Genomic DNA, 288,358 nt, shown 5'->3' on the forward strand with positions numbered 1-288,358 from the left:
CCTTCAACCCTGTGAGCCGGCAATCTTCTGCCTGACCAGCAGATCTTGGGAGTTGCCAGCTCCTGCAACCCTGTGAGCCAGCAGCCTTCTGTCTGATCTGCTGATTTTGATTTTGGGTTCTTCAGGCCCTGCAACCACGTGAGTCAGGAGAAGCTTCCAGTCTGATACCTGACCTGTGAATTTGAGACTTGTCTTCTCCACAACTGCATGAGCCATTTCCTTGAGAAAAATCTCTCTCTATACACACTTCACTGGTTTTGCTCCCCTGGAGAACCAGCCTAAGACAGCCACCCAATGCGACAGAGTACAATTGCCCTATAGGGTCTTCTTGGCTGTAATCTTTATGGAAGCAGACCACCAGGTCTTTTTCCCACAGAGAGAGAGAGAGAAATGAAGTCCTTCAACTTCGAGAATTAAAAGAATACTCAAATGAAGAAGTAATTTGCATTGTAAATGTTCACCTAAAACACAATAATAAGAATAAAAAAAGAATTACAAAATATATAAAGACATCTCTGCACTCTTACTTTCCAAGTTCATGCATCCATGGAGAGAATAATGCACTCTGGAGGCAGTTACCAAAAGATGTCATAATTGGAAGTAGGGTTGTGATATTACATTTTGATATACGATATAGTTTCTCTAGCAATAAAAGAACTACATTTGTGTTCTTGTTTTAGGACTTTCCACTATAATTTTTTTAAAATATGTTCCTCACAATATCAGTCTTTTGATATACACCATGACCAAAGGATATCATGTTCAAATAATTTTGAGAAATGCTTCAAATGATGCCTCCTTGTAGAGACATAATATAAAGTGATGTCTTAAAGGCTTTTAAAAAGACTGTTTAACCTTGATTAACCTCATTTCCCAATTATACTTGTCCTTGAAATAGTCTTTTTCATAGGACAACCATAAATCCCAAAGAAGGAGCCTCCCGTGGAAAATAGTTTAGAAAATACTGTTCTAAGATATTTTCTATACTCCAAAAGCCAGAGGATCTGTTTTGACTCCACCTTTAGAGTGAGGTATTTATAACACTTTCTTTGTGGTTTGTAAATGATCCAATAGCCTGTGATGTAAGGGCTGGGGCACAGTGGAGGGACAGACCTGCCCATCTGTCCAGGATCCTATGTGGCAGTGGAACAGAATGCAGGTGACAGGGGGCTGGGAGTATGGGGGAGTGTCGTCACATTCTAGCCGCTGGACAAGTGGAAGCAGACTCTAACATGCGTTTATGAACTCTCAGAATCCATTTCCTGCTGTGGCGTTCTTTCTTCCCTGATTGCATTTGCTCTGTCCTTCAAATCTTCGTTGAAAGCTGTTCTGTCTCGTGTGTACTGGGCTTGTTTTCCTGACTATGATTTAGAAGTCTATTCTAAATTCTCCAACCATGCTTGGAATTACATAATCATTACCATAATGTTGTGTAACACACTTCCCCCGCCCCCCCCCCGTGGAACTATATTCAAAACCCATTGCTGTTGATTTGATTCCTACTCATAGAGACCCTATAGGACACAGTAGAACTGTCCAATGAAATTTCCGAAGCTGTAAATATTTATGGAAGCAGACTGCCACATCTTTCTTCCACAGAGAGACTGGTGGGTTTGAACCACCAACCTTTTGGTTAGCAGCCCAGCACTCAACCAGTACACCACCAAGGCTCCTTGTGGAACTGTATTAAAACAATAAAGTAATTATGGCTTAAATCCATTGGTATCCTCATTAGAACATTTAATTTTAACTAGCAAGGAGTAATCAAATGTGTGATACAATTTTTTAGAATAAATCTAAGTGCTTTAAATTTATTTGCCCTCTCATATTGAATGGTGCCATACGATATAATCATGCACGCAGTAAATATTTGCTGAGTAAGTGGATGCATAAATCACTCTTGATCTCTTTTTCACTGACATAGAGGTGTAGTAAATCATTAGGGGTGACTCTATATGTATATTTATATACTTATAGGTCTATGTATCCCTATATCAATATATATGCTTATAGGCTAAATAGTCTGCAATTACAAGATGTGATTGTGATAAAACTAATTATTAATCATCATGAAAAATGTCCTCCGAGCAATAAATTAAAATCTGGAAAATTTTCACTAATGAAACCATGTGTCTCTCTACAGAGCCATCTAAACTATTCTAATGTAAACAAAACAAAACATTGTAAGTATAACGTAAGATTTGGGGAATCATAATGCTCAATATAAAAGTTTAATGAAAGTAGGGATGAAGATTTAGCCTGAAACAGCATCCAAGTGGATTTATACAACAAAAGCCAAATATCTTAATACGAAAGAAGTCAACACACCAGTAGAAAAGTAAGCCAAGAGAAAAAAACGTAGAAAAAAAGTAGTCCAAGAGAAAAAAAATCCTGCCTTTACTACCAGCATTGTGTATAATTCAAGTCCATGGGAAAGGAAGGTCAGTAATTACAGGAATCTTTAAAGAAAGGTGCAAAATTTCCCAGAAATCTATGAAAAGTAGATAAACGTTTAGACTCATATTTGGACCCTTGAGTTTTGATTACTGCCGCGATCAGAAGGCCCAATGGAGAATATATTCCCCAAACAAATCAATATTTGTTTCTCCTTCCATTACGGAAATGTATTAACTGGGGAAGGAAGCATCTTGTTCCTTCTCAGAACAGCTGTTAGTTTAATGGCTACTCAGTCTATTGGTTTAATGCCTAATAAGGAAAAACAAAAAAAGCAAATTCTTTTTTTTATAATTCTTCCCATGGTGAGGGTTTATTTACAATGAATAAATTAGTAGACTGAGATGTGGGGAAATGGGCCAATTTCAGAAGAAATCAAGGTAATAAGAGTATGTGTAAAAGTGCCACTTTAAAGAAAAAGGAAAACCAGTATAAAACTAAGAAATGCTAAACTGCTGGGTAGAGTTTTTAACTGGATGTTTTTATCTGACCCCAACTGAACACCACTAACAGGGAAAATCTAATATAGAGAACGTTATAACATGAAAAACAATGGGAATTATCTGGACATGCTTTCCACATTGCTCTCATTAATGACAATGATTTTAGGCAGAGAGTATGAAATCCAAAACTATTAGCCACTGTACTGTGGTGATAAAGTGAAACGTATGGGTTATTTTGCCCATTAAGTATCTTCCAGAAGGGCCAAAGCTCACTAATCAGACTTTCGTTATTATTTTGCAGGGATTATCATAATCAATCTCTCCTGTAGAAGCTCTAGAAGATAAAATATTTTGGAAATAGCCATGGGCTTCTTCTAGATGTCTCTGCCAATTGTGACTTAATTATTGCCATACTTTACCTTGTTTTAAGTTACTAGGGCAAACAGTAGCACTTTTGAGTTATTCTGAGATTTGTGCCAACCCTACGACACTTTACATTGTATGGCCAAGGTAACTGGCGAAATTAGACTGTTCCTCTTTTATATTCCCTCTAAAGAAAGGCATCTTGCTTTCCAGGTACACGGTAGAACCTGAGTGAATTTGGAACAGGGTTTGGGGTAGGGCTGGTGTGACGCACGACCCTCAGATTTTCCTAGCTGGTGAATGACAGCTGTTGTTGTTCGGAGCCATGGAGTCGATTTTCAACTCCTAGCGACCCCATGTGACAGAGTAGAGCTATCCCACAGGGTTGATTCTGCCTACCACATACACAATAGCTAACAGAAATGAAACATGCTAGAAGTGGTGGAAAGTAACATTCCTTAGGATGAGGATGGGTGTTTTGTTGTTGGGTGCCACTGAGTCGATTTTGACTCACAGCAACCCCGTGTGACAGAGTAGAACTGCCGCATAGGGTTTTCTAGTCTGTAATCTTTATAGAAGTAGATTGCTGGGTGGGTTCGAACCACCAACCTTTCACTTAGCAGCCGAGCACTTAACCTTTGCTCCGCCAGGGCTCCTTGAGTGATAGCTACATGCATTCAATTGTCCTAAAATGAAAAGCAAAGTATACATTTAAAAAATGTGGAACGAATGGCTGGATGTCATCGTTATCTCTTGAACCCTTGTGGTACTGTGACTAGAAACCACAGTTGGTTAAGAGTGTGGCTACCACATGCCCCAATGTAATGCTGATCCACTTGCAAATATCTGGAAGGCCTTTTCTATGCAGTATTCCTGAAACAGTGCTCAGAGAGGATAACAACAGCACATAATGAAACACATACGGGAAGAGAGAGTGAACCAAACTGGTGCTAAAAAAATGACCTTCCTCCATAAGGTCAAATAGTTTTATTTTGATTAAACACTACAATACAGTATATATCCATTAAAAAAGAAAACTCTATAGTGTATATAAATTATTCCTTCCATTCATCAATTCTTCTTTTCCCATTACAGCTTTGGTAGAATGTGATTTCCGTATATAATTTTTAAATACTTCTTAGCATCACAAACTCAACACAAAGTACAAAACTAATCCAAATTAGGGATAGTATAGTCTACACAGTGGTATTCAGTGGTAGGAAAAAATCTTACCTTGATGAATTCATGTCACTAGCTAAGCTATCAAGGCATACCTAGCAGACATGATAGAAATATGCACCATTAACCAGCTAACGTGTGTACTAGTTCTTGTTTTTTTTTTAGAATACCAGCAGCAACCCTTTGAGTATTGAGAGAATACTTGAGTCCTCAGCCAGTTTTTTACGTTGCTCCTCTTCCCTTAAAGGCCATGAGTAACATCTGAAGAAATGGACCACACCCACAGCTCTCAGAATTTGACCTGCCATCCGGCATTGCTCATACTGGCACAGTTTGTCCTGCAGCTAGCTGACATCACGGGGACAGTGCTGGAGGGGCAGTGTGGGCCGATCAACCGCAGGTTGTTCTGAGGGCTCGGTGGTGTGATGTTACAGTAAACAGGCATTCCAGTGGCTGGGAGTGACCCTTGACCTGCCTGGTTAGGTAGCATTATTGGCTGTTGGTATGACTGCTGGGGTAGTCCTTGAGAACCCTGGGTCATTGGCACCTGTAGGAAAACACAAGAGAGAACCCTGCATGAAGGCGCTATGTCTGGGTACACCATGAGCCACAGTGATGTCACGAATATTCTGCAAGCTATCGAGTTGGACCTAACAGGCCACCAATCCTAACCATGCCACATATCAGCTGTTTCACACCGAGAAAGTCGATTAACCCCTCTGATCATCTAGACTCTGGATAATCACACATACTTGAAAGTACCATTGAAAGTGTCAAAGAGATAATTCACAGTGCCTAGTACAATGCTAGAGCCCTGGTGGCACAGTGGTTAAGAGCTATAGCGGCTAACCAAAAGGTCAGCAGTTTGAATCCATCAGGCACTCCTTGGAAACTCTATGAGGCAGTTCTACTCTGTCCTATTGGATTGCTATGAGTCAGAATTGACTCAACGGCAATGGGTTTGGTTTTTGATTTTGGTACAGTGCCTGAAATACAGTAGCTACTCAGAAGGTGTTAGCTCCCTTCCCTCCTCTCTCTTGATGCCCTCCAGGGTCTGCAGTCTGGATCTCCCACTCTGAGTTTCTTTGTATAAAGAATCATGCTCCCATTCTGGTTTTACACAAACAAGGGGGCCTGTAGCCTTCCACAATAAGAGGGTCTTCTGTTCCAGGCATTCACCAATATTTGTTCTCATCTCAGCTTTAGAGAACCTCTGATTTGGACCTCAAGGTAGAAACTGATATAATGTGAATAAGGATAGACCAGAGTTTAAGGGGGCCTAGGGCAGGTTTCTTAGGGCCAGAAGTAGCTGTACTACTAAATTTAATGATAAAAGCATTTCACTAACCCTTCACTTCCACTCCACAGTGTTCTTGGATACAAATTACAAAAAGGTGCATAACACTTTCTAAATATTCAACTTGAGTTTAATACGGAAAACGCAATTGTTAGCCTCCCTAAAGAGCCTTGAAATAAATCTGAGATGCCATTAAAAAAAAAAAAAATCTCATAACTGAAAATTATGGTAAACAAAGTTTCTTTGAGAGTGTACAAAAATGTACCCTGGAAGGGGAGTTTCTCATGAGAGGCTTCTACCAACAAGCAAAATATCAGTAGCATGCCCAAAGGTCTTCATGGGTAAAACTTTGAAGAATTTTCTTCTGTAAATAGGAAGTTTATATGGAGACAAACTAAACAGGGCATTCAAAGGTCATAGTAGCTACAGAAGCCTACCTCTCCCATTTTCTGCTCTTCTGTTATAATCTTGATTCAAAGTCAACCATCGACAGTGGCTGTATAGAGCACCCACCATCAAGCCAACCACCCAACCCAGGGATATACCCACACCTCTACTTTGGCAAGTGCTCTTTTATAACCCACAAATTTTCCCAGCACCTGATAAGAAGACATTGTTGGGTAGGAGACCATCACGCTTTGCACCGGAGTTCCTGGTTGGTTGCTCATCAAGTTCTGACTCTGAGGCACCTGCTGCACTCCCATCAGGCCTTGGAACCCCTGTTGGCCAGACAAGACTGGCTGGTAGCCTGGGAAGAAAAATGACCCTTTTGAACAGGTTGAGCCAGGAAGAGTGTAAGCAATGTTTCACGGGGTAAGGGCGCTGGTTCCCAAGGCCAAGGCAACCTTCAGACATCTCCATCGCCACCTCAGAAATACGCTACCCAGAAGTGGTTATTTCCTCAGAATGTATTTTACTTTTCAGAGTGGACAGAAGTGTGGCTCCGAAATATTGATTGACATTTCCACTCCGATGCAGAATTTTCCAGTGAGAACGTTCTGACACACAGTAAACTCCTCGGATCACACTGACAGAAAGCTGTATTGACATCATTTTGCCTTTTATACATTAAACCTTTAACATTTGGCTTTTTCTTTGGTTTTGATGATATTTGGAGAGTTCAGAGATTATCAAGTTTTTTTTTTTTTTTTTTTTTCAAATTAAATTGACTGGTTTCCCTATTCTCCAACCTTCCTGCACTACCTCATTCCACACAGAGACCACCAAACGGCTATTGACGATGGATGGTTTCTATCTTTTTTATCTTCTAATGAACAAAATGAGCTACTACTCTGAGTAATTCACTGTCTATTGCCTTAGACTAAAGGCAACAGCAAGGGAAAGGTATAATGTGCTTTTATTCTATTTCACCAATAGCTCCCAAGAGAACATTACGGTAAAACACTCCAATAAATGGCCATGTACATCTAATAGCTATTACAGAACACAACCTTTTAAAAAAAAAATCTGTTTGCATTCTGCGTGGGTTGGTTGGGTGGCTTGCTTTCATTTCTTTTTTAAGTGGACCAGAATTTATTTATTGTAATTATTTCAATCCACACTACAGGTGATTCAAAATGCATTCTTAAAGTAAGACTATGAACTATTCCTACAGCTGCTGGGAAGAAAATTATGATTTAGGTAAAAATATGGTGGTAGAGGAATGACACAGAGTCACTTAACACTGTGAAATATGGTCTTTCCAGAGCTCATATTATTAACCATGCTGAGTACCTGAGAATAAGCAGAATGGCCTTAACGTAACTCTCTGAGAAGAAAACTCTTAAAAATCTAGATTTTCTTAATGCAAACACTAGCTAATTTTTTCAACCAGATCTTTTAAATTTAAGCAAAGGAAAAAAAACCTAATACACCTTGTTAAAAAGTAACCCATATTTTGAATGCATGTGAGAGTTTTAAAAAAAAAAAATTTAAATTGTACTTTAGACGAAGGTTTACAGAGAAAACTAGTTTCTCATTAAACAATTAGTACACATATTGTTTTGTGACATTGGTTGCCAACCCCACGATTTGTCAACACTCTCTCCTTCCTGACCTTGGGTTCCCGTTTACCAACTTTCCTGTCCCCTCATGCCTTCTCGTTCTTGCCCCTGGCCTGGTGTGCCCATTTAGTCTTGTTTTGTTTTAAGGACCTGTCTAATCTTTGGCTGAAAGGTGAATCCTAGGAGTGATTTCAGTACCGAGTTAAAAGAGTGTCCGGGTGCCATACTCTCAGGGTTTCTGCAACCTCTGTGAGACCAACAAGTCCGGTGTTTTTTCGTGAGTTAGAATTTTGTTTACATTTCTCCAGCTCTGTCCGGGAGCCTCTGTTATGATCCCTGCCAGAGCAGTCAGTGGTGGTGGCTAGGCACCATCTAGTTGTGCTGGACTCAGTCTGGTGGAGGCTGTGGTTCTTGTGGTCTGTTGTCCTTAGGAATAATTTTGCCTGTGAGTTTTAACTTTATATTGAGGAAGAGCTAAATTATAAATAATCCCTACAGAAGACAATAATTTGCTATCATTTGTGTGGAAACCTACAAAAAATATAGTTTTACTCATGTCCAAAATAATGCGGAGAAACGGCTTTGGCAAGCAAAAAGAGTTACTGACTTAGGAAATGAGCTCAAGTCATCAGAGAAGACTGAAGTGGGGTGCAGCCAGTTTGGAACACCCGAGAATGCAAGGCTGAGAAAGGCCAAGTTGGGAGGCCTGACCTGTGGCTACAGCTGGGGGGTGCAGCAAGTCGGCAATGGGTTTGGTTTGGTTTGGTTTTGGTTTGACTTTCCTTATGTGTCCTGATTTTTTACGTTTACATTGCTCACTCTAATTCCTTTTCATAGTGGTTTTAGCTTGTTGAGTTAAAGTATTGAAAAGACACCATATAATAAGAATACAATTAAGGTTACCAGCTAGCTACCGTACCGTACCTCCAGCTACATTCATGGACACACAGTACATAGTCAAAGCCTTCCTTTAATAGGCTCAGCAGGTCTATTTTAAGACCCTAATAACATCAGCTCCATGATATCTTCACTCCATGAAGTGTTTACACCATCAGATTTGGGGAGAAGAAATGCTACAGAGAGGCCAAGTCACTGTCATCACTAACTTTCAGAACGCCTCATCTACAGAGGCACTTGAGAGAAATCTCTTTTAATATTAAATACAAACAAAACAAAACAAATGTTTTCCATTGTTCCTCCTTGTTTTATTCTAATTCATATAACCATTAGCATGGAAAAATTCTATGGCTATTTTACTGTTTTCTTATAACATTATTCCAAGCCATTCAAATTCTTGGTTGCATGAGAAAATATTTGGCACATAACTTAGTAGAAAACTTATGACTAACAGTCTTCCTTACCATTTAGTTCTATAGCGAAGGGCAGGTAATATGAACTCACTCTGAGTCCACCTAATTGCAAATATAATATATATTTTCTTTTATTTCTGGATGAAGGCTCTAAGCACATGTTGAAAATGAAAGAAATGTCTTAAAATTTTGGCCCCTAATTGATCATTTGGTGAAAGGACAGTTGGTGTCAATGGACGTTTTGTAGAATATGCACAGCTACAACAATATAAACAAAAACAGACGAAGCGGGGAAAGAGGAGGAAAGGGAAGGGGAGGGGAGGAGAAAGAAAGCAAGGTGGGGTGGCCTTGTGTCCAAAGATTATTTACATATTTGCTTATTTAATCCTTCCATCCTTTCGCAGTATCATCCTGTTCAAAAATAAATTGAGGTGGCCTAGGAGAGATTCATCCATTGCCACTAGCCTCTAAACCAAAAATGGGGAGAAGGGAAAATAAGTCTTATGATACTGGAGCTGTGAAGACACAGAGAACAGATGGCCTTGGAAGGGAGAGGAAGGAAAACCAAGAGTGAGGGGGTCAGTGGCTTCATCCTAATAAAGGCTGGGCGCCATGAGTGTGTGATTCATCTTCGTTGCAAGAACAGATGCAGTGTGCCACAGCACTGCCTTCCCGGCCTCCTCTGCCTGATGATTTGTGAACTTTAATATTCAGTTACGCATGGCAATGGGCTATCTGCTCTGTGCTGGGGTTCCCACTGTAAACACACTTAGGGCCAAAAGGATTTATGTAAGGAGCAAACACTCTACAATTTCGAAATGAAAACTGAAGTGGAAGGAAGCCTAATTTATATTCACAAATCCCATTCATTTCTCAACTCTCTCTCCAGGCAAGACATTTATATCTGGAATGGTATAATTGGAGATCAACCCATTTCTTTAAATAATGATGTCATGGGAGGTGGCAGAATGGTCCTTAAGACAGGAGACTGTCTGGAAGGTGAATCTGAGCACCAGTCCAGGAATAAACCAAAACCCATTGCCTCCGAGTCAATTCTGACTCACAGTGACCCTATAGGACAGAGTAGAACTGCCCCATAGGGTTTCTAAGGCTGTAATCTTTACAGAAGCAGGCTGCCACATCTTTCTCCCATTCACCACCAGGGCTCCTGTTCCAAAAACAGACACATAGAAATGAGATAGCAGTGACCTAAGAATGAACCAACAGTGTCTGCCTGGGACACAACACACCCAAGGCAGCTACAGCTGCACTGGTGGAAACTTGCTTATCTCGTCTGTTCAAATGAGAAATGTGTTCCGCTCCGTCAATTCTTAGCTGCAAAATGGTCACTTTTTCATATTTATTGAGGATTAGCAAGATATAATGCATCCTACCTAACACAAACAGCAACGGGATCTGCCCTGTAGGCTTGCTATGGAGATGATAAAGACATTAGCTATTTTTGTTATTTCTTTTTCAGTCAAGATTGATTCGATTTCAAAATCACTTGTGCCATTTGCTTTCTGAAGGTAAAAAGGTTAGGAATGGACAAACGCCTCCAAGCAAATAAAAAAATGCAGTCTGCTAAGATTGAGACATTATAAGATTTACAATGTTGGAATCTTATAAATCTGAAAATTTAATAGGATTTCCGCTAAAATACAACAGTTACTGAACAGTACTTGTGGTTTAAGGGTAATTTGTTAATATTCAGGCAAAACAACATTTCTCTTAACGCATGGCAATTAGGAAAAATCAGAATCCATTGGTACGATTATGACTGGCATTATTTTAACTCCTATGTGAGTTACAGATACATCATTTTGGAAATAAATGAAAAGACAAAGTAGGAGACTGTTATTTTCATGTTTTTGTTGTCACTGAGGCAGTGGTAAGGAATGAGATCAAAGATGAGGAAGGAAAGCCCCAAGGGAGCAAATTTCTAGGGAGGAAATTTTCCAAGAAACAGGCCAGTTCCCACTGCTTCTGCCAACCCACCCAAGCTGCTTAAGTCACACGTTGCGTCCATTAAATGGGATAGTCGTAATATGGTGGAATGCCTTTTCAAGTGGTTAGAGTTAACAATCTGCTTAATATAAAACTCACATATCTTGGATGGGCCAAGACACAAATACTTCTCAAAGTTCCTAAGCTGCTTGATTCTGGATTCAAACTCTACTCTTGGTACAAGGTTTTAGGATGGAATGACAGTAGCTTAGTAAATTTTTGACCATAGCTAGTAAAGAACCGTTGTTGTTAGTCGCCATGAAGACGATTCCTACTCATGGTGACCCCATGTGTGCAGAGCAGAACTGCACTCCATAGGGTTTTCAATGGCTGTGATTTTTCAGAAGTAGCCTTTCTCCTGAGGTATCTCTGGGTGGGTTCAAATCACCAACCTTCTGGTTAGTAGTCAAGTGCTTAACCGTCTGTGTCACCCTCTGGAGCTGGTGCCCTGAATTCAGTCTTCTAGCCTCCTAAACTGTGAGAGAATAAATTTTTTTTTTTGTTAAAGCCATCCACTTGTGGTATTTCTGTTACAGCAGCACTAGATGACTAAGACAGGTCCCTTCTTCCTTCATGTACCTACAGTACATGGTGCTGAAGGTAGCCATGGGTGGGGAGAAAAGGTAAGCAATATATCATGATATCTCTATGGTTTCCTGGAAGAGCCACTCTCTTCATAACTCAGAGAGGAAGCTTTGGGGTACTGGATGCCTCTTGCCTGCTACCTGATCCTCACAGAAAGTAGAAGATGGCCTCAGTAGTTCCACTTTCATTCAGACCTCCCAGGACCAAGGGTCCTTGGACACCAAGGCACAAAGACGTGATTACACTGGATTTTTACAGACACTGCCCTACTCAGTCTCAATTCCCAGGTTATAACTTCCAGGTGTGGCAAGGTAGGCCCAGAGAAGTCAACTTTGAAAAGCAAGGTGTGAATCTCTTCATGAATTTTGCCTTTATGCCAGTCTACCAATTTATGCTACCTAAAGCCATAACTAGGGCCTGTAAAACAAGAAAGCCGTACAGACCCTATGGGAGGGTGTGAGGGGGTGAATGTGTGTGTGTGTGTGAGTGTGTGTGTGTGTGTGTGTGTGTGTATAGTTCTGCTGACGCAATGGTTAAGAGCTTGGCTGCTAACCAAGAGGACGGCAGTTCGAATCCACCAGTCTCTCCTTGGAAACCCTATGGGGGAGTTGTACTCTGTCCTATAGGGTTGCTATGAGTCAGAATCGACTTGACAGAAACAGGTTTTTTTTGTTTACATATATATACTTTTTTTTTAAGCATGTTAAAAATATAAGATAAAAACCCAGAAAAAAAAAAATAAAGGATATAAAAACCTAGCCTAAGAATCATAATCAGATTCCCATTCTGTCTTATACATGAAATAAAATAGCTCCTGTTTTTATTCTTGAAGTAAAATAGTTCTGAAAATTCAACAAAGGAAAAGCAAGAAATTGCCTTTTTTTTTTTCTTTTTCTTCTCCTTTCCTGTTGAAGCCTGTGATGACTTCTTCCATTGTTTGATGTTAATGTCTGGCTTTACCCTATTTACTGGCAGTCTCTGCATCCACCCTCTCTCCTTCCCTCATCATTTATCATGCAGGGGTTTTAATTCCTCAGGAATGTGGGGCACAGTGACCTGTGGGGGCCTGTGTGGGACTGGATGCAAAGCAGTCCATGTAGCCATGTAGCCCATTCCGCCCTAATGAATTTGAGGGAGGCTGTGACAGGTCCTGAGTGGAACTATTGCTTTCTGAGGCAGTAGTTTTTCTTCGTACTTGCTCTTTTGCTCATTAGCTTTCATACTGCACAGAGTGTAATTCTTAAAAGCCTCTTTAACGTCCCCTGAGGACATCCACGCATGGGTCATTTTCTAATGGCAGTACACATCAGATGAACCATCCTATTACTGCAAGCTCGGGGGCCTCTTCACTGCAATTAGACTATCCTGATCCATGTTATCACAACTACAAAGCTGGTTTTCTTTCTCTCTTTCTTTTTTTTCTAAATCAGGGCAAACATGAGAGGCATTGCTAAATGACTAGAGGAATGGACCATGCACAGAATTTCAATGAATGTCTCAGAGGGAACCCGGCACTGAATTCCACTTTAAATGGAAGAGACTGTCACATTACTGAGGTAATTCCCTGAACTTTACTGGCCCATACTGCTGTGCTGGCAGCCAGAGAGCTCCAACAACCCAGAGAGAGAAAAGCCGCATGCAAGACTCACAAACGTTTCACTTTCTTAATAAGGCTACGTGGCTTAGAAGAAAATGTAGCATTCTTGCACCTCTACTGGAAGTATTAATTGTGGACGTATTTAAAACCAGGCTGGGTGACACCAAACCACTGCTGGGGCAACATAAGGATCTCTTTCCCCAGATTAAACTTGGGGCAAACTCGGTGATGGAGATGGTTACTAGTGTCTCCTAGCCTTCGGTCTGGGTTATACCTCAACATAAAGAAAACAAAAATCCTCACAACTGGACCAACAAGCAACATCATGATAAACGGAGATAATATTGAAGTTGTCAAGAGCTTCATTTTACTTGGATCCACAGTCAACGCCGATAGAAGTAGCAGTCAAGAAATCAAATGATGCACTGTATTGGGCAAATCTGTTGCAAAAGACCTCTTTAAAGTATTCAAAAGCAAAGATGTCACTTTAAGGACGAAGGTGCAGGCCATGGTGTTTTCAATCACCTCATATGCATGTGAAAGCTGGACAATGAATAAAGAAGACTGAAGAATTGATGCCTTTAGACATGTTATCAGGAGGGATCAGTCCCTGGAGAAGCATCGTGCTTGGTAAAGTAGAGGGTTATCAAAAAAAAGAGGAAGACCCTCAATGAGATGGATTAATACAGTGGCTGCAACAATGGGCTCAAGCATAACAATGATTGTGAGGATGGTGCAGGATCGGGCGGTGTTTCTTTCTGTTGTACACGGGTTCGCTATGAGTTGGAAACAACTCCAGGTCACCTAACAACAACAACAACATTACTGTCTCCACAAAAACACTCCCCCTGGTGGACACTGCCATTGGTCAACTGCTATTGATCAGCAGGGTACAACAGGATAACCAGGAGGTCAAACGTCATGGGGTCAAATGTTTTGTTACATATTTATGTACCACGATAGAACGACAACAACAAAAAAGCATGAGGTCACTAACACTGTGATTAAATTACTTTCATTGTCTCATGGCTACCAGGTGTAGCCTAGCCCTGGCCAACTACCATGAAATAAGTGATCTACAGAAATACACCTATCACCACAACTGGGAACACTATTCCACAGGCAAGTCTCATCGACAGTAAGTCAAGAGCATCCTCTTAGTATAAGAAAGCAGTATATATTATTATTCCCAAGTAGTCAAAATAGCTATCTTCTATCTTTAACTCCAGGCTGACACGGTTCTCGCCCAAACATCATTCTACTGAAGATTTAAATACCACATGCTTGGTGGCCGGGAGAAGGGATTAACTGGTGGTACCAGAATCACGAGTATCAGTGGTATCCTGGAAAACCAGCTCTCTGAAAAACAAAACCCCTAATTTGTAGTGCTTGCTGATTTCTGGGATGTACGTACTCTTACCATGGTTGACTTTAGACTACAAAGAGGGTAACACCGGGCCAGCAGAGTTTTTGGTCTTTTAACAGTTGGCTTTTGTGAGTAACATTTAGATGACCCTAGTACACCAACCAAAAAAACCAAACCCACTGCTGTTGAGTCGATTCCGACTCCCAGTACACCACTGACTATCAATGCCAGGCAAGCACATTGTTAGTTCACATGTGTTTTCCTCCCATGAACTTTATGGAATATTTGTTCTTTGCTATCTAGGTACGAGTAAATACAAGGGACCTTCATAGAGCTTACCCCAGTGGTGGAAACAGGACAAAACCCGAAACTTGCAGTTGAGACTGCACCAGGACAGAAGCAGGTTCCAGGCTCCATGATCACCGAGAAGGGAATATGTACTACTGGTGTGTGTAGGGAAAACGGGAAGCACATAACAGAGGATTTCTAGGAGGTCCTTTTGAATGAAACCAGTATTGGAAGATGAGCAGTGAGCCAATGGGGTGGGGTTAAATGGGAAGAATTTGTATTAAGGAGGTTTAAGCATAAGGAATGGAGCCCTGGTGGCACAGTGGTTAAGAGCTCAGCTGCTAACCAAAAGGTCAGCAGTTTGAATCTACCAACCACTCCTACTCTGACCTACAGGGTTGCTATGAGTCAGAATTGGCTGGACAGCAATGGATTTAAACCAGCCAATGCAAAAACCCACGGATGTCAAAAAATATTCAGGGATGTAAGTAGTTAGATACAGAAGCAGATTAGATATGGACAGAGGTAGTAAACGAGGCTACAGAAGGAGCAGGGGTCAAGCTCTAGGGCTTTGAAAACCATGCTATCAAATTTGAACTTAATTCTGAAAGACTTAGGGTACCGTGCAAGGTTTATAAGTAGAGAAATGAAATAATGGGGTAGTCATTCCATAAAGGTTCTTCAGGATCATTTCTCATGGGGTTGCATGGCTGGAGGTTGGGAGCCTACAGAGAGGCAACAGTAACAGCCCAGGGCAGAGACGATGAAGATGTGAACTGGGGCAGGGTGGCAGGGATAGAGAGCAGGGATGCATCTGAGAGCTACTAGGAAGTGAACTGTCAGAAAATGGATCTATGGGCTGCAGGAAAAGGGTGACAGAAAGGCAAAACCCTAGAATGAATCCCAGGTCTGAGTTGGATAAGGGGGTAGACTGTAGTGCCTTAGACTCATAGTGACCTTATAGGACAGAGTAGAACTAGAACTGCCCCATAGGGTTCCTAAGGAGCCGCTGGTAGATTCGAAATGCCAATTTTTTGGTTAGCAGCCAAGCTCTTAACCACTGTGCCGCCAGGGCTGCATAAATACAGGCGGAACAAGTAAATGGAGATGGTTGGTACAAAGGTGAGCAAAACGATCTGGAGTTCAAGCAAAGAGTCTGTCTTAGAGGTACAGACTTGGAGTCAGGAGGACATCGTTGCCCTTGGGGACCACATGTTTAGGAGTGGGCAGAAGTTGAGAAGAGGATCAAGATGGAGCTCTGAGCCACAATAATATTTAAACACTGGCCTGAGAAAATGATACGTGGGAAGGAAAACGAAAAGTAGTAGGAAAATTAGGAGAAGAACCAGGAGACACTGATGTGAAGAAAGGAAAAGGAGGGGAGTGTTTTAAGAAAGAGAAACATGACAGTGAACAGAGCTGTGGAATTTCTAAGAAGGAGATCAAAGTAGATCGTATGCTAAAAAAAAAAAAAAAAAATTACTGGTGACCTTGACAAAAGCATCACCAGTGATGGGGAAACAGCCAGACAGAAAGGAAAAGGAAGGAAAGGTATACCTTTGAGAAGCTTGACTGTGAAGGTAAATTGGCAGAGAGCTAGAGGGGGCCAGAGAGTTGATGGGATTCGGGGGCTTTATTTTTGTTGTTTTATTATGGGATAAAGGAAAGGGTTTTTATACTTTGGGAAAGGAACTAAAGAGAGGATTCAAAAATCTGGGAAAGAATAAGAGTATCTATGATCCTGTCATGATTCACAGGGCACGAAGCATCAAAGAACGTATCCATCCAAGAAGACTGGGGGGCCTGAGTAACAGAGAGTGTGTGTTTTCTGTCTTCTAGGCCATCAGACAGGCTTTCAGTATCACCTCCTCACTACTGTCATGTGGTGCTGTCCAGTTGGTTCAGACTCACAGCAACCCTACGTACAGCAGAATGAAATACTGCCTGGTCCTGTGCTATCCTCACTGTTAATTACATACTTCACTTAATTCAGCAGTAAAGTGCCCTGGATCTTCTCCTGCCAACTTGGTTGAAGACACAAGACAGTTCAATAGATCGTTATGAGGCACACCCAAATGCTATAATGTAACTTTGGCCAGGCAACAGAAGCTACCCAAGACAACTTCCAACAAGGATCTGAAGAAAAGAGGTTCTCATTTGTTTATAAGCATCAGTGTTCCTTGATCCATACAGAACTGTGTGGCCCCAAAAACTCTCCATTCAAAATTAATTAACAGAATTCATCAATAAAAAATAAAAAAAAATTTTTTTTTTATTGATACAATACCAAAAAAAAAAAAAACCCAAAAACAAAAAACCTACTGCCATCAAGTCGATTCTGACTCATAGGGGCCCTAAAGGACAGAGCAGAACTGCCCCACGGGGTTTCCAAGGAGCGGCTAGTGGATTCAAACTGCCGACCTTTTGGTTAGCAGCCGTAGCTCTTAACCACTGCACCACCAGGGTTTCCATTCATATGACACACTCCATATTATTTACCAGAGTGGACAACCAAACAAAATCCCCATGAAGAGGGCCAAGCAAAAATTAGTAAGACGGCTTCCATTACATCATGGACACATATTCTTTGAACATATATATACGCACGATGCCAAGCACTAAAGTGTTCAAGATCTAGATTCTCCTGATTTTTCCTTATGGTTCAGGTAGATATGCATTCAGTTTTGAATTTTGGGGTTCCCCAAAAATTAAAAAGCAAACTTGTTTACATGTCATTACACCCCCAAAAGTAATCAAAGCCACAAACTTTCAGACTTAGTTCTGGATTATCTAATGTACAGATTCTCAAATAAAAAAAAAACAAACAACTAAACTGGGTACACATTTATGCATTAGACCTATAACCAATGTTTTCTAAGGAGAATTTGGGGTTAGGCATTTTTAAAGTTCTCATTGTAGTTAGTTTGGGGAGCATGACTTCGGATTCCCTGCTATTGTCGATTCATCAATATTCAAACAGATGACCCTAATGTAAAAACTCTGGGTACCATATGATGCCATAGCCCCAAGCAACAGGAAGAAGATACTTTCTGTTCATCTATATGATCAACTCATAATTATCCTTGGGAACGGCTATAAGAAATGTCTTCAGTCTCACTGCGTGAGGGACTGTTATTTAAAAGCATTATTTGTATCTGGATTGAGATAACAATCACTAGTCTGTGGGGTCAGCCACACAAAAATGTGCTTATCTGTTCAGCTGCCTGGAGTCTGAGGCTATGGTCAACTTAAATCAGATTGCATCCTAAGTACCACAAAGCGAAAATGAAACTGGAGGGCAAAGGGTCTGTCCTGAAGCTTGTTTAATCATCCCTCTAGGGCTGCTGTCTCCACCATGATGAGCAGCTTCATTTTTGTAAACGGCCTGCCCCTGGATAAAAGGAGAAATGATTCAGCCATTCACTTGCTAACTTTTCCCTTCAAGTCAAGGCATTCAAGGGTAATACTCCACCTTCCCTCATGGTTAAAAGCGTTCTGTAAACACCTAACTGAGCCTGAGCATTTTAAGACGATGACCCTGAAGCTCCATTTAAGGCCCAGAGGAGCTCCCAAGCTTGGCACAGCCAGCTCTCTGAACCTCTAGCCGTAAGAGCCCTCTGAGCCGGTGGCACCACTCCAGTGTGATGAGATGACGCAAACACCCTGGGTCTAGGTGAGCCCAGGAAAGGCCTCACGCTCTTTACTGAATTCTGTGCTAAGCCACTGAAAAGCAGGCCCGTCCACATCCAACAAGGTTTGCATGCTGACTTCTCTGAGCCATGGATTCCCAGTTTGCCACCCAAATACGGTCTCACCATCTTGCATCTGGTTGCCTGCTCTCCCACCCAGCTGGAACACTTTCCCCTAGGTCAATGGCTCTCAATCTTAGCCTGCCTCTGAAAAGCCCAGAAAAAATAACCAAACTCGTTGCTGTCGAGTTGATTCCAACTCATACTGACCCTACAGGACAGAGTAGAAATGCCCCATAGGGTTTCTGAGGAGTAGCTGGTAGGTTCGCACTGCCAACCTTTTAGTTAGCAGCCAAATTCTTAACTGCTGCACCACCAGGGCTCAAAATAGCCCAGAGGCTCTGTTAAAACACTGATTGCTGGACCTCAGCCCCAGAATTTCTGATCCAGTAGCTCTGGGCTGAGGCCTGAGAACTTGCGTTTCTGACAAGCTCCCAGGTAATGCTGATGCTGCTGGTCCAGGGACCATATGAAAATCGCTGTGAGGCCTGGGCTCTCAATAAACACTTTTGCCTTGAATTTCTATGGTTTGGCCCACTGGGTATTGTTCCCCTCACAGAGCAGGTGATGGGATGCAGCCAATCACAGAATGTGGAAGGCCGTCTGTTGTCTCTGACTTCTTTCTCCTTATCTATAAGACGACTGGCAATACTTTTCTCACGGGGTTGCTGTTAGAATGGCCAAGGTCCCTCCCGTGTATCGCGGTGATGAATGAATGTATGCAGCTTCCCCTCCCTTAGCTCTCTATGTTCTCCACCTTGTATGGCCTTGAATCATTTTATTAGTTATTTACGTCCTGCTTTTTTTTTTTTCCCAGCTAGAAAAGTAATCATATCTTCTACATCTCTGTGCTCTAATAGCCCTTTATTCTACTTTCAGCTCCTCAGAACATTCACTGATGATGATGAGAAAGAAACCACCCTGTGCTACGTGCCCCACACGCATCCTTCAATGGCACGTAAGAGGAAATGAACAAGCAAACACAAACTTGAAGGACAAGAATGGAGAGTAATGTACTGAGAGCAGAGAGAGCCCAGAGCCTTGCGAATGCCTGATGGGTGGCAGAAAGGAAGCCATTTATCATCGTCACAGCAGAATAAAAGAAAATCTGGCCCAACAACTGCTTTCTCTTATCCCCTTTGCCTCTGGCAAAAGAAGATCCTTCTGACAGAATATCAAAAGGGCAAGGCAGGGTTTTCTAACTCCACAGCTTGTTGTTGGGATAGGGGCAGAGATAGGTCCAAAACAGAAAAGGAAGAGGAAATATGGGAAGCTGAGGAAGACAGTAAAGAGGGAAGGAAAAAACGCATTCTGAAGCTGAGTTTGCCCTTCTCAAACCTGCCTGTTAGCATTTGGTGATTGCTATGTACTGACTTGTACCCACAACTCCAAAAAATAAAATAAAATAAGCCCCTTTGGCACAGTGGTTAAAGGGTTTGACTGCAAACCGAAAGGCCAGTAGTTGGAGATCACCAGTGGCTCTGCGAGGGAAAGATGCAGCACTCTGCTTCCGTAAAGATTTACGGCCTTGGAAGCCCCATAAGGTCATGATGAGTTGACACAGACTTGACAGCAGTGGTTTGGTTTTTTTGGTTTGGGCTCCCCACCACCATCCCCTTCAAAAAAAAAAAAAGATACGTCCTAATCCCTGTGCCTGCGAACGTGACTGTGTTTGGAAATAGGATCTTTGAAAATGTTATCAGTTAGGTTAATATGAAGTCATGCTGAGGTTAAAAAGAAAAAAAAAAAAATTGCCGTTGAGTCAATTCCAACTCATAGTGACCCTATAGGACAGAGTAGAACTGCCCCATAGAGTTTCCAAAGAGTGGCTGGTGGATTCCAACTGCCAACCTTTTGGTTAGCAGCCGGGTTCTTAACCACTATACCACCAGGACTTCAGTAATTCATGAGGACATGCAAAATAATCCATGTATTGATCACCTGTAATAGTCAAGCAGTGAGAGCATCTGAAGGTTTTAGGGGAAAGGACAGTGGTTCCAGAAGCCAGTAAGAGCTGAGAGGAGGGGCCACCTGTCAGGGCAATTGTTTCCCAAGGCAGGAAGTAAGAGCCAAAGACACACTGTAATCTTTCTCTCGTGGCTCTTTGGTATTCTGCTTGTACACACCATTCGCAAAGCTCATCTGGAAGCCACAGGGCAAGGAACCTGAGAGATGAGTCTGTGGGGCAAGAACAGAAGGACGAGAACGGCTGGCTAAGTGAGGGGAGGACAGACAAATAGGGAAAAACGGGCCTCCCCTTTCTTTACAGAGAATAAGGGGTGCATTGCTAGGTCAGGGAGACTTTCTCAACCTACCGAGCCAACATGCCCAAATGAAGATTTTAAAGACTGCTGGATAATGACTTTAGTAGATTACTACCTCCTGGTTTTATAGATCTTTTTTTTCCTTCAGAAATTATCCTTTTTAACACCTGATAATATGTCAGACTATGCACTTAGCATGACCGCTTTGGCAATTAAGTAAATGTTAACTCTCAAATTTATATGTCATTAGCTATTAGGGTGGAATAGTTGACTCTTTGCCCTAGTGCCTGTGTTTCCATTTTGAGAAAATGGCAGCCTTTGTAGGGAATTGATAATAATGTAGGAAATACCATTAGTGTTTAAATATCCTGTAAGATCAAAAAAAAAAAAAAAGTTAAATTATGATTCAACCGAAGCCGTACTACTCATTTTGTTGAATTTGACATTTTGCTTCACTGGCTGCAGAACCAGATGGCTGAGATCAAATGGATAAAAATGGGCAAATGATGTTTCAGGGGAAAAGAAAAAAGAAAAAAAAAGAGCATCTAGCTTATTTCTACAATACCAAAAAAACACTGCCATCAAGTCGATTCTGATTCATAGCAACCCCATAGGGTTTCCAAGTTTGTAAATCTTTACAGAAGCAGATTGCCACGTCTTTCTCCTGCAGAGCTGCTGGTGGTTTCGAACCTCCAACCTTCTGGTTAGCAGTCGATCACTTTACCCATTGCACCACCAGAGCTCCTATTTCTACAATAGACCATAAATATCATTGCATTCGGCACAGACATTTGGTTTAGAAAACACTATATTGTAATTTAGTGTCATGTTTAGTTCATTTAGCCATAATTTGTTTGAATACTCAAAGCAAAGACCAGCAAGGTGAAATAGTATGAAAGAACGCTTCAATGAGACTTGAAAGAACACTTCAATGAGGCTTTAAAGAAGCGTTCTTCTATCACATCTGAGAAGTTTCTGCTTCACAATGGGAAAATCATAAGTGCCAGGATCAGACAGACATGGGCTAAACATCAGCTCCTTACCCACTGGTTGTGTGACTCTGGGGAAGTTCCCTCATATCTTTGAGCTTCATTTTGTTTACCTATTAACCAGGGAAAAAGAATTCCCAACTTTCCAGGGCTTTTGTGAAGGTCAGGTAGATATCAGGTAAGGTGACTAACATGTTGCTCAGCAAATGGCATGTACTACATGGTAGTTGGCGTTATTGTTGTTGCTGCTAGCTGCCACTGAATTGGCCCCTGACCCATGGCAACCCCATGTACAACAGAAGGAAATGTGGCCCAGTACTGCGCCATCCCCATGACTGGTTGCAGATTGCTGTGATCCACACAGTTTCCACTGGCTGATTTTTGGAAGCTGCCATCAAGTTGTTCCCAGCTCATGGAGACCCCAGGCAAAATAACATGAAACACTGCCCAGTCTTATGCCATCGCCGTGACTGGTTGCAGATTCAACCACTGTGACTCATAGTGTTTTCATTGGCTGATTTTCAGCAGTAGATCACCAGGCTTTCTTCCTAATCTGTCTTAGTCTGGAAGCTCAGATGAAACCTGTTCAGCATCACCGTAACACTCAGGCTTCCACTGACAAGACACATAGTGGGTGCACATGTAGTGCACTGGCCAGGAATCAGACTCGAATCTTCTGCATGGAAGGTAAGAATTCTACCACTGTACCCCTACTGCTCCCATGGGTTCCCACCAAATGGTACTAAATAAATGGGAATATTTTCACTCCCCCTAGAATTGTACCTTAAATGAAGAACAAACTGGGTATTGATAGTATCAGAAGGGACTCTGCCTCACAACCAAAAATGTCCCGGCAGTGATCCTTCTAGCTGACAATATCCAGGCTTCAGGACCCTATATTTCTTTGTGAGCCAAGGCACAGTCATTAAGTGCAGACAGACCACACGGAAGCATGCACGGATCGTGCAACAAACGTGCTTTTTCTGGCCTTGGGTTATATTGAAATTTGAGTCTCCGGTAGCAAAAGGCAGCCGAGGCAGCAGCTATGAATGTGAGGGTAGGCAAACACCCAGCATGGCATGGAGCAGAGAAGGCAGACTGATGGTAACCAAGGAGCAGACAGGAGCCCAGGCAGAGATCGTCTGGAAGGGCACCGGCCCAGACTCAAAGCACTGGTGGAACACTGCTTTGTGCGTTGTAACTTCAGGACACCCAGGCTGCTCTAGTCTATAGCTCGAGGGTCTCCTCAGATACACCAAAGACTCAGTGAAATTCAAGGCCTCCTCTTGCTCCACTGCGAGACACAAATCCACTTCCCCTCTGTCTCTGGTCTCCTAATCAAAGCTATGCCCGCACCTCCCTGTAAGCTTCTTTCATTTTTCCGTTCAGAGTCCTGAGGGAAAGTAGCGCTCCCTTCATCTGAAGCTGTCTCAGAGCAACAGGGTGCTGAGTGCACTCTGGGTTCCAGGAGATACCTTTCAATCTCTTTGTAGTCATTTATTAAATGGAGCCCCAGGTCACTGCATCAAAGACAAGGTATAAAGCCCCACCTGGCCCCCTCCTCTGCTTCCTGTTGCCCGCTGCTCACACCAGGGCGCATCTCCCACCTTGCTATACTATTACAAAGCTTCCCAACACCCAGGAGACCTGAATCCCTCGCAGCATGACAAAAATCTCCTACTTTTTGAATATTTCTAACTGTTTTGTATTTTCTTTTGATGTAGATGATTAGGCAAGTGATTAAAAAACTGCAATATTTTAAATTAATATATTATCGATTATATTATAGCATTATGTCAAATGCAATATTTAGTAATATTCATAATATATACTGACCAATTTTGAGCTTTCCCATTTAAACAAGTGACACTAGAGTTCAATTTATTTTCAATTTAATTATGTAAGTAAAAAAATCATGATTTGTGAGCAAATGTCCTTCGAAATGTTGAGCTAGGGGACCAACAGAGTAATAAAATAAGCGTTTAAGTGAAAGACTCATTAAAGCACCCATATAGACAAAAAATGCTTTTTTAACTTGGGAAATGTCACACTTATGTATCAAACAAGTCACCAGGCAGGTTTTGATGATTTCGTGTGTTGTTTCTAACTGATGGGACAAGACAAAAGAATTCAGGCTGCCCACTGCATTTACTCGCAGAAAAACACACTGCAGATTGTAGATAGCCTTTATTCCTTCCCAGCAAAAAGCCAAATGGGATAGAAATGTCGCTATTCTCCCCTTTGAAACTGTGCAATTTATCTATTTATTTGACTGTTTATTTTTAAACCACTAGCTTTTATTTAATATCCACTGTACAAAACAGCATATAACGAATATTACAACCTACCTCCCTCACTTCTAACATTGTTTATTTTTTCTTAAATATTAGAGGCAAATTTGGGGGTTATATGTTACATTGGGCAAATCTGCTGCGAAAGATCTCTTGAAAGTGTTAAAAAGCAAAGATGTCACCTTGAGGACTAAAGTGCACCTGACCCAAGCCATGGTATCTTCAGTCACCTCATATGTCTGTGAAAGCTGGACAATGAGTAAGGAACACTGAAGAATTGATGCCTCTGAATTAGAGCAAATCTAAATCTGTCTTGGAAGAAGCACAGTCAGAATGCTTCTTGCAAGTGAAGATCAGGAGACTTCAACTCACATACTTTGGGCATGTTATTAGGGGGGACCAGTCTCTGGAGAAGGACATCATACTTGGTAAAGTAGAGGGTCAGCAAAAGAGAGGAAGACCCTCAAGGGAATGGACTGACACAGTGGTTGCAACAATGGGCTCACGCATAGCAATGATTGTGAGGATGGTGGACGACTGGGCACTGTTTTGTTCTATTGTCCATTGGGTCACTATGAGTTGGAATGGACTTGTTGTTTGGTGTTATCCAGATGGTTCCGATTCACAGCGACCCTATAGGACAGAGTACTGCCCCACAGGGCTTCCTAGGCTGTATTCTTTAGGGGAGCAGATCCCCAGGTCTTTTCTTCCACAGAGCAGCTGGTGGGTTCCAAATTCCGACCTTTTGGTTTGCAGCAGAGTGCTTAACTATTGCTCCACCAGGGCTATTCGGGAGGATAAGGTTACCAAAATCCCAGTTTACACCTGTTGCTCTGGTTATTATTATCAGCTCTCCTTTTCACTCCCCAATGTGTATCTATTCAGATGATAAAATGTATGGTTACTATATATGTGTGTGCATACATACACATATATACACATGTATTTAATACATACAGAGGCATGCCTTTACACATTATTTACATGTATGCTTGCACGCATATGCACACATATATATACATACAAGCCATATACCCTTTTTAGGAATATAGTGGAGATTTTCTTGATGTGGGTAATCTCTGAGTGGTGCAGATGGTAAAGCTACTCACCGAAAGGTTGATGGGTTGAATCCACCTAGAGGCACCTCAAAGGAAAAGCCTCGAGATCTACTTCTAAAAGGTCATAACTATTGAAGGTCCTGCGGAACACAGTTCTACTCTGCACTCATGGGGTCGCCATGAGTCGGAACTGACTTGGTAGCAACTGGCTTGTTTTGCTTTTTTTTTGGTTGGTTGATATGAACTTAGAGAAATGTTACTCTTTTTTTATGTTCCTCATAAATTGCGTTGCAACGGTTTTTTTTTTTTTTTCCTCTTTCTGTCCTTAGTCAATGATCCATATAAGTTACACAATGCATGACTTAGAACTTTTTAAGACAGTTTGGTACTTAGTTTGGTTCAAAGCAGAGCTAAAAAATGAGTGACTGAGTCATGAGCACAGGCATGCTGCTCATATAATCTCCACTAACAGCCACCCACTCAGACTGTATCTTCAGAATTTTGGGGGAAAGGCCGATGGTGATCTAATCTGGTGTATTAATCTTTTTAAAATTGATAGATTTACGGCTTTAACAGCAGTAACTCCCGGAAGCCCTGAGTCCATGGTTTGGGAATTGCTACTCTAACTTCCTCCTTAATCTTTGAAACGGGGAGACCAAGGCAATAAAAGAACAGACCCTACTGCGGAAGTTTACTGAACAGGGAACTGTCACTTAGGATAATGGGGGTGTGTGGATCACCTTGAAGATCTGATGAAAGCCTTGATCTCTTTTCCTAGTCAATTGTACACAGGCACAAATGCAAAATAGTTTGCATAAAATTTTCCTGGTTTCAGGAACTCCAGAAACCCAAAATTCAGAACCCTGGGCCCTGGTGGTGCAGTGGTTAAGTGTTTGGCTGTTAACCAAAAGGTCGGCAGTTTGAATCCACCGGCTGATCCTTGGAAACGCTCTGGGGCAGTTCTATTCTGTCCTATAGGGTTGCTGTGAGTTGGAATCTACTCGACGGCAATGGGTTTGGTTTTTGGTTTTGGATCTAGCAGGAGTAATAAGCACTTCTCATTCTTTATTATTCAAGCATAACACAATTCAAGTTGAGTCCCCTTCCCAATCCATGCCTCCAGCAAGAACCTTCATAATAAAAAGCGGTGGGAGAGAGGGAGCGAGGGCTTGAAGTATCCACAGGAATAGGTCTGTGTCTGTAACGAGCAATCTAATGTCACTTAGACAAGTGTAGGCATCAATGGTCCGAGAGTCTACCAGCAGAAGTATGGTGGTGCTTTGAGAGGTCTTTGTGAACTGACTTTATAAGGGAAGTTTTCCTGATAAGGACATCCCAAAGTGTAAATTGTATCATTTAAAAGGTTCTCATTTAGTAATATTTTCAGCCATGTTTTTTTAATTGCTTGTCATATGGGGAAATCTTTTTTAAATCTGTTATTAAATTGCTAGGCTCACTTTTTAGAGTGTTCTCCATCTTGCCTCAGCTATGTTCCCCAAGAACGCTCAACTGAGCAGTTAGGCTTTCGTACCTTGCCATCCACATGATCGTGCTACAGCAAAAGCCGGACACAGACGGCCCTTTACAGAAGCGTTTGATTAAAATGGAGTCGTCAGGGCCTCCTGACAGGAGCATCCGCTTAATTGACACCGTGGCTTCGTGACGCGGCCAGAGAACACAAAGCTACAAGTGCCCATATTTAGATAGACGGAGCCAAAGAGCAGCCTCTCATAATGATTAGTTTCATTACTAACTGACTAAGAACACACATAGCTGTTTCTTTTGAGAATAAAATTTTAATTAAGCAAAGTTGGTACTTCAGTAGGTGAGGGCCCTTGGGAAGCTTATATGATGAAATTCCACGAACGATAACTCCTAAATGGCCTGACATCAGTAACAAGATCATGAGGAAGGGTATAGCCGAGCAGCTTAAAAAATACCTGATTATGGCTGCTTTACCTGGCTGTGAAAGGCTGCTCTTTGACACCTAATACCCATGACGACACATCTGTGGGTAGAAGCAAACATTTCACCCTAAGACTGGTAAAACATTTCTTTGGGAGGAAACAAGCACGATTACTGTTTTGTTCTGGAGGCAGAAATTGTCCAGGCACAAGAGGCAGTCTCCTTTAGTAAAGACCCAGCGTTAGAAGACAGACGCCTTCCCTTGACAAACCTCTATTTTCATCATCTGGAAAATGGGGAAGTTGATATAACTGACATCAACCTCATGGGATAGGGGTAAGGATTAAGTGAGGAACGCCCCTAAGCTCAGAGTCTGGCACATAGAAAGAACTCAAGTTGCTCGTGTTTATTACTTTTCAGAAGTGATATTCTCTTGCTTCTAAGAGTACACCACCCACAGGCCCGCCCCAAAGGCACCACGCACTAAACGCATGCTTCCTCCTCAAGATGATGTATTTTTCACTCATTTCTGAAGACACAGGCTTCTGGTTCTACGAATAATAAGAAAGTCAGTGTGTGGGCTGAAGATATGGCCAAGAAAGTTTGTTTTTTTTTTAAAGCAAAAAATCCTTTTGGTCTCACTTTAATAAAAAGTCAAACATCTATGAAGAACAGCCTGCTCTAGGCAAAAATAAGTGCAACCCAATAATGGCAGGCTCTGTTACAGGTGGGCGATTCCGGAAGGACAGCTGATCCAGGCTTCCGCACACACCCTGCGGTCAGAGGCTAACATCAGCGCAGCAACCCAGACGAGGCCTGCCCAGCTGTTCTCGGACATCCAAGGCCCTTGAATTTATCTGCAACTAAGAAATCTACGTTCACCACACAGAAGATTGCCCAAAATAAAGTGGAATAAAAAGAGGAGGGCCGTATCTTGTAGACGGAAGTTCACTGGACCAGAAAGAAAACATATTGGCTTTGAAAACGGCATAACGGAAATGTGTCAGAATCTGAGACTTAGGGGCCCACCCAGAAGGTAGGACTCACCTCGAAATGCAAAAGCCACGCCTGATGGCTGAGACAAGGATGCTTTACTGATTACTGACTAATTGTTTGGCAACCTGAATGTTAGCTCATAACTTTTACTCAGCTGGATGGCTCTCAGCAAGTCACTTAACCTCCTTGGGCCAAAGTTTCCTTACCTGTGAAGCTAGGAAAAACCAAACCAAACCTATTGCAGTTGAGTCAATTCTGACTCATGGTGACTCCATGAGCCCCTGAGCAGTGCACAAATGGTTTGCACTCAACTACTAGCCAGAAGGTTGGTGGTTCAACCCCACCCAGTGGTGCCGTGGAAGAGAGGCCTGGCAATCTGCTTCAGATGGCAGCCAAGAAAACCCTATAGAGCAGTTCTACTCTGTAACACATGGGGTTCCCATGTAAAGCTAGGGACTCTGGCTAAATTGGATCTGTTTAAAGTCTCTTCGGAGACTAACATTCTAAAATTCAAAAGGAATTGCTTTATTGAGGGCAATTAGGTAAATACTTATTCTGATGCAAACCTTTTAAACTCTTGCATTTTTTTTTTACATTGAAACAGCCTTTCTTTTTATCCCACTTCCAAGAATAGCCGATACTGGATACTTCGACAGATGCCACCGAATGCTTCAAATTAAACTTGTCAGTTTCATCAAAGGTCACCTCTCTGACTGGGCACAATAACCAGCTGCAGCCAAATTAGAACTTTAATGGCCTCAAAGGAAAGCTGCATTTGCTACTTTAAAAAGGTACCATTGAGCCCGAACGAAACCTGAAACTGTCTTAAAAACATTTTTTTTTCTTTGCCTGATGTAAATTGGATTTTCTTGGGTCCACGAAAATCAGTCTATATCAACATATTTTGGGAGGAAAAAAAAAACTCAAAACAAAAAAGAAACTTTTGATCTGATCAGAATATATTTTAAAGACCAAGAGGCCTTTAAAAACACTGTCCTTCTTGAGACTGTCTTGGCATCTCCTGTCTGGAGGGGAGATAGGAGGGTAGAGAGGGTTAGAAACTGGCAAAACCGTCACGAAAGGAGAGACTGGAAGGAGGGAGTGGGCTGACTCATTAGGGGGAGAGTAAGTGGGAGTATGGAGTGAGGTGTATATAAGCTTATACGTGACAGACTGACTTGACTTGTAAACTTTCACTTAAAGCTCAATAAAAATTATTAAAAAAAAAAACAAAACACTGTCCTTATGTGTACGTCTGTGTGGTCATTTTAAAAGTCACTTCTCCTCTCCTTCTTGAATGTAATCATTTAAAGAGGCGCCTATGCTATTTATCTTTGTCTTGTTTTTCTCATTTTATCCACCTCTTCACTCAGCACAATGTCTGCACGGAGCAGGTGCCTAGAACGTGCCCTGCGTTATTGCTGAATAAATGTTAATACATAAATCAGCATTACCTCCGGATGTTATGTAACATTGACCTAGCCATCCGGTTTCTACAAGCTAGAAACCCAAGGACAGCAGGTTAAAAAAAGGCAATGGACATCTGTCTGCATACGCGCCAGGGAAACAGATTTCAAGTCCAGGCTGGGGAGAATTAGGGTTGGCCAACTCTTCTGACTTCCCATCCTGGCCAGGTGTGACCCCGGCCCTAGTGAGCTTCCCATAAAAGTAAGAGAAAGAAGGTTCTCTTCCAATGAGGTCCGGATCAGGCACAGAGGTGTGCTGTGCTTTGGGCAAGGTATCCGGCTCACTGGGTCTCAATTTCCTTAGGTTAAAAATCAGAGTGCTATGGGATTCCTGCACCTCCAGCAATTAATGACCTTAGTGTCTTGCCAGTACTGACAGACATTCTCCTACATCAGATATCCTGGGTCCTCTTACTTGTCTACTGATTATTCTTGTCACATGGAACAGCCACCCACTGATCAAAATAATATATGATTGCAGCGATTCCCCCACATCTCTTCCACATGGCAGAGTATGCCACATGCATGATACAAAGTGTCTTTTTGGGCACAAGGAATTGCAGCATGGGGATACACTCAGCAGGCTATTATAATTTTAACTTTTTCCTTGTAACTTCGTTTGGTAGGCTATTTACCATGCTCAAAAAAAAAAAAAAAAAGATTTTTTCTTTTTCTTCCCCACCGCCGTCCTGTCAATTCTGACTCATAGCGACCCTATGGAGTATCCAAGGTTGTAAATCTTTACGAAAGCAGACTACCACATCTTTCTCCCATGGAGCGGCTGGTGCTTTCGAACTGCCAACCTAAAGCACAGTGTTTTAACCACTGCGACACCAGGACTCAAAAAATACCGTTCAGCAATTGTGGCATCAGCAACGGTCAGCTACATGACTGCCCACCCATGAAAACTCATAATCGAATGGCACAATAAATGAGAGTGAGTTGGCGGGGTTAAACACTTAAAAAAATGTAAGACTCGATATGCTAACACGAGACTTTTAGTAAAAAGAAAATTGTGAACGGGATTTCTTATAGAAGTACTGACAATTAAGTTTCCAAAAAAAAAAAAAAAAAAAATACCTGAAGGCATGCTGTTTTTTATTTTATATTCCTTTTCTTCAAAGATGTGCCTGAGAGTGAAACCAGTAAGTTATGATAAACCAGATATTGGTTTTTTTTTTCTATTTTTAAAGGGGTATTTATAAAATAGTGGTAGTCCCATAAATAACTGGGTTCCTAGAAGAGGAAAAAAAGAGGAATCACTAATATCTCACTGTAAGGCAATGTTTCACGTTTTGTGAAAATAAGTAAAAATTCTAAAAATGATAGGCTCCCATCCACTTATGATCTGGAGCAGAGTCTGTCAATTGAGCTCATTCTAGAACACAGGAAGCCATCTTCCTGCCGTGGAGTCAAAGAAAAAAGGGGATGGAGTAAGGGCCAAGGAGGAGAGGGCGCAGGAAGGAGAAAGGCAACGTTTTACCTGGTTAAAACAGTTGAGAATCTGGGCCCCTATCTCCACTCCCATCTTCACCATCCCTCCTTCACCGCGCACGCAGAGACACATGGGGCTTTGGGTAAGGGGTGAGTCTCAGCTAGGGTGGGCTTGCCTGGGTTGGGAGGCCAGGAGGTGATGGGTGGAAGTGGGATAATGAGAAGATGAAGCTCATCGGGGCCACCCTGATGAAACTGGAATGACAGGAGAGTTGTGATGCTGACTTGACTGGCTAAGGACTGACAGGCATGGGGTTTTGTTTAATGGGTTCCAGCCACCAATCTTCCGGTTAGCAGCCGAGCGTTTAACAATTTCGCCGCCAGGGCTCCTTCGAAGCCTAATTAAAGGTCAGCGTTTCCCAGCCTCTCAATACTGCTCAGCCTCTAGGTGCTGACCCTATCCTAGGGACTGAAAAGGACTGATCCTGCAGTCAGGCACAGACGGAGCCCTGGTGGCGTGGTGGTTGAAGCACTTGGCTGCTAACCAAAAGGTCAGTGGTGTGAACCCACTGGTGGCTCCATGAGAGCAAAGACCTGTCCATCTGCTCCTGTAAAGATTCCAGCTTAGGAAACCCTATGGGGCAGTTCTACTCTGTCACATGGGGTTGCAATGAGTCAGAATCAGCTGGACGGCATCTAACAACAACAGCAATCAGGCATAAAAAGAGAGCTTATGAAATTCTTAATAATGACTATTGGGTAGAATGATAACAAATAAATAAACAGCATTGTGAACTGTGAGAGATGCGTGGAAAATCTGAAATTCCATGAGAGGACACAGAAGTCCCCCCTGACAATTACTGTAAAAAGCATTACAGCTAATTCAAGTATTGCAATCTGTATGGGAACGCACTTGGCTTTGAAACACATAAATTAGTTTTCTAATTACAAAACCTGGCTTCTTTATAGACACTGTTTTCTCTGCTTGGAGTGAACTACTGAGTCAATTAAAAACAAGAGAATATATTTCTTATCATGTAAGAAGTGACAGCAAAATTAGTTTATAAATATTTAGTTTTCCATTCAAGCCGATAAAAAAGAACACACATTATTGCCCATCATGATGCATCGAGTCCTAAAACAGTATTAAAATTAGATTATATTTTTTGCATTAGGAACTTTCAACAAGGTATCAGTCCGTAATATGTTTTCTCTCTCAGAACCCTAAAGGGTTCCAATCAGGTGCTTAATCGGGGATTGGTCATCGTGAAATAAAAGGAGAAGGAAAGTGGGCCCCAGAGATCACCATGCCTGAATCACTGGAACGGCCATTGAAAGAGTCAGCCCTGGTGGCACAGCAGTTAAGAGCTCAGCTGTTAACCAAAAGGTCAGCAGTTCAAGTCCATCAGCCACTCCTTGGAAACCCTATGGGGCAGCTCTACTCTGTCCTAAAGGGTCGACTCAATGGCAATGGGTTTTAATAGAGGCAAACACTCAGGTTTGCTTACGCACTGCAGACCTGATAGGAATGATTGCGCTTAGTCGCATTTCTTTTCCAACTGGTTTCAAGGAGACACTGGAGCAGCCAAGACCTAAATGAAGTTTAACCCCAATTGCAAGCATTTAATGCCCGCATCATTAGAGTAATAATAAAGAAGTAAATTGCTGCTATAAAAGAAGCAGGATAAAAAGGACCTCTTCCTTGGTAAGCCTATGTGATCTCCTTGGAATACTTTCATAAATATATATATGTGTATATTTGTATATGCATATTTATGTGTGTGTGTGTGTATGTATATATATGCTTCCTAATTTCATTTTAGGATATGGGTTATGATGCATTACAATTTACACAAATAAAAGTCTTGGAGAACACTGCAGCTATAAAGCATGAAGATAACTTATTGTTCTGGCACATGATACAACGGCTTACAGTGGCAACTGTGATTTATTGAAGCAATTGAAATACACTTGGAAAGTATATTAGCTTCGCCTCTGCCCACAAAGGGCACATTTGAGCAGGGCAGGACACTCCAATGATAAATTACAGACCAGAACCAAGTGAAGGCAATTGGCACATCAGATGCCTAAAGGCTCCAAATTACAGCCAGAATGTGTTTACCACGATAGCCCTTCGCATGCAGTAGCATACAGAGCAGGCAAAGAAACAAATTAGTGCTCGGCTGGTTTATTTTGTGATAGTGCCTCTTTTTTTTTTTTTTTTTTTAATAGCAAAGCTTCTCCTGTTTGTATCAATAAAGAGTTTGGCACCTCCACACTGCATTCCGCATTACCTTAGGCATTTGTGCCATTAAAAGGCCAACTGGCGGAGATTTACAAACTGGTTCCAGAATGGAGCTTGGCAGAGGTGTGTGCCCACATTTTACCAAATTAAACAGAACCCCAAAAGCCCCATGTCTGGTTTAGAGAATAAAAGCATGACCTTAGCTGTGTGACCAAGCATTTCAAATGCAGAAAGTTAAAGTTCTCCTGGAAGATCACTGAATGGAATGTTTCACTGCATTAGCTCCTGGCTACTCCCAGTAAGTAGGAGGAGGCCTTAGGATAGAAAGATCTCAAAATCAGTACCTATGTCTTCTACGGCTCTCTGCGGTAGCCAAGCTATGGCAATAATCCAGCAATTTCACTAAGCAACTTACAAGCATTACTAAACTTAACACTTGGTTGCTAGTCCTACGACTATCTTCACTTTACAGATGAGCACACCGGGGCACAGAATGGTTATGTAACTTGTCCAAGGTCACACAGCTATAAATAGCAGAGATTAGAACCCAGGTAATCTAACTCCTGAGTTCTTACTCTTAAGCACACCAGTTTACAGGATAAATTACTTATATGTAATAATTATTGGGACAGAGTTATTTGAAAGGGTTTATCTTTTATCTTTTCCATCTTTCTCCTTTATGATCTCAGTAGGAGGAAACTACTTACATTCAATTTAATTTAATAAGCACTGAAAGTGTTCTACTTTAATTTACATGCCCCCTCTTGGCTTCTTGGAACTGCTGAGCTTTGTTACTTGTCAAGAAAGTATGCAAAAATTTATCCCACCTATGCTCAACTGGGAGCCCTGGTGGCGCAGTGGTTAAAATGCTACAGCTGCTAACCAAAAGATCAGCAGTTCGAATCCACCAGGTGCTCCTTGGAAACTTTATGGGGCAGTTCTACTCTGCCCTGTAGTGTCACTATGAGTTGGAATTGACTTGACGATAATGGGTTTGGTTTTTTTGGTTTTATGCTCAATTGGGAGCCCTGCGGCTCAGTGGTTAAGAGCTGTGGCTGCTAACCAAAAGGCTGGCAGCTTGAATCCACCAGCCACTCCTTGGAAACCCTATGGGGCAGTTCTACTTTGTCCTATAGGGTCACTATGAGTCGGAATCAACTCGAAAGCAATGAGTTTGGTTTTGGTTTTTGGTATGCTCAACTGACAAGAAGGCTTGCTGATTGATTCCCAGTACACTGATGGTTCACTTATACAATATACACAAGGACTCAAGGCGAAAGAGATGCCCGGTGAACGATATGCTACCCAATTTCTGCACCAAACCCTATGCTTCTAATTCTTCACTAAGCCTCTTAGCTATCACTCAGAACCAGTCTAAGACATGTTTCTAACAGGCTTTGTTATCAACCCAAATCACAGTAGAAGGACAAACTGGGGACAAGGCAATGCTGCTTAGAACTTGACTTTTTGACAGAAGGACATCTAAAAAAGTGCAGTTGCAAGATATTCAGTGTAAGAAAAAACCATTTCATGGTCAGCATAGACCCTGCCTAGCAAAGCAGAGAGAGTGAAATTATTTCTATTAAATTTCCATCCAAAATTTAAGCTCGATTACTTAAAAGAACATTTTTTTTTTAATTCCTCTAAGTGGAACAGCTTGTTCTTCGACAATGGAAAATACATGAACTTTAATCAACAGAACATAGAGCATTGCTTCAGATTCTGTGAAGTGGAGAGGTTTTGCAAACAATGATTATTAAATTCCTTGCCATGACTCAATAATTAGTTAAAAATCCTCCATGAACTCTCTATCCATGCACATATATTGATTTTATCCTCCATATGTAAACAGCAGAACTGTATTATTTTTTTCTCCACTACCGTTTTGAAAAGCAAAATGCGTACGTGCGAACAGAAAACGAACGCTCTCACAGTACAGCCCGTTCTCTATCTAGGGTCCCCTTTCTGCTCTGTAATTCTGTACCCTTACTGACCTCTTTAGTGGCCGTAGAAAATAGCTCAAAAGGGTCATCGTCAGTTGGGGATTGTAGGCTTGGCACTTTCTGAGGTCAATCCCTGACCTCCGCCCGCTGTGTCCTAACTCAGCTATCTTGGGGGCACAGGGATGCAGATAGGAAACACAAAAGGACACAGATCTAACCTAGAAACCCAAAGCCATGTAAACCAGCACTTGGAAAGAAAGAAAACCTGGAGAAAAAACTGCTAAATTCTGTTGCCACACCACTTTATGTTGATCCTAACTTTTAAGTTTCCAGAAGCAAGCCACCAGCTTTTAAAATCACAGTCACGATGTTAAAAAGAAGCATTTCTAAAAATGCTGTTATTCATTATGCACAAAGTATGCACTTAATACGGCTGTAATTTCTCTGGAGAAACATATGTCTAAGAGATTTCATGGAGCCCTGGTGGCACAGTGCTTAAGAGCTTGACTGCTAACCAAAAGGTCAGCAGTTCAAATCCACCAGCTGCTCCTTGGAGACCCTACGGGGCAGTTCTACTCTGTCCTCTGTGAATTGGAATCAACTGGATGGCAGGCCCAAAATTAAATATAGTAAAACTTGCAAAAGCTAGAAGCTACGTAAGGTAGAAACCTGTCAGAGAAGGAAAACTCAACTATTTCCCAGTAAAATCAGTGATACAAAAGTGGTGAGACTGTACCTGTCAGAGGGGGAAACCTGAGACCCAGAAACACAAGGCAGTCTCCTTAAGTTCCAGCTCTCGCAGGTTTCACTTTCCATCAATTTTACAATTTTTTAGCTCACCAACAAGAGTTAAAAGTGCCACCATAGTCTTCGACAGGGAAATAACGGACACACACGTGTAATTTCCTAAAGCTTACTTTGCTAAAAGTAACTTTTCATTTTAGTCACCCTTGGTAATTCAGTCTCCTCTGAAGATCATGTTTGGATTACAAGATAATGATTAGCAAGGTCTTATTTTTGATGAAGAATTTCAGGATATTTCCACAAATATTAGAGGCTGATGAAAAATGTGGAGTCCCTGGGTGGCACAGATGGTTAAATGCTGGATTATTATCTGAAAGATTGGCGGTTCAAACCCACCCAGAGGCACCTCAACTAAGGCCAGGAGATCTGTTTCTGAAAGGTCAGAGCCTTGAAAATCCTATGGAGCAGTTCTACTCTGCACTCCTGAGGAGGCTGCCACGAGTCAGAATCGACGCGATGGCAACTAACAACAACAACTGTGTGGTTTCTTCACTGATACCATGAAATTTGCTGCAAAGGACCTCCTTAAAGTGTTGAAAAGCAAAGATGTCACTTTGAAGACTAAGGTGTACCTGACCCAAGCCATGGTGTTTTCAACTGCCTCATATGCATGTGAAAGCTGGGTGATGAATAAGGAAGACCAAAGAAGAACTGACACCTTTGAATTCTGGTGTTGGAGAAGAATATTGAACACACCATGGACTGCCAAGGGGACAAACAAATCTATCTTGGAAGAAGTACAACTAGAATGCTCCTTAGAAGCAAGGATGGTGAGACTACAGTCTCACATACTTTGGACATGTTGTCAGGAGGGATCAGTGCCTGGAAAAGGACATTATGCTTGGTAAAGTAGAGGGTCAGCAAAAAAGAGGAAGACTCTCAACAATATAAATCAACCCAGTGGCTGCAACAATGGTCTTAAGCATAACCATTGTGAGGATGGCACAGGGCTGGACAACGTTTCCATCTGTTTTACACAGGGTCTCTATGAGATGGAATTGACTCCATGGCACCTAACAACAACAACAACCGTAGATTTTCCCTTTCTAGGCCTCCAAATCGCCACTGAAGTCAGTCATGCCTTCAAACCGAAGATCAACGCATTCAATTCGCTCCTGTGAGATTTATTACATTTTACAGTTGCCACTAAAAGATTTGTGACTGTCAAAAATAGAATTACTGTGGGACCACTTACTGTTCATCCAAGCTCCATGTGGTCCCATGGGATTACATAATAGTTATTTTCTTTAATAGATGTCATTGCCCCATGAAAAGCCATTCACACAGGTGAATGCTACAGACTTAGCAAGTCGTTTAAGAAACTCTGTCATGTACACCAACTACAGGTCAAGACAATCCTCCATAGGATTTTAAGTCATAATATGATGATCACTCTTTGACAGATTGTCCGAATACTATGTAAGAATCCCACCTTCCACCAAGAGGCCAATAGGAAGGGAACTAGCTGTGAGGGGCAGAGATGAGGCAGGGGCCTTCCTGCACCTGTGGCGTGTCATTTCCTTACATCAGAGAAGTTCTGAGGCTTCCTCAACCACAGCTGTGTAACTGTATTCTTACAAAGATACTCACAACCATTCATCTTAATTAGACCTTTGTCCAGGGGGTCTTCCTTTACCATCCTTAACTGTTTGAGCCTATATTTATTTCCTTTACTGTGGTTTCTGATTCAGCCTCCAGTGGATATTTCAAAGCCTGAAATATTTAATATTTGGGAAATCTGGTCTGTCTGAGCGTTAGAATCCATCACAAGTAGTAACAGGAGCCGGAGCCATTGATGAACAGTGGAGAAATGGTACCTACCCACCAAACCGGAATAATCTCTGGCAAGTGATGGTGCTGGAAAGTTTACTTGGTTCCACAGGCTGAATATGGTTTTAAACGTCTTATCTTCAATATGGTGCTAAACTAAGACTTAATAGAAAACCTAAAGACGTGACAGTCTTGAAACCCAGGATACCTTATACTCTTAGAACATCCTCTCCAACATTAAGTGATACTCTCTTAAGAAAGTGGGTCATTTTTGATTCAACAAATAGTGACTGAGTAGTCAGTGATGCCTTCCTCCCTCAGCCTCCCAGCCTCCACAAATCCAATGTTCATCAGAAATAAGGAGACACTGTAAGCTGGAAAAAGACAGGAGGACCTGAATGTTTCAGACTAAAGGTCCAACATTCTAGGAACCTGAATAGTAACACACCTACGCACATACGCAATGCCAGCCACCAGCGCTACTGATTTTATGTAGGAGAGAAAACAAACAAAAACAGAACTATTATCAGCACTTCCATGATAACATCCCAGATACCATTTTCACAGTGTTCAGGACTTATCCTATCATGTTTACCAGCACAAACGAGAGTATCTTCCGTGACAGAACATCTCTGGAATTTCAAAGAACAAATGCGTGAGAAAATAACATCTGACTTTTAGAAAGAGAAAATGCTAAGTGTAAGAATAATGACATATCTCCTGTGTGTGTGTGATTATTACAAAATTTTCATCCTCGTTGGTGTTGAAGGCTCTGTGTTTGGCAAAAGCTCTTTATCTTGTTATTTAATCCCCTTGTAAAACCACAACAAAGTCGAATGGCTTCGCAGGTGGGTGACGGATGGTGCACGGGGCATCCGTGTGGGATGAGGGCCGGGCTGTACCTGCAGTTAACACTGGATTTCTGCCTGGACATACTGGGGGCTCAGTGAACAATGGCTGAATAAAACGTCTGTTTTATTCAAAACTGCTGTTCTTCTTTCACTGGGAAATTAAACACATAGAACGGGACTCCTGATGTACCCTGAGGACACTTTTTCCCTGAGGCATTAAAATCGCCAAGGGCTGCAGCACTAGTACCTTTCTGGTCTCCGCGTAAACAAACAAAAAGTTGCCATCCAATTTTCATTATATCTTAGCTTCCACTTTCCATCATTTCATAATGAAGAATCTCATTGGTTCTTAATTCCACTCAGATTATTTTTTTAGTTAGTAGTTGAGTGCTGAAATATTTGCACCACCCACAGACTCCTATTTTTCCCTTGGTGGGTATACAACGGGCCCTTTAAAATCAGAGCAGAGCATAAGCTTTGCTGATAACCTCAACTGGGGCATCGCCACGGGCATCAGGACAGAGGAAGGAGGTGCACACGAAGGCTTCTCTCAGGTAGGAAGGCTGCGTTGTCACCTGAGCAGTGTGCCATGTAAACCAGAAACATCACGAGAGCACAGGAGGCCTTGTAAGCAGCTTTCACAATACTCTAAAGCCACGAAACGCTGGCCAGAAGTGACTTTTCATTCTTACGTACCTTGACCACATCTAACCAACCACCTGCCCATCACTGAGCTCATTCCCAAAGACAAGACAAACACCGGCTGCATCAGACAGTACTCCTGACCTGAACATGGGGAAGGAAGGAAAATTCGGAATGCTGAAAGCAGATTAGCTTTAGGCCAGTGTTTCTCAAATATTAACGACATATTAATTGCTTGTCACTGCATTTTAAGACTTGGAAAAGGGAGTCTGCTGGAACATAAGAATTAGTTACATTTATTTATTTTTTTAAGAGCCTTTGAAAAAGACTGGAGAAGCGAGTCCTCAGCACCCAAACTGAGTAAGCCCTGGGGAGAGGTGGTGCTCAGCTCTCAGCAATTTGTGAGGAACCCAGATATCTGCATTGCTGAGACGCTCCACTCCCCGTGCCGATGCAGATGGGAACATCCTGAGAAACACCAGTTTAAAAAAAAAAAAAAAATTTAGGAGCCACAAAAGGGCATTTTTCCCACGGCTGATCTCCATCACATCACCACCTTTTCTAGGGGAAGAGTCTGATAACCACCATGTCATGGTGGGTTCTTTAATGTCTAAGTTTTTCACGTTCCAATCTGTTTTCACTGCACCTCAGAATTCTTTCATGTACATAACATGGTCCCAATAAATGAATGAAGTCTATTTCAAGTTCCTTTAAGACCAGCAGACATCAATCCTGCAGCTGATTTACTTTTTGACTTCCTGCTTCTACTTCCATGCCCGTTAGCTCCCAAAATGAAGCCATCTGTGGTGATTTCACAGAGGTTCTGGCTTCCCTGGGGCACTCCACACCCCCGAAACCCACCAGGGGCTTCTGTTACAGTTCTAGCAAAAGAGCCAGATGGCACTTGTCATTGTACAAGTGCTGGCTGTCACCACCAGGCAAAAGTACAGAATCCAAGTAGCCAGTTTTCACGACAAGACCACAGACCCTGAGGGCCACCAGTGTGAGCACGAACATGAGGAAGCACCAGGGGATGCCGAGAGCTGGCATTACTGACTCACATCATTTACAGTCAGTCACTGTCACCACACAACCACCACCACCACCGCAACAAAGGGGGAAAAAACCGTTCTGGTGCCTTTTTGCTCTATTTCTCACAGGCCTCTTGGATAGATCCTGGTACGTCCTTTATTTTTGGTTTTTCAGCCCCACTTATCAACACACACACACACACACACACACACACATCGTGTTTAATCCAGGCCATCTCATTCCTAAAGTTATAATCTAATTCCTACAATATTAGAGCTGTTCAAAGTGGGAAGGAACCCAAGATCACTGTTTTGATTCTAGTTAATTCTAGCTGGTGGTAAAACAATCCAAAGTGTTGGCATTTGTTGACAACATCACAAGGACGCTCTGGCAAAGCATGTTGGCTTTCTGCACTTATTAATCTTTCTTCAGTTCCTCGGTTTAAAAAGAATGAGCAGATCCTAATTCTCTCATCTCTTCCGCTTGAGTTGAACACTTGTTCCTGAATAAAAGACATTAACTATATTGGCAAACTCATAAATTCCTAGAGTTCCAAACAGAACAGGTGGCTCAATTACCTGGAAAAAAGAAGAGGAAGCCTACAGCATACTAAATACCCTTCTATAACTGAGAAGCGAAGTTGCCGAATCATTTCAAAACCAACAACTACGTAAATATGCACATTCTTTGTTATTGTTCTGAGGAAGCAGAAAATACAGATAGTAGGAGAAAGCGCGTCTGTCAGTTTGTCGCACTGTGGGGGCTTGGGTGTTGCTGTGATGCCGGAAGCTATGCCATCAGTATTCAGATACCAGCAGGGTCACCCACGGCGGACAGGTTTCAGCTGAGCTTCCAGACTAAGACAGACTAGGACGAAGGACCCGGCAGTCTACTTCTGAAAAGCATGTGCCAGTGGAAACCTTATGAATAGCAGCGGAACACTGTCTGATATAGTGCTGGAAGGCCCTCAAAAGATGACTGTGGAAGAGCTGCCTCCTCAAAGTAGAGTTGACCTTAATGACGCGGATAGAATAAAGCTTTCAGGGCCTTCATTTGCTGATGTGGGCACGACTCCAAATGAGAAGAAACAGCTGCAAACATCCATTAATAATCAGAACCTGGACACAGTGGCTGCAACAACGAGCTCAAGCATATCAATGATTGTAAGGATGGCGCAGGACCGGGCAGTGTTTCGTTCTGTTGTGCACAGGGTCGCTATGAGTCGGAACTGCCTTGACGGCACCTGACAACAACAACAGGATAAAGCGGATCGGGAAGAGGTTGAGCTTTGGACCCCAGCTACTGTGAGCTATTGATATCCTGGGGCATAGCGAGAGCTTAGGACCTATAATTGCACCAGCTCATCCCCACACTGGCTGAATGGATCTCAGGAGTTAGGTTTACTTATCTATAAATTCACATGTCTATTATTTGCTTTGCCATTTTTAATAGAAACAGAAAAGCATCTGGAGTTCAGCAATCATAGGGGTTATTTAGAAGCATGCTTAATATATGTGTCATACCTGTTGCCTTAGAGTCAATTCCGACTCACAGTGACCCTACGGGACAGAGCAGAACTGCCCCATAAGGTTTCTTATGCTGTAATCTTTATGGAAGCAGACTGCCACATCTTTCCCCCACAGATTGGCTGGTGGGTTTGAACCACTGACATTTTGGTTAGCAGTTGAGCACTTAACCACTGCACCACCAAAACCCACTGATGTCCAGTCGATTCCAACTCATAGCAACCCTACAGGACAGAGCAGAACTGCCTCATAGGATTTCCAAGGAGCGGATGGTAGATTCGAACTGCCGACTTTTGGTTAGCAGCTGTAGCTTGCCACAACTCTTAACCACTGCACCACCAGGGCTCGGTTGTGCCACCAGGGCTCGGGCTGCCAAAATAATAAGCTAATTTCCACAGCAGTAACCAAACATGCCATTGCATCCTCCCAGAGCTTTCATGCACATTTCAGAAACCGAAAATAAAAGTATGAAACGAAGTGCTGCCAGTCATTTTAAAATCAGTTCATCTGTGCAATCTCACACACACACATCCTAAAACCCAACTGCCTTTCCTATACTGAAATATCTGGACGTGACCAGCTAAAGACGATAATGAGAAAATGCTCATTCCACAGCTGAACTGTGTTCATTAATAGGAAAACAGAGCAAGCATTTTTTTGGGGGGGAGGGGATGGTCTTGCAGTCAATGGTTAAACCAACCAAGAGCAGCACCGCTTGTCTCAAGTGTGGTTTCTGCCGTCTCAAAAGCAAACAACAGGGCTGAAGAGCACCATGAAAGGAGATAGGGAGCCATGTTTCCATGGGGGTTTTTGCCACATTCCTGTTGCCAAGGAAACCAGCTCCTTTGTGTGGCATATTCACAGAGGCACTTGAGGTAGACTCCAACTCAAAGAGTCTATGTTCCTTGACTTGTGTCATTTCCCACAATGGGAAATTAAGAAGACAAAAGCGCTTGACAGGAGGTAGAAAAATACTCGGAAACTTCTGTGGGGTCATCCCTGTTTGGGGAGAGAAGTAACCAAACCAATACCATTTATTATGAAATATTTGATGAATATGGAAGTTAAAGAAGGTAGGAAAAGGAGAGTCTGGAAAGCTTTAGTTCTCTATTACATATACTTTTTTTTTTTTTTGCCAAAGGAAACCAGGAAAGCGAGGTCTGCCTTGAGAAAGGCTTCATGTAGTCATTGTTGTTGCTTTATGGGCCTGGCCTTGCATGGTCCCAGATAACTGAGGCACTGCTCTAGGCCTCTCTGCACCTACAAGGAGGTCGGGATGATTGATTTTTGTTGTTAAAACCATGTCCCCCAAATCCTGGAAGGCTCAGTGTACATGTAAATGCAAAATAACAGTCAGGAGTTCTGAATCAGTAAAAATGCTGTATTAACAAGAAAGTGTCATGATGTACGATGACAATACATGTACCTACATTTAATGGGAGCCCTGGTGGCACAGTGGTTAAGAGCACTTGGCTGTAACCAAAAGGTTCGAGGTTTGAACCCACGAGCCGCTAAGCAAGAGGAAATGTGGCAGCCTGCTTCCATAAAGATTTCAGCCTTGGGGATCCTACGGGTCAGTTCTACTCTGTCCTATATGGTCCCTGTGAGTCGGAATCAACTTGGCGCCAATGGGTTTGATTTTTGGGAGATATAACACGCATCTACACAGGCAGGAAAAAAAAAAAGGCAAAAGTAAAAATTCATTTTGGGTCAGGATGTAGTTTTTACGTCTTTTTTGTAACTTCTTCTTATTGTCAGTGCCATATTGTTTTCACAATTTATAAAACATTACATATGTAAAATAAAACAACAAAAATCACCATCAGTAGACCCTTTTCATTCTCTTAATTCTTGCCACAATTGTCAGCTAGGCAGGAGCTTTTCCCTCGGGTTTATTCTTTTGTTCTTGGCTTGTTCTCTTTGACTCACTTCAATCCCACAGGCTCAGGTCAGTGAAATCTGACCCTTTCCTATGTGACAGATGTAGCAGAAGGAGCTCTGGTGCTGAAATGGTTAAGAGCTTGGCCACTAACCAAAAGGTTGGTGGTTTGAGCCCACCCAGAGACTCAGTTGGAGAAAGACCTGGTGATCTGCTCCCTTAAAGATTACAGCCTAGAAAACCCTATGGGGCAGTTCTACTCTGTCACACAGGGTCACCATGAGTCAAAAAAGGAAGGACTCCATGATGCCTAACAACAGATGTACTAGATCTCAACCAGGGAAATCAAGGTCTCCAAAATTTTTTTTTTATCAAGATTAACTGGGGGGTGCCTCAAGCCCTCTGACCTCTGTATAGAATACCACACCCTCTGGTTAACACCGCCCATACATAACCAAACCAAACCACACCCGTTGTTGTGGAGTCGATTCCAACTGATAGTAACCCTATAGGACAGAGTAGAACTGCTCCAAAGGGTTTCCAAGGCATGGCTGGTGGATTCGAACTGCCGACGTTTTGGTTAGCAACTGAGCTTCTAACCACTGTGCCACCAGGGCTCCACACGTAGGTGATTAAACTACATAGTATTTGCTCATAAGGTATGTTTCTTTAAGAACACACTTGGAGCTAGCGCGCCCGATTTCACTGCGTATTCTCCCAAAGCTCCAAATATCTGCTCTACTGTAACTCAGTATATTGAATTCTGCAAATTTTTTTTTTTTGGCTCTATTTTGGCCTCTCCTTCTGCCATTTATTTTGTATTCTGCAAACAGTTTTGACAACGATGAGGTCAAGTGTAACAACGACTGTGAGGATGGTACAGGACTGGGCTGTGTTTCGTTCTGTTGTACGTAGGGTCGCTTTGAGTCGGAATCGACTTGGCAGCACCTCGTGACAGTTACTTCTGAGGTTGTGTCATTTAAATGTAGTGGTCTGTATGCTGCCTTCTTGTCAAAATTCAAACAGCACCAACATTTTAAAACAAAACTGATCCCCTTAGAAGTGATAAATTTGAACATCTTACAGAAGCTTAACACCTTTCCCCCTGCATACCACTCTGGCTTTGAATTGGGGAAACAAGATAAAAAATAACATTTTACTGGATGTTTCCACTTTTTTTTTTAATCACTACACGTCTGTAGGTGAAGTCACAAACTCTGAGTGCAATGCCAACTTCAACTGGCTCTGTGGAGCCCTGGTGGCACAGTGGTTAAGAGCTTGGCTGCTAACCAAAGAGTCGGCAGTTCAAATCCAGCAGCTACTCCTTGGAAACCCTATGGGGCAGTTCCACTCTGTCCTAAGGGTTGCTATGAGTCGGAATTGACTCGACAGCAACAGATGTTTTTTTTTGGTTTAGGGACAACAAGGGGAAAAGGATGTAGTCTGTGTAGTGGTCTCAGAGCTCTATGTTCAGAAAGTGGGGAAAATTCAACAACTATCCTTTCTTTTTTTAATTGTGCTTTAAGTTAAAGTTTACAATTCATATAAAAACTTATACACACATTATTACGTGACCTTAGTTGCTTTCGCTACAATGTGACAGCATACTCATCTCCACCCTGTGTTTCTTGTGTCCATTCAACCAGCTCCTGTCCCCTCTGCCTTCTCATCTTGCCTCCAGGCAGGAGCTGCCCACATAGTCTCATATGTCTACTTGAGCTAAGAAGCTCACTCCTCACCAGTATCATTTTATATCTTATAGTCGTGTCTAATCTTTGTCTTAAGAGTTGGCTTCAAGAATGGTTTTAGTTCTGGGATAACAGAGTCTGGGGACCACGACCTCTGGGGGTCCCTCCAGCCTCAGTCAGACCATTAAGTCTGGCCTTTTTACTAGAATTTGAGGTCTGCATCCCACTTTTCTCCTGCTCCATCAGGGATTCTCTGTTGTGTTTCCTGTCAGGGTGGTCATTGGTGGTAGCTGGGCACCATCTAGTTCTTCCTGTCTCAGGCTAATGGAGTCTCTGGCTTATGTGGCCCTTTCAGTCTCTTGGGCTCATATTTTCCATGTGTCTTTGGTCAACAGTTATTCTTAATTGTTTGAACGTTAGATTGTGAATGCCTCTGCAAGAAACCAGTGTCCTGTCTCATAATGAAGAGGTGAGTGAAAAACAGAAATAGACAAAGTAGATGAATTGACAATAAAGGAAACAAAATGCAGACAACTGAAACATGGTATGGAAAGCAAACAGTATTTGGAAGGAAAAATTTGTCTAATGTAATAACAAAAAAAAAAAAAAAGTAGTTCCAGAGAACGTGTGTAGTCAGGCGTTAAAGAAAGAAAAGAAGAAAACAGATTTGGGATGGGGAAGAGGTGGAGACTATAATGAATAAAATATAAGCGTGCTATCAAAGGAAGATGGGGCTGAAAAATGAGGCAATTCATAGATGCAGGTGACAGCAGAAGTTGTCGGCAAAAAATTAACACAGAACAAAAGGAAGAGAAAACAGAAAATGATGGACAAGGTACATGGCAGGGGAAAAACAAATCCCTATCTTAATTTCACTTAGCTAAATCATCAGGTAAACCCGACCCTTGGAATAAGTAGTTTGGGTTCTTTAGATTTTTTCTAATTTGTTTAAAATTCTCTTAGGAAAACTGCACAGGATTGTTGCAATTTTCAAAAAAAAAAAACATATTTGGATGCCTTTTCTTGTCACCCTTGTTTCCTTGTTAAAAACCAGCTTTAAGCCAACTCTTTTTGTTCTCACAGCTGCTTCTTTTTGTTTTCCATTGCATACCACAAAGAAAACAGAGAATGCAATGATCTTTCTTATTTTCCATCTTTTCAGAAAACCAGAAATTCTAACCATAACAGGAAGGCCTAACTGTATAACAAACGAAGATGTAAATACCAAAAGATAAATAAAGAGCCAAGTGCTAAAACAACTATTGCAAAGGTGTGAAATGCATTCCTTTTACTCTAAATTCCCAGGGCACAGAGGGAACCCGGCCATCTAGTTAGTATACAGTCTCAGGGACCTGTAACATTTTTCAGCCTAAAAATAGCACGATTCCCATTATTGCCCCTAACAATGTTAGCCTGCCCCATAATCTCAGCAATCTCATGCCTCTCATTCCCTCTTCTGCACATGGACTAATTAGACCAATTAACGAAAGAAACACGCCAACATTTCCATAGAAACCTTTTCCAGACTAATATTTTCAGAACAGTGTGTCTCACAAGGATTTCTCCATGTGACTCCCACTGATGTTAACAGGAATCAGGCAATTAAATCTTCATGTAACTCTGATAATTTATCTGCTTTTGGTGACATAATAATGCAGAAACTCAAAGTATAGATCACTTCGCCAGAGCTGTCAAATCTAACAACTTTTGCATTGCTACTCTGAACAACTGTCCATTATCCATTTTTCTCAAATTAAAAAAAAAAATAGGGTTTTAAATATTAAAATATATGGCAAACACATGCAAGATAATTAGACAAATAAGTCTTTTTTCTTTTTTAAATCATCAAAACTTGTGGAACAAGATAAAATTCCACTGTCTATTACTGAATGTATCGTTAAGTGGTCACATGGGCATTTCATATTATTTCTTTAGCTCTGATGCCCCCCCCATCTCCAGCTAATCTCAAATGAATATATATATATATATATCATCAGAGAAAGAAGGAGAAAAGGGATTTTTTAAGATAGAATCCCTTCAGATACATTGACACTGCTTAATAAGTCAAGCTAAAAATACAGGGTTCACTCTCAGTTTTACTCAACTGCTCTGCCTAAATAAATTTATAGACCCCATTAAGGTACATCTTGCTCCATCCCAAATGTATTTGTGAACAACATTAAAGAGGCAACAACCTTCTTTCTTACTAGAAGCTGTTAATACTAATAATTTGGTACTGTAACAGAATTATCATTCCTTAAACAAATAAATAAATGGAAGCTAAACGCACTGCTGTTCATAGAACATCCACAGACTTATTAGGAAAGGAACTATGGCTTCGAGTGTATATTCAAACAGCATCACAGATAGTGATATGTTCCTGCTAAAGGGGTCACCAGGTCTACTCTGTTGTAATGAGTTCTGAAAGAAAGCACACGCCAGGAACAGAGGGTGACGTGGGTAGATTCTTCAAGACCTGGTTATTCTCTGCCAGCTGAACACTTCTATGATTTACCACTTAGAATGAGTTTCAATGGGAGCATTACTATTTACAATTTGTAGAAATTCTAAAATTGCTGTTGTTGTTGTTAGGTGCCATTGAGTTGGATCTGACTCACAGCGACCTGATGTACGACAGAACGAAACACTGGCTGGTCCTGAGCCATCCTCACAATCACTGCTGTGTTTGAGCCCATTGTCGCAGCCACTGGGTCAATCCGCCTCACTGAGGGTCTTCCCTTTACAATTTGGTACTCTACTCAAATTGCTAAGAGTTCCAAAATCTAAACATACTAGGTCCCTGAAACTGGGCCCAAAGAGCCTGGGACTTATTCACTAGGTGTACAAACTTTGAACAATGTATATACTCATTTGCTGATGTGGATTGGTTTGTTAGTCTTTCTATAGGATTTTGTAACCTTTAACTACTGTTTTGTTCTTACCGACATTTGATTTGGATGGCTGAAGGGTTTCCACTTAGCCTGGCTAAAAAGAACAATCAGTGTCTCAACCTAACCTCTCTCCCCATGCCACACAGACACACAGACACACAGACACACACACTCTCTGCACATGCTAAAGTGACAATAGGTACACATATCTATTCTCGCAACACTTGTGAGTGTCTACAATGTCACAGAATCATGCTGTATTTGACTTTTATCTCCAAATTTGGATTTATATATACAAATTCTAAATATTCTCTGGCTGTAACTTACAAGATCAGATGTACTGATTATGAAATCCAAGATCTGTGCCTAAAACACAAATAATGTAAAATTAAAGAGCGAATTTGGGTAGGTCTCTTTTCTTTGCAAGATCTTTTATACGGCTCAGACATGGCTGAAGAAGGAGCTTATTACACTGTTCCCAATATGGCAGACCAGCAGCACTGGCATGACTTGGGAGCTGGCTGGAAATGAAGAATCTCGGGACCCACTCTAGAATGACTGCACCAAAATCTACGTTTTTAATAAGATTTAGGGTAATCTATATGCATGTTAAAATTTAAAGGGCACTGGCTATAGTATCTCCTCTTCCCATCCCAAATCTTCACAGTGTGTGAGCTCTCCACTCCATTCACAACTTCCTGTTAGGAATATTCAGAGACTTAGAGTTGATTTGTGTGTGGATGGGGCTAGAGAAAACTGAATAGCTCTACCTAAAGGAATGGAAGATGTTATGGATTGAATTGTGGCCCCACTAAAAATATGCCAGAATTCCTTCTCCTGTACTTCGGGATGTAATACCATTTGGGAATTGGGTTTTATGTTAATGAGGTCATATCAGTATGGGACGTATCTTAAACCAGTAACTTCTGAGATACAAAATACGGCAGATTGGGCACAGAAGCCAGGAAGCACAAACGGAGGGAAAACACAGGCCACAAGAAGATTGCCAAAGAACCCAGGAACAGAAGCTGAAAAGAGACAAGGACTTTCCACCAGAACCTATGGAGAAAGAACACCTTCCCCTGGAGCCGGCACCCTGAATTTGGAATTCTAGGCTCCAAAAAATAAATTTCTGTTTGTTACAGCCATCCACTTATGGCATTTCTGTTATAGCAGCACTAAGAAATGAACACAGAAGGTATTTGGGATTTTTGCTCCCAGGAGGAAGTAGAAAGCAGAGTTAAACAACATGATGGAGTGGCTGAAAGAACAACAGAAAATCTAACGGTCCATTTTCAAGTTTGTATTTCTGGCATGCTATTTAGCCCCTTTCATCGCTACCATTCCTCACTAAACAATTCCCCTCCACTCAGCAGTTTTCTGTAGATGTGGAATAGTGGTTTGAACAAATTGAATCTGGACGCTAAAACTCACAGTGTGTCCTGCAGACTCTTGAATTACACCGTCATCATATTACCAGTTAGCAGAATTAAAAACAAAATGAGACCTACATCACTGACTTAGTTTTGTCTCCCTCGCTCTTGTTCTCTATATCTTTCATTTACACCTATTTTAAATTCAGCGTAACCTTCTTTATCTGTGCCTATCATTCCTTTCTCTGATTAACTGGGAAGTTGGAGGCCTTTTGCAAGGCTTATTTCTACCTTCTTTATGAGGGCAGAGAAAGATGCTGAGACTTGGGGAACCTACAACTCCTCTCTTAGGAAGGGGGTGGGGCCAGAAGCATATCTCCAACTTATCCAAGTGGTCTGTTCACTCTGGTTTGTGTGTTCTGCCTTTTGATCTGCACACGCGTTAGACGGTTATGAGCTCACACACTCAGGGGCAGAATCTCACAACTGTTCTTTTGTCAGGCTGTCTTTACGTACTTGCTGAATTCCTGAAGGACAGATATGCGTTCTTTATTGACTCTGTAAATACTGAGGGAGCAGAGGCCTCTGTTCCAGCTCTAACAAGGCTCCACGTTGGGCAGGAGGCTGAACTTCTGGCCTCGGTGCCCTCATTTAGCAAAACAGAGGGTTTAAACTCCATTTTTAGCTCTGCCACTAATATCTCAAGATGGCTATTGATCAGAGTGTACCAGAAAGTCCAAGTGAGGTTTATCTTAAATATAGGTGAAAAGAGTGAGTAAAAACGCTCAAGAACTTTGAAGGCCTGCCCCATTGTCTCCTGCAAGAGACTCTGAGTCTACTGTTCCAAGGTGGGCTGGAGAATCATTCACTCAGGACAGAAGCCTGGGAGGAAAAGAGCAGCAGGCATGTTACACAGTCTTAAACAAGCCCTACAGAAGCTTCATGCAGCTTTGCAAGGCGATCCATTTTTAAGATTTCCTTTTCATGGTTTTCTTTCTGAGTTATAGGTTGAAAAATATTTCCATGCAAAATGTTCTATAAAACTGTTTTTTTACCCAAAATGAATCATTCAGCAGATACTTCGGAGTAGGGGAGAGAGGGAGCGGGAAAGAATGTAAAAAAGCAGAGTTGAGAAGCATTGCCACAGTTTTCAGAATCCACACCAAATGGTTTGCTGCAGTTGGAACCTAATCTACCGGTAATTTAAGGTTTGCAGAAATTTTCTCTTTTTGCCTTCCTTCAGTCAGCTTATTTCCATATTGCTTTATTTTCTTGATATTGAACAAAACAGACTCCCCTGGTCCAAGGGTGAGACTGTTGTTGGATTGTCTGTCGTAAACAGTCATCTATACTATTCTTCCACCTAAGCTTCACGTAATATTACCGGCATTAAGCAAAACTGTGAAAGCCTGGGACATTGGAGACGTTGGCAGCACCCTACGGGAGAGCTTACCCAAATCATACTGGTCAGAGGGCTTTTACCTTCCAGACTATTTATTTGGAAAGTTCTGACTTCTTTTAGGAAATGAAACAGTTACTATCCATTTGAGAAAGGAGTCAAATGATAGTATGTTCTGTGTAACTCTGAAATAACTCCTTTATCTACTCCTTGGACTTCAGGGACACTGGAGGCAACCTCTACATTGAAATACATTCCAGGACTTTAGGAAGTCACGTGGTTGTAGTCTTGAACACCTACCTCTCAGCAACTGAGTGAACTACCAAATGTGTGATCAACAAAGACGGAATATCTGAACAACACAATCAACCAACTGGATCTAATTGACATATATTGAAGATTTCAACCAACAGCAGCAGAACACACATTTTTTTTTTTTCAAATGCCCATGAAGCAGTCACCAAAGATAGACCCTGGGCCCTAAAACCAAGCTCGACAAATTTAAAATAATTGAAATCATAGACGGTATGTTCTCTGAGAATAATGGGATCGAACTAGAAATCAGTAACAGAAAGACCACAGGAAAATCTCCAAACACTTGGAGATTAAACAACACAATTCTAAATAATCCATGGTTCAAAGAAGAAGTCTCAAAGTTTACAAAAAAAAAAAAAAAACTGAATGGAAATGAAAATAAAGCATATGAGGCACAACTAAAGGAGTGCTGAGAGGGGAATTTGCGCAGCGGTTAAGTGCTCAGCTGCTCACCAAAAGGATAGCAGTTTGCATCTACCAGCTGCTCCTTGGGAACCCGTGGGGCAGTTCTACTCTGTCCTATAGGGTCGCTGTGAGTCGGAATTGGCTTGATTGCAATGGGTTTGTTTGTTTTTTATTTAATGCTTACATTAGAAAAGATAAAATGTCTAAATCAATAATCTAACTTTCTCCGTTAAGAAACCACAAAAAGAAGTGCAAAATCAACTCGAAGCGAGCAGAAGTGGGGGGAAAAAAAAGAGCTGAAATCAAGGAAATTGAAAGCAGTAAAACAATAGAGAAAATCAATGAAACAAAGAACTGGTTCTCTGGAAAGGTCAATAATATTGATAAATTTAGCAAGACTAATAAAATTAAAAAGAGAGAAGTTAAAACCACCAATCTCAGGAATGAAAGAGGGAATATCCCAACAGATCCTACAGCCATTAAGAGGATAATAATGGAATACTATGAACAACTTTACTCTCATAAATTCAACAACTTAAAAGAAAGAGACCAAATCCTTGAAGATTACATAAACTACCAAAACTTAACCAAGATGAAATGGATAGTCTGCATATTCCTATAACCATTACAGAAATAATCAAATTTATAATAATTAAAAAGCTCCAAAAATTGTTTTAAAATATTAAAAAAAAAAAAAACTCCTGAAAATGTCCAAGACCAGAGAGTTTGACTGGCAAATTCTACCACTTACATAAAAAATGATGTCACATCAATTTGACACTATATCTTCCAACAAATGGAAGAACAGGGAACACTTCCCAATTCATTTTATAAGACTTATATACTGACACCAAACCAGGTTACATTCATTCTCAAATGCCCATTTATGAAAACATACAGGACTTTATAAGCTCATTTCTGCTGCTTTTTGGACATGCCCAGGATACTGAAGAGCCAAGAATAATGAAGCTAAATACATCTTTTCTTAAGATAAACTAAAAAGGACATTTGGAGTTGAAGACATGATCTAGGAAGAATTCTTTTTTTTTTTTTTCCTTTCCAATGTGTGATTCGAGCTTTCTCTGCCATCTGTTGTTATGGATCAGCTCTGCAAAGCAATGGGAAACCTCAAGCTAGACTGGGAGGCAGAAGTCAGATTGGTTCTGCTGTTAAGCCAACCTGTGCACTTGAACAACCACTTAAATGTTATCGGCCTCTGTACATGTGGATGCTGGCCTTTCTCCAACATGCTAGTTTCCATGATCACCCACGCCAGCACATAAAGGCAAAACTAGTTACCATGTTTATGCTGTTATGATAAACTGGTTAACAAAACCAAAAACCAAAACCAAACTCACTGCCGTTCAGTCGATTCCAACTCAGAGTGACCCCATATGGTTTCCAAGGCTGTAATCTCTACAGAAGCGGACTGCCACATCTCTCTCCCACAGAACCACTGGTGGTTTCGAACCGCTGACCTTTCAGTTAGCAGTCCAGCATTTTAACCACTGCGCCGCCAGGACTTAAAACCAGTCAAGCCTGGGTGCTCCTCACCTCTTGATCAATCTTGGGTCCCAGGGTAACTGAGCAATACTTTTCTCCATCTGTAAAACAGATACTGCTACTTCCCCTCTAAATCTGCAGTGAGGATTAAACAATGAAATGTTTTTAAACTCAGCATAGCAAGTAGCTCGCGGAAGGCCCTCCGCTGATGACGAGGGCTAACAGTTTTTTATGGTTTTAAAGATGTTTTTGAAGAAGAGTAAAAGAATATCCATACAAGCGTTCACTGAAGGCAGCATGGTAACAGGCTGCTAAAATAAAACGTTAAGGAATACAACACTTCTCCTTCATTACTTCCTTTTAATATGTGAGCACTGAGAAAATATGTTCCCAGGTAAGACACTCTCATCTCTAAGTCTTTTTAAATCAGGATGATTTAAAAACTACAGTCTATTTAGCTATAACCTCATAACTGCAATCCTATCTACTCTTGGGTTATCAACAACGGCCTCATAAAGACAACTGTCCCTGACTATCGGTGGCCTGAGAATGTCAGATTAGCAAGAAACAATTTTTCCGTTGGAGACATTCCTATGTTAAAGGTTTTTATTTTCTTCCTCAAACATGTAGCTACGGAATCCAAGTACCACTGTGCAAATCTACCACTGGATTTCTCCCAAATTGCTAAACATCAGTAGTCTTTAATTATAATCACACCAGCGTAGGCTTCTTAGTTCACATAGTTGGCACCTTTACTACCCACTGGTAGGGTAAAAAGTACAAAATCACTGGAAGGAAGAACATATGCCCTTCTACTGGGACTCAGTGTAATTCTGGTGTCCTGTCTAATCTATTGCAGAATATCCAATTCCCATCATAAAAACTCATTGTCTATAGTTTTAGGAAGCCTTGGTGGAACAGTGATTGAGAGCTACGGCTGCTAACCAAAAGGTCAGCGGTTTGAATCCAGCAGGCGCTCCTTGGAAACTCTATGGGGCAGTTCTACTCTGTCCTACAGGGTCGCTGTGAGTCGGAATCGACTCGACAGTAATCAAGTATTTGAGTATAGAGTTTTAAGGACCAGGAAAGATATAGTAACTGCCAAGAGATTTCAATTCTGCCAAGAATGTACAAGAAGGAAAGGACACTGTTCAGTGCAATTAAGTAAAGACTAAGAACAGTACCAAGATGCACACTGGATTAAAATCTCATTTGGCCTGAACTGACGTAATTTTGCCCCACTGTAACGCTTGGTCATGTGATAAGTTAGGACATTATGGTATAATATGGAGTCAGCCATAGATGGGGACAGTAGAGGGTCAGATCCAACCCAGGGTGCAGGGCTGCAGGAAGCAGGTGGGAGAGCAAGTCAGAGAAGTCAACAGTATCACTGTGGGATGGTGCTGTCATGGGTTGAATTGTGCCCCCCAAATTACAGGTTGGACTCCTAACCTCTATACCTGTGGATGTAAAGCTGTTTGGGAATAGTGTTTCCTTTGTTAAATTAATGGGGCCCTATCAGTGTAACTTTTTTTTTTTAATATTTTTTATTGTGCTTTAAGTGAAAGTTTACAAAGCAAATCAGTCTGTCACATATAAGCTTATATACACCTCACTCCATACTCCCACTTACTCTCCCCGTAATGAGTCGGCCCGCTCCCTCCTTCCAGTCTCTCCTTTCATGATGGTTTTGCCAGTTTCTAACCCTCTCTACCCTCCCATCTCCCCTCCAGACAGGAGATGCCAACACAGTCTCAAGTGTCCACCTGATACAAGTAGCTCTCAGTGTAACTTTTTAGTGGGTTTGGTTATCAGTGTAGGGTGTGTCCAAAACCTAGCAATTTCTGAGTTATAAAAAGAACAGAGCAGACCCAGAACAGAGCAGAGATGGGGGAAATCTAGGGCTACCCACAAGAAAAGAATCAACAAAGTTGACACCCAGATTTGGATTCTGAGCCTCCGTAACTATAAGAAAATATGTTTGTTCTTTAAAGCCACCCACGTGTGGTGTTTCTGTTACAGCAGCACTAGGTAACTAAGACAGGCACCATGCCAACATTGGGGTAGAGGTCGATAAAGGCTTAGTGTCAACCTCTTCCAGGTAATTTTAAAAATTATCCAAAGAGGCTTTTATTTTTTTTCTATGCAATAGCCCAACATCATGAATTGAATTGTGTCTCCCCAAAATATGTGTCAACTTGGTTAGGCCATGATTCCCAGTATTGTGTGGTTGTCATCCATTTTGTGATTGTAATTTTATGTTAAAGAGGATTAGGGTGGGATTGTAACACCCTTACCCTGGTCACATACCCAATCCAATGTACAGGGAGTTTCCCTGGGTTGTGGGCTGTATCCCCTTTTATCTCTAAAGAGATAAAAAGGAGAGTGAAGCAAGCAGAGAGGGGAACCTCATACCACCATGAAAGCAGTGCCGGGAGCAGAGCATGTCCTTTGGACCCAGGGTCCCTGTGCGCAGAAGCTCCTACTCCAGAGGAAGATTGATGAGAAGGCCCACTGTGAGAGAAAGCCTTCCCCTGGAGGTGACACCCTGAATTTGGACCTTTAGCCTACTTCACTGTGAAGAAATAAATTTCTCTTCATTAAAGCCATCCACTTGTGGTATTTCTGTTATAGCAGCACTAGATGACTAAGACACCCATCAACATAGTGTCATTCCCTCATATAATCTGTCATGTCCTTTTGGTCCCACCAGGCTCAGCAAAAGGCCTGCTAACTATAGGTCCTGGAGTGTTCCCCTACTGTTAAGAGCCATCGTGTGAGCTGGGTTATCTGGACTTTATTAGCAGTGGACATTGCATCGGGGTTTTACAGCTAAGTATCAGCTATGGTGGAGCCCCCAGTGGCGCAGCGGTTAAGAGCTCAGTGCTAACCTAAAGGTTGGCAGTTCAAATCCACCAGCAGATCCTTAGAAACCCTATAGGGCAGTTCTACTTGGTCCTATAGGGTCCTAGTCGGTCATATAGGGTCGCTATGAGTCGGAATTGACAACAATGGGTTTTTGGGTTTTTTTTTTTTTGTATAAAGTGTGGTAGTCACAATAACTATGGGCTCGAAGGCCTTGGTCTAGATGTGTACACAAATGGTCTCACTTTGGGGAGAAGACGCTGTTCCTTACCCTTTTTCCTTCTTACCTCCCCAGCCGCACAGACATCAACTGTCACTCACTTTCTTGACACAGAAATATTGCCCTTGCTTCTATTTTGGGCCAGAATGTTGCTTTGAAATGCATTCTTCCTCATTACAGTGCCATTCTGTCTCCTTGGGGCTGGCACTTCCACGGTGATATGGGAGCATGGGCCATGTCAAAGCCACCAGGTTGCCACAGAGAACACAGTTGGGGCCAGGTAGGTCTCCCTGAGATGGGGAGGGGGTTCTCTCTGCAGTCCTAAATGGTTGCTCAACGTTTTATAATAGAGTCAAAAATGTCACACATATCCTCCCTTGTGTTGACAGACAACAGTGACGTTAGTGGAGAGGGGAATTAGCAACACAGGAGTCAGTGGGAAACCCAAGGCTTCTTGTAAATCTCACTGTTATCCTCTCAGTTATCCAACTTACTCAGCTTTGGCTCCTCACACAGACCCAGAGTTTAGTGGGTTCTGGCACATTTGTAAGTACGTTTCCGTCTATGAGAGCGAACACAAGACCAAAACATCTCTCTATAAAAATACATGATGCAATGGTGCTAAGCCAAGTAAAATCAAAGGCATCATAATTAGATAGCCGCATCTTTGTTCTTCTAAAGGCATTAGTCACCAAAACGAAAATTTCACTGAAGCCTCTTGACCGAGCAAGTAAACTCTTAGATAAACATTAGTGAAAGAATATAAGACATTTCAGAATGGAAGGAACACATCAGCACAGTATATATCTAAACTGATAGCACAGGCACCTCCAAAATTATCGATCGAAATAATGACATTCTCTAATAATCATAGAAAATACCATCAAACTCTTTTCTTAAAAGCCTTAATGTTCTGAAATTGTTTTGTGTGCTTATTTACCGTAAAAGTGTCAAGTCAATTTAGAGGTCAAAGTATATTGTGCTCCAAACCAATACAGTGTAGAAATAAAACATGATCTGGCCGGCTGATACAAAAACCTAAAAAAACTGAACCCGTTGCCGTCAAGTCAATTCCAGTTCATAGTGACCCTATAGGACAGAGCAGAACTGCCCCACAGGGTTTCCAAGGAGCAGCTGGTGGATTCAAACTGCCAACCTTTGGTTAGCAGCCGAGCTCTTAACCACTGTGCCACCAGGGCTCCAGCGACCCTGTAAATCCCTCTAGTTCTTCTCCCACGGACTTTAAATAGGCCATGAGATCTACAACTCCCCACAACACAGAGGTAATAATCCTGTCTCCAAACTGAGGAAATGGTAGCAATGTCCGCGTTAGTATTCCTACGGTATCTGTCGTTGATGTTAATCCTCGACAGGGATTGTGTTTTCTGTCGTAGCTTATTAAGAAAAAATAATCAAAACCAGCCTGCATGTTGTGCGTACAGCGCCTGCACGGATCCGCATGTATTCTCGGCGAACACGGGCATGTTCCGTGCAGATGTCAGACCACGGCGCAGGCACCGAGGAGCTGCCGTGGGGAAGGCGTGTTCTCTACATGACCTACCTACAGAAGGCAGTCTCCCAGCCAGGCGGTCTTCAGAGGGCGCTCAGCAGCTTTTCCCACAGCTTGGTCAGCAGGAATGACACAACCCTCTCCCCAGCACCAGTGGCTCGGCCCTGCCGGTTCCCGCTGTCCTCCGGGTAACAGCATTCCGTTAGGAGTGACACAGCAGGGAAAGAGACCGGTTCACTGTGAGACCTGCTACTCACTCTCCAACAGTGCATCGGCCCCCCTTCCCACTGGACAGTGGCTGCTGGGCTCTGGGTGCGAGGCTGCGCTGTGGCCGCCGTGAACGTGGACCACGAGTCAAGTTCCTCTGAGAGGCAGGCGCATGGCCGTGGCCTTCTTGTAAACATAGTGCTTTCTAGGGTGATGTAGATTCAGCCTAGCCTGACCCCTCACCTTGGGAACAGGGAAACAACTCTCTTCAAGTGAAAAAAAAAAAAAATTTAGGAAAAAAACATGAACTAGTGATACAGGGATGTGATTGGCCTTCTACTTTAAAATAAACCAAAAAGATCCCAGAGTAATGGAAATTTATGGCAACCATCTTTAGCTCTCATGTCTGGGATGCTAAAGTGACCCCAAAGTAATGGGAATTGATGGAAACTGTCTTTAGCACACATGCCCAGGATGCCAGGGTGATGTATATACTTCCTCTTCTGGTCCCTTTTACTTTTCTGCATACAGGTAACCAAGTCCTTTGTCACGTGCTTAGAGTAAGGGAAATGAGCTGGTTTAAACTGCCAAGCTTGGTTACTCATTCGAACAGGACAACTCAGAGAGTGACCTGCGAAAACCACCGTGTTGGAGGAGAAGACAGGGAGCAGATTGCGGTACCTGCTTGCTGTGCCGCCTGAGGCATCTGCTGAGCCCTCTGGGTGTTGTACTGAACCGAGGCCATGGGCCGGTACTGCTGCGTGGTTGAGGTAGGGTACTGACCAGACGTGTAGTAATACACCGGCATCTGTGTGGGAGTGAAGAAAGCAGGGACTGAGAACTGTACATAAGTTAACTTTTTAAAACATAGTTAAAATATATTAGGCCATCTTATAATATGACTGTGTAGATTGTCTGTAAAGATGGCCCCCAGAAGCACCCCCTTGCCTGTCCGTACGTCCATGCTATCCCTTCCATGAAAAGGTGAAGCCTGTTCCCCAAGCCCTGGAATCTCAACTGGCTCTGCGGTTGGCTTTGAGCCAGGCCGAGACGCAGGAGTGACAACTGAGACTTTCAAACCTAAACCTTAAGAAGCTTTGCAGCTTCCACTTCTGCAGAAGGGAAACTCAGCCATCAGGTAAAGGAAGCCAGAGCTATCCTGTCATGGAGAGAGTCCACATGGAGAAGAAGAGAGGCAGCCCAGTCAACAGCTTCACCGGAGTTCCGGAGCTGTGGTCCAGCCACCCCAGCCAATACCACGTGGGGCAGACCTGTACCATCTCTGCTGATTCTAGTTGAAATTTCTGACTTAATCCTGACCAATAAAATGGGTGCTGTTTCAAACCACTGACTTTTGTGTGTTTAAAATGCAACAATAAACAGTTATCTGCTATCACCGGGGCTTGCTCGTGATGGTTTTAAACATTATATCTAACTGGAATTGCTTTTCTAATGAGAACAGAGGAGAGACGTGAAAAATGCTGGTTTCTAGCCTAAAAGTAACAGAGAATGAAATTTTGAAATGTGGTAAAGTCTATAAAAGCACTTTGCACAGTCATTGGCAAAGAGCTAGTACTCAAAAAATATGCTCACTCTAAAGGGAGAGCGATGTTAAAAATGGGGTTTATGCAACCTTCTATCACTTTTTTTATCTTCAGTTGCATATATAAATATAAACATAAAAAATATAAATAAACAGATACAGGCAAACAAGATAGACATAGATATATATATTTAAAAACAAAACTGTTGCCGTCGAGTAGATTCTGACTCACAGCAACCCTACAGGATAGAGTAGTACTGCTCCATAGGGTTTCCAAGGAGAGGCTGGTGAACTCAGACTGCCGACCTTTCTATTAGCAGCCATAGCTCTTAAGCACTGCGCCACCAGGGCTTCACATAGATATACAGGTACACAGGTAACACAACATTGGCCAGTTCAACATTTCTCACATGTACAATGACTAGGAATATATACATTTCCAGTAAGATTCAAAATCATATGTCACTTGATCTGGAAAGACTTTCTTATCTGTCCCAGGGTATCAGTGGGGACAAGTCCCTTCTCACAGAGGAAGAGAGGAATTACTTATCTAATGGTTCAAGTTCTAGCACAAGGGCTGGACTATGTTTACTTGAGAACAGAGTGAGGTTACATTGTATTAAGAGGTCCCCAAGGGCTTCCTTCCTCACTACAGGCTCTGCGCAGTCTAGCCCTCGTTCTTACTCATGGTGCTTCCTCCTGTGCTTGTCCTTCGGGCTCCACGGCTGGGCAGTGGTAAGCACTGATTTAAACACAGAGAGAAACAGGACCCTCCTTAGGTCTTCTGTCTACATCTCATGGTCTTGTGTGGAGTTCTCTTCCAGCTGATAAGAGAATGGTGTGTCGACTGACTGCAGTGCTTCTTGTACAGATAGGAGGGCTGACCAGCAGGCTGGATTCACACACAACTCTACTTAGAGGAACAGGCAGACATGAACTCTGCCATCAATGTCGTCCAGAGCCACAAAGCCCCTCTCTGAGCGAATTTCATTTGCAGGTAGAGGAAGGAAACTCACTTGAAAAAAAAACACTTTGAGGTGGATAAAAAAACCCATTGCCATCAACTCGATTTCAACTCATAGCAACCCCACAGGACAGAGGAGAACTGCCCCGTAGGGTTTCCAAGGAGCGGCTGGTAGATTCTAACTGCCAACCTTTTGGTTAGTAGTCGAACGCTTAACCACTGTATTACCAGGGCTCCAGCTTGAGGTAGGATATCTCTACCCAAATTCATGGTTGGCTCTTATTTCAAAGAAAATTCTGTGAGGCTCACAAGAAGACACAAGAGTACCAGAGATTTATTTCCTAAAAAATGCCCAGAGATTCAAAACTAGGAAATGCATTGTCTTTGTTTTGAGATCTAGACATCTTAGTGAATAAAATGTTTGCATTCTGAGAGAAAAAAAGAGTAAATTTTAGGACACACATATGACAATGTGCCATTCTATATCCGGTGCTTCTTAATAATAAGAAGAGCAGGAACAGCTATTATCTAATTCGCTCATCAGCATTCTACTTACACGCCTTTTAGGAAGAATCGCATCCTGTACCTTAGGAAAGACTGTGCCTTGGTTGAAAGTAAGGCCATGAGTGTGAAGGTTCTCCTCTTCCTTCAATACATGAAAATACCTTCAGGGGTGAGGAGTGGAGAGCGAACATTTGAAACTCTCCTCATGGACACTAATGGTTTAGATTAAATTATAATTCCTTATTCTTATTACAGAGCCTCAGGCTTAGGATTCCAGTTTTCTTTGGTTTTGATTTTCTTTTTCTCCCAGTCCTGAGTCACTGATACTCCTAGAAGCTGTGCTAGAGGTTTGCCCAAATAAAACCGTTTTCACTCAGTTATCCAGTTTCTCCCACAGCCCATGGTAGAGCTTTGGCCAGCTCTTAGGGATTATGGCCACCAACTATAGGATGCAAATAGCCACCTGGCCCACCATCATCCTCCCAGAGACAAAGGAAGCTGAGCTGAGCTAGGAGGGTGTCATGGATTGAATTGTGTCCCCCCCAAATATATCTGTCAACTTGGCTAGGCCATGATTCCCCCTATTGTGTGGTTGTCCACCATTTTGTCATCTGATGTGATTTTCCTATGTGTTGTAAATATTATCTTCATGATGTTAATGAAATGGGTTCAGCGGCAGTTATGTTAATGAGGCAGAACTCAACCTACAAGATTGGATTGTGTTTTGGGCTAATCTCTTTTGAGATATAAAAGAGAGAAGCAAGCAGAGAGACATGGGGACCTCATACCACCAAGAAAGCAGGGCTGGGAGCAGAGCACATCCTTTGTACCTGGGGTTCCTGTGTGGAGAAGCTCCTAGTCCAGGGGAAGACTGATGAAAAGGACCTTCCTCCAGAACCTACAGAGGGAGCCTTCCCCTGGAACTGACACCCTGAATTCAGACTTCTAGCCTACTAGACTGTGAGAGAATAAATTTCCCTTTGTTAAAGCCATCTGCTTATGGTAGTTTTTTTTATTGTAGCACTAGGTAACTAAGACAGAGGGATTTTCCTAAAGAATTGGCATGAAATGCCAGAAGGCAGAGGGGAAGTGAGAAGGGGGAAGGACACCAAAAGGTATGAAATACATTTTTTTTGGTGGCACAGTGGTTAAGAGCTAGTGCTGCTAACCAAAAAGAGTCGGCAGTTCAAATCCACCAAGTGCTCCTTGGATACTCTACAGGGCAGTTCTACTCTGTTCTATAGGGTTGCTAAGAGTCGGGATCAACCCAGCGGGAATGAATTTTTTTTTATGGCGGAGGCTTGTGTGTTGCTATGATGCTGAATAGGTTTCAGTGGAGCTTCTCGACTAAGATGGACTAGGAAGAAAGACCCAGTGATTTACTTCCAAAAATCAGGCAACGAAAACCCTATGGATCACAATGATCTAATTCTCACCTGATCTTGGGGGTAGTACAGGAACAGATACTGTTTTGTTCCATTGTGCATAGGGATGTCAGGAGTAGGGGGCCAACTCGATGACAGCTAATAACAACAACAATGTTAGAATGTGGAGAATCTAAATAATGAGTGGGTTAGGAGATGACAGAAATAAATAAAAGAAGAAACAAAAAATGAACACTTTCCCCACTTCCTTCTCTAAATCCCTCCTTGCCTTGTCCTTGTATTACCCGATTCACCCTTCCATCCAGCATTCAGAAAACACACATAAAGAACCAGACAAAATTGATCTTTGAAGCTTTTAAACGGGTTCATCCTTTGCATAAACTAATGTCTTTCCAATATGTTCATGGGCTGAATCTCAACTGAGCTCTTTTCATTGTTCCATAATAGAGTAACCAGGTCGTAAAATATTTACTAAATTGAAAGTCACGATAGGTTATATGGGGCCCTGGTGGTGCAGTGGTCAAGAGCTTGGCTGCTAACCAAAAGGTAGGCAGTTTGAATCCACCAGGCATTCCTTGGAAACCCTACAGGGCAATTCTACTCTGTCCTATAGGGTCACTAGGAATCAGAATCAACTCGACAGCTATGGGTTTGCCTTGGCTTTCTTTATGGGTTATAGGTGATACCTCTTCCTGTCGTTCCTTAAGAAAGAATTCCACAGACCTTCAGACAGATCATGAACCCTGAACACTTGTTTTGCTCCCCTCCCCCCCTTCTCTTTGTGAATTTATTGAAGAGAGAATGAAAGTGTTTCTGATGCAGACACAAGACCAAAAACCAAACCCATTGCCCTTGAGGGGATCCTGACTCATGGCAATCCCATGTGTTATGATTTAGGGCTGCCCCATGGGGTTTTCTTGGCTGTAATCTTTACAAAAGCAGATTGCTGGGCCTTTCTACCATGGTACCACTGGGTGGGCTCAAACCACCAACTTTTAGGTTAGTAGACAAGCACAAACCATTTGCGCCACCCAGGGATGTATATACTACACCTTTATCTGTCGGTTCATAAAAAAATAATATCTGTTTTGTTCTTCCCCTTTCCCCAACTTTCTATTTGTAAATTATTGAAGAGGGAATGAAAGTATTTCTGATACAGACACGGCAGGGGTTCTAAATTGTCTCTGCCCAAGCAGTGTACTAATACTGAAATCCCTTCATCAGGGAAGGACTTTTTTTTTTTTTTAAGTCTTCAATTAAATATTCTGCCAGCTCTTCTCCTGGACAATGGAAATGTGTAAGAACACTTAGATGCTATTTAGGCTCAAAGAGCTATTTTAACCTAAAAATGAAACTTGAACACAACAGAACAGAACAATTACTACATTAATAAAGCCCTTTCTCCTGTGACTTAAAGTTATTTTTCATTTTTCCTTAAAGTCCTACTAGCAAGAGATAATACAGAGGTCACTGAAGATGAATGATTCATTAATCACTCAAACAAAAACAAACAACTGAGTGAACATCATTTTACGGTAGGGGGTTTTGTGTGGCTTGAAAAAGAAAACAATTTACTCAAGTTGTTAATGCAGCGAAAGCAATGACAGAAAGGTGACGCCGCACTTTAAGTAGCTCATCCAACGCGATCCTTCATAATTAGGATGGGATTTGCCTGGGAGATGTGCGTCTTGAAAACGGACCCGAAAACGCCTCTGTACATTTTGCATCTTGACAGTAATCGCTTCCAATATTCTGCAAGGGATACCCAGGAGAGCACCAGAGATGTTTGGTGGCCAAGGGTAACACATAATCTGTCTTTGAGCAGACAGTAAAAATCAGTGATCTGTGGTGTCTTACATGCTCGAGTCAATTAAATATGATTAATGGCTGCTGTGAGAGCAGAAGCCAGCTCTGCTTTCCCCTAGGGAGGGAAGGACACTGGATACCAGCTTACCTTCCTCCTTTATATTCATAGCAGAGTTCCTGCCTGGAGCACCAGATTAACTCAAGAAAATGCTTATGAATTGATTTAAAAAAAAAAAAAGGAAAAAGCACATTTCACTAGCAGCAGTAAGAGAGTGTCAAAAGTCCCCCAGTGCAGGCCTATCCCTTCCCCAAGGACACTCCTAGTCAATCCATCCAGCAGGCCATCATAGGGGAGGAAGCGCTTCCCTCTGGCCTCTGCACCAGTAGCCTGGAAAATGGGATATTCCTCTTTTGAACCATGGGCGCTGGGGTTACTTTCATTAAACTTACTTTCTGAGTGCCAAGACTTCGCATACTTGGATGAACAGACACCTGTTGCCCTCGAGTCAATTCCGACTCATAGCGACCCTATAGGACAGAGTAGAACTGCCCCATGGAGCTTCCAAGGAGCGCCTGGTGGATTCGAACTGCCGACCTTTTGGTTAGCAGCCATAGCACTTAACCACTACGCCACCGGGGTTTCTGGATGAACAGAAGCAAAGACCGATTCCTGTTTGTGAAGAATATCAGTATGGACCAGTAGGGCATGGCAAGTTGACCTGCAATATTCTACATGGAAGATAGAAGTCGGGAACCCAATCTGTTGCCGTGAGTCGATTCCAACTCATGGTGACCCTACAGGGCAGAAGAGAACTGCCCCATAGGGTTGCCAAGGAGTGGCTGGCGGATTTGAACTGCTGATCTTTTGGTTAGCAGCCGAGCTCTTAACCACTGCACCACCAGGGCTCTGACAAGACAAGTCAAAGTGCCCCACAGATCAACTGTCTGTCACAGGTGTAGGACAAAGCACACCTACCTGTGCAGGTGCAGGCTGTTGCACAAATCCCTGTGGTGGGGGAGGGGGCTGGAGGATTTGTTGGGAGATGGGTGGTCCAGAGCCTGAGAAGCCCCCTGGAGGAAGCTGCTGGCCTGTGGAGGCGATGACGTAGCTTGGCTGTTGGGTTGGTTGTGGCATGAGGGATGATGGGTAGACAGGGCCCGATGGGGGCTCAGGGGTCTCCCCTGAGGATTGCCGACTCAGGCTTATCTGGCTGAACTGTGTCACTACATCTTCTCTCTGCAAGTCACAGAAGCAAGCAAGAGAGTCAGCAAGACCTTAGTAATTTGAGAGGCATGTTGAGGTAGACACGGACCACATGCCAGTAGTTACGGGAGAAGGAAGAAGCACAATTTGGAAAAACAAAATTAAAAAAAGAAAAGGAATTCTCAGGCCAGAACACAACATGAGAAATCAGGTTTTAATCATCCTTAGGGTCAGACATGGAAAGCAAGGGGACCCAAATCTTCCACTTTCAATGGAAGCAAACGTATTGTTTTTTCCTTGAGGGCTCAAGCTCCTCAGGATAGTGCTGTGGAAGTGGAGGTCTTCCCAGCCAGCAACTTCAGGATCTGCCCTTTGGAGAGAGGCAGAAGTCTCCATATTCGTTGCCACCATTGAGGCTGCAGAGAAAGATGGAGCCAGAAGTGGTATCAGCAACAGGCTGGGTGAGATTTCTTTCCCTGTATTAGAGAGTGTTTGTTCACTGGTCTGGCCTGAAATTTGGGGGTTTTACTCAGTATTTAAGCTGTTACATAAAAGGACTCAGTACCTTGATGGGAAAATGAAAGAGAACTGGGGCTCTGGGGTGCCAAGAGAGCACCCACATCAGGAGCACAGACTTCAGGGTATTTCCCAATCCCTCACACCAAGCTCATGAAGTCTCTCCGTTCCTGACTTCTAACTCAGAGAGCATCTAATACCTCCTTCACTCTTAAAAGGCCACCAAACTGCAGGAGCACTAGCCGTGGGGCAAGTGACAGAAAGGAGACCATCGTTTTGCAAGGATGGGCTGCAACATTCAGGAATGTGACGTTTATGCGCAGCCCCATCACAGGAGCACAGCACACCCACCCAGCATCAGCCAGCCCTGCACCGGGATGTAGTAAAACCAGTGCATATGCTCTCCCAGGGACACGTCACACACACGTAATACAGTACCACGGGAAAGTGCTGCGTTGGAGACACAGGCAGGAGATGCTGGGGAGGAAAAGAGACTGCTGGAAATTGCATTGACTGTGAGGAAGCCTGCAGCCCCTGGACAGACTGAAGGAAAGAAAAAGCAGATCAGGTAACAGGAAAGCACTGCTGAGTCTCACGGGAAGGCTGTGTTATCTGAAGCACATCACCATCCCTTACAGGTTCTCTTAGTTCAATGCACTCCAGAGAGGTGTGCCAGCCACCAACTAAAAGTCAAGGGCAGGTAGACCAGAGCCACACAGCCTTCAGGGAGGTTCATTTCTGTAGAGTGAGCACACACTGGTCCCTGCTGCTAGAGGAGATGGTGGTGATGGTTGACCAACACAATGAATGCAATTCACGTCACTGAATCATACATGTAAAAAATGTTGGAATGGCAAATGCTTTGATACATATATATTAACGCAATTTAAAAAAAAGTTACTGCCATACTTTTGATGTTAGTGATAGATTCTCTGGGTATAAAAATATTGTGCGGGGAATAAGAATTAAGAAAAAGTAAATAAAAAAGAGGTTCATTCTGGCAGCCTACCTGGGACACATCAGGTTTCTGCGGACCTTTTCCACGTGTAACCCTGGAAAGGAGTCCCTGAGTCGTGCAGAGGGTTAAGCACTCAACTACTGCCAAAAGGTTAAGTGGTTGGAACCCACCCAGAGGTTCCATGGGAGATGGCCCTGGTGATCTGCTTCGGAAAGGTTGTGGCCTTAAAAGCCCTATGGAGCAGTTCTACTCTGCACACATGGGTCCCCATGAGTCAGAACAGACTGCACGGCAACGAACAACAACAACCTGGGAAAGAGAGCAGATCTGCATTTCTCTAGAGCATGTATGAACAGCCAGGTTAGCCTTGGAGTTAACTGATTTCTGTTCTTCCCATTGATAAAGAGTTCCATTCTGACCTACAGACACAAACACTTGGTCTGTGATGGGAATGCATGACCAAGGGGATACAAAAGCCTGTATGGGACTTTGAGTTTAGCCTCAAAGATAAAGGTTTCTTGATATATAAAAACAGCATTTAGGACTAGGAAAAAACTAGTCATTCATTCTCATTAGTACCATATCGTCTCAGTTCAGGTTGCTGGATGGGACACAGGCCTCTATTTGAACTTAAAGATTCCAATGAAATCCTGTCAACCAGCAAATCAAGGACTCTAAGCAGCCAGCTTTCATTTATGAGACTTGAGTGGATGGGAGTGGCACCCAGAGAAAACAAATCCTCTTCCTGGTGCACTGCTCCTCCGAGGGGCACGCAGCCTTCATTTCTGGGCACTCCCCCTCCCTGCTTTCCAAATGGCTCCTTACCTGAGTGACTAGTGGGCCTGCCAGCTGCGGCTGTGGTGGCTGGACCTGCTGCTGAGGCTGAGGAGAGGGCTGTTGTTGTGGCTGCTGCTGGGACTGCCCCCCCATCGTGCTCCGCAGGGGCTGCTGACTAGTGGGGGGGTTGTATATTGCAGGAGTTCCATCAGGATTCACAAAGGGCTGGCCTGCAATGGAATCACAGGTAGATCTGGGAGGCCTTCTTAATCTCTCCTTTGGCAGAAAGGACCACTGTGAGAGGTACTTAGAAAGCACCCTAAAGTAAAGGGGCAAGGCAGGAAATTCAGGACACCAGAACCCTGAGTGAGGAATTTACTGTTTGTTATGCTAGATGACAATGTAAGCCCATAGCAATTTAAGAAGCAGCAAATAAATCCACCACCTTCAGGGAAATTAACCAAAGCTCAGAGCATCCATGGACAGTGGCCCTCAGTGGAGAATCAACCTTCACAGAGCCATGTGTTTCCTTGCCCTGTATCTCCCAGCCATCAGCAAGATAGCACTCACCAACAGATAATGGCTGCTTTCCATTTATACAACTCCGACTGCATCCTGTTATAAGTTATTTACCAATGCAATTGTCTTGTCTCCACTAACTCCTGTCACCAGTTCAGAATCATTACCAGTTTCACAAATGCATATATCCAACAGAACATAACACATCCATTCACTCACTGCTCTAAACGGACACAACCAGGGGTAAACAGGAGTTTAGATGTTAAAAGCAATGCATTATAAACACATCACAGACTCACCCTGCAATGGTGAAACATACAAATATTATTCTCGCTTATGAAATAATGACACAGTTCGCTATTGTTAATACTGCCACTAATAATAGCATTGCTTTATATTTGAGTAGTATTTTACAGTTTACACAATAGTATCCTTTCAGCCTCATCTCAACTCTGTGAGAAAGGAAGGTGTCATCTTGTTATTCAGAAGAGAAAAGGAAGGCCCACCAGAAAGGTTATAGGAATAAGAGGCAGAACGAAAAAGAGTGACAGGCAACCAATAAAAAGAGTGGACAAGGAGAGCCAAAAGGGAGGTAAAGGGGAGAACAAACCAATTTCCAATATGGAAGGCACGGCGACAAGATATCTTACATACACGACCTTACCTCTTCCAACAAACCTAAAAGTATGAAATCTCATTTCAACTTCACAAACAAGAAAAGTAGGGCTCAGAAGGAGTAAGCAAATTATTAGTGGAGGAAAAAAAAGTCAGTGGAAGAATCAAGAAAGCACCCTGCTCAGTGTGACTCTAAAGTCCATTCACTTTCCTTTTCACCAAAAATCCAGTGAATCATTCGAGTTTACATAATGAGTACATGGTCCAACTACGTCACGAAACATTCCAATCATAGCTGACAATTATTAATCACCATATGACAAAGCAGGAGAGGTAGAGGCCAGGTTTCAAGGTGCGTCACACCTAGTACTGACAGATGAAGAATGAGAAGAGCCCCAGGAACATGGAAGAATGTGCGGACACGCTCTTTGTGTAATTGTTTGTGGGTTCTTTCTTGCCTTTTCTGTAACCCCTGAAGCCCTATTGGAAAGGGGTTAGAAGAAATCTTTGTTCCCAATCTAAAGCCACAGAAATATTCTATATAAACCTGAGCAAAATACTTGGAAAGAGCAGAGATTCCAGAATGGGGTTGGTGTCTCAGAGTACAATCCTCCTCATCTCAGTGTTAAGGACATGGTGAAAACAGCCTCAGTGAGTACTCCCCAACTACATATTCCAAAGCCTATCAATCCATACATTGTTCTGATATGCAGGGGTGGCATGAACACTCTTATCCAGGACAAGATGCAATTAATGCCTCTTGGAAATCAGTCTTGATTCCTTACTAATATACATGAAAAAAACCAAGGATAATAAGACATCTGTGAAAAGTTAGCAACCAGTAAGAAGAACAGGATACAGAGAAAAATCTTAAAAATTGATCTAGAGGAAAGAGAATATTCTAGTGAAGAAAATGGACAGACTGTTGTGAAATGACAGCTACCATGAAAAAGTAAATATGAAAACTTTAACGTAAAAAAAAAAAAATCCATATAATTGCTGGAAGAAAAAGTCTAGAATACTTTCCTGACTGCAATGCAAAAGCACAAGAAATAGAATGCATAAGAAAACAAATGAGACATGAAGAATTAATCCTAGATGGTCAACATCCATTTATTAGAAATTACAGAACAGGAGAATACACTTGGGGGAACTGCCAAGGGAGAGGAGAGGAAAAGGGGGGAGAGAGAAAAATTGAGATAATAAAAGATAAGTTCTAAGAGTTTGAATTCTAGATTCATTTCTAATTCAATTAAGAAAAAAAAAATTCAGACTTGCAGGTACTGATTTTACCTTCATGGTAAGCTAATTATGAAAAATTGAACAAATAAATAACAAAAACAATTACTTAACTTTATTCGCTAGCAAAATGACAATGAAAGTCAAAGAAGAGACTTATAAAATAAAGCAAGAAAGCAAGGAAAATAAATCCCCAAACAACAATATTTTAGTAGCTGAATGTAAATTAAAACTTTTAACAAAAGTATGATGAAGAAAGTTTTTGTACTAGAAACACACTGAAGAATGCAAAGATACTTCTGTCAACAGGAAAAAAAGATGGCATTTCTGAAATATTAGAAGAAACAAAAATCAATATGCAAAAAAAAACAACTAAAATATTATGTAATTATGACCAATCAATGGAATATAAGGAAAAAAAAGCATGTGTTTAACATCGAATATCAGAATATTTTAACTTGAAATTCCAAGCATAATTATATCTCCTCCTCTTTAGAACATTACCTGGTTCTCAAATTAAATGTTCTTTGCAAAACGGAATGTTAACATTACAAACCTTAATAAAGTTGTGATATTCTTGGCAGATGTTGAAAGATGGAGAAGGGAGGTGGAAAGAATACATTTTCTCATCATTTTTACCTTCTGCAATGTTTAAACAGTATGTCCATATGCATGTACTATTGTTATACTAAACATAAAATGCAGATACAAAATAAAATCTAAAGAGTTTCGGGTTTTAAATGTTCCCTTTTTAACACATATTGATGAGTGAACTCATGAATAATAACGTGTCCAAAAAAACCCAAATGTTCAGGAGATCAGCTTCCAGAACAGTGGAATAAGGTCCTTGGTGAGCTTATTCTCCCATAAAAACAACAAAAATACTGGCCAAAAAAAAAAAAAAATTAAAAATCAACTGTTTCAGAACCCTAGAAATTAATTAAAGCCAAAGAATGAACTTAAAACCCTCTATCCAATATAAATTACTGAAACGTGGTAAGAAAGTAGATCCTATGACATTTTAATTTAGGACTCTTCCCATCTACCTACCTCCGGCTCAGTGATGCAGTAGCTGTGAAAATCCAGCAGCTTCACAGCGAACATGAAGGAATGACCACTTAAGAGCCCCATGAAAAGCCCCCGTTCCCAGAGCACAGTGAATATTTTCCCTGAACTAGCAGGTCTCTGTAAAATCTCCATTTCCAGGGCATTGTAGCTATTCGAATGTACACAGAGCTCAGTTCAATGAAAAAATCCTTATACCCAGGGAATTACCAAAAACAATAGCAATCTGCTGGTAACATCACATAAGGCTATGGTTTCTCTTGGGGCAACAAGAACCTGGCCAAAAATTTAAAAGGAAGACCTAAAGCACTAGATGACCACAGGGAACTTTGAAAAGCTCTGATAGGAATCCAGAGGGCTGCACAGACATGCAGTGTTGTGCGTGCCCAGGAAACACTAGGAGAGGAAAAGGCTCCCATAATTCTCCTCTGATTGACCTTGAGGGCTTATCAAGCAGAAGATGAAAACTAAGGCTGTCCTGTAAACTCCCTGAAGTTTAAAGATGTGCCTCCACATCTAGATCCCCTTGGAAAAGGGTAGAAGAAATACCAGGAAGGAATTTAAGAAAATATTACAGACGGTCATTGTTCATTAAATTAGACTGATCCAGGATGACCCATAGGAAGCCAGTCTTAAAAGAAAAGAAAACAACAAAAACAGCAGATAACTCAATGGCCACACACTACAGGGAATATAAAATATACAGAATTTATCCAGAAAAGCTGTTAAATAAACAGCAAAAAAAAAAAAAAAAAAAGAAAGAAAAAACAAAACAACAACAAATCTGGGGGAGAGGAGGCATCTGAAACCACAGTTGGTATAACATATAAAAAAGTTGAAAATTTAGTTTTCAACAACAGCCAAAAACAAGTCATGCAAAGAAACAGAAAAGCACATTACATGTACAGGGAAAATAATCAGCCAACAGAAAATGCCTCTGAATGTTGTACTTAGTAGACAAAGACTAAGCCAGCTATTATAAATACGTTCAAAGAAATAAAGAAAACTTTGATTAAAGAGCTTAAGAAAAACATGACAACGATGTCTCATCAAATATACAATATCAATAAGTAGACAGAAATTATACATGAAAAAATAGTCAAATAGAAATTTGAGTTGAATAACTGAAATTAAAAAAAAACACAGAAACAAAAACAAAGAGGTTCAGCAACAGATTTGAACTATTAGAAGAAATAATCAACAAACTTGAAGATAAATCAACAGAGATTATCAAGTCTGAGGAATAAGAAAAAAAAAAAGAAAAATGTGCAGAGCCTCAGAGATGTATAGGATGCTACCAAGTGTACTAACATATGCATAATGGGAGTTCCAGAAGGAGAGGAGAAAAATAAAGCAAAAAATTATATGAACAAAAAAATGGCCAAAAACTTCCCAAACTTGATGAAAAATATTAATCTCCACTTTCAAGGAATTCGATGGATTTTAAGAAGGATATAGTCAAGGACAAGCACCCCTAAATACATCACAGGGAACTGTGCCTAACCAAAGAGAAAGAGAGAATTTTGAAAGCAGCTAGAGGAAAACAACTCATCATGTAAAGGGATTCTCAAGACTATCAACGGCTGACTCTCATTAGAAACCATGAAGGTCAGAAGACAGTGGTAGCATCTTCGAAGTGTTGAAAGGACTGTCAGCCCAAGAATTCTCTATCCAGCAAACTCTTCTTCTAAAATAAAGAGAAATTAAGACATCCACAGATAAAAATAAGCTGAAAGAATGCATCACTAGCAGACTTGCTACACAAAAGGCTCACGGGTAGAGAGCGATGAGGTTGACTTCAGATTACTGGGGAAGGATAATGGGAGCTAAGCATTCCCCATTATAGGCCCAGATTCTGAGCTCAAATTTATGTCTGCATATGCAGAAAGAAACCTTAAACGTTGCATATTCATGAACATACCCACCAGAACTAAGGAAGTTCTGATAACTTTCATAAGCAACCACGATGTGCTGTGAGAAAAAGCAAAGTGCCTGAATTACACTCACAGAACAATGCCTGCATTTAGTTTTCTTTTGTTTTTAATGTTCTTCATATTCTAGACATTTGTTTTCTTCTCACTGTCATTTAATTTTAGCTACATTTTATTGTTTTAATTTTTTAAGTAAATTTCTTCTAGATTCAAAACCTGCAGCTCATCTTTTTTTCCCCTCCCAAAATAGCAATTTGGGGAAGAATGAAAGGATACTTTAATTTTCAAAACTCCATCATCATCCCATCTAGTGTTCTGACTCTTCTTTTTTCCACTTTTTTTTTTTCCTTCTATTTTGGAAAGACAAGTAGAAAATGTTAGGTCTACAAAACATCTAAACAAATTTCATAGCAACAAATACACAACTGCATCAGAAATCATTTAAAATTTCTGTCTCACTCTGTGTTCACACACACAAATACATACACACACAAAGTAGAAAGAAAAAGGATCTTTCCTATATTACTATATGACTTCTGATTTACCCCAGTGAGCAGTAAGTACAAAAAAACTGATCATAACTAGAACGAAAAACATAACCTTAAACTATTCAAACATCCTTCTTGATAAATTCTATATCCTCTGCTTGAAGTATGATTAATATGCCGTGAACCAAAAAAAAAAAAAGGGATGTCTCTAAATAGTTATATATGAAAAGTGCTAAGAATTCAATTAAGCCTAGAGAGATGGCAGGTTTTTCTGGAAACAGAAGAGAATATGAAAGATTGATTTTCATATGCTCCAAGGAGAGATGGAAAGAATGAACTGCAGAAAATGAAAGAAGATGGTTGCCTGGGAAAAGAACAATTTCCTAAGAGAGCTAGGATGGGTGACCATGGGTTTTCAAGTCAGGCAAAGACAGCCTTTCTATATTCTATGCTTTCTTCCAATCCAGATGCAATTACAACTGAATACAAGCAATTAGTTTGAATGACAGCTGCTGAAGATAGAAAGGGAAAGAAAGAACTGGCTGGCCCTAGGCCTATTCAGCTAGAAGAGGTATTCATGTCAGAAACCACACAAGCGTACCCAGCAGGCATTGGCATGTGTCTTGGCAGAGGTAAGCCGGGTGAGATGACAGAGGTCAGGCAGGCCATTGTGAGCTCAGAGCCAGGGCAGAGAAAAGAATCGAGTGCAAAGTACCCATTCCTGAAAGCATTATTTACCAAGTGAAGAGGCGAGAGAAATAGATTTTCCTTTCCTAGTTCTTGTTGGAGCCCTGGTGGCGCAGTGGTTAAGAGATCAGATGCTAAACAAAGGGTTGGCAGTTTGAATCCACCAGCTGCTCCTTGGGGAACAGCTCTCCTCTGTCCTATAGCGTTGCTGTGAGTCAGCATCAGCTAGAAGGCAATGGGTTTGGGTTTTTTTGGGGGGGGTGGGGGGGAGGAGGTTAGTCCTTGCTATTGTTGTCAGCTGCAGTTGAGTTGGCCCCCAACTCATGGTGACCCCATGCATACCCAAAAACCCATTGCTGTCAAGTCAATTCCAACTCATAGTGACCCTACAGGACAGAGCAGAACTGCCCCATAGAGTTTCCAAGGAGCACCTGGAGGGCTTGAATTGCTGACCTTTCAGTTAGCAGCCATGGCACTTAACCACTACACCACCAGGGTTTCCGACCCCATGTATAAGGGAACAAAACGCTGCCTGGTCTTGTGCCATCCCCATGATCAGTTGTGGATTGTACTGTTGTGACCCACGGGGTTTTCACTGGCTGATTTTCCCAGAAGTAGATCACCAGGTCATTCTTCCTAGCACATCTCCATCTAGAAGCTTTGCTGGAACCTGTTCACCATCATAGCAACATGCAAGCCTCCACTGGCAGACAAGTGGTGGCTACACATGAGGTGCACTAGTCAGGAATGGAACCCAGGTCTCCCACACGGAAGATGAGAATTCTACCACTAGGCCACCAATGCCTCTCCTAGTCCTTAGAAGGTGATATGCAAGTTACCAGAGAGCTGCTGATTATGGATAGGAGTGCATTAACTCAGACATTGCAAAGCACACGAAATTTTCATCAGACACTTAACAAGGTGGGAGCAATCTGGATAAATAAATGCTAGACATCCTGTTAAAAATATAGCATTATGGAAGCCTACCAGGAGCATTTGAAAGAGACCCATCCCGGAAGGCCGTTTAAGGCGAGGTTCCTGCAGATGGCATCCCCCCACATGACACACTCACGAATCTGTGGCTGATGAAGGAAGGCAAAACAGAAATGGTGAGACAACATATACAGGCATCAGTGAGTACACGAGGGACTCCAGTGCCTGCTGGCACCTCTGGGTACGATTGGGTTGAAAGAAAATAGCTTAACCAAGATGAGCTTTCTGCTAAAAATATTCAAAGGAGGCTGGGTTCAAGACATCAGCAGGAAGATCAAATCCAAAATTCCATGCTTGCCTTTGCAAGCATGAAGACTTTATGCAGGGACAACTATGACTTTGTTATCCACTCCAGGGAAGCGAAAAAACAACTAAGTATGGCCCCACTCCATAAGGAGCTCATAAATGTGCTGGTAATAAGGAAACAACTCCAGGGCAATTCACACAAGAAGCAAAGTAGTCACATGCTCTTGGTTCTTAATAACACCAAAGCATTTCTGCCATGTACCTGGCAGGAGGGTATTCATGCAAGGGTGAGGGGTGATGATTCCAGAAGTTCATGGCAACGACAGAAATAAAGGATCAAGTGCAACAGTATAGTAAAATAAAAGATTAGGTAGACAGATGTACACGTCCATGCACACACCACAGATACATACATACATTTCATTTTTGTTTCATTTAGTAGGAATACATATATATATATATATACACACAGAGCCCTGGTGGCTCAGTGGTTAAATGCTCAGCTGCTAACCAAAAGGCCAGCAGTTTGAATCCACCAGGCGCTCCTTGGAAACCCTACGGGGCAGTTCTACTCTGTCCTAGAGGCTCACTATGAGTCGGAATCGGCTTGTTGATAACGGGTTTGTTTTTTTGTTTTGTGTATATATATATATAAGACCCGTAACTCAAAAGCACTGCACTACCATCAGGGCTTCCTATACACACACACACACACACACACACACACACACACGTTCTACATATGAATATATTTCGTAGAATTACAAAAACAAATACAATATGGAAAGGACACACATAATAATTCACCTTGTAACCCGTTATACTCAACCATAGTACACAATATATAATACATTTTCCTTCTGGTCTAGAGATATTTTAATATCTAGCGTCTGTCAGATCAGAGAAATGTCTATGGGGAAGCTTTTCAACACTGTTATTAGATCCTCTTCCTTAGCTGGGATCCTTTCAAAGAAGATATTTTGAAAACAGCTCTAAATGACTGGGTCCACTGAATAAGAATTAGGACTTGGCACCAGGCAGCATTCTTACGTCTTTTTCTATAAACAAGATTACAGATGATAATATACACACACGCACGCACAGCCACACTATCATTACAAATAATATTGCTGCCTTTTACCCTAAAAATGCTGTTGAGCTTTTATTGAAACGCTCTGTAATTTTGTTTGAAGCACAACATTCAAAACAAATTCTTAGCATGTACTCTAGTCTGCAAGCTCTCCATCGCATTTAAAAGTGGAAGAATTTAAGGCAACAGTCAGATTGTACTTTGTTCAGTGCCCAGAGAAATGAACATGACCCTGATCTTCTTTTAATTTCCTTTACGGTGCATACGATTATCCCATTCCTCCCTGCCAAAAAGAGAAAACCAATCCAACAGTCTCCTTAGAAGTATCCAATCTGAAGCTTTCAAGTGGTTTTCAATAAAATGATTATGCCTTCTTTTTCCCTCAAGCTTTTGGCATATTCAAAATGTCTCAATCAAACCCCATGCCTCAATAATGTGCCATATGTCTTCTTGAAAATGCGGCAATTATTCAAGAAACTATTTTACTATAGGTCTCATGTCTTTTCTGAATTTCCTAATCACTAGTAGCACTATATGCGTGAGAAGATTGACTCAGATCACATTTGTGAGATTCTCATCTGGTTTTGCATTTTCGAGCTTAACTAACTGAAGAAATGCTCTGGAATGGTCTAAGCCAAACCTCTGATATACAGAGCCAATTCCATTTTTATCCAGTTCTTAACAAAGGCCTCTTAAGAAGTGACTGTTGTTTTTAGGTGGTATCAAGTCAGTTCCAGCTGATAGCGACCCTATGTACAACAGAACAAAATATTGCCCATGCTGCTCCATCCTCACAATTGTTGTTATGCTTGACCCCATTGTTGCAGCCACTGTGCCATTCCAACACGTTGAGGGTCTTCCTTTCTTTCACTGACCCTGTACTTTACAGAGCATGATGTCTTTCTCCAGGGACTGGTCCCTCCTGATAACATGTTCGAAGTACACGTGGCGAAGTCTTGCCATCCTCCCTTCTAGGGGGCATTCTTGCTGTACTTCTTCCAAGACTGATTTGTTCATTCTTCTGGCAGTTCATGTAATATTCATGTTCTTCACCAATACCATAATCCAAAGGCATCAATTCTTCTTAACCAGAGTTCCTCCACCATGGTATTACTGACATACTGGGGTGGATAATTCTCTGTTGTGGGGTGAGGGGGTGTCCCGTGCATTGTCAAATGTTAGCAGCATCTCTGGCTTCTACCTAGTATAGAGCAATAGTAACCAGCCCCCCTTAGGGTTGTGATAATCTAAAAAAAAAAATCTAAAACATTGCTAAATAGCCTTCTATGTGTATATGTACATGCATGCAGGCAAACTCTCCCCCAGCTGAGAAACTTTCACCATGAAACAGATATGCTTTTCTTCAGCCTGTTTGCTGATGTTAGGATCTCAATGCTCTTGTTTCCTTTGGAATCAATGTGGAAGTTAATTGATCTATTCCCATAACCATTGCTGTGAAGTCGATTCTGACTCATAGTGACCTTAACAGGACAGAGAAGAGGATTTCCCCCATAGGGATTCCAAGGAGTGTCTGGTGGATTCAGACTGCCAACGTTTTGGTTAGCAGCCAAGCTCTTAACCACTAGGGCGATTCAAAAACAGAGAGCCAATGGCCATTCATTGTTGAAGATAACACAGTCAGAGAATGACCAATTTTTCAAACTCTGCCAAAGCCAATCTAAGCCTAAATTCCTGTACCTTCTTCCTCACTGCTAGTCTAGTAAGAGTTGGGTAAAATTTGAAAGCAATAGAGTAGCTTCTATGATTAGGAATTCGCTCTATGTTCCAGTTGATACCTTAAATCCCTGAAATATCTTTGGATGAAAAAACACGTCTGATACTGATATAATGCAGGCTAGCCAGAGATTTAGTCTGTGAAATACAAAGTCTTAATTAGCCCAGCCCAGCCCTTCACAGTATGGACTCTGATCTTAGCTACTGGGAGTACATAACAGACACTGTGGTCAGGGAAGAGAGGGCAGAGAGAAAAGTGGAAGTTTCTGGGAAATAGCTGTATCTATATGAACATGAGTAAGGACACAGAGATGGATAAAGAAATATAGACGGATGAAGACGTACCTAGAAATAGAGCTAGAGAGATAACAGATGTAGATACAGGTAACTGCTCTCCCAAACAAAGGTCCTACACAGTAGTTCATACACGAAGCTCTGCTGCTCAGGATTTTTCAGGAATCTCACTGGTGAACTCCTTACTTCGAACACCCGTGCCCTTGTCAAAGCACAGGTAGTAAACTAACCTGTGTGTGGGTTAAGAAGGATGCTTCCGGGGGGGATGCCTGTTGCAGCTTCGAGTGGAAGGAGGATGTAGCTGGTGCTGCTGGGCGCGACCTGGCCCCCCATTCCATTCTCAGGATAGGGCACACAGCCCGAAGAACCGGCTGCCACGCTCGAGACCAGGGGTGCACTCTGGAGAGGTGGATGGGTGCGGGACAGCGATCCCGAGGAGCCTGTGCTGCTGGACGACTCGGAACCTAGTAGACACAGATCAACAAATCATTAACACGCCGGGAGGAGGAGAGAATGCACAGCTCCTGGTCTATGCTTATTTTCATACAATCCATCAGGAAAGAACGGAAGTGCAGGCTGCAGGATGAGATTAATGAATGCCCTACCCACATTTTGGGCTCCTACTTTACTGAAATCTCTGCTGCATGTTTTTCAGATGTGTCAATTTCCTAGGAAAAAAGGAATTAGGGTTCTGTCTGCCTTCTCACATGCCACTAGGGTGATACCTTGGTAAATGGTACCCTTAGGCTCTGAACTCATGCCTGAAGACTCCCATGTTCCCAAATAATCAATGCCACGGAAATGTCTTACTGAGCTGGAATGGTGAGAGTGAAGTGACTGGGATGGCAGTAAGAGACAGCAGCTTCAGGAGGATTCACACGCTGATCACGTGCAACGGTCTAAAGTACTTGTTTCTCCGGCAGCTGCCATACAGCTGAGTTGTGAAGGGGCTTGGTTAGAAATCATCTTTTTTTTCTCCTGCAGATGTCAGCAGAAGTATTGAATCATCCCTATTGGGAGCACAGCACATCTGAGTGAACAAATTTCAATATCAAGTGGATCGCAAGGATTGAAAGTCAGGGAGACGTGACTTCCCTGAATCAGGACACTGACTTTCTAACCTTCTGACCAGGGGCAACGTTGGAGCGTTCAATACTAGTTCTCCCCCGCCCCGCCTTTTTTTTTTGTAAAGTTGAAATAGCACTGACTGTAGACATTAAGAATTACCAAAAAAAAAAAAAAAAAAAAGAATGTAGGAAATCAATATAGGACCTAGCACACACTATCTGACAGATGGTAGGTATTAGCAGGAGAAGACTAACCATTAAGTACGGTATGCATGAGCTTAATTGTGTTTACTTATTAATCTGCAGTGAGCAATTTCACATGCGTTTCACCACGTCTTTGACGTCATGAAAAACAGGTGAAATTGGGCACTACAGATTAGTTAGTGAGCACAGTTCAGTCTGTGAGTACCTTGGTTTTTGGGTAATCCATCCCTGAATGTTATTATTTTTATTAACATATTTAAGTATCTGACATACTGCACTGTATTCTGCATGTTTGCAGAACTCTTATTAATATAGCCAACAGGTAAACCCAGGAGGGCTTGGGCTTCTTGATAACACTTGAGTATCCTTTGGATGGCACAAAAGAGTGAGATCATGTCAATGGGATGGGCTGGCTGGGGGCTTCTCAAACACAGGCAACAGAGACAATGTGCAGAAGCACCAAGGGTGGAGTCTAGCCCTAACCATCTCTAATCTCCCTGCACTTTGGATACAGAGAAACACCCTGCCACACTCCTCATCCACTGGGTACTCACAGCCCTTCACTGTGGCCAGAGCCAAGCTGCCCCAGTGCCCTTAACCATGGCTGTTCAGGACACTACTTGTTAACCCGAGCATCTGGGCAAAAACATAGAAGCCAAAATTTCTATATTCTTAAATTCAAATTAGGAGATGATATGGATGATACCATAGGTTGCAAGAATGTAACACAAGAGATTTATTAAATTTTTAACGTACTACTACTGATCTACATCATTAAACATGCATCCTCCTATATCATTAAAGGTCAAAATATATAAGCAACAGTTCTTGCTCTTTTCAAGATTCTAAAATGTACTCTTGAAATAAACTCTAGATCTTTTTAAGGACGCGATAGGGATACAACATGCAATTGCAGACAGGAGAGTGTGATAATTCTGGAGATCAAAAAACCCATTGCTGTTGGGTTGATTCTGACTCATAGAGACTCTATAGGACAGAGTAGAACTGCCCCATAGGGTTTCCAAGGAGCGCCTGGTAGATTCAAACTGCTGACCTTTTGGTTAGCAGCCGAGCTCTTGACCACAGTGCCACCAGGGCTCCAGTTTTGGAGAAGGAGGTCAATAATATTTATCGAACACTTAGCACGTTTAAGTACCTGGATGCACACTTTAATAACAAGTACTATTACCACCTCTTATAAAAAAAAAAAAGAGCCAGCTAATTAAAGAGTTGGGCTGTGGTCGAGGCAGGCTGATCTACAGCCCAAGCTTTAACCACTGCTCCACACTGCCTCCTGAAAGCATTTTATACAGCAAGGACTGACTGTCCCAGTATTCTCAGGTGGACACCTCCCCTGTTTTTCCCATGGCTGGTTTACTGGTAATGAAAAAGTCTCGGGTTAATTCATGATGCTCCGCCTAAATGGTTCAAATGTCGATGAGGTCTACAAAATGTTTGCAGAGGAAAATAAAGGCTGCCAAAGGGAGACTGAAAATGGTCCTCCTGCTAAGAGGCGTTTTGAAACCCTATTTCTGACATTATAATTGGAGGTCACAGTACCAATACATACGGTAGGGCTTGTTTTGGACTTGCAGTGTGTGGTTTACTGCCACAGTCCAAGTGTGACAGTGGTGCAGGGTGACAACAACGACAATCACAGTCATGATACAGTGAAACCACTGCCGCCAGACACTGCGGTCCTGCAGAAAATGATCTAGCTTATCTCCAGGCTGCGAGGTCACACAGTGAGAAAGAGTGGGGGTCGCTGAGGGGATACCCCCACTCTGATTTCCGGTGTGAGCTATTGCTGGCATGGGTGTGTGTTTAGACGCTTGGAGGGAATTGATGTATACAGATTAAAAGTTCATGATCAAATCTAAAGGCTGACTCAGTTTTGGCTTTTCAGAGATGGCCATTAATCACTGATTTGTAATATTATTCCCTTTTATAAGAAGGAAAGACACACAGAGCAGCAGCAGCATCAACAAAAAGAGCAAGGTGACAATGTAAATGATTTGACTCTACAAGTCAAAGGAAGGAAGGAGAGCTGAATTTGGCTTAAACTCTCCATACTCACAAAGATGGAGCCAGCAAACCTCCTGGAAGGAGGGGCTTAGCAATCAGCATGCAGCCAGGGCTTTAGTGGCCAGCCCTTGGGGCCAGCTGGTCGCCATCTTGGGGCCAGCTTGCAAACGTCAGGCACACGGAATCAGGTAGAGCAATATTCTGCCCATAGCCAGCACTACTTCATCAAGAACAGATGCCAGTAATAGTAATAAAATGCAGAGGATTAGAAGTGTTCAAAGATTAAAAAAAAAAAAAAAAACATGAAATTGATATTTGAAAAAAAATTACCATTTTGGATGCTGACAGGTAAAAGTGTTTCCGGTTTTCTTCTGCTTAGGAGCTTAATGAGAGCAATACAAGTATTTTTAAAATATGTCTATGTGATGGGCACGGCAGTATTCACTCAGTATGAATTGTCTTACCTAATTTTTACAGTGACCTCATTTGGAAGATGAGAAATGATCCACCGAGATGTTCAATTTCCCAAGCTCACCTTGTGCTTGGTGGACTCTGAATTCAAACCCAGGCAAGCAGCCTCCAAAGACCACACTCAGCCTGCAGGTCATCTGCTTACTGGAGTGTTGTTTAAGCCACAACCAGGAGGGGCGAGGGCCCTGACCAGACATGTGCCAAGTTCTAGGAGACACTGCAGAGAATTCAATGCTACTCCCAATGGGATGCTCAGAAGCTGAAGCTAGACCCTGAAGGATAGCAGGTGAGAGGGCAGGGAGAAGACCCTTGAGTGGCTGGGGGATAGGCTCATGAAACACTCAAGAGGGGAGCAGGGAAAAGAAAAACAGCAAGATGGGGAAAGAGATCACAAGGTGAAGAAAGATGGACAACGAGTCAGGAAGGGGAAAGCACGGAAGCGGAAGGGCATGGGCAGATTGCCTCGGAGGTGGAAGGAGGCTCTTCAAGAAGAAGAATCCTAGGTTTTGGTTCTAGCTCTGGCACTTTCTAGCTGTTTTTCCTTCAGGAAGTGGCTGCTTCTTTAGGTCTCAATACACTCCTTCGTAAAATACAGAGAAGCCTGAGAAACCCGTAACCTGTGTACGGCGGAATCTGTCAGAGCTAAAAACACACATATTTTCTACTAAAACAGACATCAGAAAAGTGGTAAGACCTCACCCTGTCAAAGGCGGAAAACTTTTGAGACTCGGAAAAACAAGGCAGTCCCATCGAGTTCTGGCTCTTACAGGTTTCCCCGTATAAGCCGCCAGACTAAATGGTGACTAAGGCCCCTGTAACCATAAAGTATTCTTTCTCCTGAATTAGTAACTCAAGAAAATGTTTTCAGATTCAGGGGACAGGGTTCAATAGAACAACCTAAAGCTTTCAAGATTGCAAGGGAAGTGTAGCCAGAATGCATTAGTGCCTGGGTGAGAGTGAACAGGGAGAAGAGGAAATGGTAGGAAAAATATTCCAGGCTGTAGAAAAGGAAGGTGACAATGATAAACACACTATTACACCCAGAAAACAAAACGCCAGACCGCCTAAAAGCATTAGAATGAGACGAAGGAGCATCTCATTTCTCCAGAGAAGTTGCTGTCAGAGTGAGAAGCCCTGACAGGCAGCATCTAGATCAGCTGAGAATTTGTGTGAAATACAAACTCTCCAGCCCTAATGCCAGACCTGGTAGAGAATACTGGATATATCACGGACTGCCAGAAGAACAGACAAGCCTATCTTGGAAGAAACAGCCAGAGTGCTCCCTGGAAGTGAGGATGGCGAGGCTTCATCTCACGTACGCTGGACATGTTATGAGGAAGGACCAGTTTCTGGAAAAGGACATCGTGCTTGGTAAAGTAGAGGGTCAGCGAAAAAGAAGACCCTTGACAAGATGGACTGACACAGTGGCTGCAACAATGGGCTCAAGCATAACGATTGTGAGGATGGCGCAGGACTGGGCAGTATATAGGGTCGCTATGAGTAGGAACCAACTCAACAGCACCTAACAACTGTCCCAGACCTCTTGAAACAAAAATCCTGGGGGCAGGACCCAGCGATTCGTGTTTCAACAAGCCCCATGTAAATCTGACGCAGGCTAAAGTTGAGAACCCCAGCTCTGGAGATCAAGAGGGAGGTGGGTAGTAAAACTATGGACTTTGGTCAATGTGAGAAGAAACAAATGTCTGTAGTCCTATTCTCAACCACATTGCCACTACCAGGAACAGCTGATGGTGCAGTGGAAAGACCATTCAAATGCTGTTCACTCAAAACAATGAGGGTAAAATGGCACCCTCTACCTCCAAGGTGTACACTGGGCATCTGCCAGATGATGAGTGCTGTGTACAGTATTGGGGATGAAACGAGGGAGAAACAGGCCAGGCCTCAAGGGAATTTTCTCGTATGCTGAGATGTCAGTGATATGCTTTTCTCAAAATGTACGAAAACATGTTCCCAACATGGGGGGAAAAAGTTATTACTTTATTTTAAAAAAGAACCTATGTAATTAGAAGACTAACTTAAATGTCACAACTCCAGGCTTGATTTCTGAAAGGTCAAAAAAAAAAAAAAAAAAAAGTTTGCAATTCCACTGTGAATAATGAGGGAAAAAAAAAAATGTGAAACTTAGGCTGTTCTGAAGCTCCATGACAGCAAAATTGACAGCTTGGCTTCATAAAACCATCTTGGGAAATTGTAAGTTTGTTTTGACATCCTATCTTGATCTCCTGCACAAGAGGAAAAAAAAAAAAAAAGGTTTCCTCTCCCTGCTGCACCCTGACAAGCTTTCAAATGGAGACACTTAGATTAAAAAAAAAAAAAAGTCAGAAGCACTTATGATTTCTAATCACTCTTCAAAGAACATGGCGTTTTAGCATTCTCGAAGTGTTTTCAACGTTCCCAAAGAGCTTTGCTTTGGAAGTGATTGGGAGTTGGTGCAGGGAAAAGGAAGATTAATTTAACAATCTGAAGAGCTCTTTTGGTGTGCTGGAATGTTTAAGTGCACCATTTAAGGTACTTGATTTCTGCATTTTAAGGAGATTTAGAACTATTTAACCTTTCTTACTTTACAAGAGTTCAAGAGCACACCGGTGGATGTTCTTGACTTCAGTTGCTGCAACAGTGGGATATGAGAGCAATTAATTAGAGTAAGAAGTCAAGAATTCACCGATTGGTGAATAAGGATTACAAGAAGGCAGCCTGAGCCCACCTGAACCTTTCCAAGAAGCAGGATATATATAAAATAGTGGCTGTGACAAAATGCTATTAATCTTTTGGCTATGTAGGAAAACATGAGATAATTTCTTAGGAGGCATTTGTCGACAACAGAATTATGCTAAACCATCCGCATAACAAGCCCAGATCTTATGAAGAGTCTCCCCGAGTGTGAACATAGGGCTTAATCGGTACAGCATTCAGAGTGGTCAGCCCCCGTCTAAATTCTGGCTGTTGTTTTCCATTCTTCACCCCCATCCCTGCTCTGGCCTCCTCTCAACTCTTTCCCCACCCCCATAAATGTACCACCTGGGCCAGTGTAGCCTGACACCCAGGACAGGTCACTGAATCACAGCTCCCAACTCCCAACCTAGCTGAGGGTCATGGTCTCCAATCCTTCTGAGGCAAAACCAAAACACAGTTACCTATCAGACTACAGTAAACCTGGGAAAGCTGAAACCTGTGTAACTCAGAAACTTGTCAGAGAAGGAAAATGCAAATACTTTTCATTAATAGCAAGCGATAGAAAAGTGGTAAGATCACACCCTAACAAAGGCAGAAAACTTGAGAGACCCGGAAAAACAAGGCAGTTCCCTTGAATTTTGGATCTCACAGGTCTCACTGTATAAACTTATCCCATGGACTGCTCCTGAATGGTCCCCTGTCTCTGTTAGGGGACTCTGGAGGCTGAAGACTACTGACGACACCTAATTAATTAGTACTGCACCAGGTGTCAGGCCACTCCCAGTCCCCTCCCCACCATGTCACTCACTTCCTCCAAGTTGTTTGGCAGACCCTCTGGAGAGGCCCGGAAGAGTCCAGATCTAACCAGCTCAGAGTAGCCTGACATGTGCAGAGCAGACCACAATGACCAACAAACGACCCTGGGCTGCCACGCGTGCTCAATAACGCAAGAAACTTTATGTCAAGGATCAAAAAGACTCATGCCAAGGAACCGAAATCACTGGAAATGCTCTATCAACAACAGTCGAGCCCATTTCAAAGGTGTTAGGCCCGTCGGCCACTTCCACGCCGAGTCTTGGCCCCGCCTGGTAATAAAGCATCAGTAGAAACCATGAGTAGGTAAATCCTCTGATCCGGCCTTCCCTTTCCCTCCACTCCTAAGTGAACATGTATAAATACACAGCATTGTACATCGCTCTCGCGGATCAGGGAACTTAACCTGAGGGCGATACCCCTGAGTTCCCGCTTGCTAGCCTGAGAAATAAGCTTTCTTCCTCTCAAAACCAGTGTCTGAGAGTTTGGCTTCTGGCACGCTGGGCACGGACCCATTGGTCCGGTTTCATCAACATCGTGGGAGTTTCTGAGGTATTTTAATCACGAATCTAGATCTCTGGCCGCACAGCGGTTGAGAGCTCAGCTGCTAACCAAAAAGTCGACAGTTCAAATGCACCAACTGCTCCTTAGAAACGCGATGGGGGCAATTCTGCTCTGTCCTGTAGGGTTGCTGTGAGTCAGGATTGACTCAAGGGCAACAGGTTTGGTTTGGTTTCATTGTGAATACTTGAAAACCATGGTGAGAGATCCTCAGGAGATAGAAGAGCAGGCAGACAGATTCCTTTGAGTATCATGGTGCATATATTTCCATCAGCTGAAAGTTGTTTCAAGTTGATGGTACTCCTAGGTGCCTCTTCATCACTCCTCTCCCAAAGAACGTTCATGCAGACTCAAACTGCCCACTTCAAAATACTTGTATTTACTTGGAAGGATAAAAAACAACAAAAAGAGACCAAAAAAAAAAAAAGATAATCACCCTCAGAAACTCTAAACCTCTCTGAGGCTTACTTTTCTCATCTGCAAAGCAGGATGAAAACAAATGGCAATAATAAAAATAATAAGAACTTGTCTTTATTTAGGATTTATAATTTGCTGTAGAGGGCCAGCAAAAAAGAGGAAGACTCTCAACAAGATGGACTGACACAGGGCTCAGGCCCAACAACAATTGTGGGGATGGTGCAGGACCGAGCAGTGTTTCGTTCTCTTGTGCATAGGCTCGCTATGAGTCTGAACTGACTCGCTGGCACCTAACGACAACTTGCTGTTATGGACTGAATTGTGTCCCCCCCAAAATATCCGTTATAAATCTTAACCCTACACCTGTGGATATAACCCCATTTGGGAACGGGTTGTCTTTGTTATGTTAATGAGACAGGATTAGTGTAGGGTAGGTTTTGAGTCAATCTCTTCTGAGATATGAGAGAGATTAAAGGCAAGCTAGCAAGAGAGTGAGTAGAGATGGAGTAAGAGAGATGCCGAGACACACAGAGATCCCCAAGGAACCAGGAAGCAGAAGATGAAGAGGCAAGGGCTTTCCTCCAGAGCTGGCTGAGAGAGCAAGCCTTCCTCTAGACCCAGCACCCTGGATTTAGATTTCTAGCCTTCTAAACTATGATAAAGTAAATTTCTGTTTGTTAAAGCCATCCACGTGTGGTATTTCAATTATAACAGCGCTAGAGAACTAAGACACTTGTGAAGCACTATTCCAATTGCTTTAGCTATACTGGCTCATGTATTCTTTGCGACAACCTTGCCATAAGTACTATTATTATTTCCATTTCTCAGATGAGGAAACTAAGGCACAAATAGGTTAAATAATTTGTCAGGGCCATACCAACATTGTGTAATGTAGGAGCCCAAGCTATTAGTACAATACCTACTTTACAGAGTGGTTTTTAAGTATTAAATAATAGATTAAATTAAAAAAAAAAGACAAAACTAACATTTGTTAAACAGTAGCCACGTGCTCTATGCCATGGCAACCATTTTTACATAAATGCCTAATTTAAGCTGAGGTGGGTTGGAGTAGCACTCTATTATAACCTACATTTTATAGATAAGGAAGCTGAGGATTACCTTGACCCAGGCACACAGCTAGCGAGTGGGAGTGATGATGTTTAAATCCCACCTCTGACTCCCCAGCTCTCCCTGTAATTAAAATCCAGAAAATACCAGAGGACACAAACCCATTCAGTACTAACTACCTGCTTTGGACAGTTTCCCGGTACTCCTGGTACTGGATGTGCTGTCACCTCTGGTCAGCACTGTGATGCCACCGAAACTCGCTGTCTTGGTCATGGCCGGCTTCAGATTGCGGCTGGAGCTGTCGGAGTCTGTGCTGCTCCAGGCCCTTTGGTGGTCGGACCACTTGAGTTCGTTCTCCGAGCTGCTCTGTCGGCTCCCGGATGTCCTCCCTGATCCATCTCTGTTGCTCCTGAAGCAGGACCACCAGAAAGATGTACAGGGACAGTGTTACATCACATGAGCAGGGTGGGCACCAAGTAGCACCTTTCTCAGGAGAGTTGTCTACACTGGATCCTTCTTGCCAACCCTTCCCATTAAACCTGTTACTTTGCAAACGGTGCCACAAATGAATCAATGATGTACAGACAGAGAACACATCACACATACACACTCACATTATGAACAGGAAAACCAAACCTAGAAAGGTCACGTGGTCCCTCTGCCACTGAAGGAGAAGCAACTAGAAAAAGATGCTATAAAATTATCATCATTAACTTCTCTTGGGAGGAGGAAAGGAGGACAAGTTCTCCTGACCCGAATCAACCAGAAATGAATGTCTGGGAATAATAATGACATCGAAGTATCATCAAAGCAATTCCCCCTGAAAGGAGCTTTGTCTTTCCCTTCAGCATTTAGTAATTGAGCCATGAAAAATGTTCATGGGTCCAGAGAAGCTATTTATTAATTAAAGTTCCAACTTCATGATGTATATCACTGTTGTTTGGTGCCATCGAGTTGATTTTGACTCATGGTGACCCCATGTCTGTGGAGTAGAACCAAACTCTATAGGGTTTTCAAGCAGTTTTGGAAGCAGTTTGCTAGACCTTACTTTCAAGGCACCTCTGGGTGGGTTTGAACCTCCAACCTTTCAGTTAGTAGTCCACCGGTTAACCATTTACATCACCCAGAGACTCCTTTATGATATACAGTGTACAAACTATATATACATATATGTATATATGTGTGTGTATATATGTATGTATATATACACACACTCACACCAAAAACCAAACCAATTGCTGTCAAGTCAATTCCAACTCATAGTGACCCTATAGGACAGAGTAGAAATGAGCGACCCTATTGGACAGAGTAGAACTGCCCCCATAGAGTTTTCAAGAAGTACCTGGTGGATTTGAAATGCTGACCTTTTGGCTAGCAGCTGAGCTTTTAAACATTTTACCACCAGGGCTCCCATACATACATAGGAAAACTTGGTTTCATAGTGGTTAAGTGCTATGGCTGCTAACCAAAAGGTTGGCAGTTCAAATCCACCAGATGCTCCTTGGAAACCCTATGGGGCAGTTCTACTCTGTCCTACAGGGTTGCTGAGTCAGAATCAACTCGACAGCAATGGGTTTGGTTTTTCTGGCTTGGTATGTATGTAGTGATCACAGATGACCTGGGATATGACTAGAAATTTCCAAATATACTTTCCCCCTCTGAATTCAACAAGACTTTAGCAGATAGCAAAGAAATTACCCTGTTAACCTACAGTGAGAATTTTGCCCAGTGAATTTAACCTTCACAGGCAGAGGAAAGAGCCATTTAATCCTTTCACATAGAAAAGCTTGTGATAACAACGACAGTAACAATGGTGTAAACACTAAGCTGACATGAAGCTGCCCAAGGGATGCAGTGGGAATGCAAAATCCTCCACCGGTGGAACAGCACATTTGTTTAAAATTCAAACAGAAAGAGAGAAAGTAATGCAAGAGGTCCCAAGTCAGAAGTGAATTTTGAAGACTCCAGAGTATCTCTAAGAGGTGTGCAAAACTGTACACATTCTATAAAGGAAGTTGATGAAATTTGCATTTTCATTGGTTTCCAATCTGCTTAGAGTAACCTTATTAATGTTTTCCACTTTCCTTTTTTTTTGCAGATGGAAATAATGCACCATTAAAATGCCCTAAGATCCTCATGGATTACAAATAAGTAGCCCATTGTTGTGGAGTCAATTCTAATTCATGGCTACGTCAGGTGTTATAGAGCAGAACTGCTCCAAGGCTGTCCTGGCTGTAACCTTTATGGAAGCAGAGCACCAGATCTTTCTTCCATGATGCTGCTGGATGGATTCAAACTGCCAACCTGTAGGTTAAAAAACCCGTTGCCATAGAGTCAATTCCAACTCATAGTTACTCTATGGGACAGAGTAGAATTGCCCCATAGATTTCCAAGGAGCACCTGGTGGATCCGAACTGCTAACGTTTTGGTTGAACAAAAACCATTTGCGTGACCATGAACTTCGTAAATAAAAGGGACATATATCATGGGAAATAGGAACAACCCCTAATTTCATATCAGTATGTAATGTGATGAAGCCCTGGTGCCGCAGTGGTTAAGAGCCTGGCTGCTAATCAAAAGGTCGGCAGTTTGAATCCACCATCTGCTCCTTGGAAACCCTATGGTGCAGTTTTACTCTGTCCTAAACAGTCACTATGAGTCGGAATTGAATCAATGGCAAAGGGTACGGGTATGTGATATAATATACCAGAGTCTTGATCCAAATCTCACAGAACGTGATCAGTAGCTTTGTTGATAAATACTCTTTTAAAGTCAATGATAGACTGTTAAGATGCTAACAAACCCACAAACCCAGCACCATCGAGTCGATTCCGACTCATAGCTACCCTATAGGACAGTGTAGAACTGCCCCACAGGGTTTCCAAGGAGCACCTGGTGGATTCAAACTGCCGACTCTTTGGTTAGCAGCCGTAGCACTTAACCACTACACCACCAGGGTTTCCCAAGCGAGAAGTAAGCATTTCTGAATCACCGACTAAATCGTACAGAAGGTACACAGAAAATTTTGGGTTTTGTTTTTTCAATTTTACCTACAAAATCCTCTATAAACCTTTTCTTTCATTTCATGAAAACTTAAGAAGATAAATGGATCTCAGGGATAATAATAATGAAATAGCTCATCTGTGATGGGACACTTGTAAGGTGGGAGGAGGGAGTGGAACAGAAAAATCACAAAACAAAAAACACTCTCAAAGGGAATGTCGGATGAAAATATTCAAAACCCTGCTGTCTTCCATATATGTTTTCTTCCCAAAAATCCCTCTGTTCTCAGCACCTCAAGGGAGGCTGGTTTTAGAAACATTGACCATGTAAAAAAATACCAGGCTGTGGGTAGGAAGTACCAGACACCAACCAACTATGGGTCACTTCTGTTCTTAAACCTTGTTGAAATTCAAGAAAGCCATGGGAGGTCCATGGAAGATTGGGTGAAGAAAGAACAACCTTTTCAAGGGTGTGGAACAACGCTCCTGATTGTCTTTCTTTCAATCTCCAAATCCAACTTCATTTTTCTCCCATGTAATCTGGATTATGTTAACCCATATTTGACAAAGCCTGGCCCTTTACAATGGATTTTCATCACTATTTAGCAACTGAGAACAGGTCACAGCAACTGTGATAGACCATAATCTATCTCCTTTGCAGGTAGTTTGGGATATTTCTTATAGGAAAACACTGGCATAAAGATGAGGAGCGCTCCGTAGCCTCAGCACGTAGGAAGCATCAGTGGGGAGCTAAACCCCTTGGGGGTGACCCCTTGTTCCCATCACTAACTCCTTCCCTCTCCCATGAACTCTGCACCTCCATGGGAGGAATTCAAACTTCCCCCAAGTGCCAGTGTGGCTGAGCCTCTGTCTGCACAGAAGGCAGCGACCGATTCATGGGTACAGTATAATACGTTTTAGTCTGCACTTGCCATCCTTGCAGGACTGTTTCTAGAGCTGTGGGCAGTTCCTCTAGATTTGTGGCACATCTTCTGGCCAACAGAGCAGCCTAAGATTATTTCCTTAACTTCTGCACCACACCGAATCATCATCCCAGCCCAAGGCCTGTGCTTTTATTTTTTTAAGGGAATTTAAGTTGCTGCTTTGGGGAGTGTGCCTTTACCAGGTTCTAAATAATGCAACTAATTATAATTTATGATCTACAGACAGATATCTGCACATTGAAACATATTTTATAGCTGGCTGGCTATTGATTATTCACCTTAAGATGGCAAGGTGATGTCCAGAATTAGTACTATCTCTATTTGGATGTGGAATTGTAGACATCGTAGAACAGTAAGCCTAGTCTTGGTCCCCTCCTACTGGAATCCAGGAAGATGTTGGTAATGACAGATTTGGTCATCAGAGTTGGCCTGAGCAAGATCTGAACCCAGAGCAGTCACAAAGCACTTATACGCTTGGTGCTGTGCTGATTTACATAACTGATGACATTTATTTTTCTATATGTATGAAACAGTTTTATTGACATTTTCTTTCTTCTGAGCAAGGTTTTTTTATAGCTTTTCCTTCAACAGAGATAGAACCTATTATTCATAAATGCACTAACACATTCAATAATATGCTGAATATCAAGTATATTTGTAGCACTGCATACCCTTTGCCCTAAGATGGATGCTAGAGAGTAGGGTAGTGAGAAAGTAGGTAGGGTAGTGAGAAAACAGGGATGGTCGCTCTGCTTTCATGGAGTTTCCACCCTAGTGTAGAACTTTAAAAAATATGTCTTCTTGTCCTATACAGATTTTAAGTAGTTTATGTAATTCAATGGAATACAATTATCTTCCTTTAGGAATATAAATCTACACTTGATAAAAAATAAAAATACTGGCTGAAATATTTGGTAGGCTGCAGTGGACTTAAACACCAACCATCCAAATAGAGTCATCGCTGATTTACATTCCAGTGTTAAAAACCTGTTGCTGTCGAGTCGATTCCGACTCATAGTGACCCTATAGGACAGAGTAGAGCTGCCCCCATAGGGTTTCCCAGGAGCAGCTGGTGGATTCGAACTGCCAACCTTTTGGTTAGCTGCTGAGCTTTTAACCACTGTCTCACCAGGGTTAGGGACGTACATACAATTGCAACCTATCGGAAAACCGTTAACTCAGTGTCATTCACTGAAGCTAATTTTGTCAAGGTTAAATCAGGGAGCCCTGGAGGGTAAACCAAGCAACAGAGGAAGGACCCTAACTAACCAGATCTTTCCACACAGATGGATTTCCAGTTCCAGGTCTGTCTCACACTCTCCAATACAGCTCCAGTACTGGCTCCGTAGCAAACTTTCACAAAGAGATGGCCAAACGTATTTTTATTTCAGGGACCAAAATACTTTACACTAATACACTTATATTTAACATTGATTCTGCCACATAACCTGAAAACACAGTTTTAAAAAAGTAAACCATACCAACCGAAAGAGCTGTCTTTTCTTATAGGTCTCATTGCATATGTTACTGTCTTCCAAGAACCTACTGGAAATGAAAAACATGATTTTTATGATATAAAATCTACGGTACTAAATGCTCTACTTTAAATGGGTGTGTACTCAACTTCAGCACACCTCTCTTGCAGACCGGCCCCATCCAACCTCACTTATTTGTATGATGTTAAACTTGACCATAATAAATGGATGACAGCATGGTGTTCCTACTCTAGGATTAAGGCACTGACGCTAGAGAAGAGGTGGAGGGGAGGGAGATTAAACAGAAGGGGTCCAAGAGGGGAAGGGAACAAAATAAATTGATGTAATAGACATAATAGACATCCAATTTAATATTCGCATTGTGATTTTGAGGGGCATAATATTAAAGCTATTCTCTATTTCTTGGACATAAGTGAAACACTGTCATTCTAGAGGCATGTATCCAAGAAATGTATTGATATTTCGAAGGGGATCAATCAATTAAATGTTTGCTTATTGGAACCATCAAGAGTTCATATAAACCCCAAAAAAACCAAACCCATTGCCATAGAGTTGATTTTGACTCCTAGAGACCCTATAGGACAGAATAGAACTGCTCCATGGAGTTTCCAAGGAGCACCCAGGTTGGAAAAATAATCGGCCAGAAGACTGGGGGATGTGGTTTCTTATTAATTGAATCGTAAACACTCACTCGACCTTTTTGGTAAGGATATAGAATTTGGAATCTTTCAGAGTCTCCCTCAAATGTCAATGTTCATGGATTCTTGGTTTGGTTGTAAACAGGGAATATCTGTCTGAATCTTTGAGGGTTGTTTCTGAATCCCTCATTCACATGGACTTGTTTTCTAATTCCTTCACTTCTTCTAAAAGAGTCACGGAAAAAAAAAAGTTACTTAATTGATTAGCTTAGTTACTTGAAGATTTTCGACGGCTGATATGAATACTGCATTTTTTTTTTTTTTTTTTTTTTTTACTAATCATCTCTATTGCCCAGTTTAAATTTTTCTAAGTACTGGCATTCAATCAAACAGCCTCCATTCTAATCAGTTTTATAGGAGCACCCATTAAGCTGACACCTGAGATAAAATTAACTGCCATTTTTAATGGAATATCATCTTCCCAATACAAGTTGCCCATTTTGATGCATCTTAAATACGAGTAGTACAGTTACTCTGGAATTTCTTCGTTCCCCCTGAACATCTCCAATTAAATCACGGGGCATTTTTAATATTTATGTCTATTCGGAAGTACTTTTTTAAAACGGTGTATGTTAAATTTTTCTGCTATTATGTTCAAGGCTTTTTATATATTTTATAACCCACCCATTTGACAACCACCACCTCCCCTGCTAATATCTTAGCCAAGTACATTGAGAAATCCAGGCCAGTTTAGGTAAGATTTCCAAGTTAGCCTTTTATGAAGGCTAATGTATAAACAATATTATCCAAACTATCATTTGTATAAACCCAAACCCACCACAGTCCATAACTGTATAGCTATATACAATTAAGGGGCACGCGCAGTGGCTAGTAATACCAAACACGCATGTACTTTTAGCAGACTCTTGGATAAGCCGATGAAACTGCAAGTTCCTACGCGGTCTCAACATTTATACTTTTTCATGCCTGGTGAAGGTCACAGAAGTCACACCTTTGGAAGGACCAGATATTGAGACCTCAATAAAACAGATGTTCAAACTTATGTTTGCATGTAACTGAATGAAATAATTTTAGACATGTTAAATAACATATATGATTGCATATATGTGTGTGTACACATAGATATATGTATCTCTTTATACATACATATATTCAGGCACACGCTTATAAATGGTGTGTATATCTATGATTATACAGGACACACGACAGACTTTGTTCTTCCAAAGACACGGAAAATAAATGTCATTTTACCTGTTTTCCACAAAAAGGCTTTCCTGGGAGCAAACTGACTGAAAAATAAAAGAAAGGCATTGTATCAGACGTTCTGGATATGCTGAGAGAGCCCAAATCCTTGCCTGATTTTAAGACTACTTTTCCCCTCCTAAAGGAAAAGGATTAGGAAAAATATTCCCTTTTTCAGCAAACACAGAAGCAAAAAGAGAAAAAAAAATTAGGTTAGAGTCTAGAAAAGTAAACACTTCTCATGCAGCCCACGGTATTTTTCCATCAAGTCATTTCCAGAATCGAAATAGATTTAAGCCCATTCGGCACCAAGGGCAGAAGAAGAGAGCTGTGGTGAATGAAACCGCTGGAGAAACGTGACCGTCGGGTTCTGAGCTAGCAGCTTCCTCTGGTAGGTCGGCTCAGACAGAGCTGCTGACGTGCAGCCACGGACGAGAGCCAAAGAAACGGGTTCAAATCAAGGCACGACATGCAAGCGTGGCAGGACCCAGCTGAGGATGGAAAAGCGGTAAAGCCACAATCCTGGAAGTGTTACCTGGCAATGCTAAACTTTCCCAAAAGAAATAGACTGAGTACAAGACTCAAAGTTGAAGAAATGCCATCAACCGTTAAATATAGGGGGACAGAAGAGAAGAAAGGAAGAAATGAAGCTAATTCAAAAAAAAAGAAAAGTCAAACTCCATCTGACATGTCTTAGTTTTTCACGTAATAAGAACCGGTGATTTTTTTCCTGGCTCCCATTTCCCTAGCTTTCCTTTCTCTATGATTTTATGTTTAAAGCACAATGCAGGGAACATGAAGCCCCATTAGCATTTTCTGGTGGGGAAAGGTGGATTACCTCAAATTTAAACAAGCAGAAAAAGAGAAGTCCCAACAAAATATGGTGTCCCGTTCCTCTAATATACTGACTATGTTTAGGAATTAAAGTCAATTTCAAAGAATTGATTTCCTAACAGAAATGAAAATGCAGACTAAACAGCCTGTTCAAGGAATATAGAGAGACTTAACAGGCCTATTTTAATATAAAATAAAAGCAAAGAAATAATAAGGACCTTTCAATAACTAATTTTTGAATTAAATGATGCTACTATTTTTTTTTTTTTACTAATGTAACCACTGTTCAGAGAGGCAGGTGGGGTATTGGTTTCTCTTCCCTTTGCTACAGAAATTGTTTCCTTCCAGTAAGCAAAGGGCTGGATTTGGAGGTGATGTTTTGCTAAGTGTCCTGAGCATTTTAGTGGGGGCATTTCTAGGACTATATCTGTTTTAAACTTCCTGCATCAAACATCATGAATATTAAGTTTACAAGAAACACCATTTAACAAAAAGCAAAACCAACCAATTTAGAGAAAGGCTTTTCAGAAAATAGCTTTTTTTAACTTGACATTTATGTATATAAAGGCAATCGAATATAAATAATAGGCCATTGACATTATGCCTGTGAAGATCTCTTTGCTGTAAACTAAACATCCAGCCATCTTTACTTCCTGTAGTTTTCTTTATTTCCTACCAGCTTGAGTCAAGTCATGGTAGGTGAAAGAAAGGGTGTCTTAGATATACATTAGGATTCAATACTTTGCTACTTCTCAGCTCTTGCGATTTCAAGGAGGTCAATTTGCATTTATAATGTTCTGGTTGTGTACAGGAATTCCTTTGGTGGGTTTTTAAGTCCTCCTTTGAAGGAGTTGATCAAAGACACACTGACCTCTTCAGATATATTAATCTAATAACAGCTGGGGGAAAGTTAAGCTTACAGCCCAAACTCTATGAATTAAAGTCTAAAGCACTGGCAAGGCAAAGATGCCTTGTCCAAAAAACACATCTCGAGAGTATTTTTTCCCAATCTTTATGGGCAGATCCTGAAAAATCATTTCATCATTCCTCTGCCCCATCTTCATTAATAAGACAGTGTAGCTAAGAGGCTGCAATTCAGTAGATGATGAGAATAAACTTTTAAAAAAAAGTAATGTCAATAACCTGCAAATTTTAATAGCAAGAGAAAGAGAAAATCGTCAGTCATTAAGTGCTACATTCGAAGTTGTCACGTGCACTCTCAGACATAAAGGGCTCACCTTCTTTATAAAGAGAAAAATGACTGTGCCTAATGGCTTACAGAATTCTCGCCCACATCCCACCCCCCAGTGCCGGTGGCACCTCACGCCCTTATTATTAGTTCTCACGGAAGAGGGGTCTCAGCACGTGCTCGGCGGAGCGCAGATGAGATCCTCCCTACTGCCCTATTTATACATAAACATCCTTCAGAAATCACACTCCTGGCCAAACATATTTTTCACAAATATATTGTTTTATCAACCCAACCTTTTCAAAGTTTGCAACGTTAGGTAGAATTAACCATGAAATAAGCTGAAATCCTTGCCAAAGGAAATAAGAGAGTTAAGATTTTTCAAATATTACTGATTAAGAAAAACATATGGATTATTATTGGAGACCTAAATTAGTGTGTGCTCTGGCTTAATTCTGTGATAAATTTTTCTGAAAATATCAAAATATCTTAAGCTATATTTGAGAATTTTTTTTCTAGAAAACTCCCAAAGCAATCCACATATTTTGACTGTGTCCGCATACGTAAGCACACGTGTTTGCACACACACACATGCACGCACACACGCCTCTTAGACACTGAGATACATTTGGAAAGTATTCAAGAACACTTTTAAATTTTAAAATTAATTTGGCTTCTGCTAGGTTAAATATAAATAACAGGAAGTATTTCTACATTCTCTGTCGTTACTCCAAGTAGCAAACAAACAAATTCTACTGAAGTATATCAGTATTTTAACCTGCCTGAGCGGCTCCACTACTTAAATAGTAATTGCCAAGAAAAGCTGGTCTGTTAGCTCGGTTTTTTAATCATGAAGAAACAAAATTAAAGACCAGCTAAATAGAAGATGAGACTTCTATAACAGAGTTTCCTCATGCTGGATTCCATGTGTTTGTTTTATAACTGACTTCAGATCATTCAGTTATCATATTGTATAGCTCAACAACCTGGGCAGTGGTGACGATCATTTGGGAACCTGCAAGTGGATGAGATGAAGCTCCTCAAAGTGTGCTATGTTCATGTAGATGGTAAGGATGATGTATTACTATGTGCATTTAAGGAAGTTCATATCGCCATGCTGTGTCTTTGAGGCTTGTGTTCATAGACGTTATAACAATATACTTTAACACAAAGTGGCCCCAATGACCCCCATCTCCTGGTATATATACCTTCGTGTACCTCCTTTAACGTACCAGGGTTGCTCTGTGTGTCCACTAGAATACAGCAGAAGGGAAGTGATGTCACTTCCAAGATTAGGTTATAGAAAAGTACAGCTTCCATCTCTAGCTGCCTCTTGAATCACCAACTGCCATGTCATAAGAGACACCAATGGCGTATGGAGAGGCCCACAGAGTAGGAACTGAGGTCTCTAGCCTATAGCCAGTAAGGAACTGAGATGTGCCAATAACCATGCGAGTGAGTTTGGGAGTGGATAACCCATCAACCAAGACTTTAGCTGACGGCAGCCTCGTCTGACAACTTGACAGCAACCTCAACAGCTATCTCAAACCGGAATCACCAACTAAGCTATTCTCAGATCCCTGACCCAAAGAAACCACGAGGTAATAAGTGTTTGTTGTTCTAGACAGTCAATTTTTGGGATAATTTGTTATACTGCAATAGATAACAACATCAGTCGTATGACCAAATGTCTCCAGAGGAGCCACAGGGCTAGGGAAATAGGCTCTGGCCATGATTCCTTCCCTCCAAGAGAGTGGCTCTTGACCTTTTTGATGTCATGGAAGCTTATAAGAATATGGTAAACAATAGGAATGCTTTCTTAAAAAAAAAAAAAAAATGCCTACAGGCTCATGAACACAATATTTTGCAGGTAATACCAAAGGCTTTATGCAATCCCTGAAGTCTTTCTATGAGTATACTGTGCATACAAGATGCCAGTTAAAAAGCCCCTGCCCTAGCTGATGAGGTGAAAAGTGGTGCCAGAAATGGGAGGTCAGATACCACACATGAATTACTGAAGCTGGAGGGGCTGGCCACCAGAGTCTATACTAAGGAGCTCACATCCTTGCTCTGCCATGACTAGAACAGACCCTCTGATCTCTTCATTCTTGTATCCAGCAAACAAAAAGCCCTGCTAGTTGTCAGAGGAGTGGCTGAGAGCTCAGTGTTAACTGAAAGGTCTGCAGTTCGAATCTACCAGCTTCTCCTTGGAAACCCTATGGGGCAGTTCTACTTGGTCCTATATGGTTGCTATGAGTGGGAATTGACTTGGCAGCAATGGGTTTTATTTTTTCTTAAATATGTCAGAGCTATACTTTGCACCCTCTGTAATTCTAGTCATAATAATCTAAGTCGCCCACACATATGCCGAATCTTCGGGAAGTCAAACATCCAACAAGGGCTCTTCCCATCTTCCTTGCTCACAATCTCCTAATTCCAGAGCTCTGGGCCAGATCTATTCAGTTGTCAAAGTGCTCTTTTATTACATGTAAGAAAGGCAGAGTGGATCTAGAAGAGATCATGGAAATCTGTAAAAACATGGCAGAAGCGCCGTGTTGGAAGAGTCTGAGCTCCCCCTGAGGCTTCATGAAGGACCAGAGAAACTGGCTTGGGCCTGAAACCACGACCACAGCAGTCCTCATCCAGGCTAAGCAGTGAAGCTTAGGTCTCCAAGGCTGACTTTATATAACTCCCAGGAGCAGGTGACAACAGAGTTCGGACACCCCAAATGACTTAGCAAAGCTGGGAGGGTTGGCCGCTAGAAAGTCTACACAAAGAAGCTCGTTCTTCTACTTCTGCAGAAGGAAGAACACACAGTATTTTAGAGACGGCCAAACGATTTCATGGAATGGAAATGCTACGGCCACCGCTCACCATTTGAACTTGATTGCACTTAAATCCCATTTGTAGGGTTTTTTGGGTTTTTCTCTCTTTTTTATCTTTTAGTTTTTATTTATTTTAATTGTGTTTTATTTTGGCCACAGTGAGCAAAAAGACAAAAAAAAAAAAAAAAAAAACCCACATTTTCTTTGTTGGAATTTGAACAAAATGAATTATTTAATGATTATTTCCTTGGCAACCTGCTCTTCCTTCTTTTCTGTAAACTGTTCTCCACACAATGTTGGTCCGTTCCAACTCACAGCGACTCTATAGGACAGAGTGGAACTGCCCTGTGGGATTTCCAAGGAGCAGCTGGTGGATTCCAACTGCTGGTCTTTTGGTTAGCAGCTGAGCTCTTAACCACTGCGCCACCAGCACTCCAAAGTGGACACACTGTGGGATATTTGCCAACTAACAGGGTTGTGAAGGCACTTTGTTAAACCTAACAACCTCTCCCTGAGTTTAAGTTTTATTTTACTGAACAAAATTATACCTATGTACCCCCACACGTCATAACCTAGAACCTCTGGCTAGCTTTCCATCACTTCCCTGAACCAGGTCCTCTTCTAGAAGCACCTCTAGTTTGTCGCAGATCAATTTGTTCCCTGGCTCCAGCCTCCTTTTTTCCTGCCAGCTCACTGTCTGGGGAGTGAGGCTGCCTTACTGCTGACGGAAGGACTGTACTAAAGAGGCAATTAAAACAACTACTCACATCGTGTGCAAATATTCTCTCCCTCACTCTCTGATATTCCTCTTCTCTCTCTTCAATTGATTTACTTCGTCTGTCATCTCTAAATGGATGCATTCTGTTTTGCTGAACAGAAAAAAGAAATCAGGAGGGTTACCCAAGTTGAGCTGATAGAAATCTGCAGTTAAGCAAGTGTCAGCTGAGAATAATGAATGTCCACTTAAACAAATGGAGCATGAAAAGTCTCAACCTCTCTGGTCCCTAAGGAGGCCATGGAGGGGGCGGAGTGCATGTATAGTGTGTGTGCACACGTGTGTGCATGTGTGTGACATGCCATGACGGGAGATGTCTGTTGCACCTGGTTGCTTCCTTGCTGGCTGGAAGTAGCACAGGTGTTTCAGGAACAAAAGCACCTGAAAGTGCCTCAGGTGTTTACAAGTTCAGGTAGGTGGTGGGTCACTAGCGATGGCTTACGTGATTTTGAGACATCAAAAGGGGGCAATCTGCTGAAGTGGCTGGTTCAAAGAGGCTGAGGGAAGAAGTGACTGAAAATCTGGGGACTGGAGAAACAGAACAAGTAAGTAAATAGAATCAGAGGCTGAAAGCAATCTGTTGACACTATTTCTCAATATTCTAATTTGTGTTTTTTATTCACTCAATGACTGATCCTATGACTCTCATCTGGCATGGAAAGTAATACCTAAGACTTGGAATTGAAAAAGACTGGTGGTGAAGGCTAATATCAGGAGAACCAAAGTAACAATTGAAAGAACCCAGCATGAGGATTGCTTCTCTTCCTCCTCTCATGAACGCCTTCCTGTATCTCAAGCACCCTCCCCTCTCATTCTAGCCATTCCTCACACAACGCTATGCACTAACCTCATTCATCCATCCACTCGACAAACACCCACTCAGCACATGACATAGGTACTTGTTTCATAGTCAACACGAGCCGCGGTTTAGCTCGGCGGTGGTGGTGGTGTGGCAGTGGGAGGCAACTAGCTACAATGATGAGCAGGTTTAAACAAAAGGGCATCAGAGTTGCACATGCTGGCTTTCAGTGACTCACCGAAAGCAGCTGAAATAACAACTTGAGTGAGATGCATAATATTGTCTTACCTTCGAGAATTCTAAAGCAAAGTCATGTTCAAAAGCGCTATTTTGATTGTTGGAGACACAAGGTGTAATTGTAATGGCATTTATATGGCTTTCTACTGTGCTTATTATACTTTAAGTATTTTTGTCTTTCTGCCATTTATTTAGTGTTCTTTCTTGTTACCCTCCACCCACCCCGGCCTTCCCTCCCCGGTCTGGAGGAGAGACTTAGTGGACTCTCTATCCTTGTCCAGGTACCGTGGATACGGCTACGCTAGAACAACATAACGTTCTGTCACAAGCAAAATACACACAAGGAGAAAGATCTGCTACAGTTCATGCAAAACAAGCGGATGATTTACATGGACAATAAAACAGGGGAGGAAGGAGGGCTGGGAGACTGAAACACGAACTCAGTTCTTCTCCGTGAAGACTTATTTTAGGAGAGTTGCAAAATCCACCTGTCCTCACCATAACAAGGTTTGTTCTTTACAGCTACACCAGTTGATCATCGGTCCGTATTGATAATCCAGCTCAATGTGGGCACAACTGAAGGACAAAGCTGTAGGGAGTGGAAGGACTGCCATAGTTACACAGACATCTGGAAATGCGACTGACAAAGCTTCTCCCAACAGCTCAGAGCCGGAAGCATCCCCACCCCCAAGGCATGCAGCAGAAACTGCGCCAAGCACCACCCATGCAGCCCAACACAGAGCCACCGCTGAAGCAACCAGGACATTTCTTTGCTACCCATTGAATGCCAGAGGGGGAGGCCAAAGGGGCAAGGAGGTTGGAGAGGGGCAGTAGTATCAGAGGCAAGGGAGGGTTGGAAGAGGGAAGAAGGAACAACAGAACAATGACAAGAACATGTCAGCCCACCTTCAAAAACAACAACGTCAGCCACTCTCAAACTTGAGAACCAACCTGATTGTCTTCTTTATCAATACTAGAGTTATCTCGCTTCAAGATAAACCGCTTCTGGGATTCTTCACCTTTTTCATCTTTTAAATGTTCAGAAAACCTTTGCTCTGGTCTGCCAGCAAAGTAAAACATATCAATAAAAAAAGCTTTTCTCCTCTGCTTAAAGTTAGTTCTTAGTGTCGTTTTTCTCCCCCACAGTGGCATTCAACTTAAAAAAAAATAATCATAATTAAGGTAAGTTTACAAGTGGTTTTCATACTAGAATCGCTGGCACCATACAGGTAGACAGTAAGTCACTCCGCATGTGTTGTCAGAATACCTCTGGTTGCTCTGAGGTCACAATCTTGTTTGCTGCCATGATTAACTGCAAGCTGCTCACCATGGCTGAGGTTTAAAACAGCTCTGAAGGGCCTGCACATAGTTTATATAGGCTTATGTCTTTAGTTATTTTGATTTCCTTCACTCCTGATTTCAAATGAGCTCCCACCCATATTCTCCAACAAAGACACTGGTTTAGAATTCAGGAGTATCGCATGAATTTGCCAATGTCTGGAACATGGAAAGATACCTCTCATTGTATCTTTCCTATCCAGTTATCTGAAACCTCAGTAAAATTTAAAAAAAGAAAAAAAAATCATCCATAACTGATTCCGTCTTTCCCCAATGACTAATATTGTGGAATCTGGCTCCACTGGACTCTCATATCCTTGACTGTGTCTTATACCCATACAGTACCCATTGCCATCAAGTCGATTCTTACTCATAGCGACCCTGTAGGACAGAGAACTGCCCCACAGGGTTTCCTAGGAACGGTTGGTGGATTCGAACTGCCAACCTTTCGGTTAGCAGCTGAGCTCTTAACCACTCTGCTACCAGGGCTCCGACCACGTCTTATGAATCAGTTCAATAATTGGGGGAACTGGAAGTATTTAGTTGAAACAACTTAATGGCTGATTAGCATGGGAAAAGTGCTCCAAGCAGTCACACGCTATTGATTAGTCAATTGATTTTTTAAGTCCTCTTAATCATTTTGTAAAGGCACTCTGGTGGCACAGTAGTTAAGCGCTCACTGCTAACTGAAAAGTAGTTGATTTGAACTCACCAGCTGTTCTGCGGGAGAAAGATATTACAGCAGGGGTGGATTATCCAATAAGTAAGGTGAGCACAGTGCTTACCTTGCTTACCAAATCATCTGTAGTGAACAATTTCGCATGAGTTTCACCACACCAAAGTGAAACCCAGGTGAAATTGTTCACTATAGATTAATAAGTAAGCACAAGTATGCCCGTGCTTACCTTGTTACTGAGTCATCCACCTCTGTCAGGAATTGTAAATGTGAAAAGAGTCTGATTCTGTAGGAAGGTGCTGGGGGTTGGGAGAGAGATGCCAGCCACACCTAGAAGCAGAGTCTTTGATGTGATGAAAAAACATGAAATTGATCACTGCAGATGATCTGGCAAGCAAGGTAAACACCATGCTTACTTTGTCCATTGGATAATCTGTCCCCGTGTGGCAGTCTGCTTCCATCAAGACTTAACCATCCATCAAGACTTAACCAAAAAAACCAAACCCACTGCCGTCAAGTTGATTCCAACTCATAGAGACCCTATAGGACAGAGTGGAACTGCCCCATGGAGTTTCCAAGGAGCGCCTGGCAGATTCGAACTGTCGACCTCTTGGTTAGCAGCCATAGCACTTAACCACTATACCACCAGGGTTTCCCTGTCAAGACTTACAGCCTTGGAAAGCCTATGGGGCAGTTCTACTCTGTCCGGCAGGGTCACTAGGAGTCGGACAGAGTAGAACTGTTGAGTCAACTCAACAGCAGTGGGCTTTGGAAGCATTTTGTATTATTACAGGAAAGGGCTCCGCTTCCTTGTTGACTTCCCACAATTGTCACTGCACACCACGGAAGGCAATGAATGGCTTGGGCTTGGGCTTGGGTTCACCCCACAGGAAGGGCTGAAATGTTTGTCCCTGGTTTAGAAACAGTTGTAATTTACAACTCTTTTAAAGTGGCTGTCACGCCTGAGCCATCACTTCTGAAGCCCAGTGGGTCTTCTGTCCCCAGCAGGTCCACTACATACTCAGTCACGGGGAAGCCACTTCAGAGGCAATAATGTCTGTTGTTTAAGATGGGTGGCTGGTAATTAAGGGGATCCCAAATAAGCAAACAGCAGTTTTAAAACAAAAGGGTAGTTTAATTCAAGTCTTGACAAGAAGCATTAGTTCGTTAAATACATGTACATAAATGTACATAGATTATAATAATATTGACTAACAGATGATAATAAAAAAACTGGAATAATATCAGAGACCTGGTGGCACAGTGGTTAAAAGCTCAGCTGCGAATCAAAAGGACGGCAGTTCGAATCCACCAGCTGCTCTTTGGAAACCTTATGGAGCAGTTCTACTCTGTCCTGTAGGGTTGCTATGAGTCGAAATTGACTAGACAGGAAAGGGCTTGGTTTGGGTTTGGAATAATATCAGTTACTGTTTCTAGATTAGTGTATAATTTCTGCAAAGTGATACCATCATCTTAATGATTAAAGTAAAACTTTGATATGAGAGGAACAAATATTTTTTGCCTCTTTCATAGACAAGGAAACCACCGCTCAGTGATCCTTTGGACTCCAAGTTTACAGATTTGCCCACTAAGCCATGGCCACGAAGGAGCCTGTTCTGGTCCTTACAGAAGCTCAGCCCAGGCTCTCTGATTATACGGGCAACAGTGGACTGGAAGTCCTCACACCTCACAATAAAGAGCAAAAAACTCCGTCATCCTTGAAATCAATGTAACTGTTTTCCACCAAACTAGAATGTTACAAAAGGTAAGAAATTATCTGCAAGTGCAGACAGGACATTTCAAAACGAGAGCACTAAAGGTATAAAGTAAACTTGCACTTGGCACTGAGGAAACCATTTAGGAGTAGGGAAATTCAGCATAGAGCCATGCAGCAGAATTGCAGTACCTTCAATGAACTATTACACTGTGAGGTCTTGTAAGATTATCTCATGCCGTATCAGGTCGCTATAAATGATACAAAAATTCTCCAGAAATTATTTTAAGCATCCCAATATTTTCAACCAATACTTATATGTTGTTCCATAACTTTTCTACATGGCAAGTGAAATTGGGATATTGACTTAAACACAAGTGTGGATTGTATCAATACTAACTAAGTCTCTCCTAATATTCCCAGGCTCTATAGCCTGATAGGAGCCCTGGTGGCGCAGTGGTTAAGAGCTTAGGCTGCTAACCAAAAGGTCGGCAGCTCGAATCCACCAGCCACTCCTTGGAAACCCTATGGGGCAGTTCCACTCTGACCTATAGGGTGGCTATGAGTCAGGATTGAGTCAATAACAATGGGTCTGTTTTTTTTGTTTTCTTGGTAGTCTGATAAACTCTACCAATTGAAATTATTTGATTACTGTTAAATTTACAGGTACGCTTTTTGTACGTGTTACTATTAGTCCGTCTGCATACTGGATTACGGCCCTCTCAGAAAGTAAACGGTCTGAGAATGTGTGCTCTTTGGTTTGTGAGTATAAGGTGATTTGCTTTGGTCTAAATTCTTCTTTGGAGTCCCCCTGGGTGGTACAAACAGTTAACATGCTTGCCTGCTAAGCTGAAAGTTCAAAGTCCACCCAGATGTGCCTTGGAAAAAAGGCCTGGTGATCTGCTTCTAAAAACTGAGCCACTCAAAGCTCTGGGGAGCACAGTTCTACACTGAGGCACAGGGGGCGGCCATGAGTCAGAATCAACTTGACAACAGTTGTTTTTTTAAAAAGTTCTTTAAGAAAGAAAGCATCAGAATGAGAGTTCAACAAATTAAGCAGAGCTAGAATGTAAGTTTCATATGGGTAGGGACTTTGTTTTTTTATTGCTTACTCCCTGGTGCCTACAGCATAAGAGAGGCATTTGGGTGAATGAATAAATAATGAAAATTTAGCACAGCTGTTATAAACCACTGGTGAAATTTGGGGACAGATCAAAAGAGTCACTAAACAAAATACATAATTATACATCCCGCTAACCAAAAGATCAGCAGTTCAAATCCAACAGGAGCTCCTTGGAAGCTCTATGGGGTAGTTCTCCTCTGTCCTATAGGGTCACTGTGAGTCGGAATTGACTCAATGGCAACAGGTTTGTTTTGTTTGTTTTAATAGTTTTTCCAGGTTGATTTTATAGACAACTATTTATGGCTCTAGAATTATGAGAAATGTGCAGTTTAAACTCATGCAAGCTAAGATATACAACTGAAGTGATTAAGCTAAGAATTACCAGTAATGCACCATTATATGATAGCTTTAAAAAATCTTTTACCTCTAATAGCAATATTACTTCTCAGCCATAAAATGAATGGAGCTAAAATAATGTATTACAGCCCTTTTAAAAAATTATAATGAATTATTTTTAATGTATTAACATGAGACTATAAGGAAAAAAAATCCCCAAAGCTACAAGAAATCAGGATATTCACTAAAGGAATGATGACTAAACTTTACCATGTATTTCACAGCCAGGCATCAGGCATGCCTAATTTTTTTTTGCTGTTGGACTTTTAGCCATGAGGTATTATTTCTGGCTTTCTCTACATCATCATCAAAAAGCAGAAAAAATTTTATGATTCTTTTCAATGGAAACTCAGGTGGAAAATAAGTTTTCCCGAAATTCTTAGCATACATCTACTGACCCTTATTATTCAGTGTAATGAAGAACAGTAGTCTTCACAGAAGTTTCTAGTATCCCCAATCAAAACTTGGGTACATTGGGATTAACTCTTCACTGTTCCTTAGTTACACACAGCTCACTAACTGAGAAGCCTTGTGGCTGAGCAAAATGCTGTGTAAGACAAACTCTGCCTTCCAGTCAGTCACTTCCAACTTGGGTTAGAATGTTTTTCCCTTGAAGCTTGAAAGAAATTAGCCCTTATTATTATTATTATATTTAAATCTTTTGACCTTGAAGTATTTAGTTTTCTTCCAAATAGGTAAGTTTAATGCCCCACACAAAAATGAAGATTTCTATTTCGCTAAACATGGAAAGGCACAAAGGGGAGTCTTCGGATTTCAAACTAAGAGGGAGTCACCAATCTGCCTAAGCACTTTCGCAAAGGAAGGTTACTGCAGCACAGTAAAATAAAATAATTCGATGGCACGAGACATCTCTCAAAAATACCTTAATTATCAAACAGCAGAAAGATCTAAGTGGCATTGTTCACTTAAGACTTTGACATTTTCAATTAAAAATATTGACAACTTTGATGTCTTCTATGAAAAAGAAAAAAAGCCTGATGCTCTTTTTAAATAAGTATTTACAACTTCCACTATCATTTTGTATCATTTTATTTTCTTTTAAATGGAAGTGCACCTTAAAAACCCCTCTTTAGCACCAAGTGTCCAGCTTCCTTTATTAGCATGTTTTCTTTTACACTCACGGTCCCACTTGTCCGTAGTCTGAAATATTCATTTTCTCCTTCTCAGTTTCTATCACGTATTGAATATATAAATACACAGACAATGTAAACCAACATCGGAAACGTCCTGAACCTCCTTTAACGTACAGCTATTCATGAGCAACAAGGCAAACACAATACTCCATGATAACATGGGCCTGCAAGACAGACCTTCTCTTAAATTGGTACCACCATTTAGGAAACAATTTGGCTACATACCAAGAGCCTTCAAAATATCCAACCACTTTGGCAAAGGGATTCTATTTCTGAGAACGGATGCAAAGGAAGTAAGTAATAAATGAACACTGTTCTGCTGTTCACAATAGCAGAACAGTGAAAATCCACAGTGGACTACTTAAATAACGGAAAGCATCTCCATATGTAACATGCAGCATTATAATATGATACACAATCATAGTGGCTAGTATAGAAAAGCAATTCATAAATGCGTAGATATACCATGATCATACTTATGTTGAATCTTATGATATATATTTTAGTATGATATATTATGAAACCATAATATAAAAAAAATATATATAGAACTGTAAAAATAGTGTGAGCAACTGTTGTCTCTGGATGGTGAGACACTGGGCAATTTTTATTTCTAACCGTTTACATATTTATGATTATTATAATAAACTTGTATCATCTTTCAAAATAATGAAAGTTAATATTTTAGAAAGATAGGAAAGAAATTCAACAACTTAAAAGTGGTTTATATCCAATTACTGGATTAAACCAGTTACCACTGAGTCATAGTGACCCTACAGAACAGCACAGAACTGCCCCATGTGGTTTTCAAGGAGCGGCTGGTGGATTTGAACTGCTGACCTTTTGGTTAGCAGCCGAGCTCCTAATGCCACCAGGACTCCAATATATGGACAATAAAAATGGTTTTATATTTTGCATATTTTCTAAATTTTCTCCCATAAGCCTGTATTATTTTATAATCACCTAAAATGAGCATTTGGATGTTCTTCTTCATCAGACCAATTCTTAATCTTTCCACTGTGCGGTTACTTTTAAAAAAATACCAAAACTAATTACGGTTATGGCTTCTGGTCTTGGCTTTCACATTAAGATCCTCCAATATATGAGAAACCCTCTCCCCGCAAAAAGAAAATCACTTTCTTAATTGCTTTATGCTTCTTGATGTATACGTGTAGAAACATGAAAAAAGTACGTTTTAAATCAACTAAATGAGAGTGTCCAACCTGAAGACTGGCATTTCCCCTTCTAAAGGAGAAGACAGAATAACTACAATATAGAAAAAGGATAGAGAAATAAAGAAAAAGGCAAAAATATGAAACTTGCAAAAGGACAAGAAATCACATGCAAGTACGCACTGGAATACTATATCTTCTCGTCGTGAACGTCACTGTTTGTGAACTGCACTGAGCTCAGTATTGGCAACGACAGAGATATACACATCAGACAGATCGACTTAGCTTTACAAAACAGGCATATTTTTACGCCTATAAATGGAGAATTTCCACAAAATGAAAAATAACGTATACAGTCGTAAAACTATAGAAAGGCAGTTCTTGGAAATGATCTGTGGGTGTCCTTATAGGAAATGTCTATGAAATGCGGTGCTCATATGTTCACAAATGAGAAAACTTCAGATACGTGCCTAGGTTCTTGAGATTACAAAAACATTTCAAATTTTATCTCATAAATATCAATAAATACATAAAACAATTGCTATTTGAGGGTTCTTTAGGGACAATTTTAGGCTTCTTGTATTTTCCAAGAAGCAGCTGGTGGATTTGAACTGCCAAACTTTTGGTTAACAGGCAAGCTCTTAACCACTGTGCCCCTAGGGCACCGGTGTCTTTTTTTTCTTTTTTATTGTATTTTAGATGAAGGTTTACATAAGAAACTAGTTTCTCATTAAACAGTTAGTACACATATTGTCTTCTGACATTGGTTAACAACCCCGTGACATGTCAACACTCTCCCTTCTCAACCTTGGGTTCCCTATATAAGCCTTCCTGTCCCCTCCTGCCTTCTAGTCCTTGCAGAGCTCCAATATTTTCAAACTCCAATGGGATCTTTTAAGTAAACTTTTAGAGAAGTCTTAACCCACAAAAATTATATTTGTTCCAACGTGCTTCGTCATCCCGCCTCTTCTATTGCTATTCTGACAGAGGGCACAACACAACACACTACGTTGAATTCACTCCTTTTCACTTTTAGCACTTAACTGATGATGAACAATCTCTTGCTCACCTCCAGGGTATTCATTTTCTTGAATGTTTTCTAATCTCAGATCTTTCTTAATAAACTTAATAAACTAACTAAATAAACTAAAAAGAGGGTTAAACACTCAGTGCATGTTGGTTTCTTTAGGTTCTCCATCCTTCTATTTCAATATTATATCAATATTAAAAGCAGTACCATGAACAAACCCCAATCCATTACAGACCATAATCTAATAACTTTATACAAAATGGATGTGAGCTAGCATATTACATCTAACATAGCAATAGTGTTAATAATTAAAATCAGTGTTAAGCCATAGGGTGTAATGGTGATAAGCAGGCCTAACACAAGTTCATCTTTTCAAAATACGCGTCATATTATGTCTTCTCAGCCCTGCGGTTCACTAACTGTGTGACTTTTTGCAACTTCCTTAACCTCTCCCTCTCTAAAGCAGAAGTGGTTCTTGTTTTGTTGTAAAAAATAGAAAGTAATAGCACTTACCTTCAAGTGTTTGGAAAGGTTAAATGAAATACAGGATAATGAAAGTACTCAATAAATAGTTGCTACTTTTATTACCGTTTTTCCCGTATTTCTAAGTACCCAAAATCTAAAGGAATACCAGCGAACGTGGAACCAAAATTTTTATTACTGTTAACCTTAATTAGGATAGATCCAATCTCGACTATTAATACTGAAATAATGGTTTGACTCAAGTATTCCCAAATGAGGCGTGTGAAATTTTCTTAAAGTAACGTTTTCTTTGGAAACTGCTGAATGTAATTATCATTTCTTGGGATGAAAGGCTTTTTGCGTACAGATTGTCATGCTGTCAATAAAAGTATCTCGTTTGCATCTACATGTAAGTACATTTCAATTGCTGAAAAGGTCCAGAGTGATCAGTGCACTTTAAAAGATACAGAACTACCAAGTATTTTCGGTATGGGCAAAGAAATGCTTCATTTCCCCATCTTGAAGGTCAGTAAGAAGTAGAGGTTGAAGACAGGGGCTCTCGTCCCCTGGGAGCCCTATGAGTCTGAGAGGTTAGAAAAAGCCAACTTGCTGAATAAAATGCACTGTTTCCTTCTCTTGGTGAACGCCATTTTATTGTCTGAAGATCAGTACTGAGCGTTATAACGTAACATTAAAGTACAGAATACTATGGAAACCAAATGCCTTCAATAAATACACGATAACTTCTCTTTCTGTCCTAGGCCCCCATTACTCTTTCCATGTTAGCTAGAATAACATGCTAAAGGCCACTTCAAAATGAGAAATCTTTAGTTTAGCAAGACACAAGAACAAGACCAAGAAGACCACTTATGCCTTTTACACAAACAGGCTTTTGCTTTCAAGTTTTCCCTAAAACCTTTTCCAAGATGCAGATGCTAAATATTACCTGTTCTTTGAATGGGTCTAGGAGCCCTGATGGCACAGTGGTTAAGAGCTCAGCTGCTAGCTAACCAAAAGGTCAGCAGTTTGAATCCACGAGCTGCTCCTTGGAAACAATGGAGCAGCTCTACCCTGTCCTATAGGGTCGCTATGAGCCAGAATCTACGGCAACGGGTTTAGAAGCAATAAAGGGAGCCCAGAGGCACTGGGCTGAATTCAGCAACCTAGGGCATGTAGAGCTACAGATTGAGGGAACCAAGTCACGGTAATCCGGCTCCCTCCAAAACTATTATACACTCAGGACAGTACGATACACTCACCTACCTCTCTATAACCATTGCAAACAGTATAACACAGTTCATGCACTTAGACGCACACAGTCTGGATCGCAATGACTTTGGCTCTTCAAGTAAACTATAACCTTCTGGTGGAGATCTTCTATAGCCTATACTTCCTTTGTTCAAAGCACACGATTAAACACTTGAGAAAGTATTTTTTCCTTGATTTATGACACCATTTAAGGACATGGGGCTGGGTTTGTCTTATTTCTTAGTATGCCCTGGTGGCCAGTGGTTAAGAGCTTGGCTGCTAACCAAAAGGTTGGTGGTTCGAATTCACCAGCTGCTCTTGGAAACCCTGTGAAGCAGTTCTACTGTGTCCTATATGGTTGCTATGAGTCTTAGATGGCAACGGGTTTTTATGCCAAGACAATTTTTAATCCAGTCTCTTCTGTGGTTCTGGAGTTTTGCAGACATCATAACGGTTTTACCATCCATCTTAATATTAAAGTTATTTAATTTGGTTCCCTGTTCATTTCTAAAAACAAATGGATTCTTGGAAGTGAAGCAATGGTTAACAGTGGGAGAACAGTGCTAAGATTTTCTTCTTGCTCTGATAAAACCTTGAGAGTATTGGTTCTATCAACACTAACCCTTCCTTCCCCAACCTTAGCCAAAGAGTCATGGCTGAGTAGCAGGAACAGTGGGTTTGGGGCTTGGTCCTCTGGGAACGGACTAGGTTAAATCAAGCAACGTGAATGTCAGTCTTTTCTCCTATAAAATGGTCTTGTTTTACCTACTTAGAATGTTGTGAGCAAAATAAATAAGACAAAATTTCTTTTTAAAATTCAAGAAAGCATGATAACTTTATGGAAAAGCTTTTTGGGAAAAAAAATTGTTTCATTAAGGAATACTAATGCTACAGAGGGTACATGCATGTTTTAACTGCAAAATTAAATAGCAGATGATGCATTCAAAAATTAAGGTCCCAAAAATAATTTGGAAGGGGAAAAGGAACATGTCATGGATTGAACTTTGTGCCTCTAAAATATGTGTTGAGATCTTAACTCTTATTCCTGTGGGTTTTCTTTGTTATGTTAACTAGGCCATATCAGTGTAGGGCGTATCTTAACCCTAATCACCTCGAAATTATAAAAAGAGCAGATTAGATACACATGAGGGAACACACTGGGGAAGACAGATGCCACATGGGATCACCAAGAACCATGGAATGCCCAGGGCTAGAGCCCTGCTGATGCAGTGGTTAAGAGCTCACCTGCTAACCAAAGGGCTGGCAGTTTAGATCCACCAGCCACTCCTCGGAAACTCTGTGGAGTGATGGCAATGGATTCAGGTTTTTGGTTTTACCCCCAAAGAAGGGGTCAGCAGGGCTGAGACCCTGATTTGGACTTCTAGCCTCTAAACCTGTGAGATAATAAATTTCTGTTTTTTAAAGTCACCCACTTGTGGTAACTGTGCTACAGAAGTACTAGCTGACCGAGGCAGAACACAATAAACTTATTTTTCTCCCTCATAGTATACTTCTGAGATTTATGTCACCTATGTTCTCTGCAGTATTTGACAATAATAATATGGAGAAAACAGAATATTTGAGAAAAAGAATACAGAGTTTGAGCAATGTTAACAAATAAGTCTTATTTTGAGCCTGAATAGTGACTACAGAGGAAGATCATTAATGAGATGGACTGACACAGTGGCTGCAGCAACAGGCTCAAGCATAACAATGATCGTGAGGGTGGCGCAGGACCGGGCAGTGTTCTGTTCTGCTGTACGTAGGGCTCTATGAGTCAGAACCGGAACCAGCTTGATGGCACCCAATAACAACAACTGATTAAAGAACTAGGTGTCTGTTCAGAAAGGAAAGCTGCCTGGTGTTCCTGAGAGTAATGTGATTCTAGGTTGGACTTGGATCATCAGCTTCTAGTCGGATAATTCTCAACTCCATTTCTAAAAAAAGTGCAGAGTAAATTTACCACGCTTAGAAATGAGAGGACGGCAGCCACTCGTAGATTTCCAAGAGGCACTTCAATAAATTGATGTTTGGTCTTCTTCAGAGGCTTATTAAAGCAGCATCCATATTGGCACACTGCTCGATTTATTCGAAGTGCCACTCACAGTCCTAACCAAAGGAGAAGATATACGATGAATGTGGGAGGAAAAGCATGTTTTTTTTTTTGTTGTTGTTATAAATTCACTTCATTACCTGCAGGTAGTGAAATGCCTAAGGGTCAAAAAAAGATCATTTCCACTTTCGGCCTCTGCCTGTGCAGGAAATGAAGCAGGGCTGATGTTCGGTGACCCTGATGCATCGGACCCACTGCTCTCTCCCACTGAAAAGGGGGCTGGTTCCACAAGCCTGCCTTTCAGGGCTGTAATTACCCGCTCCAGAGATTCCTAACAAAATCAACTGGGCTCAACTGCTTTGCCTTTAAAAAACAAACAAATGAAAAACAACCTACTGCTATAGGGTTAGTTCTGAATCAAAGCGACCCCATGTGTTACAGAGTAGAACTGCTCCAGAGGGTTTTCTTGGCTGTACCCTTCACAGAAGTAGATCAGCAGACCTTTCTTCCAATGCACTGCTGGTAGTTGGTGGGTTCAAACCACCAACTTTTAGTGGAAGGCAAGTTGCTTGACTCACCCAGGAACCTCTCAACAAAACCAAACCTGTTGCCGTCAAGTCGATTCCGACTAATAGCAACCCTGTAGGACAGAGTAGACCTGCCCCATAGGGTTTCCAAGGCTGTAATCTTTACAGAAGCAGACTGCCATGTTTTTCCCTGGTGGAGTGGCTGGTAAGTTCAAACTCCCAACCTTTCGGTTAGCAGCCGAGTCTTAACCACTGTGTCACCAAGGCTCCTTCAGGGACCTCTAGAAACCGTATTTAGTAGTAGAACAAGTCGCACGGTTTTTTGGTTTACCAGATGAACCCTTCTGTCATTGAGTCCACTCATTGTGACCCTATAGAAGAAAACAGAGCTGCCCCATAGTGTTTCCAAGGAGCAGTTGGTGGACTGATTTACCAAATAGCTAGCCTAATTAACCACCCTTTCTGGATAAAACAAACCATTCTAGTCCCTGCCTACCACTCATCACTCCAGACAAGTCCCCAGACCCACCCTTCTTGGAACGAGCAGTGTGTGTCCTTGGGAGCTTGACTCTTGAGGTGCGGCCCCACCCCAATGCCTCTGGGCCACTATCCTCATTTTTCAGTTTCTGTGGCTTGAAACCACTCTCTTTGTTCTCCACTCATGAGCGAATGGGGGATTTGAGCAATGGCAGTGGGTGGGTATGAAAGACAAAAGAGGAAAAAGAAATATTCAAGAGATGACAACCTTTTAACATGAAAATTATCTAGAAGTAGTTAAACAGTTGCTCTGACATATGCAAATATATGCAGATCCACATGGGGCTTCCTCCTTGCCTGTGGATGGGCCTGGCCCTTTGAAAAATGCCAATGCAAGTGGACCCTTTCTAGTCTCTAAGTGCGTATCCTTTCTCTGGGATAGAGGTAAGGAAAGGGAAGTTAACAAAAAAATCTAACAAAAGAACAATGAGCTGCTTTGTGTTAAACACAGAAAAAAAATGAGCAAAAGAGAAAGTGAAGATCAGAAAGAGCGACATACAGAAGGGCAAAGCTTCTCATATAAAAATAGATGTATTTATTTGTAGTGTTTTCGATGTTTTTATAAAATCGCTGTTCAGATTTTTAACTAAAAAAAACAAAACAACATTGCCATCAAGTGGATTCCGACTCATAACGACCCTATAGGACAGAGCAGAATTGTCCCATAGAGTTTCCAAGGAGCAGCTGGTGGATTCAAACTGCCGACATTTTGGTTAGCAGCCGAGCTCTTAGGAAGCGTTATATAGAGTGAAGACATTATAAATATCATTTGTAGGACCAAAATAACATAGATCCTTCCGTCCCTTCAGCCTAGATCTCCAAGGGGCTCACGTGGCACCACCACCTAATCTGATAGGTAAGAACTCCAACAGCAAAAATAAATAAATAAATAAAGCACCATAGAATACAACATACATAAGGCAACATGCAGGGAGGGAAAGAGACTGACTAAAGGGGAAAAAATACAATGTGGAGAGCTCCAGCTCAGAGACCCCATTCCTTATTTCAACAGAAAGGCAGTACATTCTAGTGAGAGGTACCCCTGACCACTAAGACCCCGTTAGGGAGCAAAGGGTGTGTTGGGAAGCTTCAGGTCATACACACTAACCTGATCTTACCCTGGCTAGCGCTGAGAGCCAACAAGGCTGGAGGACAAGGTGACTTTCCTTTATTAATTCTCTAAAGTACATCAGTTCACTCAAGTAATGGCGCCATCTTGGAATGTCTCCCACATGAACCTTCTTTTTATTTCCCACTCTCCCTTTCCTCGATGATACCCTACACCCTCATCCCACGCGCTGGCGAAGGCAATACTCAGCCAAAATCTTTCTATCCCTAGACATTTCCACTTCAATATATTCTACTAGTCCACGCCAGATGGATCTTTCTAAAGCATTATGTCATTTATACCTTATACCAACCCACATGTCCCAAAGCTTCAAGGTCCCCTTCAACCTTATGTAGCCTCTCAACTAGCACCGGCAAACCTTCTAGCTCGCTCATCCTCCTCAAGTCTGCCTCCAGGCACCATAACATAGCTGTAAAGATGCCCGGGTTTGAGCTCAAATGATCAGGATTACAATCCTCACCTCACCTCCTAGCAGTGTGACATTGGGCAAATCCTTTACCCTCCCTAAGCAAGCTTCCTCTTCAGTAAAATTGGAAAAGTGATTAAAAACTGTCTTTGTTAGGTTTCCCTGAGATTTAAATGCTTGCTAGACTCTCAGCAAAATGTCCAGCCCTTAGTAAGTGCTCAAGACACGCAAAGGTTATCATCATATACTTGTTTCTATCGAGTCCCCTAACTGGCAATGTTCCCCCCTCCCCCATATATGTTCAAGTCTTAGCTGTCTTCAAAGTCCTCCTAAATGTCCACGTGCGTCATGAAGCTGACAGCTCCCCCTGAATCTGCTTTGTGTTTTCTGCCAGATATTTGATAGAGGGTGCCTTCAATCACTCAGCCATTCCCTAGGCAGTTATTACGGCCCTGCTATGGATTTGCCAGGAATTGCACTGAATTTTGCAAGTTTTAAGATGACTAAGATTCACAAGTTATTCTATCAGTTTTTATCAGGAGAGCGTAAACTCTATGATGACAGGAATCTTATATTGCCGTTTTTGTGTCATCACAGGGGTTGAGGTTTAGATACTGAAGATGGAGTTGTTGGTAAGTTACAGTTGCTAGAATTATGTTTCCAATGTCTGGGAAGTTTTGTCTGCATACACTATGAGTCTTCAAGGACATGCCAATCTCTGCTTTCAAAAGGTCATTCACAGATTTCCCAGGAACCTCCAATGTTCTCTTTCCAACTTAAATTCCAAAAGTTATGGCAAGAGGCTCTGCCCAAAACAACATTTCTCCTTTGCCAAAATTGCCAACAATAATTCAGGTCCTGACAATTTGGACTTGTTATTGTCTGGAAAAAAAAAAAAAATACATCTTCTTTCTTTGTCCTGAAAGTTGTCAGTCATTCCCCCCAAGAGCCACTCAAATAGGACATGTTCAGAAATGTGGCTAGAATGGGCCAGGATGACTTGACAGCTGTGGATTGAATATTGTTGAGCTCATTTCTTCTGGAAACACCTCGAGAGTCTATGCCAGGTAGCCATTTGTTGTTTTGTTTAGGTGTGATCTGACTCATGGACTGGGGGCTACAGGTGGCATGTCCGAGCAAGAAACTAGGCAGAGACTGAACCTGCAATCCCATAGCTATCACGCCTTAAGAGAGGTGTTCTCTGCCCACACTTACTTCCACTCTTCATTAGGCACAAACATGTGGACTCATTTGAAAAATAACAAAAAACAAAACAAAAATCTGATGCTCTTCTGGAAGTGATGAAGTCTAGTCATAGAAAGTCTATTAGCCAGAAAATAAAATTTTAAAGGAGAAATTCCATCCCCTAGTGTTATGTGGAGGTCTGGTGACGCAGCAGTTAAGAACTCGGCTGCTAACCAAAAGGTCAGCAATTCGAATCCACCAGCGGTTCTTTGGAAACCCTATGAGGCAGTTCTACTTTGTCCTATAGGGTTGCTATGAGTTGGAACTGACTCGAGGGCATCTTTTTTTCTTGAGCGTTATTTGGGAACTTGAGGGAATCACAGGGATTTAGAGGAGCACTGACCATCAGAATCTTCTACGACGACAGAAATACATGGTGTGCACCATACGAGCACTTGAAATGTGGCTACTGCAACTAAGCAATTCAGTTTTAAATTTTAATTCAATTTAAATTTAATTAAATTAAAATTTAACAAGGAGGGTGGATGAACCCCTGCAACTACTGCCCTGAGATAATCTTTAAACCTTAAACCAAAAATATCCCCTGAAGTTTTCTTAAAAACCAAACAATAGTTTAGCTTAACCAGTAAAAAATGTCTGCCTTAAGCATTATGCTCTTTTAAGAACTCTCTATATGGGAATGAATTGACAATAGAAACTCAAAAAAGATGAGAGAGGAACCTTAAGGGCAGTGAGTTCATGTTAATAGGGGAGGAACAACTCAGAAAAGGAGGATGAGAATGGTTGTACAACTCAAAGAATGTAATCAATGCCACTGAATTGTACGTGTAGAAACCTTTGGATTGGTGTATGTTCTGCTGTGTATATTCATTTCAACAACAACAAAATATATTAAAAACAAATAAATAAAAAATTTAAATAACCGTCTGTGGGTAGTGGCTACCATATTGGATAGAGCAGGTTTACAGCCATCATGTAAAGTTTACCAAGTCTTTATTCAAGGTTCAATTTTTTCAAAAACTACCCTAGAGGGAAACAGGTCTCAAAAACGTGTAGTCATATTCATGACTATGGGACTGCCAAATCAGTGTGATTTAGAAACAAATCCATTATTCCTAACAATCAAAGCTTTTCAGGCTTCACCTACTGATCTGTGGGCTTTTCCACACTTCTTGCTATAGCCCTATAGACACAGTAACGACGACAAAATAAATAAATAAAACCTTTAAAAGGAAATCCTCAGTTGCTTCTCTATTTTGTAATCCAAGTGTCCCTGCATCGTGCTAATTCAAAGTCTTAAGAAAAACCAGAATGCCAAATGGGGGAAAAAAAAAAACCTAGGACTTCCAGTTGGAGAACAAAGATGTAAAGGATTGAAGGACCAAAAAACCCAAACCAAACTCATTGCCTTCATGTCGATTCTGACCCATAGTGACCCTAGAAGACAGAGTACAACTGCTCCATAGGGTTTCCAAGAAGCATCTGATGGATTCGAACTGCTGACCTTTAGGTTAGCAGCCGAGCTCTTACCCACCTCACCTCCAGGGTTTCCAAAGCCTACGATTGTTCAAAATAGGAGGCACATGTGACAACAATCAGATGAAGTGGAAGGCTGACAAATTTTAAAATATATTTTGCCAGCACAGTAGAATACACCTGAAGGATCCCATAATACTGCAGCATCAGGGACCCTTAAACATTATCCATTTAAAACTGGCCTGCAGATAAATTAGGAATTTAAAGCCCAGGGAAGTGAAGTTCTCAGTATCCCTGAGACAACAGCCAAGTTGGGCCCCCGTTCTCCTGGTCTGTGCTCTCTAACCTTCACTTCCTCCCGCTCTGCACAGACTGAGCTGTGCGTTGAGAACGAACCTCTGCTCCATCTTCACTTGTCCCAGGCTCCAGTGAGCAGAGTAGAGGGACATAACCATGCTGCCCTGCTTAACACCAAAGCTCCCTCCACTAACAAAGCATTCCTAAAGACTATGCAATTTACCAAGCACAATGTGAACAAGGAAGTTATAATACACAAATATTCCAAGAGAATGCTTTCCACTGAGACAGTGTTTGAGTGTAACATCCATTTTGCTACGCAACTGGCTTGCACTGTACTCAAAAGATCCAAGGATTCAGGAGAGAAAGCTCAAAGTTCCCAGAGCAAAGGACTAATCATGAGGCTTTTGGTGACTCAAGGGACAATGAAAACATATTAAAATAAAAACAAACCATGGTTTTAAAGGGGGACAAAACCCTGCTATTTTCCTTCCAAAGCTAGAACTTAGATGTCATCTATCTCAAAACTCTCATCTTACATTTGAAAAAACAGATCCAAGGTTAAATGACTTTCTCCAAGTTACACAGCTAGTGAGTAGAATTGGGTTTTAGAGTCAGAATTTCTGTCTCTAGGTTCAGATTTTTTTTTGTTTGTTTAATCTAGAAATGAAAATAAAATAGATGTCTAAAACCAGAAAAGGAAAAAGGACAATTATCCCGCGTATGTCACAGTTACCTTTAAATGTTTGATATTTTCGATGTGAATTGTATTTTGACACAAAATTTTCCCTGGTTTTGTATGTCATTACATGGAGTACTGACAGGAAAAAAGAAAATATGTTTCAGGAACTATGTAAAAGATCAGGGAATAAGTCTAATTAATTGCCTGAATTTCATAAACTACCCTGGTCCTCCGATAATCTTCTACAGATAAATGCCACGCTACTGCTGATACGAGCAAGAGATAGGGAACACAGCACACACTAAATGTCATGTACTCTGAATTGTATCCTGTGCTCTTATAAACGAATCCATCAGAGTAAGAGAAAATGCTCAGTAAACACAAGAACGGGGCTTACATTCTGGTGCTGCTGGTCTTGTTGATGATAACGGATTTCCCCGTTTGATCCACGTTGTGATCCAGCCCAAAGTAAGCTGCCACCCGATGGACAAGCATCCTCTGATATGACGACATCTGAGGGAACTTTTTGTAATGATTACTGCAACGGAACGCAAGAAAAAGTGCTCTCAGCCTTCCTGTTTCTGCCCTGCCTTACGCGTTACAGGTGCACACAGGAGCCCATTTCTCTTCCATCCCAACCACCAAGCCTACTTCCTCTCTGGCATCACTTCGTGTCCTCATTTCCAGACACGTTTTCCTCTATTACAGACCTATTGATTAAGCTCCAGTAAGCGTCATTGTTTCAGAGTTGCCTGTTCCTCTTGCCAAAGAGAACTTAATGTCTGTTGGGAAGCATTTTATTCTAGTGGATGTTACCTTATCACTGTCACCAGGCCCAGGACAGATGATGTGATATAACACGTGACTGCAGATGCCTGTCTGGGGTTGTGTCATTACGCTGTGTGCAGGACAATTATTTCCAGGCATAACTGACTGCAGCCAGCTGGAGCCCATTAAAAAAACTATAATAAAAACGAAAAGGGTCGCTTCTCGTTACAACTGCTCTATGCTAATCAGCGGCCCCCTGTTCACAGCCATTTCGTCAGGAATCTAACAAGCAGGGGCTCACATGGTCCAAGTATCAAATCCCATCACCATGTAACTCCTAACTCTGACACCACCTCCACTGAACAAATCAGGAAACTAATGAAACGATGCTTTAATCTGTCCCTAAATAGATAATTAAATTCAAATACCAAACTAAGGACACGTCGTATAAATTAACCAGCATAGCAATCGGACATACTTGTTGTCAGCAATGAAATCAATAATTTCCTGTTCCATTTTCAAGAGTATCATCCTGTCCCTGAAAAATAAATATTAAAATAAAAAAAGTTTCTCTTTTTTTTTTAAATGAACTTTCCATTCCTTAGGCCTAAATGGTTGATTTAAATGCATGTTGCATGTGGCTGTGTTGTTCATTTATATACTACTTCATTACACTTAAGATTTTTTTCCCTCTCATTTGTTAAGAATTTTATAATATGGGAACTTTCGTAGTTTCAATGTTATGATGTGCAAGGTATTGGGTCTATAAAACACATCAAATAAATAGCACATTTCAAATGAACAGGAGAGGGGAATAAAGCAAGGCCCAAGCGTCCACTGTAGATGGACACCTGACGGCATTGAAACATCATTGATTTATTAACATCAACAATTCTCAGGCCCCTCTTTTTCTCTTAGTAAGAGTCTTTCAGCTACCAGGAGAGCAGAACTGGTACACTATAATTTATTCATTGGGGTACCTTCCCAGGAATGAAGACTACCTGTAAACAGTAAAACATGCAAACTATTAACAAAAAAGAGAAAATAGGGGAGCTGGTGTAAGCCATGGGGGAGGGCACCTGCATTTTATAACTGTCTTCCTGGCAACATTTGGATTCACAACTTTGATTCTATATTGTACCTGAAATAAATAAGAAGTTACCTGGAGTTATTCTTTAATGTGTTAATCAGGAACTCGTGTAAATCTATGCCTGTAGAATCTGTGTAATCTTGGCTGCAATCTGAAACAAACAGCAGGATGGAGTTGTCAGGAACAATGGTAGGGAGGTGAGGGGACGGGGGTTTCCAGTCTTTCCTGTTCCACTCTTGCTGAGGCAACTTTTAGGTGAAGCTATTGGTACGGAAGATACATGTTTCAAACTAGCAACCTGGCAGTATGATATCAGAATGGAAATGAGGCTGGAGGATGGACAGCATCCAGGAGATTCTGTGGGTGGGAAGGTCCATCTGTCCCAGGAAGGGAAGTGGACAGTCAAGGTGAGGGTGAGGAGGGCTGGGTGGAGCCAGATGTCACCTGTTCATTCCGTACAGTAAATCACCAGGGCACACCCCGCACATGACAGGTACTCCCGCCCACACAGACAGCGCCGAGTTTGAGATCCCATGGAACCCTCTTTCTCTTAGTACTGAGAAGGCAGAGAAAATGAACATCAGCTCTGTTCCAAGAATATCTAAATATTAATCAGTAGAAAACACAGAAGGGCACTAAATATTGCCAGGTCTTCCAGGTCCCCCTCTGATGCTGGCTAAGGCTGCATTTTTAAAATGTTTTAGGAATCTGCACCTGTTTCCTCCCCTGTAGACACCTTGGTTTTCAGATACTCATCAGCAGAGAGATCCACGACAAGCAGGTGTCCAGCTGTGCAACATAATATCAGAAGTAGCTGCCATCCCTCAGCTGATCAAATGCCCTATTCCTTCTCAGCTATTAAAAAAAAAAAAAAAAACCCACTGCAACCTGTTTATTCATATACATCTCTCCTGGCTTTCTTGGCATTCTTCATTTCAACCTTTTTTTTTTTTTTCTCTATACACTTATAGGCATGGCAATCATTTGAAATCTGAACTGAATTTTAGGTTTGGGGGCTTCAAAAGGATTGACTTTTTTCTTGACAATCTTTTTATTAAAATGGATGTGTGTGTGTGTGTGTTTAGGAGGCCTTATAAGGCAGTTTATATAAATGCATGTGGAGACCAAATTCATGTGTCCCTGGTAAGATATTAATCCTGTCTTCAGCTGACATCTACAACTATGCTTCGGGGATCCCACCACTTTTCTTCTGAAAACTGCTCATACCCTTTTGTCTTTTAAGATAAGCATGGAGGTTTACGTATAAAGCCGGGTGTCATCACTATTCATCAAAGTTATTTGAACCAATAAACCTGAATTAAGAGCAGATTTATATTTACTCCATTGTGTGGGTTTGTCATTGGAAACAGGAGATCCAAATGTAAATCTGAACAAATATGCAATCCTAAAAGAAAAAACAAAAAACACCACTCTGGCTACACAATAATGACAGCATGAGTGGAAAGAGAATCAAATTCACACCTTCTACACATACACATACCCGCACACACAGCATCATACGTGACGAGCCTGGTGGGAGGTGAATATCCACGGGGAATCTAGAAGGTATTCTGTGTCTAATAATGGGCCCAAACTGAGTAAATTAAGGAAACATTTCCGCATTCACCTTTTGATAACATTCTGATCTTGGATTTCTCAGAAGTTTTATCTTTGTTTTTATCCTTCTCTTTTTCTCTTTCAGAGTCATCTTTTCTAGATCTACCATCCTCTTGCAGGCAGGGAAAACTGGAAAGCTGTAAGTGAACTGATTCCTGTTGGGGAAAAAATATAATAATTTAGGGCCAGATTGAATCATCTCCCCCTGGTTTCCATTCTGCATAGAGGTTATTAAGTATAGGAAAATGAAAGCCAGGTGCAGTATTTTTTTTTTTTTTTTCTTAAATGGTAAAAAATTAAACCTGTCAGAAGAATAATTGCCCTTTAAGGAGAATTTTACTTCAGAAGTCAAAGAGAGGTCACAAGAATCATCTAATACTGAAACTTTGCCTCATGAATATCGACTTTAGCAAGTTAAATCCTCATAGATCACGACGTATTTTCTCTACGGGTTTATTTTTAAACATCAGGAAAAAACTCCTTATCAGTAAGCTTGTATCACAGCTACTATAATGTTTCAAAAAAAAAAAAAAAAAAGGCTTCTGTCGTTCTTTTCTGTAATTCCTTATAAGGAGAAACTGGCACAAACACAGACAGACAGATATTATGAAGCATAACTACACATAGAACAGACAGAAATAAAGGCTTTAGTAGCCAATTTACAATAAAAAGCCTGTTTTAGAACTGAATCAACAATGATTTCCGCTACTATGAGAAAACAAACTATATAATTGCAGGGATACTAGATATAGGCTATTTTCATAATTGTGGACAAATGCTGTTAATAAGTCATCATGATATATAGTTACAATAAGCACTGCCTTTTAGAAAAGGTAGAAAGTATAATTATGTCTACCATAAATGAAATATAATTATTTAATTCTATTTTCATTTCAGTATCAATCAATCCTTTCCAAAGTATAAGATTCTCTTGAACCAATGCCATATCAGATTGATCATTTCAAGTATTAGGGCCAGATCTTCTTTTACGTGGATTTTTTTTTTTGCACTGAAAACAGATCATTTTGTATTGACTTCTATCACCCATCTGGTTGAAAGAAAGTTCATTGTTTTGAAGAAGGATGAGCCAAATCATGTTTTGTTTTTTTGAAAAATCTATGCTATGATTAAAATTATGACGAATGAGCCAACATTAATCCCACCTGTTCTTATGTAAGAGCTTACTTGATAGGAGCACTTTCTTTCACTAGTGACATTAAAATTTATGATTCAGGAAAAAAAATATTCCAAATGACTAATAGTCTCTCACTAAAACTGAACTAAGTCTCCCACTACGCGTGACTAAGCTGACGCCTGTACCACCTCAGATCATAGCCAGTCTGGGTTCTTGGCAGTTCTTCTTGAACTTGGCCAAACCGGTGGACATCAAACAAAGCCACGTTTCTTTTTAAGGAGGGGCTCCATTGTGACACTGCTGGCTGGAATAAAAAGTTACCAAGCTTGGAAAGACACATGATACAGAGAAGGAAACAAAACACGGTCTTATGCCAACTATGTGTCTAAGGCGGGTTTCCTGACTTGCAACATGTTTATCTTGGGGATAGACTTCTACAAAGTATGTAAAACTGAGTGTAACTTGATTACAGGGTCTCTTATCACATGATTTGGGATAGAAAAGTCTTAACCTGCAAAGCTTTAGTCAGGTTCTAGGGTTAGGAGTTGCTTCTACTTGCTAAGGAGGCAGCTGGAATAATTCTGGCTTTGAAGACATGGCAGGGGATGAGGAAGAATCAATTTGACGGGTGATGAGTGGGGAAACTGAGGGTACCCAAACCATGAAAGCGGTCTCATTGCTTCTTCAAAACTGGTTGAACCACCCAGCCTCTAAGTTTAAATCTAAAGTCAAAGAGGCTTGGAAACACTAAAGAATGTTGTCTACAAAAACATACAAAATGATGTTATGTGTTGACGAATATTATGCTCAGAAAAATACCTATCTTTTCCATACGTCAATATACATTATGGTGTTGAAAGAACACACAAAAGTGCTATAGAGTTGGTAAAAAACAATCTGTTATTTTTTAATATTTTTATTGAGATGCTCAATAATAAAATACAAGTGTTAATAAATACATCGGTACAGGATAAGTTTATATCCAACAACAGTAAAATAAAGATTCAAGTTGCAGTAATACACTGATAGGTAATAGTATAACATTCAAAAAGCAAAACTCCTGGAACTTAAGGACAGACTGAACCATCAGGTCTGGGTCTGAGGTCAAGTAATACAGGTAGCAAGAGTTTTTCCCACACAGGAAAATGAAGGCAGTTCTCCAAATACTGTGAATATGCAAACATTGGGGAAGCAGTACAATCCACATACTGTATACTTCTGCCAGGGTTCTCTGGGATTCAACTCCTCACATTCTGTAAATGCCGGTGGTACCTAGTGATGGCACTGCAGCTAAGTGCAAAGGTCTGCTCCTTCATTCTCTAAGAAAGTAGCGTGGTCTCCTGGTTATATGTGTGTCTAGATATTTTCTGTCAGCCCCCTATTCCCACCATCCCTCAGCCAGTCCAAAGAGGAGCTTGCAGGATCTAATTTTCCCCTACAAAACTAGTCTTGGTTTCTGAGCTTGGAACCAGCAGGAACAAAGCACCGTTTGCATCTGATTTCTCTGCACCAATTGTGTGGAGAAACTAGACGTAGGTCCAGGATGGGCACTATGACACAGGTGATCATTTAAAAAAATTTCCTCCTGGTACCTTGTCAAATAGGACACAAAGCGGATTAAGTCCTCCTCTGCCTGGCATTAGGGGTGGGGGGCAATTGGGGCATTGCTTCTCCCAGGGATGGTCAGTCTGCAGCTACCATGTATCATGTGCAGTACATTACACCACCCATCAACGTTTAATAATATAAGCTGCGAGATTCACATTGTTACCCCTTTTCAATCTCCATGAAAAATAGAAGCACAAATAAAATGCTGAAGAAAAGCCACACGTTTCTCAGAGCCCAAGTGAAATAAAGCTTGTGTTTGAAACGTAGTGATGGCAACTGAAAGCCTGCCCATGCCTTTTGACATGAGTGGCATGTTAAGAAAATAGGGCAAGGGAAAAAAAAAAACAAAAAAAACCACACACGCACACACACATACACACACACTCTTAGGACAAAATCTGTAAGGAATTTCTTTTTGGTCCTTTTAAAGAAAGTGCTCTCAATGCTCTCTGTATCCATGAGGAGAATTTAGAGTATTTCAATTAAAGTAAAAAAAGAGAAAAGCAAAACAAAAAAAACTTAACTGACGATGGCTTAATCAATTTTCCCTCCCCTGGGCTCAGATAAATCATTTTACTTTTGCCTTGACTGCTCTCAGCCTCTGAAAAAAGAAGGGAAATTTCAGGAGCAAGACCATTTATATAAAAGCTAATATGATGCCTAAATGGCAAACAAAAATAAATATGACATGAAGTTTCCCATTTTGCCAGGGACGAGTTGTGTTGGAATTTGAATGTTTAGAACCCAATAATCTTGCTGTAAAGGAGCAGAAATGAAGGTAAGGATACACAGCGGTATATTAATAATATTAACTTAAATTCACCAACAGCTCGGAGTTATTTCTGGACAATATTTCCAGGACTGAGAAACCCCCACCAAAGGCCATAAAAGTATTCTGCCAAAGTTCGATGCACCTTATTTGCTATTTTCTTAAGTTTCCTAAAAGCCAAGAGTTGTGTTTCTCATAGGCAAGTGTATCTCAGAGGACTGAGAGGTAAGCCATCTCCACTAAGGAGGGAGACCGGATACTCAGGGCTGTATTTGGTGCAGCCTAATCAAGAGAGAGCCTTTGAGGAAATACCGCACTGCTGTGCTTACTTTTTATTTAAGTTTTAATCTAAATTCTTTTGAATTCCTTTCCATTTGCAGTTTTCAGAGGGTCTGGAAAAAAAGCAAACGTAATACTCTGTGACAAACTGTAAAACTATTTTAGAATGTCTCATAAACAGGGGACGAAACCAGAAAACTAAGTCTTGTCTTCAATTAGTTTTTGTTTTACCTCCCCCAAAACACTATTTAGTGCCCAACTAAGACACACATGCACACAAAGGTGGATTCCGTTCATGCAGCCAAAGGTAAAGACAGGGGAGGTACCTGATCCTGAAGGCTTTCTCCTCCTGGTCTGGCTGAGGACTCCTCACAGACAGCAAGACTGCGGGTCAGCTTACCTTTCCCGGCTCCTGACTGGGGGAGGGCGGAAGAAAAAGGGAAGGAAAGGAAAATAAAGAAAACAAACGGAAAACATTCTCAGTCCAGCAAAGCGTCTCCACGTTCACATTAAATTCTCAAATCAGACTCTTAAAACTGAGTCCCAAGTCGGCTGTGCGGGGCTGTCTCCACAGGCGAGCGGCAGGGAGGTAGGTATGAAGGGGTGTATTTAAGGACCACTGTGAGACCATCACATGGAGAACACACGGGTGAGGAAGAAATCATTGGCATCTCATGAAAATGAAAGGAGAAAAAAAAAAAAAGAATGTCTACTAAAACTAAGTTGGGAAGAGATCCGACTGAAAAAATGCTTGAAAGGTGGAAGAATTCGTAGTAACAAGTTTACTTCAAGTCAGAAATCAATTGGTGAGACTGAAACATTTTACTCTAAGTTTTACTGAAATAAATTCTTTTAAAAGCCTATTTCTTTTAGAAAGCACTGTTCATCTCCAAGGGTAAAAATGGTATCAAATGTATACATCTACAATCATGCCATACCCCAAATGTTCTCATTAAAAAGCACAAGGAGCGAGGTGGAAACACACACTGGAACAAAACCCCAATAAAAATAGACAGCACCAGAAGAGCCGAGATCCACCACAGTATCTGTGCACACCCATCTGGATTGCTGGCAAGCCCCTGAACCCCAATGGGAAATAGTTTGTTCCCAGAATATCAGGTCTACCATAGAGTATCTCGAGAAACCTACCTTAGATTTTCTCCTCTCTTGGTTCTGAATTGCCAGCCGCCTCTGTACGTTAGAAAAGAAAACAAAACACAAAATAAAACAAACAAACAGTATACCAACAACCACCAGAGAGAGAGAGAGAGAGAAAGATGTAAAAGGTGTCACTACAGTTGAGAAATCAACAATAACAACAAGGAGGCTTTCTAACCAGCAGGGAGAACTCTTCCTTCCCCAGTTTCTCAGAACTTGGCCACTGAACCTTTAGCTCTCTCTCTCCTCACAGCAGCTATTGGAGAGGGAAAGATCCCTCTTGCAGGCTTTGGCCATTCCGTGATTATGTGCAATACTTACAGGCTATTTGTAAGCACACTTTGTTTTCTCTCTACCAAATCTCTTAGTCTCATAATCCTGGCATATGTAATCACATTATTTTTTCAGTCCCTGTCAGTCACTCTCATTCTAGGGTTTAGGATTGCTTGCTAATAAGATTCAAACCTTACAATGCCTACGAAGGTTGACAGAGATCACATCTTTGATTTTTCCTATAATACCATGAGTTGGGCCTTCAGGTTTGTCATGGGATAGAAATCTATTTTTAAAAATGTACTAGCCTAAAGATGCCATAGGAGAGGCGCCCCCGCCATGTACACCTTGAAGTGGTCTGGAAACCAGTACCGGGGTGCTGTGTGCAAATTCTGACATTAAATACTTTCTTTGGAAATTTTTCATTTCCAAAGGCATCTGAGGGCTCAAGTCAGTCAGGAAAAAATAGCTGATCAATAACTGGGAAAGAAGAGGATTAGCTTTAAGGGTTTCCTATTCATTTAACTAGACAAATTCCAAGGAGGAGGAGAAGGAGTGGAAGAATAGGAAGATGATGACAGCACCTTCTAGGAAGGAAGGAAACTGCACACCAGGTGTGAGAATGGGGACTTGCCAGGCTCACCTGCAGTTCCTGCTTCTCCTCTTCATCCAGGCTCTCCGATTTTACTACGCCGTTCTCTGGCGTGGCCACCTCCTGTTCAGTCCCGCCTTCCTCCACTATCGCCTGATTCAGGTCACTTTGCTCAGACATTCTCCCAGACACAAATTAAAATAACAAGGTTTGATGCCCTAGAAGTTCAAGATGCCAAAAAAATAAAATTAGTGGTAGGTGCAGTATTTACTAATATCCTTGAACTATTTCATTTCTCCCTTATTTACAAATCCAAATGGGCTGTTTGGGCATCCCTGCCAGTTTTATAGAAAAGGGGAATAAAATAAGATCAAGGATACAAGGCATACACAGGAGGCAGATGGGGCCAGTCCAGCTGCAGCTTCCACACACACACACACACACACACACACACACACACAAATACACCTTGCCATCAATATGGGTCAACAAATCTTATATGGAGATGTTGTAACCCTTTCATATCTACCAATCCCCCTGCCCCACTGCCAAGAGGGAGAAAAAGAGACTATTCCTCCAACACCTGACCTCGACTTCTGAGTCAAGAGGTGGCATCTGGGCTCTATCGCTCAATAATTATTTGCAAGGTTCAACCATAGGCAACCCATTAAGAATTCAGTACACTCCACAAGGGGCAAGAATCAACTGAAGAGGTAATAATTCAGTATAAATATGGGATCTAAATTTGGCAATAAACCTCCCAGGGTCCACGTTTTCAGGCTTCAAACTGACAGCTACGTTATTAAAAGCCTAAACTGCATCCCCAGCTCCCATCCAGGGCTGGTGCCGTAAGGATCCTATGGAAGGAAGTCTCTGGCCAGCAGCTCTAATGAAGCTATCGCACCTGAACTCTGGGCTCTCAACAGGCTACTAGACAGGCACTGGAGATGGTTTTTCAAAGTGAAAGCCTGGTACTATTTTTCTCTCCCTATTTCCATAAACCCTGGCCAAGGCCCCCTCTGATGGGTTGTCAAATGAGGCTCATGAATAATTTAGCATTTATTTCCTCCTCTTTTTTTTTTTTTTTTTATGATGTGGGAAAAAGAGAAAGAGATAAAGGGAAGGGAGAGACAGAAAGAAAGCAAAAAGAAACTGTAGCTTAGAAAGTCAGTTCTTTCACAAAAATCCCCAAGCGTGACTGTCCTAGCCCCACAGACTACAATGGTAATTATTATTAGACAAACCAGTGTTTTGATGTTTCCTTGAGAGCGTTTAATTACCATGTACGGATTCAGTAACTTGATTTCCAACTGGAAAGAGGAGGCATGAGAAAAATCTAAAACCCAGCAATTTTTGTTGCAAATTTGCTAAAACCTACCGTGACAGAACAGATGGTATCTAATGACACCTTAAAAAAACGCAGGCTCATTTGGAAAGGGATTATGGGAATTTAAAAGAAAAAGCTTTCCAAAGACAGTGGTTGGAGTATGTGAATGCCTAGTGAGAGACGCCTTTAGGTTTGGGGAGGCTTTAGAATGTTCTATCACTTACGTTCTAACGAATTTCTCGTATTTCAGTGATACTTGATGTGTGTGTTTGTGGAAAAAGCACTGTTTCCCAATGGCAAACAGCTTGTTCCTCAAAGCACTGGGTGGTGGAGGGGTGGGAAGCAGAGAGGACTTCTGTTATCCTGTCTTTTCTGAGCATTTCAATAAAGAACAGATCGCCACCAGACTGGCAATGTAGCTAGCAAACCACGCTTTAATTCTCCAAACAGTAAGCCAGTTGAGTTCCCTATACAGATCCTGCCTGTTCTGGTTCCATTCAAAATGATCTCTTCTCTGCAAACAAGCTCATTTGTGGACACAAGAAAAAATACACACGCCCTGACAGACAGGCAGACAACAAGACCTTTACCTTCCGCACAGAGGTTCTGCTGTAGGTCTGGGCGATTTACTAGTGGCTTCTGTCCTTCTACACCAGGAAAATCCACACAAGTGATCAGAGACAGCTGGAGTCCCATGTCCCCATCAACAGTCCGGAATGTCCATCTCCACGCCCTTACACAGCCTGACACGTCATCGTTCACCTGAAAAAAGATGAAAAGGAAATCATCATAGTTGCAGTGATCATGGTGGGGCGAAGGATGGAATAAATAAGACCGGGTTTCTAACAGTAATGACCAGCTTCCAGCAAATCACGTTCACAGCTTGATCCGGCTCCACCTGTCTCAAGCTGCTTCCTTCTTGTCTAATGAAGGCTAGAGCCGGCTGTTCAAGTCAGCACGGCACCCACGCAGGAGCTAAAATTAACAATTGCATTATGCACCCAAGATTACTCACTTCAATTTTAACCTTTTTTAGTGAAATCTCGCACTTTGTATTAAAAAAAAAAAAACAAGCTTGTGTGTTTGCTTCAATGAGAATCAAGATCACCTATGAGCAAAAGTTTTGCCTCATATTTTTTTTTTAACCAAAGCTTTTGTCTTAATTATAGATGAATATGATATACTTCAGTGCTGTTTCCATGGCTCCTTTTTTATGAAAGTTACCGTAATGAAGCATAGTTAAAGATTTTGATCTAATGAGACATGATCGATAAAAGTGAAAGAAAAAAAAAAAAAGACAACTGTCATAACGGCATGGCCGAGAACGCGCTTTCCCCTCCACTAACAATTCGGGAAGAAGAATTCCTAGTATTCTTGTCGCCTGGTGAACGAAGCCTACCCATTGCCCCTCCCTCCCCATCAGGATTGCCACTGCCAACTGGGCATTCTGTTTGACAGGAGAGAAACGCTGTCAGCGCCATTCAACAGATTTGCAAATTTTGAGCCTGTTGAAGGCGACCCATGCTCTAATGTGCTCTCTTCTCCTTACAACTCCTACTGGAGCAGCGGCAAAGACAGCCTGAGTGCAAACACAGAGACGGGATCCTCATAATGTTTGCCAAAACCAAGCTGTATCTCTCTCCTTCTGCTGCAAGGCCACTCGGGTGCACACCCGCGGGATCTGACAGCAAGGCGCACCTCTCCCATCCTATACCCGCCTGCAAGAAACTAAACGCCTTCCAGTTACACAGGCTGAAGGTTAGAAACGCTTTTGGCCTCCCCTTCCCTGCTCCCCTCCCTGACACCCCCCCCCCAAGTTAAAATGAGCACAGCTGGCTCTTGGTGGGATTTTACTGTGGCTATATTAACAACATATTGGGTTACAAAGCCATTTGGTGTGCAAGAGGAAAACAACTGCGGAAAAGGGGATCGCTTTTATGGTCAATCATTTCTGGTTTTATTCATATTTTAAAACGAGCAATTCGCCTTTTCAACTATACTTCTTTTGTTGTTAGAAATTACGTAGCTATGAGGAGTAAGCAAACATGGATTTAGGACAAACACTGCTTACTAATCAACAGTAATTTTTCAGTTTTGACCGGATTTACCACGGGTACTATGACTAACACTCTAACAGTCTATATTAAATAGAAGCCACCATGCCTTGAAATGAGAATCTATTTGAGTTACCAGCTCATTACCTACTATGTTCTAGGATAGGCTCCAGTGACAGATGAAATCACCAAATGCGTCTTGGGTTCTTTTTTTTTTTCTCTTTTCTTAAGGAGGATGAACTTCTCAACAATCTCCACACCCCTTGCCTCCTCCTTTCCCTGCCCCTCATATTTGTACCCATCAAGTGGATTCTGACTCGGAGCGACCCGATAGCGCTCCCTGTAGGACAGAACAGAACAGAACTGCCCTGTAGGGTTTTCAAGGAGCAGCTGGTGGATTCGTACTGCCAACCTTTTGGTTTAGCAGCCAAGCTCTTAACCACTACACCAGCAGGGCCCCCATAATTGTACAGTGGCATTGACAACTACAACAGGTGAGGGGCAATGCAGTTTTCAAATCCAAGCCCTAGGTGCATTATTCTAGTCTCAGTAGGAGGATGCATGATATAATTCTTTGCATCTAGAGAGGGGGAAAAAACAAACTGGTACTCACACTGTACGTAACCAACTCAAACAGAAAGCAGCTTGGATGTGTGTGTGTGTGTGTAATTACCAGGACACATTTTGAAATAGCACTGAGCTCTAAAGTCAGCGAGGTATTATTCTTGCATGCCTGAATCATAAAGTCATCATCTACTGAGATATAAGAGAATACGGGCATATGGGAATGAGCAGACAGGAACATATGGAGAACAAGTATTTTTGTCACTGATTAAAATTGTCCTCTTTGCTAAAAAAGCCATGCCAGCAAACTAACCTGACTCCAGCTTTCTGTTCGCCAAACTGACCTGCCTCTTCCTCCACCATTTAATCTTCACCGGCTCCGATTTCTTCCATTTTCACAAAGAACCCAAATAATTTTTTTTTGTACTTCAGATGACGGTTTATAGAACTAGCTACTCGTTAAACAGTACACATATTGTTTTATGACATTGGTTAACTACTCCACGACATGTCAACTCTCTCCCTTCTCAACCCTGGTTTCCCTATTACCAGCTTTCCTGTCCTTACCCCTGGCTTGGTGTGCCCCTTTAGTCTCGCTTTGTTTTAGGAGCCCAAATAATTTTTAACAAACATATTTTCTCCAGTATTTGGTTAATAAATATTCTGGTCAAATTTCAATTGCCACAGTGGAGGCACAGAGGGTGAACGTGGAGAATATATACAAATGCACGAAATAAAAGTTACTATAATTCTTTGAGGGCCAATCTTATTTCAACCATAGTTTTGGGGGCAGCACTTAGCAAAGGCAATCAATTGTTCATAAAACAAGCTATGTGAAATTAATCAACAGTGCAGACAGCTATTTATAATGAGAAAAGTGAGTCAAATAATTACCATTGCACGTTTTAATATGTAGTTTCTTATTTCTTCAGCTTACTTTAGAGTTGAAAAAAAAAAAGAAGCACTTAGGATTGTGGGAATGAGAGAGAGGGGGAGAGAAGGAAGATGCAATGCAGGGTACCTAACCTCACTCCCAACAAAATAGGCGTGTCCTAATTACGTGTGTGTTACCATGGTGAATGGGCGTGTCCTAATTACGTGTGTGTTACATATATTAATCCCGTGGTGCCATGCGGGGGAAGAAAGATCAAAATCTGATTCAAATTCTAGAGCCAACAGTGACTTAGTTCTCAGGGGATATCTAAAATGGGAAATTAAAGTTGAATTCTATTAGCAAGTTGCAGGGCCACTTTTTCAGTCACTTTCCTTACAACAGTTATACTAAAAATTAACCTCAGTGATGACTAATCTTATCCCCAATTGATATAGGTACTTTTTGATGAAAAACACTATCAAGAATATTTATTGCATTGGCCAATTTAAATGTTTCTCATATGCACTGTCCATTCTTTTTTGGCTGGTCACAGTTCTGCAAATGTAATCACGTGGTGATATTAAGGATTTGGCCATATACTGCATAAGACATTTAAATACTTCAATACGGTACAGTAAAACCCAAGAAAGCCAGAACCTGTGTTTAAGGCAGAAACCCATCAGAGAAGGAAAACTCATATTTTCTACTATAAGAAAGCAACAGAACAAAGGACTGCATCCGGTCAAAGGCACAAAACTTTCGAGATCCGAAAAAACAAGGCAGTCTGATCGAGCTCTGGCTCTCACAGGTTTCACCATATAAATCAACGACATATCCCATTATCAAAACATATTCCATTTAAGTTGAAAAAGGATTTAGAATGTGTAAGATTAAGTCTAAAAAAGAGTGGGAAAAAATAGTTGGAATGTAGTATCTTCAGAAATGACAGTGACAATGGCACGGATAGTGTACAGGCTAAAACCTTCAGCAAGTTTGAAATTTTCCTAAGGTAACAAAAAACATCAGTGAGAAGTTTTCACATAAATTTAATTTCCCAAAGAAAGTTTTTATCTCTCAATACTTGTATAATAAACATTCAGCCAGGAGCTCTACCCTTTAGTTAAACTCCTTTGGGTCAACCCAATGATCAAGGCATTCTGGAAGATGCTTGAACTCTCCAAACAAACGCCAAAATGACAAGCTACCATTTTGGAGAAAGAACCTAGGAGAACATACGAGAAAAGGAATTTTCGTCTTAGGATTCTAGGGAATAGAAATATTTTACGTGACTCTTCTCGTTTAACCTTTAGTCTAAGAGCTATGCAGTTTATGAACATAGCAGTTTATATGTACGATCTCTCTTTTTCTTCTTTAACTATTGCCATAAGCTGGACACAAACATAAGCTAGAGCAACGTGTAGCAGAATCAAAGCAATGGAAAGAAGTGGTACCAAAGCTTTAGATGAAGAACAGCCTCTCAATGACCGTGAATGCTACTGAAATCACGGAGGTCTGATCTCAATACAAACATTTGAAGAACAGGCACTACATGCCAATGTTTCAATCTGTCATTGTTTCAACAAATCTTTACTTAGCATGTAGAATATGTAAGGCTGTGCTTCTACATTATAACATGATTTTTAGGTCACTAACACAATCTCACATTAAAAAAAAATTATTTTCTTTCTAAATGTAAAATAAAAGTAAACAATATACCTAACAATGGAGCCCTGGTGGCACAGTGGTTAAGAGTTATGGGTGCTAACCAAAAGGTCGGCAGTTCGAATCCACCAGCCACTCCTTGGAAACCCTATGGGGCAGTTCTACTCTGTTCTATAGGTCACTATGCCTTGGAATCAATCAATGGATATACCTAACAGATCAAAAACATAAAATAATAGTACCAGACAGGAAACTGGAATTCTGCTCCACGAAATTTCTTCTGCTATACTGATGATACATACATACACACACAAGCTCTGTGAACATAACCTGCCCTGCTTGTCCAAGGCTTGCCCGACAAACAACCATAGACACCCAACAAATGGTATCATCATGGCCTTCACCATCATCTGAGCAGCCTTGTCTTTGGCAAGATAAGCTTTGTCACTTATTCATCCAGTGTGGACACTGCAACAATAAAAAGATCAGGGGAAATGGAAAGTTCAGAGAGCCTCTCACTGAACCTCTCCCAGAGTTAAAGCCTGATCCGCCCATGTGTTCTTCACCCCCAAAGGTAACAGATACCATATCTAACTGAAAAGGACAATTCTATCAGCATTTTGGCCCAAAGTTTACCCTGGGCATGGCCTTGGTGTAGTACAAGCATCAGGCTGTCAATAATCTAGATGAGAAATCTGGATGAAATTGAACAGCTGACTAGTAGTAGCTTTGTCACAACACTGGCCACGTTCCTTGCATAAACAATGCGGATAAGGAGAATTTTCTAACTAAAATCAATCCCACAGAGAGCAGGGCTAACAGCCTGGCTGCCATCTCAGAAAATAAGCCAAGCAGGCTTTGGGTGGTTGTCTGTCTATTGGGACTAGTCCCAGGATTCTGAACAACCTCACCTTTCATAATCCAAACAGACAAACAAACAAACAGGCGCTGTTGAGTCAATTGCAACTCATGGTGACTCCGTAAGTGTAGAGCAGAACTCCGCTCCATAGGGTTGTCAAGGCTGTGGCCTCCAGAAGCAGATCATCAGATCTTTCTTTTCAGATGTCTCTGGGTGGGTTTAAACCACCCATCTTCCAGTTAGTAGTCAAATGCTTAACCATTTTCATCACCCAGGGATTCCTTCACAACCCATGCAAGGTAACGACCACTTTATATTTTCAACCTTATTCAATTGAGAGTCTAGGCACCATTTACCCATATACAGGGTGGTACCAGCAATCTCAAGCCAGGTACAAATTTGAAAAATGAAAAAAGGTACAAGTACCCAGAGAACCACAGAGTTAAAAAGAACTTTGTGGTCAGTTAGTCTAGCTACTGACATTAAATCTAGTGATTCAGATAGGATCCCAGTCTTTGAGTGGCAGGGCTGGGTGAAAAAGTCATTTTGACTGTTGGTTGAAGCTCTTTCTGGCACCCTGTGTTCATCTAGTGATGGCCCTGTCTGAAATCTAGACCAGGCTTATCTAATCTAAGGAATTAATCACAGTATTTTACAGGACAGAGCCACACTGATTTTCACTGGACCATGATCTTCTTCCCTTGAATATAAGCCAGCAGATACTACACAGAAATCACACAGTCATATCTTCTGACGAAGGCGTGTGTGTATCTCTCCTAGTTTAATCTAAAAAATCACATGGACAGGTACAAGTTTCTGGACATTACCCTCAGTCTTTCTCTTTGACTCTCCTGAAAGCCCACATACCATAGCTCTCTGAACGACGTGAAGTTATCCACTCCATTTCCTCCTTCCACACCTAAGCACTCACAGTACCCATTTCTCTAGGAGCCACACACAGAAAATCACCCACCTGCACGATTTTCAGGTAAAGTGTGAGCAGGGTTTGGGGAGGGCAGAACAATTTTATTTTTTAAATGTGGAACAACTAATTAAAATCCATACCGGCACCAGAACACACTGAACATTTATAGAAGGGAGTGTCTCTCTAATCTTTAAGCAAAAACCCAGGATTTCAGACTTGAGAAGCAGCCTTGTCATTCCAAATGTAACTTAAAGTTTCCAGGAACTCAAGTAACATACCTAGGATCTTGTTGGTAATGGCTCCATATAACCTTGTTGAAGCACAAGTGTTCCTAAATAGTTAGAGCTTTCAGGAATCCCACCGAGTTGCCCACTTTCCTAGATATTTTTCTTAAGACTGCTGTAATATGACTTCCTGTGACAAGCAATAATATTTTAGGGATTGGGAAGGTGGTCTACTGAAATCACACACTTGCTTGAGTCTTACTAATCTCACAGATGCTCCCTAGAGCTTCTGTATTTTAAATTTAGTTCTTTAGTATTGCCCATCATCATCGAGTCGATTCCAACTCATAGCGGCCCTATACGACAGAGTAGAACTGTCCCATAGGGTTTCCAAGGAGCAGATGGTGGATTCAAACTGCCAACCTTTTCATTAGTAGTTGAGTTCTTAACCACTATGCCACAAGGGCCCTGTTCCTTAGCACTTAAAAATTTCCTATTTATTTGGATGCCAAGAAAATAATGCATTATTTATTTTCAGTTATTTATAATGGGGACATTCAGAATGGAAAAAGAATTTATCACCAAATGCATATTTTCAACTCTGGCTTAAAGGGTTCAAAAATATCAAAATTCATCACGATGAGAAAAAGGCACTTCAAAAACTTGGGGAGAGAAATATTAATTTTAAAGATAATCAGCACATCTGACATAAATGTGTTCCTTCTTCACTCCAGCAAGAAGTGCAAGAAGCTTCTGTCATTTCTGAAACAATGAAACTTAACAAATGTGACGCAGTTATAGGTGCCTGAGTGGGAGCTAAATGCCGGAGGAATCAAAGCCTTGCTCACAGAAAAGAAGGAAAGGAAGAGATGCTTGCATAAAATGAACACAAGCAAAGACAAATTGATAAGTTGTTATTCTGTCAGGTTCTTCCAATGGCAATAAAAGTCATGGTTTTTTACATGTAAATTAGGAGGAAAATAGAGATTTCTATTCCTATGATTTCTTTATTTCTTTTTGGGGTCATATGCATATTTCACACCTTAATCTTGCTTTTTCAGGATTATCATTGGCAAACTCATCATTACTAACACTAATCTAAAGGAATCAGCAGAAGTTTCAATTGTCCACCTAAGACCGTGGTCCCCTGCCCAACAGGATACAGCAGAAAGAATGAAAAGGTTTTCCAGGGGAGCAAAAGAATTGAAGAGCTCTTTCCAAAAATGAAAAGGTAAAATGTGAGCCTAAAGGGTCTATGATGCAGGAGCTGTGGGAGACTAAATACAGGAGGCATGCTCCAAGGAGCGGAAGAGAGGGAGGAAGAGGTTGGTTTCACAGAAACGGACGTATGCTGCCATCCCAAGTATGGAATTTCAGGGGACGCAGGAGCAAAGGAAGTTTCTAGTTACATAGGGTACTGTGTGTAAATTTTTGGTTAACATATAGACAGCAAACCCTTGCTGCAGAAATCAAAAGCCGCAGCAAGAAAGCAACAAATAGCTTTATTGGGTGTCCTTGGGTGGTGCACACGGTTAGTGCCTGTGGCTGCTAATTGAAAGGCAGGCAGTTTGATTCCACCCAGAGGTGCCTTGGTTGGAAGGAAGGCCCAGCTATCTACTTCTGAAAAATCAGCCGCTGAAAACACGATGGAGCACACTTCTACTCTGATACTCAGGAGGTGCCACGAGCAGGAACTGACTTGACAGTACCTGGTAGCCTTTACTGAGCACTTGCTACCTGGGTCACCTGGGACTTGCTATATATTTTATCCTCACACCAACTGCACATATGCGCACTCAGTCTACAAGGGCAGAAGACAGTAAGCCTCCTCCTGGTCCTGTCTTTGTAATGCGAGGTCAGCTAGCGGGTGGAGTCTGTGATTACTGGATCCCCCTGGTCTAGCAATGCAAACAAGTCATTTTTTAAACAAGGTTCAATATTTGAACCAAGCAGAAAAACACTCGACCCCCCATTATTATGCCCCCATTAGGACAGGAATTTTTGCCTGCTTTGCAAAGCAGGGAATTTGGGGTTACCTCTGGAATTCTAGGAGCCCTGGTGGCGCAGTGGTTAAGAGCTCAGCTGCTAACCAAAAGGTTAGCAGTTCAAATCCACCAGCCACTCCTCAGAAACCCTATAGGGCAGTTCCACCCTGTCCTACAGGGTCACTATGAGTGGGAATCAACTCGATGGCAGCAAGTTTGGTGTGTTTTGTTTTGCCTGAAACTCCAGGACAAAGATACTCCTGGGCTAGTAGGATCTGTTTAATCAGTGAATGACAGAAAGGAAGGAGGCTCCAAGTTCTATCTAGATTCTAATCAGTGACAGTTGACTCTTCTGCATCGCTGCCTCCTCCACCTAAAAGCCACGGCAGCTAGTGACTATGAACAGATGAGGCAAGGCTTAAGAAAAAAACACCTCACAGTCACTGAAGGCAACACAGGACATGCTTCCAGGTATGTGGACGTCAAGAGGACTTTGGTCTGGCCCACTCTGTGATGGCAGTTCAGTGGTGGGTGCACCGAGCATGATGTCAGTCTCCAGGAACTGGTCCTTCCTGAGAACATGGCCAAAATATGTGAGACCAAGTCTCGCCACCCTAGCTTTTAAGGAACACTCTGACCTTAAAACTCCTGTTTTCTCAAATCTTAGAAATCTTAGAGGAGGGCTAATTTTGCAATCAGTCTGGGGAGAACGGATTGATAGATTCAATTAACAGAAAGCAGGGGCATGTTCTCATGAAAGATCTACAGGAGAGTCCTGAACCTCTGGGGGGACATACACAGGTGCTTTTCTTAGAGACATTCTGAGCGTTTTCTGAGAAAGCAACGGCGTCAAGCAAATACACACCAAACGAAAACCAAACTCATTACCGTCAAGCTGATTCAGACTACCAGTGACCCTACAGCACAGAGTAGAACTGCCCCATAGGGTTTTCAAGGCTGTAAATCTTTACGGGAGCAGGCTGCCACATGCTTCTCCCACCGAGCAGCTCTGTCTTAATTAAGCTGGCTGGATGTCTAGACTTTGCTCACTAACTCCAGGCAAAAACCACATAGAAGTGGTGCTTCTTCTTTCCAGTTCTACTCTTTCCAGTTATTACAGGACATCTCTTCCATTGCTCCCCCTAACAGGTCCCTCACTAAGTGCAACCTTCTTCCTTAGGGGAAGTGCACACCCTTCAGGTGCAACGGTGTTCATTTCACAACCAAACCACTGCCGTGGAGTCGATTCCGAACCACAGTGACCCTACAGGACAGAGTAGAACTGCCCCATAAGGTTTCCAAGGAGCAGCCGGTGGATTCAAACTGCTTACCTTTTGGTTAGCAGCCGAGCACTGAACCACTGCACCACCAGGGCTCTGCACCCCAAAGTGGAGGACAGTACTCCGTCATCACACACACCCTCTCTCCCCATGCTTAGATGCTGCCGCCTCTTCCCCACTTTGTTTTTTCTTTCTCTGCGCTGCCTAACACAGCACTACGCAAAACTGCATATCAACACTACCGCAAACACAGCCATGAAAAGTAATAAAAAGCTACTTTGCTGAGCTCAGTGTATTTCCTAGAGAGGAACTTAAGTGTTTGGTACATAATCCTTCCTATCGGCAGACATACTGAAAGGAGATACACCTGAAGTATAAAACAAAGGAATTCATTTGACATTGGCGTGTGTTTTGATTTAATGGGTGGCAACGTTGTGCTGGAATTTTTCTCAGCACAATTAAATCTCTAGAAGCCTATTTAAACTGCTGTATGACACCAAAAAACCCCAAACCCGTTGCTGTCACGTTGATTCCAACTCATAGCGACCCTATAGGACAGAGTAGAACTGCCCCAGAGGGTTTCCAAGGAGCAGCTGTTGGATTCGAACTGCTGACCTTTTGGTTAGCAGCCGAGCTCTTAACCACTGTGCCACCAGGGCTCCGCACTGCTAGATGCCAGAAGGTACAAAGCTAGCAGGGGCTGGGTGTGAGTGCCCTGCAGGAAAAGGGTAAGCGCTCGGAGCCTCAGGTGTTGGGAGAGGGGTGGCAGGAATGCTCCCTAAGGTGCTGCATGGCCTGCTTCCCTGGGAGACAGGAGAGCAACCATGGGAGCAAACGGAGAGGTGTGACTTCCAGAGACTCAGGATGAGCGGATGTGCAGTGCCTGGAAGCAAACGTGCAGAAGGATGTCCCCAGGCCTTCCTTTTAAGCCATCAAGGGGTTAGCTTGTGTTTGGGCCTGCCTCACTTTCCTTGGTGACCCCATGCATGTCACAGAGTTTTCAGTGGCTGGTGTTTTGGAAGTAGGTCGACAGGTCCTTCTTCTGAGGTGCCTCTGGGTGGACTTCAACCTCCCACCTTTCGGCTGGCAGCCCAGTGCTGGTGGAAGCACCCAGGGGCCTGCTTTAAGTCCACCTAAAGCAACGTCCCAGATGACTAATGTCGGCACTTAGCTCTAACTGCCTGGCGGCTACACCCTCTGGCCAGCGTAGACAGGACCTTCAACAGTACCTAGAGCAAAGCAAGACACAACCAATAGCATTTTCCTGAAAGGAGAAACGGATACTTTCCTGGGAGGGAAGTACTTTCAAGAACCTCACAACACATCCCCAGAGCAGATTCAGCGCTTTCGCGAGCGTGTCCAGGCCTCGGCCAGAAGACTGCTTCCTGCTTCAAGGCGGCCGAGTCACTGCGCGTCTGCTCTGTGCGGGGCAGTGTGCCAGCTCTGGAGCTACCTGTGCCAGCGCGGATCTGGACCCAGGCACCCTGCTTGCAAACTAATCTGAAGGGCACATGCGGGTCGCCTTCTGGAGGACAGGAGCTGCGGGTGCCCAGCTCGCCCGCCTACGGGCATTCAGGGCCGCTAGCACATGGCCGCTCCACACCGCTGAAGACTGGCTGGGCAGGGTTTTTTCCCTAACCAAGCCTGACTCTGTGCTTTTTTATTTTTCTTATTTTTTAACAAAAACGTTACTGCTTTGAGGGGCAGTTCTAGAGTTAGTTGTCACACACACACACACACACAAAAACTAGTTGTCCTTGGGTGATGAAAATGGTTAACGCTCTCGGCTGCTAACTGAAAGTTCGACGGAATTGAGTTCACTCAGAGGCACCTTGGAAGAAAGGCCTGGAGAACTGCTTCCAAAAAATCAGCCATTGAAAACCCTACGGAGCACAGTTCTACTCTGACACACGAGGTCATCAGGAGTTAGAAGTGACTCAGCGGCAACTCGTGTAAAGAGTTTGTTGCATTCAAGATTAAAAGCCGCATTTTGCAGGCGAACGTCCCCTGCCTGGATGGACTCTCTGCACAAACCTTCCAACTGGACCCTTCAGTCCTGAGAAGCCGGGGTCTAGGAAAATGGGTGTTTGCTTTTTGTACTACTCCATATTTTTTTAAATATTTAATAATTTTAATAGTATGAAAATGAGAGCTGGAGGAAGTTCTGTGAGTTCTCAGAGCCTGATAGAACTACCTGTTGCTGAAAAAAGGGTCAACACAGGCTCTAGTCTATTGTAAATAAAGGAGCTAGCAGTGAGAAGGCACATTTTACCCTGGGTAATAAGAGGTGCTGGCTTGGGGTCTTGGGTCCCAGGACTGAATGGTCTCATGGCTGCAGAGAGAAATGGGCTAAGGTGTACGTGGGAATTCCCTGGGGTTGCTGAGGGTGAAGTGGAAAATGTGGGGGCATTTTATTCATGAATTCTGGAATCTTTAGACTAACAGCCTAGAAGGGGCTGCTGGCTTTGTACACGTGTAGTGTGGCCAGACAAAAAAGTTCTGAAGTGCACTTACTTTTCATAGACGTCACTAGAAGAAGACTGCTAATGGACCCAGTGCAAACTGACACGGCCAGAAAAAAGACATGTCACCTTCATGTCTTCAATTTGCAACCTTGCGCTTAAAAATCAAATGTGTTATAGCAGCCTGGCAACAAAGCAGAGCAACCTGACCCCTGGAATGGGGGCTGAAGATCGGGCCTTTCACCAAAGAAAAGAAGCATAAGTGGGTGCCTTTGTTAAAAGTGTGCAAGAGTGTGCATCCAGGCTAAGAGATATGGACATTGCCAGGCTGAGAGGAGCTGACAAAGAATCAAATTGTGATACATTACTGAAATAAAATATCTGTCAATCTTATTTAACATGCAGTACTCAGCTTCTGAGCCGTGGGCTTATTTGTGATACCTTCAAGAGTTCTAAAAGTAGACAGGAAAAGAGAAATGAGTAGCTTTCCTCACAAGACAGGGAAGCATGACGAGAAGAAGTGTAATTTTTGCTGTTGTTGTCGGTATGGTCTCCTTGGTAAAAGGTCCAAGACCTAAGCGTGGAGAAAAATCACATGGTGGGGAAAAAATCATAACCTTTGTTTCCTCACAACGTTAACGTAGAAAGGAAGGAAGGGAAAGAGGTAGGGAGGGAGGGAGAGAGGGAGGATGGGAGGAAGGTTCAGTTGTCAGACTGAAATCCCCCTGCAAAATCAGTAAAATATGTGAAACTGAAATATAGTACTTTGGAAGCGGATTTATGATGAATCCTGAAGCAAAATTTAATTTCCACAAAAGATTTAAAAACTCTGAAGACAAAAAGAGTCATTCATTCATTATTAGCAACACCCTATAGAAAAAGAACTGCTCAACATGGCAGATAAACAGTGTGTTAGGAACAGCATTTCCCTGTGTTTAGAAAAACGTGTTCCCAACATCCAGTGATTATATATTGTTCTCTGAGAAAAAGTGTATGTAAGGCAAGTAAAGAACAAGAGGGACTCCTTGTGCCCCTTAAAAGCCATCTACCTGATGGCAAGAGAAGTCATTTGAGTCTATGAACACTAAAGAATTCTAAGTGCACTTACATAAATGACCACTGTGAGCCTCACAAGGCAGTGTTAGTATTCTAATTTTAAATACTAAGCGGGGTGTGTATGTGTGTGTGTACATAATTTGAATGCTGGTCATTCACAAATGTAAAAGACAGACCCCAAGCCTTTGAAATCTTTTGTGGTCCTGAACTATCTGTGTAGTCTGAAAGATTCTGCTTTCTATTTGGGGAGAGTGCCAGCTCCCTGTAGGTAATTCTGTGGACTGGCCATTCCTCTGGGGTGTAGGCGTGACCACAGATGCCCATCCCAGTTCTGGCTACACCGCTTTGAACTTCAGAGACACCAGCAAGAGGGAAGGGAAGGGAATACCCTAGCAGGACACACCGGCTGTGCCCTCTTGGAGATCCACTGGCCTCATCAAGATGCCAAATTTAAGATGATTCCGTAAAACTGAAAAACAAAAACACGCTGTCTATCCAAATACTCCGGAACTTAGGTAAAATGATACAGTTACACATACGCTCACTCAGTCAATTCTCGAAGAATTTTATTAAAAAAAAAATGTTCTGGTTTTGAGCAAAACCCACCTTATCACCTACACGCCCTGGTTAAGCAACGGGGCTTCGTTGTAAAGTTTGTGTCCTGACAACATTATTAAAATCTGCTTAGACACCTTGGGAAACACCTTTCCTGAAGAGCAGCACTTTGATATATTTTACTTTTTCAAAAGTTACATATATAAATAAGGAGGACTTTTTTCTTCTTAAAATATTACAACTGAAATCTGGGGCAGAAACTCTTACAACTGAATTTTCTTGGGCAAGTCCTTTAGTGAATTTTAAAATATAATTTTAGGACTCGCCTTTTAAGTTTGAAATAGACACTGGGGCAAAAGATTATTTCCAGACAGGCAATAATAAGTTATTGATAACCTATCTACCATGGCATGAATACCATGTAAAGCGTATTCATCTCAGTATACCCTTCATATATACACATTCACGCACGTGCGAAGGATGAAATAGAATATTTGTGAGGAAGTCATATACACAGCTTTTCTTTCCTAGACTGCATATGTTGTCAAAATGTCTGATTCATTGCTCACTTCCAAAGTGTGTTATTTTGGGTTGATGGTATATTAATACCTATGGGGAATCTGACTACAAATTAAGTTTTCAGGCATTTATAATTTCCCTTTGCAGATTAGATTACGTTTTTCTTCAATCAACCTATAAATAATTTTATATTGCTTTTTTTCTCTTTGTTCAATCCAGCACCTCTCCAAAATTCACCAGGAAGTAGGCAGAGCTTGAAATGTGGCCCAGCTTCCAGAGAGCATTGGTGAAAAGATGAGTATTTCTTCAGAAAGAATCTATAAGGTACATATAAATAAAATACATCAAAATAAAGCATAATATACAAATAAAAACAAACTATAGGGCACTGGGTTCGCTGGGCATAGTATATTGTGGAGTCCCTGGGTAGCAGAAACAGTTGAGGTGCTTGGCTGCTAACCTAAAAGTTGGAGGTTGGAGTCCACCCGGAGGTGCTTCAGAAGACCTGGTGATCTGCTTCTGAAAAACTAGCCACTGGCCACCCTACGGAGCACCCTATGGTGAACCCTATGGAGCACCGTCCTACCCTGACACACACGGGGTTGCTACGGGTCAGATCATCTCAATGGCAACTGACTTTTCGTTTTATAATGTATATATAACATATAGCAATACAAGGAAATATACCAATGTAAATGAAATTAAATATATCAAAATGCTGCTTTTAAGAGAAATGGTCCCAAAATGTGCAACCAATTTTAAATGTTTCCAGACCCGGAAGAATGCAACAAAGCTCGGTCGTCTTACATAAGTTCTCCAAAAACAGTAAGAGCTCTGATTTTAACTGTATTCAAACACGCAGTCGAGTGCCTGGCATTTGGTAACGGTTTGATGAGGTAATCAATTAATTAATTAAAAATTAAATTTAACACATCATGAGATAATGGTGCTTAGTCATAATGCAAATCCACTGAGGTCAAACCCCCGAACTAACAATTATTGCATCTCACATACTCTGGACATGTTCTCAGGAAGGACCAGTCCCTGGAGAAGGACATCGTGCTTGGTCAAGTAGAGGGTCAGTGAAAAAGAGGAAGACCCTTAATGAGATGGACTGACCCAGTGGCTGTAACAACGGGTGCAAGCATAGCAACGATTGTGAGGATGGCGCAGGACCGCAAGTGTTCTGTTTGCGGTTGCTATGAGTCGGAACTGACCACACCGCACCTAACAACAACAACAAACCATTATCACTGCCATAGATCACACTGGTAAATAAAACTACCTTTATTGCTGCAATTTGAGATTTTACCTTTAATACAAAGGTCAACAGGGCCAATTTAAAACAGTTCTGAGACATTTATTGGGTGTTCACTCTGTGTCTGACTTATTTTGAACACTATATTGGGATTAACCTTTAAACAGTCACACTTTAGGAAGGAGGAAGCTGAGGTACAGAGAATTTAAGTATGCAACTAAGACCTCACTCTAAGAAGTAGCAGGACCAGTGTTCAAATTCCAGCAGACTGGTTCCAGGACTTGAACTTCAACCACTACACATTTGAAATGAGTGAGGACAAAACTCACCACAGGCCCATCAATAAATAGTAAAGACACACACGCCAGAGTGTTGCCACTGGTGATCCCTGCGGAAGGAATCACAGGATATTTAAGAGTATATGCTGTTCTAGTCTTCCCAGATCTTCCCAAGGAAACTTGTTTTACTTTTACAATCAGAAACAAAGAAACACAAAGATTGAGACCAAAAATTAGTGAATGAATTCAAACTGCCTATTTGCAGTGGTGAATCACACCGTGAAGCCTGTTTGTGGCTGCCATTAATTACCCATTTCATCAGAAACTAGGAAAGCAAAGACAATGCAAAGAATTGCTAATAGAGCCAAAGGTAAAGCACAAACGCATCTAATCAAACGGGCAATAAAAGCAGTGAAGTCCACGGAAAGACGTGCTCTAAGTAAACAGCAAGGGGAAAACTAAAGGAAAACACCGTACCCCCACACCAGTAATTCACTAAGATTTAAAAAATTAATTTGATAATGTCCAAAGAATCTCAAAGCTAATTAAATAAACATTTAAATTATCATTAAATATGTTTCATGTTTAGAATAAACACCAAAATCAAAACGAACAAAAATTTTAAAAAAGGAAAAAAGAACAACTGCAAGTCTGACTGGGCTGAAATTTCTTAAGCATCTGTGAATATTTTATACGGAGCCACTCATTTAAATATTTTGTTCTAAGCATGTTTTCTTCTACAAGGAACTGACCAAAAAGTTTCAAGGGAAAATTAAATGTTTGTGGGGAGACCCTGTTCCTTCATTAAAAGAAATCTGATTCCCTTCTACTAAGCAGGTTTGTACAGGAGGAACGATACACAGGTGAGAGGAGCCCCTGAGTGACACAGACGGTTAAGCAATGAACCGCTAACAGAAAGTTTCGTGGTTCACACCTACACAGAGGCACCTCAGAAGTCGGTCCTGGCTATCTGCCTCTGAAAGATCGCAGCCTCGAAAACCCTACGGAGTCTAGTTCTACTCTGCACACACAGGGTCGCCATGAGTCAGAAGCCACTCAATGGCAACCAGCAAAAACAAGCCTGAGTGCTATCCGTAACCACTTGCAGCATTCTTCCTATTTATGACCTCTTATTCCCCTTTTGCTAAGCAGTCCTCAAATAGGTTTGTAGCTGTTATTAATCATCTCCTGCCTCCAGCCACAGCTCTTTGAGGAGCAAGGTTGGGATTGAGGATCTAATGAGTTAGCTAAGAAGAGTCAAGCCTATTATGCTGTGAGTGATGATCTATTTTTAAAGCCATCGAAACACATCTATCCATTGTCATCCAGTCTAGACTAACTCACGATGGCCCCATGTGCTCCATAGGGTCTTCAACGGCTGTGATCTTTCAGAAGTAGATCACTAGACATTTCTTCTGTGGTGCCTCTGGGTGGATTTGAACTACTAACCTTTCAAAACGCATATATCTCTTTTTTTTTTCTTTTGAAATCATTAGTGTGAAGAAAAAAAATTGAAAACCTTTTCATTTATTCTATATACACTTATTAAGCACATTGGTGTGAGCTGGAGTACAAAGATGACTAGAATACAGCCCCACCCTCCGGGAGCGCCCAGACTAGAGGGGGGAGTTAGATGAACTCTTCTTAAAAAAAGTAGGTAGCATTCATTAAATGGCTCTTCATCAGCAGCAGTGCTCTTAAATAAAAGGAAGATGGTTCCATGAATGCTTGCAATGTTTTTTCAAGAGAATGGGCTTTGTTTCTGGAGGACAGGAAATAACTAAATCCCAAATGTTTGATATAATCTCTTGCCTCCAAATGGGTGCATTACATACATTATATAAACCAACTCTATAGTAAGGATCCTAAAAGTCATATCAACTATTGCCATGTAGAAATGCCTCCATGAGCGTGTGTGCCTGTGTGTGTGTGTGTGATCTAAGCACATATTTTGGGACTATATGTTATTTTTAGAGCGCCTGCGTAGAGCACCTTGCAGGCACTTCCTAATAACTTTAATGTCTTTACTTCCTCAAAAACAAACACCACATCCTGAGGTGTATTATCACTGGTTTGAATATTTCAATAAATAAATAAAACAAACTTAAGCAAAGGGCAATGGTGATACCCCAAATCAATCATCTATCTTAAAAAAAAAACCCAAAACCAAACCCTTTGCTGTGGAGTCGAGTCCAACTCCTAGCAACCCTATAGGACAGAGTAGAACTGCCTCCCCCTTCCCCCAGTAGAGTTTCCAAGGAACGGTTGGTAGATTCCAACTGCCAACCTTCTGGTGAGCAGCCGAACGCTCAACCACTGGCCCACCTGGGCTCCTATCTACCTAAAGGGCCACACGAAAAGTAAGACTCAGGTCTTCTTGCTGCTAGTCCAATATTCTTTCTGAGCTGCTGCTGTGCATGTGTGGACAGGTATAAACAGAAATACACACCAAGGCATACTTATATGAAAGCCACGTATTCTGAGTTGGGATGGTGGCCTCCACTTTATGTATTTATTTTTTTAATGATTCCTTTAACCCACCTAAAACCAAACCCATTGCCATTGAGTCAATTCCAACTCATAGTGACCCCATAGGGCAGAGTAGAACTGCCCCACAGAGTTTCCAAGGAGCGCCTGGTGGGTTTGAATGGCCAACCTTTTGGTTAGCAGCCAGAGCACTTAACCACTGTGCCACCAGGGTTTCCATGATTCCTTCAGGATCTGTAAATTCACTGGCCCCAGAAGAGTCAACATCTTTTGTTTTCTCCACTGACCAAAAAATGTTTCATGTAATTTGGCTGTCTGAGACGTGTCACTTAAACTAGGCCACCAAAAAAAAAAAAAAAAAAAGAATCCAGCAGGTGGGCTAAGTCACTCAGAGTGTGCCAGTGACACTCCTCAGAGGCCCCTCCCCAAATGCCAAATGAGGCCACATAGCAGCCCGGAGTCAGTTCCAGCTCAGAGAACAGTAGCAGCTGCTGGGAGCTGGCCTCAGCTCAAGTCTCGGCTGTATTCTTGGCCTCGGGCCTCCTCTAAGCACTTACTAGGGGCGCGTGACCAAGGAAACAGCTGAGCCCCCACCTCAAAGAGGAAACGCAACCGCCACAACCCCCACCGCCACCTGCTCCCTGGGCCAAACAACCATCACATTCCAGCTCAACTCACAGGGGCAAAGTGGACTGCTGATTCACTGCTGTGCCTGCCAGGGCTGCTCCTGCTCGGGGCAAGGCAGGGAAGGCAAGGCCTAATGGGGCTGGGATGTAGGGTGAATGCTTGGGATGACCCACTTGGGGACTTGAACTTTCCATGAATCAGAAACCTTTGGATGCTCAAGTTGTGGGAGTCTAGTAAGATCCCAAACACCGCTTCAGATGTTCTCCGCAGCATTTGCCCTAAGTGACTCCTCTCCTAAACAGATACTTGGATTTTTGTTTTATGTTGGCCTGAAAAACTGCTGAGAGCATGAGAGACCCATCAGGTCACTTCCATGCACAAAGATTTCTAGGACGCCCCTCAGCTCTACAAAAAAAAAAAAAATTTTTTTTTTTTTGGAAAAGGAAGCTGACACCTTCAAATGCCCTGCACCTTTCTTGGCCTGTGACTCATGGCATGACCTTCCTGGCTGCGTGGAATACTGAGACAGCCTTGGAGGCGTCAGCACACACACCAGGTTTGAATCCAATTCCCACGGCTGAGCTGCGGAGCCGGGACAGTGGAAATGTGAGTGGATGGCAGGGCACTGCCCCTGCGAAGGTCTATGGGGGTGCATGTGCCGCTTCCCAGAACCTGGGCTCTGACAGCTTCAGCTGCACTCACATCATTGCTATTAAGGGACGTTGGTAACTTCCAAGGTTGTGAAATCTCACCCCACTCGGAGGGCACACTCCTCCGGATCTGTCTCAGATCAACAAGGGAGACTATGCTTTACGCTATTAAAAATTCTTTCAGAATAAGAATGGCAAAATATTGACGCTTTGTGATGTGTACACGTTATATAATTATCTCCATTTTTGCAAATGTTTTGAAGACTCCAATAATGAAAAGTTAAATGTATAAACTTTTCTCTGGGATTAGATCACCTTCAGATGCCAATACTTCAGTCCAGGTGGGAGACACTGATTTGTAGGTGATTGAGTATTATTTCCAGGGAGAATGTGAGAGGTTTGAAACCCTCTGAGGGCTACAGCCTCTTTGAAAAATAAACCCTCCTACAAATAGTAAAAGCTTTTCTCCCTAGAAGTGATGAAGGATAATTTTTATCCAACATTGAGGCAGATGCCGGGGAAGTTATGAATGATCTGATGTGCTTGCTCCAGGCACCACAGTGTTTGCTGTCATTAGCTGCTGTGGAGTGGCCCCCTACCCACGGTGACCCCATGCACAACAGAACAAAACACTGCCCGGTTTTGTGCCATCCCCACGGTCAACTGCAGATCAGACCATTGTGATCCATATCTCGTGTTGATTTTTTTAGCTTTCTGGTAGACCTCATGTAGTGGGCACATACCTCTCTTCAAAAAAGGACTTGTCCTTTAGGGAACTATCTCAGCTGCAGAGAGCCAAGTCACTCAATACAATACTCTTTCCTAGGGTGGTCTACATCCAATGGCTGGTTGAGGTAGAAGTAGAAAGGTCTGGCCGTTTCAAACCTATGTGGGACAATCCGAAGGCCAGTCTAGCTGCGGATTCCTGGCAGTGTCGGCTGAGGCTGTCCCTGTCTTCTGGCCTGAATCACAGCTCACCTTTTCCCTCTGTCTGCTCCCATCCCAGGCCTTCCACAGATGTTGGTCACACAAATCCTCCTCAGTAAACATCCTGCACACTGAACTCCATCTCAGAGTCTGCTCCCCAGAATCCAACCCACAACACCGCAGGACATCCCCTCAGAAGGGTAAAAACACATGGCGGTGGTAATAATACCACCCTTAAGAGTCACTGTGGCCTAAAACTATCCTTAGATTCTCTAAATCACTTTCTCTAGCCCCTAACACCTCATCATTGCTCCAAATCTTTCTGTACTTATATTAAAAAAATATATATATAAGGGCACTAAAACTTGCACGCACAATGTATATTTGGGTGCCAGTCAGTACTTCAGAGTTATTGGCTCTTATGCAACCACATATTTAACTCATGTCCACAAAAAGAAGAATCTATGACTCTCCCCAGTGTCGTCAATCCTTACCTATGTATGAAATCTGATTCTGCTTTTTTTACCTCCAGCTCACACAGGCCACTAAAATCTTACATAATACTTTAAACCAAAATTTAAAGTATGCCTACCTACAGGCAGGCACCTGCGAAACCTACAACCCCAAATTGAATTTCACAACTATGAACAGTTAACGCCATGCCTGACACGTAATAGGCACTCAGATATCATGGAACATATTAGTGACTATAAGCACGAGAGATCCATATTTATGCCTATTCCCAGGAAAGCTGATCCAAACAAATGCAGAAATAATTGAACGATATCATTAATATCACATGCAAGCAAAATTTTGTTGAAGATCATTCAAAACCAGCTGCAGCAGTATATCGACAGGGAACTACCAGAAATTCAAGGCAGATTTAGAAGAGGACATGGAACCAGGGATGTTATTGCTGATGTCAGATGGATCCTGGCTGAAAGCAGAGAATACCAGAAAGATGTTTACCTGTGTTTTATCGACTGTGCTAAGGCATTTAACTGTGTGGATCATAACAAATCATGGATAACATTGCAGAGAATAGGAATGCAGGAATACTTAATTGTGCTCATGAGGAATCCGTACATGGATCAAGAGGCAGTCATTCGAACAGAACAAGGGGTTACTGCATGTTTTAAGGTCAGAAAAGGTGTGCATCGAGGTTGTATCCTTTCACCATACTCATTCAATCTGTATAGTAAGCAAATAATCCAAGAAGCTGGACTGTATGAAGAAGAACAGGTCATCAGGATTGGAGGAAGACTCATTAACAGTCTGTGTTATGCAGATGGCACAACCTTTCTCGCTGAAAGTGAAGAGGACTGGAAGCACTTGCTGATGAAGACCAAAAACCACAGCCTTCCGTATGGATTGCACCTCAACATAAAAAAAAAAGAAAACAAAAATCTGCACAACTGGACCAACAAGCAACATCACGATAAAGAGAGAAAAGATTGAGGTTGTCAAGGATTTCATTTTACTTGGATCCACAATCAACACGCATGGAAGCGGCAGTCAAGAAATCAGAAGACCCATTGCTTTGGGCAAATCGGCTGCAAAAGACCTCTTTAAAGTGTAGAAAAGCAAAGATGTCACCTTGAGGACTAAGGTGCATCTGACCCAAGCCAAGGTGTTTTCCACTGCCTCATATGCATGTGAAAGCTGGGCAATGAATAAGGAAGACTGAAAAAGAATTGACACCTTTGAATTGTGGTGTTGGCAAAGAATACTGATTACACCATGGAACACCAAAAGAATGAACAAGTCTGTCTTGGAAGAAGTACAGCCAGAATTCTCCTTAGAAGCAAGGATGGTGAGACTACATCTCACACACTTTAGACATGTTATCAGGAGGGATCCGTCCCTGGAGAAGGATATCATGCTTGCTAAAGTAGAGGGTCAGTGAAAAATGTGATGGATTGTTACCGCGGCTGCAACAACGGGCTCAAACACAGCGACAATTGTGAGCACGGTGCAGTACCGGGCAGTGTTTTGTTCTGTTGTGCATAGGGTCGCTGTGAGTCAGAACTGACTCCACGGCACCTAACAACAACAACAAAGTGTAGAACAGTTTATACAAATCATCTCAATTATTCCTCAGCCACTAATAGTCAGCTGTCACTGTTTCCACTTTACGGTTGGGATAACTGAGAATCAGTGAGACCAAGAAACTTGCCCACGGTCACACAGCAAGTTAAAAGGCACCATGCTTCACTTGCTCCCCACTGCACGACCAGGGCTCCGACAGACATTCTATGAGTTGGAATTGACTTGACAGCAATGGGTCTTGTCAGATTCATACAATAATAAAGAGCCCTTGTGGCACAGTGGTTAAGCATTTGCCTGCTAACTGAAAGGTCGGTGATTCGAACTCACCAGCCATTCCATTGGTGAAAAATGTGGCAGCCTGCTGCTTCTGTAGAGATTACAGCCTTAGAAACCCAATGGGGAGGTTCTACTCTGTCTTATAGGGTTGCTATGAGTTGGAATTGACTCAAAAGCAATGGGTTATGGGTTATACAATTATAACAATAATACATTATTGTTGGGGAAGAGGCAGGACACAGAAAGGCCAATTAGAATTGAGTACTGTTGGTTTATAGCTGGTCATAAGAAATCTAGAAGAGTTCTCATTTCTCTGCCCTGTATCTGTTTTCAAGTTTCAGTACTTCATGCAGAGCATGTACATGAATACAACATAGATTCTCACGAAGAAGCAGCCTAAGCAATTCTAGTAGCAGCTACATGTGTATGGAGCCCTGGTGGCACAGTGGTTAAGAGCCTCAGGTGCTAACCAAAAGGTCAGCAGTTTGAATAATCCTTGGAAACCGTATGGGGCAGTTCTACTCTGTCCTATAGGGTTGTTATGAGTCAGAATCGACTCGACTGCCTCTTTAATACTTAAAATATTGCCATATTAAGCTGTTAATAGTGCTTTTCCTTTTTGGCTTCTTAAGAAGATCAATTGTAATTTAAAGGTTCCAATTATGAGTCAGAATCGACTCGAAGGCAATGGATTTAACATGTCTATGGTAATTCTTGTGTGCCAAGCAGTGTTCTATGAACCTTCTCCAGAAAACTCAGAGTCACTTTATTTCCTTTCCCCTTCATGTCCCGTCATTCATAGCCTCTCTCTGCAGACAGGACTGGGGGGTGAAGTTTTCACCACATGAATTGTCACTATCATGAGCACAGCTCAATAACTGATTTTCCTACTATGATGAGGAATCAACAAGGGAATATTAAATTATATTCAGTATTTGATGTTTTACAAGACTGAGAAGATTTGTATTTAAATGAGTCAAAGTAAAATGTCTGGTGGCTTTGAGGACCTGGCTTTAATTACTCAGATTATCCATGTGTGTGATCAGTCCTCATTAATGCCAGGGGATTCGATTAACAATTATTTACTCAGCTCCCTACTACTTACAAGCCATGTGCCTAGAAATTGTGAGGGTACAAAGACAGATAAGGTCCACTACCTACCTTCAAGAAATTTGCAATGTGCTAGAAACAAGGAGTTACTCAACGTAGCTTTCCAAGGACTTATTTTCTCTGTTTTTCAGTAAGTATGTCGAACACTGAATTCCAAATGAATCCTTACCGGGTAGTTCACTATCAGGGGGAAAAATTAGACTAAGTGATAATTTGAAGAAAACTCACTCTCATCCAATAATAAAATCACATAACCATGAAAAGAGTGGTATCCCATAAGAACGGAAACATTTACTCAAAGCTCTTATTATAACCCATTGCCACTGAGTCAATTCCGACTCATAGCGACCCTACAGGACAGAGTAGAACTGCCCCACAGGGTTTCCAGGGAGCAGCTGGTGGATTTGAATTGCCGACCTTTTGGTTAGCAGCCAAGGTCTTAACCACTGCGCCACTAGGGCTACTCAGAGTCCTTAGTTGAGGGTTAATAATCCCATTTTTGAGCCTGACAATCGCCCACCCAAAAGTGAACTTTGAGGATGAGGTCAGTCATTATCATGGCCTGACGTTACACACACGGAAGAGTTAGGGGCGACCTCACTCCCTCCCTCATAACAGCTCGAGCATGGCTCACTCTAAGAGAAACTCCAGGTATCTGAAAGGAGGATGCAGGCTACAGCCAAAAGCATGGATGGTTTGAGGGGTAAAGGAGCAGAGTTAGGGTCAGGATGCACTTGGGGAGTGAGTATGTGGGGCGGGGGCAGAACTAGAGTTTGGACTGCTCACTTCTGGAAGGATCTGACCAGAGTCTGAAGCTGGGGCCAAGAGCAAACACAGAGAGATGCCGGATCAAAAATGGTCCTCTGATGCCAGGCTGACCACTTACAGACGTCATCTTGCTCTTTGCTCAGAACAGACCAGCCCCACATGTCCCTCTGGAGGAACTGAAAGGAAGCACCGTTTAAGTGCAAACATCGAAAAGAATCTTCAGTAATTTAGAAGCCATCATCACCTTATGACCCTATATTAAGCCACCTCTTTCATTGCACCTGGCCCAAAATGAAAACAATCAAGGTCCAGAACCTGAGAATCCCTGAGAAGGATGCCAGCTAGGCTTGTTGGGGCTAGAACACGGATCTGGCCCTTGGCACTGTGTCTCATGCTCTCCTGTGCCAGCAGATGGTGCAATGCGCACCTGTGACACTTGTCACAAAACAGTTCTCTGATGTTTTTATTATAAGAACGTTTGTGAATCTTCACATACCCAGGCTTCACCCTGGATTCTGCGTCTGTTGCCTGAGCTGCCCCTCTCTGGTACAGGGCTTTTGGTACATGTTTGGAGCCACATCCCAGCCACCTCCATGCTCCAAAGGTTTCCTCCTTTTGACAAACTCATCCAAGAATATGTGAGAGATCACTGCTTTACCCCCATAGGCTCATCAACAAAGAAGCTGTGGTGGTGCAATGGTTAAGCACTCAGCTGCTACTAACTGACAGGTCAGCAGTTCTTGCCCACTCCATGGTTCCACTGGAGGAAAAACCTGTTGATCTGCTCCCATAGACATTACAGCCTAGGAAACCCATTGGGGCAGTTCTACCCTGTCCTATAAGGTCACTGTGAGTTGGAAGCGAATCAACAGCACACAACAACACAAACACCAACATTCACCAACAAGGTAAGATTGGACAGTCATCTCCTCCCTAAGAAACCCCCTAGCTTTCCTCCTCCATGCACACCGATGCCTCTGTCAGGGTGCACACTTCCACCTCAGCACTTATCACAGGGTCCTGAAGGCACCTGGGAGTCAGGCTATAGGCCCCCCAAGCACGGGGACTATGCCTTGTTTATCTTTGGGTCTCCAGCACCTCTCAAGGTTTCTGGAACACAACAGGAACTTAATGTATGTTTCTAAAATGGCAAATGCCTTCTATGAATGTCATCTAATCATCTAAGCCAGTAAAGCTATATTCATTTTCAAAATGCTTAAAATATTATCTATTTATATTAATACTATCATATTTCAAAACATGTTTTTAAGGCACAAGTATAAAACCTGTGCTTACATCCTGTTTTTATATACAACTCAGATCAGCAAACATTTTCTTGGAATACACCAATGACCACATGCAAGAAATCACTTTTCTGGGGCAAATGGATAGAGTTTAACAGTCCACTCACATCTGTGATTCCCAAAACAATCTGATACATCAATACATAATTACTGAGCAACGAGCAGTCATATTTTAAGAGGTACAAACTGGCATTTACTCAGTGGAAACAGCAATATATTTTGGTCAAGGTATTAAGACTTTACAAACCTGAAGATCACAAAGACAAAATAATGGGAGATGTACTCCTTTCTACGAACACCGAGAAGTACTTGTACAGTAAATAAGAAGTATTTTCTAAGTTAGTGTATTCATAGATCAATGTTTTCCAAACCTAAGGCTGTGATGTGAATTTTTAAAATGAAATTAATAGAACATAGAACGAAATGGAATAGAATGGGTGGAGTAGAATGAAATGGACAAGAATAGAATAGACTGAGAGTGCATCACCTATGGTAAGGTTATGTCTTATTCTGTGACATTTTATTTCACATATGTGTGTTCAAGTGTTTGTGGTATGTGTCTGTGTGTGTGTGTGGTGTACATGTATACTGGGGATTCATATAAAAGGTATTTTTTAATGTCTGTCAAAGAAGGTGGTGGAATAGATCACATTGCGTTTTCAGAACTATTTGAAGGATAGACAATATACATAGTTCATATCTTGATTGCCAGTGAAAGCAATAGAAAATACGGCCTGTGACAAGGTTCCTGCTGTGAGATCCGAACATTATTTGTGAAATTCAAAGACCTTATCATTTAAATATGAGGATTGATGCCTCTGGTGAAGACAGAGCATCTTAGTTAAAGCAAACAATTGATTGTCTTGGACAACAGTGTAAACAAGACCCTAATTCCCGAAGCTGCTAATTGCTCTTCCCAGCTCCAGAAGGTTGGCCTGTGCTTCATCTCTCACCACTGATACTGTGAGTAACATTTGTACACTCACCCTTGAAATTCAGTCTAGCCCTAGTCCAGATGTACACACCAGAGCCTGGGAGCCATGCAGGGGGCAGAAAAGAACCTGTCTAAAAGGCAGCTACTACAGGCATCTATTACCCACCTGTCAGTTTGGCGTACAGTGGTATCTTGCATGTTGCTGTGATGGTGGAAGCTATGCCACCAGTATCTCATATACCATCAAGATCACCCATGGTGGACGGGTTTCAATGGAGCTTCCAAACCAAGACAGGCTACGAAGAATGGCCTGATGATCTACTTCCAAAAATGAGCAAATGAAAACCTTATGGGTCACAAGAGAACACTGTCCAACTTGCTTGCTTTGGACACATCATCAGGTGGGATCAATCACTGGAGGAGGACATCATGTTTGTTGAGGCAGAGGGCCAGAGAGGTCAAGGGAGACCCTTGGTGAGATGGACTGGCACAACAGCCACAACGATGGACTCAGTGATTGTGAGGACGATGCAGGACTAGGTGGCGTTTCATTCTGTTGTACATGAGATCACCATGAGTTAGAGCCTGCTCGACGTCAGATATCTGTCTATGCACCATAGGCATCAAGAGCTTCATTTGACAGACACATAGGCCTCCACCGCTATGCTAGAATTTAACTCATTCTTAAATTACTGTATTTCCTCACAAGATTCACTGATACATCACCAGGATAAGAACCTTGGGAGCATTCTCCATACCACTTTCATCAGATAAATCACAAAGTTGATATACATAAAATGATAATCACAAATTCCCATAGTGGTTCTTTTTTAATTCAACTTAAACATGGGTACATTAACCCATATAATAAAAAAATAGCAGCTACCATGTTGGCATAACCCATTGCCATCGAGTCGATTCCGACTCCTAGCGACCCTATAGGACAGAGTAGAACTGCCCCATAGGGTTTCCAAGGAGCGGCTGGTGCATTTGAACTGCCGACCTTTGGTTAGCAGCAGAGCTCTTAACCACTGCACTACCAAGGCTTCCCATGTTGGCATATACCATAATACATGCCAAACCCCACTTTATATGTAGCATTTCTACCCCTTATTACAGCTAATCTCATTCATACATATTAAAACAAAACAGAACAAAACAAAAAGAAACCCAAGGTTCCAAATGGATAAGTCCCTTTACCAAAGACAAATGGCGCTGGCATACCATGCTGTGTCCTCTGCCTCCCATCAAGTTGTTCAATCCGTATAATCGGTGTGTGTTCACAAGCAAGTGAATGTAACACCCATGCATATAATCATGGGTATTCATTAAAGAAAGACATCAAACCAGGTAATAACTACATCTTTTATCATAAGAGAGCACCATTTCTACTATCCCTAGCCATAAACATGCAATTATTTTTCATCAGTAAAGTTGCCTTGGACATCCCACCAATATAGGAAAAAAAAGACTCAATACCTGATTCTGTAGTGATCTCTTAAACCCCAGAAGAAATTTAACTGAAGATCTTGTTGCTGTAAACAGGATGCATGAACTTTGGCCCAAGGCCAGAATGTTTCTCCACCCCATGTGTTCTGCATTGAAGTGTGTCCCCCCAAAATGTCAACTTGGCTAGGCCATGATTCCCAGTATTGTGTGATTGCCCACCATTTTGTGATCTGATGTGATTTCCCTAAGTGCTATAAATCTTACCTCTATGATGTTAATGACGTAGGATTAGCAGAAGTTATGTTAATGAGGCAGGACTCAATCTACAGGTTTAGGCTGTGTCTTAAATCAACCTCTTTTGAAATATAAAAGAGAGAAGCAAAGTGAGCAGAGACAGAAGGACCTCAAACCCCCATGAAGCAAGAGGCAGGAGAACAGCACATCTTTTGGACCTGGGGTCCCTATGCTAAGACACTCCTTGACAGGGGAAGATTGATGACAAGGACCTTCCCCCAGAGCCAACAAAGAAAGCCTTCCCCTGGAGCTGGCATCCTGAATTCGGACTTCTAGCCTACTAGACTGTGAGAGAATAAATTTCTCTTTGTTAAAGCCATCCACTTGTGGTGTTTCTGTTGTAGCAGCAACAGATGACTAAGACACCATGGAAGCTCTCTCCTCGGCCACCACGATGGGATTCAGGCTTGGTGACTTTGAGGGATGGAGCAGACCCTAAGTGGTATACTTTCCATCCTCAATCCACAGCTGCCTTTTTGGACTGAGTTGACTATCTCAGAAAAAAAGATTTTCTATGGAAACATCACCTGAGTACAACAAGAGAAGGAGCTGTTTGCATAGAAGAGAGTGAAACTCTCTGTTTCTAGGATTTAGATTGGATCCTGCTCTCCTTCGTCTGCTCCACAAACTGAATTAGGAGGAAGAGTGAGGAGAGGGGTGCTTCTCTACATTTCTCAGCTAGGTTCCTGTTTGATCGCCCAAGATGGTCAGAAAAGGGATCTCACTGGACCAGGAGTAGGACTCTTGAGCAAGCTTCTTTTGGGGCAAGCTTCTGATGTGACTGTGTAGCACCCAAGCCTGGGCCACATGTGAGCTAGTTTCTTGATTCTGTGAAGTCTAAGCTTCTGTGGGGCAGACAGCACTCTGTTGTGGAGCTTGCCAAGATGTAAGCATCCACAAGAGCTCTGTGGTACTTCAGGCATCACCAGGCATTTCAGCTGCCCTCCTCTCTGCCCACTGCTGTAACTTGACCCACATCCGTGCCCTCACCGGCAGGTCCAGGTATCCAACGGCATCTTGTGTGACTGGGTTCCAACACTAGTATCTGTGGGTACTGAGCAGTTAGTGCAACAAGGTCAGCTCTGTAAAAGGGTTCGTGAATTATCTCAGGTTTTTTTTTTTATTGGGTCGGGTGTAAGGTGAAATGGAACATTCACAAAAACATCAGTCTGTCATAAAAGGAGGAAGTATAGAGGAAAAGAAAAACAAAAACAAAAAAAGTGTTGTATAGTGGCTAGTCCTCTGGGCTCTGAAGGTGGACAGCCGGGGCTTGAGGCCTAACTGCACCACTTACAACCCTGCGGCCCTGAGGAGGTTACTAAATGTCTCCAAGTCTTGGTTGTCCTTATCTGAAAATGAAAATAATAGGAGTCCCTACCTCATGGGGTGGTTGTGAGGATTAAACAAATTAATGTACGTAAAGCACTTAGAATCTACATCCACAGTAGCAGCGGTTAAGAAATCAAACGACATATTGCACTGGGCAAATCTGCTGCAGAAGACCTCTTTAAAGTGTTAAAAAGCAAAGATGTCAGTTTGAGGACTAAGGTACGCCTGACCTAAGCCATGGTATTTTTGATCACCTTATACGCATGGGAAAGCTGGACAATGAATATGGAAGACCGAAGAAGAATTGATGCCTTTGAATCATAGTATTGGGAAGATTACTGAATATACTTCTGCCAGCAGAATGAATGAAAAAATCCATCTCTGAAGCAGTACAGCCAGAACACTCTTTAGAAGCAAGGATGGGAAGACTACATCTCACATACTTTGGACATGTTATCAGGAGGGACCAGTCCCTGGAGAAGGACATCATGCTTGGTAAAGTAGAGGGTCAGTGAAAAAGAGGAAGACCCTCAACAAGATGGATTGACACAGTGGCTGCAACAATGGCGTCAAGCATAACAACGACTGTGAGGATGGCTCAGGGCCAGGCAGTATTTTCTTCTGTCGTACACAGGGTCACTATGAGTTGGAATCGACTTGAAGGCACCTAACAAGAACAAAGCACTCAGAAGGATACTTTGCACATAGTATTTTATATATTGTTCTTGTGTGCTTTCAGTCTATTTTGATGCATGGTGACCCTACAGGACAGAGTACAACTGCCCCATAGGGTTTCCTAGGCTGTAGTCTTTATAAGAGCAGATTGCCAGGTCTTTCCCCCCATGGAGTCACTTGTGGGTTGGAACCTCCAGCCTTTAGTTTAGCAGTCAAGCACTTAACCATTGCGCCATGAGGGCTCCTTTTACATACGTATTAGGTACCGATTATCTCTTGCTGAGAGAAACTTGTGGATCCATTAAACAGGTGTTTACCAGTATCAAACATTTATTGATATTAATTCATTAGAGTTTTGACTAGAATTAAACGCCAACGCTTCTGGAGACCTGTTGCTTCTAGACCCTTCTAGAAGCTTCAGAGTCTCTAAAAGTTGTGGCTACCTCACTGATACTGCCTTCCTTCTCTAGCCCTGAGTAGCCATCTGTTGACTGGCCAAGCTGTAGGTGAATGGCTGTTTCTCTGAGGACACCTGTGGAAGACACCAGATGACAGCACTTGGGTTGTCAGTCTTTTAAGCCTAGTCTGAGAAGAACACACATGCCACTGAAATTTACTGTGAAAGTAATAAAGATTAGAAAGAAGGACTCTAAGAAAAATGACCAAGGAGAAAATAGGGGATAGGCTCCAGAGATGGTTCAAGCAGATTTTTCCAACGTGGACTTTTTCCTGAGATCCCTGCCTGCAACAAATGGCATTTGCCCACCCGATGACACTGATGCATGGGCAGGTGTGAGAACCACCGTTTTAGGGATGAACTCTTCCGTGTGGTGCAGAGGAAACACTGCCATAGTCCCAGATGTCCCCTTGAGATTACACAAGAAAGATCAGTTCCTTCTACAACAGGACTCACGGGAGGAAGAGACTGGCTCATTCACGTTAAAACGTGGGCACTCGATCACCAACCGCCATGTATAAGACAGGATGGTTTTGGCCACTGGGCTCGGACTCTGGAATCAGAACCTAAATTCTAGCTTCTCATTTGCAACAATAAATCCATCTTCTGACCCTAGGTTTCCATCTTGCTGTTTTACCAGGGCTGATGAGCAGAGAACAGGGGCAAAGGCAGGTTTCCTCCCTTCATTGACTCTATTCAATAACCCCGTCCTTAATGGGATACTGTTCATTGGCTGTGGAATAAATAAACTCAGAAGGAAAAGGAAGTACAAAAAGCAACCAGCCGAGGTCATCCCATGACTGATGTCACAATCACAGGCATTTCTCCTTTTTTAATTAACAAGACCCAAATTTCCGTGTGTGTATAGTATGTGTGTGTGTGTGTATACATATATATACACAGACATATGTGTACACACATATGTATCTATTTATTAAAAAGTACATATATTTGTTATTCTATTCTCTCTTCAGAAAAAAAATTCCCAATAATAAAAAATTACAGCTAATCCACTGGCTCCAGGCCAATGTTTACCCCAAGTAAAGCTAGGAAACAGGTAATGCCATGACGGATGTGGCAGGTAAGAAATTCAGAGCAGTCTGTTCTCTGTACATAATGTCAAATACATTGAAACCAAATAAATCCTTACATTTACCTACAAATCATGTTTTCAATATTTTCCATATCTTCAGTGAAGCTAAATGAAAAAACAAAATCATTTGGGTTGTCCGTTTGCTTTTCAGACTACGATATATGATTTAAACCTTTAATTAATGGAAAAAAAAAAAAAACAATAAGCATTGCTTCTAAGCTTCTCTGCCCAAATATTCTAACAAAGCAATTACCTTTTGACAAGTAATTAGTAAACAGGCGTATTACTCCTACCTAACTTTTATTTCAGGGTAAGCCTGGAAGTTCCGTTAACCTCACCACTTCCTTTATCTGAGAAACTGACTCCCAGAGGGCAGAAGGGTAAAAAGGCCACTTTGATCCTGCACATCTGCCAAAAGCAACCGTCACCCTCTGTGCCAAGCACTACACAGAAGGCGAGGGCAGAGAATGTGTGTGTGTTTCAGGTGTTTGGTGTTCACTTTGCAGAAAACAAACTGAGAGGACAGACAAGCAGGAAAGTTCACACAGGCTCATTCTAATTTGAGTTTTCCAGAAAGTCATTTCAGGGGCAAAAATCTATTAGTCAAAACCGATCATTTCATCCCTGATACCACGAAACTCTATAAATACATGTTGGCAGGTGGGCTAAAAATAGGTGTTTTCACTCTTATTCAACATTGTGCTGGAAGTCCTAGCCAGAGCAATTAGGCTAGATAAAGAAATAAAGGGCATCCAGATTGGCAAGGAAGAAGTCAAAGTATCTCTATTTGCAGATGACACGATCTTATACACAGAAAACCCTAAGGAATCCTCTAGAAAACTACTGAAACTAATAGAAGAGTTCAGCAGAGTATCGGGATACAAGATAAACGTACAAAGATCAGTTGGATTCCTCTACACCAACAAAAAGAACATCGAAGAGGAAATCACCAAATCAATGCCATTTACAGTAGCCACCAAGAAGATAAAATACTTAGGAATAAATCTCACCAGAGATGTAAAAGACTTATACAAAGAAAACTACAGTACGCTTCTGCTAGAAACCAAAAGAGACTTACATAAGTGGAAGAACATACCTTGCTCGTGGATAGGAAGACTTAACATTATAAAAATGTCTATTCTACCAAAAGCGATCGATACATTTCATGCAATTCCAATCCAAATCCCAACAACATTCTTTAATGAAATGGAGAGACAAATCACCAACTTCATATGGAAGGGAAAGAGGCCCCGGATAAATAAGGCATTACTGAAAAAGAAGAACAAAGTGGGAGGCCTTACTTTACCTGATTTTAGAACCTATTATACCACCACAGTAGTCAAAACAGCCTGGTACTGGTACAACAACAGATACATGGGCCAATGGAACAGAATTGAGAATCCAGACATAAATCCACCCATATATGAGCAGTTGATATTTGACAAAGGCCCCAAAACAATTAAGTGGGGAAAAGACAGTCTTTTTAACAAATGCTGCTGGCATAACTGGATATCCACCTGCAAAAAAATGAAACAAGACCCATACCTCACTCCATGCACAAAATCTAAATCAAAATGGATCAAAGACATAAATATAAAATCTAAAACGATAAAGATCATGGAAGAAAAAATAGGGACAACATTAGGAGCCCTAATACATGGCATAAACAGTATACAAAACATTACAAAGAATGCAGAAGAAAAACTAGATAACTGGGAGCTCCTAAAAATCAAACACGTATGCTCATCCAAAGACTTCACCAAAAGAGTAAAAAGACTACCTACAGACTGGGAAAAAGCTTTTAGCTATGACATTTCTGATCAGCGCCTAATCTCTAAAATCTACACGATACTGCAAAAACTCAACTACAAAAAGACAAATAACCCAGTTAAAAAATGGGCAAAAAATATGAATAGACACTTCACTAAAGAAGACATTCAGGTAGCAAACAGATATATGAGGAAATGTTCACGATCATTAGCCATTAGAGAAATGCAGATCAAAACTACAATGAGATTTCATCTCACTCCAACAAGGCTGGCATTAATCCAAAAAACACAAAAGAATAAATGTTGGAGAGGCTGTGGAGAGACTGGAACACTTCTACACTGCTGGTGGGAATGTCAAATGGTACAACCACTTTGGAAATCTATTTGGCGCTTCCTTAAAAAGCTAGAAATAGAAATACCATACGATCCAGCAATACCACTCCTTGCAATATATCCTAGAGAAATGAGAACCTTTACACGAACAGATATATGCACACCCATGTTTATTGCAGCTCTGTTTACAATAGCAAAAAGATGGAAGCAACCAAGGATGAATGGATAAATAAATTATGGTATATTCACACAATGGAATACTACGTATTGATAAAGAACAGTGAGGAATCTGTGAAACATTTCATAACATGGAGGAACCTGGAAGGCATTATGCTGAGTGAAATTTAGTCGGTTGCAAAAGGACAAATATTGTATAAGACCACTATTATAAGAACTTGAGAAATAGTTTAAACTGAGAAGAAAACATTCTTTTGTGGTTACCAGATGGGGGAGGGTGGAAGAGGGGCATTCACTAATTAGATAGTAGATAAGAACTACTTTAGGTGAAGCGAGAGACAGCACACAATACAGGGGAGGTCAGCACAATTGGACTAAACCAAAAGCAAAGAAGTTTCCTGAATAAACTGAATGCCTTGAAAGCCAGTGTAGCAGGGGCAGGGGTCTGGGGACCATGATTTCAGGGGACATCTAAGTCAATTGGTGTAATAAAATCTATTAAGAAAACATTCTGCATCCCACTTTGAAGAGTGGCGTCTGGGATCTTAAACGCTAGCAAGCAGCCATCTAAGATGCATCAATTGGTCTCAACCCACCTGGGTCATAGGAGAATGAAGAACACCAAGGACACAAGGTGATTGCGAGCCCAAGAGACAGAAAGGGCAACATGAACCAGCAACTACATCATCCTGAGACCAGAAGAACTAGATGGTGCCCGGCTACAACCGATGACTGCCCTGACAGGGAACACAACAGAGAACCCCTGAGGGAGCAGGACAGCATTGGGATGCAGACCCCAAATTCTCATAAGACCAGACTTAATGGTCTGACTGAGACTGGAAGGACCCCAGTGGTCATGGCCCCCAGACCTTCTGTTGGCCCAGGACAGGAACCATTCCCAAAGCCAACTCTTCAGACATGGATTAGACTGGACAATGGGTTGGAGAGGGATGCTGGTGAGGAGTGAGCTTCTTGCATCAGGTGGACACTTGAGACTATGTTGGCATCTCCTGCCTGGAGGGGAGATGAGAGGGTGGAGGGGGTTAGAAGCTGACGAAATGGACACGAAAGAGAAAGTGGAGGGAGAGAGCGGGCTGTCGCATTAGGGGGAGAGTAATTGGGAGTGTGTAGCAAGGTGTACATGGGTTTTTGTGTAAGAGACTGACTTGATTTATAAACTTTCACTTAAAGCGCAATAAAAATTATTAAAAAAAATAGGTATTTCCAGCTGATGTTAATTCTTCCTCCCATAGGAGAATGTGCAGGGTACAAATTAATAGTCAAAAAAACCCGTAACTGTTGAGTCGATTCCCACTCACAGCAACCCTATAGGAAGGGCAGAACTGCCCCACAGGGTTTCCAAGGAGCAGTCGGTGGATTTGAACTGCCGACCTTTTGGTTACCAGCCTGAGCCCTTAGCCACTGCACCACCAGGGCTTCTATAAGTGAATAGTGCAGTATTTTTCATCAACTTGACAAAGGGAAAGCTTAGATCACATATCTGAAGAGCAAGGTCATATGCCTTAATGACAAAGAACCACCAAAGGGTACCTTAGAATGTGCACTTAAAAGTCAAAGCCTCATAAATCCATTAGGGAAGGAACAAAAAAAGGCAGGCACAGGCAATTTTACTTCAAACTCCACTCATCACTGAGTATGTGTCTCCAATACCATTTCTTCATCTACTTGCTCAAAACATTTTGTTTTTCCTGAAGAATTAACACTTTCCATTAATCACCTATCCCTGGGTATCTACTCATGCTTAAGGGAACCACTGGGTCCCTTAAATCAATAGGACAACTTCTGACTAATGGGGATGGATGGTGAGTACACACATGGGTTTAGATAGTTACATTACATCCTTCTTTAGTCTTTTATTTGATTATGTAACATGTATTGTTGACATTTTATATAATCTAGTGCAATAAAATCTCACCACTGCCCCCAAAAATCATTTTATGTTTCTCAGTGATCTGCAGACAGATAAAATACTTGCAACTCAAACTACAGTTGGATAGCATTTTCAACACACTTATTGATATGTGTAATGTTAATACAAGTATTTTTTATAGGTTTTAATGGATAAATAGTTCCAGTGGGAGAAAGCAGAATGGAACAAATATTTCTTAGGGTCCAACAGGAGCTCTGGAGATAGGGTGGTTAAGGTGCTTGGCTGCTAACTGAAAGGTCGGTGGTTCGAACTCACCAGCCACTCCATGGGAGAAAGCTGTGGCACTTTGCTTCCATAGCCTTGGAAGCCCTATGGGGCAGTTCTGCTCCATCCTATAAGGTCTCTAAGAGTCAGAATCGACTCATTGGCAGTGGGTTTTTTTTTTTTTTTTTGGTATTATGTGCCAAATATTTTGCACATGAAAACTCACAAGGGGAGGATTGTAGTATGAAAACTGAAGCTCACAACAGATGTTACTTGGCCAGGTGCATAAGAGGCAGAGAAGTAATTTAAACTTAGGTCACCTTGGCCTTCAGCCTGTTTCCTTTCCATGACTCCAGGAGAAAGTGTGCCCTAAGGATAGGCAAAATAAGGAGCCTATAACCCATGGAATCACCCATGCCAAAAATGGCAACCACAAGAACAGACCTGAGGTGCATGCAGACAAGTGTCCAGCAACTCTGCACCAGTTTCAGAAGTTAATTTCTACGGCCTCCCTCTTCATGGCGCCACTACACATCCTTTCGCTACCCTCTGATTCTCAACACCTGATCTCCAAGGTAGATCTCCTAATTTTCGTTTATATTCAGTGTGGCTACACTGTCTAACCTTGCCAGTGGTTTAACATTATGCCTCCTCAACATATCGGAAGAAAAGAAAAACAGATGAAGGATGAAACACACCCCTTTCCTCTTAGGTAAGAATCCCCTAATATTCCAGAACGACGATTTTGCCTGTGTGGTGACCACAAACGAGAATCAGATCAGTGAGAGATCACAACTGTATGCAACGTCCCTTTCACACAAGAGGGATTCCATAAATATTAGCTAACTTGTATAGTGGAAAAAAATATGTACTTTTCCAAAATAACCACCTCACATGTAGCTTTTGATCAAAAACAATTCAAAGATAAACTCACAGAATCAGTAGGGCAATATCGACTTTTACTTATCATTGTCCCCGCGGCTTCAGCAAATGAACCCCCAGGGCTACAGAAATCTTGGATCTCTATATGGATAAGAATTTCTGTCAGAGACACAGGCAATCCAGAGCACAGAAGGAACAAGCCAAGTAAAGCAATCCCCACAGAGCAGGACGAGTGGCACTAATGACCTAATCGATGCAGAAGTGAGTACAGGTTTCCGCCACAAATGGCCACATGGTAGCTCACCTAACAAGCTCAGTAAGACGATACACTCCTTTCATTGGGATGGCCCTTGCTTTTTACAGGTGTACTTCATCAGGAATACCCAAGTGTTGGCTTTTGATCAACTCAATATATCAGGTAAGCTCACTAAGCTTTGGAGTAAAATAAGTCAGTCCCTTCACGTTTGCAGGTCTGGCCTGTCTTGCTGCTGGAAACTCCTTGGCTAGCGGTGCAAACAGCTTGAGCCCTGCCTAAACCCGGTGATCTAATCAATAGATGATGAGGCGAGTGATAGGCCCACATCCTTTCTTAAAACATCAAAACCAATCTATTTTCATGGCTAGGTAAAGAACAGTATGGTAATGTTTTCTAGTCATTTTAGAAAAATTGATTTTAGGGTGCTTTCCTCTTGCTAGGAGTCCTGGGGACGCAGTGGTTAAGCACTCAACTGCTAACAGGAAGTCTGGGGGTTCAAACCCGCCAGCTGCTCCCGAGGGAGAAAGACGTGGCAGGCTGTGTCCATAAAGACTTACAGCCTTGGAAACCCTACGGGGGGCATTTCTGCTCCATCCTAGTGTTGCTGTGAGTTGGCAGCGACTGGAAAGCAATGGGCTTTTTGGTTTTCTTCTCTTGCTAGATCAGTTGGGCAAATCTCTGATTATACAAATGGCTGTCTGTTGGGCACATCTACTGGTTTTAGCTACAAGGAGTCCTTGGGTGGTTCAAACAGTTAACATGCTTAGCCGCTAACAGAAAGGTCAGAGGTTCGAGTCTACACAGAGGGGCCTCGGAAGAAAGACCTAGTGATCTACTTCTGAAAATTCAGCCACGGAAAACCCGACAGAGCACAGCTCTACTCGGACACACATGGGGTTGCCACGAGTCAGAACAGACTCCACAGAAGCAGTTTTTTGTGTTTTAATCTGCAAAGTCTACAAATCACCAGTCTCCGGCAAGTTTACTTCAAATCCTTCCTAGATTTTAGATAACCATCCCAAATTACTCCTGGAAGGCTGTAGAGACTGAACTCTCGACACCGTTACTAGAAGACTCGGGAAGGAGACCTAGTTAACCTTCTTTGTAAGTCCGCATGAGACGAGAATCTTATTCTAGGTGAGTCTCCAAGAGTAGAATATAAAACATTGCCTGGAATTGTGTGTACATGGGTGATGCAAACAGTTAAGCGCTCACATACTAACCAGAGAGTTGGTGGTCTGAACTCACCCAGAGGCAACTCAGAAAACAGACCTGGTGGTCTGCTTCCGAAAGGTCACAGCCTTGAAAATCCTATGGAGGAGTTCTACCCTGCACACATGCGGTCGCCATGAGTTGCAATCAACTCAAAGGCAGCTAACAACTGCGCAACCAAGCTTATGAAAGGTCAGACATGGCTGTCTATGCAAGAAGTATCTTTTGGAAAGAATGATCTGGACTTGAGTTTGTTCTCAGGTGCCCTTTCCTCACTGGATCACTGGCATGGAAGTGCCTAGCATGTATAGCATGGCTGTGTTGAAACCAGACACCAATTATGCATGGGCAAAATACCCAAGATAGCTGTCATGTCATGAAAACATTCTCCTCAAGGATGGGAAGGGTCTTAAGGAGACATTTTCAGCTGAACTCATGAGCACTGGGGAAAAAAAAAATCAATTAATAATATTAATCTCTGGGTGAGTACATTACATTTAATTCTTACAACAATCTCATTCCAGCAATGAGGAAGCTAAGGTTTAGAAAGCTTAAGAAACTTGCTAGTAAGTTGCAGAGCTGGGGCTGAGCCCAGGTCTGGGACCCCATATCCACTTTCCTTAACCAACTATTCTGGAAGAGAGTACCTTCTAATCATTTCACTGTTATTGTGGTAGCACTAACGTTTACTTCCAAGGAAAAACTGCATCATCAAAATTTATGAACAATGTATATAAAACAGATTCATGAATATTGTACAAAAATGTACTGCAATCATAGAAACTGCAGAGATCTTAGAAATATCTTGTATAATCCTGCTGTTTTATAGGTAACTTATAAAGGTAGGTCTTACTCACTATTTTGGAGCCCTGGTGGCATAGTGGTTAAGAGCTCGACTGCTAACCAAAAGGTTGGCAGTTCAAATCCACCAGCTGCTCCTTGGAAACCCTGTGGGGCAGTTCTGCTCTGTCCTATAGGGTCGTTATACGTTGGAACTGATTTGATGGCAATGGTATTTTGGTTTTATTCAGTACTTCAGTGCAATGTATTCATATAACCTTTCTGCCTCTAAATATCTAAATCTTTAACACTATAGAAAAAATGAAATTGAAAAAACAAAAACTACATGCTTAAAAAAAACCAAATCATCCTTCATATGACTACAGATCAAACATCTTATCCCATATGAAGTTTCCTTACAGAACTGTGTGTAATCCTATTTCCCTCCAATCATAGGTACTATCGCTTTTAATCTGTTAAGGACTTTTACATTTTTTCTGCAACTACTTGTTTCCTTCCTCAAACACACAAACGTGGAATCTCACAACAAACTCACAGAAGAGTATGCCTTAAAAAATTCTTTTTAATTCTAAACAGATATTCCAGTTTGCACGTATATATTTTATTTTTCTCTGATATAAACAGGTACCTTGAAATTTGGTCACAGTTCATAATTCCAATTCAATTTGAAGGAGTTGCTTGCAGCTTTAGTAAGCACTATTGCAAATATACGATTCTATGGATCAAAAAAGAGACTGAGAATGCATCATCCCAATTCCATATATGTTTGTCTTTTAATCAACTGACCTCCAGTCCCTTGTTAGAAAGCTCCCCAACTGATAGTTTCAATTTGTGGTCTATTATCATCAACAGAACTTATTACCCAGAAACTACCAGTGGCACTCACACTTCAATGACTGTTTTCTGGAAACAATATGGTTTGCACGCTCAAGGTATACATCTTAGCAACTGTCCTAATTAACTTTGCAGGCAAAGAATTTTCTCATTTGTCAAAATTAATTCACATTGCTTTATTGTCCAAAATACTGCCCACCTATCATTTTGGATTTTCCTTGTACTCTCAATTATACAAGACATTGTTCAAAGTGTTAAATACATTCATATCTCCCAATTGCCTATAAAATCATACCAGGTAAAGTTTCCCAGATATTTAGCATGGGAACTGAAGCATAGAAGGCCCTCAGTAAATATTTGAAAATTCAGAATTAATAAATGAATGAATGCTATGGGTATCTGATACAAGGACAAATCTAACTATCACACAAGAGCTCAGCTGACCCCCCAATGCAGCTTGCATGGAAGTTCCCCTACTTTGATACAGTGTGTACAGTGTGGTCCAGAATATATTTTTCAGTCTCCGCGGTGACAATACCAGCTGTGTAGAATCTACTGGTTTCTCCATATGCCTAAAGCTGGCCATGTTCTCAGAGAAGAAGATATGCTTCTCATTTCTCTGAGTTAAGACACCGGGCTTTGGTCTCTGGAAAGTGGATGAATGAATGGGAGCCCATTCAACCAGAATTACAACTTGTTGTTATTTAAGTTGCTGGTGGAGTTGATTCGGACTCATGGCAACCCCATGCGTGCAGGGTAAAAATACTCCAGAGTTTTCAACACTGTGGCCTTTCAGAAGCAGATCACCAGGCCTGTCTTGAGGTGCCTCTGAGCGGGTTCAAACAGCCAACCTTTGGCCAGCAGTCCAGCGCTTAACTGTCTGTACTAAGACAGGGAGCAAAGGCCCTGAGGTCAGAGGGTGCCTGTTTGAAAAATAGTGAGGAGACTGATGTGGTTAGAGGAGAAGCAAGTAAAAGAGAAATAGACTATATTATAAGGGAGGCAATAGGGGGTCGAGTGTGGAACCTAGAGACTTAGTAAGACGAGGAACAGAGGGCCCCCCAAATCTGCAAACAAAGTAACAGGAAATAGGCCAGGGCTCAGAAACAAAGCCGTTCCCCAGAACAATGGGCCAAGGTGTCTAAAAATAGCGCACAAACTTCTTTAAAGTTGCCTTTCAGAAGCAGCCGGAGAAAACGAGGCCCAGGGACACGTGCAGAACATCCACCTGTGACCGCTGTGTGACCTTCCACCAGGGGCAGTGAGGGGCTACAGCCCCAGCTGGGGAATGACACCCAAAGAGTGAGAGACTGCGCAGGCCCGACACCCCATAATAAGTCCTCCTATGAATCCCAGAGGCCTCCAGGACAGGGGCCATCTTGGAAAGCTGCTGCATGCGCACCTTAGTTAACATATCCCCGCCTGTGCCTGTGAATAAACATGAATCTTTTCCCCCGAGAACTTTTAAAAACTCGGGCCCATCTTTTGTTCTGTGAGATGAGGGTAAGCGTTGCTCTAGGCCCTCCTCGTCTCCACTTGTAAGCCTCTTCAATAAAGCTTTGCTCGTGTGGAAAACTACGTGCCTTACCTGCTCATTCTTAACCAGTGAGAGGCAAGAACCTTATTCCGGTAACAGTACCACCTTGGGATCCTACAAATACACTTAGCATCTCTCAAACTGCAGGAGGTACATTGAGAAAGTAAATCAACTCCACCTGTAATTGGTTTGACCCTTTTTATGCAAACTAGATTCTTTTTATAGATAAGAGTAAAACATTCAAGTTCTTAATAGTCTAGGGTATATTAACCAGTTGGCCATTTCACCTTGGTTTGTTTTGTTGCCATTTGCTCCCATGTAGAAGGGAGGGAGGAGTGCTCTGCTCAGCCTGAGTACAGCTGTTCTGTGTAAGACAGGAAGGAGAGGATCTGGAAGTCCTCTGTTTGCCAGGATTGTTTTGTCCCTCCCTACCTCACCCCTACCTTCTAAGCTAGCACTGCCTGCTTAGCCAGTCCTCTGAGAAGTGAATGCCTTCTCCACACCCTGGGTCACCTTCACCATGGCTAATCCCTCCCAGGGCTCATAGCCAGTAAGGATGAGTTGTCTCTAGCTTTGTGTACTAGTCTTTGGAATGTGTGTGCTCTCTTTGCCTCATCCCCTTTCCAAGTATTAACTGTAATTCTCTTCCACATGGATGGAAACCTGATATATGTGTTCAGCTCATTGTTGTTAGCTGGCATCGAGGCGATTTAGACTCTGGTGACCCCATATGGGCCGAGTCAACTGCTCCATACGTACGGTTTTCAAGACTGTGACCTTTCAGGAGCAGATTACCAGGCCTTACTTCCAAGGTGCCGCTGGGTGAGTTTGAAAAACCAGCCTTTTTTTCGCAGTCCAACACTTAACCATTTGCACCAATCAGAGGCTCCTGTTCTCAGCTTAGCAAAGTGAAATTTTAGGGGCCACTGACTAGGGGTTCTTCCCACAGAACCCCTAGTCATTGCCTGGTATTTTAAGTAGAAAATTCTCTAGTAAGGGCCAAAATAATACCTAGTACAGCTACATTTCTACGTATAAAGGCATCTGTTTCTTCTCTTTTTCAGAAAGATGAATGTCAAATCCACTTACGCTGAAAATTCAAGGGAAAAAATACAATTAAATCTTTACTAAGAGCTGCTTTTAAATCCTGAGTACTGGAAACCATCCATCAACAATATGTCAATTTCTAATTCAAAAAACTTTGATTAAATATTTGCCACATGCAAACATTATGCTAGCCAAGAACTGCCAAGGACAGTGAAAAAATGCATTGGGAAATATACTTTTGGGCTTAATAACTTTTTCACCTAATGTGTTAAATGACTATTGTATTTAGACATATGTACCAAGCTAAATTATTGCCGTATGGGGAAAAAAAGGTGTCCACCCTTTCCTTGTTTTTTGCTTGTCTGTTTTCCAGCAAATATCAGAATAGAAAAGCATTATCAATTAACCTTCAGACACCCTCAGAGAAGCTTCCTGAATAATTCTGAGTGTGCTCTCTCTCAGAAGAATGGACAGTATCCAAATTATGCTAAAAAATAAATAAAATGTGATTATCCGTTGCATTTACTGCATTGTATGGCTCGCCTTCTGTGCTGAGCTCTACTTGTAGTTCTCCATTCCCTGATAAGGGAACCCATTAAACCCCAATTATGGTAGGAGTCCCCCCCGCCCCCAACTGGCCATTTTCACACAGGAGCGCTACTGACACATTTCAGCAAAATGAAATGCAGACATTCTAGATCAGAGGCCAGATCAACTGTCCTGTCCAAACAGCTCACCCAGTGCTTGGAGACAGGAAGCCAAAGCTTCTGCAGGAGTGTCAGGAAGCTCCTCAGCCCAAAGCTGCACCTGCCTTAATGTCTCAGGACCCTTTGAAAAAAACGTTTGCCATCTCCCCTGCCCCTCCAAGTCTGCCGCGTACCAGCTTTCACCCACTAGCACAGGATTCAAGATTCTTCCCTCGTAGATTCATTCCAACCTCCTCCTATTCAACTATTCATTAGGTTCTTTAGCTACCCATTTTACATGATAGAAATTACACAACTAAGATGTCTTAGAGAAATAAGAACTGTATGTTCACTTTTTAGGCAACTCCAAATTGGGGCCATTTCCTCACTGAGAGACAAACAGAAGAGAATGTCTTTATTAATCATCATGGGGTTTATATACAGTACCACTTCTGAAATTAGTTTCTACCTTGGCTAAACACGGAAAGCGTAAAGCTAGTCATCAATTGTAAGCATCAAAAAATTTTAAGGGGTAGCATCTGAAGAGAGCTGTACTCTGGATTAAAAAAAAAAAAAAGCCTTATAAATGATGACATTGAATCAGTGAAGAATTAACAAATTGCTAAGGTTATGTAACTAGAAGCTGTTTAGATTGGACTGGTGTTGCTACACAATTTTATCAGTGGAAACCAGGAAGCATAAAAAGGTTTAAGGCCTTGGCCGTGGCCACGTTATTAGCTCCTAACACAATACTGGCACCCTGGTAGCACAGAGGTTCAGAGCCTGGCTGCTAACCAAAAGGTCAGCAGTTCAAATCCACCAGCTGCTCCTTGGTGAGTCGGAATGGCCTCAATGGCAACGGGTTTTCTTTCTTTTTTTTGTAACTCAGTACTAGGAGCCATAACAGCATGGGTTGTCCAGGTGGTGATTTGTGTATTTACGGAGGTAAACCCTGGAAAGGTGAGATTTGGACACACCACCATATTTAGACCTCGTTCTTTGGACCTTTCATTTTAATCCAAATTTTGCGCATTTCTCCAACGTGAAGAATTCCATAGTGGTCCATGCACCTGCTCAGTAAATCTCTCCTCATCACACATCACAGTCAACTGCTCCTTCTCAGGTGAACGTCTATCACACCTTTGGTATAACCCTTCCATGAGCTTTAACCGGGCTTCCAAGCTCCATCATAACATGTATCCACAGCTTCCTATGTCATATCTGACAACCAATGCAGACGTTACAATGATGTGTGGAATAAATAATCTCCCTTTTGAAGGGATGTTTATATCCTTGTTCTAGAATACGTGCAGGTATGAGTTTTTATAAATGTATCAACTCGGTCCCATGAACTATGGAGACTCTCCCAACTCTAGATGCTGACAAAACCACTATTAAAAATTCAGCCATCCCTAGTTGAATGTGAAGACCATCATTTTGATAATAATCACAGATTAAGGCTTACAGCTGTTAGATGGTTTAACAACGCCAGGATTAAGCAGATAGCAACAGCTTGTACATTCAACACGATTACATGCTATGTTAGTTTGTCTTTCCAGAGCCCTATTACTGATTGTGGAAAATTGCAGGGTTGAAGGAAGATTTTAATCTTCACAAAGAAAACACGTGCTACGACCAAAGTTAAACCCACACTGGATTTATAATAAAAAAAAGAATTCTTCATACCATCTAGTTGTCTGCAGTGGAATTTTTTAAATTCCTCTTTAGCGTTAAGCTGGTTGTTTGATAATTTTCTAAAATTCTTACACTACCACTAGCATAGGTAAGTAAATTTAAAATAGACAAAATATAAAAACACAAAACTACCTAATTTAAAAATGCTAGCTTGATCATTCCCATAAGCCAGCCAAAAGAAAGAGAATCACAGATATGACCCAAAAATCCTGACAATTAATTAATTTGGTGAAATTCAATAGCACTTTTAATAGCTATACGCTTTTTAGAGAATCATCATTTGACTATTAACCTTCATCTTCTTCTTTAAAAAAAAAAGGAAAATAAAGTTTCATATTTCCAACCTAAAGTTTTTTGTAAACCACCCCTTTTACAAAAGCATCCGTGTTTATTTAAAGAAGCCATGAGTATTTGAAGCTGCAAAGGCTGTCAAAGGCTTGATATATCATAAAACCAAAACCCAGTACCATCGAGTTGATTCCGACTCATAGTGACCCTAGAGGACAGAGCAGAACTGCCCCATAGGATTTCCAAGGAGAGCCTGGCGGATTCGAACTGCCAACCCCTTGGTTAACCACTTAACCACTAGGCCACCAGGGTTTCCCCCGATATACCATATGCTCTATTTTTTTCTGTCCAACAGTTATTTGATGATTAAATTAAATCAGATGCTAGTATGACTGGAATTTTCACCAAAGTTACATATCTATCCTAACAAGGAAAATACTGACAAAAACAGGTCAATACAGAGTATAGATACTTTCTTATCAATAAATATTAGAACTCATGTGAGGATTTCACCTTGTGGTTTTAGAGACACACAGAACGCAGCAAAATCAACATGATAGTTTTTCATTTTCCCATTGAGTTTGTGAGCAAATAAAAGTTAACAATTCCGGGCAGTCTCTGTATTACAGTGAGCTGACCTTCTGTTGACCGGTGGCTGTGGTGCGGTCATCTGAAATCAGCTCAAAATCCTGAGCCGTCAGAACACAGGTGAGCTTCCTGATTCCGACGTCGAGGGGTGTTATATTTGGGCTCGGACAGTAACACTTTTAGAAATGGATGTTCAGTTTTGTTCTCCAAAGATGCTGGAATATTTTATCTCATTTATTTACGTTGATTCTCTGTTCAACTATGTCAAAATATATCAACATGCAGAAAAATTTTTTTTCCCCTTTAAGGGATGATTCTAAGCACCAGAACGTTCTGAAGTATTGCATCCTGGCAATTAGAAGGAAATCTGCTAAGTATGTGGGGACTAGTCCTCTGGTTTCCGTTTCCCTAGAGACAGTCCTGGATCTTACTTCAAGTATTTGGTGTGTGATAAAGAAGCAGCCTATATGAGAATAAAATGGAAAAGAATGAGCATTGTTAAGAATTTCAGCACTAAATTTGGTTGCAAAGCTTCTGAGTTCCTCTTTTGGATGTCTCTATCACGAGGAATTATTTCTCCTAGCTTGTGTGGGTGTCAGGAAGAGATGGCTGGGCTTATCCAGGTAGGTAACCTTTGTGAATCTGTCTCAGTGAAAAAAAACCTGCAGTGAAATAACAGACTGTACGCACTATGCACTTCTCTGTAGAAAAATTATTCAAAATAAACCTATAAAATGAGACAAAATTTGCCAAAATAGTTGAAATAAAAAGTGACGCAACTGTTTTTCTGTCCAAAATCTGGAATCCTCCCTTTCAACCAGAGTCCAATTTTATTTGCGATTATCTTAAAAATCAATGTTATTATTTACAGGAGTGATGATGTTAAAATCTTAATATTTTCTGCATTATTCACGACGGAGTTCTAATTTAAGAATTGCGTATCATTTTAAAGTAGTGAAACGTGAGAACGTAGAAGGGGGCCTGTTTTTCTGAGGGACATATTTTAGTGAGTCTCTTCCCCCTTTTACCTGGAGAAAATAAAATAATTTTCTGGTGCCAGATAAAAGGAAGAAGTGCAAAGTATATTACTTTAAAATGTTTATGAATTTATGACTGAGAAATATGCATGCCTGCCTTGAGTTAGACAATTCTGGACTCATCCTTCAGCATTTTAGTAAGTCACAACTGCAATTTATCCTACCAGCTATCACCGGATTATAAAACGTATATAAAAATTTTTACATAACCTGTCACATTGATGAGGAGCGTTGGTGGCGCAGTGGCTAAAGTAGTCGGCTGTTAACTGAGTTTGGAGGTTCGACCCACCACTCGCTCCATGGGAGAAATATGTGGCAGTCTGCTTCCACACCTGGAAACCCTATGGGGCAGTTCTGCTCCTCCTATAGGGTTGCTATGAGTGGGAATCCCCTGGAGGCAGTGGGATTTTTTTTATAGGTCCCATTGATATGTATATTAAGTTGGAGACTATAAAATCCTGCCAGAAGACATTTCCCTGAGAAAAGTGTGCAGAGGAAATTTCAAATATTGATCTACTGTAGCAGAGACAGTAATTAACACTCTCCCGACCTGGTAATACTAGGATCTGTGTTGGCAGGTAAGAAAGAGGGACATAACATGATACTAAGGATTCGATGGAAATCCTGGTGACATAGTGGTTAAGGGCTACAGCTGCTAACCAAAAGGTCGGCATTTCAAATCCACCAGGCGCTCCTTGGAAACTCTAAGGATTCAGTTGGAAAGTAGGGAAATAATTTGGTGTCTTCCCAGAAAATTGCTTTGTTTTTTCAATATCCCATCAATTGTCCCGAAACAATTATCTCAATTTACTTTTTGATTTGTCTGCATAGCTATTTCCCAGGGCACAGCTATGTCTCAGTAATTTTAAGAAAAAGGTCATTCAAAACTTTTTATGAATGTTTCAGCCCTTAAGAAAATATCACAGAGGATTTTGAGTCCACAAGGTTATACACCAAACATTAAAATAAAAACAACAATTGCTATATGAACTTGCTATTCTATCTAAAACACTTTATTCCTTATCAAGCATATTGTATTTAACATACGTGATATTTAAATACTTCACATCTCAGCTAATATCTTCTCCTCATTGAAATGAAATGTCTGGGATGTAAATACACGGAAAAAATACTTTCAATACCTAGGGCCAAGTTTAATCCAAGATGAGCAAAACTAATTTCAATTATAAGACTCTGAGGCTCTGAAATAAATCAGTGTATTAGAACTTGGAATAAATGTACCATTAAAAAACAAAAAAACTAACACTCAGAAGCAAAGATAGCATGAGAAAAAGACAAACCTAGTCCCAGATATATCTTGCTAATATTCTTTTTTACCTTCAACACTTCTTCAGCATTTACTGATATCACCGCTTGAAACTCATTTATCATATTTAATTTTAAATATCAGAATGAAAAATAGAAGCTAATTCAGTAGAAACGTAGGGCGCCAGGAACCATGGATTTCTTACAAAGATCCTCTGTCTAAAGCAATGAAGTGTATATTTTCTAAGTTCATCATCACTGATTTGAAACATGTTCAGAACTTCCCAGGTGACATAACTATTTTTTAAGGAAGCCATTTTTTTTTTTTTTTTGTGATTAGAGATTCAAAAATTTTTAAACACGCTACCACTGTGTGGTACCAGTTAGAACGATGCCAGTACTTACCATTGGAAGAAATGGCTTTCCCGTGTAGACATCACTTTTAAGACCCACATTCTTTTCTAACCTTGTCACAAAGCAGACCTGAATTAAGCTAAGTTACAAAGAGTTCATTTGCAATTTCCAATCTTATGGACTTCAAACTGTCTCCTCAAAATAATGAGAAGTCTCAATCATATTCATTTCTGGCTACACTGTATATTGTCTCTTCAATGGCTGGCTCATTCCACACGCTACTCATCGAGCTTATCATTACCTTGTCAACAGACAAAACCTACACTGAATTCAGATGAGAATTCCTACTGGCTTGAGAAGCTCCAGAAAGGTAACAGAATTGTGGTTCAAATAACATGACCGCTAAGAAAACCATTACAGCGCAAGCGTGGATTGCTTTCCTCTAGTATAGGTACTAAATGGGGGGGGGGGGGGGGACCCTGCAATGTCTTCCCTTTTTTGTCGATGTTGTTGTTTTTATTTTCATAAAAATTGGCAAAATCCAGATCAACTTTGCACATTCTTTTAACAGCTCCTTTTTTTTTATTGAAAAATAACTATATGACTCATTTCCCCATTTAATATAAATGCTCACTTTCTCATATATTTATTAATTTTGAAATAACTTAGCATTTTATCTAATTAGCTTTACTCTGAAGAAAGAAATAACCCGATTATAGTATGTTGCTAATGTGAAAATGAACACCAGGCACGTTTCTGATTCAACGTTCTTACTTTCTACCTCAGGACAGGTGTTCTGTACGCATGCCAACATCGCAGACAGATGGCTTCTTGCATTTTACGCACTATGATATTAAGATATTTTGCCCCCGGTTATAGCACTTCAAATTATCAGTGCTACCTACACTTTAAAAATATTTAACTTTCATCACAGTAATCTGTGGTGCTTGTATGAAAGTAAGGAGAGAAAACAACCTAAATATTCTACCAAATTCAACCAAAACTTCCTGCTTCGGTCAGTCACCCATAATCCTGGACCAAAACTCTCAAGTTCATAAAAGAAAGTGAAAAAATTCACAAGCAGAGTTTCAGGTTGTCATAATTTCTTAGAAGGCTGGCTGTTATTTTACGCCCCAAGCGTTTCATTTTACAAGCCCCAAACCCTTCACTGGAACAACAAAAATCTGAAATCATTTCTGCACTTCCCATCACCCAAGAATCTGACAGCTTGCACTAAAAAATAGTATGCATGCAGGAACGCCTCGATGAGTATCTCCCCCAAGTTTTAAGGCACTCAAATTAGTGAGTCTTCTAAGAATTAGTGAACAGGTTAACGAAAACACATACCAAATTACTCACGTGTGGTTCTCATTAAAAATAATCGATCCTATTAATACAATATATCAGGACCTAATTAAAACGATCATATCCAAGAGCCAGCCTTTACCTTTACCTCCCCAGTCTCCATAACCAGAGGCTGCTCTGCCTTCCAGCATGCTTCTTCTACTGCTGAGTGAGACGCTCCCTCCTTCATTAAATAGCATTAAAAATAGACTGCCTAGAACTCCCCAGTGGAGCATGCTCTAACAGGGCCAATGCCACTGTTCTCCAGGTAACATATTCAGCTGGGATCTGAGAGCCAAAGGCACTGGGAGACCAGCAATTTACACACCTCATAGTGCACACCTGTCTGGATTTGCAGACGGTTAAGAGAGAAATCACCACGTAGTGAAATGAAGTCACCGAGAAGCTGAAAGTCGATTTCTTTAAACACACTTCACTTTAGCAGAGTATTCTGTGAAAGCAGCTTTCTCATCGAGTAACTTAGATTATCCAATAATATAAATCATGTCCAGGAAGGGTACACAAACACCTATATACACAGCCACCCAAATGTCTTAAAAATGCCACATAAGGCAAATCTTAATAGTATCGCTAAGCTAAAGATGGCAATAGATTATCCTTTTGTATCTTCTGCGGTGAGGAAGTGTATTCCTGGAAGAATACACCCACGCTCATTCTGCAGAAAATTTAAAAACGTTGTTAGCTGAAGTGGTAAAAAGAAGTAAAAGAATGTGATTAACAAAGGAAGTATATGAGATCGAACACAAATACATACCTTAGAAAGATTCTGAAAAGAATGGATACATAATCTCTCACATACAATCTGAATGAGGAGGGCAGCAGGAGCAACTGCTACCAAGAGAGTAGATTACTCGGCTATTTGAAGGACACATAGCTAGAGCACTCCGCTTCCAAGTAACAGCCTTTCATGAAAATGAAGCTAATGAAAACCCTATTAAGACTTGCAAGCCCTGTGGTAACACAGAAACAGAGGATCAAAGGCGTTCAGGGTGTTTATTTTCAAGTCCGCAGTAAAGGTTTTCTGACTTTTATCAAATGAAAAGCCTGTCATCTCCATTTCCTCTGCTTTCTCAAAACAGTCATAGCTGTCCTGATCCCCAGTGGATGCGGGAGGGGTGAGAATCATTTAGATTTATTCGGCATTTGAGCGAAATCTTATTACAGGTTCATTTCGACTTTGGGGAACATCACTCTGGTCCAGAGAGGCTAAAGCGTCATACAAAGGCACTTTAAAAATCAGAATTCAAAATGAATATCTGTACTCTAAACACGTTCTTCTGAAAGCGATTTCTACCAGCCTTGCATGGCACTTAGTCCCTTTCCATCTCTACAACTTTCGTTTTTTTGTTTTCCTCTTTTGGCTTGTGTTCTCTGTCCTTGTCCTACATCTGCAGAAGGTGATGAGGGACCAAACCTGAACAGCAGACAAGCACAGAACCCACTGGGCTACATTTCTATGCATAAACACCAGTGAATCAATTCTTTTCCTAAGAAACTTTCTAAACCCCTGTCTAATTCAACTCAGTTCTACCACCACGTCCACATCTGAGACTTATTAACATGAAATTGGCTGGCTGCAATAACACGCAGGTTTATTTAAAAAAAAGTACGAAAACAGTATCAACAGCCACCACCCCTCCCCATCTCTTGGGACCCAGGAACCCAGTCCTGCGAGGACCCAAAACAGACTTTAACTTTCTCTCCACAGTATAGCTCACTTTCAAATCAAATAAGAGCATTTCAAACTTTTACCAGGAAACCTGCATAAATCACTGTAGACTTCTCTGCTGCAAAGCATCGCCCTTTTGAATTCACTTCCAGCCTTCCATTTCTGCCTCTTTTGGGGGAGAGGGGTCCAGCCCTCCTTCAAGGAAACATAAAAGCACAAAACATACATAATAGCAGCTTTCTACAGGCACGAAAGAGAAATACAAACGAGAAACAATTCAAAGGAAAAGCACAGATAGATGGCAGGAAGGAAAAAAAAATCACAAAAGGGTGCAATGTTCACGTCGGAAGACGTGTGCATTACCTTGACGAAACGGTGGATAGTCCCCCTGCGTCTTGGTGGCCTTGATTGATTGGATTTAGTTTTTGGCTTTTACTAATATTACCGCTTCTCCCAACGATTGATTTAGCTGGATTTGTTTGGTTTGGCTTTTGTCCTGCCCTTTTTGGGGTCGATTTTTTTTTTTTTTTTCTTTTAACTACTAGTGACAGGGGCTCTCTGCAGCGTCGGCTGGGCTCCCGGCACGGCTGTGGCGGCCACGGCTGCGGCGACGCTGGCGGCTGAAGTCGCGTCCCCGCTGGCCCTGCGCTGATGGCCGCTCCGGGCGCGCTCCGAGGCCGCCGCCTTCCTGCCGCCTGGCTGCCCGGCGCGAGCGTGCCCCGCTGTCTGTCTGCGCGTCTGTCTGCCCGCCCGCCGTCTGTCGGTCAGACCCGCAGCTCGGCGCCGGCTTCTCGCGCTCCTGCGCTCTGCTGTCCGAGCTCCCCTGCGGCCGGCAGCCAGTCCGTGGTCAGCCTGTCCGTCCCTCCGCGACGCAGGCTCCCTGCTGGCGTCGTCTGTGCCCGCGGTCTGCCTCCCGCTCCCGCTCGGCGCCCCGGCCGCTTCCCTCGGGCGGAGGAGGGCGTCTGGAGCCGAGGACGACGCGGCCGCCGCGCTCGGTCCCCGCCGCTCCCTCTGGCTCTCCCTCTCTGCGCGCCCGTCTCCCTCGCTCAGCCTGTCTGCTGGCTCCACCTGTCCGTCGCGCTGTCACTCCTGCCCCGCGCCAGCCAGCCTCGCTCGGTCCCCCGAGCCCGCGCCCGGCCTGCCCGCCTCCGCCGTCTGCCCCTGCGCCCGGCCCGGCCCTCCCACGCGGCTGGCACTCCCGCCGGGGGCGGCGCCCGGCTCCTCCCCGCAGCCCGGCCCGGCCGCTCCCCGCCCGGGCGCCTCGCACGTGGCCCCGCGGCTGCTGGGGCTGCGGGCTCGGGTCCCGCGGCCGCCACGCCCGGGAGGCGGGCAGCTGGGCGCCCGCCGGGCCCGACCTCTGTGCCCTCGGGCGCGGCCCGGGCTGCCCGCGCCGCGGTGCGGACACCCGCAGGGTGCGCCCCGCGCGCGCGGTGCCATCCGTTCCCCGGCCGCTCTCCGCCGGCCCCACGGCTGGAGACAAAAGCGCATGAGCCCCGCGCGGCAGCGTGAGCATCATTAATCAGAGGGAAAACTGGCACGTTGCCCCCTGCCCCTCCACACCGCCTCTCGGCTCCCCGACAGCAGCAGGCGCGCCTCCCGTGCCCCCGCCCCGCCCGGGTGCCGAGTCCCCCGGCGTACCGCTCAGGCGGCGCCTCCCGACTCCTGGGGCCACTTGGCGAAGCCTTGCAACGCTGGCTTCCTCCGCGCTCGCTGTCAAGCCAACTCTGCAGACAGTCCCACACCACCTCGCCCCACCCGAAAGGATCCGTAGCCTCAGAGCTCTTGGAGATCCGTGGCTTTGAGCAAGACCAAAAGTCCCGGCGCGCAGCGCCAAGTGTGCTGGCTGTGGCGACTGTCCAGACTCCTGGCCACCCCAGCGCTGATTTAGAATCACCGAGGTGCCGCAGACACCTGGGAAGGGTAGGGCGTGGGGCAGGGAACGGAGTTGACACCTGAAGAAATAAAACCGCTGCCTTTCCCGTTTGTTCTGGAGATGTGCTATTTTTATTATCTATAATTTTTTTTTTCATTGTCTGGAGCATACACTACCAAAAAAAAAAAAAGGAAAAGGCATCGCGGAGGAGAGGGGAATACATTTCCGGAATACCACCCACCCCTCCCGAGTGAATGTGGAGCCTACTTTTCCAACATTATAGGTCCCCACCCAAGATACACCACTCTGGCTTTGTGCCCCCAGCTGAGAGCAAGGCGTTTGATTCTGGGCGTCTTTGCTAGGCTGTTATTAATGCGAAGCAAAATTATAGTTGTATATGCCTACATGGAATTGCCAAAGCTCATTTTGACAGTTTCCAGCGGTTCAGTTTCTGAAACGCAGAGAGGCTGAATAACTATGGATCTGGTGCAATGAACGCCCATCCCACTATAAATTGAAGACAGAGAAAATGAACTTTTACCAGCTGCAATTAGGAACCCCGTGAAGAGACAACAAATAAATCACCGGCATAAACCGTGTTAGAAACTTTCCACGTCCTTTTAGTTTCGCTTGCTGACAGACGTTACAAACAAATTCATTAAGGAAGGCTTCTTTCATGTTGTTATATACATGTCATTTTGACAGCTGTAGTTATGTTCTTATGTGCAAAGATATTGATTATAAATCTCAAACAGATAATATGTGTACCTCTAGAAAATGCTGTGGGGGAAAAACAGGATCGAGATATACTGGTTCTTGATGAATAGGAAATTATTTTTGCAACTATTAGAAATTGTCTCCCTTGAGATTCGGCTCTAGATGGAATAAAAATGAATCTCCTGCATCAGGTTTCAAGCAAACCAAACCTAAAGAATTCAGGACCGTTACCTCGGTCTATTTTTTCCAGCATTTCTACTCAGTCCTCTCCAAAAGCGTTTTGACAGGCATTTTCTCTCTTCTTCCAGCCATATGGAATTCAAGGGAAAATTAATAAAAGTATTTCTAATTCACTTCCCTTTCCTTCATCTCAAGTCATGTTCTAAAAAAACATACTTTTCTTTGGTGGAAATTGTGCTAAATTGTGCCGTTTCATAAATTCATACAATCGGGATGACACTGGAAGAGGGTCAGTGTATTTTGATGTCTCTTCTGGACAGGACCCCACCTAACCATCTCCCGAATAGTAATTCATTAACAGGAAATCTAAACAACTTGTTCTTAACACAAAATCTTTCTGGAATGCATCAGAGTTCACTCTGAGAGTTCACTAAAAAACTGGAACTCAGTCTCATGAACTGGGTTAGAAGTTACAGCCACTGGGCTGAGCAAGCCAGGGGAGGCAATTAGTATTCTTAGTACAAACTTCACTAATGGTATAAAAGACTGAAACAGAATCTTCCAATATCCTAACAACATTGATAGTATAATTTATTGCAATAGCTCACTGTTTTTAAGCCATATTTAAAAAGAAAGCACCCTAAGGAAGGATAACATTAATTTTCTTCAACTAAAAAAAAATTTTTTTTTTTTTTTATTTACCATTTCTCAGATTTTGTCAACCAGTTAGGATCTAGACAGAGCTTAAGTTTATTTGAGGCCATGTAGATGACTAGCATTCAGATACCCAGTTTAAAATGCTATGTCCGAATGCGGCACTGAAATACACTCTGGGGAATATCAGGCAGGCAGTGAGCAATAAAAGATCCTTCTAGAGGCTGAGAAAGTGTCACCACTTTATAGTTCTTTAACCAGTTTGAAACAGTTACTGTTTTTTTTAAGGCCCTTGACACATTATATGATAACAACCACGGGATCCACTAAACCTGATGTCTACCATATTGGATCTCTGGGTTTCACATCTGAAATACCCACTGTGGAAGAGCTAATGCATTTAAGTTGTCTTACTTTTAAGGGTGGGAGGTGATAGTGGGGGAAGAGCACAGAGTGCTGTTACTGTCTTGGTCTGGGTGCTTATTGTTTTATTTGGCCTCATGTTTTAAATGAAGACACCGTCTTGTAACCAGGTAACCCCAGCTTGGGGAGTTGAGCGCACCTACACACAGGCAAACATCCAAGATTGTCGACAAGCTCCTTTAAACACATATTCCCCTAAGACACTAAATTAATGCCCTTTAATGAAGCTTCCAAATTGGATTTTCAAAATAAAGCAAATTGCTAAAATAGCCCAGCTGCCTTTTTAAGCACCTTTTCAGCTGAACCGAGGAGTAGAATTTCCATGCCATTGAACTTCCAACACTCATCACCAGTTAGGATGTAAGGAACACCCCTTTAGAGCATACTCCCCACCACAATAAAGGCCCACAAATCCACTAGAGAGACTTCTCATTTGCCCTGTTTCCAACAGGACAGTCTAGAGTCTATTAAATACCAGTCTTGAGTTTAAAGCCCTACAAATACGTATGCAGGATACAGAAAAGGCAAGAGGAAAAAAAAAAAAAAAAAGTGTGCGTGTGTAGGGGAAGGTTATCATTTCACCAGAAAAGTTTAGATCCCCATTCTCATCTCCTGCAAAGCCAAAGCAACTCTCAAACACATTTCAGAACATCGACAAAGGATGTCACACCACGTATGCATCTGAGGATGAAGAAATGCCATGATCAAACACAGAGAGGACTTGGGAGGCTAGAAACCAAATGTTCTGAGGACACAGGTCACTTGACGGGCAGCCACGTCTCCTCTGCAGTCTGCTGTGCACAGTGTAGGAAATATTTCTCCACGAAGCCTTGGGGTTCTCAAAAGCAGACCATGAATGAACGCTAGCCTGCACACACACACACCCACACAGACAGACACAGAGTCATGTTTTGCTGGGAATGGAAACCAAGAAATTTCTCCCAAAATGGACCTGTGTGGTGTTTTCATGGAGATGCATGTGGATAAGAGGAGGGATGGCACGAAGAAACACCAGGAAACAGCTTAAGAGAGCTTTAGGAAACCTGTCTCTGAAAAACCTAGCCTCAAAAGACAAGAAAGGAGGGCTGCCAACTAGATCCCATGCTTCTCTTCAGCATTTCTTGGGATGGAAATACCATCACTCTGACGTATCCTTAGCATTGGGGGGTTTGGCCCTCTGGACCCCGGAGTCCTGTGTGTCTTCATCCTCTGCACTTGCTGCCCTGGGGGACCCATGGCTTTGGGGTGGCTAAGGCATGCGGAGCAGGCAGCGCAGCACACCTGTGCAGGGGCTGTTTCTGTCTGGAAGAGTCCAGCAGGCCCTGTCTACCTGGCTCCTGTTACCTTCCCTGCAGGACCTGCTTTAGCACAAGGCCTTTTCAATCTCCTCTGGAACCTAGGCAAGGTGAATCTGATTTTTCAAAGCCTGGCCCGGAACTGCAAGCAGGAATGAAGCAGATGCATCGGGAGGGGCATTTTTGTGAAAACAGAGGGAAACGTTACCCACCCTGCAACACCAGGAGTGATTCAGTGTGTCACCCAGCACTTGCCAAGCACTGTTGGTGATCCTCCCTCTCTTTCCCGATTCCTGTTCCTGAGATACGGCACTCCCCTCTGCCACGCACACTGTCCCCTTTTTGCCACAAAGGAAGACAAACACTAGCAAGTTATTCAGAACTTGGAATGACACATCCGGCTTCTCGGCCCTGAGACAATATTAGAAGGTCTGCGCGTTAGGCAGCACAAGAAAAGAGCTTTCTTTGATCCATCTCGAAAAAGATGGAGGACATTTGCATTTTTAATCTGCTCTCCGGAACTTAAAATGGTGTGTGTGCATATATACATATATCTGTGCATAGTTAAAAAGTAAAACATTCGGAGTGTTAATCAATAGCATACTTAGATGTTACTGAAAACCCAGCATCTGAAGAACAATATGCAGATTTATTTCTAATTCTGCATAAACGTGCTTTTCCTCCAAAGCTACTCTTTAAAGTTTCTTTTTTTCTTTTGAAAATAGATATGCATTTGCAAAATATAAACAGACTCATTGTAAGAAAAAAAAAAAGAGGGGGAGGTTCACAAAGGAACAAAATAAAAGTCCTCCACCTGAACTGCTATCACGTTTACACTCAGCCAATCTCTCTGCGTACATATCCATAAGTACATAGCTGTATATATATGGTACTTTATAATCTCCACCTTCCTCCATACTTTAGAGTAAGTCATGGCATTTCTTTCCACGACACTGGCTATATGAGCGTACTAACGATGGCACACACGACGACAACAAAACCCATTGCCATCCAGAGGACTCCAACTCGTGGCGACCCCATGTATTACGGAATTCCATAGAATTTTCTTGGCTGTAATCTGAATGGACGTAGATCCCCAGGCCTTTCGTCCATTGAGCTGCTGGGTAAGTTGAAGCTCCCAACCTTTCTAGCACAAATCATTTGTACCATCCAGGGACTTTCAATAAGAACATAGTAGCCTATTAAATACAGCACGTGTGGGTTCTACATAAACGAAAGCTATTGGTGGGCACAGTTTACAGTTTGGAAGCTATTACCTGTAGTGAAAATCCTACAAATTGTAATTGTTCGTTGAAAGGGTATCTGTATTTTACGTTTTGTTGTACACTGACAAACCAGATTCAAAGAGGTTATGCCTGTTTCAGGATATCTTGTGTTGTGATTGCCAATTTTTATGAAAGAATTGACCTAACTTTGCTTTTCTGGATTTTAAAAAATAAAACGTATCAACGAAAACATTTAAAACATTTTTCTGAATTGTATTCGTTAAAGGAAAAACTTTTTTTTTTTTTAATGAAAAGAGAAAAAAAAATACCCCAGGTTTACTATCTTTTTGCTTTAGACTTTTCCCTTGATACAGACACCAGTCTCCATAAAAAGGGTAAATATTGGGAAAACTGAGTGAACCCTTTCAGGCCAAGAAGTCACAATTTGGTGGCCTCAGGACGTACCTTCTTACCATCCAGGAATAAAGCCAATCCCTAGAAATCATGGGCGAGCTTCCAAACTATTGTTTTGATTCTTCTCCTCTCTTTATTTTAACCACACAGAGCCAAATGCTCTGATTTGATTGACATTATCATGTATTTATCCTTCGACTCCTTGGATGGGGATACAGACACAGATATTTAGGGACTGGTTAAAAAACTGGAAGCATCAAGGAAAGACAAATAGAAATGGCTTAGCTGAGCAACTCAGAGTTACCGTTGGTTCACTATCTGCAATTGTGCACCATAACATATACATACCCAGCTCCTGTTTCCTTCCTAGACATGCAGGACACCACACTTCCAGACTTCTGCAGTCGTGTAGGGCCGTGTGGTAAGTTCTCACCTGAACGAAGTGATGTGTGTCACCTTTGAGCCGTAGCAATGAAAACTCGACAGCAGTGGGTTTGGGCTTTGGGTTTTTTTTTTTTTTTTTTTCTCTTTTTCAATTAACCTAAAGGTTGGTGGTTCGAACCCATCCAGCAGTACTGCAGAAGATAGGCCTGGAGATCTGCTTTGGTTGAGATTATAGCCAAGAAAACCCTACGAAGCAGTCCTACTCTGCATACATGAGGTAGCCATGAGTCAGAATCGGCTCAATGGCAGCTAACATACTACTAACAACATGCTGGTCTAGCACCATGTGATACAGTAAATACTAAAGCAGACAGAGCCCAAACTGGTTTTCACACACCTGGGTTTTGGCTTTGAATCGGCCACTGAATGGCTGTGGGAATTGAACAAGCGATTTCCACTTTTGAGCCTCAGTTATCTTATTTTTTAATTTCTAAAACAAGGTAATAAGACTAAGTTTTCATGGAATGAACATTATACTGCTCTAATTTTTTATTGATAATTTATAATAATGTTTGGTACCTTCCAGACAAGACCCCATTCTTCGTATTCTTTTTAATAATTATTCTGGCTATTTCTTAAAAACTCTACGTTTTATCTTCCATTTGAGTTCTAGAAACAGCCTAGAAAATTTCGTAAAATATTAGTATTTTCATAGGCATTGCATTACATTTGTAGACGGGGGGAGAAGTTGGCATCTTTCACTATTGCCATCCTGCGGGTTTTTTAATGCCCCTCAGTATGTGTCCATATTATCTCTAGTTACAGCCTCATTAGTTTCCAAAGTTTTTTAAACCGTGCCGTCTCTTACCTATTATTAATGTTGCCAGAATTTTTTGTATTAACTCTTCCAAAAAAAAACTTTAAAAAGATTTTGCATTCTACCCATGGGGCGGGAATTCTTTTTTTTTTTTTTTCTTTTTTGCATTCTATAGGGTAGCTATGAGTCAGATTCGACTCGAAGGCAATGGGTTATTTTATCAAGCTTATTTTTTGTCTTTATTTTATCTTCTTTCTAATATGTTTGGGTTTGTTCTATTATTGTTTTATAGCCTCTTTTTTTTTTTTAAGGAGAAAGCTTAGCCCATTAAATTTTAATACTTTTTATTTCCTATTACACACACTTAAAACTATATATTTTCAGCTTACTCCATTTCGGCAAAGATATAATGAGAGTTTTACCATCAGACATTCCTTTATAACTTAGTTCTACTTTGTAATCCTTATTACTTGTACCCCTTGCCATCAAGTCTTTTGCAGCTCATAGCAACCCTATAGGACAGAGTAGAACTGCCCCATAGAGTTTCCAAGGAGTGCCTGGTGGATTCAAACTGCTGACCTTTTGGTTAGCAGCCATAGTACTTAACCACTACACCACTATTAGAAATCGTTTTCATCCCATAGACTATTTAGAGAAATTTTTTTCTTTTATGTTTCATTTATGAAAGTTTTTTTTTGGGGGGGGTGCTCACTTTTTATTATTGGGTTTTACTTTTATTTCATTTTAATCAATCATTTTGAATTTGTTGAGACATGCAGGATCTGGGATATGAACAATTTTTATTAATAGTCCACTTGTTCTTGAAAACAATGCATATTACTTAGTATAGGATTAAGCTGTTTACATTGTTTATTTATTTCTTAAAATATTTTATTGTCCTATCAATTCTGTCTGCCTGGTTCATCAACTACTGAGCAACCTGTGTTAACATATTCTGTTATTCTTAAGGACTTGTTGATTTCTTCTTGCAATGACTTCAATTTTTGCCTTATGCAATTTTTAAATTATATTTTGCTAGACAAATACAAGGCTGTGACTAGTATGTCTTCTTGATAAGATTGTTCTTTTTTCAATAGTTAACCATGCTCTTTACACCTATCAATGCCTATACTTTAAATTATCTTTTGCCTGGCCACCAGAAGTTCTTTTTGACTAGCAGCTGCTACAATATATTACATTTATTTTCACTTTTCTGTATTGTACACGTACAAATGAAGGTGTGCTTCATTTAAAGCCATACTATTGGATGCCTTTTTAAAAACGATAATCCCAGGGTTTGTTTTATAGTTGCTTTCATTTATCTTACTTGGGACTTCATGCAATTTTTTTTTCTTTTCATCCAAAGTCTCTTTTTTAGTTCTGGAAAATTTCCCAGCTTGATTATTGCCTCTTCTTTGTTATTTCTCTTGCAGGGACGTACATTAGATATGAGCTGTAGATTCTCTGTCCCCATAACTTCCTCGTCTGTCTGCACAGACGTCTGTGTGGTTTCCGCATGTCTAGGGTCACCATTTTCTTCTCAGTATGTTTGGTTTCGTCAGCTCCTATACGGCGTCCCTGGATGGTGCAACTGGTGAAACTGTAAGACTGGAAGTTGGAGTTCACCCAGAGGTGCCTCAGAAGGCCTGGTGGTCTAACTCTGAAAAATCAGCCATTGAAACCCCCTATGGAGCACAGTTCTACTCTGACACACACCACACGGGATCATCATGATTGAAATTGACTTGACAACAACCAGTTATATACATAATATATGCATATGCATATATACACGTGTATATATATATATATTTTATACACATAAAGCCTGTTGCCACTGAGTCAATTCCAACTCATAATGACCCTACAGGACACAGTAGAACTGCCCCATAGGGTTTCCAAGGAGCACCTGGTGAACTCCAACTGCTGACCTTTCGGTCAGCAGCTACAGCTCTTAACCACTATCCCGCAATAAATGGATGTCTTAAGAAGCACATAATATAGTATATAACATATATATAATATGAGTTATAGATATATAGCTAACATACACACATACTCATATATGTGTATATATATATTATGTATATATATATACTCACATACATATGTATGTATATACATATATACACATACATACATATACACACACACACACACACACACACACACACATATATATATGGAGTCCCTGGGTGGTACAAACACTTAAACACTCAACTACTAGCTGAAAGATTAGCAGTTTGAACCCACTCAGAGTCGCCTCAGAAGACAGGCCTGGTGATTTGCTTCTGAAAGACCACAGCCTTGAAAACCCTATGGAGAAATTCTACTCCGCACACATCGGAAACTGACTTGACAGCAACTGACAACAACAATTTACATATATAGTCATGGATTCAATTGTGTCCTCCCCAAATAAGTGTCAACTTGGCTAGGCCATGATTCCCAGTATTACGTGGTTGTCTACCATTTTGTCATATGATGTGATTTTCCTCTGTGTTGTAAATTCTACCTCTTGAGGCAAGATTAGAAGCAGTTATGTTATCGAGGAAGAATTCAATCTACAAGATTAAGTTGTGTTTTAAGTCAATTTCTTTTGAGATATAAAAGAAGGAAGCAAGCAGAGGGAAAGGGGGACCTCATACCACCAAGAAAGTAGTGACAGGAGCAGAGCATGTCCTTTGGACTCAAGGTCCCTGCACTGAGAAGCTCCTTGACCAGGGGAATATTGATGACAAGAACCTTCCTCCAGAGCCAACAGAGACAGAAAGACTTCCTCTGGAGCCAACACTCTGAATTTGGACTTTTAGCGTCCTAGACTGTGAGAGAATAAATTTCTCTTTGTTAAAGCCATCCACTTATGGTATCTTTTGTTATAGCAGTGCTATATAAATATGTATACACATATATATGTATGTATGTATACATGTATGTATATGTACATATGTATACACGTATATATCTGTATGTACACCTGTGTATGTATGTATATACACACACACATATACACAAACACATACATGAAAACTATTTGCAAATTTATTTGGTGTAGTTTATTTTACCTGAGTGTTAAAGTAGTACTGAAAACTTTTATTCTTATATAGTCTTAAATCCACTCTGAAACAAATCAAATTCTCTTTAGCCTAATTAAAAACAAAATTTTATCCAGTGACTTCTTTTTCTTATGATTTTTAGCCCTAGACTTGTCACTTTATTTTTTTTTAGAGTTTGTATTTCTTTACTGAAATTTCCTATCTTTTCGTTTATTACAAATATATTTTCATTTATCTCATTTATTTAGTTTTCACAACTACTTTAAAGTTTTTATCTATTAATTCCAAAATTAGGACCATCTAGAGGCCTGCCTTCATCTACCTTTTTTCCTCTTGTGAATGAATTACATTTTTCTCCAGCTTTTTACATCAAGTAATTTTGGATTTTATCCTGGGTGTTGTGAATATTATTCCATGGAGGCCCTGTGTTTTGTTACAGTCCAGTGAAGAGCATTGATATTTTTGTTTTAGAAGACTGTTAACTCAATTGGGCTTAAGCAACACACTCAAACGCTCTCTGTCAGGGGCTGAAATATCATGTCAGTTCTTTTTCTTTTTAACTGGAATGCCTGCAGTCTGCCTGGTGCACCTGTGGTTCAGTAATCAACCAGAGATGTTGGCAGAGTTTATAGACAGAATTTGGGGCTCGCTCCTTCCTTCTGGATCTCTCCTTTCTAGAAATCCCTCCTTACTTTCCAGTGATTCTTCAGGCCACTAAGCCTGTTGGTTTTTCATCAAAAATTTAATAGCCACATAGGGTTGAATATTGATTGCCCTCAGACTGAAAGGTATAAAAACGGGTAACACAACCCACGCTGGTCCCTTAAGTCAACTATCAACTCCCTTCCAATCAGCCTACTTTTATTCATACTCTGGGTCTTCTAGTAGTTGTGTTTTGTTTTATTTTCCTCCCTCCAAAGTTGATTTTTATTCTCTCAGGGAGTTTTGGTCTGTCAGGAGTTTACTCTGTCATACCAGAAATAGTACTCAATATTCCCCTCAATTCCACAAACAAAGAAGGAGTAAAAATGTAAAACAAAAAAGAAAAATCTACTGATAAGACTTTGTTTTTGGTAAGGGGAAGGGATATCATCTCCAGGTTCCCCTGCCTATATCCTATTGTCCAATACTATGTGGACTTTTGAGATAGGGAAGAAACAGGGACTGAGCCCCTAGGGAAGGAGCCCTGCAACTTGGAACTTATTTAAAATACTACGTGTTTGGCTAATGACATAAAACTCCCATCCTGGAATGTGTGATAAGGAAAGAACAAACACTGCACCCCCTCCTAAGATGTTTCTCAGACGGACCGACCGGATCTGGTCCCTGGAGCATGCGCAGACATCCGCAAGGTGACCATAGTGACCGATGGATGACTTCTGCCTGATGCAAGTGCCCTAAGCAGGAATTGAACCTGCACCACAGGAGGGACTGCCAGGCACGACACCCCATAATAAGTCCTGCTACAAATCCCAGAAGCCTTTGTCACGGACTCCATCTTACCGGCAGAGTGCATGCGCAAATAAGAAAATAAAGAGCCGCGTTGCGCTGCTTATACCGAAAAATGAATTATCTGAAATCCTAGCTGATGAGTCATTATTACCCCACTTCCTTTTCTTAGCGAACAATAAAAGCTCGAGACAAAGACTGGTGCATTTGTGTGCAGGAACAGTCTGTAGGAGTGCTACACACTCTGCTGCTGCCCAACTTCAAAGTGCTTTCACTTTCAAATGAAGGTTTTTCTCCTGAGCCCGTCAAGTCTTCCTGTGTAATTCTTTCTCGTGGGTCAGACAAGAGCCCTTGAGGGTCCCTAAAGACCCCAAATGATACACTTTTAGACGAAGGCTAGGTGTTCACATGTTTCCCTTTGATCTTCTACATTCAAGGAAGACAGGGAAAAGGAAGTTGAGATTTGGTGTGGAGCCCAACAACGTTATCTGCCGTTGTCTTCATTTTTGTTTCTAAACATATTACATGCATCATCTTCCTTATGAAACTTGAAGCCTGGATCTCTCTCTCTTTCTCTTTGAAACAGAGGCATATCTGATTCAACCAATTTTGGCTTGGACAGGTTTTAGGAAATATATTTAGTCAAAACCAGAAGAAAGAGTTTATTTCAGTAGTTCCCAGTGAGGCTCAGGTGATAGTAGCACTTCCACTTAAACCTTTTTTTTTTTTACTAAAAAAACCAAATCCTTTGCCGTCAAGTTGATTTTGACTCCTAGCGGCCCTACAGGACAGAGCAGAACTCCCCCGTAGGGTTTCCAAGGAGCAGCTGGTGAATTCTAACTGCTGACCTTTTGGTTGGTAGCCGAGCTCTCATCCACTATACCACCAGGGCTCCTAGATGTATATAAACAGAGGCACTGTTTCTCAGGGATTTTTCACATGTTTTTGTGCATCTTACTGCTGGATCTATTCACACATTCAGAGTAGACAAAATCAAAACCAGTCTCCCTGCTTAAGATAAAACTGCTTAAAAATATTTCTTTATGCTTAGTGGTCATTATTAACCATAGTGCAAAATACTAGAGTACTGCAATTTGTTGTGAAGAATTTCTTAATTTGTTACTAATAATATTTAAATAGGAAACCCTGGTGGCGTGGTTAAGTGCTAGGGCTGCTAACCAAAGGGTCAGCAGTTTAATCTGCCAGGCACTCCTTGGAAACTCTATGGGGCAGTTCTACTCTGTCCTATAGGGTCGCTATGAGTCGGAATCAACTCGACAGCACTGGAGTTTCTGGGTTAATATTTAAAAATCAAAATTTGACAATTAATTTAAAAAAGTAAGTTGAGTTCATTGTTGTTTCTCTAACAATGTCATTCAAACATCTTGAATTCTAACAAGCTTACTAGAGTAGAAAGTTGTCATTGTTAGGTTCCGTTCAGTCAGTTCCTACTCATAGCGACCCTCTGTACAACAGAACAAAACACTGCCTGTTCCTGCACCATCCTCACAATCGTTGTTAGACGTGAGCCCTTTGTTGTAGCCACTGTGTCAATCCATCTCATTGAGGGTCTTCTTCTACTTCGCTGACCCTCTACTTTACCAAGCAGAATGTCCTTCTCCAAGGACTGATCCCTGTAGAAAGTAAAGGGGTAAACCCAAAGGTTTTTATATTTTACTTGGGGATGTTTTGCCCTTATGAAAAAAGCTTCTATTGTGTGTCGTGAGAAAGAAAAATGTTTCAGAGTTATTTGTCTTGCTTATTGGAGAATGCATGAAGGTCCTAATCTAAACAGAGAGGTTAGATTAGATTGGATTAGATGGTTAGATTAGATTAAACGAAACCAGGAACAGAGAGGTCCTGAGTGGATGGAAGATATTTGGCGCAATATCAATGAGAATATAAATAGAAGAATAAAAAAAAACTCACCGCCGTCAAGTTGATTCCGACTCATAGTGGCCCTATAGGACAGAGTAGAACTGCCTGATAGAGTTTCCAAGGAGTACCTGGCGGATTCAAACTGCTGACCTGTTGGTTAGCAGCCACAGCACTTAACCACTACACCAACAGGATTTCCAAATAGAAGAATATTAGCAATAAATGAATATTGCATAAATAAATATGAAATCTCATGTGGCACTTAGTTATGACAGGCAACAGGTCATAATTAGAAAAGAAAAATCATGAGGGCATAACTTGTCTAGAATCTATAGTTCTACTTAGAGAGGAAGAGTGGTGTTATGAGTCAAAAAGATATACACACCTGCTAAGCGATGTTTGAAGCAGACCAGAGAGCATTTAGGTGGAAATAAAGAGAGAACTGCATAGTGAGATTACTGAGGGAATGACTGGCCGTTTAGCCAGACATACGCCAGGATCCTGGTGTTGATCATAAAACTGACACGAAGGGAAGATACAGTGGTCATGAGGGACCTTGGCCACCTTTTCTATTACTGAAAGTCTCATTTGCCTAAAAGCAGGGTATCTGATAAATTCATGATGTGCCTTGTTCACAGTTTCGTCCCTCAAGCATTGGAAAAAGCCCATTTTACGTCCAATTCTATGCACTAGGGAGGGATTAGTTAACAAAGAGGAGGTTACAGCAACCTTGGGATATATAGCGTCTTGGGCACAGTCAGAAGTATTCTCTAGACTTCAGAGAGACAGGCATCTGAAAATTTAGAAATATAACAAGCAGAATCTTCATGGTCTGAGCCCCTAAAAAAGGAAAACTGTTAAAGAAGCTTGCAATGATTCCAAGAATGAATAACTCTGATTTATTCCAGTAACAAAAGTTGGTAGAGATTAATGTGGCTACCCAGGCAGCTCTTTAATAGGGTCTGATTCCAAAAGGGCGTGAATTAAAAATGGAAGAGAACATGACCTGAGGGCTTTTGGAAAATGGAAAATGGTAAGGAGTACAAGTGTTTGTTTTTTAGCAGCATATTCAAAGGGAGCTCCTGCCTGTCTGTAAAATACTCCATTTACATGGTGCCTGGATTCATCTTCTCTGGACTCGGTTGTGATGTATCACTAGTATAATACCAGTTGTCCATTATTCTTACTTTTATTGCCACGGCAGATTGTTCGGTGTTCATTTCAGGTATCCTGTCTTTAGTAATTGATTGCTCTGGGATTCTGCCTTAGATACATGCAAAATGCCTTTGAATATTTTCTCTGAAGCAGGAAAGGGCTGCTCTCCGTATTTAAGCTGAAAGCTCTAAAACTGTGGCTTTTCTTCCAGTCTAGATTCTTCTCTGTATGAGGGCAAGCAAAAATATTTTATACCACTTACTTTCAACAAGGAAAAAGTTGCTTTAGAAAAACCAATGCCTTCACGTTCCCTATGTAACATTTTACACATCCCTCCTTGCGAACCATAGTGGCTCCATCCTGTTCCCTGTCTAATTATTAAGTCCAGTTTCCTCCATGACAGTAGCTCAAAGCCATGGCTGTCCTTCCAGTCCTTCAGGAACAACACGACATTGATGAAATCGAATACTCTGTTTACAAAGTTCTTTTTCTTTCCTTCTCTAGTATTCATATTCTTCTGCTTTTGCTTATTTTATTTTATTTTTTAATTAAAAGTCTCAGTCACAGTCATCTGTCAGCAAGAAAGCCATGGAGTACGGAATATTTTGCGGTAGATGGGAAGTAACCGTAGCTAATTCGTAACCAAATGAGCATGGCCAAGTTCCAATAAAACTTTATTTACCAAAAGGAAAAAAAAAAAAAAGCAGACACCAGGCTAGATTTGGCTTTCAGACTACAATCTATGACCCTTGATTTAGTATATGATAAAAGTGCTATTTGAAATTATTGGGGAAATAAATTGATTAAGTAATAAATTTTGTCTGGACAGATTTTTGAAATAAAATCTTATGTATATATATACCCTATATGTTACACCAAAATAAAATTCCAGTCCGATTAAACATTTAAATGTAAATGAAGATGATACACTTACTTAAAAATAAAAACTCATAGGTGTATACATAATCTTTGAATGCTGAAAACTTTTTTAAAATATGAAACTGATACTATTTAAATAATGTTAGACTGTGCTTTGTTGGAGAAAGAAAAAAAAATCTCCAAAACTTTTCTAATTTATCCTAATGAAAATTAGTTTTGTTTGTGCATGTATGTGTGCATATATGTATTTAGCCTTTACTATGTGTGTCTAATGTGGGTTGATAAGGACCCTTCTGCACTCCATCGTTGACACAGGCTCTGCCATCTTGCAGTGCTGCCATTTTGCAGTGCTGCCATCTTGCAGTGCTGCCATCTTGCAGTGCTGCCATCTTGCAGTGCTGCCATCTTGGCATAGACCTTCCCTGGTCACTGTGGTACAAGAAGACAGCTGAAGCATGTCACGTCTGCTCTGCAATGCTTTGGCACAGATGAGACAGGCATCACTCCCGCTCACGGTCATTGACCAGAACTAGTCACATGAACTGCAGAGTCCCTGCAAGGGAGGCTGGCGCATGGATATTTAGAGAGAAGTAAATCTGCTGAGGACTTTATTGGTCTCACGGTCCTTAGACCAGGGTATGAAGAGTGACTGCCCTGAGCCCTGAGCTTTTAGAGAGCCTGGAATTTCACAAGAACACACAGATACACATCATTAAAGAACTTATGGCCCCTGGTGTCATTTGGGATCTGGGACTCATAGAGCATGAGTCATAACTTTCAACATCCACTCTCATGACTAACACATTTCAGGCCCCAGGGGGAAACTTTCTCCAGGACTTATGCCCCATAGTCTAGAAATAGAAGACAACTGTGTTCAAATACCATCATTGTGTTTGTCTACTTGTTTTTTGTTTTGCTAAAGATGAAGATGGACACTGAGATCACAGGCAGCATTTGAGCAGCAGAAATACTTAGGTAAGGGAAAAGACAAATTAATTAACATGTCAAATCTTTCCTCCGGGTGTAAATGAAAAATATGTTCCCAGTGTTGCCAAGTGCCTGTTTTGTTGATACTCATGGTGTTTCAGTTAATGGTTCCTCAGGTATTTACTTACGCTTCACCGTGCTATTTGCGACAGTTTTATCTAGTGGCTGAGGAACATGTTGCAATATTAAGCCAATCCTATTCCTCAAAAATATGTCTACACGCTAGAGTTGCCAGATTAAATACAAGACAGTCTGTTAAATCTGAATTTCAGATAAACGATGGACACATTTTTAGGATAGTTCTGTTGCATGCAATATTTGGGGCATACTTATGCTAAACATTATTGCTGTTTATCTGAAATTGAATTGGGTGCTTTGTATTTGTGTTTGCTGTAGCTGGCGACCCAAATGTGCGTAGGTACGATATCCCTGAAGCACAGTACTGATTGTGCCCACTGGCAACTAGGTCGCCACTGAAGGCTAGAATGCTCAACAGAATTTTTTGTATGTCTAAAAAGCACTGAATATAACTCAAATAAATTTCAAATATAAATGCAAATTAGTTTTACTTAACTAAAAATTAAATTTAAATCTGTGATTTTTAAATTTTCTTTTACTTTTTAATTTTCACAGAAAATGATAAATACTTTAGAGAAAAAATTACATTCCTGAAAACATATACTTTTGTTTGATTATTTACATTTGTTTCATGTTCAAATTTTCTAAACTTTGAATTATTTTACTTTATTTTATATTTCAATACTTCTTACCATTATTGTCACTCAAACAATAAATTAGGGGACAAACTTCATGATAAAAATGTAATGATTGATATCACCTGAAAAGAAGTCAGGGGAAGCAAATTTTATAGAAAGAACATATACTAATTTATAAATTATGTATATCTTTATGATATTACTCATCCGACCATTACTGACACTTCAATAGAACATCAAGATGAGCAATAATTATTAAATTCAGTTGCCCTTGATATTTCTTGACTTTTGGTCATAAGGAGGAAACCCTGGTGGCGTAGTGGTTAAGTGTTATGGCTGCTAACCAAGAGGTAGGCAGTTCAAATCCTCCAGGCGCTCCTTGGAAACTCCATGGGGCAGTTCTACTCTGCCCTATAGGGTCACTATGAGTCGGAATCGACTCGATGGCAGTGGGTTTGGTTGGTCATAAGGATATATAAATACTATGGCTTTACACCTGGTCATCATGTATGTCTTAGCTCCTATGTTTCCACATATGAAAGAAACTCATTCTTTTCTTAAGGAAGACAACAGCAAAGACCAATTAATAAACACGTTTCTTTCAAAATCTGAGATCGGTGGTGTGCAGTAGTCATTACATCAGGTCCAGAAGGAGCTCCAGGTAGGTTTCCAGACATTTGTGAAGTGAAAGACATTATTTGTTTCCCCAACCCTCTGACTCATCCCGATATGCAGTGGTAGAACTAGGAGAGGATAACCCCAATAAACACATTTAGAAAGTGAAAAATGGGAGACACACCATAGTCACAATTCTGAGATCCTTCTGGGAAGATATTCTTCAGGTCTTCTACCCTCAGAGTCAGTTGCCGCTGAGTAGACTCGGACTCACGGTGACCCCACGTGTGTCAGAGTCGAACTTCATTCCATATGGTTTTCAGTGGCTGGTTTTTCAGAAGTAGATCACCAGACCTCTCTTTGGAGGTGCCTCTGGGTAGATTCGAACCTCCAGCCTTTCTGTTAGCATCAGAGCTTTGAACTGGTTCAAACCCCTGCTAAGAATTTGCATTTCTAATAAGTTCCCAGGCTATGCTAATACTACAGGCTAAGGACCAGTTCTGAAAACCACTTGTAGAAGAGTGATTCTCAAAATTTATTATACATAAGAGCCATCTGGGGATCTTGTTAAGGTGTAGATTCTGATTCAGTACATCTGGGGCATAAATGCAAATTCTCAGCAGGCGTTTGGACCAGAAGGCACTGGTTCGAAGCCCTGGTTAGCAGTCACACGTGTTAACTATTTGCATCACCCAGGGGCCCCCTCCACCTTGTGGAGAATTGTTTACATTTTGACTCTGTTCTCTAGGAGAAGCTCCCTTATCTTTGTCTTTGAACTCCCTAGATTTTGCCCTCTGAAAAGCTCTTTCTTTTTTCCCCCTTATTTTCTTTGGCCCTCCCTGAATCGCTTTCTCATTCTGCTTCCTGCCTGAAGAAATTAGAAAGCCAAAGGGTCAGTTTAAGTCTCAAGCTCTTGGTTTCTTTGGTAGTAAATATCTTTCAGAACTTTGGTAGGCTTCTTATATATTTGATTCCAGTAAATTCCATGTGCTAATAACTACATGCAGTATTTTTTTGAATTGAGTTCTTTCTTCCCACTCCTTACCTCTGTCTCTCTCCCATACCTCTCTCTCTAGGCTGCTTCCAAGAGGCTCTCTGTAGCAATAGGTGGGAAGGCCACACCCTTAACCCAATCTTTTCCTCAATATACATTAAACATATACAACAAAAAATACGTAGGCTTCCTTAGTATTTTTATTTTTGCCTGTATTATTTTAATAAAACGATGAGCTTTACGGGGCATATTGCCATTCAAAACCTCTTTTAAATGCCATCTTAACTACAAGATCCTCTCCTTCCTTTCATTTCTATTTGCAAACTATCCAATTTTATCCAGAACTCATCTGTTTCCTTTAAAACTTTGCCAAAGACACCCAATACTATTCCACACACACAGCTAAGGTCTTCTCTGTCTCCATCTTCTTTTCCTACACCCTCACTTTTGTAAGGCACATGGTTTGCTTCCAAGATTACTGCAGGTAACAATTTTGTGCAACGTTTGCCACCTTTCCAACCTCTGATACCAGCTTTCTAAACACCTGCTGCCTGATTGCTAAGCCAATGCCTCCTGGTTTAGGTTTTGGATACCGCAGTCTCTCTCTTTTGGTGTAAATGTCTTTATTTTTAATTATAGTAATACCAGGCTATGCTTCAGATCCCTGCGTCCAAAAATATTGGTAATGCCATTTAACTCCACCTCATATCTGAGGGAGAAAGTGAAACTCAGACTGCTTATGCTACTTCACAAACTCACATCAATTACAATGCTATTATAAATGCTTACAGTGTTAGAATCAGGATTATAATTCACAACTCTTGGAACTGTTACCTTGTGCTCTTTGAACTTCATCATGTAACTGCCTAAGAAACTGTGGTTCTCCTTCATGACTATTTCCATCAGTGTGAACTTGTATTTTGCACCCTGTTCAATGTGTTATTTTGAATAGTGGATCATCAGAGTCTTAAAACAGCCTATTTGTGATGAATTCCATGTCCTTAGTTTGCATGGTAGTCCCCTCTTCTCCCTTCTTCACTGCCCCAGGAAGTAACTGCCTCAGTCTTCCCAATCGCCACACAATTTTATAGAGCTTGCTACTGTTCACAACACAGCACTCTGATCTAACTATCCATCTTGTTGTCGAGTGACAACGTGTACTCTGTTTAAAATGAAAGTAAACAGATTTACTGAGAGCAAAGGCGGCTTGAGCCGGGGACACGTTGGATCTCAGAAAGCGAAAACCAGTGCTCTGAAAAGCTGTGGTTACGTGGGCCTAGTTATAGGGTTGAGTCAGGAACTTAGCTTACAATGTTCTGATTGGTAGGTGAGCGGTCAGTAAAGTGGAAGATGGGATGTGCCAAAGTGGGGCTTTGATTGGGATTGGTTAACAGTATATGTGGGTTAAGGGGATTGGGTATACTCACGTAATTCTTCCCTTCTTTCCTTCCTTTTTTCTTTTTCTCAGCATTAAAAATACTGTTTGGGACATAATAACTACTCAATAAATACAGTAGAAATTAATGGAGCATGACCGTCTGGGGCAGTGATGGTTCAGTGGTAGAATTATCACCTTTCATGCAAGAGGCCAGGGTTTGATTCCCAGCCAATGAACTTCATGTACAGCTGCTGTTTTTGCTGTTAGGTGCTGTCAAGTCATTTCCAACTAATAGCGACCCTACGTACAACAGAACGGAAGACTGCCTTGTTCTGCCATCCTCACAATCGTTGCTATGTTTGAACCCACTGTTGCAGCCACTGTGTCAATCCATCTTGTTGAATGTCTTCCTTTTTTTAGCTGACAAGCATGATGTCCTTCCTAGTCCAGAGACTGATCCTTCGTGGTAACATGTCCAAAGTACATGAAAGGAAGTCTCACCATCCTCACTTCTAAAGAACTTCTGGCTGTACTTCTTATGATACAAAATTGTTTGCTTTTCTGGCAGTCCATGGTATATTCAATATGCTTCCCAACACCATATTTCAAATGCATGAATTCCTCGGTCTTTGTTATTCATTGCCCAGCTTTTGCATGCATATGAGGCAATCAAAAATACCAGGGCTTGGGTCAGTCACACCTTAGTCCTCAAAGTGACATCTTTGCTTTTTAACACTTTAAAGAAGTCTTTTGCAGCAGATTTGCCTAATGTAATGCATCATTTTTGACTGCTGCTTCCATGGGTGTTGGGTGTGGATCCAAGTAAAATGAAATCCTTGACAACTTTAATATTTTCTCCATTGATCATGATGTTGCTTATTGGTCCAGTTGTGAGGATTTTTGTTTTCTTTATGTTGAGGTGTAATTCATAAGGAAGGCTATAGATTGGAGACAAAATGTTAGAACTGGGATTGTTGGTTACCTCATTTTAATCCATTTCCTCTCCATCTTCTAGTATTTCCAAAGGATCTTATGCTTATTATATCAATCTCTGCTAAGGGGCTGGTAAACTTTTTTTTTAAATAAATAATAAATGTTTTATCATTTTAAAATTTAATATCATTATAAAGAAGAAATTCAGTGTTAAATAATAATTTTAGTGTGTGAGTTCTTTCTCTCTCCATGCATAGATGGAGAGCGAGAGAGACAACTATAACTAGCTAGATAGTTAGGTGCAGATAGAGAGAAATTACATTAAAGAGATTTTATAGTACATACTTTTTTTTTTTTACTACTTTTAATAATAATAATTAATAACTGCCCCACAGAGCTTCCATGGAGTGCCTGGCAGATTCGAACTATCGACCTCTTGGTTAGCAGCCATAGCACTTAACCACTATGCCACCAGGGTTTCCTACTTACCTATAAAAAAAAAAAAAGAAAAGAAAACTAAAGAATCTTTTTAAATTTTAGATAAAAATGTCCTCATTTTTAGAAATGGAATTTCCTAAAAATCCATCTAGGTTTATAAAAATTATGAGAAACATTAAGAGGTTGACATTAGAACATTTTATTAGCTCTATGTTTCAACTTAGAGGGTCACTGGTAGACTGCTTGCTAAGAAATGAGAATAAATAGGCATTCTTGCACTTTTTTCTACTTATCTTTTCCAACATTTGTTACTCAACAAACATAAAATATTGATTTTTACATCTAAGTTGCACAAATCGATAGTCTTATCCAATATCAAGCTTTATTAATAATTTCAATATATAAGCAATTGATAGGCCCCACTGAAGCAATGAGAGGTCTCAGAGATCCTGCATGGCTCCTCAGGTTCTTCCTTCCCTTACAGGACAAAGAGTCTTTGGACCAGAGTGAAATATGATGTCCCTAATCAAAGTTTCAACCCTGGTGGCATAGTGGTTAAGTGCTATGGCTGCTAATCAAAAGGTCAACAGTTTGAATCCACCAGCTGCTCCTTGGAAACCCTATGGGGCTGTTCTACTCTGTTCTGTAGGGTCATGATGAGTCAGAATTGACTTGATGGCAATGGGTTTGGGTTTTTTGGTAATCAAAGTTTGGAAACCCTGGTGGTATAGTGGTTAAGTGCTATGGCTGCCAACCAAAGGGTCAGTGGTTTGAATTCACTAGGCACTCCTTGGAAACTGTATGGGGCAGTTCTACCCTGTCCTATAGGGTCACTATGAGTTGGAATTGACTCAACAGTAATGGGTAATCAGAGTTTACCAGAGTCTTACACAGTGGGGAACTTTTTGGTCTTGAAACTTTTCCATTGTAATTCCACATAGTTTATAGGTTATATGATATTATTTGGGAATCACACTTCATAAATCCATTTTTACTAGGTTCATTCACCATAAGAAATTATAACCCAGTGGTATTCCATTAAGAGCATTCCACAGATAGACCTTTCCTCCTAGCAAATACCATATGTTTATTCACCAAGAAGTCCAATTATTAAGATGTTTGCAAGACTAGACTGGGACAACAGCCTTTTTCCTTCTTTAACAACATCCTCCCAATAATCACTAGAAAATTAGTTATAGGTCAGCTGCTTTCTTTCTTCAAGAAACATTCTTTATTTACATTACCAGATTTTGCGTTATAAATTGTTGCACTCTGTTCTGTAACTACAGTTGGTGACTTTTATTTTGATGGATTCCATTTACCACAAATTCTCAAATATCAGATTTTTTATTTTGATTCATCTCTTGATTATTTGGATTTTATCAAGTAGGTATTTCAAGAAGGCCACAGAGATACTTCATACCATGAGATCTCCCATGTTTAACAGTGTTAGCTTATTGCGTGAATGATTATTTGGCTGATAAAATATCAGTTTGACATTTTCCTCCAAACCTAGTAGTCGGTGATCTATTTTATTCTGTTACCTTGAACAGTAGTGTTGTAAGCAGGGGTGGGGGAGGCGAATAGGTTTCAAATGAAGGGCAAACTGTGATCATTTGGCAGCCACTGACTCAAGCAATATGTTTCAAGTCAGCATCTGGACTCAGTAGGAAAGAGGACCTTGAACAATTAGGCAGTCTGGCAAAAACTCAGGAGGGAAGCAAAATGGCAGAATTTTCATTTGTCAGTCTAGCTAGAAGTTTCCAGAGCTGATGGCATTTCAGTAGAAAATTCTTGATAATGAAAAATCATTTGGTTACACTGGAATCCATTTCTAATGATGGGATTTGGAAAATGCAAATAGCTTCATATATATAAAACTGAAATGGGAGAATTCATAAAAGACATTAAAAAATCCACAAGAAGGAAAAAAATAATAAAGATACAAAAATGTTAAATGACACAATAAACAAGTGTAATATAACAGTTCTTTATAGACCCTCAGACCTTTCAAAGAAAAAAAAAAGCATTATTTCCAAACACATGCTGATCATGTCTTAGACAATAACTAATTACCTGAAATTAGAAAAAAAAAAATGCAGACAACATACTTACTTTTTTATTGTTACTATTTTTATTTTGCTTTAAGTGAAAGTTTACAATTCAAGTCAATTTCTCATACAAAATCTTACACACACACACATTGTTATGTGACCATAGTTGCTCTCCTTACAATGTGACAGCGCACTCCATCTCTCCACACTGTATTTCCCGTGTCCATTTAACCAGTTCCTGTCCCCATCTACCTTCTCATCTTGCCTCCAGACAGGAGCTGCCCACATAGTGTAAAGTGTCTATTTGAGCTAAGAAGCACACTTCTTACCAGTATCATTTTATATCTTATAGTCTAGTCTAACCTTCATCTGAAGAGTTGGTTTTAGTTTTGGGCTAACAGAGAGTCTGGGAACCATGACCCTGTGGTCCCTCCAGTCTCAGTCAAACCATTAAGTCTGATCTTTTTACAAGAATTTGAGTTCTGCATCTCACTTTTCTCCTGATCTATCAGGGATTCTCTAGACAACCTATTTTCTAATCCTGATAAAATCAAATTAGAAATCAATAATATAGTAATAGTAAACGCCCTCTAACATATATTGGGAAATTAAATTGCATATTTTAAAATAATTAATTGCTTAAAGATATAATAACAGAAAATAAAAATCTATTTAAAATAAAAGACCTTCTAGTCAAGCCAGTGGGAAGTAGCTAAAGCTGTGCCTTGAGGAGATTTCATAGTCCTATAAATAATAGATGATAAATAGATAACATAGTGATTATCTAAATGTTCTTCTGAAAAAGATAGAAAGGCAACTACAAAACTAAACACAAAATTAAAAGGATACAGGAGAAAAAAATTGACTTATTGTAATTTTATTATTACCAAAAATATTAATTTATTTACAAAATAGCTTAAACTTTGAAATTCTCTAAGAAAAAAGAAAGAACATACACTTGACCACTATTAGAGAGTAAAGGGAACTATTTGTGAAGTCTTTGTTTTGTTTTGTTTTTAATTCTAAGATATACTACAACTTTCTACCAATAGTTTCAAAATTTTTGAAGAACTAGGTACTTTTAAGATAAGTATAATTAAAAAAATGTAGACACGAAAATAATACAAAATTTTAAAACAAACAAGCAAAAAAACTAGTGGAAAAGAATCTTTAGCCCAGCTATGTTCTCTACTCCTAAAGGGAAACCTCTAGGTTGAGCAGGATGAAATTAGCATTAGACCCTTATAGTGACCTGGGTATAACATTTGTTTCATTTTCATAAGATCATATTCATGTTACTTATTTAATTCAAAATAAAGAAAAATATAATTTAAAGCAAGCAAACAAACAAGATGAAGCCAATCTCTAGCTTCTGCCTGCTCCTTCTCCATCTCAATCTCACATTAGTCCAAGTCTTTCTATTATTTAGGCTTGAAAGTCAGTCTCCCTAAATCAAGACACACCGAGGATTCTTCTCTACATAACTTCCTTGGCCCAAATTTTGCCCTTTTATGACTTTTTTTTTCCATTCTCTCTGATGCTCTGGTGTTCATTTTAAACAGATCTACATTTTTACATTTGAGCACATACATGGGGGAAGTTCAACAAGGTACCAACATCAAAACCAAAACACTTGTTGTCAAGCTGATTTCAACTCACAGTGGCCCCACGTGTGTCAGAGTAGAACTGTCCTCCATAGGGTTTTCAATGGCGGATTTGAACTGCCAACAGCCAACCTTTTGGTTAGTAGCCAAACGCTTATCTATTTTGCCACCACAAAGGATAGTCTGTGCCTCCTGGTACACTTCCTAGGGAAGACTCTGAACGCAGCAATGTCACCGCACCCAGGTGGGATGGAGATGTTGACTGAAATTCTTCAGCCCCTGAACAATCTCACTAAGCACTGACATTGTGATGGATGCCCACCACCTTTGTTTCAATTAACTCAGCTTTGGATCTGCAACTCCTTTACGTGCTTAAAACTGTGTTACTGACTAATTTTCTGCCGATCCTTATGGTAACTCTGAGGTAACTACCAGCTCACCCTTCTTTGCATATTTGTAAATTCATCCCCTAGGAAGCAGATTCTGTGACAGATTTTGATGCTTGTTTCAAAGAACTCTTGGGATTCACGCCTATGGAAGGGAGAGAAAAGATGCAAGACTGGTCAAAGGGAGAAGACAGGCGGCAATGTTGACTCAATGACAGCTTCAGTCAAACCCCCCATGAGAATCTCTAGAGCTTCAATGGCCCTTCAGAGTTGTGGTGACTGGGTTGAGGTGTCTGGGCCTTAATACTTCCACAGTCCTCACTGGATATGGATCATCCCAGGAAGGACATGACCTTGCATGAAGTGACTTTCCACACCTGAAGCAACCTCTGAAGGGCTGACCGCAGAAGACCGTCTACTGGCAGTGTGTGTATCCAGCAGCGGAGCCAACAAGTCCTTCCTTGTTGGGGACTCTGGGTACCATGTCTATGTGTCCACTATACAAATCATGCTTCTAAGGGGCTATAGCAGGCTCACTCCAGGCTTCAAAACCTTTCCATTGCATCCCAGCTGTCTCCCTGACCTGATCACCGTAGAACGTTTATCTGCAAGGTCAAGATTGTTCCTGGTGAGTCAGGTCAGGGCAGCTAGGTGCAGTTGGACTCAGGGGGGCGGGAGATTCAAATCTGGACTCTCCCAGGGTGTAGCAGTGTGACTTTGAGTGTGACAATCACAAGAGCTAATATTTATTGTTTATTGTGTGCCAGTGACTGTTTGAACCGCTTTACCTGTATTAAACAATCTGATCCTTTGTCTCCGCAGTTATGAGCGATGATGCCCATTGAGTGGCTTTGCAGTGTGGGTTAACTGAGCTAACGTATTATCTAAATCTCTTTGCATGCAGTAGGCTTGACACAGATGTCAGTGTACCCCTCCTCTTCCCCATCACGCATGAATAATTCTAGATCCCCAAATATATGGATTGTTCCACCAGCCTTGACATGCAATAACAGTAACACTTATAATAATAGTTATTACAGCTCACATTTGCTGAGGGTTTACCATTTGCCAGTCAGTATGCTCAGCCTTTTACATATGTAGACTCCTGAGTGCTCATGATAAACCTGCATGGTAGGAACTTGAGCCCCTTGAATCTGTGCTGCCCCGAAATCAACCCCAGAGAAGAACCTCTCTCTGAAACAGCCGCCATCATTTATAATTCTCTCCTTTTGAAAACACACATACACACACACACACTAGTTTATCTTAATTCCCTCTCTTTTTTTTTTTTTTACAACCACCTTCTTTGTGTTTCTCTTAGCTTCCATCTCTAGACTTATTTAATTTTTTCTTTTGTCTTACATTCTGAATTATTTCATGCTCCAAAATTACAGGCCCAGAGAGAAAGGAAAAAAAAAAAAATCCTCCCCTTTGCAGAGCTCAGCACGAGTGGGAATCCTGCCATTGAACAGCCTGTCCGTGTTCAATTTTAGCATCGTATAATTTCCTGCATAATTGTTTAAATGTCCTCATTCTCATCCCTGTCGCTCTCCCCACACTTTGCTATTTTTTAAAGAAACCCTCCAAGCTGCATGTCTGGTTCAACAGGGAATTTCACAAAGGAAAAATGCCAGGCTGCATCATATGCCTTTAGTTAGCGCAACACCTAAAAAAAAAAAAAAAAAAGCAAAGTCGCGCATTAGAGATGGAAGTGGTCCAGCCCACGGCTGACTGTCTTTGGTGACCTCTCTTCTCTGTCAGCCTCATCGAGGCTGGCCTGTGAAAATTCCTCATGTGTTTATGTCATCCGATTCCCAAATATCACATAACCAAAAATATTAAAATAAAACTGTTCATAACATTTTCCTGAATGCCATCTGGGCCCCACTGGAGGCTGACACTATCTGTCAAACCCAAGATAACCACATTTTTCCTCCCTTTGTATGCGTTAATGTTTGTCATAATGGATTTCACTTTAATGCCCCAATTACATTTATGACATTCTTTCAACCGAGTGGCACTAATGACTTTCATTATTATTTATGCCCCTCCTTAATTATAAGACTCTCACCTCTCTCGTTACACGCACCCCTTCAGAACCCCCTCGCTTGCATGCATGCTCTCTGGTATGAGGCTAATGTGCCTTGGCTTCCAATTTCAGGAAACACAATGATTAATTACTCCTGTTTAATTGCCCTACCCTGGGGTGATCAGATTGGCAAAACGAGAAGGACCAGATTGCTGCTCCGGAAGGATTTCCCAGAACACCTGGCAAAAAGAAGAAGCAAAAAAAAGAAAAAGAAGAGGAGCCCCGAACCACCAAATAAATAAATGCACAGCGTTCATGCTGGCCTTAGCCCTGGGATGAATCAAAAGGAGACACAGTTTTAAATTAGAATAAAATAACAGAGGATTTGGTATAAATCATCGTTGTAGATGGTGGTAAGACTCAGAAAAGTGACTAAGAACAAGGCATCTTATCAGGCAGTAGAGTGCTCCTTCCAGCAATTAAAATAGATTGAGTTCATCTCCAGAAAGATCTGAACCTGCTGCTGTAGATTGCAAAAATGGCACCAATTCTTTCAACTCCTCCCATCAGGAGACCGGATTTATTTTCCATCCCTTGAAACCAGGTTGGGACTGTGATTTGATTTGCCAACAGAATGGGGCAGAAGTGGCATTGTGTTTGCTCCAAGTCTGGGTCTCAGGAGGTCTTACAGCTTCTACTCTGCTCCCTTGGAATCTCCACTATTTCCATGGGAACAAGCCCAGGTTCCACGTGGAGAGAAGTCCCCACTGTCCCAGCTAGTCCCTGTTGACTTACCGGCTGAATGGCGATGTGTACTCAGACCCAGCCAGTCTTAGCCAAAATCGTAACAGACCAGCCAGCTAAGACCAGTCCAAACCGCCAGTGTGTAGACCTCTGAGCTTAGGAAATGGCTGTTGTTTCAAATGGGTAAGCTGGAGGGTAGTTTGTTACACAACACAAGCTAAGAGGTATACCTTCCAAAGGAAAGCTATCTGGACATGAACGCTATGGTGAAGTTTGAGGGGAAAAACCAACCATTTATTTTGCTCCAGAAACAAATAAAAAATAGGAAGACGAACCAGGCAAATATGAGAGGGAGCTCGTATTCTCATATTTCTCGTTTTACAAATGTGAAAACTGAGACCCAGAAATGTAAAATAATTGGCAGAACAGACGATGAAATGATTTGCACAAAGCCCCAGGGGAGGAAGTAAGGTTCAAACTTAGGTTTATTTGGCTCCAGAGACGAGCCGCGTTCCAGCCACCACACCTGCGGCCTCGGCGGCACACGTGCTGTGAGTACTTCATTACCAGAAGCAGCACGTCCTGCGTCCCCCACGCCTTGTCCCACTGCCGAGGCTGGGGCTGGGGACAGGAGGTGGCTGGCGCCGGAAGACGGGGAGAAGGCCCTGCCCCTCGGTCGGTCCGCTCTTCACGGGGAGCCAGGGCTGGCTCTTCACAGCCCTTTCACAGGAGGGTGGCCTCGAAGAGTCGGAAGGACTGCCTAAGCCACAGCCAAGCACACCCCCCCGGCAGAGTCGGGAGTTTCGCCAAGGGCTGCATTTTCATGTATCAAATGCATTTGCTAAGAAACATGAGTTATAGTTAGAGTCTGCATGTCTTCTATTTTTCAGGACAACCCATGGAATCACTGTCATTGCTATGCAGGCCCTTTGCTCCTTCTTTGTAGAAAATTTTCCATCTAAAATCATGGTACTTTAAAAATTGCATTCAGGCTGTTTGTTTATTTTTCCCCCTTTTGCTGAGAAACTAGAGAGTACGAATCCCTTATTTTTAAACCACCATTTGCCCAACTGTGGTTTATAAAAAACACAAGTTGAAAAACAATATTGATCATTTACAGAATTTCTAAGTAAACTGTATTCTAATTTGAATTACATTTTCTCTTTATTGCCTTTTGTTTTTATTTACTCTGACCTTGCTCAAATTTCATGTATATATTATTCTGGGGGAAAATTCATCTTCTAAAACATTGGATAATTTATTAAAAGTATTTACTCATTCTCTTGGCCTTTGATACGCTTTTGACTTGTTGTAGTTTAGGTATGGGGCCCCCCAACACTGTTGCCTCTGTATAAAAATATGGAGATAAATTAATTAACCTCTGAGATCTTTATGAAGCCTATGAAGCTAATTATTTTATAAAGAAAGGCATCCTAACTTTACCTACTTATGATGAATGTGGATTTTCCAGTTGAAACATTATGAAATTAGAATACATCTATAGATTAAGCCTTTCTAAGAGATCTTTAATAGCCTTAATTTTGGAGGCCAAAATCTTACCCAAGTAGATGCTTAGTGTCAGATGGTTATGTAACTCAATGAGAGTGGGTCCTGCCCAGCGCAACCCTTTGAGTCAATTGAGAGACACCAGGCTTTTGAGAAAGAGAAAGTGGACTTTATTGCAAGCCCGTCAAGCAAGAAACTCGGAAACTAAGTCTCAAATCCAGCTCCCTGAGGTTGGGGATTCTAGGACAGTTATATGGTTTGGGATAGGGAACTTATGCACAATTCATGAAGCTTCTGAGAATAGGTGGGCAATTCCAGGAAGTAATTAACATGCATGGGAGTGCAGTGGGGAATGCAATATGGGGGCTAGGGGGCGTGGTTTTTTGGGGGAGTATGACCCAAGAAGTTCATCTAAGGGCAGCTTTGTGGCTTATTGGGCATGTCCGAATGGAAGGGGGTAGGTAGCGAAGTGGCCTTGAGCAAAGAGCAGTAAGATGGCCTTGGGCTGCTCTGCAGAATGCCTTCTCAGGAACTCACAGACCCTGGGTGTGGTGGGAGGAGGGGGAACACTTTAGCCCTGTGGGTTACAGTTACACACAGAGGGTCCACTGAAGGGGGCTATCAATACTGCTTTCTTAGCTTTCTCCATTGGACTTTGGGGTCATGTTATAACATACAGACAATTAGTATTAAGCAGAAATCTATAAGATGGGACTGACGAGAGGACCCACTGCTCACCCAAATTATAATAATGAATAAACCACGCGTAAATCTTCCCCAGCTGAGCTCACCTCGTCCCTACAATAAGTTAAATCATTGTTGTTTTAACTGATCTAGAGTCAGCCTTCGACTCACGGCAAACCCAAGCAAAACGGGATCAGACTGTTGGGATCCACAGGGTTTTCACTGGCTGATGTTTTTGGAAGTAGATGACCTACTACTTTCTTCCGAGTCTGTCTTAGTCTGGAAGCTGTTCTGAAACCACCTCAGCATCAAAGCGACGCACAAACCTCCACTGACAGGTGGGTGCTACCTGCTCTTGAGGTGCATTGCACAAACCTCCACTGACAGGTGGGTGCTACCTGCTCTTGAGGTGCATTGCTGGGAATCAATGGTGGGCCTCCCTCATGGAAGGTGAGACTTCTACCAATGAACCATCACTACCCCCCAATAAGTTAAACGCCTCCCAGATATTCTTCTGCACATAAATTTCCACATTCCAAGGTTTTGTACACCTTGATTTCCCTAGAACAATAATATCAGTGGCAAATCCTGGGCCCATTGCCTGGGGGGGCTACATTAGAATCACTTGGAGGGTCTTATAAAAATTTGGATCTTTTGTTCTGATCCTAAGAGCTTGGCTGCCAACCAAGAGGTCAGCAGTTTGAATCCACCAGCCACTCCTTGGAAACCCCATTGGGCAGTTCTACTGTGGTTATAGGGATGTTATGAGTTTTAATTGACTCGATGGCAATGGGTTTGGTTTGGTTTGGCTTGTTCTGACCTAGGAAACTTCAATGCATTAAGTCTTGAAAGGAGTCAAGGACTCTGTGTTGTTAACAAGCTCTTGATGTTTTGAAATTCATTGTCCTCCAAGTTGTTTCATGTAAGGAGATGAAAGGATTAAGTTTTTCTTCAATAAATATCTTATTCTAAGTGGCCAAATGTTATTCTTCACTTTGTGCCCCATCCCTAGTACTTAAGAGATCTGGAAGATTAACCATGTTCGAATAGAAAGTGACATGAACCTTGAGGAGCTATGACAACCCCTAGCTGTGTTACTGCAAGTATTCAGTTATCCTTTCTGGCTCTCAAATTTGATACCTGTAAGATTGAAACTTTAGACAGGAAAATGGTTTTTGGTATTTTTGATCAGATGAAAATGTGTCCTTGAAGCTCCTTCTGGGGTCACTGTAGTTGCAAGTTCGGGCAGTGACTCAACAGACCAGGCCACACTAGCATTCCTCTGGTTTCTTTACAATGTTAAGTAGGATTGTGTCTGGTGAAAGGGCTCCAGTGACAGAAGTCTGGACGTGATGTTTCTCAGGGCCATTCTGGCTTGCTGTTCTATGTTTAGTACAAATAGCTGTTAAGAAAGGAATTATACCAGAACAGGGTCACTTGAGAGATAAAGTTGGTAACATAGTCAGGCCCGCAGTGACGGAGCAATTAGTAGTGACTCTGAGAGACTCACGGCAAAGCATGACCTCTATTGATTTCTATAGCTGTTAGAACTAAGTCCCAAAGCTAGGGAAACAAGCCTGGCAATTGTGATTAGCACTCACTAATTGTTACCCTCTCCTTGTCAGGCTGTGCCTCTGTTGTTATACAAGTTAGAGCGCTGGCTGTGGTTCCTGAACAGTAACATCTATGGCACACAGCACCTTCACCATCAGGAGACGTGTATTAGGGTGCTGGGCACAACCCTGCTCATTCTTTTAGACCTTGGTCAAATGCCTTCATCTGTGGAACCACCTCCGATCTTCCCACACATCTCAGGAAAGAGTTAATCATTCATAAACCTGAGTTTCCTCAGCATCTAATGACAATAATAAACAAAAATAACAAGAATGACTATCTTTTCTTCTTTGGGCTAAACTTTCTTCCTTAGGAGCCCTGGCAGTGCAGTGGTTAAGCACTCAGCTGCTAAACGAAAGGTTGGTGGTTCGAACCCACCAACCGCTTCACAGGAGAAAGATGTGATAGTCTGTTTCCATAAAGATTTACAGCCTTGGGGACCCTATGGGGCAGTTCTACTCTATCCTATAGGATCACTATGAGTTGGAATCCACTCGACGGCAATGGGCTAGGTTTTGTTTGGGTTTTTCCCTATCTCTGGGAATCACCTATGTTTTACCCAAGCCATAACCTGGTGCATGATCATTTTTTTCTTTAACTTGTCTTTCTCTGCCATCAGATGAGTGCTGCCTGAAGCTTCGCAATCTTTCTGGTTGATGGATACATGCATACATACATTCATACTTAATAAATGACTCAATGCTTTGTGTACACATTGTATGTTCTCCCCATTATCTCAATTCTCATATCCTCTCTTGGCACCATATCAAGGCTGTTACCCCTGATTCAGTTACCGAGCTAGGTTGTGATCTAAAAAAAAAAGAGGGCCACATTAGCTCCTTTAATCTCCAACCAGCAGAAGTATGGGTGAAATGTTTGGAGCTAAGCTTTCTTGTTTCCTGGGTCCACTGTAGTATCCGTGCTATATACCGAATAGCCCCTCCCAAAAGTTATGTTTGGAAATAGGGCTTTTCTTTTGTTATGTTAATGGTGTCATGCCAGAGGAAGGTGGGTCCTAAACCTAATCCCTTCTGAGCATCCTTTTATAAAAACAGCCTGTGACACAGAGGTATACACCCAGGGGGAAGGTGCTACATGAAGGATGACACGTACAGCTGGTGCGTTTACCAGCCCAGGGATGCCAAGGATTTTCAGCAGCTACTAGAAGGTGAAACAGACAAGAACAACCTCCTTCTAGTGCTATGCCCTGAATTAGGTCTTCTAACCTCCTGAACTGTGAGAAAATAAATTTCTGTTCTTTAAAGCCACCCACTTGTGGTATTTGTGCTGCAGCAGCACTAAGTACGTAACTAAGAGAGTCCCCCTCTAAATCACAAGCCAAGAAACCCCAGCTTCACACTTCACTCTTGTCAATTTTTCAGTTTTCCAACTGTTTTGGTGTCCAAAGGGTTTAAGACTTAAAGACTATCAGCTCTATAATGGCATGGACTTTGCACCCATGTTTCAAAAAATGCTTTGCAAAGTCAGGCTCAATCACCTTTGTTGGAAAACATGAGTTGTTCCTGGAACATTTTAAGTTCTGAATAGGGGTGAAGGGAAGCTGGGAAAGTACAGAGAAACTGTTTTACTGAAATGGTGCCTGTCATGGATTGAATTGTGTCCCCCCAAAATATGTGTTATCAATTCGGCTGGGCCACGATTCCCAGTATTGTGTGGTTGTCCTCCATTTTGTGATTGTAATTTTCCTCTGTGTTGTAAATCCTAATCTCTGCCTGTGGTTAATGAGGCAAGATTAGAGGATTGGGGTGGGATTGTAACACCCTTACTAAGGTCACACCTCTGATCTAATGTAAAGAGAGTTTGCTTGGAGCGTGGCCTGCACCACCTTTTATCTTACAAGAGATAAAAGAAAAGGAAAGTGAGCAGAGAGGGGGAGACCTCACATCATTGAGAAAGCAGCACTGGGAGCAGCACCTTGTTTGGATTCAGGGTTCCTGTGCTGAGAACTCCTAGTCCAGGGGAAGATTGATGAGAAGGACCTTCCTCCAGAGATAACAGGGAAAGAACGTCTTCTCTTGGAGCTGACACTCTGCATTTGGACTTCCAGCCCACCAAACTGTGAAAAAATAAATTTCTTTTTGTTCAAGATGCACTTGTGGTATTTCTGTTCTAGTAGCACTAGATGACTAAGACAGTGCCTGTCATCATTGACAGGTTCTGTGTTTACAAGTTAAAAATAATTTTAACTTGAATGCAGTGTTTCAGCTCCTGCTCTGTTAATTACTAGCCATGTGACTCTGGACAAGTCCCTTATGGTGTCTGACTCAGTTTTCTGATCTGTAAATTATGAGTAACAACAATATTTATCTTCTTATGGTTTCATTATTATTTAAAGGAGTTAATGGCTATAAGACATCCAGTGTTGTACCTCATACACAGTAAACGCTCCAGAATTGTTAGCCATTGTTGTTGTAGGATTTTAATGTTACGGGTAGAAAATGGAAATCCAGTAAGGTTAAACCAGTCTCAGTAGAACTATACTATCCATTCCTCTATCCATCTAGCCATCTGTCCATTCACTCATTCATTAGTTATCTACAATTTCTAAGCACATTGTAAAAATAGGGCCTTGTGGTAGAAAATAATGCAAAACACAACCAACCTGACGCTGTTGTGTTGATTCTGACTCATGGTGACCCCACGTGTTACAGAGTAGAACCGCTCCATAGAGTTTTCTTGGCTGTGATCTTTACAGAAGCAGATCACCTGGCCTTTCTGCCACAGTGCTGCTAGACTCTGGGGTCAAACAAGACATAGCCTGTGGCTCCCAGGAACTCAGAGTGTAGCGGTTAAAGAAGTTCTGTAAATAAAATGAGGACACCGTGTGATCGTTAAGTAAAAAACGTGGTGTACACAACCATAGCTCTTCTGTCTGCTTCCTCTTGGTGAGGGCCTGTGGAGAATGTCTCACCGAGCTCATAGAACTTGTAAAGACTGAGGTATGAGTAAGATTTGACAAGGTGAGCTAGAAGATGACGTCATGCCAAACAGAGGGAATAGCACGGGCAGAGGCAGCTAAGATGAACCTTACTGAGTCTGATAGGAAACTAGGCGGTGAGAGAAAATTGAAGCTGCAAATGTGGATGGGGAGATTATTTCTGGCCCTTTCTGTTTTAAGGAGTTAAACTTTATCCAGAGGCTACTGGCTCACTGCTAATGATTTCTAATCAGGGAAGATACACACATTTCTAAAAAACATTTTTTTTTTTTTTTTTTTTGCTGCCTGATCATGTCATCTTTTATACCATTATCCTGACAATGCTGAGAGTGGATAAAGGCAAAATTTTCCTTCGTAATATTCAAGAACCTGTGGTATTTGTTGTATTTATTTGTTTCAATGCTTTAAGCAAGTAATAACATTTTTACAGTATGTTAGGTTGGCAGAGATCTTTAGAAACAACACCAACCAAGCCTGGCTAATTTAAGAAAAAAAAAAATTCACTGCTAAGATATGATAGAGACAGGTCCAACTTGGATCAGAAAGGCTGAAAGTCTTAACAGAAGCTCTAAAATAAATATGCCAGAGTACCTGCTGGCATGATTAAACTCCAATCATTTTCTTTTTTTTCCTCTAATGGGAGAGAGAATCTTTGGCTTTGATTTTAGCATTTGCCCACCCTATAAAAAAAAAAAAAATGTTTTTTTTATTATGACTGTAGACAGAGCCCTGGTGGCACAATGGGTAAGCGCTCGGCTGCTAACCGAAAGATCTGTAGTTTGAAGCCACCAGCTACTCCTCAGGAGAAAGATGAGGCAGTCTGCTTCTGTAAAGATTTACAGCCTTAGAAAACCTATGAGGGCAGTTCTACTTGGTTCTATAGGGGCACTATGAGTTGAAAATGTCTCCATGGCAACTTTTTTTTTTTTACTATAAACAAGTAGAAACCAAACCCATTGCTGTTGAGTCGATTCCAACACATAGCAACACTATAGAACAGAGTAGAACTGCCCCGTAGGGTTTCCAAGGAGCAGCTGGTGGATTTGAACTGCTGGCCTTTCAGTTAGCAGCAAAGCTCTTAATGACTGTGCCACCAGGCCTCCTTTATGACTACAGAAACCAAAAATAAAAACCCATTGCCATGGAGTCGATTCTGACTGGTAGCGACCCTAAAGGGTAGCGTAGAACTGCCCCATAGAGTTTCCAAGGAGCAGTTGGTGGATTCGAACTGCCAATCTGTTGGTTAGCAGCCTGAGCTCTTAACCACTGCACCACCAGGGCTCCTTATGACTATCCCACTAAAAACCCAGTGCCCTCGAGTCGATTCGACTATAGGGCACCTCAATTTACAGTCACAAGGAGGCAGCATACCGAAAAGAAATCAAAGCAGTTACCTTGAATGTGGATGGATGCGGGAAAGATAATGAAATCCAATAAATACTTGCTACGTCTGGGGCGGGGGGAGTATTATTGTGGCAGAAGTACCAATAACAGCCCAGAGGGAGGAGTCGGATGGTAGGAAGCAGGGAGACAAGTTTCTGCCTTGTAAACACCTGTTACAGTATTGGTAAGTTTTACGCACTACTACATTCAGTTGATGCAGTCCAAATCCATAAGGGATCGGTTCAATTTATCCGGCCTTGCGAGAGAAGGCGTGGAGTTGAATCTCCTCCCTTCTCATAGTGGGCAGAGAGAGAAGATTCCACAGCTGTGCGAAGAATAAAGTGAGAAGAAATGACTGTCTGTGTTTGGGCAAAGAGCCAGCCTGGCACACGGGAAGTCCATCCCCGCAGAAAACCTGGGAGATTCCACAGAAGGATTAACCAAGACCAAACCCACTGCCACCTAGTCGATTCCAACTCATAGTGATCCCATAGGGTTTCCAAGGCTGTTAAATATCTACGGAAGCAGACGGCCACATCTTCCTCCCACGGAACCACTGATTGTTTCAAACCTCTGACCTTTCGGTTAGCAGTCAATTGCTTTAACCACTGTCCCATCAGGGCTGCTATGAAAGAGCTAGACAAGATAATTAGAGGTGCCCTAAAAAAAAAGTAGCTAAGTATGATTCAACCTAGGAATAAAAGGATGGATTATGTGGCATCTGATTTTAGTAATACATTGGTAGAAAATGGAGAAACAGTCACCAGACCAGATAGTCATAAGATGCCAGAATATTAGCCTTCTAAAAAAATACTAAAAGTCATATCGTAAACCTATTGCTGTCTAGTCAATTTTGACTCATAGCGGCCCTGTAGGACAGAGTAGAACTGCCCCATAGGGTTTCCAAGGAGCAACGGGTGGATTCGAACTGCTAACTTTTTGGTTAGCAGTTTGAGCTCTTAGCCACTGTGCCACTAGGGCTCTGTGGTATCATAAAATACTCACAAATTCTTCCTTACTTTCCACATTTATGAAAAGCCATTATCTCCCATCTTGTACAGAATTCCTTTCCTGTAGGATATTATATTACCTTTCTTTTCTCCTGGCTAAATACAGTGACTAGCCCTTTGGAAACACCATAAGTAGAGAGCAAAGAATTTTCAATATGAGCTTTATGAATTCTCAAGTTGTATGAGTGAACTAATGCAACCTTCCCAGGAAAGAGCTTAACCCAAAAGTATATAACTTAAGAAAGGTTCTTTTGGCTCAAATGCCAGGATTGTTTCTAGTCTTGAGTTTTCACCATTTTTGCCCCTTAAAAAAAGAAATATATTTGTGAAAACAATGAGGGTAACAGGGATGGGGAGGGGTACATATTCATAACAGCATTACAGCTATTATAAAATGTATATGATTATTAAATGAGTATTATTAAAGAAAAAAAAGCAGATTTGTGTTAAATATAATGCAAGGCATTACATCCAGGTGAACATTATAAATTTTAAATCACAAATCCCCTGAGATTGTAGAAAATATGCCTCATTTTTTTTTTTTTTTAAACACAATTTCACTCACAAGTTCACGATTTGTGCAGGGTTGGTAAGAATGGCTTGTAACGTCCGTTGGAATGGCTCAATTTGAACCAAAAGGTCCTCTTCCAAGATGGTTCACTCATAAAGCTGGCAAGGTGATGCTGCTGCCATCTGGGAACTCAGCTGTAACGGTTGGCTAGGGGCCTCAGTTCTACATCACACGGGCTTCTCCTTAAGTCAGCCTGAGCTTTCTTACAGAAGGCACCTAGTCCCAGTAGTGACTTTACCATGATTTTTATATCTCTTTCTATGGGTTGTTTTCTTGTCTATGGTTTCTGATCATAAATATCACTGTCTTTTCTTGATTCACTAATTTATAGGCTGAATGAGAGTATTTAGGAAAATCATTATGTCAAGTTGGAAACAGCAGATTGAATTGAATAGAATGGGACTTTAAGACAAAAGAAGCATCTCCCTTTGAAAGGAATATTCAGCTTGGGATCATGGAATCTAACACAGACCTGGAAGGAACCCATTTTATAGACAAGTGTCTTTGGCTGGGTTCTCTAGAGAGGCAAAACCAGTAAAGTATATAAATATATGTAGAGAGAGATTTATATCAAAGAAATGGCTGACATGATTGTAGAGGCTGGAACATTTCAAGGTCATGGATCAGGACAGAGGCTTCTCCTGATTCACGGAGCCCCAGGGGCTGCCGAACCGAAGATTGGTAGTTTGGAGAGCAGGGCTCTTGCTCACAGGCTGTGAAGACTGATGAATCCCAAGATCATCAGGAAGTTGCTAGCTCAAGTCCTGAGAACTGGAGGTCAGATGAACAGGAGCCAGCTGCAGGATCCAGGGCAGGCAAGAGACAGAACGTTCACTTATAATCTTATGCAGGCCGCAAGCCCAAGGAAACCCCCTTTCAACTGACAAGCTACTCATAGAGGATCCCATCATGGGAGTGATCACATATAAACACGGAGAATCATGGCCAAATCAAGTTGACACAGAATCTTAACCATCACAACGTTTATCAAACCACAGTATTTAATAATTTGTCAAGGGTCCTGCTGCTAATCAGTGGTAACATCTAAATTTCTTAGTTTCTAGTATAGTGATTTCCCAATGCCCCAAACCAAACCTATTACTATTGAGTCGATTCCAACTCATAGACTCATAATGACCCTCTAGGACAGAATGGAACTGCCCCATAGGGTTTCCAAGGAGTGGCTGATGGATTCAAACTGCCTACATTTTGGTTAGCAGCTGAGCTCTTAACCACTGTGCCACCAGGGCTCCTTCCCAATACTAGTATATGTAAATGCTGTTTTTCTCTTCCAATGAAGCAAACAATATTAGTCTACTTAATGTTACTTTCCAGAAGTAAATATAAGCTGCATGTAAAACGATAACTGAAAGCACCAGCTCCTATCATTTGCTCCTGCACTTCCGTATGCATTTTTCTTCGTTCCCTCAATAACCCTTTTATCCACAGAGCTAGCACAGTATGGCTGAAAGAATATACAGGAAAAAGACAAGAGATTGGGTTGAACCGTACAATAGTCTACCTTAATTAGTACAGAACGTCTGACTTGAGCATTGAGCTTTTTTACGACCTAACTATATGGGATCAAATTGACAACGACACCACAAAAATTAGATGGTACACTTAGGGGGCAATAAGTGTGTGTTAATGAGGGAGAAACAACTCAGAAAAGGAGGGTGAGGATGGTTGCACCACTCAAAGAAACGTAATCAATGTCACTGAATTGTAATGTCGCAACCGTTGAAATGGTGTATATTCTGCTGTGTCTATTCTCAAAAATATCAAAATAAAATAAACAAATAAAAGATGTTGGGTTGAATCTCAATTCCAAAACTTAAAATGTGAGGGGAATTTCAAAGTCCTTTAACCTCTCTGAGTTCCAGTTTTTGTTTTTCTGGTCTATAATATAAGATAATAATATATATTTTTATATAGTCAGGAGGCAGGACAGCAGCCGAACTCTAGTATCAGAAAGGTCTCAGATTTATTTTTTTGCCAGTAGATAATAATAACTATATCTTAGGAATTGTTGTGAGGATGACAACTGAAGCATCCTAAGTATAGAAAATTTTCATTAGATAATAAAAAAAAAATTATACTTTGTTCAAGATTATGACTTCTAAAAATAGGTTTTTAATGGTAAAGAAAGTATCCTTTCATTTCTGGGGTAAATCCTGATATTCAAAATTAATTTGTGATTTATCCTGGATTTGACAGGTAATGATGAAGGACTTGAAAAAAAATACTGAAAAACAAGAGTAAAGAGGTTAAGGCCTACTGTTCACAAAAATTGCTGCAATTATTCGACTCCTTGTACAGTGGGATAGAGCTAGATCCACGGCCCAAAGCTGAAGGGGTGGGGCTGCCATGCCCAGGCGGCAAAAGAATGGGGCCTACAGGCCTGAAGGGGTATGGTCGCTACTCAGATAGACTAGGAAAATGGGGCTGCCCAAAGCCAAGGGAGCAGAGTTGACGTTCCAGTGGGCCTGGAAAGAGGAGATGAAGCCCAGGCCCAAGGGGCCTCTACCCAGAATCCAGAGGCTGTGACCAACACCCAGTGTCTTTCCTCCCTCCCTTCCTCCTTCCTTACTTCGTTCTCTTCTTTTTTTTTCCTCTTCAGTGTGAAATGTCTGCTGTGCTTGTAAAGGAACAGCTTTGTTGATCACCCATGTTCCTCTGTTCTGAATAAGTTGCACTTTTGGTGAAGCCTAATTTTCTTAATTACTGCAGAATCAGAAAGGTAGAACAAGAAAGTCATGGGCAATATCTCCCAGTCAGCAATTCTACCTGTAATTAAAAGAAACAATGAGTGGGAGAAGGGTAAAGAAAAAAAAAAAAAAAAAAGCCCAAAAGAGTGAGAGGAAGAGATAAAAACCAAGTCTACTTTCTGGCCCAACTTAGGAAATGAAGAAAAACCCAAAGGCCGTCAAACTCATTTCAGAGATAATCTTAGAAGTTTAAGTGACAAGAGTATGAGAACTATAAACAGACTAAGAAATTTAAAACAAATTTTAATTTTAGTATTGGAGAAAACTGTTATCTGTAAATTTTCCACAGCTTAAGTGGCCTTTTAAAATCACTGTCAAAGTAATACACGCATTAAATACTAAGTCTTCCTGTACTGATGGAGTTATATGAGAATTAAAAACTTGCCTCCCTTCCCCATCCCTTCCCCCAGTTTTACTCCCTAAGGGTAGAAATTATAATAATTTCTCTTTTGATTTTTCAGGAGATCAACACCATAATCTAATGTGGGATTTCTTTTAATTGCTCTTCTGAGTTGGTTTCACTCATTTTGCTTTGTTGTAGTTTATGCACTTTTTTTTTTTTTTTCACTGCAGGAAAGCTAATGGAAATTAAAATTGAGTCTATATCTGAATACATCTTTATTTTGGACTCACACTTCACTTTTAATTTGGTTGCATGTGGAATCTTAGGTTAACAATGATTTTTTCCTGAGAAGTTCAAAGGCGTTCCATCTTTGTCTAGCACAAGCAGTCTTACTAATGATGAGTTTAATGTAAGATCCCTTTGTTCTCCATTTTCTGAAATCTCATGAAGATATATTTAGACACACATCCTTTTTATCCATTTTGTTCATCGCTTTGTGGGTCTTCTGTGATACAAGGTCTCATGTCTTTCTTAGGCCTTGTGAAATTTTATCATTACTTGACTATTTTCTCTCTTTTGCTTTCTCTGTTCTTTTTTGTCCTCAGTATTGGGTCTCAATTTATGTTCTCTTTTCTCACATATTTTTTATCTCTTTGTTCTCTATGTTCTGGAATTGTCCTCATTTTTTTCTGCTACTGATTTTCTTTTGTTATTTTGGCAATTACATCTTTAATTTTCAATAGCTATTTCTCCTTCTGTGTTTGCCCCATTTTTACAGTAACTTTACGTTTACTATTTTATGGATCTAATATCTTCTTGGATAATTTCAGGTTACTGATCAGAATTTTAGAAAATTCTCCTCAATTTCACAAGTTGCCACCAACTGGTTGTTCCATTAGCTCATCTTTTTTTCTTCTTCTTCTTTGTTGTCTTCAAATATCTCGTGGAACAAAGGCTAAGTTGATGAATACAGACATATGATGTGGGTTTATTTAATTTGCCCAAATGGTCTTTTCATCTGAATGTAAGGACTAACTGCAAGGAGTACACAAATTAGTTCAATGTGGGTGGCTTGGGTAAGAAGCAGGTAGGCTATCCCTTCCCAAAGCCCAAATGTGTTTTCTCTTAGGGTCTTGTGGGACAGTATTACATTGGTGGCCCCATTAAATGACACCATAATCTAATGTGGGATTTCTTTTCATTGTCCTTCATTGTCCATTATCCATTCCCTTGTGTAGCCTTCTCTCAAATTGATGTCGTATGTGGACCTGGTTCTTGTTTTGGCCCATGGGACATTAACAAACTGAAGTAAGCAGAGGATTGTTCAAGGCTTGCACTTGGAACTTGTCCACTCAGAATGCTCTCTGTGGAAACCCAGATGTCATGCTGTAAAGCATCAAGGGTAGACTACAGAACTACGACAGAACGTGAAGAGAGAGAGAGGCTACATGGAGGAACATCAAGGTACCAGGCAAGGGTGAAGCCTTCCAGCTCTACCCTGCCACCAGCTGAATGCAGACAAGGAAGCAATACTAGCTGATGTCACGTGCAAGAGGACCACCCAGCTAAGCCCTGATGCACAGACACAAGAGAAATAAAATAAACAAACAAAAACCAAACCCACTGCCATTGAGTTTGACTCATAGCGACCACAGGACGGAGTAGAACTGCCCCACAGTGTTTCCAAGGAACAGCTGGTAGATTCCAACTGCTGACCTTTTGGTTAGCAGCCATAGCTCTTAACCACTGTGCCACCAGGTCTCCTGTTTTAAGTCACTGCAATTTGGGGTATTTGTTACAGAGCCAGTTGTCCACACCCACACTGGGAGCTCTAATTTTCCACAGGCGGGTTATTTTATTTCTTCAAGGAGGATTCCTTCATTTTATATCCTGGTGAGTAAATGAGCTATGTCAGTGGTTTTTTATACAGAGGTGTAGGGGAAGGGAGGGACATGGTGACTTATACATTTGTTCTGTAAGAGCTTTTACATTCACTATTTGGTTTCTGTTCCTCTCATTCTTGCTTGCTGAACCTCACTTCTCCAAGTTTAAAATCTCTTTGTTCAGGGAAGAACGTTTCTTGTCTTCTTTCAGCTACTTCCTGAGAGTGCTATTGACTGCTTCTCTTGACTCTGGTTTGTCCATTAACACATTTCCATTCGTCTGCTGTCTTCCAGAAATTGGTCTAAATTCTCGAGCTGAAAATGACTTAAACGTTTTCCTCCCTTCTTGATGTTTTCATTCTGCCATCTTAACCAGAAGACCCATTCTTTGATTATAAATATATTGTCATTGTTATTTACCATGTCTGTAACACTAAAATTATTTGAGGTGAGAGGTATATCAAAAAGCGTGCCCGATCCTAACACGTTTTGCTGTTCTCACCAGACAGCTACGTCCAGACTAACATACATATAGTTTTGGAATCTTCCCAAGCCCCAAATTATGATTTCTTCCCTTCTCCATTGTATGACTGCATGAACATGTTGAAGAATTTAAAATCACTACTTCCTGCAGCTATCTTTAATTTTTTTTAATTTTTATTGTTGTTCTTTAGAATATACCCGGCAAAGCGTACACCAATCCAACAATTTCTACATGAACAGTTCAGTGACATTGATGACATTCTTCAAGTTGTGTAACCATTCTCACCCTCCTTTTCTGAATTGTTCCTCCCTCATTAACATAAACTCACTGCCCCCTAAGTTTCCTGTCTAATCTTTAGAGTTGCTATTGTCAATTTGATGCCATATGGATAGTTCTTAAAAGTACACATTGCTCAAGGCAGACATTTTTAACTAGTTGAGCCAAACTACTGTTCTGTTTTAAGAAGACTTCAGAGGATATTATTAGTTTAAGGTTTAAAGATTATCTCAGGGCAATAGTTTCAGAGGTTCATCTAGACTCTAAGTCTCCAGAAAATCTGGATTCTGTGAGAATTTGAAATTCTGTTCTGTATTTTCCTCCTTTTGATCAGGATTCTTCTATGGAATCTTTGATCGAAACGTTCAATAATGGTAGCTGGGCACCATCCAGATCTTCTGGTCTCATGGTAAAGGGGGAACTTGTTCATGGAGACAGTTAGCCACACATTTCATTTCCTCCTCCTCTTCTTGGCTCTCCCTTCTTCCTCTGATGCTCCAGGTGAAAAGAGATCACTTGTTGTACCTTGGGTGGCCACTTGCAAGCTTTTAAGACCCCAGGTACCACACAACGAACTAGGAGGTAGAACAGAAGCACTGAATATGGTATTAGGCCAGTTAACTAGGATGTCCCATGAAATTATGATCATAACCTTCCAAACCAAAGAACCAAATCCCATGAGGTATTTGAGGTATTTGGTTTTACACAGTAGCTTCACCGTCTACGATTTTTTTTTTTTTTTTTTGGTCATTGTTATAGCTATAAAAAACTCAAACCTGTTGCTGTTGTGTAGATTCCAACCCTATAGCTATGGCTGATATCTTTTATCATCATCTCCCATGTTTTTTTTTTTTTTTTACCCTCAGTTATTTTTTTACACAATAATTTGAGTCTTATTTTCCTCTTGCTTCTGGGATATTAACCCCTAGGGCCTTCCTCTGGTCAGTTGTGACAGTTGGGTTAAGAGCTTTCTGGATGACAAGGCTAAATGACAAGTTTTATTTAGGTTTTAGATCAGAGAAATGTTTAAAATTTGGGGCAGGAAAAGTGGTGATTATAATAAAGTTCATTCAGTAGTGTAGAGCCTGACGTTTAACCTCCCTCACTACCCTTACCTCATGGCCTCCCACTCATCTAACCTATTCACCAAACTGGACAGTTTTTTCTTTTACAAGATCTCTAATGCTTTCAGACCTCTTTGTCTTTATTCAGGCTGATCTTGCCTTCTGAAAGGCACTGTCAAGCCCATTTTGCCTGCAAAATTCCACCTAGTACTCAAAGTTTGGTTTAAATGCTGCCATATTCAGGAAGCCTCCATTAACCTCCCAAATGAACTTTATTTCTAAAAAATCAGTCATAACACACCATTTACACTTTTTAATAGCTTCCTGTTACTTGCAGATGTTTTTGGTTGTCTTGTATTTATTTAAATATATGCAGTAACTCCAGTGTCTAAAGTATTTGCTGGTGCATTCCTGTTGCCTTTGGTTCTTGCTCATAGTATCTTATGTCTTTGTATGCTTGGTTGTCTTAACAGTGGAATACTCATTATATTTGTGAAGGTATCATTAGGAATAATATCAGATCGTGAAGGAAGATATGTTCCTCCACAGGAGACTTGTATTTGAATTTGCCAAGTATCTGAAGGGACTGTCTGTCTTGAACCACTGTAAACCAAATTCAAGGCCTGAAGTTCCCTGAATGTATTATATGTACATACAAATAGTATGTATTATATGTACATACAAGTAGTATGCATTATATGTACATATAAGTACATATGAACCTGGGTCACAAAAGTGCCCAAGATAATGTGATTCACCCTTGTCCCAAGGACGTAGGCTTCTAGAGAACTAGATAACTGTAAGGCTATGTTCCCTATGTTGTGTAAATCTTGATCTTGTGTTTCTTTCCTTTTGTTCTTGTTGTTGTTAGGTGCCGTTGAGCATACTCTGACTTATAGTGAGTGACTCCATGTACAACAGAACAAAACGCTGACTGGTCCTATGCCATCCTCACAATTGTTGTTATATTTGAGCCCATTTTTGCAGCCACTGTGTCAATCCATCTTGTTGAGGGTCTTCCTCTTTTTCGCTGACCCTCGGCTTTACCAAGCATGATGTCCTTCTCCAGGGACTGGTCTCTTCTGATAACATGTCCAAAGTACATGAGACGAAGTCTCATCATTCTTGCTTCTAAGGAGCGTTCTGACTGTACTTCTTCCAAGACAGATTTGTTCATTCTTCTGGCAGTCCATGGTATATTCAATATTCTTCTTTGGTCTTCCTTATTCATTGTCTAGCTTTCCTATGTATATGAGGTAATTGAAAATACCATGGCTTGGGTTAGGCACACCTTAGACCTCAAAGTGGTATCTTTGCTTTTTAACACTTTATAAAGAGGTCTTTTGCAGCACAGAAAAGCTCAGATTTACTAGGGTCAGTAAATGAACTCAAGGAAAAGCTAAATTGCTCACCTTTGAGTTTTCATCTTCCCTTCAAGTTTAGTGGGGCAGTCCCTTTTTGTCTTGTTAGGTTTTAGACACTTCTCATTTAAAACAATATTTTTATTTAGTATTTTTAGCTTTTATTCAATGACTTTGAAAAAAGTTTATTGGAAATCAGAAGTATTCAAGCACAATATCTATATGGCTCTTATTTCAGCTATATTCTACCTCTTATTATAGATTTGTTAGTATGTCAATCATTCTACTAGGCTGCAGGCTCTTTCGGATCAAGGACAGACTTTACTCATTTTGTAGTCCCCCCTTGACTCCTTTATTTCACAGACACTTAAACCTTCAGTTAAAATTTTTTTGTGTGTATCAGTTTTTGTTTAGTTTTTTTTTTAATTCTCCCATTTCATCTGAAATTTTGCGTATTACTAACACGAAGTTGTTCAGAATATCCTATTCTTTTTTTCTTTTTTTAATGAATGTAGGGTCTATAGTAATGTCTTTTTGTTTTCCTCATTTCTGTTTGTAATTGTACCTTCTTGTACTCCTTGGTTATTCTTATCAAAGCTTGTCAATTTTAATAGTCAGTCTCTGCAAATAATTGACCTTTTGCCTTTTCGATCCTCTTCTTTGTGTGCATGTGTTTTCTACTCCATTATATTCTAAACTTACCTTTATTATTTCTTTTCTCCACATTCCTTAAATTAGATTTACATTGTTTTAACTTTCTATTCTGAATGGGAAGTTTGTTAATTTTTATTTGAATATTTCTCTTTCCTGATACAGGTACGTAAGGTTATAAATTTCTCTCTCAGCAAGGTTTTAATGGAATCTAATTTCCATTGTGATATCTTCTTTGTCCCTTGGATTATTTAGGAGTGTATTTCCAATTTCCAGCCACACTAGAATAGATGAAATATGGAATATTCATGGAATGAAATGCATCTGTCAAAGACAATGAAGAAACTTATATTACATCAACATGGATTAATATGCATAATATTGTTGATCAAAAGACCAAAAAAAAAAAAAAAAAACTTATCTGTCTGTGAAGGTGTGTATATGTTATATGTACATATGGATACATGGCTTAAACACAGACAAAATGAAACTACTATAGGGTGTTAGATGTCAGGCTAGTCATTACCAGCATAAAGAATGGGAGTGGTGATTGACAGTGTTTGAGAGGAGGCTTCTGGGGTGTTGATGGTGATGTGCTAGTAAAATCTGTGTCTTAACCTTAGTGGTAGTTTACATGGGTATGTTTATTTTGTATTTTATAATCCTGTACACGTATGTTGATGTCAAATCATTTCCGACTCATGGCAACCCTATGTACAACAGAAGGATACACTTCCTGGTCCTGCACCATCCTCACAATTTTTGCTATGCTTGAGCCCATTGTTGCAGCCCCTGTGTTAATCCATCTCCTTGGGGGTCTTCTTCTTTTTTTTGGTAACCCTCTACTTTACCAAGTATGTTGTCCTTCTTCGGGGAGTGATCCCTCCTGATAACATGTCCAAAGTAATGTGAGACATTGTCTTGCCATCCCTGCTTCTAAGGAGCGCTCTGGTCACACTTCTTCCAAGACAGATTTGTCCTTTCTTTTGGCAGTCCATGTTATATTCAATATTCTTCACCATCACCAATATTCAAAGACATCAATTCCTCTTCGATCTTCCTTATTCATCACCCAGCTTTCGCATGCACATGAGGCGATTGAAAACATCATGGCTTGGGTCAGATACACCTTAGTCTTCAAGGTGATATCTTTGCTTTTAACACCTTAAAGATGTCTTTTGCACTAGATTTGCCCAATGCAATGTGTCATCTGATTTCTTGACTGCTTTTTCCGTGGGTGTTGATCATGATTCCAAGTAAAATGAAATCCTTGACAACTTCAATCTTTTCTCTGTTTATCATGATATTGCTTAGCGGTGCTGTTGTGAGGCTTTTTCTTTTCTTTATGTTGAGGTATAATACATACCGAAGGCTGTGGCCTTCAATATAATTTGTGCAATTTAATATTTCAATAAAAGACTTGAAAGTTTGTGTTGAATTTATTCAATAAATGTTTTTGAGTGATTACTATTGACAAGAAACAGCACTGGACATCAATGGGTATAAATGGTAAAGAAGATATGGTGATGTCTACCTTCTCAACATTCTAATTTAAAATAGAAAAAAATAAATTATGCAACAACTTCTATAATACCTTCTATAGGTACAGGTGTCATAGAAAGAACAAACATCAGAGTTATAGGCATACGGGAGAGCATAGGAGGTTTCTGTCTACAGCGATAATGTTTGATGGGGAAATGGCGGTAGAGTTGGGTGTCCAGGGTTGGGTAGGTTGAGGTGTGGGGATGATAATAAGGATTATTTACTGAACATTTACAGTGTACTGGCTATTGGCTCATTTAACCTTTACAGCAACCTTGAACAGGTACTACTATCTTCACTTTGCAGATAAGAAAGCCAAATTTTTCATAAATGAAATAACTTGAACACAAGTTTCCTTTAATAGCAGAGTTGGCCATCAAACCAATGACTGACTTTAAAGTCTAGACTTATAGACGTTCCTCTTTCTGCCTCTTAGGGGAGAAGGACATGCAAACAAGAAAGAAGAACGAGCACAGAGTAGCCTTGGAGAGTAAATGCATGGCACAGCTGGGGAAGACTGTGTGTTTCAGTTTATTATTTTTTGTTTATGAGGGAAAGCCAGTCCCTCAAATTCCACTTCCTCTACTCATTCCATTCCATTCAATGAGTCTTGATTAAGACCAAACTATCCCAGAGACTTGTGGTGAGTAAAAGGGAGAAACAGAAAAGATCATGGCCACGTTTTTTACATTTTACTATCCTAATTCTTTGGCTTGGAAAGCTTAAAGATCCAATTACATGTAGATCTTTTTTTTTCTTTTTGTGGGATGTATCTGGAAGTGAAAGATAAACAGGAGACAAAGAGAAAAGATAAGTGCTGTGAGCATTTTCCATCCACTTCTTTTCTCATAGTGGATGCAGGTATAGTTAGAGATCTTCCACTAGTTTCTCAAGGAAAAATAAATAAATAAATAAACAAAAAGACTGGTTGCCCAGATCTGATTTTTCACAAAGCCAGTGAACTGCATCCAGCCATTGGGAGGTTGTCAGTTGTTTGACCATGTGCTGAATCCACCCTTGGCCTGCAGATGTTTTTAAATTACGAAAAAGAACATACCCAAATGAATTAAGATGGTGCGTTCATAAACGGCATGCAAGAAGTTGTCTCTTCTCCATAGACCTCATCAGTCTTATTTTACACCTAGCTGGGATCACTCACAGCATCTCCTGGTCCCAGCGAGCATTCGAGTCTCCCATTTGTTTGTGTAGGGTAGCATTAATGCACCCAACTTTTGGAGTTAAGAGTCCATGCAGTAGAATCCTAGCTATCTGTGAGCTTAGCTAAGTTATACGTGCTGTTTAAACTGTTTTTCCATATGTCGAATGGAATAGTAACACCTCCTTTGAGTTATTGTGTATAGAGTTCTTAGCACAGTGCCTGGTACAGAAAAGCTTTTAATAACTGTTACTTGACATAGCTTTGGTTACTGCTGTAATTATAGACAGGGGGCCAGCATATCAAAGCCTTCTCCTCTGTCATGTTGCCATATACCTGGAGCCTTTCCACCCTGCTTACTTCATTCTGGTGCCCTGGTGGTGTAGTTGTTAAGATCCTAGTTGTTAACCAAAAGGGTGGCAGTTCAAATCCTTGGAAACTCTATGAGGCAATTCTACTCTGTCCTATAGGGTCACTATGAGTCATATTTATTGGGTTCAAATATTCAAGCAAAGCTAATTTCTTCTATCATTTGGGTCTGGTTCTTGAGATCCCTTGGTGTGCCAAATTTTCTCTTTTAATAAACTCACCCTTCCTGACTAGGGAAAGGTAGAGGTCATGTCATGGATCAGCCATTTCCATTCTACCAGGGGGTCTTCTGACACTATTTCTTTTATTATCTTCCCCAAAGCAGTGGCAGGTATTTCAAAGTCCAACCTGTAAATGACGTTAATTCTTCAGTTCAAATAACACTGCATGATTCCTAGCTTACTAGAATATTGCATAGCTTTCATTATGGCTATTTAGATAGCATTCCACTGTAAATCCATTCTGATTTTTCCAAGAGATATACAATCCCATGACAGCTCCTATATTAAAATGCAATAAAAAAACTCTGAGGTCTTAAGCATTATTAGGTTTTAAGCTGAAGAATGATCTTGGTGAAAAAGAGGAGTGGATGTTTTGATGTCTTCCAGCTCTTTTACAAATATCCTAAGTTTAATACATTATTAAAATTGTAAAAATAAGCCCAGAGGTCAGGCCAATGGGTGCACAGTATTAAATGTTGTTTCCCTGGTAATAATTTTCAAAGGAATTTCTGGCTTGTTATATGGTGCGTAAAATCAAATGTCCGGTACAAAAGAACTTTTGCTTAATCAAAATGAGGATAAACACAGTGAGTTAACTTGCTGTTGCATCTTTACCCAATTGTTCTAGGTTGTTTGGTAAATAAAATGAAAACAGCTAAATGCCACATAGGAGTGGCAGAATAGTTCATAATTTTGCCAGGTCACTGTGATTTTAAGCACTCTTAACATGACTTACAGTGGTTCCCCGAATTTGGGTTACAATAAAAGGGTTGGTGTTGACATTTCTCTTCACTTTCCTTTATAAAGAAAAAACTTACTACAAGGAGAATATTCCAGAATCGTAGAAACTCTATCGCAGTTTCTATTGGAGTATCTCTTCAGCCCTGATTCATCATTCAAGGTATCCTTTGAGAACTATTAATTGCACAGCATACCTAAGCCCTCTCTCCAACTACTGCACACCTGCTTTCAGGGCTTTGGACTGTGGCTGCAGAAATAGATCTAGTTGTGCAGCATGGCCTCACACTGAATTTATGATCTTAAAATTCAAATAGCTCCAAAAAAATATTCATTGGCATAGTGACTTAGAGGTCAGACTCTGGAGTTTGATTCCTAAGTTTGAATCCTGGCTCTACCACTAATTTGCTGGGTGACTTTGAGCAAATTACTTAATCCTTCTCTATCTCAGTTTCCTCCTCCTTTGTAAATCAAAGACAGAATTCAAGTGCCCGTCTCCTTGATTTGTTGCAAGTATGAAATGAAGTGCTCAGAATAAAGACTGGCCCTTAGCAAGTACTGAGTAAGTATTCATTGTTATAATTGTGACTTTCCTTAGGTTTGCCACGTATTTAGGCAGATGTTTTGTATACCTTCTTTTGCCTCAAAGCTCCTTGACAGATACCCCTCCCACTCTCAAATTTTGACCATCTACATCACTAAACCGAGAAGAAAGAAGCAATCACAAGAGGACTGCCACATGCTCCCACCACATTTAGTGACTTCCTAGCACGTGGGTGCATATAATTTTACTTTCTTTAAAATTTCTGTGGATGGATCTTCTATGCTTCTATATAAGGCCAGCCTCTTACAAAAGGAGTCCCTGGGTTGTGCAAAAGATTAACACACCTGGCTGCTAACCAAAGGTTCCAGGCTACCCAGAGGTGGTCCAGAAGAAAGACGTGTTGATCTGCTTCTGGAAAACCAGTGACTGAAAACCCCGTGGAGCACGGTTCTACTCCGGCACACGGGGTCGCCACGAGTCGGGGTCAACTCAAGGCGACTGTTCTTGATTTGTTTCATTAGCCTACACGAGGTACTATTTTTTTCTTCAGTTACCTTTTCTCCTGCAAGATAAGTTTCTCACACACATAGGGTCCTTCTTCTTAGTGTAAAAATATGTTGTAATATCTGCCATCTTGGGGGAAAAAACAAAAAAAAACCTTGACCTTTCTTCCATCAGCTGCCACATGTCTCTGACCACTTTTGCATCAAAACACATAAAAGAGTTTCTATACTGTTCCTTCGAGTTTTCATTTTCCATCTCTCACTCCCTTCAGACTTCCATCTCTGCCTTTCCAGTCCAACCTTTTCTTCTTTTTGTTTTTGTTTTTGGCCAATGTCAACAACTACCTCCAACTTGCCGAATCCAATAGCTAATTTTCCATTCTTTTCTTGGCCTATCAGCAGCATTTGACCCAACTGATCACTCCTACCTCCCTGGTATATCCATTTCATGTGGCATCTAAGACCTCATGTTCCCTTCACTTCCCTTAAGCTCCAGTTGCGGGGTCTCTTTCTTACCGATAGCCATCATGGTCTCTTCTCCTTTTGCCAGTCCTCTCTTCGGAAGAGGCAAAGTCTGTTTTTATTTATTTATTTTTTCTACCTACATTTTCTCTCCAGTGACATTATTCAATCCCATGTTTTGTTTTGTTTTTAATATCTTATTTTCAATTATGATTCCCAAATTTATACTTCTAACACCATCATCTTTCTTGAGCCCCAGGCTCACATATTCACTGTCTACTGGATGACCCACATGAAGAGTGGATCAAAATATTACTCTAAATTTTCTTCTAGAACTTGATCCTCCCTTAGTCTTAATGTCATAGTGTGATTAAATTATGTGAAAATTATTACATGTGTGAGTATGAAGCATATATATATGTTTACTTATAAATAAAACGATCCATACCACTTATTTTTGTTGCTTCCTGATTTTTCTCTTTTCTTCTGTTTTTCTTCCTCTTCTCCTTTCTTTCCTCTTTCTTCTTCTCTTTATTTAGTGGTTTTATTTTTATTAATAGATAGTCTTAAGTATGGATTACACCCGAACATAAAGAAATAAAAAATCCTCACAACTGGCCTGATAAACAACATTATGATAAATGGCGAATAAATTGAAGTTGTTGAGGATTTCATTCTGCCCATGAAAGCAGCAGTCAAGAAATTGAATGATGTATTGCACTGGAAAAATCTGCTGCAAAAGACCCTTTTAATGTGCTAAAAGCAAAGATGTCCCTCTAATGATTAAGGTGGGCCTGACCCAAGCCATGGTCTTTTAAATTGCCTCATATGCATGTGAAAGCTGGATTTAAAAAATAAAAAGGAAAATCAAAGGAGAGCTGACACATTCAAATTGTAGTGTTGACGGAAAATATTGAATATAACATGTACCGCCAGAAAAACGAACACATCTGTCTTGGAGGAAGTACAGCCAGAATGCTCCTTAGAAGTGAGAGTGGTAAGACTTTGTCTTCCTAACTTCAGACATGTCATCAGGAAAGACCAATCACTAGAAAAAGATACCATGTTTGGTAGAGGATCAGCAAATATATAGGATACGCTGCATGAGACAAATTGACATGGTGGCTGACATACCAAAGACTGTGAAGATGGCGCAGAAACAGGCAATGTTTCATTCTATGATACGTAAGGTCACCATGAGTCAGAGCTGACTTGGCAGCAACTAACAACAGTGATTAAGTGATTGAGTGAACAAATGATAACCATTTCCTATACCACATTGTCTTTTCTGGCATCACTTTACCTCATTTTGCAGCTCCATGGTTTCTCTTCATTAACATGTATGTTCAATAGAGAATGAAATAACAGTTAAATAATAGTTAAAATGAAGACGATGGATGCCCTTAGAGAATATTATACATACTCTGCCTCCTCAGTACCTTGCAAAGAAAGAGAAAGAAAATAAAGCCCTAACACAGAATACTATTTCTATAGCTGGTCAATGAGATCTTCAGCAAATGAAGTGTGTCTTGCCCAGGAATACTTCTTGAGCAACTCAGCTGAAGAATTATGCTGAATTAATTGAGAGACCGAGGGAAGGAGCAGATATGCCATATATTTTGTAATAACTAATTTAACACCTGAAACTATGCCAGACAACTTAACTACTGGCTATTTACAGCTATAATTTTTCATCTAAGTTTTGCCTCAACTGCTTCGCATGCATTTGGCTATATTGTGTTTTCATTTTCAAATTTCCCTTCTGATTTTTTTTTTTTTTTGAGTCATAGGTTATTTAAGAATGTGCCATTATTTTATTTTATTTTCACGTATTTCTGAATTTTCATATTTCTGTCTTATTTTACCTCCTTGTGGCTGGAGAACAAGAACATACTTAGCATTGTTTCAAATCTTTTTAAAATTTATTTAGGCTTGTTCTTTTGGCCTGACCTATGGTCCATCCTGGAGAATGTTCCAGGTGCACTTGAGAAAAGGTATATCCTGCTGTTGTTGATGCAGTGGTCTGTGGGTATCTGTTAACTGTAGTTGGTTTACCATGTTATTCAAGCCTTCTATTTTTTTGTTGATCTTCTGCCTAATTGTTCCATCCACTATTGAAAGTGGAGTATTGACAGCTCCAACTAATATTGTTGAATTGCCTATTTCTCCCTTCAATACTGTATTTGCTTTGGACTCTGTTGTTAGGTGCGTATATGCACATAATTGTTATATCTTCTCGATAGACAGACCCTTCTATCATTATACAATTACCCTTTTTACCTTTAGTAACTGTTTTTTGTTTGTTTGATGTCTATTTTGTCTGCTGTTAGTATAGCCACTCCAATCCTCTTTTGGTTACAGTTTGCATGATGTATTTTTTTCCATCCTTTTACTTAAAACTATGTATGTCTCCAGTAGGCACCACATAGTTAGGTTTTTGTTTTTAATCCATTCTTATAATCTCTATCTTTTGATTAGTTGTTTAAACTGTTCAGGTTTAATGATATTTTGATACTGTTGGAATTAAATCTGCCATTTTACTTTTCTCTTTATGTTTCGTGTCTATTTTTCTTTTACTACCCCTCCTTTAATGTATTATTCTTGCATTAATTAAATATTTTCTAGTGTAACATTTTAATTTCTTTGATTTTTAAAACTATCATTTTGAGATATTTTCTAGGGCCTAGCCTGGTAACTTCTTGAAACTGTTCTTAGTGCTCATTCTATCATTCCTTAACTACATCTCTGTGGTCACTCTTTCTGTCCCTGCAATGGTGCTGATGTTCACAGGCACTGGAATGAGGGTACTGATAGGGTAGAGTGGTGTCCATGTGTCTGTGTCCATGTGTCCGAGAGTCCTTTAACAAACATGCTAACATTGTGAAATCAAGTCAGTACTACAAGGAGACCGTGTTCAGGAGTCTTTTCATTTACTTCTCCTCACCATGGTTCTCTGCTGCGGTGTCTACTCATGTACAATTGATTTCCCTAGAGCCAGTGGAACTTACCAGTTATATAAGCCCTCTATGAAAAGCAAACTGCCAGAGATCACTGCTTTCCTTTGCTTTCCCTGCGAAGCATGAACAAATTAATGAAAGGCTTTATCTTTGTCATAAAACAACAGTCTCCAACAGTCTCCATAGCTCTGAGAATACAGGCAGCAACAAAGTAGAAGCATGCTGCAAAGATTAGTGTGGGAGAAAAGTAATGAATTATGTAGCAAGATCTTAAACTGGATTATCACACTGAGCTAGCTTGTCAGAGCACCGGGTAGCTTATTTGACAATCCATCTTCCTCAGCAGTCATTGAGTATGTGCTGGCCAACCTCATTAGAACACCTCAGAGCAGCTTCTGTCCAGTCTTCTTACATATTAAGCCCATGCCAAAAGACAAAGTAGTGATGGGGCAACGCTTGAAACACCGAATCATACAGCACCCTATACTCATGCCTACAAAAGCCAAGAGACACTCGCTTGGGTCATCAACAAAGAAAAGAAAAGAAAAAATCAGTAAGTCTTCCATTGTAAACATTTATTTCACCACAGAAAGCATCTTAAGTACTGATAGAAATCGCCACTAAATATTCAAAGAGCGGTAAGCCATTTTGGCGTAATTAAGACAGCAGCTGTCTAGGCCCATGCTAAATTAGAACAAGCAAACACAGAAACAACAATGTGCAGTCAGACTTGTCCATTACGCTGGCTTGGTGTAAACCTTAGGGTATCAGCATCACAGCAAGCAAATGCTTTCTGAAATATTTATATACCTAGTAATTTTTTGTCCAAATAAACGCCACCTCGTTATAGGGTCGCTATGAGTCAGAATCGACTCGACAGCGCTGGGTTTGATTTTGGTTTTAGTTATGCCAAAACCCTCTGCTAGGTATGCTAAGTGCTGTGTAGGAAGATGAGTGGAGGGTAATATAATTTATATAGAAAATCAGGATCTGAATAGAATTCTTTCCAAAGTCAAGAGGTCCAATTGTATTTGCTTGACTGTATCCAAACCCAAATATCTGAGTCTGACTCACAAATAAAAAAATCCATTCTGTTTGAATATAGATGGCATAGAAGTCATCCAATTCCACTTTTCTGAGCTTTGTCTAATTCCTGGAATGGGCAGGCACAGGTGCCCAAATGACAGAGCCCCAGGCCAGTGGTTGATCTAGGACAAGTACAGGCCTCTTGTGAACGATACTTGGGGGCTAACAGTGAGGTCGTTGTTTAAAACAAACTCGCCAGGTCCAGGAAAATGAAGGGCATGTGTGTGTCTCCCGTCAAGGCCTTACACACACATAGTCCTCAGGGTGAATCACAAAGGCAGCTTTGACAAGATCGGCCTCCTTAAGAGAAATTGTTGAAGTATAAACATGTCTCAAGAATCCAGTGGGTGATTTACCTTCATAGGCCAGTGACTCCCTGATGTGGGTTTTATGGAATCCCAAACACTATCATCCTGAATTAGTTAACACCATTTGTGATAATACTCCTGAAGAATTAATTAAAAGAGAAAAATCTCCACATGCTGTATGTATATACCTGTCCACAGTTGCTAACACAGTCCCTGTGTGAACCACTTTTGGGATGGGCTCAAAGTGAATTTTACCTCATAACTTTTACCAAATTGGAGACATCTTGATTTGCTGAGTTTCTAATCAAAATTTGACCTCAATCTTAAAGGACTGGTCTCCTTCATTTAATATTTTTCTCAAGTAGTGTATCCATCAGGGCTTCACCAGAGAAGCAGAACTACTAGGATCTGTATTTATGTCTCTACCTATATCTATATCTAATTTCTAAAATTAAGAATTTGTTATAGGTATTCAAGCATACACGCTTGTCTTCTACCCCTGGTGCTGGGCCTGAAGTGACAGGGCAGGTGATTGTAAAATATTCAGAAATTTTTCAAGCCAGTTAAGCTGCTGGTAGTTGAGAACGATGGACATGAAATGCCAGAGAGCAAGAGCAAACCGAAACCAGCAAGGATGCGCCGAAATCGATGAGGACAAGCGGGAACACTATGTCAGTCTTTCAATGCCTTTAAGTATCTTACTTTGATGGTATGGGTGGCTTGCACTACAGAGTTAAACATCCACCTGGTGCATGAGTGGTAACGTTAAAGGACAAGAAGTGGCAGTGGCTGGAGGAAAGGGGGTCCTGGCAGTTGCCTCACTTGGCCAACAAGGTGACCCGGCAGCGCTGTAATCAGTGCACAGGCAGCAATGGGGCCAGACTCTATGCTGACTTCCCAAGTGTAAACATGGCGGCTGCTTCACTTTCGCTTTCCCAACCTTGAGTGACTTTCTCTTGTATCCAATCCTTACCCATAACTATATTCTGAACATTAACTTACATATGAATTCTGGAAAGCATCATCCTGGATTAGTTAAGTAGACACAGTAGGAAGTGTGTTGGTAAAACAACTACAGCAACTTACATACCACAGATTAGTTTAGTTTTTCTTTTTTTTTTTATTAATGGATGGACTGGATATTTATCTTCTTGTCAAAAACTAGAGTGTAGTCGTCCTTCTCGGGACTTAGGATGCGGTTTTATCACAAATACCTGAGTGCCTGTTAAAGCAGTTGCTGGGAGCAGAAGAATTTGGCACAAATCTGCCGGAAGTCACATTGCTCTTTCCAATGAGAGATCTTATAATGTTTAATTTTAGATAATCTATCCTAAGAAAAAATTTAAAAAATTAAAATTTAAAAAGGAAGTATTATATATGGGATATTCATTTTATCTTTTTCAATGATATGATAAAATTAGTAACTACTTTCATATCCAATAGTAGGGATAGGGCTTAAATCATTAAGGCAAGATGGACTAAGTAGCCATAAAACACAATTTATATAGGCTGTGTTGTCTTGTAGACTAAATAAGAGAAATGTATACATTGTAACAAAATTGTAAAAGGCTATAAATTAATTCCAATTGTGTTAAAATAACGATAGAAACCTATGTGTAGGAAAACTGTCAAATTGCTGACATAAACATATCCTTTTTTTAGGTTAATTTTTTCTTCTTTCTACTTTTCTAAAAGGAGCCTTAATGGCACAACGGTTAAGTGATTGGTTGCTAACCAAGAGGTCAGTGCTTGGACCCCACCAGCTGCTCTGAGGGAAAATAGACCTGGCAATCTGCTTCCATAAAGATTTCAGCCTATGGAAACCCTATGGGAAAGTTCTCCTCTGTCATCTAGGATCGCTATGAGTTGAATCGACTCAAAAGAACACAACTTTTCTATAGTTTCCTATAGTTTTTAACACCCCGAAACAGTTTTCTAAATTTACATAGGTAACATGGTTGCATTTAAGATTAAGACGGGGAATTAATATTCATTCAGTGCATACCATGCACTGGGCAATTCGTGTATATTATGTAATTAAATTAATGGTTTGAACACAATAAAATCTGTGTCTAAAACAGGTAATGTACTATAGTGGTTAAGACCGAAGACCCTCCAGCCAGTTTGCTAGCATTTCAGACCCCTAACCTGCTACTTCCTAGACGTGTGACCCTGGGCAGAGCATTTAAGTTCTCTCTGCTGAGATTTCTCATCTGCTAACATAGTAAGAACATACCCTAAAAAGGTGGCAATAATAGAAACCTGACAGGTTTCTGTGGGGACTCAATACGTTCCTATACGTATAACATTTACATGAAGGCCTGACTTAAAATGAAAGTGTTGGCTATTTTTAATTATATAGAATAAAAAGATGAGCTAATTCATTTTTTCTTGCTCTTTAATTTGTGTTTTTTTATATTTATTTATTTTTAAAAAGTAATTTTTATTGTGCTTTAAGTGAAAGTTTACAAATCAAGTCAGTCTGTCACATATAAGCTTATATACACCTTACTCCATACTCCCATTTACTCTCACCCTAATGAGTCAACCTGCTCCCTCCTTCCAGTCTCTCCTTTCGTGACAGTTTTGCCAGTTTCTAACCCTCTCTACCCTCCCATCTCCCCTCCAGACAGGAGATGCCAACACAGTCTCAAGTGTCCACCTGATACAAGTAGCTCACTCTTCATCAGCATCTCTCTCCAAACCACTGTCCGGTCCCTTCCATGTCTGATGAGTTGTCTTCGGGAATGGTTCCTGTCCTGGGCCAACAGAAGGTTTGGGGACCATGACCACCGGGATTCTTCTAGTCTCAGTCAGACCATTAAGTCTGGTCTTTTTATGAGAATTTGGGGTCTGCATCCCACTGTTCTGCTCCCTCAGGGGTTCTCTGTTGTGCTCCCTGTCAGGGCAGTCATCAGTTATGGCTGGGCACCATCTAGGTCTTCTGGTCTCAGAATGATGTAAGTCTCTAGTTCATGTGGCCCCTTCTGTCTCTTGGGCTCATAGTTATCGTGTGACCTTGGTGTTCTTCATTCTCCTTTGATCCAGGTGGGTTGAGACCAATTGATGCATCTTAGATGGCCACTTGTTAGCATTTAAGACCCCAGACGCCACATTTCAAAGTGGGATGCAGAATGTTTTCATAATAGTATTATTTTGCCAATTGACTTAGAAGTCCCCTTAAGCCATAGTCCCCAAAACCCCGCCCTTCCTCCGCTGACCTTGGAAGCATTCAGTTTATCCCGGAAACTTCTTTGCTTTTGGTCCAGTGCAGTTGAGCTGACCTTCCCTGTATTGAGTATTGTCCTTCCCTTCACGTAAAGTAGTTCTTATCTACTAACTAATCAGTAAATAACCCTCTCCCACCCCCTCCCTCCCCCCTCTTGTAACCACAAAAGAATGTGTTCTTCTCAGTTTATACTATTTCTCAAGATCTTATAATAGTGGTCTTATACAATATTTGTCCTTTTGCTTTTGACTAATTTCACTCAGCATAATGCCTTCCAGGTTCTTCCATGTTATGAAATGTTTCACAGATTCCTCACTGTTCTTTATCCATGCATAGTATTCCATTGTGTGAGTATACCATAATTTACCCATTCATCAGTTGATGGACACCTTGGTTGCTTCCAGCTTTTTGCTATTGTAAACAGTGCTGCAATAAACATAAAAAAAAAATGGGTGTGCATACATCTGTTCGTGTAAAGGCTCTTATTTCTCTAGGGTATATTCCGAGGAGTGGGATTTCTGGGTTGTTATGGTAGCTCTATTTCTAACTTTTTAAGAAAACGCCAGATAGATTTCCAAAGTGGTTGTACCATTTTACATTCCCACCAGCAGTGTATAAGAGTTCCAATCTCTCCGCAGCCTCTCCAACATTTATTATTTTGTGTTTTTTGGATTAATGCCAGCCTTGTTGGAGTGAGATGGAATCTCATCGTAGTTTTAATTTGCATTTCTCTAATGGCTAATGATCGAGAGCATTTTCTCATGTATCTGTTAGCTGCCCGAATATCTTCTTTAGTGAGGTGTGTGTTCATATCCTTTGCCCACTTCTTGATTGGGTTGTTTGTCTTTTTGTGGTTGAGTTTTGACAGAATCATGTAGATTTTAGAGATCAGGTGCTGGTCAGAGATGTCATAGCTGAAAAATTTTTCCCAATCTGTAGGTGGTCTTCTTACTCTTTTGGTGAAGTCTTTAGATGAGCATAAGTGTTTGATTTTTAGGAGCTCCCAGTTATCTGGTTTCTCTTCATCATTTTTAGTAATGTTTTGTATTCTGTTTATGCCTTGTATTAGGGCTCCTAACATTGTCCTTATTTTTTCTTCCATGATCTTTATCGTTTTAGTCTTTATGTTCAGGTCTCTGATCCACTTGGAGTTAGTTTTTGTGCATGGTGTGAGGTATGGGTCCTGTTTCATTTTTTTACAAATGGATATCCAGTTATGCCAGCACCATTTGTTAAAAAGACTATCTTTTCCCCAATTAACTGACACTGGGCCTTTGTCAAATATCAGCTGCTCATATGTGGATGGATCTATGTCTGGGTTCTCAATTCTGTTCCACTGGTCTATGTGCCTGTTGTTGTACCAGTACCAGGCTGTTTTGACTACTGTGGCGGTATAATATGCTCTAAAATCAGGTAGAGTGAGGCCTCCCACTTTCTTCTTCTTTTTCAGTAATGCTTTACTTATCCGGGGCTTCTTTCCCTTCCATATGAAGTTGGTGATTTGTTTCTCCATCACATTAAAAAATGTCATTGGAATTTGGATTGGAAGCACATTGTATGTTTAGATGGCTTTTGGTAGAATAGACATTTTTACTATGTTAAGTCTTCCTATCCATGAGCAAGGTATGTTTTTCCACTTAAGTAGGTCCTTATTAGTTTCTTGTACTAGTACTTTGTAGTTTTCTTTGTATAGGTCTTCTACATCTTTGGTAAGATTTATTCCTAAGTCTTTTATCTTCTTGGGGGCTACTGTGAATGGTATTGATTTGATTATTTCCTCTTCGGTGTTCTTTTTGTTGATGTAGAGGAATCGAAGTGATTTTTGTAAGTTTATCTTATAACCTGAGACTCTGCCGAACTCTTCTATTAGTTTCAGTAGTTTTCTGGTGAATTCCTTAGGGTTTTCTGTGTATAAGATCATGTCATCTGCAAATAGAGATAATTTTACTTCTTCCTTGCCAATCCGAATGCCCTTTATTTCTTTGTCTAGCCTAATTGCTCTGGCTAGGACCTCTAGCACAATGTTGAATAAGAGAGGTGATAAAGGGCATCCTTGTCTGGTTCCCGTTCTCAAGGGAAATGCTTTCAGGCTCTCTCCATTTAGAGGGATGTTGGCTGTTGGCTTTGTATACATGCCCTTTATTATGTTGAGGAATTTTCCTTCAATTCCTATTTTGCTGAGAGTTTTTATCATGAATGGGTGTTGGACTTTGTCAAATGCCTTTTGTGCATCCATTGATAAGATCATGTGGCTTTTGTGTTTTATTTTATTTATAAGGTGGATTACATTAATGGTTTTTCTAATATTAAACCAACCTTGCATACCTGGTATAAATCCCACTTGGTCGTGGTGGATTATTTTTTTGATATGTTGTTGAATTCTATTGGCTAGAATTTTGTTGAGGATTTTTGTATCCATGTTCATGAGGGATATAGGTCTGTAATTTTCTTTTTTTTTTTGTGGTGTCTTTACCTGGTTTTGGTATCAGGGATATGGTGGCTTCATAGAATGAGTTAGGTAGTATTCCGTCATTTTCTATGCTTTGAAATACCTTTAGTAGTAGTGGTGTTAACTCTTCTCTGAAAGTTTGGTAAAACTCTACAGTAAAGCCATTCGGGCCAGGGCTTTTTTTTTTGTTGGGAGTTTTTCGATTACCTTTTCAATCTCTTTTTTTGTTATGGGTCTATTTAATTGTTCTACTTCTGATTGTGTTAGTTTCGGTAGGTGGTGTTTTTCTAGGAATTCATCCATTTCTTCTAGGTTTGCAAATTTGTTAGAGTACAATTTTTCGTAATAATCTGACATGATTCTTTTAATTTCAGTTGGGTCTGTTGTGATATGGCCCATCTCGTTTCTTATTCGGGTTATTTGTTTCCTTTCCTGTATTTCTTTAGTCGGTCTGGCCAATGGTTTATCCATTTTGTTAATTTTGTCAAAGAACTAGCTTTTGGCTTTGTTAATTCTTTCAATTGTTTTCCTGTTCTCTAATTCATTTAGTTCAGCTCTAATTTTTATCATTTGTTTTCTTCTGGTGCCTGATGGATTCTTTCATTGCTCGCTTTCTATTTGTTCAAGTTGTAGGGACAGTTCTCTGATTTTGGCTCTTTCTTCTTTCTGTATGTGTGCATTTATTGATATAAATTGACCTCTGAGCACTGCTTTTGCTGTGTCCCTGAGGTTTTGATAGGAAGTGTTTTCATTCTCCTTGCATTCTATGAATTTCTTTATTCCCTCCTTAATGTCTTCTATAACCCAGTCTTTTTTGAGCAGGATATTGTTCAGTTTCCAAGTATTTGATTTCTTTTCCCTGATTTTTCTGTTATTGATTTCCACTTTTATGGCCTTGTGGTCTGAGAAGATGGTTTGTAATATTTCGATTTTTTTGGATTCTCTTGCTCTTTAATTTGGATTAGATTGTTCTGGAGAACATCACTTATGTCAAATATTATTTGCTGAACTCCAAAAGCCCTTTACAAAAGCATACTAAAAGATATATTCACATGTGTTCTTAACTCATGAATGTCACACCAGGTTATAAGCTGTTAAGACTGTTAACACGACAAATCAAATTTTATTTCTGGTTATATCTTGTCTACACCAAGCTATGCCAATAAATCTCAGAACTAATTCACACTCTCTTTCTCCTGCTGTTTTGTTTTATAATGAGGATCAATTCCAAGCCTTGTTACCAATTTTTTCATTGGATCCAGGAAAGAGGATGAGAACCCCAAGCCACTATTAATCAAACAGCTTACTCTTAGCCATATGGAGCCTTTGAGAACATCGTGTGGTCAATCACTGAAATGTCCACACCTAATTACAATTAACAAGCAATGATATCTATTCAATAAAAATGGACATAAGCCATAAGGAAGGTAAAACAAAACAACAACAATAATAAGGAACAAACAAACAAAAACAAAAGAGCACTCAAAATTTTTTGACTTTTGTGTGAAAATTTGGGAATTTGAATACTATGGTGAAGAAGCACAAGGTTTCACCAGCCCCCAGCATTTACGACTAATGGCCAAACTGCTTGAACTTGCTGAAACTCAATCTCCTCATACTTGCATTGGAGAAAATATCATCTGGCCCATGGGGTTATTATGAAAATGAAGTTAAATTAACTGTGTGGCTTAGTTATCTAGTCCTGCTATAACAGAAATACTACAAGTCGATGGCTTCGACAAAGAGAAGTGTATTCTTTCACAGTCTGGAAGGCTAGAATTCTGAATTAAGGGCGCCAGCTCCACGGGGAGGCTTTCTCCCTCTGTCGGCTCTGCGGGAAGGTCCTCCTTGTCAATCTTCCCCTTGTTTAGGAGTTTCCCAGTGCAGGGATCCCAGGTCCAAAGGACACGCCCTGCTCCTGATGCTGCTTTCTTGGTGGTATGAGGTCCCCGTGTCTCTCTCCTCTATTTCAAAAGAGATTGGCTTAAAACACAACCTAATTTTGTAGATTGAGTCCTGCCTCCTTAACGTAACTGCCTCTAATCCTGCCTCATTAACATCATAGAGGTAGGATTTATAACATTCAGGAAAATCACATCAGATGACAAAATGGTAGACTATTGCAGGCTACTGGGAATCATGGCCTGGCCAAGTTGACACATATTTTCAGGGGATACAATTCAATCCATGACACTATGTAAACACCTAGGGTACACAGTGGTTGCCCAATTAATACCAGTTCCCTTCATTTAGCTTAAATGTAGGGTTATTATCAGTTGAGCATTATTATTTCCTTAGTCCTTTCTCAAGATGAACTTTAGAAATTTTTGAAATGCTTGCCTATTTTTTGACAGACGGAAAAAGAGTAGGATCCCATCTGCCACTCTGCAAGCCTGCAGTGATTTCATGGCCATAGTAGGAATGGAATCAGAAATTTTTCTTTCCACTGAAACTTGCTTTAAGGACCGTGGGCCGGCTCTAAACAAACAATAGGCTACTCAGTGAGTCTTGTATCTATGGTGAAACTATAGAGGGCATTAAAGAATTTTAAGCGGGAGGTTGGACTGAGTAGATATTGAAGTCCCTTTCAGTTCTGAGATCCTATGATTTTGATCTGTAGAGACTCTTTTTTTTTTTTAATTTTATCAAGGTGGTTATTATGGATTGAATTGTGTCCCCCAAAACACCTGTTGACTTGGCTAGGCCATGATTCTCAGCATTGCGTGATCATCCACCATTTTGTTATCTGATGTGATTTTCCTGTGTATTGTAAATCCCACTTCTATGATGTTAATAAAATAGGATTAGCAGCAGTTATGTAGATGAGATTATGTAGATGAGACTCAATCTACAAGATTAGGTTGTGTTTTAAGCCAACCTCTTTTGAGATATAAAAGAGAGAAGCAGGTAGAGAGTCATGGGGACCTCATACCACCAAGAAAGTAGTGTCAGAAGCAGAGTGTGTCCTTTGGACCAGGGGTCCCTGCTCTGAGAAGCTCCTAGTCCAGGGGAAGATTGATGACAAGGACCTTCCCCTACAGCCCCCTTCCCCTGGAGCTTATATCCAACCTGAATTTGGACTTCTAGCCTCCTAAACTGTGAGAGAATAAATTCCTCTATGTTAAAGTCACCCACTTGTGGAATTTCTGTTATAGCAGCACTAGAGAACTAAGACAGCGATGCCATATAAATTGTTTTAGAAGTTGAATAGTACTATAAATCTTAAAAGAAAAACCAGCAGATACATACCTTAAACATATCCACTCACAGTCTCCTTCCCCACATACAACTACTCTGTTTTTCTAAATAATGATTCTACTGCTGTTTTCGCTTCACCAGTCTCATATTTCAAATTGCATCCTGGAAAAAGAGGACTTAGGTCTCTTTCTCACTTCACACATTTCTTTTCTCTCATTCGCCTAATACGGTTATATTACAATATTTGGGTTAAATCAAAATTCAGAGTATTCATTATTTTGACTTCATAAATATTGATTTCATTATTCATGGATGAATCACACAATGTGCTACAATCAGTTTTCTTTCTTCAACAATTTTTTGATTTCTGAGGTCAATAATTTTTTTTTTTTTTTTTGCTTAGTTTTCCATGTATCTTTTAATAATGCTGCCCACACTTTCAAACATAATTCTAAAATATGTTAGACTCCCACTGGGTGATCTCCCATTCAGCTTTTTTGGGAGCACACCCTCGGGAGACCTCCACCACCCTGGGCCGGTCTGATGGGTTGTTCTCTGGGCCTGCTACTCAGCTGTTGAATTAGGTCTCTCCTTCACCGTTATCCTAAGGGTTCCCTTTGTTTTGCTCTGTGTAAGAGGACTCATTTCCCGTATCATCTTTCTCATTTGGGTGGAGAAATTCTTCCCCTATTTTCTTAAAATAAGGATGTATAGAGAATAAATATTTCAAATTCCTGCATTCTGAAAAAGTCTATAATATGCCTTCACACTTAATTGATAGTTTATCAGAATGTATGATCGAAGGTTAGAAATAACTTTCTCTCTTTGCGATTTCGAAGGATGTGTTCCTGGTCTTTTAGTTTGTAATCTTGATGCTGATGCTAATGTATTTCCCATGCCTTTATATTTGACCTGCTCTTACTTCTTCTCCCCTTTTAGGGTCCCTTTTTATCTGTGGTGTTCTAAATCATTGATGTTACATCTTGGTAAGAGTTATTTGGTCACTGTTCTGGATAACGAGTGGGACCTTTTGTTCTATGAGCTTATCTCCTTCATTTCTGGGGGATTTTCTTAATATCATATTTTTAATAAGTTCTTTCCGTCTTTCTTTTTTTTATTTTTCTACATTAATGTGTTGGATCTCATGCCCTGATTCTCTATTTTTCTTGCTTATTTTCTTCTATTGTCCGGCTCTGTATTTTTGTTCATTTTGGGGGGAGATTTCTTTGAGTTTATCTTACAACTCTCATCTTTGCTTTCATACATGTTTTTTATTTCCAAGAGCTTTTTCTTGTGCTGTAATTATTTTATTTTTGTAAATAATGCTTTTTTGTCTTTCATGTATACAGTGCCTTCTCTTATCTTTCTGAAAATATTAATGAAAAAGGACTGTTTTGGATGTTTCAGTCTGTGTCCTAATTTTTTTTTTCCTGTTTTCTCTGACAACTTTTTATTTCCTTTCTGATTTTTGGTTTTATTTTACTTCATTTTCTCTCTCACTTTTGAGGCACTCATAAGCAGTCTTTTGATTATTAATTGCCTATTTTTTTTATTCATACTAAACACTGAGAGGCTGAACAGCAAGTTAGAAACTCTGTGTGCATAGAGAGGGAAGGGAGAATTGACTTTTTACACCTTTAATTGTGAGGGTAAAGGACTACCTGCCTAATTTGAGGTAGACACCATTGCAGTTCAGCTCCTCATCCACACTCCCTGGAATCCCTCTCATTCTGTTTCTTCATGGAATTGACATCTTCTCCTTCTGAGTTTGGCCTGGCTATTTAGGATAGCCAGGTGCTCAATGGTTAAGTGGTCGGCTGCTAACCAAAAAATTGGTTGTTCAAGCCCACCAGGTACTCCATGGAAGAAAAGACCTGCTCCCTTAAGAGTACAGCCTAGGGAGCCCTACAGGGCAGTTCTACTCTGTCACGTTGGGTCATTATGAGTTGGAAATGACTTGAAGGCACCTAACAACAACAACATTTGGGGTTAGGTGGGGAGTTTGGGATCTAGTAAGCTTTCACACAAACCTTGAAACAGTACCTTTTTCATTACCACTCGTCTCACCGCTGCTTGCCAGGTTACTTAGTACTCCCAGTTTTATACCTTTTCCAACTCTACTAAGTCATTAATCCTCATCCCATCATTCTGCATCTTCCAAAAATCGGTTGTCATCTATCTACTCTCTGCTCTCTATTCCTTTTTGTATGTGTATATATCTGTCTGTCTGTATCTATCTACCTATCAGTCTGTCTATCTATCATCTATCTTTCTCCAGAGAAAGAAATCCAAGAGAACAAGGCAGAAGCACCAGTGTTTTTATGACTAGTCTCAGAAGCCATACTCTGATGGTTATGCAGACCAGCCCTGGTTCAGCATGGGAGGAGACTATCAAAGGATACCAGAATGAGGATCTGTGGGGCCATCTGGGAGAATGGTTCTGATAGGTGTGAAGTCCATTTGTGGCTGTAGAAGAGTGACACTCCCATAAAGGGGAGTGGAGGAGACTTCTGCTTGCTGATAGTACAATCAAGCAATGAGAGAAGATCACCGTATACAGAGACCTGGAGACAAAAGCAAGTGCAGTGTGAACAGTTTGCTGTGGCTGAAGCTCGTGATGGGTAGAAATCACTGCAGGAGGTGAATCTAGAAAGGCTGGCAGGGAATAGACTGTGAAGTTTTCAGCTTCAGAAGAGAACTGAGAAGGATGCTTCACGTGTGGGAGAACTACGATGGCCAAAGGACATTAAAGGTAAGAAGATGGTGGGATGTGGAAGAAATACAGGAAAGTGTGGATACCTTTCTATAGTGTATTTCCATTTCTCCTGTCTTTTGTTATTATTGAAAGTTGTTGATGGGCATTCTGAGGTTGTAAAAGTCTTTGAAGAAGAAAGATTATATTAAATATTTAAAAACCACTCACACTTTAAGAAATAAACCTGCAGGAATGTAATTTTGCTGTGCAACAGGTATGAACACATATTTTATTAAAGGTGGAGTATGAGAGCTCTACTCTGCCTGCAGAGCCAGTACTTGTTTTTTGCTTATTAGTGATCTCTTTTACTGCTCTGCAAAATGAAAGGGACATCTGGCTTAGGGTAGAGAGTCAAATGGAAGGCTCTGAAGTTCAGAGGCTCAGCACTTATTATTCTAAAGAAATTTAGAATGCTGAGTGTATCCACACAGGAATTTTGGCCCAGAAAAACGTAGGATTGCATCACAGTCTCTCTCTCTCTCTTTTTCTTCCTGCCCCATCCCCACCCCTTAGAAGGACTTGTCTTACAAGTTATGTTCCAAGTTGATGTGTGTCTAAATGGAAAGTGACTTAAGAAACCCTGTGGTATGCTCAAGATGGATTTGTGAACTAGGCAGAAGATTCTTTGCTGCTTCCGGTGCTCCTGGTCCTTCTCATATACCCTGATATTCTTCTCTCCTCCTATCATGTTTTGCCTTTGGTGCATGGAATGGAAGAGTGAGAAAAACAGTCAGCTTAGGACTTCAGCCGCAGCTCTGCCACTAGCTAATAACTAAGTCATGTAACCTCTCTGAGTTATTGCTTTTTCCTCTTCAAGTTTCCTTTAGGTTGCCATGCCATTCTGTGTTTCTATAACTTGGGGGCTTTCTCAGGTATTTTGGGGTTAGTGGAGTAGTGATCTTTTCCTATGTAAAGAAGTACATGTATAAAGTCATTTCATAATAATAAAATCATTCAACATAGATGGTCATCATTTATTTGCAGATGATTGAATTATTTGCTATATATGTGCGTGTGTGTACGTGTGTGTGCATGTGTGTGTTGTTGTTGTTGCTGTTGTTAGGTGCCATCAGGTCAGTTCCAACTCATAACAAAACCCTATGTGCAGCAAAAAGTTCTGTGTCATCCTTACAATTGTTGTTATGCTTGAGCCCATTGTTGCAGCCACTGTGTCAGTCCAGCTTACTGAGGGTCTTTCTCTTTTTATGACCCTCTATTTTTCCAAGTATGATGTCCTTCTCTAGGGGCTGGTCCCTCCTGATAACATATCCAAAGTATGGGAGATGAAGTCTTGCCATCCTTGCTTCTAAGAAGCATTCCGGCTCTATTTCTTCCAGGACAGATTTGTTTGTGCTTCTGGCAGTCCATGGTATGTATATTCAATATTCTTCACCAACACCATAATTAAAAGGCATCAATTCTTCTTCAGTCTTTCTTATTTATTGTCCAGCTTTTGCATGCATATTAGGTGGTTGAAAATGCCATGGCTTGGGTTAGGCCCACCTTAGCCTTCAAAGTGACATTTTTGCTTTTTAACTCTATAAAGAGGTCTTTTGCAGCATGTTTTCCCAATGCGATGCACTCTTTGATTTCTTGAATGCTGCCTCAATGGGTGTTGATTGTGGGTTCAAGTAGAATAAAAGCCTTGGAAACTTCAATCTTTTCTCCATTTATCATGATGTTGCTTGTTGGTCCAGTTGTGAGGATTTTGTTTTCTTTATGTTGAGGTGCAATCCATACTGAAGGCTGTGGTCTTTGACCTTCATCAGTAAGTGCTTCAAGTCCTCTTTGCTTTCAACAAGCAAGATTGTGTCATCTGCATAACGCAGGTTGTTAATGAGTCTTTCTGATGCCCCATTCTTCTTCATATAGTCCAGCTTCTTGGATCATTTGCTCAGCATACAGATTGAATAAGTATGGTGAAAGGATACAAACCTGACACACACGTCTCCTGACTTTAAACCACCCAGTATCCCTTGACTGCCTCTTGGTCTACGTACAGGTTCCTCATGAGATATATATACATATATACACATATGCACACACACATATAGCTTGTTCATGGGCTGCGGAGGCTATATATACATACACACACACACACACACTTTCACACATGCACCGTATTTTTAGGCAAATAGCCTGCACCTTCTATGTTTGTTTGCCAATTGCACCCTGCCCTCAAAAGGTATGTCCGTAAGTGCCGCTATACCAATTTTGTTTTTACTTGTTGCTGTAAAAAAGTTAGCATAGCGTGCATAGGAAAATACCACATGGGGGAGGGTTTGGTTAGCAAACAAAGGTAGAACAGAAGGCATGGGTTGTTTGCATAAAAATATGGTGTGTGTGTGTGTATATATATATATATATATATATATACACAAAGGCTGGATTATGCAGATAGATCATTCATCTTACAAAGAGGCAGTTTGTAGTACGGAAGGGACTTCCGAGTTGGGCCCGCATCTTATGACTATAAGTTACATATTCAAATCAGATATGTACATGCATACACAGACAGGTAGACAGACAGACAGACAGACAGATAGACAGATAGATAGATAGATAAAGGACCTCTTCCCATAAGTTAAGATTCAGTATAGCCCCATCTTTTTAAATAAATGGGAAATCACCTTTTCTCTTCTGGCCTATGGCTTTCCTTTCCTTCTTTAACTGAAATTTTCATCATTACTCTAAAGCCTTTGAATAAGCATACTGTCTATATTAAAATAGTCACTGATAAAGTTTCCATATATTCAGAGGAAAAGAGAAGAGACACGAAAACAGCTGTTTCTCTTTAACAATATTGCCCGAATTGGCTCATCTGCTTAGCTCTCTGGCACCTTGGAATGCAGAAAACAGGGTTCCCCAGAGATTACATAACAGATAATTGATACAGAAGTTGGAGGAAGTAAAATACAGCTTTTGAGACATTGCCCAGGGAGTAAAGCTGAAGGGTGGTGACTTCATTAGGGGACGTCTGAGCCACTGGATACATGATGATGTTATTGCACGGAAAAAAAAAAAAAGGGCACTAATGACCAAGTTTGCCTACTTTATCACGGCAGCCCAATAATATGAACAAGTACAGATGGCTGACTCAAGTAGCTGACAGTCTATCTATCTTCTTTGATCTTTTCTGAAATTACTTTTATGGCTGTGATTTCAGGACATGAAATTTTCTAGGGAATGTGCTATTCAGAGAACGTCATTTGTGATAGGACCAGCAGAGTTAATAGAAAAACAACAAATTAAAAATAAATTAGGGAAAGAGTTTTTAAAAAATTTAATCAAAGAGATAAAATCGATCATGCTATGAAGAGAGATTTTCGGATTCATGACAATATATTTTTAACTTCTGAGTCAACAAAGAAATCTACTTAGGGTTTCAGAAAGAAGATTCTAGAGAGTAAATCCCAACATATTTTAACTGTACAAGTCAGGAATGTACAGCTGAATGTTAAAAATAAGTATCTCTTTGTTCTTGCATGAAGCAAAGGACATCAGTAATCTGGAATGCTTTATAACAGAATTGCGAAGAAGATTGTTGTTCAAGTGACAGCTCTCTGAAGATCTAGTCAAAGAAAATTCTAATGGCTTTCTCCCCTTAATTAGAAAAGAAATTAATACACATTGCTGATAACTTTGATAATAAAAAAAAGTATCAGGAAGAAAACAAAAATTACCCCCCACTACTGTCAACCTGGAAACCCTGTGGTGTCGTGGTTAAGAGCCATGGCTGCTAACCAAAAGGTAGATGGTTGAAATCCACCAGGCACTCCTTGGAAGCCCTATGGAGCAGTTTTCCTCTGTCTTATAGGGTCTCTATGAGTCGGAATTGACTTGACAGCATTGGGTTTGGTTTGGTTTTTGGTACTGTCTGCATTATTGTGTATTTTCTTTCTGTTGCAAAATAAGATGTTCAACTATAGTTGGTACCGGGTGCTAAGCCATTTGTGTTTTGTGAATTATTCACCTTTTAATGAATATACACCCCTTTTTGCATTAAAATGTTTAAAACTACCAATGTCACAAAATAATTTGTGTATACATTTTTGAATGAGAAACATATTTGTACTGTAAACTTTCACCTAAAACACCATAAAATTAAAAAAAAAAGTTTAAAACTATTGCTGACTATGCGAACAGTGAGTCTTCAATGACACTGTCCTATCAACATGAAAAGCAAACATTTGTTTAAAGCACTCCAGGCCCTGTCACTAGGTCCTTCAATACGTAGCATGGTCAATATTATCTACATTCTTTGCCATTTATGATGTATTTCTTAGTAAGGGATTACACGGATAGCATGTTTATATGTGCGTACAGGTCATGTCAACTGGGAAGTGTGATAAGAATGAGATGAACTGATTTTAAGGCTATTGAGTTCTCCCAACATCAGTGATTTTCTCAGCAATCCTGACAAATCAAAAAAGAAGTAACTCTAGACTACCAGCAAAGCAGGAAACTTGAATGCCAATTAGAAGTACGGACAAAGAATTTCAAGTGTCTAATTGGCTCCCCTGCAACCACAGCCCACTCTCGGGGTCTCATCTGTGGTTTCCTCCAAATTCCAGAGGCTTTTGTCTATGGTATTTCTTTGAATATTAACTTCTTGAAGTCTTCCTGCCCTCCATATCCACTGTTGTAACATATATTCAAAAAGGAATCATTCCTTTCCCAGGAGTACAAAAATATTGGGTACAAAAAATATTTCAATTGAACCAAACACACTTCCCCCTCCCCCCCCCCCCAGTTACCCTTGTTTACTCACTCTTCCTCAGCTAGGCCCAATGAATCCAAAGACAAGGGCTTTGCTTTCATTCTGTAGACATTTAGAGGGGCGATCGCTCCATATACAGAACAGTATTGCAATATGGTAATGGAAGAAAGAACAGAAAAAAGGCCCTTAACTCAATGGGAGAGGCAGTGGAAAAGAAAAAAAAAAAAAAACCTACAGATCATCTAAACTCCTCTGTATGTATTAGCTTGGGATCTTTGTTTTAAGGATGGCTGACGGCCCAGTAGCTAAGAGCTACGAAGAGCTATAGGTGCTAAGCAAAAGGTCAGCAGTTTGAATCCACCAGCCGCCCCTTGGAAACCCTAAGGGGCAGTTCTACTATATCCTATAGGGTCACTATTGACTCAACAGCAAGGGGTTTGGTTTCTGTTTTTTTCTATGGAATAGATTGCTTGTCTACTATAGAATAGATTACTATAGAATAGATTTCTATAGGATAGATTACTATAGAACAGATTACTATAGAATAGATTGCTTGCTCCTCTAAGGACCCATACAGAAAATACTGCTGGTCAGTATTACGTAAGACAATTGCTTTTAGAAATATGACCGGTAAAAAAAAAATTTTTTTTAAAGTCATTTTTGGCTTCTTGCTTATCTGGGACTTGATTTTACTGAATGACGAACAAAGGCAGGTGGGCAGGATGGTAGACTCTTTTACCTGGAAACCTCTCTCTCATTAGAAATAGGAAAGTCAGTACATGGACTCCTATTGACCCACTGAGGAAAAAGAGTGTTCTGACTCTCTTGTCTGCTTTGTTCCTTTGTAACTCACTAGTCACTCTGCCACATTAGCAGCTGTGGCTCAAGGATTAAGAGCTCAGGGCTTATTTCTGGCAGGCTCAGTTGACACTCTATAGAGTCATATAGCCCCTAATAAATAATAAAATATAAGAAGTTCCTGGGATACCTGATGAAACATTTACTTCTGTGTGGACTGAGCTGTGTCATCACCGCCTTTTGTAAGCAAATAAAGAGCTTACAAAACAGCACTTAACTGACATTCCCGGTAGGCGACCACTCCACCCAACATAGAACAATTCATGTGAAAATGTATAGACATAGGTTTCAGGGAAATATTTGCAAATGACCCCTCTATCTTTATACCATATTATGTTACAGGTTTCACAGCACATTGCTAAAAAAGTCATTCAAAATTGCTGCCAAGTCCATCAGCTGTCTTGGATTCCTCACATGTATTTTAATATCATGTCCTCTATCTTCTCTAAATAGCAAAATCCTTAGGCAAAGGGGATGGTGAAAAATGACGGGATTCAAAAATTTATGAAAGATGCAAAATGGAAGAAGCAATTTATTAATCAGGGCAATTTATTAATATTTTGCTTCCATTTTTAAAAATCCACCACTAATGGGGTAAAAACACAAATCTCAGATTCGTTCTCTAGATAAATAGGACACCAGAGGGTTTCTGTCATGTGAATCTGTGGTCACTATGGCACTAAATATTTGGAATTCCTGCAAAGAATATACTGGATAAAGAACAGGATCACTCTGACTAATGATCACCTTATGCTTTTCAGCAAATTCTGTACTTTCTTGAGCCCTGAAGCTTCAAAAATTTGTTCATCCAAAACTCAAAGATAACAGCTGCTCAATAGTGTAAAAACTATGTCTAGACTTCAATACCAGGCCACTATTATTAGGGTTTTCTTTCTTTGTGGAGATGTCATGTGGGGTCATACCATAGGCTTGCTCATCTCCTGACCCCTCAGATGGATGACATGGATCCCTTTCATTAAAGGCTATAATCATTACAGAAGCAGTCTGCCACATCTTTCTCCTGTGGGAGTGGCTGGTGGGTTCAAGTTGCCAACTTTTTCGGTTTGTGTCACCCTGAATTCAGACTTCTAGTCTCCTAAGCTGTTCATTAATTTCTGCTCATTAAAGCCACTCACCTATGGCATTTCTGTTACGGCAGCACTAGTAACCTAAGACAAATGCATTCAAGAATTTAATGACTTGCTTAGTTCTACAGAAAGACTAGAATCCAGGTCTCTTAACTCCAAGTCTAGGCCCCTTCCCCAGCAAGCAATGGTTGCATGAGGAAGTGTTTTTGTAACAAATTCATAAACAGACAACATAACCCACCATTACACCTTGATTATATGCCAGTCCCTTCGCTTGAAGATAGATATCCTAGGCATTAGTGAGTTGAAATGGACTGGTATTGGCCATTTTGGATAGGACAGTCATATGATCTACTATGCCAGAATGACAAACTCAAGAGGAATAGTATCACATTCATTGTCAAAAAGAACATTTCAAGATCTATCCTGAAGTACAACTCTGTCAGTGATAGGATAATATCCATACACCTGCAAGGAAGACCAGTTAATATGACCATTAATCCAAATTGATGCACCAACCAGTAATGCCAAAGATGAAGAAACTGGAAATTTTTATCAACTTCTGCAGTCTGAAACTGATCAGACATGTAATCAAGATGTATTCATAATTACTGGTGTTTGGAATAAGAAAGTTGGAAAACAAAGAAAAAGGAACAATAGTTGGAAAACATGGCCTTGGTAATAGAAAAGATGCTGGAGATCGCATGATAGAATTTTGCAAGACCAATTCATTGGAAATACCTTTTCTCAACATAAATAGTGTCTATACACATGGAGCTCATCAGATGGAATACACAGGAATCAAAGCCACTACATCTGTGGAAAGGGATGGTGGAGAAGTTCAATATCACCAGTCAGAACAGGGCCAGGGGCTGAATGTGAAACAGAACATCAATTGCTCATAGGCAAGTTCAAGTTGAAGTTAAAGAAAATTAAAATAAGTCCACGATAGCTAAATTACGACCTTGAGTATACCCCACCTGAATTTAGAGACCATCTCAAGAATAAACTTAACACATTGAACACTAATGACTGAAGACGAGACAGAGGCTTCGTCTCACATACTTTGGACTTGCTATCAGGATGGTGAAGTACAGGGTCAGTGAAAAAGAGGAAAACCCTTGATGAAATGGGTTGACGCAGTGGCTGAAACAATGGGCTCAAACATTGTAATGATTGTGAGGATGGTGCAGGACTAGATAGTGTTTTGTTCTGTTGTACATAGGGTCACTATGAGTTGAAACCCACTAGACAGCACCTAACAACAACTAACCAACATAATCCTGTTAGTGTCCACCATTTCTTTAAAGTAAATACAGAAATGCATTTATTAGCATGTGATTTGTGGTAGTCACTGTTCGAAGTACTTTGTGAATAATTTTCTTGAGCAAGTCTGACACTTTATAAAGAAGGTTTAGATTCGGAGGTCTGCTAAGACCCTTCCAGCTCTAAGATTTCTATAATGGATCTGACTTGAAATTCCAACTTGAAACATAAGACTAAGCTAAACATTCAGCTCCTTTCTGAAAAAAGCACTTAAATTCATCCATGTCTTCCCCACTTTGCACATCTCTACAGAGAGAGAGAGAAAGAGAGAAAGATTTATCTCAAGGAAATGGCTCACTGGGTTGTAAAAAAAAAAAAAAGTAGAGGCTGGCAAGTCCCAAGTCCATGGGCCAGGTGTCAGGCTGGAGGCTCCTCCTGACTTACTTAGCTGCAGGGGCTGATGAACCGAAGATCAGTAGGTCAAATGGCAGGTCACTGGCTCAGCCTGTGGAGGCTGGTGAACCCAAGATCTGTAGGCAATATGGCAGGCCTCTGGCTCAAGGCCCAAGAATTGGATGTCAGATGACGACGAATCAGATACAGGATACAGAGCAAGTGAGAGAGCTTTGCCAGAATGTACACACACAAACACACACACACTGGATGCAGGCCACATCTCTGAGGAAATTGCCCTTACAACTGATTGACTGATCACATCAGATCACATCATTACATAACTGCCCAATTACATCATTACGTAACTACCAAACTACATCATTACGTAGCTGCCCAATTACATCATTACATAACTGCCAAACCACTGAGAATCATGGCCAAGCCAAGCTGACAAACAACATTAACCATCACACCTGTGCTCAAATGCTCTCACATCACCTTAACCTGTCACAGTCCAAGATCACATTTGGATTAAACGTCACCACAGAGAAGTAATTCCATCCTTAGACCATTGATTTACTATCTGCTGCTGTTCTTTTGAAACCATCTGGCCGTATCTACACTTGATATCTCTAATTACTGAATGGTCCCTGTAGAACACAAGCTTTGAGAGGGTAGAAATTTTGCCTGTTTTGTTTATTGCTGAATCACCAGCACCTAAAATGGAGCCTGGAAGTATGAGAAGCGCAATAAATATTTATTAAACGAGCAAATGAATAAATGGTTTATTAACAAATTATTTTAAATCAGAGAAAGACCAATTAAGGCACTGAATTATTTATCTGTTTCTATTATCCACTCAGGGAGCCTTGGTGACTCAAGCGGTTTGCAACTGGCTGCTAACCTAAAGGTTGGCAGTTTGAACCTACCCAGTAGCTCTGTGGAAGAGAGGCCTGGTGAACTGCTCCTGTAAAGATCACAGCAAGAAAACCTTCTGGCGCTCAGTCCTACTCCATAACACACGGGGTCACCGATTTGGAATGGACTGGACGGCAATGGCTTTGGTTTTTTGGTTTGGTGCTTTCCACTCGTTACCTGAGTATATCTGGGTCAAATAGCTTAATAAAGAAATATAGATAATCCCATGCTGTGGCATAACACTACCCATTTACAAAGCATTTATAAGAAATATACACCCTGAGGCTGAAAATGTTCAAGGTACAGGGATCTGTTAATCATCCTGCTTGGCCCCTTCACATGCATTTGTAAGGCCTTAGCCCCCACAATGCCAGTCCCTGATATTTCTGGGGTTCTCATGCGTGATCACAGAGAACAGAGGCTGATGCCGTGAGCACTGCCAGTGCCCCATGGATATTGCAGCCTCTTTCTGCTCTCTAACCAACATCACATTGTCCCGCTGGGTGCCATGCTTTTCTACCAGCTCAGCTGCTAACCCAAAGGTTGGCTGTTGGAACCCACCAAGTAGCTCCATGGGAGGAAGACCTGGCGATCTGCTCCTGTAGAGATTACAGCCAAAAAACCCTATGGGGCAGTTGTAGTCTGTCACTTGGGATTGCTGTGAGTCAAAATTGACTCTATGGCACTTAACAACAACAACAATATTGTATACAGATAAAGAAAATGTCTCTTTTAGTTCTAGTTACAGCATTTCCTTTCCTAGAACTCAAACATACTTCTCTGGGACAGAGCTAGGACAGATTTATGTGAAAGTAGGTACCTTGCGCCTGTGATTATTCACCCCTTTTGATGACAGTGACACTGACCACATGTGGCTCTTGAGCACTTGAAATGTGGCTATTACGGATTAAGATATAGGGTCACTATGAGTCAGAATCTACTTGGCAGTAATGGGTTTGGTGTAAGTGCATAATAAACACCGGATTTCAAAGATTTAGTGCACCAAAAAAAAGAATAAAACATTTCAGTAATAATTTTTGTATTGATTCTATGTTGAAAGCATAATGCTTTAGATATATTGGGTTAAATAATACATATTATAAAAATCAGTTTCATCTCCTTTTTACTTTTTTTAAATGCGCTTATTAAAAAAAATTAAGATAGCAGTGCTCATTTAAAGCTGGAAACCCTGGTAGTGCAGTGGTTAAGTGCTACGACTGCTAACCAAAAGGTCAGCAGTTTGAATCCACCAGGTACTCCTTGGAAACTCTGCGGGGCAGTTTTACTCCAATCAACTCAACAGCAATATTGTTGTTGTTGTCTGTTTGTTTAATAGAAAGCTAATCCAAAGCTTTTTACTCAAAGTGTGACCCACGGAGCAGCAGCATTGGCATCACTGGGGAGCTTGTTTGGTATGCAGACACCAAGGCCCTTCTCCATGCTTACACGCTTAGAGTCTGCATTTTAACAAAATCCCTACATGATCTATACACACATGAGTTTGCAACATGGCCTAGTTTTCCCACTCTACTGGTTCATCATGACAACTTTCGTTTTGAAGGAAGCAGGCTCCCTGCGTTCTCATGAAGATGGACTTTTGATGGGGCAGCCCCACTAACCTGCTAGCCGTGAGGAGACATGTATTGATGATATTTACACCCCTATGGGACTCTGCTACCCCAGCGTGTTGTTGTCAGTGGCTATTGAGTCGGTTTCTACTCATGGTAACCTGATGTGTAGTGGATTGAAATATTGCTGGTCCTGTGCCACCTCCGTGATTGTTGGTTTGCTCCAGTCCATTGTTCTGTCCACTGTATATTTTGAGGGACTTCTAGCCTAGGGGGCTCATCTTCCAGCACTGTTATCACACTATATTCTGTTGTGATCCATAGGCTTTCATTGGCTCATTTTTGGAAGTAGACGACCAGGCCTTTCTTCCTAGTCTATCTTAGTCTAGAAGCTCCACTGAAATCTGTCCATTGTGGGTGGCCTTGCTGGTATTTGAACTACTGGTGGTATAGCCACATGCAAGGCAGAATCACAGCGATACGCGAGCCACCACAGCATGACAAACTGGCAGACAGATAGCAGGCTCCCTCTACAAAAGGCATGCTCACTGAAGAGCAAACAGGGACTAAGAACATTGGAAGGGAATGCTGACGTCCAGTTGCCTACTACTTCACCATCAACTGTAACATAGAAAACGACTCAAATGTGTGCCTCAGCAAAAGTGCACATTTGATAAGTCATTATTAGTCCATTAGCCAAACTTCTACTACTCTTTCAGAAAGCAACCCCCACCAAAAAAAAAAAAAAATACAATGTTGGAAAGGAGCTATTAGATTAGGAACTTTCAGATTAGGTCAGAGTAGAACGGCCCATAGGGTTTCCAAGGAGTGGCTGGTGGATTTGAACTGCTGATGTTTTGGTTAGCAGCTGAGCTCTTACGTGGAAAATCTAAAGATGTTTCTTACCCTTTCTCATTGGGACAGTAGATTCTAAATCCTATTTCCAGAGAGAGAAGATGAAGCACAAAATACATAATGATTTGTTGAGGGCCCTCACTGATAGAAGTGACCTTAGAATCCAGTCTCAAAATGCCATTTTATGCCCACGCAATAACTTGCTTGATTTCATGTGATGCCTGGAATCACCATGACCGAGTGAAAGCTGACTATTTAACACTGTGTGAGCGTGCTGCCACCTTCCAGACTCCACTTGTTTAACCTGTGCCAGCCCTTCCCCGCTACTGAAGTCAGCCAGTACACCCAGTACTGAAGGGAGGAAAATGAACTTGTAATGAAACCTGTGAACCCCAGCAAGCACCGACAGTCTCTGGAGAGTATTTGAGAGAGAACTATGCATGCTTTAAATTGTTCCTCAGGATTTAATTATTGAAAATCACTTGAAAATCTTGTTTCAGGGATGCTATCTACTCACCAACGCATTTTTATGACTTCACACAAAAGCTATTCTCAGGAGCTGAGCAGAGACTTTGAATGAATCTATGTGGTGGATTCTTGGGGTGCATTCTATTTAACAAGCATTTATTAAGTATTATTCTTTTTCTGGCTTCAAATGAGGGGGGACCCAGAGCTCCAGAATGAGCTTCTACAGACTCAGAGTGGACTAGACGTCCAGATGGGTTCCAGGTGAATTGAATATGGGAAGGTTAGGAAAGGTGGATTCAAAGCCCACTATTACTAGTTTGTTTTAGTCAGAGGCTGTGTTAGTATTGGCATGAGCTCCTGAGCAATGAGCAGGAAAGAGCTGACAACACTCATGAACTTTTTCATAATCCAAGTTGATCAAACCCTCTCTCCCCACCATTAGGTTTCTGCTTTCCTGAAGTATCTGTTTCTGAAAAATAATTTACTGAATATGTTGTTTTCACTCAGTCACGTCCAATTCATTTAAAAAAAAAATACTTCAAATATGTTTTTGCGCCCACATGCCACCAAAATTGCTCTTAAAAGGTCAACAATTACGTCTATGCGCAAAATTCGATGGATTCTTCTTTCTCCCTTCCTTACTCCTTTTCTCTGCCCTGTTTAACAGAGCTGAGCACTGTCCCAGCCACACTGTAGCCTTCTTAAAACAGTCAACGCTCTTTTTGGCCACTCTTTCTCACTCAGCATAACAGATTCCTTTTTCTTTCCCTTTCTAAAGCCTGGCTTCTCTGCTTATGATTCCAGGCCTTCTTCTCTTTACCTTGGTGATTTCGCCCAATCCTGAGACTTTAAAAAGTCACCTTGTCTTGACAAGAACAAAAAGGATGTTTGTTTTGTTGTTGTTAGAAATGTCTTTATTATCACTTATTAAGTACCAGCTTAATGCTGCAAAAATAATTTTGAATTATCCTTCCATAACCTCCCCAAATTCTTGATAAAGAGCTTTTCAGGTAAAGACGTGCTTTCTTCTCTCTTCTCTATAAAACTTTATGAAACCAAGGCAAAGAACTGTGTACATCTTGCTGTGAAATGCTGCCCACGACTGTGGAGACTGTCTGCCCAGGTTCCCTTCACTATCCAGGTCCTGAAAGACTCTTGTTCATCAGCTATCTCTTCACAAAGCAAGTCCACCACTTGCTGGGTTTGCCATCCTGTGGGTCAAAAACTTTCTCACAGAGTCTCAGTCCTGTCTCTTGCCGTAGCTGCTGTCAGTAGACCCTCCTCACTTCATCTTCTTGTTTGTTTGCTGGTTTGGCATAAATGTCATTAAGTGGAAAACCAGGCTCTCCAGGAATGGGGAGGTTAGTGATTCCCAGTGTGTACGTTTCTTTCTTGCCTTGGTTTTTGGAATTGCGCTTCTGGAGTTTCTTTAGGCACTCAGAAATGTGGAGAGTTATATATGTCAAGGTCCTATCTACTTCATTCTTAATTTCATAGTTTTTGAAGAAGTCATTGCCTTGAAGTAATAGGTAGTCTCACCCACAATATCTGTATCTTTTGTCTCTCAAGGGGTGCGTCCTTTGATAAGTCCTTTGATAGGCGGGTCCTGCTGATAGGTAGCAGTACCATATTTCCAATGAGTTTGGTGTCCAGGGTCCATAAGAGAAGAAAGGTAGGCTGGCATCTTGGCAGCACCAGAGTTTGGACCCAGCTGGGTATTATTGGCTAGAACTGGACGCTTCTATTTTAAATCTGCCCTTTGTATGCCAGAATTATATATCAAACAGATACTTCATCTCTCCACTTGGACATCATACCTGTATTTCAAATTAACTAGTCCAAAACGGAAATCTTAATTTTCCTATTTTCTTCCCCATAGTTCTCTGTCTTGTCTTTCCCATCTAGTAAATGGCATCAACACACACCAGTTGCTTAAGTCTAAAACACAGCACCATCTTCCTTTACCCCCATCCCCAAACACCTGCATCAATCAATAGGTTATGTCAATTATACTCACAGAGCCATCTCCAACATACCAGATTCTCTCCATTGCTACTGCCAACACTAGTCCAGGACAGTCTCACGTTTGTTTGGTACGCTAAGTGTGAGGAGGGGTACTTTTTTTCTTCCTCACATGCAAGTCACTGTCATACTCGAGAGTCTTAAGCAAAACTTAGCTGCTGCTTCCAGCCCCCAGCCCCCTCCCCCTTTCCTTTAGCCCAACCTTTAGTGGACTTCTTTTTCCTTTGCTACCATTTTCCTATCAATACCTTCGGAGTCCCTGGGTGGCGCAAACACTTGACGTACTCAGCTGCTAATCAAAAGTCGCAGGTTTGAGTCCACCCGGGGTGCATCTAAAGAAAGGCCTGATGACCTGCTTCTGAACGATCACCCCCTGAAAACCCGATGGGGCCACCAGGAGGCAGAATCACGTGACGGCAACTGGTGTCGGTGCCCTCAGCCCGCCTGGGTCCCCAGAGGCTGCTGGCTGTCTTGTCGCCCTCCCACGGTCATGACTTCCCACGATGGCTCCCCTCGAGCTGGGCAAAACTCCATATCCCTGGCTTCCCCCACAGCTCCTTCCTCCATCCACACTTTGACCCCCACAACGCTGAGTCAACTCCTGTGTTAAGAAGGAGCCTAGCATTCTTCTGAAATAGTCCTTAATTTTAATAACTGTGAAACTTATGACCCAAAAAGCAAAGACACTCCCACAGAGGCATGCGGCTTATCCTGCCCTTTAATAGGCCTTTCGGGAATTCTGTCAAGAGACTGGATGAACGATTGTCTTTATATATAAGATATTTCAAGAAAATGTATGTGAGCTTTAGTAATGGATATATTGAGATAGAATTAGAGATACAAATTGGAGGGTAAGAATGGGAACGTACCGTTAGCATCATCTGATTCCACCTCCGTGGTTTAGAGATGAGGGCATTGAACCCCAGGGATTACCAGGCTTAGTGTGGAAACAGCGTAGGGCTAGACTCCTGATTTCCTGGTGTGGCTGCTCTTTCCAAAATGCCCAGTTGCCTCCATTGCAATTACATTTTATAAGATTAGTTTGCAGTACAATAGATTTAGCAAGTAAATATTTAATAATAATATTTATTGCTTACTTCAACACTCAAGGCATTGTCCTAAGCACCAAACCAAACCAACAAAACCCAGTGCCATCGAGTCGATTCCGACTCATAGCGACCCTATAGGACAGAGTAGAACTGCCCCATACAGTTTCCAAGGAGCGCCAGGAGGATTTGAACTGCCGACCCTTGGGTGAGCAGCGGTAGCACTTAACCACTATGCCACCAGGGTTTCCGTCCTAAGCACATTACACATACATTATTAACTCATTTAATTCTTATAAAAACAGAGAGATGGAAGTTAAAATTAGTATGTCTGTGTTATAGATAAGGAAATGGATGCTCAGAGAGATTTTTTAATTGCCCAGTGGCAGAGCACAGTGATAACATTGCTGGTCAAACTGGAATTATGAACTCAACCAATGAGGCAGAAGTCTCAAGTGATGCCATAAGCAGTTAATATTCATTTAACACTTGTTCTGTTTGGGGCGTTGCAAACCAACCTTTACGTGCCCCCGTGTAACCCAAAGGTTACCTGTAGACACACCAGTGTTGATGAGAAACTCGGAATTCCTGTGGTGTTTCTTGTGGAATCTTACATGTTGTTCACTATTCTCTAGGCAGACACCTCGTAAGCATTCCTTCGCCAGAGTCACATGAATCCAAGATGCTTTCTGGATGGCTTGTTACTGAGATTTGTGTGCAAAGGGGGTGAGAGAGTCACATTGCAGTACAACAGAAGCAGCTGGAATCAACTCGACAGCAACAAACAACAACAACACTGCGCAGTGCAGCGCGACATGCCATGTGTGCACACTGCGGCAAACAGGCAACAGCTGGTTCTTGGCCACTTTCTCAAGAAGACCTCCAGCTACTCCGTGACCGGGAGCCCCCAGAGGCCCCACCATCCTCACCTTCTCTACTCCTATTTGAAATATTCTTATTATTTTACAAATTCCTATTTCTTATGAAGAGCAATGTAATCTTCTTTATTTCACAGATTTTCTTTCTTACTCTGCCTTGAGGCTGCTATCATCACAGGTAAATGTCCCATCGTTGTGTTTTGCTAAACAAAAAGGTTACCTGCTCCAGATGAAATGACAACAGTCCCTTATGGGTAGAGGTTCCTGCCATCAGCTGTGGTTTTAAATAACAAGCTTCCCCCACATCCCCTTTGCTCTTCCCTCTGCTATTCTTGTAATAACCTTATAACCCAGAAATGATTGTCCACATTTTAGCATAGAAGAGATGCAAGTTTGGTAGGCTAAGTGACTTCTCCAGGGTTACCAACAAACAAACAAAAAACCCACCAAAACCCATCGCTGTTAAGTCCATTCTGACCAGAGCGACCCTGTTGGACAGTGTAGAACTGCCCCGTGGAGTTCCCACGGAGCACCTGGTGGATGCCAACTGCCACCTTTGGTCAGCAGCCGAGCTCTTAGCCACTGCACCACCAGGGTTTCTACCCATGGTTAGCCCCTCAGAAAATGGAGGAGCAGGGTATGATGTCAAGATTCTTCCCCCTCCAAGCCCCATGCTCTGGAAACTAGCCTTTTCCTCTCTGCTCCCTTTCCATTAGCAGTCCAAGACCCCGATTTCTGCGTTAACTGTCAGAAACCTGGACGCGTTTTCAGGCTTTATCCACGTCCTCCTCCGCTTCCCTGTAAATGCGTATCTAATCTTTTCCACAACTCATTTTTGTAATGAAATAATTTTATGGTAAATTTGTAAACTTAAAATGGTTACATTTAGTTCATGTCTCCAGAATCAGATTCTCTAAGACCTTTATGTTTTTTTAAGGTAGCAGTTAAAGATTCTTTAAAATTTTATTTGAACAAAGCTGACTGCTTGATTCAACTTTATACTTCTTACGATTTGTGTTTCAAATATTAGGTCAACAAAGAAATATGTTATTCTTAAAAAAATTTAAATAAATCATAAGGAAGTGGTTCATCCCTGCTCGCATCCAAACCTACTCCGCTCCCTAGAGTCATTTCTCTTGTCCACTTGATGTGTTGCCTTCGCGTCTCCCCGAGAGCTTTATAAACATGCATTTACATGCAGTCACACACCCCCGCCCCCCGACACACGGACAGTGACAAAGTTGTTTCGATTCTCCTGGAATCCAGATTTCTGGGTTCGTGGAATTGGGGTGAGCCACCCAGACCTTCCGCCCTTAGGTGTTCTCTTGAACCTTGAGCCTTTAAGGAACTCTTCCTAAAGCCACCTTCAAGTCAAACACTAGCACAAGCCTAGTAAGTCGCTCAGCAAAGACCATTTGCCTTAGGCATTGGGTTCTTTTGGAAAGTTATGTGATTGGATTTCTCTTTCCTCACTCTGCTCTGCTCTCTGTTCAAATGCTCACAGCTCTGGAAGGCCTCCCTGGGCCTACACCTTTCCATCATTCTTCATCTCCTAACTTCATTTTACTCTTCTTTACAGTATTTCCCATTGACGACGAGTTCCCGTTAACTACACACGTATCACTTATTCATTTGCATGTCTCCCCCATATGATGTCAGCTCTAAAAGGACATGAATCCTGTTTATCTTGTTCACCCTCATATTCCTGGACACTAGGATTGTGTCTGCACATTCACGAAGGAAGGATTGATGGAACGGTTCAGCCTCAGTCTTTATACTTGCTCCAGAGTACTGCACTGAGGGTCTATACCTTACTTTATTAACTTGTCTTTTTCAGTACGTTTATTCATTCATTCATTTTTTATGCTACCGTAGGCAATGCTGCAGTGAACATTCAGACGGCAGTCATATTTGGAGGGAAGGAGGGGACTGAGCTATTGAACAAGGCATGTGAAGGAGCTTCTAGGCTGGCTTGCGAAGTTCTGTTGTTTGATCTGGGTGGTGATGATAAGAGCATTTCCTTTATAATAATTCATTAAGATCTTCATTTGCTTTGTCTGGCTTTTTGTATTTGAGTTTTATTTTACAATAAAAAGGCAGAGAGAGAGATGGCTTCTGGAGTCAGATAGTTGGTGCTAGCCCCAAATTCAGACCCAGGGTTGTGGAGCATGGAAGAGGAGGTTAGCTCAGGGCACACTTGTCCTCAGTTTCTCTCTCCTCTGGAGCTTGGTCGCTGCCATCAATCTGTTTCTATCTCTTTAAAGGTACCATTCACCAAGTGGACCTCCACTTAGGATTCTCTCTATTTGATGGTTGAAACTGAAAGTCAAAGAATCTAGAATTTCTAAGCCTGGTTGCTCATTATGGCCAAGGAAAGCGCTTAACAAGATAAAGGGAATTTGAGCCAGAAAGGATCACTTCCACCCAAGTTCCAAATCGCCACAGAAGCAACCCCCAAGGGCCATTGCCGAGCATTCTCCATTCTGTCCGCCCTCGTCTAGTTTTCACTAATTTAAACAAAATGTTCACCCGTGACTGAGGTAATTCCACCTATATTTATTTATTTCTGTCCATTCCACTTAATTTGCTGATCCTTCCTTCCTTCCTTCCTCCTGGGTTCAGCCCTCCATCTGGGGAAAAAAATTATTCTCCTCTGGGTTCCTATCTCTCAAACCTCCCAGCTTAAAAATTCCAGTGCTAAGTGAAAGAGCTGTTTATTTTATGGAGAAGGAAACATATATTGATGAACTCTGAGCACACGCCCATTAAGCCCTTTCCATTGGAATATTTAGGCAAATTATTTTACACCTAAAGTTAAACAGTGTGAGGGTATCTGTTTCTGGAAGATAAATCTGGTTTTCTTTTTAATCTAACCAAGCAGGGAAAAACCAAACCAAAACAAACCCATTGCTGTCCAGTTGATTCCGACTCAGCAACCCTATAGGACAGAGTAGAACTGCCCCGGAGGGTTACCAAGGAGCGGCTGATAGATTGGAACTGCCAATCTTTTGATTAGCAGCCAAACTCTTAACCACTGCACCCCAGGGCTCCAAAATCAGGGGAAAGGACCTAAGAATTCTGAATAAAGGCAATGAAATACCTTCGCATAGATGGGAACGCTTACCCACAAAAAGAACAAAATTTATTGACTGTGGTATAAATTCAATCAGCTTCTTAGCAGAGTTTTTGTACTTAGGCCACAGTTACAATATGATGACACCAAAATGTAGTTAGTTGTGCTGTTTTGGGGAAGGCACTTTTTCCTCACTTGAAATGAGTAGCTTGATCTCTAAGATTCCAACTCTCTTTATAATTTTTAAATAAATACCCACTTTGTGGAGCTGTTTAAGACATGGTTTGAAAGGCATAGATTTTTTTTTTTTTTTGAAAGTTTGGGGGAACATCTCTTGACATAGACTTATAATTTTGTAGGACTGTTTTCAAGCCAGTGAAAGGACACTACCCAAGCCCAACTTCATGCCCTAGTTTCAAAGATTAAGTCTGTTATTACTTTTAGAGGAAGAGAGCTGTTGGAACTAACCACTTCTTTTCAGTGTTTTTAAGTGGATAAAAAATGTAATTGAGCTTCTTGATGTTATTGTTATTTATTGATTTATATCCCATCCTTGACAAGATTAAAAGAACGTTTCCCCTCCTAGGCTTGATGATTGTTGTCCCAGCAGTAGCTCTTCACAAAGGTTTAGGATGTATGGCCTTGCCTTCTGTTTTTAATGTGAGAATCCACTATCATTCACTGGACTGGGCTTAGGGGAAGCTGAAATTCAGAATCCAGGCATACACTCCAAAGTGAAGTAGTTCCCCGAGTTGCCATTTATGTGATGGGTAGTCTGCTGAGGATTTAAATTAAGAAAGGACTTTACTGCTAGTGTAATTGACTCCTGTTATAGAAAATAATTTCCCTTTCAAAGCAAATCCGCTATGTACGTACATTATAGATCTGTTTTCTTTTTTTAGACTTTGAGCTACTCAAGGGCAAGGCTTATGACTTACTTATGTCTGTGTCTTCAAAAAAGCGTAGTGCCTGACATACCACCTGTACCTCACAAATGATTTCTGAACTGCCTGGTCATGGATTCTCTATTGATATGGAATCAGGTTGATGTACAATAAACACATGACTTGGTGAACCTTCACATTGAATTCATTCATTCATTCAACATGTATCTGAATTCTTTACATGTGCTACATACAGTTAAGCAAAAATAATAAATAATAAAAAGATTAAAAACAAACAAATCCACTGGCATTGAGTCAATTTTGACCCATAATGATCTCACAGGGTTTCTGAGGCTGTAAATCTCTATGGAAGCAGACTGCCACATCTTTCTCCCGAGGAGCCACTGGTGGTTTCGAACCACCAACCTTTCAGTTAACAGTCAATCGTTTTAACCACTGCACCCCCAAGGCTCCTTAAAATATAATATAAACATAAATAAAATGTAACACGGTGTTACATGGACTCAAACATACCAACCACCATGAAGATGGTGCAGGACTAGGCATGTCATACATGAAGCCGCCATGAGTTAGAGCCTACTCTTGGCAACTAGCAACAGTAACAACTTAATGTTAAGAACAAAAGATATAAACAGATAATTAGAATAAAGTGACTTAAAATGAAAAATGCCTGAGAGAGGAGCCAGCATTGAGATAACAATGTTGAGTGTATGCTACTGGAAGAAAGCACGCATTTTTAACAGCGACAGTGAACTACAAAGGTACGAGTTTCAGAGGCCTGTACTGGAGACCCAGGCAGACAGCCTTCCAGGTGGATTGCTGGAGAGAGATGAGGATTGGAGATGGAGTTTGAAAGCCTACTTTCTCAGAGATGCCACTTGAAGTCATGATCTTGCCAAGTGAGAGGGTAATGAGAGGAGAATGGAAGTCTTTGAAGAATACTCAGGGGAACGAAGAAAAATCAGACAGGGAACTGGAGGAGAATGGGAAGAGCAGGGTACAAGAGAAGTCAAAATAGAATTTTCAAGAAGGGAGTGGTCCATGGTGTGAAATACTGAAGACTGTGAAATACTGAAGACAAGTGTGAACAGAAGTCATTGGACTTGGTGATGATAGTAATAAAAACAAACAAAAAAACCTGTGCTGTCGAGTCAATTTTGACTCATAGCGACCCTATAGGACAGAGTAGAATGGCCCCATAGACTTTCCAAGAAGCGCCTAGTGGATTCAAACTGCTGACCTTTTGGTTAGCAGCTGTAGCTCTTAATCACTGCACCACCAGGGTTTCCGATGGTGGTAATGGTGACCTTAAATCAGAGTCCACCGATTGCTGAGATAGAAATACAGTTCATATGGTATTATGGTATTATACATTGAATGCCAGTATAATGTTTGATGATCAGAAAGGCATTATGTAAGAAACCCTGGTAGCTTTATGGATATCAACTATAAGTGATTGTCATTAAAATGTGTAGGAAATTGTGAGGAATTTATGTTAATTCTTAAATTCATTAGGTCAAATCTCTTTATATAGTGTCTAGAAGAGTTACAATAATACTAGGCTTAGAATGAAAAAAAAAAAAGAGGTCTCTTACTTCACCCTCCCCTCCCACTCTTATGATTTCTTCTTCTAACATTTTATTGATTTATTCTAGTATTTCTTCTATATATTTCCAAACAGATGCTTATGGTACTATTTCATGATTTTCCAATGTTACACACAATCTAGTGGCCTCCCACATTGGCAAATTCATTTTTTTACATGTCCTATACTTCCATATCTACTTGCTCTCTTTGTTCTTTCAATACAGTTATCTCACACTTTTTATTATGTAGATAATGATTATTTGCCATACTTGGGCTGCAAATGTTTTTTTTCAGAGCTAGGACACGTAGGCTATATTATAAAGAAACTTCCATTCTTGTCAATTTGTGTGTTGCTACAGTCAACAATTGCTTTATTTTTGTTGGCTTAATTGTGGACTTGTCACTCACACACACCCAAACTTTTTCAAGATGGTCAGATCTCTCAAATTTCACTTCCTGTTCCTCTAATCTTGCCCCAAGAGTGCTCGCTGTTCTCTGCCCTCTAATTTCCGTACAGGCTAGTCACTCTCTAGGCCTGGCACCCTGCTATCCTTCTGAAACATTTTTTTCCCAGACATTTTTCTTTCTCACTGTGATTGTTGTTATTATTATTATTTGGTCTACTGCCTTGTTATGGTGGAACATGTCTTCACTGAGTGACTGCCTGTCTTTTTATATTTTTTATGAAATAAGGAATACTACTTTATTTATACAAAGGTCAGCCACTGTTTTTTGTATCATTTATAGTGATTGGTTTGTACCCCGTTGATGTGAGATGTAAATTTCACTGTAGAATGCATTTAGAGGCTGTACAATATAACACTTAGTGCACTTAGAAAAGTACTTTGCACGTGAAAACAAAACAAAAAGCAAACCTGTTGCCATAGACTAGATTCCAACTCACGGCAACCTGATGTGTTGCAGAATGGAACTTACCCAGAAGGTTTTCTTGGCTGTAAATCTTTATAGAAGCAAATTGGCAGGCCTTTCTTCTGCAGTGCCACTGGGCGCGTTCCAACCACCAACGATTAGTTTAGTCGTTCAATGCAAACTGTTTGTGTTACCAAGGGATCTTCCCATAGTTCCTTGTGCATACTTCCTGCTTAGTAAGTATTAACTTTTACTATTAGATCTCCTTCTAGGTTTTCAATTACGTCAGATTGAACTGTTCATCTGCCTGCCACACTCTTTGACTATTGTAACCTATAGCTGTTCATTGACTATATAACTTCTATGCATCACTCCTACCTCTCATCAAGGCTCAAAATTGTCTTAAATATTTCAGAACATTTTTACTAAATGAGATTTTATGCTTTTGCAAGTGCTTAATATTGCACCAAAAATAAGCAAAACCAAAAAAGAATTAAAAATGAAAACAAACAATAATGCTAAAATGTTTGTTGCAAATTGTAGAATATGTATAACACACTTTTAGGGAAATTATATATTTACAATATTAATTGAGCCTTACCATATAAGGATGTTGTACACTTTTCCATTTATTCAAGTATTATTTGATATCCAAAATTAAAGGCTGAAATATTATTATTGGCTCTACATACTTTCCTTATGCTTATTTCTACATATTTATGTAATGCTGCTATGAGTAGGAATTGACTAGAAGGCAACAGGTTTGGTTTTATTTTTTGTTTATATAGCTCTTTAATTGTTGTAAGCAGGGTAATTTTCATTATGTTTTGTAACTGGTTAACACTGACTACTGATGTTTATACATTTTAACCAATTTGTTTAGTACATTCTCATACTTCTGTTTAGATTCGTTTTATACTATTATTTTGGTTGTTACACTACCCGTAAAATTGATCCTCTTTCTTTTCAACATTTTTATCTCTTATTTCTTTTTTCCTTTATGGTGGGATTCACTACAACTTTAAGAAAGATCTTCATGGTGTTGATGGTGGCCATCTTACCATTAATTCATTGCTTCAAGTATTTCAAAGTTCAGTATGATAATATTTATCACATAGGAAGCATCTTTTCCATCATGTTTTACTAAAAGTTTTCTGTCAGAAAGGTGTGCCAAATGTTAGGAAATATCTCTCTCTCTCTTTTTTTTTTAACCAATGAGATAACATTATTAAGAATATATTAATATAATGAATTATATTAGTAGATTTTCATATGTCAAACAAGTTTTTAATTCGGGAAGTATTATTTGCTCATAGTGTGCACTATAAATTTGAAAATTCAAGTTGCTACCTTTTTAACTAAAGTTTGTTGATATAAACATGCAAAATGAGATTAGTCTTTTCTTATTGGGATTTTTTTTCTGACCTCACTTCAGGGTTAAGCTATCTGCATAATATGAATGACGAAGGTGGCATTTTTCTATGTTTTAGAATTGCATTTGTATTATCACTCTTTGAAGGTTTGGTAGATTTTATCCATAAAACCATGTGGGCTGACCATCTTATTTGCAGCTAACCATCTTTGAAATTTTTTTCTTTACAAATAAATTATGTGGACTTTAACGAAACAATGTTGTAAAAACTTGCGCTTTTATGAATCCAGCACTGACTGTAGTTTCCAATAGATTCTATTTATTTATTTCAACCACTTGCACTTATTAAATAAATAAGTAGAATCTGTCAGAAGTCTTATCACTGAGGCCCAAGCAAACAAATTTATCTTTTTAATTACTTAGGCCAGATTCATAATTTCAGCTATAATCTATTTGCTTTTCTTTTTAATTCAAATACTCTTCCTCTAATGAATTACCTACTAAAGAAATGAAATTTTCACTATTTAAATTTTTTTCACTAGTTTTTGTTAATCAGTAAGTAGGTGTCCAGTAAACATTTACTTGGTTTGACAAATCTTGAAACTTTCTTCCATTGCTGTTAGTCTCTTCTCAAATCAACTTTAGTAATTTATAATCGCCTACAAAAAAGCACTTCATCCTGATTTTCCAGTGAATTTGCACAGAATGGTGTATAATGGGTTCTTTCGTTTAATCTTTTACATGTATGGTTATTTTCTCAATCATATTTCAAAAATTTTGTACTACTTTAGTCTATTTTTTTTCTTGCTATGCTTTGCAAGAGATTTGTTTTAATGACCATTTTAAAGGACAGGCATTTAAATATATTCCCCAAATGTACTTTTTTCTTTTTTTAAGTAATTATAAATTAAATTATAATTATAAATTATGATTTATTAATAATTTATCATTAATTTAACTCTTATTAATTTGTATCCCCATTTTAAATTTACGTCACTTTATTTGTTAACATTTTAGCTTGGATGCTTGGTCCAATCGTTTGTTCTTCTCATTTGATAATAAAAAGCAAACAGCTCAACAGAAAAATGACAAAGGATGTGACTAGCAATTAATGAAGAGAAAGTACAAATAGCCAATAAACATGAAGAATTTTCAGTCTCACAATAAGAAATATACAAATATTTTAGAATGAGATCTGTGTTTCCATCTATCGGTTTAGTAAAGATTAAAAATTTTAACGGTGCTCAGTGCTGATGTGGCTCCAGCGTGACTACCATGTTCAATAGGCTGTTGGTGGTATTAAAACTTGTCACCATGTTTCAGAGAGTATTTGTCAATAAGCATCACATTTCAATATGTTTGAAATCTCTTTATCAATATCTACTTCTCAGAATATATTTCTAATATTAGAACAATTATGAAAAAATGTATTTTGTTTTAGCCTTATTTTTTTAGTAAAGAAAAATCAGAAATACATAAATGCCCATCAGTAGGAGAATAGCTTTGGTAATTATACAATATTCATGCAATGTAATATCCAACAGCCTAAAAAATAAACAAATAGGCATATGTTTACTGAGATGAAAAATAAAATAAATTATGGTACATTCATGTAACCTGCAGCAGTTTTAAAAATAAGAAGGGTAGATCTAAACATACTAACATAGAAATACTAAACATTCAGAAGAATATGTTTATATAGAATAAACATTAAAATGCATTCAAATGAATGTGCATTATGTAATTAATACGTATATATATCTTAGCGTGTGTACACACACACATGCAATACACATATACAGTGTCTGGAGTTATATTCACTAACCTGTTAACAACTGTTGATTCTGAAGAATTAATTTAAGAGGATGATGAAGAAATACTTTTACTTTATACTTCCTCTACTGCTGCATTTTTTTATTGTTTAAAGGGCATGTATGATTTTGCTGATGGTAACATAAAGCAGTTCCCATTTTGAAAATATAAATAAACACTCATGAAGCTGGAATTCCTGAACTGATACCACCTTCCCAAAGCTGTTCCTGTTTCCGAAGAGGAAGAGCTGTAATCAATGATCACACCAGGAGCGCAACTCTTGGGTTAATTAACAGCGAGGACACCAGGGAGGGCTGGATACTAAGATAACACACAGGACTCTCAGGAAAAAGAGCACGGTTGACCCTTCTAGGTTCAAAGCTCAAGCTGACCACAGGGCAGAGTGGCTGAATCACAAAGAGTCACCTCTGTGCAATGGACCCCTCAGGAGAGAGAGAACCATAAGCTGACCACACAGTAGACAGCTGTGAAGCCAAGTCCATGACAGCCACCCACGAAAAAGTGATGTGAAAATATACTTCTTAAAGGCCAAAAGTGACATTGGAACATTGGCTTTGGGTTTGAGAAACCAAGAGTTTCTGTGGGATTTTATGTACTCAGAATTTAACCATTATTCAGCAATAACCTTTCTGACTTTCTCCTAAAATTAAACAAATAAAAACATAATCAACCAACAATATTCAAGGAAGAAAAAAAATCCTAGCATGTTCAGTGTAGATTCCACCCTCCTCCTGCCCCACCCACACTTATATTGAAGAGATACTTAAAATAACTGGGACTTTTTGAGCCACAGCTGTCCCTTATACAAGGATTAAAGAGATACAAACATCAGATTTATTTTTTACCCTAATGTATTTCCTAGACTTGTATATAGTTTCTTACCACAGTATATTTTTCAGTTGAGTGAATTTTTCTAAGAATTTTTGTATTGTAGAAATAGGCATGTGTGGTGTTTATTTGTGCTACAAAGATGTATTTTCTTTGAAGTAGGAAAAGAAGTGGGAACCCATTTATTTGTTCAAAAGCAATTCAATTTCCTTGTTGTCTGTCAAACAAGCCTGGGATAAAATTGATCAATTTCAAAAAGGAATGAAAAGAATTGGCTAGGGACTCCAAAGGGTCTATTTTAGGAGAAGTCAGTATGTAAATATACTTCAAGCTAATGAAATTATGGCAAAACTGAGTAATGGCAATCCTTTTATATCAACATTGTTATTTGAAAAATACTTATTGAGTTTCTTACTATGTACAGCGTGGATCTGAGCTAACATTCTTTGTGGCTCCTCACATGTCAAGGTCCTCACAATGCTTCTGTCTTCACGTATTTTAGCTGGCCCCTGCATCCCTGATGAGATTCCTGCGGGATAAAAGTAAGCCATGAATCTATGTGGGTAGATGTTTGTATTGTGAGGTAGGGGGAATTGCTAGAAAGACATCGAGAAGCCATCACCAACAACTGGGCAAAGAACTGATGAAGGGTTTTGTTAGGTAGAAATTATGATGCCATATTCAGGCATTTAACAAAACTAAAATAGCTAGCAAATATATCACACACTGGCTCATGATAAAAAAATAAAAAAGCAAAAAATCATTGCCATCGAGTTGATTCCAACTCATAGGGACCCTAAAGGACAGAGCAGAACAGTCCCATAGGGTTTCCAAGGAGCCGCTGATAGATCCAAACTGCTGACGTTTTGGTTAGCAGCCAGACTCTTAACCAGTATGCCGCCAGAGCTCATGATCCAAAAACCAAACAAAACCTGTTGCCATCGAGTCAATTATGACTCATAGCAACCCTATGGGACAGACTGGAACTGCCCCATAGGATTTTCAAGAAGTGCCTGGTGGATTTTAACTGTTGACCTTTTGGTTAGCAGCTGAGCTCTTAACCACTATGCCATCAGGGCTCCTTATACATTTTCCAAAGTGGCTATCTGATATTGCAAAGGGGCTTAAAATACAGGTTAAGGACTGAATTCTATCCCGGAAATATTTGTACTGTTGATTTATTTTTTCAAGCTGGATATTGAGGTCATGATAGTAGTACATTGAAAAGATTTACCTAGTTCTGAGAACAAGACTGATTGGAGCAGAAATCAATGGGAGTCAAGGGAACCAGCTACCAGGATCTCACCGTATGTTTGAGTGAGAAGAAAAGAGATTGGACTAAGATGCTGGCAAAGATATGAGTTAAGAATGAAAAGTTTGGGGGAATCGTGAACATGATTTGATAGAATACGGCAGAAGTAAAAACGGCTTGACTCTTAGAATTAAATTTCCTTTGATACTTGGAGACTCGGTTCCTAGGGCTCAGAAAATCTAGTCTTCCATTCCAGCAGTAGTATTCACTAGTTGTGTGTTAGGAAGTCCATACTTTAAACCCTAAGAAACTTAGACCCTTCGATTGACATAAAGGAGGATGGAGTGGACCATTTACAGTACAGTAGACCATGCTTTTTAACGTGTTAAAAAGCAAAGATGTCACTTTGAGGACTAAGGTGCTCCTGACCCAAGCCATAGTGCTTTCAATAGCCTCATATGCATGCAAAAGCAACAATGAATAAGGAAGACTGAAGAAGAATTGATGCTTTTGAGTTGTGTTGTTGGGGGGAATATTGAATATACCATGGACTGCCAAAAGAAGGAACAAACCTGCCTTGCAAGAAGTACAGTCAGAATGCTCCTTAGAAGCAGGGATGATGAGAATTTGTCTCACATACTTTGGACACGTTATCAAGAGGGACAAGTCCCTGGAGAAGGACATCATGTTTGGTAAAGTGGAGGGTCAGTGAAAAAGAGGAAGAGTTAACGTGGTGGATTGACACAGTGGCAGCAAAAATAGGCTCAAGCATAACAACGATCATGAGGATGGCGAAGGACTGGGCAGTGTTTCGTTCTGTTTTACGCGGGGTCGCTGTGAGTGGGAACTGACTCTATGGCACAAAACAACAACAAGACTATCTACACTACAAATGACCCAACTCGGTAGTCCTGTGACTGAAACAGACATCAGTAATCAATCATGGGCTTCTTTGCCATTGGGTATAAATTAAACCTCACGATCCTTATTAGCCAAGCCTCCTAGACAACCAGTACCAATCGAAGGGATTTTGCATTCATGATAAAATCAGTTTGCAATGCAAAGAACTAGATGTTTTCAATGTGCCTTCTCGTTCTAGTGTTCTGATCCTGTGGTTCCACTGTTTGTGGTTCGTGCATTCAGGAGAGGACTCTTGATGAAAATAAAAGAGTTGAAAAAGGGACTGACGCAGAGAAGGTTGGAGAAGGGATGTGTGGAGCAAACTTGTATCTGTGCATATTTATGCTGGGAGGACAAACATGACTGCTCATCGTTACCACAGCTACAGTCTTTGAATCAGAGATAAGAATGCCCCACAGAACGAGGGCTAGTTAAAGATCAGAGAAACACAGGTCAGCCTTCTGGGAAACTGATAGGAAATTAGAGTTGAAGGAAACAGGTGTCAGAAGGAAGGTCCTCTCCTCGTGGGAAGAGGCGTGAACATTACCCTTCCCACTCATGAGACCAGTCGAAGAATCAGGCAGCTGTTGTGAAGAAGAAGTGTCACATGAGACCTAGCAGCCAAGAGTAAGAGCCCTTAGTCCAGCAACTTGGAATCTGTCAACAACAATTCAGAGATAAGAGATGACCTTTCACCATTTAACATCTGTTTTGACACTTTTGGTCTTATACATAACTGAATACCTGGTCAAGAAGGCAGCTGCAACTGTCAGTGCCCCTCCCAGGTACATGTATTCTTTACCTGCTCTTCTCTACCTGCTTTGAGGCTTTGGCTAATGGGCGTGCACGCACACACACACACACACACACAATTTTTAATTGCCTGATTTTTCCCAGTGAAGAAAATCCAAGTCAATAAGTTTCCAATTTTGTAGCCCGCAGACTAATGTCTGTGATATAGTGTATAACTATTGCAATAAGTTGGTTCCATAGAGGGCTTTACAACTTGTCCTGAGTGTAAATTAAGGTGATGTACAATTGGAATTAACTGAAGGTTTCTGATCTTAGGGAGACTTTGGGTCTGTGTAAGCAAATCCCATCTTATTTTGCCTTCATTAATGTGTTCCTTCCCTATTATTTTTTTATGAAAGAACTTCAATAAAAAATTTTCATTAAATTCTATATTAAATGTTAATTGGATAAAGTAATAATCCAGATGTTACAGGTTTACCTAAAATATATCACATCTCTTAATTATAAGAAAAGTAGCTTTGTAAGGATTTGACTATTAAGCTTCTTCAAGTTATGACTCCAAATGAACTTAAATTTTAAATTGTGGTATCTCAGTTTTATTCCTTTCTATGTACTTGGGAGACATTTATCTCTTCTCATAAGACTGCGCTTTCTAAATAGGTCTTCATTGTTTTGTCAGATTCTTATACCTTCTCCATCATCAACGATCTTGCATAGATCTGATGGCTTTCTCAGGTTTCTTAGGAAAAAATCCGCAGCTCACAGGAATTAGCTTTTTCTCTCACCTTCATCCTCTCTCACTCCTACTCTGGTACAAACCTGCATTCCTAATGAATGACTCTGGATATGAATCTTTCTTAGTTTCTTCAAAACAATAATTCCTCTGCCTGCAATTGCTTAATTCACTCACACTCGTTTCCTGCACTCACCTTGGCCCTGGTTCTTGGTCTTTACACAGATACGTTATCTTCAAAGTTGGGGCCACGCCTACCAGTCCTTCTAAGAGTGAATGCATTCCTTACCCAACACTCATGACTGTACATATTTTTCTACTTTTTCTCTCTGAATAATGCCCCAAGGACTGGCTTTCTTCCTTCCTTAGAATTGTCAATCCTTTTTTTTTTTTTTTTTAAATGAACTTCTCTTGCTGACAAAATCCATGCTTTTATGTGACATCTTCTTTCCTCTGGTCCTAAGAATACTATCCATTCAGTCACACTCTCCTCTGAGGTACTTACTCTTCTATTTTACTCCCAGAGATTCTCATGGTGAAAGGATACAGGAAAACTAGAGAGACAACCAAAGCATTGAAGCAAAAGACACTGAAATGCCTAGGGAAGACACATAAATGGATTAAAAAATATAATCAGTGTGGTGACAGGGTATTGTATACCTTAACTTGAAAGGAACTTCTCAATGGCCTATCAGATTGGAAAAGAAAAAGAGTGATAACACTCAATGGAGAAACTGGTACACCCATACCTGACCATAACAAAAAAACTAAACCAAATCCACTGCATCAAGCCAATTCCAACTCACAGCGACCCTATAGGACGGAGTAGAACTGCCTCATAGGGTTCCCAAGGAGTGGCTGGTAGATTCATACTGCCAACACTTTGGCTAGCAGCCGAGCTCTTAACCGCTGCGCTACCAGGGCTCCTATCTGATGGTGAGGAGTATAAATCAATACGAGCTTTCTGAAGGTCATCCAGAGCCTACCCTTTGAACATCTTCTAGGAAAAATTTGCCCAAAGGCTGTAATATAATAGTTGCTCAAAGATACTTGGGTAAGGATGATCACCGCAGTGTAAACCACTCACTTTCTGCTACTAAAGCCAACACTAGGCTGGAAGCCTACATTTTAACAGGCCTAGACTACTGCGCCTGGCTTCCCATTCACCCTGCCCACAACAGCCAAAGTAATATTCTTGAGGTATTAGTTTTGTAATTTAACTTCCCTGCTAAATAGCCTGTGGTAGCTATTTATGAACTAAAGGTTCAACACCCAAGTATCTCTGGTTATTTTCCCCAGCTCTCCCTGACATCCTTTATGCAGGTATATGTTTCATTGCTTTTCTGAATGAGCTCTCTGTATCTTGTTTTCCTGTTCTGTTTCCTACCTGGGCTGGGTATCTTCTGTTTTGCCCCACCTTCACCCTCAAAGATAAAAAAAGATCTTTCCACACATTTCCATTCTTCCCTCAGCCATGGAGGATGGCCTGCATGGACTAAGCAACAGGTCTCTCAAACCCATGGATTTCCTTAGGGTTTGACAAATGGGAAGACCTGGTAGGAGATCAGAGCAATGGAGTTTAATGAGGTTAGGGTGTGTATTCACTCTCTTCATGAGGTTGCTTTAGGCTGGTTGTTTCTCCTGAGCGAGGTCTCAGCTTCTCCAAAGGCAGCTTGCTCACTGCGAATCATTTCTTTCTTCGTTCCTGTGACTTCTCCTTTTATGCTTAGAGTGATAACAGCACTGCCACTCCTAGTCTTGTGTTTCTGTCACTTGTGATTTGCCTCAGCTTACACCTGTCTTCGGTGGTACAGTGGTTAAGAGCTAGGCTGCTAACCAAAAGGTCAGCAGTTCAAATTCATCAGCTGCTCCTTGCAAACTCTATGGGGCGGTGCTGTTCTTGTGCCGTAGGGTCGCTATGAGTTAAAGTTGACTAGATGGCAACGGGTTGTTTTTTTTTTTTTTGGTACTCCCATCTTTGTGATTTCAGCCTTTGTAAATAAATTCTTCACAAAGTATCCTAATTTGAGTGTGTCCTCTGTTTTCTTTGGGATCCTGATTATTTGCTACTCTTCTCATGAAGTTTATTTTGGTTTCTTGGTTTTGTTTTTTAGCTTTTTGGGTAGATTCTGTTTTGGAATGTTAATAACCTGTGGAACACAATGAGAATTTTGGACTGAACCCTAAGAGCAATAAGTAATAGGATATTAATAAAGGTTGAAAGAGGCATGGCGCAAGCAAGATGTTATGGTAAGATTTGTCCTGAAAGTATTGCTTTGGTTGGTAGAGACATGATTGATAGAGTAGCATTTAATTAGGGGAGACCAGTTAGTAGCTGCTGCTGATGTCAAGCAAACTGTTTTTACATTAGACAGAAGTGGAAGTAAAAATTAAAGAATCTGATGATAGATTTTGTATCAGAAAAAAGGATAACTAGGTATTGTTGGGCAGAATAGTGGGACCCTAAAGATGTCTACATTTTAACCCTCAGAATTTATGACTACGTTACCGTATACGGCAAGGAGAATTAAGGTTGTGGGTGGAATTCTTGTTGCTAGTCAGCTGACTTGAAAACAAGGGGATTATCCTGTATTATTCAAATGGGCTCAATGTAATCATAAAAACAAAACCCAAAACCAAACCTGTTGCCATGAGTTGATTCCAACTCATAGTGACCCAATAGTGTCATCATAGAGTCTTTAATGTGGAGGAACCAGGAAGGCAGTAGGAAATCCAGAGTCAGGGAGAGAGCTGAAGATGCCACAGTGCTGCCTTTGAAGACAGAGGAAGGGGCCATGAGCCAAAGGAAGTGGTGTACTCGAGAAGCTGGAAAAAGCAAGGGGCCACCAGATGGAATGCAGTCCTGCCAACACTGCAATGTTAGTCTGCTGAGACTCATTCTGGATGTTTGACCTCCAAAACAGTAAGATTGATGTGTGTTATTTTAAGGCACCGAGTTTGTGGTAATTTGTCACAACAGCCATAGGAAACTAATGCGCTGGTATTTTCCTTCATGTAGCAAGTGGGATGGTGGTATTTGTTAAGAAACATCAAAAGAAGACCAGGTTTGGGGGCAAGATGATGAATTAAGTTTGGATATGCATGTATGTGTATTTAATAATCTTAACAAATTTATAATGCTGCTACTATTATCCCTGTTTTAACAAATGAGGAAAATGAGGACTAGGGAGGCCCCAAATTCCATAGCTAGTGGGATGTGAATCCTAGGGAACCTTTCACCCCTTTACAAGAGGGTCTCTACTATGCTCACATATACCTTCTGAGTATAGGCACAACTGAAGAGGGGATATGGAAGAAAGTGAGCTCCTTAGAGACAACAGAGGAAAAGGGAAGGGGAATCCAGGACTGAGCCTCAAGGAACTATAACAGTTAATGACCAAGTAGAAGAAGATGTGTCTGCAGAAATATTATAAAAGTTGAGGAGGATCTCCAGAACGGTGGAGTATCCCAGGATCTGAGGGGAGCAGTTTTCTGGAGGAACAGCTGGATAGCAGTGTCAAAAGTTGCTAAGAGGTCAACTAGGATGAGGACAGGGAGCCCTGGTGATACAACCATTAAACGCTTGGCTGCTAACCAAAGGGTTGGCAGCTGGAGCCTACCTAGTCACTCCATGGGAGTGTTGGTGTCACGTCATAGCAACCCTATAGGACAGAGTAGAACTGCTCCATAGGGTTTCCGAGGAGTGTGATGGATTCTAATTGCCAACCTTTTGGTTAGCAGCTGAACTCTTCTTAGCCACTGTACCACCAGGCCTCTCTGTAAAGATTACAGCCTTGGGAACACTATGCGGCAGTTCTACCCTGTAAGACATTGGCCACTACGAGTTGAAAATCGACTCAACAACACCTAACAGTAACAACAGAATGAGGGTTGAAAAATGGGCCAATAGGTATAAGAGATTGCCCATTTCTTTATATGCTGGCCCACAACTTATACTAGCAAATTATTTTATTTTACTTTCTATCATGAAGCACTTCAAAGACACATAAAGGTGGAGAAAATAGAATAATTAACCCTCATGTATTTTATTCATCATCTAAATATAACAACTATTAACATTTTACCATTTTTGCTTTATCTATTTTTTCTGAAGTGTTTAATAAAATTCTGGCATCATGCTGCATCATCCCTCAGGGTTTCAGTTTGTGTTTATAAAATCTAAGGGGACTTCTTTATTAAATCACAATATCATTGTCAAACCTGATAAAATTAACAATCCCTTTTATAATCTAATACCAATTCTACATTCAAATTTCCCGTTGTTTAAAAAATGTCCCTTTCAATCGGTTTATTTAAATATGAATAGACTTTTAATCTTTGTACACAAGAAATATATTTGCATATGAAAATGCATCTAATCATTTTATTTGCATTTAATTACTAATGAAATTTAGCATATTTATCTCATCTCTGTTTGCCATCTGTACTTCTTTTCCAGTGTACTGACTTTTCATGCTCTTTGACATTTCATTCCATAGTGTCTCTGTGTCTTACTATTCGCAAAAGTTCTTTATCTGCAATATGTTTTAAATACTGCAATATTTTCTCTAGTTTGTCATCTGTTTTTTTTTTAATAAATCTATCTTTAGTATAAATGTTTTTTTTAATATTTACATCATCCCATTTA

General features: G+C 41.0%; 1 protein-coding gene and 1 pseudogene across 2 annotated transcripts; both read right to left on the minus strand.

The window, feature by feature from the left end:
* Positions 1-4,450: 4,450 nt before the first annotated feature.
* On the minus strand, positions 4,451-185,295 carry ARPP21 (cAMP regulated phosphoprotein 21). Of its 2 annotated transcripts, XM_049870866.1 has the most exons (21): positions 184,533-185,295; positions 131,825-131,996; positions 129,959-130,125; positions 129,034-129,075; positions 128,211-128,300; positions 124,104-124,248; positions 122,549-122,627; positions 121,865-121,924; positions 121,016-121,156; positions 102,944-103,052; positions 100,949-101,050; positions 95,343-95,380; positions 93,422-93,481; positions 88,170-88,399; positions 78,901-79,134; positions 67,818-67,999; positions 66,473-66,577; positions 65,291-65,551; positions 58,794-58,920; positions 6,336-6,484; positions 4,451-4,986 (listed from the first exon to the last, which is right to left on the minus strand). In XM_049870866.1, the coding sequence occupies exons 3-21, from the start codon at positions 130,085-130,087 to the stop codon at positions 4,729-4,731; spliced, it is 2,541 nt and encodes an 846-aa protein (XP_049726823.1). In that variant the 5' UTR covers positions 130,088-130,125; positions 131,825-131,996; positions 184,533-185,295; the 3' UTR covers positions 4,451-4,728. The 2 variants fall into 2 exon arrangements, with proteins under 2 accessions (XP_049726823.1, XP_049726822.1); XM_049870865.1 differs by lacking the exons at positions 66,473-66,577; positions 93,422-93,481; positions 95,343-95,380; positions 100,949-101,050; positions 102,944-103,052 and having other exon boundaries at positions 88,167-88,399.
* Positions 185,296-266,791: 81,496 nt separating this feature from the next.
* LOC126068408 (actin-related protein 2/3 complex subunit 3-like) lies at positions 266,792-267,342 on the minus strand (annotated as a pseudogene).
* Between the last annotated feature and the right edge of the window lie 21,016 nt (positions 267,343-288,358).

Source organism: Elephas maximus, chromosome 27 (assembly GCF_024166365.1).
Source record: "Elephas maximus indicus isolate mEleMax1 chromosome 27, mEleMax1 primary haplotype, whole genome shotgun sequence".
Lineage (NCBI taxonomy): Eukaryota > Metazoa > Chordata > Mammalia > Proboscidea > Elephantidae > Elephas > Elephas maximus.

Coding starts and splice junctions, on each gene's coding strand:
- ARPP21 (XM_049870866.1), bottom strand. CDS start 130,087: ATGTCTGAGCAAAGTGACCTGAATCAGGCGATAGTGGAGGAAGGCGGG. Junction 88,400..93,421: donor AAGAAAAGACAGCTCTTTCG/GTTGGTATGGTT, acceptor GTCCTGCTTCAG/GAGCAACAGAGATGGATCAG. Junction 66,578..67,817: donor CAGGCCCACTAGTCACTCAG/GTAAGGAGCCAT, acceptor TCTTTCCTTCAG/TCTGTCCAGGGGCTGCAGGC.